The following is a 288358-nucleotide window of genomic DNA, read 5'->3' as shown; positions in this document are numbered from 1 at the left end:
CGAACCATCAGCAGAGTGAAAAGGGTGCTTGAGCTGCAGAAGTGGTTTTGTCTGAAGTTGGTAGCCGCAGTTTGGAATGACAGCCCGCCCAAAATCCACCTGATCCCTTTTAAGAGATTCAAAGGCTTACCTTTCCTGGGAGGAAGAAAATGAACACCTTTGCTAGGTATTCTGCAGCTACTGCAAGAAAATTGTTTTTAGAAAACAGCCAATACGAAGTCTTCATCTGCACAGACTGAAATTGTAGGCACCATGTTTCGTACCTCTTTGGACCTTCCCGCTTCTACTGTTGCCAGCTTTGTTTCTGCACATGCCTTTGTATTTCCTAGCTCAAATGTTGTCAGGTCTCAGGGCCAGAGGAGTGTAGTCAATAGCAGTCCGAGTTCAAAGCCGAGGTATCAAGACAGTCCAGGTACAAACAGCCAAAACGTAATCCAAGAGCAGGTTCTCAGTCCAGTCCAAGTTCATAGGTAAGCCAAGGGTCAGAAGCAGGTAAACAGAGTGCCCAAGAATAGTCAAAGTCCAGTCCAATGTCTAAGAGGGGTCCAAGCAGGTAACTCACAGGTAATACAGAGTGAAAACACACGTTCTTCTCACATCAGCCTGGCTGCTAAGGTTTGTTTAAATAGCCTAAGAGGACCCAGCTGTTGCTGATTCCTCTGACTCAGCAGTCCTGGCTGGAGGGAGCTAATCCTCCTCATCGCTGTCAGCTGGCATAGTTCTCAGTAGAGCTTGCAATCTTCCACTTCTCCTATGCTGGAGGAGGAGGGTTCTACCCCTTTGGCGTTGCTGCTGTAGCAGTAGTGGGGGACTGCTGCTGGGTCCAGGTGAGTCCTCTGCCCTGGGTAGTTGTAGGCATGGGTCACAGTCATCTGCCTGTGCCTTCTTTGCCTGCTGTGGTTCCTCCCTGTCACTGGCAGCAGTTTCCAGCTCTTCTACTCCTGAAGAAGCCTCACCAGACTGATTTCTGGCAGAAGCTTCAGCAGGCTGACCCATGACAAATGTCTTGACAGGAAAGCTGAATTTACAAGAGAGTGCTGGATTGTCCCTTTGCAAACTATATATAAACGCATGAAGCTCCTTATACTTCATTAAGCCGTTGGTCAATCAAGGGTCATTTATACATGAGGGTTTTCCCTGAGGTTCGTTGCTCACTGGACCCACACTGTCTGAACTAGCAGTCCCCAATCTCAAATCAAGTCCCCGCCTCTTTACAGGCTGCTTTGTAATTGGCTGTGAGTGAAACCAAGCTTGCATGTCCCACGCTTTGCCTTATGCATGGAGATTTCACCCGGGCTGAGCTCAGGGGAGAGGGAAGAATCAGGTTAACAGAGGAAGGGGAAGCCCCAGGATCTGTGAGGGCTGGCAGCGAGGTCATCTCTAATGGATGGAAAACTCATGCATAACTCCAAGGAACAACCAAGACAGACTGGGGGCAAAAGTGAGTGAAAGTACCCATGCATAAACGACCATGGTCTATATTGTTTACTCTTAACTGGCAGCAGCTCTCCAACAGAGGTCTTTCACTACCTGCTTCTTTTAGCTGGAGATGCCAGGAACTGAACCTGGGACATTCTGCATGCAATAGAGATGCTCCAGCGCTGAACCAAAATCAGCTAATATGCACTATTTCCTCTTATGTTTGCAATGTTGTGTTCCAAGTGTATTTACAAGGTTTAGTGGTTTGCGGTTCATCTGTCCACTATCTAGTGCGTTCTCTAAAGAACTGAATTTTTTTGTTTTATTTGCTCATGCCTATTTAATCTGTTTATATTATTTACTGTAACTATCTGCCTCTTTCAGATGGATTTCTATCCATGCCTTTTTCATATGTAGGAAGGAAGGAAGGTGTTGGTTTTTATATGCCAACTTTCTCTACCATTTAGGGAAGAATCAAACCGGCTTACAATCGCCTTCCTTTCTCCTCCCCACAACAGACACCCTGTGGGGTAGGTGGGGCTGAGAGAGCTCAAAGAGAGCTGTGACTAGCCCAAGGTCACCCAGCTGGCTTCATGTGGAGGAGTGGGGAAACCAACCCGGTTCACCAGATTAGCATCTGCTGCTCGTGTGGAGGAGTGGGGGATCAAACCCAGTTCTTCAGTTTGGAGTCCGCCCTACAAACCACTGCTCTTACCCACTACACCATGCTGGCTCTCTGTATTCCTGTATCATGCATTCTATTCATTTTGCAGTTTGTGATTTGCTTTTGTAGAGTATTGTGCAATAGTGCCTTTCAAGAAACAGTTTAATTCGTGTCGGCAACACTTTGGAGTCTGCATCTTCCTGCTGACAGTAGCATACCCACTGAGGCGAGAATCCATGAAAAAGAGAGGCCTCTTGCTTAAAGGGACTGAATTAACATTCATAAAATGCATTTATCGTAATGGTTTATTTAAACGCACAGAAGTGGAGGAGGGTGAAAAAATATGCCGGTCAGCATTGTTACTGTGCTAAATACAAATTAAATAAAATTGCAAATCTGTTGACACTTAACGGGGCAAGTTTTGATTTACAAGCCTCGAATGTGTCGCCACACTTACGTTCCAGTTGACAGTTATCTCGCTGATCCCTCTCATTTTAATTTGCTAATCACACCTAGTGTTAGACACCAATGAGCTGGGATAACTGCTGCCAGATTGTCACGAGATTCCTGCACCTCTCTGGTTTTTGATGTAGTCTTCAGATACAAAATGGGAATCAACTGAACAATGTTATCCAGAGAAGAAATTTACAGGTTATGGAACGATGGCTACTGATGAGCCTGGTTTCACAGATGTGGAACCAAATGCAAGAGTGCTCCCTGGAGAAATAATCTTGCTCCAGGAGCATTTCTAAATTAAGACAGAAGTTTCTTTGCTCTTTAAGATTTTTTAAAAAATTATCATATCTTGATAAGAGTTGGAGACTTCAGTGCATTTCTTTCTCTCTCTCTCTCTCTCTCTCTCTGTGTGTGAGAGAGAGAGGGGGAGGGGGAGGGGGGAGGCGGCCATTTTTGCATGGTCAGTTTTGATGCTAGCTCAAAGCCCTTTTCAAAAATGCGACTTTAAAAATGTATTTTCACGGTCCCCACGCAAAAGGAGAAGTTCCATTCCCCCCACTTGCCTGGTCCTTTGTTCCTGTTTGCATAGCCATTAGAATATGCATAGCTAACTCGCCTCTGTTGTTTTGCATTGTTCCTTGAGGGTGATTCTTCGTGGCAAACACCAAAAATTGGGTTAAATGGGCTCTTTGGTAATGCGAAGCAGGTAAGCACTGGCTTCGCAGTCACTTCTAGAATGATGGTTCAGCGTGCAAAATAAAAAAAAATGCGGGGCAATTCAGCCTGGAATGCGCTGCTAATTACCATGCAAAAATGGCCAGAGAGCTCTTACCTCTCCTCTCTTTTTTTTCAAATATTTGTGCCAATTGCCTTCCCTGGAGTTCCACCAAATGATGACAGCATAAGGATTTGAGAAATATCCGGGAAACTACTTTTGCTGTACAAAAGTACCGTATTTTTCGCTCCATAGGACGCACCTTTCCATAAGATGCACCTATTTTTTGGAGGAGGAAAACAAGAAAAAATCTTGTTTTCCTCCTCTAAAAACTTGTCCTATGGAGCGAAAGCTGGCTGGGCGGGTGCGCGTGGGGACGGCATGAGCCGGCGTTCCCCGCCCCGACGGCCATCTGGGAGGCGGGCGGGGCTGCACAGAGCGAGCTGGAGCACGTGCCCAGGGCTCCCCTGAAGGCACCAGGGGGCCCTTTAAATAGATCTGTGCCTCCCAGCCGGGAGGCGCAGATCTATTCCACCACCACCCCGTGCGCCTTCAGGGGGCTCCCCTGAAGTCACGCGGGGGGGCCCTTTAAACAGATGTGTGCCTCCCGGTCGGGAGGCACAAATCTATTCCACCACCACCCCGCGCTATTTAAAGGGCCCCCCGCCTGGCTTCAGGGAAGCCCTGTGAAGGCCCGCGTGTGGGGGGGGGGAATTTTCCCCCGAACTCCGGATCTCGCCTGAATTTCGGGGATCCGAAGCGGGGGAGTTCGGACTTCAGCACGGCCCAAATTTAAAAGGGCCGAATTTTGGCGAAGCCGAACTAAGCCGAATTTTTTTTCAACAGCCCTACTCAGGACACTGGAGCTAAAAAAGACCTCTCACCTGTCATGGTTCCTCTAGGCCTGGATGGGACCATCTCTACCAGTCTCACCTCTTGTAAGTGATGTGAAATAGGTAGGGTTGCCAGGTCCCTCTTCGCTACTGGTGGGAGGTTTTGGGGGCAGAGCCTGAGGAGGGTGGGGTTTGGGGAGGGAAGGGAAGGGGCTTCAATGCCATAGAGTCCAATTGCCAAAGCAGCCATTTTCTCCAGGTGAACTGATATCCATTGGCTGGAGATCAGTTGTAATAGCAGGAGATATCAGCCAGTACCTGGAAGTTGGCAACCCTAGAAATAGGGAAGAAGTTCCTGTGTCCTCCTGACAATTTCATGAATATTTTGATTTGGTTTTTCTAAAAAAATTAAAAAGGAGATTTTCAGATGTTCAGTGCAATCTTCTTAATTAGTCCAGTGGTAACTGATCAATTCTCAATCAAGGCTTGAGGTTCCACTCATCACTAGCTGGGGAGTATGAAGGAATATTCCAACTATATGGGTGAGGTTAACTTCATTGATCCTTTCCACCTGATCAACAGCTTGTGCAAGGGGCAGAGTTTCTGCAGTGGAGAAAAGCCCAGGGTGACTCATGAATGAGCCCCGACACATCACAGACCAAAGTGGAAATCCCATGGATATAGGAGCCATTCTGAGCCAGAAGAAAATGTCTCTATTGTTCAAAATAGTACAAACATTTAAATCCTAAATGTAAAGCAAAACTCCTCACTGAAACTTCACAAAGAAAGGTTTGAAATGCAACTAATGCAGGAAGTCCTTTCCTTTATCCCTTAGAAGCTCCTTGATCCATTGATCTTGAGCAGCATATATCTAATGTTTGAGGGATATAAGGATTGAAACAAATCTTGCCACTGACAATGTAGCCTTGGGATCCCTGTCACTTAGTAAAAAAGGCATTATGTCAGACAGAGGCATTAGATTTACATGTTAAAAGGGGAGAGATATAATGTGATCGAAGTTCCTCATAAAAGCGATATTCCAAGAGGGCATGAGCTAATTAATCGAAAGAGCCAGAAGAGCAAGGACAGGTCCTGTCTGGGTATGGTATGTTCAAAATTCTGCCCTGCATAACTATAGAGGGGTTAGCATTCAGTCTAGTGAATCAGAAGGCTCTAGAAAGACGAGGGGTTGTCAAATAATAAGTATAAGGAAGCAAACCACAAATTCAGGAAGTAAGCATTCTGCAAATTTCAGGGCAAAGACATTCAACATGTTCGCATTGGGATTTTGCAAAACTATGTATGTGTGAAAATACTGCTGATCCAAACAGACCAGGAACCCTTCAGGTTGCTAAGGACTACTCAGATGAACACAGAATGGTAGGATTTCTTTTTCTTTTTTTAATCAGCATTGCATTTTGACAGATTCATATGATCTGTGAGTAATTTAACTGTCTGTTTAAATCACTGCCTGCCAAGTGGAGTAGTGCTGAACCAGAATAGGGGGCTGAGGGGGAAAGAGGTAAAACTCACTGCAAGCTGATTGTGCTGCACCACACTCTTAGGAAGGAATACTTGAAGCAATGTTGCCAGCATGAGAGCCAGCATGGTATAGTGGTTAAGAGCCGTGGTTTGGAGTCTGATCTGGAGAACCGGGTTTGATTTCCTGCTCCTCCACATAAGCGGCTGAGGCCAATCTGGTGAACTAGATTTGTTTCCCCACTCCTACACACGAAGCCAGCTAGGTGACCTGGGGCTAGTCCCACTCTCTCAGCCCCACCCACCTCACAGGGTATCTGATGTGGGGAGGGGAAGGGAAGGTGATTGTAAGCCGGTTTGAGTCTCCCTTAAGTGGTAGAGAAAGTTGGCATATAAAAACCTACTCCTCTTCTTCTTCAAACAGCCACAGAAGGGTCAACAAATGGACAAGTAGCCAAGTGAAAAACTGATTCCCTGTTCGCAACTGGCGAACAGTACGTGAGCCAAATCAGTGGGTGTTTGAGCATCCATGGTGGGGAGGGGGTTATATATCCAGGTAGGAAATCATTATTTTAGTAATCCCTGCTTAGCACTGCTTTGTTTTGTTTTTTACCCCCTTTTTTTAGAAGCAGCAAGGTTACATTGGTGCCTATGGGTTTTTTTTTGTCCATTGGGAAAAGAAATGTCACTTCAGGTAGGCTTCCAACATTTCATGCATCGCAGAGCTAAAGAAAAAGACCGTCTGTGTCCTCAGGCAAAAACAACCATCATAGATGGCTCTTGGAAAAACTAAAGTGATTTATGAGAAGGTTTGAAGTAGACTGATGTAAAGTTTGGAGAAAACCCGTTGAGAAACAACAACAAAGGTGTCTTTAAATTAGGAGGGCAACTTCCAGATTTATAGAATAGCAGTTTTTATATCTGGTCAGGGCAACTGTGGTGCAGGGCCTATGTGCAGTTCCTGCAGCCTCCCTCCCTTATAAGAAACAGCTGTTTTTATGAGCTGGTAGATATTGAAAGCAAAACGGCAGTTTCTACTTAGCCTCACATTTCAAGGGCAGTGCCTGAGAAGTGGTCCTCGTTACGCTACTCACGTCCTTGTTACGCTACCTCACAGGACAATGGAACCAACATCTTTTGCCCCTCCTGACACTAATCCCATCATACCAGCTCTGTAGGTAGCATTCAGAACAAGATGGTGGACAACTTGATTATGATCAGGATGCTTGCAGGTCAGATATAGCCATTAATTAGTATAAACAGAGCCTTGTGGGATCCATTCAGGCTATACAACAGAGAAGAAGAAGAGTTTTTTTTTATATGCTGAATTCTCTACCACTTAAGGAAGAATCAAACTGGCTTACAATCTCCTTACCTTCCCCTCCCCACAACAGACACCCTGTGATAGGGTTGCCAACCTCCAGGTACTCAATAGAACTGGCAGCATGAAGGCTCTTAATCAAATCTACTGGCCTATAAACCTAGTTGAAAATAATTGCATAATATGAATAAGTCCCCCCAAAAATTATTTACTGCTATGAAATAAACTACCTGGATAGTCTCATGAGTAGCATTAACAGCATGCCAAATTACATATAAATCCCTCAGTTAATGTAACAAGCCTTGTAGGGCTCAAAACTAACAAATATAGTCCAAAGTACACTTACTCCAAAGTAAACTTACTCAATACTATAATATATGATAAGCCTTGCAGGGCTCAAGTTGTTTAACATAAAAATATACAACCAAATTGGTATGAATGTGAAAAAACAATTGGTGCAAGTCCTAGAAGGCAAGGTATCTACGAACATGCCCCAACCAAGTAGAAAGTCAAACTGCTGTAAAGGAGAGTGTCGTTCATGATGAGTAAGGCAAGAACGTGTGGTCGATCCTGAAGCATGTTTTGTCAAGTCCCTTCGTCAGCTTGCCATTAATACTATATACCCGATAGCGATGATTTGCAAACTGATAAGCATATATTCAGCATTTCGCCATGATCACCAAAACTGCAATAAGAAACTTCTGTGACTGACCTATGTGGGTAGCCTCCCCTCCATGGTAGTAGAACTGTGACTAGCCTGAGGTCACCCAGCTGGCTTCATGGGGAGGAGTGGGAAACCAACCTGGTTCACCAGATTAGCGTCCCCCGCATATGTAGAGGAGTGGGGAATCAAACCCAGTTCTCCAGATTAGAGTCCACCGCTCCAAACCACAGCTCTTAACCACTACACCATGCTGGCTCTCCACTGTACTATAAAAGGGATTCTGTTTCAAAGCTACTTGATAAATGCCTTTAGGAACACATCCTTGTCTCCTATGCACTCCTATAGGCCTCAGAAGTAATACCCCCCATGGGGAACAGTAACCTCCTGAAATTCACGCTGCCTGCTGAGGCCAGGAGAAATTTACACACCCTAAGACAAACAAACAAAAACAAATCAGTGGGTTATAGATCAAATCAAGCCTGAACTGACCCTAGAAGCTAAAATGACTAAACTGAGGCTATTGTATTTTGGTCACATTATGAGAAGGAAAGAGTAACTGGAAAAGACAGTCATGCTAGGAAAAGTTGAAGGCAGCAGGAAAAGAGGAAGACCCAACAAGAGATGGATTGACTCTATAAAGGAAGCCACAGTGCTCAATTTGCAAGACCTGAGCAAGGCTGTCAAAGATAGGACACTTTGGAGGATGTTGATTCATAGGGTCGCCATGAGTCGGAAGCGACTTGACAGCACTTAACACACACACACAAGGCAGCAACCAAAGAAGAAACTTCAACTGATTGTGCTGGAACCTGGGATCTGGAGACATGCCCACTGAGGCATGCTCTGTTTCACACACACCCCAATAGAGGAGTCCCCCCAGAAACACCACCAGGGCTCCAGGATATACTCTAGAATGCAGCAGGAGGGGGTGCAATTTCAGACCAGCCCTTGGGTAGCTATCTGCACTTTCCTTATGGAATACCTCTTTCTGACCAGCTCCTTACAGCCTATCTCAAGTTCTAGATACATGACTGGAGAGCTCATCTACTGTTTTCATCCTCCTCCTTTGGCATCAGCCTTGCTCGCCCCCCAGCTTTTTCCTAGCCTCAAATGGTTTGGTACATATGAGTTTCCCCAACAGGCCAAATAGCACATCCTGGGACCATTTCAGCCCTTTATTCAGGGGTATTTAGCTCACAATCCCTGCTGGGCTGCTTCGAGGCTTCCTTTGCATTATTCATGATTTTTCCAATCTTTAGAAGCTCCTACCTCAGCCTTCTAGGATGCTGTTTTATAACGAATTTAAATTCTGCTTCGAGGCAAGAGAGAGGCAAATCCCCACCATTTCCATGCATATTCCTAACTTTGGGGTTTCTCTCCCCATGCCCATTCTGGCTTCTCCCTCCCACATGTCTGTCCCTCCCATCCAACCTCTTTCCTCAAAGCAAAGCACAAAAGAGGAAGTGAAACCGTCATGAAATGTGCAAGAAGACACCAAACGGAGAGAGGCTGCAAAGGCTGGAAGGCAGCTCCTGGCAGGGAGCTGTTGAAGAAAGGAGGGGAGGAATACCCAGCTTTGCAAAAGCACATGCACAGACAGGGATTAGTCCCTTTAAGAACTGACCCGGCCCCTCCAAGTAAACGGCAACAAGGCTGCGTTTTCAGGGGGAGGGACACAGAAGCTCCGTGTTTCACTGGGGATGCATAATTAATCACAAGGTACTCCAGGAATTTCTTGGTGGGGGAGAAGCCCTTATGCATATGATGTTTGAGAATTCGGATCAGAAAACTGCAGCAAACCGAACACAAACTTCGCCTGCATAAATGAAGTTGGGGGAATGGGGTGTGTGGGGCAGGAGGGGGAACACCTTTTCCACATGCGCCACAGTCATGCTCTGAATTGGTAGTTCAATATAAAGGAACTGAGAACCTGCAACTCAAGTATGTTACACAGGACCTGTGGTTTGGACCTGGAACCCAACAGTTGACTCCATAATGTGTCAGTCAGTCTCTTTCCAGTATTGGCGGGAACAAGTCAGACAGTGTTATCCAGTTCTTACAAGAAAAATTCTGGTTTGTGATGATTCCATTCTCACAATCCAGAATCTTCCGGAGAGTAGAGGGTCGCTGATGTAAGCCCACTACCTCTGATGCATTCATCTCTCTTCTTTCCCCGCTCCATGCCAGCACACGCACAACAGGTTGAGAATTACTCATCTTGTCAGGTGCAATTGCCTAATTATACATCTTTATAATCCTCTGCTGAGGAAGGCTAAGACAGGAGAATTTTAAAAACAGTGGTTTGGCAGTGGGGGAAAAAACCTATTTGAATGTTTTCCCACATGCTGGAGTACAAATTGCTCTGGCTAGGACCTGATTTAGCATTAAGCATTAAAATGTGACAGGGTGTGCATTCAGCAGAATACCTTCTCACCTCTGTGAGACAACAGCACTGGAGAACAAAGGAAACTGAAACGAAGGCGGATGAAAGGTATTTGTGCCAGTGTGGGACCAGCAGCAGGAAAACACAGGCATGTTTAGACATACATACATATATATATACACACACACACACACATACATACATACATACACATATACCTCATCGTTATTGCAAATTTTGTTTTGCTTCAAATAGCAAAACAAATTCTAAATCCAATTTATCTAATGTTGTGTTGGTATTTTTATTTCACCTTCCCCTCTTTTCCTCGATATTTTATTATCAGCTTTTGCAACTCATTTATATGTGATTTATTTTCTGGGTCCCCCCCCCCACACACACACACATACACTTGCCTTGACTGCAAAGGTTCTGTGTAACAATGAAAAATGAAAGCCACTGACCAAAATTCTCGGATTCCCACAGAATAAGCCCTGCTGTGCTCAGTGAGGCACACTCTCTGGTAAGTGTACACAGGATTTCATCGTGAGGCACTTATTCTACATGGTCCTTTGGTTCTAGGTCTAGACACATCTGGGATCCAAAGAGTTATACTAGGAAACTTCATGCTTAGGGTTGCCAGGTCCCTCTTCGCCACAGGCGGGAGGTTTTGGGGGTGGAGTTGAGGCTCTGCCCTGTTTCTTCGGATGAAGACAGGAACTGGGACCCCCCTGCTTTGAACCTTGAATCTCCTTTGGATCTGTCAAAAAACAGGCGGGGTCTGCGGTGAGTGGAGCGATACCGCGGAACCTTGCAGCTATTCCTGCAAAACCCAAAGCTCCGGTGAAGGTGAGTGAGATCGAAGAGACTGTGTATGTGGACGTAGTATTACAGCACCATAAAGGGGGCCCCCAGTTACAAGTTAAAGCACTCATAGACTCCGGGTGTGCCAGCTCCCTGATCAATGAAACCACTTTCAAAGCACTCAAAGTCAAGTCAGACACCCTGCCAGCTCCCATCCAGTTTGCCCAAATGGATGACAGTGATTTCAAGGGTGGGCTAGGGGATCGTTGCACTCGCGGGGTGGTGATGGGCATTGGCCACCACTGGGAACAAATCGACTTCACCATAGCCCCTATCAGACACGAAGTGGTGTTGGGAATTAACTGGCTCAAGGGACACAGCCCTTGTATTGACTGGGGGGCTGGGACTATAAAGTTCTCTGATCCTAACTGCGACCAACACCATCTCGAGGTGGCTGTTGTACCTCCGTCAACCTCGGCTTTAGTCTCAGACACCCCCTCATCCTGTCCGCTACCTGTTGAATATCAAGACTTTGCGGACGTTTCTGATGTGCAGGAATGTGATGTACTGCCCCCCCCCCACCGTCAAACGGATTGTGCTATCAAAGTAGTGGGAAATGAAAAACTGCCTAAAAGTAAGATTTATCCCATGAGCGCTTCCGAACGCACCGTGCTACGTGAATTCTTGGACAAGAATTTGGCTCGAGGTTTCATCCAGCCGTCTACCGCCCCTTCTTTGGCCCCTGCTTTCTTTGTGCACAAAAAAACGGGTGACTTGCGCTTATGCATCGACTTTCGAAAACTCAATGCAGTCACCCAGTCAAATGCCTATCCCATTCCTTTGATCTCTGATCTCTTGGGACAATTAAAGGAGGGGCATATTTTTACAAAACTTGACTTGGTGGAAGCCTATTACAGAATCAGGATTCGGGAGAGTGATTGTCATGAGTCAGCCTGCAGAGATCTCCTCTGACGAAGAGGGACATCCTCAGGCAGAAGTCCCACAGGAACAACCACAGGGCCTACAGCCTGCCGGAGTGGAGGATCAGCCAAGGTCAGGAGATGACTCACCATGTCTGCAGCCAGCCAGCTCAAGGACTCCAGTTGGACCTGACACTTTGCAACATGCAGTGTCTCCAGAGGCCTCGCCAGGGCCACTGGAGCAGAGAAGAAAACAGGTCCGTCTGGCAATGCAGCAGAGACGGCAAAGTGCTAGGCTGAAGGCTTTACAGAGGAACCTCCCCAGTAGCAGTGATGAGGAAGAGCAGGGCTGAAGCACCACCTGTGAACTCAGCCTCATCAGCATCAGCTGGCTGCTACAGCAGCAGGGGAAGGGATTTAAGCCATCAGTTAGGCTTAGCTGTGGTGCAAGCAACTTGTCACCAACCTCCTTGAGTACCTGCCTTGTTTACCTGCCTTGTTTCCCTGCTATCCTTTGGATTCCTGGTATCCTGACTTCTTGGACTGGCTCTGACTAACGCTTTGGACTTCCCTTGCCTGTATTGATATCTCGGACTCTGCCTTCACTGTGAATGACCTTGGACTATTCCCCAGACTACGCTTACAGCCCTCGCTCCTTGCCTGTACCACGACAGTGATGTACCTCTAACAGCCTTTTCCAGTTGCTTTGGCATGCATGAATTCTTAGTGATGCCTTTCGGATTAAAAGGGGCCCCGGGGGTCTTCATGCAGTTCATTAATGAGATCTTACATGACTTGTTGTATAGGGGCGTGGTGGTTTATTTGGACAATATTCTTATTTACACTAAAACTATGGACGAACACGTTGCCCTGGTAAGAGAAGTATTGCAACGCCTCAGAGGCAACCAGCTCTATGCTAAGGTGTCCAAGTGTGATTTTCACCAAAAACAATTAACTTTCCTGGGCTATATAATTTCACACCACGGACTCACTATGGACCCTGACAAGGTGCAGTCAATAACCAGTTGGGAACCACCCTCCAACCGTAAGCAAGTCCAGCAATTTCTTGGGTTCGCTAACTTCTACAGGGGGTTCATCCCCAACTTTGCTCAAATCGCACTCCCCATCACGGATCTCCTTAAGACTAAGGGAAAAGGCAGCACCACCACGTTGCCCTCAGCTACAATCAATTGGAGCCCCCAGTGCCAAACCGCTTTTGATATTCTCAAGCGACTATTTACCTCTGAACCAGTGTTAAAGCACCCTGATCCTGATCAGATGTTTATAGTTCAGCTTGATGCCTCAGACATGGCAATGGGGGGTGCACTTCTACAGAAGGGGAGGGACGGTCTTCTACATCCATGCGCTTACTTCTCTAAGAAGTTTGCGCAATCTCAGCTCAACTGGCCAATCTGGGAAAAGGAAGCGGCTGCCGTCCACCATGCTCTTACTGTGTGGAGACAGTTTTTGGAGGGTTCTAAAGTCCCTTTTGAAGTATGGAGCGATCACAAGAACCTGGAGGCGCTCACGGGGCCCCGCAAACTGTCCGCGAAACAAGTTCGCTGGGCGGACTTCTTTGCTCAGTTCTGTTTTGTATTAAAACATGTACCGGGGAAACAAAATGTCCTGGCCGATGCTCTATCCAGACTTCCCCAATATCCAACCAAGGTTGAACGCCCCACGGAGTCCCTGTTCACTCCTGCTCAAAGGGGTTTGATGTCCACTCTAGCAGTCCAACCCCGATCGCAAGCCCGGCTCCCACCACAGCCTCCACTGGGGGGGCACTTCAAGCCCAACCACGCCGGTCAGCCCGACCGCGCCACCCCCTCGCCTCCTTCACCAGCTCCGCCGGCACATGGTCACTCTGACAATCCAGCCATTCAACCCTCCTCAGGGACATCCCCTCCTTCTAACACAGAGCCCACACCGCCAGATAGGTTGGAGCTTACAGACTCTCTTTTGGCCTCACTTCATTCCGCTTGCCAAGCCCAACTCTCTGCGCAAACCCTCTCCTCCGCTCTGACTGAACGTAATAGTTTTTGGTACAAAGACTCTAAGCTGTATGTGCCTAAAGAACTACGGAAGGAAGTCCTACAGCTAGTCCATGGAGACAAGACCGTGGGACACTTTGGGTTTCTAAAAACATTGCATTTGTTACGGAGGCAATTTTGGTGGGCGGGCATGCGAACTGACGTAGATTCGTTCATCCGCAGTTGCCCAATCTGCTTTACTATTAAAAGGGCCCAAGGGAAGCCTCCCGGGTTGTTGCAACAGTTAGAAACCCCCACTAGACCTTGGGAAGTTATTGGTATGGATTTTATGACTGACCTCCCCCTTAGCGAAGGAAAGACTGTACTTTGGGTAATCACGGACCTGTTCTCTAAACAGGTGCATCTCGTCCCTTGCGCAGGTATCCCGTCTGCCCCAAAACTGGCCCACCTCTTTGTGTCACATGTCTTCCGTCTACATTCCTTTCCGCACAAGGTGATAAGCGACTGCAGAAGTAACTACGTGGCTAAGTTTTGGAAAGCTTTCTTAAAATTAGTGGGGGTGGAACAAGGTCTCTCAAGTGCTTTCCAGCCCCAAACCAATGGCCAGATGGAACAGGTAAATGCTGTACTAGAATGCTATTTACGCTGTTATGTTAACTATCATCAGGATGACTGGGTTGAATTGTTACCCTTTGCTGAATATGCGTACAATAATGCCGTGCATCAGTCATGGGTCTCTCCACTACCTAGTCCATTGGAAACATTTTGGTTCCGCTCACAATGAGCGGGTACGCGCACGTGATGTGTCTGCATAGAAGGCTCCTCCGATCATCTTGTGCCCCCCTCCCTCCCTTGCCGCTTGCCATAGAAGGTCCAAAGCCCTGTCCCTCTTTCCCCCGCCCCTGCTGCCTTGGGGGTTGTCAAGCACTCCCTTGTAACGTGTCTGCTTTCTAGTTCTGCCCCTCTGGGCGATACCCCCTCTTTCCCTAGAAAACATAGAAAGTTTTCTCCAGAAACAGCCGACGTGCCATGAGATGGCAGTTTTTTTTGCAGAGAGGCGTTTAGAAAAAAAAAGATAAGGTATCTGGCAGTCAGGGCTGCCCCCTAAAACTCCGCTCCTTCCACACCATGTGCTTCAGACACCCCGTCTGTTAAAAGCTTAAAACTGATGTGTTGTGTTTCAAAAGATAAGGGGAAAGCTCCCTGCCCCCCTTCTCCCCCTCCATCTTCTCTTTCCGTGTCTCTGTGTAAAACCCTTTGGCTAAGTGTCATACTCCCCCCTCCCTTCTCCCTCTGGGGACTAGTCCTATTAAAGCCAGATCAGGTGGTAGGGAACGGAGGCTTTTCCAAATAACCAACTCCGCCTTTCTTTCTTTCGCTGGACGTCTCTGCAGGGGTAAGATCTGTTTGAAACATTAGCACAAATAAACTGGGGGTGGGGAGTCACAGCCCCCCCTTACAGGAACTATGAAAGCGTTGCTTCTCTTTCTCTCTCTCCCTCTGTGCAGCTGTCTCTTCCAGAACTTGTGGCTTTTAAAACAGGAAGCCTGGGCAGAGATAAACAGCTAGCGGGCTTTTTGGAGATGGAGAAGTTAGTTTGGGCAAAACTAAAAAAAATGAGCTGTCTTGGGTGTAAAGTGGAAAAAAATCCATCTGTCTGTCTGTCTCTCTCTCTGTTCAAACGAAGCTTTTTCTGCACTACCGGGGCTGGTGGGCTGTGTGAGCTGTCACCCCTGCAACCTGCCCTATTAGAAAGTCCCTGTGTGTGCCCCTTGTGATGATTTCAGCCTATCAGAACCTTCCCCCTCCCTACTCCCCCCTCCCTCTCTCTCTTCCTCCTGGCTCTTTCTAACGGCTGATGATCTTGTGCTGCAGATCTGGAAAAAAACGAGTCCGTTTGTATTTTTTAAAATCCCTCTCTCCCAGCTCTTTTTCCTGCAGGGGAAGTTTTGCATGCTTGAGAAAAAGGAGGGGGGGGGTGTTTCTCTGAAAACTTTCCCCTATCTGCCTGTTTTAGGAACGGGGATTCAGTGAGGTTGGGGGAAGGGTCTTTCTCTGGCTCTCTGTGCAAAACATGCCTAGAAAAGCTGCAAAAGTTTTAACTTCCCCTGTGTGCCCTGCAGCCGTTCTAAGGGGAAAATAGGCTCTCTCTCTGCCCTATGCTGCATGATTGTGGAAAAAAACTGAAGGGGCATGCTTTTAGAGGGGGAGAGAGGGTCTGAAGTTTATAAAAACATGCTTCAACAACCACAAACCTCTCCCTAGTCCAAAAAAACCACTTTTTTGGGAATCTCCTGGCTGGAGGTGGCATGGGTTAAAATAACCACTCAGAAGGGCTGTACAGGCCCACTGAATGGGGGGAACCTCCCAGCCCTCTTCCCCCTCCCTGTACACAGAGCTATGGCCACACACAGAAGTATGCCCTGTCTCAGGCAGTCTGTAAAAAAACCAGGCTCTGCAGAGCCGCTGATAAGGGGCATTAGCCGGCAGAGAAAGAGACATCTCCCCTGCACACCCATGTTTGGCCCACCCCCTCTGTCACACCACACACACAAACCTGTAATTTCTGACAGCCGGAAGTCCCGCCTCCCCTCTGAGTTTGATAGAAAATACCCTCTAATGCTACTACGATGAATCATATTTTTCACCAACAGCTAGGGGACTCTACATCTTTAAATTTCTCTTGCTGTAAATGTGCAATTTTTAATCATACATAAAGGTAAGCAGGATGTCTTACTATGCAAGGACACAATTTGCCCTGCATTGGATTTTATTCATTCTGAGGCCAATATTAATGCATATTAATACTGTAACACAATATTAACCATTTAGGGATAAGAAACAGTCTGAGTTTCAGATTTTTAGGCACCTGGGGAAAACTATTATATTCTTGATTTCTTATAAGTATCTTCTCACCTTTCTTTCTTGTATCGAGCAGCATGATACCATCCCACGTAGGGTAAGCTTAAATCAAGTTACAAAAAGATGTCAGCAAAGTACATCACATAATGCTGCATTGGTCCCGACTGGTCCCGACGCCTGGGGGATGGCCGCATAAGGTCACCCTGCACTGCCAAGGGGGAGAGAGAAGGAAGCTGGTAGGTGCCCCGGTAACAGCGAGAGGACCCGGGGAGCTCAACTTTCTCCCCCTCCCCTCCCCTCGTGTCTGCCAAAAGAAGGAGAGAGGCTGCCCAGTGCAAGAGCCGGGGCTGCTGGCAGGGGTCGCCACCATGAGGTGGCTTGGGGGATCCCTCCTGCTGCCTCTCCTGCTGCTGCTGCTGGGGCTGCTTTTCTGTGCTGGGGTGATGGTGTGCGTGCCCACAGAGAGGGCTCTGAGTGCCCCCTCTGGCACGTGTGCCATAGGTTTGCCACCACTGGATTAGAGGCCTCTCATCTACAGCCTCCAGAAGCTCCCTCATACCCACTGTAGGAGGCATGGACTCTGGGTTCCCAACCCGTTGTTCCTCTAACGCCTGAAGAGGGGGAGCCAGTGGAGCTTCCTCGGCCTCAGACCAGTCGGAGGGGGAGTCTGAGTCGACCTCTCCCTCCGACGAAGCCAGGATCTCACCGCTGCCAGACGCCAGCATGGAGCCTCCTGACCATCCTCCTCCTTAGCCTCGGCTCCAGTGCCTTATATATAGGCCTGGCCCTGCACGCCCCCTGCAGGCCCTGCCCTCCCCGAAGCCCTATTGGCTGACAGCTTCTCCCCGGAAGCTGTCCATCTCAGGCCGCCCTCCCGCCCTGGATACCTGCCACCCGCTTGCCAGCTGGGCGGCGGTAACACTGCCTCGCCCCCGCCCTGCCCACGCTCTTCCCCCTGCTATCGGAGCGGCTGGGGGGTGGTGCTGGGGCCTGGTTGGACCAGCGTGGCTGCTGGCCTCCCGGTTGTCTGGTTGTGCACCTGCCGCGGGCCTCCCGTGGCGTTCTCCCCACCAAGGATCGAGCGGGTCGTGAGAGGCGTCGCGGTCGGCTCCTTCCTCGTGGTGGCGGCCACCAATCAGGGCTCCTTCGCAGAGGACTGCGCCTGCGGGGGAAAGAAACTTGCCAGCTAAGGGGGCGGCTACCGACCTGCTCCCAGGTTTGTCTGGGGTTTCTTCCTCTGCCCGTGTTCTGCCGGGGTGGGGGTGGTCGACCAAGTCCTGACGGACCAGGGTCGGGTCCATCACAGGACACCCACAATGAAGAGAAATGGACTCAAATTTGCTGGACAATAACCCTCCTCACAATACAACCTATCCCGGTAATATCATCAAGCTGCTTCTCAGCCTTTGTCACACCAGCCTGAGCCAGTCCACCACCTGGTGAACTCAAATCACCCCACCTAAATTGTCCTGCTATACCCTTTTTTCTGATTTATCATGACCATATTTGGACTGCCATTTCCCCCATGTATCCTCCTGCATCTCATCCTCCCAAACCTTTAAAAGAGCATCTTAATCCTTCCCAATTTTATAGTCGGTTCGAAACCAACTTCCTCAACTTGGCAGCTGGCTTGCTGGATCACTGAATCCCCCGCCTTATGCTCCCAAACCTCTGACCCTCACTTGGATTCCCCATTTCACAGCTGGTTTCAGGTGTTGGTTTTTTCTTCCTCAGTCTTGGGTCAGATTTTCCTCCTTCTGCTCAGACCACAGCACACACCCCTGTTATCTTCAGGACAGGGAACATATAACATTTGTTTCATCTTTACCTTAGATTCCCTATTTCAAGGGTCCCCAACGTGGCACCACTTCCTGATTCTTAGTTGCAAATGTCCCACATTTCTACATTAGCATTATAAGACAAAGATAGGATTGGGACCCTGTACCTTGAGGATGCACAGCTAGGGCAGGTTTGGAAAATAACATCCCATCTCCCCTAGAAAGATCCCCTCACTCTTTCAGTTAGAGGGGGGGGCACACCACTAGCTACCAGCTGTTGCCTTTTTTCTTTGCCATTCCCACAGATAAATCTTTTGTAGTGGAGCCAAAGTAGAAATTTTCACAGGAGCAACTTCCCAACCAGAAGAAGAAAAGAGAAACCACTTATATGATTATACCTTTATATTTTATGAGGGAAAACAAACACAGCAATCATCTAATTGAGTGCCATTAGAAGAGTGTAAACATTGTTAATACTGTGTATTTTATCTCCAAAAATATCCCTAGAATTATTTTTAGTTAGATGTGGGGGGGGGGGAGTGCTTCCTTTCTTGGTCTTAATTACTATTGGCACATGTTAAGTATCTGAACAGTAAGAAGCACCCAAGTTAGATGAGCGGTAACATATTTTCCCTTACTAAAATGACATTGGAAATTACTAAACAATAGGAACTGCCAATCCCCTCTGTTTTGTAGTATCAAATGAGTGTTATTAGGAGACATGACATTGTACTGTGTAGCCTTTTGCAGTTCTACCATTAAGTAGTTATTTTAACAAACCCTGTTTTTCATAGTATTTCATAGTATTTTCTCCTGGTTTCTGTCTTCAGATTCAGTTACTGAATACTCTGATGTGGGGAACAGCTGGGAACTCTGTCATTGAGACTTGATCCAATTAACAAAAAACCACTGGTATTCCAGTTTGGATTTTAATTTTAAAAAACCTCCACGGTTGTTTAAATGTAGAAAGCATATGAGCTTAACAGTGCTACCCTAAGAAGAGTTACACCCTCCTGAGCCCATTGTCTTTGATGGATGTACAAGGGTGTAAGGATTGTGCTGTAGGAACTGGGTCATATCTTAGCTTGGGTGGCTTGCCTCACTCACAGGAATGTCATGTGAGCAACTCCAGGGATGATCCAAATTCCCCTGTTCAGTTCCTTTATTATTATAAGGTTTCACTCTGTGCTTCATCTCACATCATCTTAATTCTGGTTTAACAAGGAGAATTTATAACATTAATTCCAGAACTGGGTAATTCCCAGTTGGCGCTGCTCCCAGATCTTTCCTTTCCTTTGCATCCCCCCTCCCCCTTTAAGTTACAATGTGCACATGTGCACTGATAAACAAATGCAAAAAAGTGCACTACCTTTGATGTGTCAGCAAAAAAACAGAAAAAAGAACAGAAGGGGGGGGACTCAAATTCCAGCAACTAAATAAAACAAACAAAAAGGTATAGAGTCAAAAATATAACAACAGTGGTGCCAGATCTACACGTATGTTTCTATAAAAGATGTCCAAATATCTAAAAATAGGTCCATACGCAATTGTCATCTATATGCCATGTGTCAAATACCAACAGAGTTCCAAGGTCCTCAACCCAATTTACCAGAGGTGGGCATTTATCTCTCCAGTGTTGTAATACGAGTCTTTTAGCTGCAGTAAGGGCACAGTGGGTCCATTTTCATTGACCATTGGTTAGCCTACAAGAGATGGGCAGATAGTTTAAAAGTACATAAGCATCCTCAGAATCAATGAACATTCTAATGCAAACTTGATAAGAGTAATAACTTTACTCAGTACTTTGCTAAAGAGTCACTGTGGTGTTCAGTATATCCTAGATAGATAGATAGTTTATTTGCGGCCCTTGGCCAGATAAAACAAGATACATGGACTAAAATGGTCTTACTGACAAAGGTTTACATTCCGAGTCTTAAGTCACTTAAAACAATAAAAATAATAAAATAAATAACATCCAAGTTACATTTGCCATTTGGACTAAGAGACTACTCTGTGGCAACGAATTTTCATTGCAGCCGTACAAAATTTTGCTACCTGAGAGGTGATTGAGGGGTTATCTCCTTGTAGGAGCTTTTCTATCTTTTCTCTTTCCCTGTCGGGTCCCATTCTCAGTATGAGTGGCTCAATAAACTCAGAATGGGGTATAGTGTAAAAGTTACAGTTCAAGAGAACATGTTCAGTGGTTTCTAAATCCCCGGATTTGCAGAGGCATAGTCTCTCTGCCCCGGGTATCTTCTTGAATTTCCCCTCTAACATAGCAGAGGGTAAGGCTGCACACCTAGCCAAGGTAAAAGCCCTCCTCTATTTGTTTATTTCCAAGTAACAGAGATAGGCTGCCAGTGCAAAGATAAATTTGGAGTGTGGGGCGGGGGGAGCCATAAATAGAGGCACTCTTGCTAGAGCTACTTGTCGCTCGATATCTTTAACCCTTTAGTTTATAGTTGACTTAGCTTGATCCCACCCTAACTGAAGTAGTGCTGGGGGGGGGGTAAAACCCAGGTTATTTAGTTTGTCTTCAATGGCTATTATCCACTTTGACCTAAAGGTATCACAAAGAATCAGTGGAAGAAGACCCTTGGGATTGAAATTAATTTTCAGCCAGAGATAAAGCGAGGACAAGACAACCCTTGCCTCCACCTTCATCATGCTAGTTTCTAAACGGATCATACCATTTGATACACATCTTGGCAATTGCAGGGCAGCTCTAAGAAACTTGTATTGCACTCGTTCCATGGGAATAAGGCATGAGGGTGGAGAGTCAAGTTGTGTTCCATATAACATTTGTGCTAGAGTTTTCGCCTGCAAAAGTTTAAGGGAGGCTGGAATATAGTGTGCCCCTTTGGACCACAGTATATCCTAGACATAATTTGTTTGCTGAATTAAGTCACAAGATCCATAGAGAGAGCAAGTATAAACAGGGTAATCTAGCTCCTTATTCCATTCATTCCTGAGACTCTGTATATCATATTTATTAATCAACATCAATTATTTATAAACTAATATTGTAGGATTCTGCATTAATTCAATTAGAGTTTACAGGAGCAAAGGAGACTCTGAGACACTTACTGCTGCAGGGCCATATTTAGACACCAACAAATGCTACAACTGTAAATACTGCCATCCTACAGAAGGTGACAAGTCATATCTAGACCTCAGCTGAGAAAATGACAAAAACTCATCATCATAGTCTGCTAATTGGTCCAATGTAAAAAACCCCACTATCCATCCACACCTTCCATAAAAAATGATTTCTTCCCAATTTTTAGGTCTGGATTGGCCCATAATGTTCATTAAGCATGTGAAAAATGGAACAAACTGATATTGTTGTGACATTGTGCACCATTGTTTTCTAGCTGCAGAAATTACAGGAGGAATGGGATCCACTCTAGTATAAGTAGACCCTAATGCAGTGGTCGGCAAACCGCGGCTCGCGAGTCGCATGCGGCTCTCTGGCCCCTTGAGTGCGGCTCTGCCCGTCCGGGTGGCACTGCTTCGCTCCTCCCTGGCCTCCACCCCACAGCTGCTTATTATAGCCATCCGTCCTCATCCCACCCCCTTTCCCCTCCTAGGCTCCACCCCCCGAGCCCACATAAGGGCAAGAGAGACTTGCATCAGCCTCCTCCACCCTCCCAGCCCGGTTGCTCCAATCTCCCCAGCCGACCCCGGGCCCACCAGTGTCTCAGCTGGTTGTCGGGGCTTTGAAGAGGCCGCGGTAGAACGCCGCGCACCAGCTGGTTCTCTCCCGGCTCTCAGGTGGCTGCATGGTCACTGGCCAGGCTGTCTTCGGGGGTTCTGCTCTTCCCCCCACTGGAGATCCTGCTGGGAAAGGGTAGGTGGTAGGTGGTGGCCCCCTCCAGTCCCTGGCGGGGTTGTCCCACCCTTCCTGCCGCACCGGCTGCGGCGCAGAGTTTGGAGTGGACTCTCCCTCTCCCTGTCGTACCCCTCCTCCTCCTCCCCCTTTCCCTCCCCTCACAGTGTGGACGGGTTTTGAACACGGCGCTCGAGGGCCGGCAGCGCCAAGGGATTTTTTGTGCTGGTTTTGGCTGGCGGAGGAGGCGGAAGCGCTGAGGAGGGGCGAACGGGCGGACGGCAGGCCGGACGGGGAGGGAAGGAAGGAAGGAGCCCAGGCAGCAGCGAGGAGGAGGAGGAGGCCGAGAGGCAAGCGCAGGAGGCCGAGGCAGCTGGGATGCGCCAGGGCAGCCACCGAAAGGTCAGTGGGGGTCGGGGGAGGCCACAGGGCCCGGGGGTGGGGAAAGCCATGTTTGATTCATTCTCCGCCAGCTCCGGTGGGGAGGATGCTTTTATTTATTTAGTTAGTTTTAATCAGTGTACCTATAGTTTAATTAAGACTTAAAACTTTAATTAAAGTTTATTAAGTTAATAAACAGTGTACCTACCTATATAGTTTAAGTTTAAGAAATTCGGCTCTCAAAAGAAATCTCAATTGTTGATATTTGGCTCTGTTGACTAATGAGTTTGCCGATCACTGCCCTAATGCATCCCACTTAGAGAGGGGCACCAGACAAGAGGCCTTCAGAAGGACCCAAGATGGACTGTTGAACTGCAAGGAGCAATCCCAATAACTAGTACAAATGAATAAATATGCCTGATGATATAAACTCAGATCAGGGAAACCAAATCCTCCTTCACTGAATGCGAGTTGCATCTTCCTTAAAGAAATATGAGGAAATAAGAAACTGTGTATATGAATTTTGTAGGCTACATATAATTTTATATGTAGCCTACAATACAGGCACTGTCATTTTAACAATGTTATAGTGTACATCTTGTAATAAATATAATTATTTTGTTATAGTTTATAGCTCAACCTTTGAACCTCCCTCTAATCGGGTTGAGATTTCCTCCCTTTTTTGTTGTTCTCCAAAGTTTCAGACAACGATTTTAGGATATTGTCGAAGGCTTTCACGGTCAGAGTTCATTGGTTCTTGTGGGTTATCTGGGCTGTGTAACCGTGGTCTTGGTATTTTCTTTCCTGACGTTTCGCCAGCAGCTGTGGCAGGCATCTTCAGAGGAGTAACACTGAAGGACAGTGTCTCTCAGTGTCAAGTGTGTAGGAAGAAGACAAGAAAGCACATATATATTACTCTTCCTACACACTTGACACTGAGAGACACTGTCCTTCAGTGTTACTCCTCTGAAGATGCCTGCCACAGCTGCTGGCGAAACGTCAGGAAAGGAAATACTAAGACCATGCTTACACAGCCCGGATAACCCACAAGAGCCAACGATTTTAGGGTTGCCAACTCTGGCTTGGTAAAACCCATAGAGTCCAAATGCCAAAGTGGCCATTTTCTCTAGGTGAACTGATCTCTATCATCTGGAGATCAGTCGTAATAGCAGGATATCTCCAGCTACTAACAGGATATGCTAAGGGTTCCTATCTGCATCTTTCTGCTCATGAACCATGTGCCTTACCATTAAGTGAGGGCAGCTCCCCTAAAAACTGAAGGAACCAAGCAATTGTCATATTTTTTGGAGGGTATGCAGAGTATAATGAAGTCATTTCCCCCACCATGGCTAGTAGCAGCTTCAGGGGGCAATTTTAATGGGAGAGAGAGAGAGCTTAAGCAAAGGCTTAAACATCTTCCTCCTGTACTTCAGCTTTGAATTAGTTCTCTCCTTCCCTGAAGCTTCCTTGAAGCCTTGAAAAACAAGACAAAACAGAAAACTAAATTATGGATCTTGTAAGATAGTTTGGCCTGAAGAAGAACTATGCATAATAAATATGTAAATAAAGGAAGATGATCTTCATAATAAAGTGTTCTCCCTTTATAGTCAACATATTTATAAAAAGTAATTTCGTATCATTTAAAAGGTGGTTGGTATAGAGCATATTTGTGAACTTCTGGCAAGATGGCTGATCTGATCACAACTTCTTTCACGAGCGCTTGAGAGAACCTGGAGACGCTCTGAAAATGGGATACTTTTAGTGTCCCAACCACGTCTCTAAAAGGTGGAACGTGGAGCAGGAATTTCCTGCTGCCGAAGAGTGCGGTTTTGACTTCCAAACTTTCCCCTGGGAATAAAGGCCGGGGGAGGGGGTTTGGACGCTTGTCCCGCCCGGCTGAGGAAGAAACCACCGCCGTGAGCGCCTCTAATGGTTTTAGGATCAGATCTCCTCTACCAAACACCAGCTATTGAACCATTTTAACAACAGAAACCCCGACATCCGAGACCTGTAAGTGCCAAGAACTCCTTTTGATCGCTATTCAATTAAAAAAAGACTGAGGAGCTTTTTCAACTAGCAACAAACCCGAAACCCCCCCCCCAAGATCATGAGATAATTTGATACAAATAAGAAAAATCACCAACCAGACTGAGGAATTATCAGGTCTTCCAGCCAACCTAGGTCGTCTCAAAAAGTCACTCGCTCAGACAGGCATGTCAGAAGCAGGTAAAAATTTATTGAGAGCAACTAGTAAGCATGGATACACTGCAGCTTCAAAGCTGCCAATAACGAGCTGGACTACAAGGCATAACTTAAAGCATGGTTACATGATTACATCACAGGTGCAAGATCAAATGGCCTGGGAAACAACGAGATAGCGGAGCACAGGAGGGAGTAAGGAGCGAAACAGGAGTCTAAACACGGCTTGGCCATTAGCCAAGGTCGGGGCTCGGGAGGGGCGAGGAACAGGGCGTGGGAATCACAGAGCAACTGAACAACAAACGCAGGCCTAAAACATGTCAAGAGCCTGAACCAGGGCCTGACCGCTTGTACGGGTCAGACCTGACAACAGAAGTGAAAGAAACAAACCAGCAGACTTCCTCACCGGAATTATAAATCTTTTTCATGGGTAGACATAACAACAGACGATTTTAGTGACATTGTATGCAGCAACTGTAGATTTCGAATTGGAAGGGGGAGGGACGAAGTTCTATTTCCGATTTGAAACACTTTCGTTTTAGAGTCTTTCAGCCACGTTTTACTGTGAGAACGAGGAGACTTTGTGGGAAGAACCAGATGTCTTTAAAGGCCTAACTAGAGGACTCCTGAAACTTGATGGTTTGTGTTACACCAATACTGCCCGCCTATACAACCAGCTCCACAGGGAACCATGGATTACAAAAGACTGGAGGAAATGTTGATGCAGCACACTGAAACACTCAATAAACAAATTCAACAACAAACCAAATGACTCAACTAATTGACCAGAAACTTGACAACTTTTTGAATGAGATTAAGATAATTAAAGACCAAGTGAGGGTATTAAAAACAGACATGAAAAAGATGGAAATTACCATAACCAAAGTGGAGGAGGAACAAAAGGAAATTCGCATGGAAACTAAGGATAATGAGAAACAAACTGGAGAATTACAAACACAAGGAGAGATTCTGAAGGACCAGACTGCACTTTTGGATATGAAATCGAGAGAATCCAATCTACGAATACGCAATCTCGCGGAAAAATATGGAGATACTAGAGAGACTATGATAAAGTCACTTGCTGATATTTTCCATTTAAATGAACAAAAATTAAATTATGCAATAGACAAAATATACAGAGCTACCTTGTCACCAAAAATGCAGAAATCAACACCTAGAGAGATTGTGATTGCCTTTTATGATCTCATAATGAAGAATACAATCATGCAAATCCAATATGATAGTCCTCTTTTGGTAGATGGATTGTCATTAATACTGCTAAAAGATATACCTCGCCACTTGGTCGCAAAGAGAAATGCATATAAAGATTTCACAATGATATTGAGGAAAAATGGAATAAAATAAGCTTGGTTAACACCACTAGGACTTACTTTCATCTACAAACAGATCAGATGTGCGGTCAACTCATTAGCAGAGGCTGAAAGATTTTTATTAAGAAATAAAGAACTGACAGATCCTATCCAGAAAGAGACCAAGAAGAAACACAACGGGATGAAAACTCAACTAGGCAAGATGCAGTAACTGGTCACCATGGACTCCAAAAGACTACATTAAGAAAGCAAGAAAAAACCAATAGAAGCCCCCGACAGAAAAAGTTGTTCAAAAAGAAGGGATAGAAGGTTGGAGGGTATTGGTATGTTGGGAGTAAGGGGAGGTGCAGGGAAATAACAATGAGTTTTTTTAACTTACTTGATAATGTAAAGAATATATAGTTCTATCCTTGTTTTTGGAGTAATTATGTATCCTAATAGTGTCTTTAAATATCTTTAATGCTAACTGAATATATTAGAGATTGGGTTACTAAGTTATGGAGTATATGTGGACACTAGAAACAAATAGACAATTATAAATAAATATATACTAGTTCAGAAGGAATAGACAAATAGTAACATAAAGGAGTGCCTTGATTAAGAATAGGTTAGAGGAAGTTGGGGGGGAAGTTCAAATTATTATATGTATTTGACTATGAAGGTATGCATTAAGCTACGCATGATTATTCATAAATATATGGAAAGATAAGCTATATGGAATACCGAATAAGAAATGTATTATTTTTATGGAAAAAGCAATAAAAAGGTATAGCGCATATATGCTTGCGGAAACATAGTGATCAATTTAGCTTCTTATGTGCAATTGCCTGGAAAAGGCAGGGGACATTTTAGTGGAGTGCCTGGTATGTTTTAATTGGATGAGTCATTTCCATAAAATACAGCCTTTTTTTAACATAAACATATATACAGAAACATATGCATTTATTATATGCTTGGATCCTAAGTTGCTGCACTGCCAGCATAGTGGAATTTAAGCTGGCCAAACAACACTTCTGTTCGCAGTGGTGGGGACCAGCGATTTCCCCCCATTTCCTCCTCCCACTGAAAACCTCTCAGTGCTCCCATGCTTTCCCTAAGGGTTTGTTGACTTCCGAGGAAAAGAATTTTGGGTCTCTATGGGCTGCAGTAGAAGGAGGGTTGAAGGGAATCCCAGTCCATGGCCTTCACTCTGTCAGTAGAAAAGATCCAACTCTATATCTTTTGAAGCCTATTTATTAACATTTCCAAATCTGGAACTATATAAGGGGTAGACCAGGAGAATTAATACAGTCATCTACATTATCTGACTGTATTAATTCTCGCTTTTTACGTTGTTGTTTTTTGGTGGTAAATGACATCCTGTGAACAGTCCTTTATTATAGTCATCAAAAATCTGATTTCAAGAGATGGTCATGGTGCGGGGAAATGAAGCCACTATTTGGGGAGACCTTCCATTTGAGAGCAGGTTTTCATGGGTGTGTGTGTATGATATCGGAGCCAGCTGAAGTCATGATCAAGGCAGCTCTTGTGAAGAAGACTGCCCATCTGCGCGGGTGAGGTGTCTTCTTCAGAAGCCTGGTAAGCAGCTGTAGAAGCTAGCGTTTTTTAGTTGGAAGGTATATCCCTCTGGATGGAACTGAGTGAGCCCTGTCTTTTAAAATGACCCTTCCATACTAGTTTGGTCAGACCAAGTTGGCTCCGATTACACGACCCCTACCTCAAACTACGGGCCCCTAACAAAACCAGTCAAAGATACATATTCGGCTTTTTCAGGTTTCGGCTATTCGCCTTTTTCTATCTTTGACTCGCTTTTTACTTTTAATTGTTGCTTTTCTTTTTAGCTGATCTTTATTGGTTATTCTTTTGAACTGCTGCTATTATGATTTCAGCTTTTTACTGTTGTGATTATTTTTTGAGAATTACGGAAATTTGGTAATTAGGGTTTTTCTGATTAGATAGTGTTGTTTCAATTTTTGTGAACGACCTCAGGGATTTTGGTTATGCAGTAGTTCTTAATGTTCTTAATAAATCAAAGGGGTACTATCTCAGACTAGCCCAATCCTGTCAGATCTCAGAAGCTAAACTGGATTGGCCCTGCTTAGTATTTAGATGGGAGACCACCAAGAAAGTCCAAGGTCACTATGCAGAGCTAGGCAATGGCAAACCACCCACTGTTTGTCTCTTGTAACTCTTGAAAACCCTACAGGGTGGCCTAGGGCTGTCAACTTCCAGGTACTAACTGGAAATCTGCTATTACAACTAATCTCCAGCCGATACAGTTCCCCTGGAGAAAATGGCCCCTTTGGCAATTGGACTCTATGGCATTGAAGTCCCTCTCCTCCCCAAACCTCGCCTTCCTCAGGCTCCACCCCAAAAATCTCCAGGTATTTCCCAACCCAGAGCTGGCATCCTAGGGTTGCAGTAAGTCAGCTGCAACTTGACAGTACTTTCCACCACCAAACCAGAGGAAGGAGTGTGTTTGCTAATCCCCTTGAAGTTAGTGGCGGCGGAAAGTGGCGCGAGCCCGGCGGCGCGGCCTCCCTGCAGCCGCAGGGGGCCTCTGGAGGCTGCTCCCGGCTGGGGAAAGGGGGCGGGGCAGCTGAGCGGCCTCCCTGTGGCCGCAGGGGGCCTCTGGAGGCTGCTCCCGGCTGGGGAAAGGGGGCGGGGCAGCTGAGCGGCCTCCCTGTGGCCGCAGGGGGCCTCTGGAGGCCACTCCCGGCCGGGAGAAGGCAGCGGGGGTGGCTAAGTGGCCTCCCTGCGGCCGCAGGGGGCCGCTGGAGGCCACTCCCAGCCGGGGAAAGGTGGCGGGGGCGGCTGAGCGGCCTCCCTGTGGCTGCAGGGGGCCGCTGGAGGCCGCTCCCAGTCGGGGAAAGGTGGCGGGGGCAGCTGAGTGGCCTCCTTGCGGCTGCAGGGGGCCTCTGGAGGCTGCTCCCGGCCGGGAGAAGGCAGCAGGGGCCGCTGGAGGCCGCTCCCAGTCGGGGAAAGGTGGCGGGGGCGGCTGAGCGGCCACTCCCGGCCGAGGAAAGGTGGCGGGGGCGGCTGAGTGGCCTCCTTGCGGCTGCAGGGGGCCTCTGGAGGCTGCTCCCGGCCGGGGAAAGGTGGCGGGGGCGGCTGAGCGGCCTCCGTGCGGCCGCAGAGGGCCTCTGGAGGCCGCTCCTGGCCGGGAGAAGGCAGCAGGGGCTGCTGGAGGCCACTCCCAGCCGGGGAAAGGTGGCGGGGGCGGCTGAGCGGTCGCTCCCGGCTGGGGAAAGTTGGCGGGGGCAGCTGAGCGGCCTCCCTGCGGCCGCAGGGGGCCTCTGGAGGCCGCTCCCGGCCGGGAGAAGGCGGCGGGGGCGGCTGAGCGGCCTCTCTGTGGCCACAGGGGGCCTTTGGAGGCCGCTCCCGGCCGGGAAAAGGCGGCGGGGGCGGCTGAGCGGCCTCCCTGCGGCTGCAGGGGGCTGCTGGAGGCCGCTCCCGGCCGGGAGAAGGTGGCGGGGGCGGTTGAGCGGCCTCCCTGTGGCCGCAGGGGGCCTCTGGAGGCCACTCCCGGCCAGGAAAAGGCGCCAGAGGTAAGTTCCCTCCTCCCTCCTCCCTCCCCTCCCCTACTGTATTGACCCGCGTATAAGCCGAGTTCGGCTTTTTCAGCCCTTTTTTTGGGCTGAAAAACTCGGCTTATACACGGGTATATATGGTAGAATGGTTTGTGTTCTTGTTAAATGAATTGGGTGTGCAGGTATCTCTGCCAGTGAATGTGTTTTCTGACAATGAAGCAGCAAAAACTCTTGCCAACAAGTAATCTTTTAGAGGCAAGAGCAAACATGTTAAAATAAGGTACCAAAATGGGTCAGCTGCAGTAACAAATGGTCAGATAACTGTAATAAAGTGTGCAGGTGAAACTAATATAGCAGATCTGTTTACCAAGGTGGTGGATCATAATAAATTCTTGCAACTGTCCAAACTAATATGACATACTTGAGAAGGAGTGTTGGAATATGCAAGGCTGTCATATTAGCTGTGACAGGCAGACTTAGATGGAAGGGATCTAACTGTCAACCATAGGCTGATGCAATGGCCTGGAAAGCCCCTAGGAGGCCTGATTATACTGGCCTGATCCAGTTGAGGCCAGAGGCTGAGGTGTGGTGTTGCACCTGGAAAGTGACTAAGCATGTACTGCTAATTGATGCCTGGAGGTGGCATTGTATATAAGTGTAAGACTCTGTGAGTCTGTGTCGGGAGTTAAGGTGGAGAGAGTGTGTATATAGCACTGTAAATAAACAACTGCATTTCTACAAGCTCTAGTGGTTCTGGTGGTCATTCCTGGATGTTGGCACAATCCGCCAGCTCTTGTGTCAGTGCACACAGGCAGACCAATCCCATAACTCCATTATAGGAATGTCACAGCTCACTGAATGTCAATTCTGAAAAGCATTTGTGCGTCTGCCATGGCCACCTGCCTTTTTCATCTCTTCTCAGAAAGGGGATCTGTTGACCCAGTACTGAGCCCTGATTCTGGCCTTGGGTACTTGTAGTACCATAGCCTGCAAGCCTTTTGTGTTCTTTCCCTATTGACAAAGTGAACATTTGCCATCTTGCTCTCTCTTCCCTTCAAATCTGCCCTCATCCTTTGCGCATTTTATTTTCTCATGCTCATACGCAGGTGACTTTTCCTCCCAAGTGGGTATTTAAGCACCTGTTTTAACATGTCTTCTGGCAGCTGGTCTTTTCCATCTGACTGCCGTCCAGTATTTTACAGACACAAAGCTTTCGATCTTACTGCCATTCTATTCCCACCATTGATCAGACTCCATGAGACGCATTGCTCAGTCTGACTTCTAATGAGATGCCTGAGCCGTTGAATGATATTTGAAGGAAGGTTGTGTCATACATCCTACTGGAAAATGTAAAACCTGGCTTGTAACTGTGCACTGGACATGCTGTGGTGAGCTTGGCTCTCTCAAAGAAACATCAAACCATAAGGGGTCTTTCATGCAATCTGCCCCCACTGGATGATAGATACATATAGGCAGATAAGTATTTTCACTTTGCCTCATAATCAGGTTTGTCAGCTTAAGAAAAATTAATAGAGAGTATAAAAGAAGCAAAAACATACACATAAAAATAGAACAGTAGACTCAGGGTGAGAATGCGTGGTCGCTTTAGCCTCCTTTATTCCCCATTTCAGCCAGCATTCAGCCAGGATCAAATGCACGTTCGGCAAAATGCATGCGTTCGATCCTGGCTGAATCCTGGCTGAAACGGAATAAAGGAGGCTAAAGCGACCATGTGTTTTCGCCCACTAAGACCTCATTCTTCCCGAGATAGTAAACTTATGCTCCCCCACCCTTTCCTGGATTGCAGATAGGGACTCAAGTGACTGAATGTTCCTTCACACACCCAAAATTGCCATCACATATAAAAATAGGCATCAGGGAAAGGGATTTTAGAATGGCTTTCCCCGAACATCTACTTTTCTATGTACAGGGTTATGATTTTTGGTATGGAGGAGTGGTCAGTCAGCATCCTATTGAAGTAGGCTAAGACTGCACATTCTACCCATGGACACTATGACATCCACCAATGTGTTTCCTGATACTCGCTTCCTTCTTCCCCAAAGCAAAGGCCAATTCTGGCTTTCCTTTCCTTCTCTGGTGCAGCAAGTGCTTCAGTACAGCTCAAGAGGCATTGTGTTTGTCTCTGCAGGAAGCAGCCATTTAGAAACAGCTGCATCCGTCAAAGCTTGAAGCCTGAGTTGGAACTCCCAACATTATGCGACTGGCCCCAGGCACCATAGCAGCCATTTTGTTAGTTGCATTCCCAATGGCAGCCAGTTTGTGGTGGTACACCTACCTAGATTTTCCAGCACAGCACTGGCAACCAATGGGAGACTGGGGTGGACACCTGATGAAATGGTGTTGTGTGACACTGCAATATCATTTGATGCTCTATAACCAGAAGTGACGCAGCGGCGCCTCTTCCTAAGCCGTTTTGCCTATGCCATTGAAGGAAAAAAAGCAGTTTCACGTAGGGTTGCCGGGTCCCTCTTCACCACCGGCGGGAGATTTTTGGGACGGAGCCTGAAATGGGCGTGGTTTGTGGAGGGGAGGGACTTCAATGCCATAGAGTTCAATTGCCAAAGCGGCCATTTTTCTCCAGGTGATCTGATCTCTATCGGCTGGAGATCAGTTGAATTTGCAGATCTCCTGCTACTACCTAGCAGTTGGCAACCCTAGTTTCACGGCTTTTCCCCCTTCAAGTGATGCTTTTTGCCCCATAGGGAACAGCGCTGGCGTACCGGGTCGAAACGGGTTAGGGAGCTGCCTAGCCGGTGGCTCCTCCCCCTGTCCTGCCCCCGGAACGTCCCTCTGCGCCGGCATGGCCTCTCTACACCCTGGCTGGCACCATGGAGAGGCCGTGCTGGCGGAGGGGCGAGGCATGGCACAGCGGCGCTCATCCGCCGGCAGCCCTGGCTTCCCCGCCGGCGAGGTTACACCGCCTCCTGAGGGGATTCGCCCCCCCTCAGGAATGGGCTATTAGTCTCTAGAGTCCTGAGTAATCCCAGTCCAGTTTAGGTGTTAAACTGGTGAAGAGTGTCGTGTAGTTCCTTACTCAGAAGCTGAAACTGGAATGTGTTTTAAAGTCAACTCAAGTGAAATCTAAACAAGAAACTAACAAAAAACAAGCCTTTTGCCTTACCATCTAGAAGAACCAAACCTCTCTTGTGCAAATATATGCTATTGTGAAGTGCCTACTCTCCATTTGTTTTTGGAATATCCTAATACCTTTCTGAAATCCAAGTTTACATGCGTAAACCCTCATCCTGCCTTTCTGTTATAAATCCCTGTTGTTTTGAACTTTTATCGCAAGCCTCTGTGTGCCATCAAATTTATGACAGATTCAATTTCCCTGAAAAATCCAAGTCACACTTAACCAGGGTTGCCCATCTCTGGCTTGAGAAATTCCAGTACAAAATCAACTCTCCCAACCACCTTTTCACACATGAGGTATGTGTGATGGTAACAGAAGATAGGTGGGCTTCCATATCATGGGTGAAAAAGCAATTTGGGAGGGTGATTTTCAGCTTTACAGGTTACCACAGTGAAAAGAGATCAACAGCATCTATCTGCCCCTCCTCTCACACAGCTTGCTCAGGCTCACTTTTAAAAACTGTGAGGAAGGGGAAAAATGGAATTCCATGTATGTCATTTGAGCCTGAAATAGTGCTGTCCAGACCCAGGCTTATCACCAGAACCATACTTAAAATAGAAGCACTACAAAAAGAATATTTCAAGAAGGGTATCAGATGGACTTTGCCACATGCTGAGATTAGTGGCCTTCTTGGAAACGAGGCCTATATCTATTGGTACTGGCTAATCCATGGTTGTTTCACAGGCTGAGGACCTCATTTCCTTTTTGACTTTAATGTATTGCACTTTAGTTGACTGTGTGAAAGGGATGTAAACAGTCACGTGTGTGTATTCTGAAGGGGAAAGAAGGGCTAATCTTTTGCGCACCTGTGGACTCGCCTTGAGATGTCCATCTATCAATCCTTTCTCATCTTTTGTGTGGTATGGATACTTGTTTGTAGTCTAATTCATGGCTCACTGGGGTGAATAGAAAAGGGGGCCAGCTGTGAACAAAGCTAAAAAGGATTTCTATAGGCCAGCCTGATGTAGACTCAGTTTCTGCATCCTGTGATCAAACATGATATGAGATCAGGTTTGTAACACAACTGTGGGGGTCTTAGAGAGGTCTGTTGCCACTAATGATGATGTAGGGATTGGAATGATGTGGAATGTGCCACTGAAATAAATTAGGGTCCGTTAAAATTTCCCTCCCTTCTCTGTCACTTTAAAAGCATTCCCGAATGCTTAAAAATCCAATACTTTTGTAGGAACAAACCCTGAACAAACCTAGGAAATACCTCACTCTCCCAGTGGTTACCAGTGCTACCCATAGTGTTTAATCTAGCTACCAAGAAGGCAGTAAGATTGACGTGCTTGTCAACATACAGAAAGGAACTTCTCCTAAAACCAATCTCCAGAGATTGTTCTCACATTGGTGATGCTAGTGATGAGTTATGGGTAATGTGTCTTCAAGATTGAGGAAAGCAATAAAAGAGAGTGAAAAAGAATCGGCATCACTTAGCTTTGCTGGGCAAGTAACAGAAAGACAAGGGAATTCATGGCTGGTACAATCAACAAAATAATTGATATACGTACACTGAATATGTAGAGTTGCATTTAATTTGTTAACGTCCCCTTAAAGAGAGACTAGAAGTCAAGCACAACATACTAAGAGGGAAAATGCATATTCAGTCAATAAGTAACTAGTAGAAAGCAATAAACAACTAATATGAAATCAGTAGGTATGTGTCTGAAGTTTTATATTGGTTTCCTTTGATAATATTGACAAAATGTGCAAATATCAAATTTGTTGTAATCAAATTTGCTGTAATCAGATAATTAACTTTTATTTATTTCCTGAGACCCTCCTGAGAGAATATCAAGTCCTCGACTATGCTGTTATTTACTGAAATGTCAGGAGTAGGCCATGAAGATGGTATGCGGTAGTGTGATTGTGCTGCTTCCAGGTGCTGTTGTGCTATTCTGTCCAAGGCCAGTCTATGCCCCATGTTTAGTCTTCATAGATTCCCATACTGGGGGAATCTCCAAGTTCTCCTTCCTGCCTCTGGGAGGGGGGTTGCCTGGGTTACCAGTTATCTCCTTTTGCTCTTCCATATATGCTATGTACCTTGCCTTTGCCCCTTTCTAGTGTCCTTTTGAATATGGCTTCTGAAACCTGTCAATTCTAACCAATAAAACTGCTTTCGTGGACTTGCTGAAATCTGTTTATGGGTTTGCCGCAGGGCTAGAGCTTACATGAAAAAAAGAGAAAAATCATTGATAACTAATATTGATTAACAAATTAGAAAGGATTTTGCTGAGATCTTTTTACTCTAGATTATTACTGTGGAATAGGTTTCTTTGAATTCTGAAAATATTGTGTGTGTAAGGATTGAACAAAATGGGTTGGCTAACAGTGCATTCCTCAGGAGAGCTACTCCAGTCTAAGCCCATTCATTTCAAAGGGCTTAGACTGGAGTAACTCTCCTTAGGAATGCATTGTAAGGCAGTTTCATATATTTGTATGTTTTGTAAAGAAATAGTATCTAGTTAAGCACAGAAGTATTTAATTTTTGTTGTTCTCACAGCACACTAGCAAGCCACAATCAGTCTACCTAACCTGCTTCCCAGGTTGGCTGTGAAAATAAAATGGGATAATCGCACACACATCAGTGAGACATCATGAATAGTTGAACATGCCATAGACTGAAACACACCATTGGTCAGTACTGTCTACTCAGACTGGGAATGACTCTCCAGGGTCTCGGGCAGAGATCTTTCACTACCCGGTCCCTTTAACTGGAGATGCTGGTGAGTGAAGCTGGGACCTTCTACATACCAAGCAGATGCTCTACCATTGAGCCATAGCTCCTCCCTTGGCAGAAGGGCAGGGTATACCCAAAGGACTAGAAGCTGTTTCAAATAACTGTTTCAAATAACTTTAGAACTTTGAAAAATTATGCATTTGAGATGGCAACTTACTGTCAGATGCTCCCTTAAATAAGTATTTCTCAAACTTGAAGAAGTTGGTCCCTTCTTTCCTAGGTCTGCCAATTCTGGATTGGGAAATTCCTGGAGAGTTGGGGGTGGAGCCTAGGGGGCAGGGTTTGGGAGGGAGGGACCTCAGCAGCCTATAATGTCATTCAGCCCACCCTCAAAAGCTCCCATTTTCTCCAGGGGGACAGATCTCTTTTGCCTGGAGATCAGTTGTAATTCCAGGAAATGTCCAGGTCCCACCTGGAGGTTGGCAACCCTATTCCTTCCTGTAATCATGAGTTCTGGCAATGGCTCTGTTTTACCAGATACTTACATTGGTAGGGCTGGTGCCAGAAGTGGGTGCCTAGTTATTCACCAGGATTAGACTAACCCTTGCTCAGTTAGGGTTGCCAGGTCCCTCTTTGCCACTGATGGGAGGCTTTTGGGGTGGAGCTTGGAGGGGCTTGGAGAGGGGAGGGACTTCAATGCCATAGAGTCCAATTGCCAAAGCGGCCATTTTCTCCAGGTGAACTGATCTCTATTGACTGGAGACCAGTTGTAATAGCAGGAGATCTCCAGCTAGTTCTTCGAGGTTGGCATCCCTAGGCTCACTGTGGTCCAGCAAGGCTCACCCTACATTATTTCTGTCATGGAAAGATCTATCTCTTTTGCATATCTGTGGACATTTCTGTCATGACAGAAGCTGGAAGAAGATCTTTAGTAGGGTTGCCAACTATGGCTTGGGAAGTTCTTGGAGAGTTGGGGGCAGGGCCTGTATCCCCCTGGAAGCCCTACAATTTAAGCATAAGTCACGGGGCTGCAATTTATTTGCTTACTTTACTTACTTCATCTATAGTCTGCCTTTCTTACTGAGACTCAAGGAAATCTCATGGCTAATATGGACCGGATGGTGCAGCTGACGTGGATTTCCAGCCCTTGCAAATATTAAGAGCTACAATCTACTGCTCTAGCTTACATCACGAAGCTTTGAAGAAAGTCTGGTTTGATGTGCTTGTGTATTAAAAATAATGATGTACATTTTTTCTAGAATGTATTCTTGCATCATAACTTGCAACACATATATCATAAAAGCCTCTGCTAAGAATTTATCCTCTTTATTTAAAATACCTTTATGGTACTTTAAAAAAACCCATTAAGACACAAATTCATACACAGCATTGCAAGAAAATACAGTGTTGGGTTCCTTGTGGAATAAGGTTAATTCCATACTAGAACAAAACTATAAAGAATCCATAAAACAGTTGTGAAACTTTTGGCTGCACATCTAGATCAGAGAGCTGGTCAGTAATACATCCATATCTATATAATAATATGATAACAATTGTATATTCATTTGTGAGGCCTTACTTCAAAGAATTACTTCCAGCCAAAGTAAAGGTTCTGAAAGCTATTCCTGTGTTGAACATAGGATAAATTTATATTTACCAATGGGAAAGAAACCAGGCTCCTTAGGAAACAGAGTCCAGTGTATCTGGAGGCTCTCCCCCTCCCCATTCTGCATATTTACCAATGAGGAACATGTCTGTCATATTTTTTATTTGCCTTTCCAGCTTTTGAGGAGGATTTTTCTCCTTTAAAAATATTCTTCCTGTTCAAAGTTCTTCTGGGGCTGCCTGGCCTACTTTAGGCTAAAAATAGCTCTTGCTGCTGCAGTTTCTTTATGCGAGTGACACAAGACCACCCACGCTCAGAAATGAGTCTGTTCCCTCGAAATGGCAACCGAGCAAACAGGCTTCAAGACCACTGGGACTGCCACATGAAATCCTAGTAGCTTCTCCTTGCCTTTCACGTCAGCTGTGTAAATCCACTCTTTCTTTATAACATCACTGGAAGGGAATTGAAGGCAGGTGGTTGACAGCATGGTATAGTGGTTAAGAGCAGTGGTTTGGAGTGGTGGACTCTGATCTGGAGAACCCAGTTTGATTCCCCACTCCTCCACATGAGCAGCAGATGTTAATCTGGTGAACTGGATTTGTTTCCCCACTCCTACACATGAAGCCAGCTGGGTGACCCTGAGCTAGTCACACTCTCTCAGCCCCACCTACCTCACAGGGGTCTCTTGTGGGGAGGGGAAGGTGATTGTAAGCCAGTTTGATTCTTCCTTAAGTGGTAGCGAAAGTCAGCATATAAAAACCAACTCTTCTTTTTCATCATCTAGAGGAGAGAGATGTAAGGAACAAATAAACAATGGCCAGGTAAGGCAGGAGACATATTGGTAAGCTATGGTTGTCAACTTTTGATTAAAAAAAAAAAGTACTGGTCTCTTGGTTGGGGCAGTAAGGCACAGAGAGACAGGTAGAGTCAGGGCAAAAACTGTCAGGTCAGCAGTAGAATTCGGCATGTCAAGAATATCACCTGGTGAGCTGAGGTAAAGCCTGACAATCTTGATATGAATATTGGTTATATGGTCAAAACAGGCAATCTAGATGTGAATATTGTTGTTTTTTAAATCGCATTAGTTGACAAGACTGGAGGAAGTACAGTAGACAGTTAGGGACAGTTTCCTTCAGGGATATTCCATTATCCATTCCTGAATAGATGTGTTGTAAACATGTGGGAACAATGGGGATAGGAGTCAACTTGAGGATGCATAAGAACATAAGACCAGTAGTTCATCTCGTCCATATCCTGTCTCAGCACTGGGCAACCAGTTCCCCCAGAGATCCATCAACAGGCATAGAGGCCGAGGCCTTCTCCTGATGTTGCCTCCAGGCACTGGTATTCAGAGGTTGAATGCCTCTAAATGTGGAGGTTCCTTTTATTCACCATGGCTAGTAGCCACTGATAGACCTCTCCTCCATGAATTTGTCTAATCCCCCTTTAAAGCCTGTGGCTATCACCACATCCTCTGGCAAATTGCACATTTTAATCAATTGCTATATTAATAAGTATTTCCTACTGTATGTCTTAAATCTACTGCCCATCAGCTTCACTGCATGCCCTCAAGTTCTAGTATTTTGGGAGAGGGAGAAAAATGTCAACTCTCTCAAACCAACACAGAATTTTATAAACCTTTATCATGTCCATCCTTAGTCATCTCTTTTCCAAATGGAAAAGTCCCAGACTCTTCAGCCTTTCCTCATAGGGAAGGTGCTCCAACCCCATAATCATCTTGGTTGCCCTCTTCTGTTTTTTCCAGCTCCGTGATGTCTTTTTTGAGATACGGTGACTAGAACTGTAGTCTTCAAAATGAGGCTCACCATTGATCTATACAGGGGCATTACAAGATCAGCCATTTTTATTTTCAATCCCTTTCCTAATAATCCCTAACATAGAGTTTGCCTTTTTCGCTGCTGCAGCACACTGGGTTGACACACATTCATTGAGCTATCTACTACGACTCCAAGATCTTTTTCACTTTCAGTCTCAGAAAGTTCAGACCCCATTAGCTGGTACCTGAAGTTGGGATTTTTGTCCCATTGTGCATCACCTTATACTTACCAACACCGAACTTCATTTGCCATATTGTTACCCACTCACCCAATTTGTGGAGATCCTCCTGGATCTCTTCACAGTCATCCTTGGTTTTTACCATCCTGAAAATATTATTCTTTCATATAACCATGTGTCTTTCAGATATTCCACACGGGTTCTACAAAATCATTCAGTGATTGATTATGATGACACAGGGGTATCTTGAAGCAATTGATTATTTGCCACATAATAGCAAGATTGTACATATGATGGAGCCTGATTTGAGTCCACCATGAAGACAATGTAGAAGAGGTAATTACTTCCCATATGCTCCAGGCCTGTAAATTATTTGTGAGAGAAATGCCAAATGTAAAGCCCTTATTGACCAGTACAAATTTCTTCATCATTAACAAAAGCTAAATAAGGAAAAAAATATGCAGGACTGGGGGAGAGGGCTTGAATGAACGAAGACCTTACCCATTTTGAAATGTTCAGACAGATATAATACCAAAACTGTAGCAATCAAATTGCATGAGGAAATGGAAGGAAATCACAACGACAATGATAAATACAGCATGTCTGAAGTGATCAAAGTGTTTCACACAACTTATGCCAGACGATGCTGCATACAGCCTATGCATGCCAGACCCCCGGGGATTTGATAAATCTGTTTTTATTGCCAGCACTGGCAAGGGTTTGAATGCCTTATATCTGGCAGGGCACGGAGTTCAGCTGACACCCTCTGTACACGTCACCTGCTTAATCTTCATATTGAAAGGACTCCTACAGTACCTGTGAACGGGCAAGAGATGTGTTTCAGAGTGTAGCCGTGTCGGCCTGCAGGAGAACAGCTGGATTCGAGTCCGGTAGCACCTTAGAGACTAACAAGATTCTTGGAGTATAAGCTTTCAAGAGTCAGTGCTCTGTTCATGAAATAAGATATGTACACCCAATGGTCAAGCTTGCTATCGAGCTATTTTTAAGGCAGCTTGGCCAGGCCTCTTTTTTGTGCCTAATTTTTCTTTTAGAACATCAATGGGCAAATCAAAGTGTCTCTATGTTATCTTATTGAAATGTATACTAATTAGCAACTGCCATTTTTTCCCATTGATAATTAGCCATCTGACCCACATCAAGTGAGACCGCAAATTTACTATCCCTCCAGAACTGAGGTCGATAAGTACTGCCTCTATGAGAGATTCATATTTGACTGGGGAGAGTCCACATATTTAACTGATACATTTCTAATCTGAAAACACAAATGTCACAAAACACAACCCGAGTTGCTTCTACATGCCTACAATTCTCCATTATATATCCATTGCTGTTACATTTGCAGAGACATCCGTACTGGCAACGGAACATCCTCATTGGACTTCCACACTTTCCTCAACCTTTAAAAATCAGTAGCTGCTCTAGTGCCATAGCAACTCCCCTTGTAAAAAAAAATGGAAAAAAATGCACCCCCTTGGTTGGTGCAGGGAGGCAGAGAAATGGTGGCTGTGAAGAGATGATCACTGTAAATGGCACCAGGGTGGGCAGGAAGTTCAAAAGTCCACACCTTCTCATTCCTGTCCAGTTGAAGTACAAATTTTGACTTTGGGCTTTGATCGTAACCTGATGGGTGCAGTTCTTAAACCAATGAGAGATGCTTGACCATTTTGTGATGGCCGGAGTCTGGCTGATCCCAGTGTATCTCTAAATTGAGCAGCCACTATACCAGCATGGCTCTGGCAATCCTATGCACTTTCAACAGCAAGCTCAAAAGTTCAACTATAACCCTAGCCTAGCAGTAGCCAGTCTGCTCTGCCACATTTATCATAACATCCCTCTCATATCTCTTTCACATGATCTATGCACAGAAGATCCATGCACAAAAGAGACCATGGTTACACAATGTAGGAGCGCACAGTACAATCTACACCCTATGGAGAAGCACCCTTCCAGGAACAGCCCACAGCACCCTTGCTCACCAGAGCCATCGGAGCATTCTGCCACTGCAAATTTGCTCTGACACCATCCCTCCAACCACACAAATGTATTCCTGCTACTATGGCATAAGCCTTTTGAAGCGAGTCAGTGCCTTTCGAATGACTATGCTCTTAGAAATGACCCCTTCCTGAGAAGTGGTATGTTATCTTATTCAGATAGTCACCTACTAAGCACGACTCAACTATTTTACTCACTTTAAAAAAGCAAGTCTTTTTATTGATATACTTCAATGTAATTGTGTATATGCAAGTATTACAAAGTCTTAATATTCAGTATCAATGTATAGTAGCAATGTATACAGTAAAGCAAGTTTTACATACTATTCAGTTTTAAAATCCAACACTTAAAATATAACAGTCAAATAAGTCTGATTTAGTTCAAAGTATCTAATTCACATTCTTGAATAATATATTTGTAAAGCCATACATACCAACAGCCTCTTCTTGAGACCCTCTGAGAGAGGTCTGAAGTACTAGCCTTTCTGTACCTGTATTTATACTGTTTCAGTCACCTTATGGATGTGAAACCAATTCTCAATATATGTGAAACTGATTCTCAATCAAGAAACAGTTTTACTGCACATGCTCAGTAGCCTCCCATTCCATTCACTTATTTGGACTTCCTCTTCCAGGAGGCTATTTTGCTAAACTATAAAAAATCAGTTTTGAGCTTTGTGATTACTCTATATATTCAATTTTAGTATCATTCTCATCTACAGAAAAATACATTTCGTTTGAACCCATTCATTAAGTTCTAGCATTTAGCATTCATGTTTAAATCATAAAATACAATTATTGCTAACATTACAACATTACAGCATCACATGGGTAGGTGGAGAGCATATCTGCATATGAAGTCATTGGAATCTGACATTCGGTTTCTGCTTTTCAATAGTTATATAAGAAGTAGGAAACCGTTTCTCATTCCAATAGTTATATAAGAAATAGGAAACCGTTTCTCATCTGGGAAAGGTCTTTGGTAAAAGTAGAATAGAATGTGTTGCTGGAAAATTACTGAAGCCTCTGACAAAGTAACAGAAGCAGAAGCCTCTAGCCTAGAATATTCTTCTTCCTTTTAAAAGGAAATTAAACCTCTTTATATGTGTAGCTAGATTTTACATTGAATATTTTCTGCATATGTACAACATTAATTCCATGTTTATGTGCTCTAATATGTCAAAGCCTGTAACACTTTTGTTCTGCTTATATGGGGGGATTTAATTGCCACCCAGGGTTAGTGTCGTGCTGTGAGTTTCATTTTCAATCAAATCTGACAAATCACACCACTGGGCGACTGACACGCAGATGATCTAAAGGAAATAGAATAGGTGGTAATTCAGTCATCCAGAAATGGGAGGTGGCATTTATGGAAATAATAATATGGCCAAATGTCAGTGTCAAATTAAAGGTTTTCAGTTTTCAAGGCAGAATTGTGAATTGACTATAGATATAGTCAATAGATATAAATAGATATAGATATATAGTTGCATTTATTCCCCCCCCCCAAAAAAAGTATGACCTGCTATTCAAGGTCAACCATGGTAAGACTACAAAGAAGAAAGTGACTGCAGAATGTAATGGGATGAAAGGGGGTGTTTGGAGCTGGGGCTATACTCCAGAGTTTGAGTGGGAAGCCTGGGTTACTGGGCCAACTCCTTCTCTGTGTTATACTGCAGCTGGGGGGGGGGGGGGCTGCAGGGAATTACAAGGAAGCCGCAATTTAGAAATCTCAAAATGTCCCCCTATAGGACTCTCTAAACTCTTAGAGGCTTGAGCAGGGTGATTTACCCTCACCAGCTGCTCTCAACATTCTGCTTTTCTTGGAGCATTTTCAGTCCTCTAAAGAATTAACCCTTTCTGTTTAATGTACAAAATTCCAATTCCTATGAACACCTGAGGAGTCCCCTGGGTATGTTGTCTGACGGCAGGCTGGTTTTCTGGCTTTGGTAGTCATAGAGAGGCTTGCCGAACTTACAGTTATCTATTGCGACGAAATGGGAGCCAGTGAAGAACGATGGGAGGGGACCAATTTGAAATCCTGTTACTCACAAATTTCCACTCCAGTATTCAATTATCTCTCAGGGTCTTCAGCAGGCTCATCCCCTTCCATAAATCAAGAGTCCATGATCCCAGAGCATACTCACTTTCCTCTTAGGCATTTTGGGTATCTTTCTCCCTTTTTCTTTTGGACAATTTGATAGTGGAAGCGCAGTCAAGTCACAGCCGATTTATGGCAACCCTGAAGAGTTTTCAAGGCAAGAGACATACAGAGGTGGTTTGCCATTGCCTGCCTCTGTCCAGCAATCCTAGACTTCCTTGGCAGTCTCTATCCAAATACTGACCAGGGCCAAACCTGCTTAGCTCCCAAGATCTGATGAGATCAGACTAGTCTGGACAATTTACAAAGTCGTATTTCCCCACGAACTTTCCAAGTCAGTAGATTCCCCCTACCTTGTCTGCGGGTGATCTAGTCTTTTGTGATCCATACCTTGTATGTTTACTTGGAGAGGGGTACATTTTGCTAGTAGATACAGTGACAACAAAAGCCTACAATATAGGCCAGCCACAATCCAATCTGGTGTTTTGGCATAGTGCAGATTAGCCAGCAAACAAGGGCCTCCCTGAAGCTCCAGATGCAACCCCCCTCCCAGTTCCCCCATGGAGAACTGACCCAGATTACTTTTTCAAACCATAGCAAGATCATTGGGCTACTGTAGGGGGCACGACTCGCTGTCCTAACCCTAGGATGATTCAGGCCATTTATGCATGGGAGGTTTTGCCTTAGATTTGCCACTCTCTAGACACACATTTTCCCCATCTGAATTCTCAAAACTCTGCATGGGGGCTCATTGTTGAGTTTTGAGAATTTGGATGGGAAAAATGTGCATCTAAAGAGTGGAAAATCCAAGGCAAACCTCCCATGCATAAATGGCTTCAGAATCCCTTGGAAGCAATCATCCAGCTCTACCCTTTTCTCCTAGCTAAGTTTTCCCAGTGTTTGGTACTCCCCCACCCTCCCTCAGATATCCTTATTATAGCCAAGCAAGAGTTCAGTGGGACCTTAAACAGGAACATAGTTGATCAGCTCAAATGAGCTCTGTTGGCCAAAAATTCATGATGGAATCAATTATGTTGCAGCGCAATCTTAAACAAAGTTTCCCTTTTTCAAGGCCTTTGACTCCATTGGATCTAGAAAGGTGTAACTCTGTTTAGGATGGCAGTGCCTTTAAGGTAGACTCTGATCTGAGAGCTAGCGTGGTGCAGTGGTTCAGAGCGGTGGTTTGGAGAGGTGGACTCTGATCTGGAGAACAGGGTTCGATTCCCACTCCTCCACAGCAGCAGCAGACTCTAATCTGGTGGATGAGCTTTTCCCCCCCACTCAGACACATGAAGGCAGCTGGGTAACCTTGGGCTAGTCACAGCTCTGTTAGAGCTCTCTCAGCCCCACCCGCCTCACAGGGTGTCTGTTGTGGGGAAGGGAAGGTGTTTGTAAGCCGGTTTGAGTCTCCCTTAAGTGGTAGAGAAAGTCGGCATATAAAAACCAAGTCCTCTTCTTCTTCGTTATTGTTTTTGCTGCAACGGACAAACAAGGGCCGCCCGCTGCGAAATGGATCTCTAGCCGGAATCAGGCGGCGGGAGCCGTCGCAGAGATGGGCCATTTATGCAGGGGAGGTTTCGCCTTGGATTTGCCACTCTTTATCACTGGTTCCCAACCAGGGGTCCATGGACCCCCAGGGGTCCCCGGGAACTAAATTAAGGTCCGCGAAACAAAGTTATAAACCCATAATAAATTAATATTTCCAATTAAAAAGTTCTCTATTATAAAACTATATATTCAAATATTATTCTAAGTTTAATGTTTAACTAACAGTTATGGTTAAAGTTTATTTTCAAATTCTCGGAATTTTTATTTTGAATCTTGGGGTCCTGGCACCGAACAAAAAAGTCCCAGTGGTCCCTGGTCAAAAAAAGTTTGGGAACCACTGCTTTAGATGCCCATTTTTTCCTTCCTCCAAATTCTCAGGACTCAACAATCAGCCCCCCGTGCGGAGCTCTGAGAATTCGGATGGGGGAAAACGCGCAGCAAGAGAGCGGCAAATCCAAGGCGAAACCTCCCGTGCATCAATGGCCATGGCCGGGCCCCAAAGATCAGGACCCTACCAACCGTAAGGAACCCGAGGGGGACGCGAGGTTTCCGTTCGACGCGGGCCCCAAGCGGAGCGGACACGCGTTTTGAGGCAGCGTGTGCACGTGGACTGCGCGCGAGAGGGGGGGGTGAGGGGTGAGACCTCGAGGCAGGTGCGCCGGAACAGGGCCGGACCAAGGGGGCGTCCGGGGTCGCCGCAGCGAAGCAGGACGCCGGAGGGCCCGATCCAAAGGGGCACCTTGCGAGAGAGAAAACGCGTCGCTCGGCTGGGCACGACGGAGGCCGCCCAGCGAGACCCAAAGCGAGCCTGGACTGAGGAGAGAGAGAGAGAGATGGCTGCGCAAAGCCCCCCGCCCACCCCCTCCCTCCCGCCTGGGCGTGCCACGCCCCCTCCCCCTACAGGGCTCCCAGGCCGGGAGGCGCGAGGCAGCCGGCGCTGAGCGTCCCCCCGCCCTGCGCCTGCGCGAGACCCCCTCCCCTTTCCCCACCTCGCATCAGCGGCGGCAGCCCCCTTCCCCTCTCTCCCTGCCGGGAAACAAACAGGCGAGCCGAGACCTTGCGGGCGAGGGAAGAGGTCGAGGATCGGAGGAGGAGGAGGAGGAGGAGGAGGAAGAGGAGGAGGAGGAGGTGGAGGTGGTCTCGCCTGCCCGAGCCCCCCTCCCCGCTCGACGGAGCGCATCATGCACTGGATGGAGACGGCGGCTCCCGGCGGCAGCCTGAGTGGATACTGCGACTCCTAGCTTGGAGAAAGGAGGAGGAAGCCCGGAGGGGGTGAGGCGATGGACATTTTTCGGGGGGGGGGGGCGCGGACGCCTTTGAGAAGAACTGGGGACGTAATCGGGAGGTGGGAGGTTGGCTGGCTTTGAAATGCAAGGAGGTGGTTTATGGAGGCAGATGACTGGCGGGGGTGGGGTGGGGGTGTTGAACGGCGCGGCTGGTTTGCAAAGCAGGTTCTGGATCTGCTGTCTCGGGGGGGTTTTCTGTAGTCCCAGGGAACTTTGCAACCCCCCCCTTCCGTAGCTATGCAGGAATCAAGGCGGGGGGGGGAGAGACCCCCGACAGCGCATGTTGGGGGTCTGCAGCCGCATTCCTGCAGACGCTGGCGAGGGACAGCGTGGGATCGTGTGGGGTGTGTGTGTGTGCCTTCTCCAGCGCGCAGGGCGCATGGACGTGTTTGCCACGCGCTGCATGTGGTGGGGAGGTCTCTTTCGAAGGTAGGGGTGCATTTCATTAAGGGCACCTGCATTTGTTCGCATGTGAGGTCCACATCGTGCGGCGTTGGCTACTTTCCGTCTGCCTAGGTGGGTGGAAGTGAGAGTGTCTTCAGGAGCCATTGGGGGTTTGCTTATGATTTCTTTGTGTGCACGGCTGGATCCCCTGAAATATCTGCATCTTTCCGGGCAGACCATGTTCATCTGCCACACAAAGGCTGAAAAGAGAAGGAAGCTTAGAGGTAATGGGGGGAAGCGCATCTGTAAGGAGAGGTCCAGAGAAATAAAGTTTGGCTGCGTATGTATTTCTGGAGTATCTGTGGTCGGGCGCTGCTAAGCGCATTTGAGCATCCGTGTCCTTGTGAGTGGGTGTGTTGCTCTCTCTGGTTTTCTGTTGGGTGGCTGGCATACAGCTGCAAGGAGAAATTCAAGTTGCCGTGGAGCCGCTGTCGTCTCCACCCTGTGCCATCAGCAGATTAAAAGTGACCCTCTGAGGTATGGCGTATGAGAACGGCATAGGAGAAACCGAGATTTGTCCTTGCCCTTTCGGAGGGGGTTCACTAGGCAGGTGCTGCCGGCAGACAAGGTGAAGTTCGGAGCGTGGATGACCATTGAAAAGGAGTCTTTGTGATTGGGGATGGAGATCTGTCAATAAATGTAAAAGAGAGCTTAGGTGGACGGTACTCAGTGTGCAGCCGCTATTTCCTAAGATCCCCCCTTCTATTGTATATCGGGAGAATACTGTGCTGTACTGATTGATCCTGCTAATGTTTCCATGGAAAAGAGCTAGGAAAGCAGCCAGCGTTTGTTCAAGCACCCAAGTGTCATTTCTATAATGAGAGGTGTCACAGTTCAAGGCAGAATGGAAGTTACAACCTCTGACCTGCAAACCCTTTCTCTTAATTCATACCAGTGAGAACTGATTACGATCCCCAGTGGTGAGAGAAAGGCCCTCTCTAATTTCTTCCTTATCATGGGGGCCAGATTTGGAAGCTAAACCTTGGCTCGTGGCAAGCTGTGACAAAAATTTGTATTATTAGGTTACAAGAAACATTTGAATCACATTGCTATCAGTAATAATAATTATTTCTTGTATGTTGTTCTCAGATCTCAGAGTGATAAAAATAGCTGGATAAAAATTAGATAATCCTTGTGTCTATCTCTGGAAGTCCCTGTCTGGTTTTCATTATTTCGGTGCTACTGAAACCAGGGCCTTTTCATACATTACACAACAGCAAACCTGGGTTTGCCACTGGAAGCAGGCTTAATAGACAGGCAGCCATGACTTCCTTCATGTGTATTGATGTATGATTCAAACACTTGCAAATGCAAAAATTATCCTCCCGATGTTGTTCACACTTTTATTTTTGTGTATACACTTAGAACATTTCAGGCTTAACGAGTAAAAAATACAGTGTGTGAAACAGCCTTTTAGATTTAGTAACCATAGCAAGATTCAAACAATAGTGGAAAATGGTGTTCATGTGTGGACAGTTCCCAAATGTGGAATGAATTACTTCTGAGTTTTCAGGCAGAAATATTGACTTAGGGGAGTGTGTTCCGTACACCTGTTTTCAAAGGAGTGTGGCATTTTTGGAATGGATATTTTATCTAACATGAGGGAGGACAAATTAGGGTGAAACATTGTGGACGTTATAGAAGTAAAATATTAAACACTGAAATTCCCTGGAAGAAGAGGGGAATTAGGAGCTCTGGCTTGTAGTAGGATATATTATTCCATCTGTGTTAGGGGTGGGGAACCTTTTTTGCGCCAAGGGCTATTTGGATATTTATAACATCATTTGCGGGCCATACAAAATTATCAACTTAAAAATTAGCCGACCAAGTCCCAAGCAGGCAGCTGCCCCAGATGACCCCCCCCCTCACACGGGCAAGCAGGCAGGCATCCAACTAGTGGCGCACTCGCCCACCTGGTGGCCCAGGATGGTCTGTTGCACCAGCCAGGTGTAGCCGTCCAGCCACACGCCAGAGTTGCTCCTGCCAGAGTTGCTCCTGCACCGCATGGTGGGGGGGGGCTCCTGCTACCTCCGCCTGCAGGGATGGAATGAGGACACACTGGCTAAGAACTCCCCCGCCCCCCGCACATTCTGGCCCTGCCCCCTTTAACACCTCCATTGTCGCCACTGATTCAGATTTTGACTATGGTGCAGGTAGAGAAGGGACTTCAGCTTTCTTCCTCACTGTTTTCCTGACCCGAAACAGGGCTCTGGTGCCTGTAAAAGTTCCCTCGCAACTGACGTGTCACCCGGACACCATGTGTTACAAATCGTAATGTGTAGTTTGTCCCTAAGGCTAGGGTTAGAGCTTATCAGGGATGCATGGCTGCATCCTCTCCAGGATCAGAGGAGCATGCCTATTATATTAGGTGCATTGGAACACAGGCAGGATGGTGCTGCTGCAGTTGTCTTGTTTGTGGGCTTCCTAGAAGCACCTGGTTGGCCGTTGTGTGAACAGACTGCTGGACTTGATGGGCCTTGGTCAGATCCAGCAGGGCTTTTCTTATGTTCTTATCCTTCATGTCCCCCAGAAAGAGACTACCTCACTTTTGGTAGATGCAACCATGGGGCAATCCCCTTTGACCTCTGAACTCTGGCAAGGAAGACATTATGATAATCCTTCCAATTACAAGGGGGTTGGGTTTTGCATTGGGATCAAAACAAAATTGAAGGGAAAGTGGTTTGGAGTGGTTCTAGATAATTTGGCTGTTGCCAGTTTTCTTGTTTTCTTTTTCATGTTTCCATGTACCCTTTGGCTCGCCGGGTAGGCTATTTTCCACTAATAGGAAATATACTTTCCAGAGTCTTTCCAGCTTTTCCTTGAATTAAAGAACATCACACATAGATGTACAAAGAGACAGGCTCCTTCAAATAAGTTGGGGTTAAGATTGAAGGTATATTCGCCTGGAGCTTTTAAAGAGGTTGACGTTGTCTCACGGAACTGAACATTTTACATATATATTTGATGCCCAAGTGATAAATGTAAATGATTTGCACCCACAACAGAGACTCTGTGCAGTAGATAAGATGGTGAAACACTATCCTCTGTTGTGCTCAGTGCTCTTTTGAAGCAAAGGAGTTGGTCAGCAGAATGAATTGCCCATCCCTAACAAGCTGCTGTGATTCATACATGATGTGTGGCCTGCCTAAAAAGATATGACAGCACTGGAGATCCAGAACCAGGTCATAGCCTGAAATTCAGGTAGTCCAAAACGGAATCTAGAGATAGAAGACCCAGTCTCACTTTCACATCCTTCACAACTAGATTTTCCTGGGAGGACACAACAATCCAGAGGGTGAATGATAGTTAACAGTGCCACAATAGCACAATATCTGGTGATATGTTGATGCTGTCTTAGAAAAATTCTGTCCCTGTTTTCAAAATGGTCACCAAGTGAAAACTTGGTGTAGAATCCGAACCTTGGAACATTTATCTGCATTTTATCCTGAACTGAAGTCCTGATTTGGTCAGCTTTTTAAGGCAGGTTCAAATGCTACCGTATTTACCCCAAAAGAAGATGACCCTGAATGTAAGATGTCCCCTCTAAAAATGGTTGTACTAAAAAGTTTTTTAAATTACTTTATATAACTCTAGCTTGCATGTGAATTTAAGATGACGCCCTCTTTTTCTTGATAGTATGTGTGTGTGTGTGTGTGGGGAATCCAGTCTTCCTTTCTGGTAAATTACCAAGGAGAGAGGTTCCTCTCTGTTTCTGGTAGATTCAGAATAATACATCATCATTTCACAAAAAAGAACTTCTTAATTGTGTGCCTGTCAGTATTATTTGTGGTGTTCTTTCCCATTCTAGTCCACTAGTGGCTTGCAATTTACATGGCAGTCCTTTTGTTGTCACTGCTGTATGTGAATCATAGGGACAGATACAACTCTGAGGTAGAGGTGCCAGCTTCCACAAATTAGCTTTATCTGTTCTGTTTTAGCAGCTGGGTCCTGGCTAAGGTCTTCTCCAGAATTGGAGGTTGGCAATCCACATAGGGTTGCCAACCTCCAAGTTCTGGAATTACAACTGATCTCCAGCCTACCCAGATCAATTCCCTTGGAGGAAATGGCAGCTACAGAGGGTGGACTTTATGGAATTGCATCCCTGCTTAAATCCTTCCCCTTCCCAAACTCTGCCTTCCCCAGATATCACCCCCAAATCTGCAATAATCTGCCTGGATATATAACCCCCTCCCCCCATGGATGCTCAAACACCCACTGATTTGGCTCACATACTGTTCGCCAGTTGCAAACAGGGAATCAGTTTTTCACTTGGCTATTTGTCCATTTGTTGACCCTTCTGTGGCGGTTTGAAGAAGAGTTGGTTTTTATATGCTGACTTTCTCTACCACTAAAGGGAGACTAAAACTGACTTAAAATCACCTTCCCTTCCCCTCCCCACATCAGACACCCTGTGAGGTGGATGAGGCTGAGAGTGACTTGCCCAAGGTCACCCTGCTGGCTTCATGTGTAGGAGTGGGGAAACAAATCCAGTTAACCAGATTAGCCACTGCCGCTCATGTGGAAGAGTGGGGAATCAAACCCGGTTCTCCAGATCAGACTCCGCCGCTCCAAACCACCACTCTTAACCACTACACCACACTGGCTCTGGTTGAATTAGTAAGGTCCTCTCACCCTGGAACTGAAATACCCTGAAACACAGACAAGTGACACCTGCTGCTGTTCTTCAGCCAGCTAGGGCTTGATTGAGACCCTATCCTATAAGAATTTACATCAGCAGATTGGGCTCAGGCCACAAGCCTGGTACTTCTTTGCTATTGTCCTGCCTCTTCATGAGGCTGCTGTCTTTGCTGCTGCCGCCTGCTGAGGGAATAAAATGGAGGGCCAGTGGTCTGGAGTCTAGCCCTACAGGGAACAGGGCTGGTTGCCTTGGGGTCTGGTGAAATGGCAGCTTCCACTTGAGCTGAGGCTTCAGAAGCATCCCAAGGCCTCAGAGTCCAGAGGGTCTGGGCCCAGTATGGTGATGCTGGGGATCACCTGAGCCCTTATTCTTCCTCCAGGAGGGTCCCTAGCTCTTCTTTTGAGGAAGAGCCTGTTCCTGAGTCTGCTTTTGGTCCAGGAGGGGTCACAACATTGTCCAGCTGCACATCAGGAAGGCCCTTCATACTTTTGAGGGGTTCATGTGTGGGCCACTTGGAGCATGATCTAGGCCCAAGACATTTGCCAAGAGGAAAAGTATGAGGGCTCCATCACACAAATAAAATGCTGCTAGGAACAGGACGTGTTTTAAGAACTTCATTTCCAGCTCTCTGAAGTGGCAGTTACCATTCACTTTTTGACAAGAGAAAGCGAGTAGAATTTTAGTGGGTTTTTTTTCTTCCAATGGGGCTTACTTGATCCAGCAGTTGCAAATTATCCTTGCATTTCTGTTTGGAAAAATGTCATCATTATTGCATTTTCTTCTCATAATAAAGGGGGCTTCCCTAAGTATGATCATGAAAGAAGCAAACTAGCAGAGCCATCCTAAGTAGAGTTACACCCTTCTAAGCCTACTGTCCAGTTGGCTTAGAAGGGTGTTACTCTGCTTAGGATTGTGCTGTAGGCTGCCCACAAGATAGGGGTTTCTGTATATTTGGGAGACTTCCCTGGTATGAAAGAAAAACAAGACTTTGTAAATTAGCCCCAAAGAAAACCAAAAAGCTCTGATGATAACTGAATATGCTGCAGGAGGCAAAGTGGTGAGAGCACTTGGGGGTCCGTTGAAGGAAAGGGGAAGGAAAATTAAGCAAAGACAGGAGATATTGGAGATATTTCCCCCCTCCCACAATTCCTTGTGGGCTCCCAGCTTGTACTCACTGTCAGCATCCTTGTGCTCCCTAACTTGTCATAAACATCTTGATTATCTGTTCTTCTTTTCAAGGGCTGCATTCAAACATCATGTTTAACCATAGTTAATATGCACATACCAGTTTTGTTGCAGGGCTCACATGTGCACCTCATTCCTCCCCTAGCTCTACACACACCAAAAATTGTAGAACCTAACTTACAGCGCATTCCTGACCGGAATGCCTGCGCCGGGCTTAGAAGGTAACGCAGCGGCGCTGCCTCCTAAGGAGGTTTCTGTCTGCACGGGAGATACGCCACCTTTTTGGCCAAAATAAATGTATCCCAGATCACCACCGCGGCCTTTGCTGGGGCCACAAACACCAGCCTGCGCCTCCCGGACCCCGGCACTGTGGGCCCTTGCGCCGGCGTGGGACGTCACCCGCCTCCAAAGGTTTTTGGGCGCAGCCACCAGTGCAAGTCAGGAATGTGCTGTTAGTTTGCCTATGATGTAGGAATGCAGGCACATGGGTTAACAGGAGTTAGTTCTCTCTGTGATAACCTGGACTCTTTAAGCCTGGCTTAAACGCTGGTTTAGGGTCATGGTTAGTGAGAGGAAACAAATGCACAAACCAGTTTTCAGTGCATGAAAAAAGATGGACTAACACTGCATTCCTAGGGAGAGTTACTCCTTGAAATGAATGGGCTTAGACTTGAATAACTCTGCTTGGGAATGCACTGTAAGAAGGCAGGAATAAGGCTCTTATGAGAGCCTGGCAGCAAGCAGTGTTTTTGTACAGTTTTCTTTAACTGTGTTTAAATGTGACGTCTGCATGCAGCCTAAATGTTATCTAATTATCTGGAGTTTCCTGGTGCGAAACTGCGTCTACTCTGCTCCCTTCACTGATTTTCATAAAAATTTAATTTCCTGCAACTCAGAAGATGGTGGTTGTTGTGGTAAGAATGGGATCTGGCTATGAGTCAGGCTGGAATGAAAGGTGCAGTTATATTTATACTCTGGTCATTGTGCAGAGTAGGTGAACCTCTATATAGTGGAAGCTATAAAGGTAAAAAAAGGTAAAGGTCCCCTGTGCAAGCACTGGGACATCACATCTCGACGTTTACTAGGCAGACTTTGTTTATGGGGTGGTTTGCCAGCGCCTTCCCCAGTCATCTTCCCTTTATCCCCAGCAAGCTGGGTACTCATTTTACCGACCTCGGAAGGATGGAAGGCTGAGTCAACCTTGAGCCGGCTACCTGAAACCAACTTCCGTCGGGATCGAACTCAGGTCGTGAGCAGAGCTTGGACTGCAGTACTGCAGCTTACCACTCTGTGCCATGGGGCTCTGTAAAAAAAGCTATAAAGACCCTATGGAAATTGATACCCATTTCAACGTTCCTGACAATCTCCTGTTTCATTTTTTTGAAAAGCAAGTTTCTAGCCCTTATCAATGCAAGTTTCTAGCCAAGAATGCATATTTGATTTACATAATGTATTCAGACCTCAGAGTTTTGTGTCACAGAATTTTCAGCCTAGAGTATACACAGCTCTGAATTTCGGTGTAGGGTGTGATTGACAATGGTTGCAGCAGACAGTAGGGGTTCCCTCGAAAAATGGATCCCTTGAGCCTGTGGATCCCTTGATGTATTCCCATCATTCCATGTGGCTGTTGCCAGAGAGAAAATGTGGATTGCAGGTCTAAGTTAGGCATGTTTGCTATGGGCTCAGGAACCACCACCTCCTTTATAACAGTAGGATGGGGCAGGATTCATCCCAGCATCTAAACAAGTACAGAATCACAGTCTTACATCCTGTGGGAGCACATGAAGCTTCCTTATACTGAGTCAGATCATTGCTCCATCTAGCTTGGTATCCTCTACTATGAATGGCTGCAGCTCTCCATGGTTTCCCTCAGAGGTCTTTCACTTCAGCCAGTGTGGGGTAGTGGTTAGGAGCAGCGGACTCTAATCCGGAGAACTGGGTTTGATTCCCTACTCCTCCATATAAGAGGCAGACTCTAATCTGGTGAACCGGGTTGGTTTCCCCACTCCTCCACATATAGCCAGCTGGGTAACTTGGGCTAGTCACAGTTTTCTGAACTCTTTCAGACCCAACCCACCTCACAAAGTGTCTGTTGTGGGGAGAGGGAGAGAGGGAGACTGTAAGGCAGTTTGATTCTCCTTAAAAGGTAAAGTTGGCATATAAAAACCAACTCTTTTTCTTCTATTACCTAAGATCCTTTAACTGGGAATGGCAGGGATTGAACCTGAGACCTTCTGCATGCCAACCTTCTACTAAGCGAGTGCCCCTCCCCTATAAGTCTTCCTCTTCCTTGTCATTGTGAGCATTGGGGTTTCTACACTACCGTTTTTTTCCAGGTCATGCAGTGAATCTTGGACATACTGTCATGCAGCAGCTCTATACAACCAACCTTGACTCTGACGTTGATTCTGATGAACAAAACAATATTATTCCAACCTATTTCTCACTTGTGGGGGAGGAAGAGAAACCAGATTCAATGTGGGGAGCAGCCATGGCTCAGTGGTTGGCATGCAGTTCTTGACGTGCGTAAGGTCCTAGGATCAATCCCTGTCATCTCCATTTAAAAGCATCAGGTAACTGGTGATTTGAAAGACCTCTATCTATCAGAGACCCTGGAAAGCTGCTTCCCGTCTCAGTAGAAAACACTGACTTTAATGGACCAATGGACTGATTCAGTATAAGGCAGGTTCATGTGTCTTCATGTGAACATGATGCTGCTTTATACTGAGTCAGACCACTTGTCTACATGGTCAGTATTGCCTACTGGCCGTAACTCTCCAGGATGTCAGGTTGAGGTCTTTCACATTGTCTACAACCTGATCATTTTAACTGGGGATTGAACTTGGGACTTTCTGCATGCAAAGCAGGTGCTCTGCTATTAAGGTATGGCCTCTCCCTTGAAGTACAAAGAATTCGCACTGCTTATAATATTTCTGCATTGTCCCCAAAGAGAATAGTGTGATGATCAGAGAACATAACATGGGGGAAGTGGTTCTGAATATAGCCTGGATGAATGATTTCCTAGGAATTATAAGTATGCTGCTACGAGCTCTTTGAATACAGGAAAATAAATATAACAAATATTAATAACAAGAGATAATGGTGCAAGGTATCTTGTGTTATAATCTACCAATGTTATGTTTCCAGTACTTCGTAGGGACTATGAGCACAATCTGGTACCTTGAGAGCCAGCATGGCATAGTGGTTAAGAGTGGTGGTTTGGAGTGGTGGACTCTGATCTGGAGAACTGGGTTTGATTCCCCACTCCTCCACATGAGCGGCGGAGGCTAATCCGGTGAACTGGATTTATTTCACCAGTCTTACACATGAAGCCAGCTGAGTGACCTTGGGCTAGTCACACACTCTCAGCCCCACCTACCTCACAGGGGTGTCGGTTGTGGGGAGGGGAAGGGAAGGTGATTGTAAGCCGGTTTGATTCTTTCTTAAGTGGTAGAGAAAGTCAGCATATAAAAACCAACTCTTCTTCTTCTTGAATGAATAGAATGGTGCCCAGTGTAGAGAAACCTCTTAGTTTTCTTTAAAGGTTTCAACTGTTCTTTAATTAGGACAAAAGGGACCTGCTGTCTTAGAAGTTCAGGTTCCTACTCCCAGCTGCCTTGCCCTAGCTGACTGGAGAATCATAGGAGACTTCCCAACAGAATTTGATAAAGCCGGCGAAGGATCCTTGGGGCTGGACTTGGTCTTTTAAAAAATTGAACAGGTTCCTTAGTGTTTCCCCTGAGCCTGTGAGATTGATAGCCTGCCTTTTCCCCTTTAAAGTAAAATTCGGTTTGTTTTATAATGTATTAAGTAAGACTCCTGGATGGACAAGAGCATTTTCCTCCTACCTCTTTCCCTGCTTAGAGAAGCAGTGGGCTGGGAGAGTAGAGACCAGATGGTAAAAAATTGCTGGCAATCTGCGTATATCACAGAGACATAGGGGAAGGGAAATGCAATAGACTGGAGCTGATCCTGTACATGTAAAATCATTTTTCAATCAACTATATCTCACTCATTGCATTAAAACAGGGAGCAGGTTTGGCCCAGTTGTTAGGGGAACATCTTGAAGCGAAACACATCAGGTTGTTTTTTTTACTTTTATATATTGAAGTAACTGAGGGCAGTATCTAGTTATTTCTGTGCCTGGGGCAAGGTCAGGATTCTGCCCCTCCTGAAACCGGCTCCAGACTGAGTTAAGAATGATCTGGGGAAATTAAGAGGCCCAGTGGTTGAATAATCTTATGGGTGTGTGTCCCGGGACGGGGGTCCCATCCCGCGCCCCGGGGCTTACTTACCAGCCAACTCCCTGCGCTGGCTCCAAAGTGTGCATCTTCCCTTGCAGGAGCCCACAGGACCGAGGGATGATGGAGGAGCGGAGTCGGCGAGGCAGACACTAAGGCGCCGCAGCCCAGCGCTGCCGCCGTGAACACGTTGCCGAAGGAAGTCCACCCCGCCCAACTGCTGATAGGCGGGCCTGGGCCGGGAACCGCCAAGTCGCCTGCCTAGCAATCACGTGGCAGGAGGGGAGAGGAGGATTTCTCCTCCCAGCCATTGAGGGCTCACGGGGCAGGGGGAAGGTCTAGGGGCGGAGCCAGGGGGTGGATCTCTCTGGCCGAGAGAATAAAGGCCAGAGAAACCTGACCGCCGGGGAGGATGGACGCCTGAGGCTGCTTGTGCGGGGAACGCGGAGGCACCCTAGCGACGTCGGAGGAAGAGACGAGCTCAGACTCCCCCTCTGACTGGTCTGAGGTGGAAGAGGTTGTCTCGGCCATCCCGTCCTCTCGGGCAGAGACCTCCCAAGAGGCTAGGGTTACTCCCCCGCCTGACAGTGTACTTAGTGGTTGAATAATCTTATGGGTGTACCCATTCTGTCCATTACAAGTTTTGTTCCTATGTCTTCATGACACGTTGCACATCAGTCACAGGACAAAGGGAGACAATCTTTGTCCGCTTTGTCCCTTCATGTTGAAAAAGCCTTTGACCACGCTTGGCTGCACTAGTGGTTGATCTAAAAAAACAACAACCCATTTACCAATGATATGAAAGCACATATTTCAAACCTATCTCAGTTCTGCTGGAGATAATTACTTCACTCAAAAGTAATAGGGAGGTATCATGGTTCAGTGAAAGAGCATCTGCTTGTAACTTGAGAAGGTTCCAGGTTCTATCCCTGACATCTCTAGTTGAAAAGATCAGATAGTAGTTGATATGAAGGACCTCAGTCTAAGACCCTGGACAGCTGCTGTCATTATGAATAGATAATACTGACCTCCACAGTCCAAAAAATCAGGTGTTGTAGTTATACTCCATATAAGGCAGCTTGTTTGTGTGTCTATTCAAAAACTCTGGCAGAACCTCAGGCTATGTGTTTAACTAAATCTGAACACATAAATATGTATCTGTCTCCTGAAACCCTATTTGACCTCCATATGACTGGCCTATCAAGCCATGGATTAAGTAAACAATCTTTGTTGCCTCCTAATTTAATTATGTGTATAGATTCTACATTTAATCTATTGTGCTTCCTAGAACTAGTTATCTGGTAATGTTAATTGCTTGCTTGGGTATCTCTGGGGAGTGTACGAAAATTTGCCTAGCGTTGTTTTCCTTTTTCCATCAAGAAAAGTTATGCATTTCCAAATGGCAGAAGTTACTTTATCTGGTTTGCACGTAAACAAGGGTTGTCACCATGGCTTAAGCGCATGTATACACCATGCAGGTCTGTTGCCCAAATCTAGATTTTTTGTTATGTGGCTTGCTTGGTTCTGGTGCCTCAGTGGATGTCAGCATCCCTCCTCAGAACACCAGCTGTAACAACATGCCACTAAACATTAGTGGTGGAAAGTCCCTTCAAGTCTCAGCCAACTTACAGCAACCTCGTAGGGCTTTCAAAGCAAGAGATGAAGGGAGGTGGCTTGCCATTGCCTGCCTCTGCATAGCACCCTTGGACTTCCATGGTGGTCTCCCATCCAGGTACTAACCAGGGCTGACCCTGCTTATCATCCGAGAACTGACCAGATTGGGTTAGCCTGGGCCATCCAGGTCATGGCAAACATTATCTAGTAGCTGTCTATTCTGGAAGGCCTAGACATGTGACTGAACACCCTACTCTCCTGAGACCTCTGGAAAGAGAAGCTTGCTCCTGGTCTCTCTCCATTAATGCCAATTACATACCTTCTAGAATGTGCTGTGAAGAATAATCCCTAAATAATTCCTTTCGTAGAGCGCAGCAGACATGTACCCCTCGACAGATGTGGTAGCCAATTTAAATCTCTCCTGGTGTATGAAGACCAGGACGAACCCCATAGTCAACAGGACCCTTTCTTCTTTATAGATGTATCTAAATGCCGTTACTCCCATCTTTTAAAGACCCCATCTCGACTGTATCCACTTCTCATATTTCTGTTTTTGAAGGAGAAATCCCCCAAACCTAAAGCATCGAAGTCGGATTTGGGAGCAACCATAGATGAACCTGGCAGGCTGTCTGGACCTTATTTACTACCTTAGCTATCAAAACAATCATAAAAGAAGCACAAGTCCTTCAGTTAATTCCCCCAGAAAACGTAGCTTATTTCATCTGAAGTCTAGTCAGCTCTGCTGGAAGGGTTTGTGGACATTTTGAATACATTTTCCCCATCTCTGTTGGGAATGGCCAACTGTCAGCAGTTTGGTGGGTTGGCTGCTGCTGATATTGCCAAGAACACATCCATTCTTGATTTTATGCCCAACCCAAAGCCCTTTACAGTTTTGAACAAGATGTCCCTGGTTTTCTTCACAAACAGCTATGGTAAGAATTTAGCTGCCAAGCTTTGAATAGCCAGGAGCTGGAAGAGTTCATAATTGGCCTACAAACTGATTGGGGCCACAATAATCATGCACAAACTTGAGCCGGGTATTCAAAATCTGCACTACGGTTGCCTGGTTTCCTATATCACATCTATTGAATCATCGCCAACCGAGGTCTGCCTTTCGGCCAGAGTATATTTAATCGTCGTCATTTACCAATCCCCTCATCTTGCCTTTTCTGGCCTCCTTTCTTTACCCATTCTACACATAGTAGTACAGTTTTATTGCATATAGCCAAAGGCTGTTACAATCAAGTAGACACAAATCAGATTCAACAAGAAAACAGTTAAAATCAAGTAAAAAAATAAATTTAAATCAAATACAAATGTTGTCCGGTTTAACTGCAATGCTGGCTCGAATTTTCCTGGCTGCTAGGGCAAAAAGAGACATATTGTAAGTGACAGCAGAGTCAGTATCGGACAGGAGAAAAGAGAGCTTCTCCTGATCATTCTACACATGGTAAAACTTTTTTGAGTGAGTCAGAGGGAGTGGTTAATGACTGTCTTCAGTCATTATGCCAACAGTAATTTCCCCTCCCACCTTTAAAATGGTCCCCTGTGCAAGCACCAGGTCATTCCTGACCCATGGGGTGACGTCACATCCCGACGTTTCCTTGGCAGACTTTGTTTACAGGGTGGTTTGCCAGTGCCTTCCCCAGTCATCTTCCCTTTACCCCCAGCAAGCTGGGTACTCATTTGACCGACCTCAGAAGGATGGAAGGCTTAGCCAACCTTGAGCCGGCTAGCTGAAACCAACTTCTGTTGGGATCAAACTCATGTTGTGAGCAGAGCTTGGACTGCAGTACTGCAGCTTACCACTCTGCGCCATGGGGCTCTACTCTCACCTTCAGGCAGTTTTTAAAATCCTTGCCATCATTTACATTTGTTTCTGTCCCTTCAAGTGTGATGTAGCGTTTGGAGTGCGTGACTAGGATCTGGGAGAGCCATTTTTGAATCCCCAGTCTGCCATGGAAGCTTGTGAGGTGCCCTTGAGCCTGTCATACAATCTCCGCCTAACTTCCCTCACAGGGATGTTGTTAGGCCAAAACAAAATGCAGGAAAGAACAATGTAATCTGCTTAGGGTCCTCATTGTACACAAATGAAGCTAATAAATTGATTAATCAATTAAACAAATAGTTTTACTGAGGATATTTTTAACATACCTATTTATAAAAATATAATTTTATCATATTTTTGAACCTCCAGAATGCTTAGAGCAGCACACATCTTTCTCATCTACTCCACTTTCTCCTCACAACAACCCTGTGAGGTAGTTTAGGCTGAGAGAGACTGATCAGTTGGACAGACTGAATAAATCAAGAACTATATTGGAATCAGCTATGGATAATGATGGCTTGGAGGACAACCTTAGAGGAGCATTTCTAGCTTTATCAGATCAGGAACAGCAATGGATCACGGATAGGCTGGACCTTCTGAGGAACAGCCTAATAATGAGTACGTCCACTGTAACAGCCAGAACTAGGCTACTAATTCATTTGTCTGGCATTGGATTAAGTATGGATTATAATACAACCAACAACACACCCTGTGATAAAAGCCCATTGATGGAAATAAAAAATGAGTTATGTCCCCAGCCAATTCCACTATCAGGAGGAACGACTACACCAGTAAGCGGAAACAACGAACTGACTGGAGAACTATCCCATAATAAAGGAAAAGAACCATCTTCTGAGCTTGACTGTGGGTGTAGGAGGAATGGTAGTGTCTTCTACGACATAAACAATTCCCTTGAACAGTTAATAGAGGTTGATTGACGCTTACAGAGTTCAACCCATCCAGCCATTAAGATACTGTCTTGGAACGATGCAGGTTGGAAGAAGAAGGTTAATGATCCTGAATTTAACTGTTACATTAGAGATTTTTTAGAGTGAGGGGGGTGGCTGGCTCACAGGCCAGATAAGAGCTCTCAAGGGGCCAGATCCGGCCCACGGGCCTTATGTTTGACACCCTTGGTTTAGAGCAGGGGTTCTCAACAAGGGGAGAATTCTCCCCCGGGGGGGGGGATTTTAAGGTTCCAGGGTGGGAATTTGGACCACTATTCAGCAAAGTGTGATGTCCTCTAGATTATGTGCAATCTGTAAAATTTTAGTTTGTTTTTTTGAGTTAGACTATTTTGGGAAGGGGAGAATTATATTCTGAACAATGGTGAAAGGGGGGAATGGAGCAAAAAAGGTTGAGAAACACTGGTTTAGAGTGCTGGATAGGATATGGTTTGAATCCCTGTCTGCAGTGGAAGCTTGCTGAGTAACCTGGGGCAGGTCACATACTTCACAGGGTTGTTGCTGTGAGGATAAAATGGAGGAAGGGAGAAAGATGCGATAAGCCGCTTGGTGTCCCCATTGGGGGAAAGGCAGGGTAAGGTCTTGACAAAGTACAACAGGCAAGGGAATTTCTTCTTTGTTAGCAGAAAATGGAGTGCTCATGTACCAAATCAGCGTATGCAATGGCATTTTGCCTTTCTCTGCATGATAAACTGCCGCTATCATTTTATTGCTTGATTGTGTCAAATTGTTATCATGGTGGAATCTGCTATCATAGATCATTCTTCTTTTTCTGTCTTATTTTTATTGTGCTGGCTTGCTAGCAAATAAAAGGTGGCAGGCAGGAATGTGATAAGGAAGAACAATCCATGATAATGCGTCTGGGATAGTAGCCTTACAAAATGAAGCAGCCAGTTGATAGTTGCTGTTTGCCCGTGTAACAAAACAGAGGCCCTCTAAAAATGATTATGTGAGTTGGCTCTGAATAAATAAACACAGAATATTGTGAATAATGAAAATACGTTTTTTCCCACAGTGACCACAAGATTTCCTTGCTAGCTTAAGATTTGTCTTGGTAGCTTTTCTAATACAGCTGCAGATTAGTTAGCACCAGATACGGGTTTGTGTTAGGTGCTGAAAACGCAGTTCTTTTTTTTCTCTTCATAATTGGCATATAGCCTAAGTGGGAGATGATATAGAGTAGGGTCGCCAACTCTGGCTTGGGAAATTCCTGGAGAATTGAGCATGGATCCTGATGAGGGTGGAATTAGAGTAGGGGAGGGAGTTCTGTGTGGATGTGATTCCACCATCCAAAGCAGGAATTTTCTCCAGGGGAACTGATCTCTGTCGTCGTCTGGAAATCAGTTGCAATCCTGGGAGAACTGTACCCCCCACCTGGAGGTCGGCAACCCTAATAGAGACTTTCTATACAGTTTCAATACAAGTTTATGTAGATTACCTATACATTTGTTAAACTGCAACAGGGCCAAGATAGCCTTAAAGGGCAGGTGCAAGGAACATGCTGTGTTGTAGGCTGTTGGATTCAGTGCTTGCATTTTGTATTTAGGGTTGTAGAACCAACCAGAAATCTAAAAACAGAACTGAAGCAAAGCGTACTGGATGGGGGATACACTTCTAGAAGTGTATCCCATCTAGTATGCTTTGTTTCAGTTCTGTTTTTAGATTTCTGATTGGTTCTACAACCCTAATCTAATCCTATTGTATTGTTTACTGAATGTTTTATCCTGCTGATTATTTTGAGTCACTCTGTAATCCGTCTTGAGTCCAAGTGAGAAAGGCAGACTCTAAATAACATAAATTTAAAAAAAATTGGGTTAGCTGTCATTGATTGGTAAGCTTGGACCTCAGAGGACACAATGGCACACCTTCCTTTTGATCAGACTTAGTCTTTGCATTTGAAAGCACTGCTAGAGTTCTAACTGTAATTATTTCTTTAATTTAAATTTTATTAACATTGCAGACTGTATCAATTTCTAACAATCCAGGAACATTTTAAAAAAACATAATAAAAGTCATGCATTTTTAAAAGGGAGACATCACAAGGTGGAGCCACATAAGTCCAATTTGTCTCCTACTACTGAGCTAGGCATTCACATTGCTATAAAATCACAGGGGGACAAAACCCCATCTAATCCAGCACCTTGGCACAAGGCAACATGAGTTGTCCCAAGGATTCAGCCACCACTGCAACAAGCTGTCACCTACATAGACAAATGGGACAGGAACTTTACACAAAAGTAAAGCCTATGATTTGTTTATAGCTTTAAATGTCAAGTTCTCTTCCTGTCAGTGGTGGTGGTTCTTGGCTGCATAGATTATTAGTCTCAAACAAATGGCCATTATTGCAAATATTGTGCTAGTAAACCATTTATAATAACGTATGTATTTATACATGCATAAATACATATTTATGCCCAGTCTTTCTCAAAAATTCATGGCTGTTGACAAATGTCATGTGTGGTAATATATACAATAAAATCACCAGAAACATACATCGATGTCAAGTAAATACCACCAACCAATAATAAATTAATTTCAGTTGAATCTCCAGGCTGCCCTCAGCCAAATGCCAAAGCCGCCTCATCACAGAGCTCTCTAAGAGAGCATGGCCTGGTGCACTTTCCTAAATATGTCTATTGAAAAGTGACTTCTAAACCTCCTCTGGAAGGCCATTCATAAGAAGAGGGGTCATAATTCTAACAGTAATTATTGTTGGCCTTTTGTTTTCTCAAGATGATAAACTTAGCAAACAGAGAAAAAATGATTTGTTGCCAAGGGAACCCAACCAACAATATATTGAATATCTGCTGGGGGGCGGGGAAAGATTGAAAGAAATGTAGCCCATATTTGTCCATCTACTCTATAGAAGGTGTGAATTTTTTAAAAAATTTAATGTGACTTACTCTCTTCTTCATATCAAGTTAGTTTTTGCCAAGAACATCACTTCCAAATTTTTATTCTTTTGCGAGGAGAGGGGACAGGATTTGTCTTCTGACAACCCAGGAGTTAGACTTGATCTTAGGAACTCAGTGTAAAGAATTTTATGCACATACACAGAGGTAAACCTATGGAAGGCAAAGAACCACAAGCACAGTACAAACTGTTCCTGTAGCCACAGAGAAACAAAGCAATGAATGGCATTGACCAGTTGATACACTCTGGATTTGGTAGCTTCTAACGTTTTTGTCAACCCAGGGAACACCCCTTTTTGTGTTTATAAAAAAGAGCATTTAATCAAAAAAATGAATTTAAATAATTAGAAATATTTCTTTGAAAATATTTTTTTGGGTGAAAGCGCTTTCATAACCAAAATGGTTAACTTACAAAGCATTCCAAAGTAGAGTTATGCCCTTGTAAATCCCCTGAAGTCAATTTGTTTATTTATCCCCATCTTTCTCTCCGATAGGGAACTAAAATGGCTTACATTGTTCTCCTCCCCTCCATTTTATCCTCACAACAACCCTGCGAGGGAAGTTAGGCTGAGAGTATATGGCTGGGTCAAGGCCACCCAGCAAGCTTTCAAGGCAGAGTGGGGATTTGAACCTGGGTCTCCCAGAGCCTAAGTCTGACATGCTAATCACAGTACCACGCCAGCTCAATGGGCTTAGAAAGGCATTTAACTCTGTTTAGGATTGCACTGCAAATCTGTCTTTTGAGGCAAATGCGGGACACTTCCACTGAACCATTTGATCACTTGCCCTGTCATGTGGTGAGGAGAAGGATGCCTGCTTTCTCCTCTTCCCCAGGTTTATGATTCTGAACAGGTATGCCAGGGCACTGATAAAATTCTCACGGCATGGCAGGATTTACTAATGCCCCATTTACAAAGCAGTAATATGCACACTGTCTAAGTGTGAATTCTGACACCCGTTACGAAGCGCTGACGTACTGCTATGTAAAGAGTTGCTAGTATTCACTGTTCATGTATCACAGTATACACACAGCTGCTGCCAAAAAAAGGCAAGAATGTATTTCGTTTCCCCCCTTCCGTCACTGTGATGTGAAGTTACACTTATTCATCGCCTGGCAACATGATGTTGTGTGTTTCCCTGCCTCCCACCACCAACAGCCACTGATGTGGCGTAGGGGTATAGGATCACATCACACCATGATGCCCGGAGACAACTGGGTTGCCAAATCTGGTTTGAAATTCCCAGAGATTTGGGGGTGGAGTGGGGTTGCCAACCTCCAGATACTAGCTGGAGATCTCCTGCTATTATAACTGATCTCCACCCAATAGAGATCAGTTCACCTGGAGAAAATAAGCCACTTTGCCAATTGGACTTTATGGCATTGAAGTCCCCAAACCCCACCCCCTCAGGCTCTCCAAAACCTCCCTAGGGCGGAGCCTGGGAGGAGTGGAGTTTGGGGAAGGGGAGGGAGCTCAGCAGGACTATGATGCCATACAGTCTACCCTCCTAAGCAGCCCTTTTCTGCAGGGGAACTAACCTATGTAGTCTGGAGAGTTGTGATTCCAGAACTCCAGGCCCCACCTGGAGGTTGGCAATCCTAGACACAAGTGTTTACTGAGCAGAAGGAATTAAACTGGTTGCTGTAGCTTTTGGTGGCAGTTATGTATTCATGATAATATCCGGGTTGGATGCATGCTGAACTTTCCGTTAGGGCATCAGAACTTTCCTGCCTCCCCTCTCCCACTACAGCTAGAGTTTCCAGGTCCCTCTTCACCACTGGCAGGAGATTTTTGGGGTGGAGCCTGAGGTAGGGTTGCCAACCTCCAGGTAGTAGCTGGAGATCTCCTGCTATTACAACTGACCTCCAGCCGATAGAGATCAGTTCACCTGGAGAAAATGGCTGCTTTGGCCATTGGACTCTATGGCATTGAAGTCCCTCTCCGCCCCAAACCCTGCCCTCCTCAGGCTCCACCCCAAAAACCTCCCTCTGATGGCAAAGAGGGACCTGGCAACCCTAGCCTGAGGAGGGCAGGGTTTGGGGAGGGAAGGGAAGGGACTTCAATCCCATAGAGCCCAATTGCCAAAGTGGCCATTTTCTCCAGGTAAACTGATTTCTATTGGCTTGAGATCAGTTGTAATAGCAGGAGATCTCCAGCTAGTACCTGGAGGTTAGCAACCCTATCTACAGCTCAATTGTCCAATTGCTAGTTCTGGTAATTTTTTTTTAAGACTTCACATTATCTCTGTGTGTGTGTGGGGGGGGGATTCTTACAAAATAATGGGCACGCTATGTAGCACAATGTAATTATTTTTTTCTGTTCAAGCATTGTTTTCTCTGTGTTTCTTCATTCCTTGTATATGTGCATGTATACATAAATTTGATTCTCACAGTATTGTCATAATGAGTGTGGGATTGACTGGTTTGCTCATGATGCTGCCTGTCAACATAACAATGAAACACACAGACGGGCTTCCTCTGGGGAAGAATGTGATTCAGGTTCATGTGATATCCTTAAATGTGGATATGACTTTTCACAAATGCATGCCATATATTTATTCTGTCTTCAAGGGGTCTCCCTGGGGAGAGAGTGTAATTTTCTTCATTCCAACGGTGCTTATAGCAAGGGGTGGTGGTGCATTTTTATTGAAATGTCTGCGATATATAAAGTAGCTTATTACTGGTTCTGATTTGGCCTGTGCAGCGGAGTTCTTGCATGTTACATTTAAAACAATATACAGTAAAAGGCTGAAGATATAATTACTTGGAAGGAGGGGGAGGATAAGCTGTCAAGAGTTCTGATCTGCTGTTTTATTCATTATTTTCATCATAAAACCAGTCCAGAAAGTTGCTCCTGGGCAGACCCAGATGCTCAAATGATGTAGTAATCAATCTGAAGAACCTTCCTTGGAGCGGGCTAGAAACAAAACAAAATGCAAACTCCTCCCTCCCACAATGGATTGTTCAGAAGTATGCTTGAAAGAGGAATGCTTTCTTCATTTAAAATCAAAAATAGAGGATTAACTAGTGTTTCTTTGGAATCAAAGACCTTCAGTTGGATTTTAAGGGAGGCCTATTTTTTCCTTATGAGAAAAATGTAGGTTACATGAAGATGTGTGTAATATTTATGCCAACAGATCTAAAAGTTGCATCAGGAGCAGTGATTAGGATTGGCGATGTGACAGAGGAAAAGGGGAAATGCTTCATCCATTCGTTGCCTGTCATTTCCCTGTTCCAAATCTCACCCCAGGCAATTTTTCCCCTTTGGAAAGATCCAGATGTCAAGTAGCACCAAATGCCTGTGTAGTACAGGGACTAGAACTGGAGAGACCTGGGTTCAAATCCCCACATTGATATGAAGCTCACTGGGTGACTTGTGGGTCGATTCTCTGAGCCTAAGATACCACACAGGGTAATTTTGAGGCTAAAATAGAAGGAAGGAAAACCAGGTATGCGACCCTGAGCTTAGAGAAAGAGTGGGATTAAAAATGTCATACGTAGATGTTGCTTGGAAGCCAGGGTAGCTGAAGAAGATCAGAGTTTTGAGGAATCAAACTGGCCTGATTCTTGTTACTCCTTTTTTAGAAGTGAGCCCCCCAAGGTTGGGTACAGACAATGGTTCTTCTGAGACTGAAAGGCAGTAGATTGGAACATTTTCGGGCCTTGATGATACACCTTCAGGTTTTTCTCCCTTTCACAGTGTGACTTCTGGTCAAAGAGGCTTTGCAGGTTTTTGATGCGTTGCAAATCCCTGTGAAACCTGATTGACAGGATGCATAGTAGTGTAGAAAAAGTGAACAGGTATGAACATGCAGGCAGTGATGGCTCATATAATAGAGCCACATATAATATAGCACCTTCACGAGTCTGAGTGACTATACATTATGTACAGCAGTTGCCTGAGCTCCTGACTGAGTGCTCTAACAGTGCAATCTTAAGTAGAGTTATACCCTTCTAAGCCCATGACTTCAATGAGTTTAGAATGGCATTGCTTTGCTTATTTATTTCAAAGATATTTATCCCGCTTTATACCCAAGAAGAGCCCCATGGCGCAGAGTTGTAAGCTACAGTACTGCAGTCCAAGCTCTGCTCACGACCTGAGTTCAATCCCAACAGAAGTTGGTTTCAGGTAGCCGGCTCAAGGTTGACTCAGCCTTCCATCCTTCCAAGGTTGGTAAAATGAGTACCCGGCTTGTTGGGGGTAAAGGGAAGATGGCTGGGGAAGGCAATGGCAAACCACCCCGTAAACAAAGTCTGCCTAGGAAATGTCGGGATGTCACCCCATGGGTCAGGAATGACCCGGTGCTTGCACAGGGGACCTTTACCTTTTATTCCGAAGGCATCATACAGCATTCTCCCCTTCTCCTTTTTATCCTCACAGCCACCACCCTGTGAGGTAAATTAGACTGGGAGTGAGTGATTACCCCAAGATCATCTGAGACTCTAACCACTACACCACTTTGGTGCAATGCCCAGGTGCAATGCCCAGGTGCTCTTGCAAGAGCTCTGGATTTTAAACTAGGAACCTCCTGGTCTGTGTTTGGGACCAGTCCTAATGAACTGCTGTGGGCTGCATACGCTCAGGCCTCAGTACCTCCTTCTGGTACAGCACAGGGGCATGCTCCTTGGGATTGTCATGCAAAACAAAATCTCGCTATTGGCCATTCCGGGTATTAGTTAACTCGCAGCCTGGCCTTTGGACCATGGCTGGTCAACAGAACAGAACAACACATTCTGCCTGCTGCAGTCCATGTTAGCCTTCTGAATTTGGGGGGGGGGGGTGAACTGGCAGATGCACCCTCCCAGGTCTGGATGTGGGGCAGCTGCCTCTGGCTACAGACTCACCTTGAGTCTATCAGTGCCGATAAGTAAAAACCGAGGCGAGTGGAAGATTGATGTGCCAGCGTGTTTGCAAAGCTGACATTACATTTAGATTCCATTGCATGTTCTGTCTCCCGCACTTGTACAATCCTCGCCGAAAAGGAGATGAATGACATTTTATTTCCGCATGTTTTGTAACATATAATTGATTTTCTTGCTTGCTTTAGTAAGGGCTTTTATGCATTGGGGGGAAGGAGTAAAAACACACTTGCCGAGATATTGTCCAATATCTTTCAGATGAGAGTTGGCGCTCTTATTTATCATTAAGCAAATGGAGTGTCTCGTTAGTTATTTGGTTAAGTCGGTGGCACGAGCAAGCTGCTTCCATGAGGTTCAGTGCCTGGCATTCCCTGTTAAAGAACTTGGAAACTTTAACACCAAAATGTACATTTCCTTCCAAGTGAAAAGCAGTCTTTAAAAAAAAACCCATTCATTCATTTCCATTGTGTTGTTGAATGCAGTTCCAAAACACTATAATTTTTTTGAATTGCAGAACTCAGGTTGTGCACGTAAAACTGGTTAAGTCAACTATCAAGGCAAAAAAAGCTGGTATTCTTACAGCCAAATAGGTATCATTTGAGAATATGTGGTACAGACTTGGTATTCACAAGCAACTGATCTAGGCTGTTAGGCAATTATATTTGTCGTTAACTAGTTGTATGGACTAAAGAGCTCCGTGGCGCAGAGTGGTAAGCTGCTGTACTGCAGTCCAAGCTCTGCCCAAGACCTGAGTTTGATCCTGACGGAAGTCAGTTTCAGGTAGCTGGCTCAAGGTTGACTCAGCCTTCCATCCTTCCGAGGTCGGTAAAATGAGTACCCAGCTTGCTGGGGGGTAAAGGGAAGATGACTGGGGAATGCACTGGCAAACCACCCCGTAAACAAAGTCTGCCTAGTAAATGTCGGGATGTGACGTCACCCCCATGGGTCAGGAATGACCCAGTGCTTGCACAGGGGACCTTTACCTTTTAGTTGCATGGAAGAGGACTTTTGGCAAAGGGTTTCTTTTATTGAGAATGTGTACAATCACTGACTATAATGAAAGAGAAAAGGGAGAAAAATCACCTGCAAGTTATGATCCAAGAATTAGTTACTAATGTTAGACAAGAGCCATTGTAGTGACATGGTTAGAATGTTGACCTGTGTAAATCTGATTTGAAAAGGTTCAGATCCTTTTAATGAAACTCACTGGATGATCATGGGCCAGCCAACCTCTTAGCCCCACAGGGTTGCTGTCCTGATAGGCTTGCCAACCTCCAGGTGGGGCCTGGAACTCTCCAGGAATTACAACTGATCTAAAAACTACAGCAATCAGGTCCCTTGGAGAAAATGGCAGCTTTGGAGGGCGGACTCTATTGTACACTGTAGATCAGGGGCCACTTTGGAGGGCAGACTCTATGGTATACTGTAGATCAAGCAATGCCCCAACCTTTTTGAGACTGCTGGCACATTTGGAATTCTGACCTGGCATGGTGGGCTCAGCAACAAAATGGCTGCCACTAAATGGCTGCCCCAGGAGGCGGAGCCAGCCACAAAATGATTGCCACAGCTTAACTTCAGTAATACAGTGCAGAGTCTTGTGTTGTGGTGGCAGCTGCTGCCAGAGCAACCTTCAAAAAATTGCACAGCCAATCGGAAGCCTTGCTGGGCAAAAACCCTGCCCACTTCCTAGAACCTCTTGGCAAGTGCCAGAAAAGATGTCAGTGAGCTCCATGTTGCCTACAGGCACCGCATTGGAGACCCATGCTGTAGATTCTATGTGAAATCTCTCCCCCAATCCCCCCCTCTCCTCAGTACCACTCCCAGATCTCTAGGACTTTCCCTGGCCAGAGTGGGCAACCCTATGCCCTGAACCTCTTGGAGTAAGGATGGGATAATAACATGATAGATGGGGCTTATCTACATATTAAAACGTCTTAGTGTTCATTGGGAAACACCATGAGGACTTTGCGTCAGACACGCAATGGGAGTTTTCTGCCCCATCTATTTTCACACTCTCTATTTTCTGCTTGCATGCAAACCAGTCAGGGAGAAAGCAGCTGTAGCCTCTCCCCCTGCTGTTTTTGCATTCGCAAAGCATCCACTGGCTGTTGGCTTCACTGTTAAAATCATGTTACTTATATGGCTCCACGCAAGTTTCATGACGGAGCCAATAGCAACTTCGGAGGATGGTTTGCAAATGCGAAAACAGCAGGAGAGGCTAAAGCTGCTTCTCCCTGCCTGCCTTGGTCACAAGCTTCGTCAGGGGATCTAATATAAAATACAGAACACAAACAGAAATGTTTAAAATTATAAAATTAATGCATTAGAAAATTTAAAAAAAACTTACTTTAAAATAACATGATGAACAATCTGAGCATATAATAAGGAAGCCTTACATAATTACTAGTGGCGTATCATAGTGTACAGCAAAAACAGTGTGAACGTGTAATAAGGCCATCCTTTCTTGTAGGTGTCTAAAAGCTGTTGGTGAGCTAGACTGGAAAGAGAGTGTCACTGTACATTCACATACATGTTAGAAGTATGTATAGCAGGGGAAAATGAGCATTTTATCCCTAACGTTTATCCCTAACTTTGTCAAAAGGAAGGGTCATCTTCCTTTTGAGTAAATACAGTACTAATGTGAGCTCCAGGTCTGAGAGTGCAGCTGGCCTCCAAGGTTGTGTAGCTCAGAAGGTTGTTACGTCTATTCGCTCTCTGTTTGCGTCAGGGGTGGGGAACCTTTTCCGTGCCAAGGGCCATTTCCATATTTATAACAACATTTGAGGGCCAAACCAGTCGTAGATATCCGGGGGGGGGGAGAGGCTAGGGTTGCCAGGTCTCCAGCCACCACCTGGAGAAACTATACAGAGAAGGAAGGGGAAGGAGGGGAAGGAAAGGAAGGAAGAAAAGAGAAGGAGAGAAAGAAAGAGAGAGAAAAAGGGAGGGGTTCCCAGCTTCCCCCCCCCTCACACACACGCAGGCATGACCCTGGCTGCGCAAGCGGCCGGGAGCCATCAGGGAGATGCCTTTGCGGCTTCTCCCACCTTTGTGTGCACGCACGCACACACACACACACCAGCCTGCCCCCAGCTGCGCGCGACTGAGGAGAAGCCTCCACGGCTTCCCCTGCCTTCGCACGCGCACAAGCCAGCTAGCCAGCCCCCAACCACGTGAGCGGCCGGGAGCAATCAGAGAGAAGCCTCCGCGGCTTCCCCCTGCTTCGTCACCAGCACACACACACACACACACACAAGCAAGCCAGCCAGCCCCCAGCAGTGCAAGCAGCCGGGAGCGAAGGGGGAGAAACCTCCACGGCTTCCCCCGCCTTTGCGCTCGCGCATGCACACAAGCCAGCCAGCCAGCCTCCAGCCGCATGAACAGCTGGGAGCAATCAGAGAGAAGCCTCCGCGGCTTCCCCCTGCTTCGCACACACACACACACAAGCAAGCCAGCCAGCCAGCCGCCAGCCGCACGGGTGGCCAGGAGTGATGGGGGAGAAACCTCCGCGGCTTCCCCTGCCTTTGCATGTGCACGCACACACACTTTACCTGTTGGCCTCGGGGGAGAGTGAGGGGAAGGCTGCATAGGAGCCCACCGAGCCAGCGGAGGGTGTAGCGTGGCCATCGGCAGGGCAATGAGAGGGGAAGAGCAGCAGGAGATTCAGGTGCCCACAACTTTAAAATGTGCCGCCGCCTATCAGAACCCAATATACTGGCTTTCAGAAAATGGGGCAAAACTTACCTTTTTAAAGGCTGGTTTAACACCCCATTCCTGAGGGGGAGGGCTCAGGCCGGGGAGAGAGGCATGAGCTTCGGGTGCCCCAACAACTTTAAAACGCGCCGCCGCCAGGGCTCAGGCTGGGGAGAGAGACAGGAGCTTCAGGTGCACCAACAACTTTCTCTCCAGGAACTGGAAGCAGGGAGACTTGGGGGAAATGCCCCCACAGTCGCCCAATCAGCTTTTAGTTTTGTTAGCATGCTCTCCTGCCTCCCTGCAAAGCCCGAAGTGCCGGGAGAAGGGCCTGGCTAGCAATAGCTAGTTCCGGTCTCGGCAGGTGGGCCATGGAGCTCCAGGCCTCTGCAGGGAGGCCGGGGGCTGGATAAAATGGTCTCGTGGGCCAGATGCGGCCCGCGGGCCGGAGGTTCCCCACCCCTGGTTTGCGTGATAACTGTAATCTACCATGATAACCAGGCTTGGCCTGGTATCCAACTGTGCCTTTGATTTTCTGTATATGTTCCAACCTGCTCTTCTCCCCACCCCCCATTAGAGTCCTCGTACCTTTCCCTGTAAGTTCCTGCTACTCACCTCCTGCTTCCTAAATAAACCAGCTTCTTAGAATACTTTGTCTGGACGTTTGGTGATTGGGAGTCAACAGGTGAACTCAGACCACTAACTTGTTTGTAGAGACAGCTCTCTCAAAAGATTACTTGTAGGGGTGTGCACCGATTTTATTATTTTTTTGTATTTTTGAGATTATAATAGACTTGATTTTTTTATATATATCTGAAAAAAGCCAACTCTCCTTACTGATATGGGTTTTTCATGGCTTTTTTAATATCTGAAATTTTTTGGTTTTATCATACTCTGGAATCTTTGCAAGGCCCTGGGGAGGGGCTGTTTTTTAAGGTTGAGGCACCAAATTTGCAGCAGATCAAATTTGGTGGCTCGACCTTGAAAAACTGCTTTCCCTTCCCAGAGTCCCACAAAGATTTCCCATAGACTGCAATGGACCTATGTCAGACCAGAGAATCTTGCAGCTCATGAGAAAGATTTCCCACCATAGCAGATATTGGGGAGGACTTGGGAAAAATTTTTGGCTGCATTATAGTCTATGGGAAATCTTTGTGGGGCTCTGGGGAGCAGTCTTTTAACAAAGGAGGATGGGTGGGGCACCTTCTTTGGGGACCCATCAAATTGGACCCCCAGACTCCATTTTTACCAAAATCAGTGGAGCCAGGGTGGTGTAGTGGTTAAGAGCGGTGGTTTGGAGCAGTGGAGTCTGATCTGGAGAACCGGGTTTGATTCCCCACTCCTCCACATGAGTGGTGGAGGCTAATCTGGTGAACTGGATTTGTTTCCCCACTCCTACACACGAAGCCAGCTGGGTGACCTTGGGCAAGTTACAGTTCTGTTAGAGCTCTCTCAGCTCCACCCACCTCACAGGGTGTCTGTTGTGGGGAGAGGAAGGGAAGGTGATTGTAAGCCTGTTTGAGTCTCCCTTAAGTGGTAGAGCAAGTCGGCATATAAAAACCAACTCTTCTTCTTTTAAGGAGAGTAACCAGCAGCTCCTCTGCAAAGTTGGTGCCTCTACCTTTAACCCCCTCCCCTAGAGCCCAACAAAGATTCGGTCTGAGTAGGCCTTCCACAGTGGTCATAAATACATAAAATTATAAGAAACACATTCGGAAATAAACATTATGAAATATTTTTATCTAATAATATTTTGTGTGGCTTGATGTAAATTCTTAACCCAAATTGTCGGTCTTGCTGCATGGACAGTTGCCCACACAATCTGATGCAAAATGAAAAGTGCTTCCTGATGTGTGTTCATCAACCTGTGATGAATCTGAATAAATGTCATTATTCAGTCAATCTCCAAATCTCCAGGAGTTTCCCAACCAGAATCTAGTAACCCTACCCCCCACCCCCTGCTGGTAGCCGGGGGGACCTGGCAACCCTAATAGTGGGTGAAAATGGGAGGCTTAGGCACTTTGTAAGACCATTTTCTGGAATTCAAACTTGTTTAGTCCTGCTTTGTAGCCATTTGTCTGTTTTGGGCTCTTATCATTGGCAAAGTTGCAGCAAAAATGGAGCGATTTCCCGTAGACATCAGATGATGCTTACCGCAGTCTTACATGTGTGCATCTGCCCTGTTAAATCAGGCTTATAACTAGCTACTCACCTCCTTACCTGTGTGTTGGCAGGCCATTTAGTAAAAATTCCTGCCATCAAGTGATCTTTGTGAACTTGTTTGCAAGGATATATATTATCTATGCCCTTTATGAAATTCTATGACAGTTTCAACATGGGAAAAAATCTGTATCTGATCAAGTAGCTTTTAGCTTCTAAAAGCTTCCACCACAATCATGTTGTTAGGCTTTAAGATGCCAGGAGACCATTTTTGAAACAAAAGACATTCATGCATTAGAATGCATTAGCCTGCAGTTTACAACGTGAATAGCACACACAAGTTTTCAGTCGGCTGTCAGTGAAGCTAATATGAAGTTTTGTGTACATCAATAAATAAATAAAACTGGTGCCAAGAAAGGCCAGATTATGAGGCCTGTATTAATTATGCAAATTGGGCCTGCATGCACATGTTTTATTTTTTGCAAAAAATCTATTCTGCAGTATAATTTTTGATGTTTTGCATAATTTGGCTGGGCTTTGAAGCTCCCTCCCCCTTCTGGGTTTCTGAGATTTCAGAAAGCATTGCTTGTGCAAAATTTATTCAGTGATTTAAAATATTTGCATCCTGCTGTCTCTCAACAGCAAAACAATGAAACCCTTCAATTCCAAGCAAGCAAAATGAAAGCAGCCGTCTAAAATTAATAAGCAGCTTTACAAATTAGTTTTTTAAAAAACCCTCAAACAAAGCAGCATAAAAATACATTAACCAACCCACACAATAAAAATCATAAGAGGAAACACAGTTGAGTAAGGCATAATGACCAAATCACAACCCTCTGTTGATAGGGCATTGGTGCTTCGGAGGATAAAAATGTTTTTGCCTAGTTCTCCTTTTGCCGCCTTGAGGACAAGAAACTTGATTTGCACTTTCAATGAATTGCAGCAAACACACCGTCCTGCCCTACCTCTTAGGTAAAAGTAGTCCCCTGTGCAAGGACCGGGTCATTACTGACCCATGGGGTGATACCACATCCCGACGTTTACTAGACAGACTATGTTTACGGGGTAGTTTGCCAGTGCCTTCCCCAGTCATCTACACTTTACCCCAGCAAGCCGGGTACACATTTCACTGACCTCGGAAGGATGGAAGGCTGAGTCAACCTTGAGCTGGCTACCTGAGACCGACTTCCGTCGGGATCGAACTCAGGTCGTGAGCAGAGCTTTTGACTGCAGTACTGCAACTTACCACTCTGTGCCACAGAGCTCTAGCCCCACCTCTTACTTAGCATTAAAATGGGAGGTGTGTGTGTGTGGCAGCTTTGGGTACACTGTCACAAGCGTCTCTTTTTAATTGCCACATGCCAAAAGCTGAACCTTGAGCATCACAACAACTGTGTATCATCAGCATGCTGCAAGCTAAGAGCACAAACAGGCAGGGCATCTAAGTGTGTTTCCTGTGGCCACTCAAGTGCCCCAACCATGTGAATCTGCTTCAGATCACTCACATCAAAACGTGAATTGTTTATTTATACTTGGTGTGCCACTTGGCTGCTTCAGGGGAAGATGTCAGGCATGCATTTACTCTAGAGAAATGCAGGCTTCCCATGGGGAAGGTCAAGGTACAAGCTGTTGAAATTTCACCAGGTTGCATCACACTGTGAAATGTAAATTCTACCATCTCAGGTGTGTGCACTTGATAGTATTTGTAGATACAGGATGATATGCATCCTTAGTGAGGTGTGATGTAATGTGAGGAATACACTGTGTTGTTCCTCTCTTCTGTAGAATGGTCTAGTTTGGCTCTCTCTATTTTCTTGAGCAGTTATACCATTGGGCTGTAACTGCTTTTGGGCACCGATGAGATTTCTGAGTCAATTTTGAATGCTGTTATCACAATTCAAACATCAGCTCCATAAAAATAGCCACCCTGGTTGTCTGTTGGTTTCTGAGTTATGCTGGTCATGACCTTTATGGCTTAGGATTCACATGGCTGAAGGACCGTCTCTCCTCATATGTCCCCATGCATCGGAGACAGTCCTCTGGCTGTCATCTTCTGGTTCCTCTCCTCCATCACCCGTGCTTAAGGTTGCCCTCTTGGCATCTACCAGAGCCCATTCCTTTTTAATAGTGGCATCCACCTTGTGGAACAAACTCCCTGAGGAGGTGAGGAGAGTGCCATCCTTAGAAGTTTTTAGGAGGCTATGTAAGGCTGGGGAGCCAGCATGGTGTAGTGGGTAAGAGCGGTGGACACTGATCTGGAGAACCGGGTTTGATTCCACATGAGTGGCGGAAGCTAATCTGGCGAACTGGATTTGTTTCTTACTCCTACACAGGAAGCCAGCTGGATGACCTTGGGCTAGTCACAGCTCCGCCTGCCTCACAGGGTGTCTGTTGTGGGGAGGGGAAAGGAAGGTGATTGTAAGCTGGTTTGATTCTTCCTTAAGTGGTAAAGAAAGTCGGCATATAAAAACCAACTCTTCTTTTTCTTTGCCAGGGCTTTGAATGGGGTTTGTGCTGCAGCCATTGGGGGGGGGGATTAGTGGGGTTTTATCATGTTGTGGATGGTTTTAATTTAATTTTTAGAATTGAGCTACCTTGAGCCACAATGGAATGGTGTGGAATGTTTTAGTAAAGCAAACAGAACAATAAAATACCACACTGGTTCATTTAACTGTTCATACCTTTCGAATCTGACACTGAGTTCAACACTCAGATCCCAGTTCACGATGACCAGGAGCATTGTGGGAGCTGCTGCTTCTTGGCCAATTCCCATGGTGCTCTGGTGAGCATAGGAATGGAAAAACCAAATGAGAGAGGATGAAACCATATTATCTTGCCATTCCCATGTGGTTCGTACGTTCCTAGAATGGAATAGGGGGAAAGGTAGGGAAGTTGGTGCTACATCACTATTGGTGAATACAAATGAAGCTATGTATGATAAACAACTAACTATATCAGTTCTGACTCAAAATGTGTTTCCTGTTCCCTGCTTGCTCCCTTGAGTGCCATTCTATACCTGTTATTCAACACTTTGTGATCGCCATTTAATGACCATCCCCTGTCCTTGGCCAGAAACAACCCCATACACTGTTAAAGAGACTAGTGTTCATTAGCATCTGCTGTGAGCTGAAGTGGATGGGTGTTTCTCCTTCCCATCTCTCAGTTGAGGGAAGGTTTTCACCACAGCCCACACCTCTTGGGAGAGACACATCTTAGGGGCTGTGGCTCAGTGGTAGAGCATCTGCTTTGCATGCAGAAGGTCCCAGGTTCAATTCCCGGCATCTCCAGTTAAAAGGACCAGGCAAGTAGGTGATGTGAAAGAGCTCTGCCTGAGACCCTGGAGAACCGCTGCCAGTCTGAGTAGACACTACTGACCTTGATGGACCAGAAGTCTGATTCAGTATAAGGCAACTTCATATGTTTTCATATGACATGTGGCAAAGTACTCACCTCAGCAGGACATTCAGTGTGGGTGGATGCCTGAGGGCATTTAAACACTCAGAGTGCGCCACACGTCTCATTTCTCGTGCGCGCCTGACAATCAGAGGACAGCTTGTCTTATCACCCTGAAGGAGTTGGCCTCTTCTGTTCTCCTGGAGTCTGTAATGTGCCAACAGTTTAATTAAGCTACGGTACTAAATTAAGCTATGGTAGTATATTTACTAAATATACAGCTGTGGCCTTGGAAAACCCAAGCCTGTGTGTTAGGTAGACCCTTTAGGGCCCAGGGGCAAATGAGAAGCAAGCCCGGCATTCCAGAAGAAGAGGAGAGCAACCTGGAAACCTGCTGCTTCCTCTTTATTATTACAGTCCATGACCAGTAGGTATATAAAGGAAACATTAATTACAGAAAAAATAAAATTTATATACAAATGATCTTGATGAACACAGGATAGTCTGAATAGATACCAGCTGAAACTACACATATCTGTCAGCAATTTAACACTTTGACATTCTCCTGGGTAAATACTAGAGATTAAGTCATTTCGGGACCTAAAATCTCTGCCACTCTTCAGGTTTTAAGGCCCTTCTCAATTTTTCTGTGATTACAGACCTGGGTGCAAAACTGGGCAACCAATCATGTCGTTTGGTGGTACTTATCTGACAGAAGATATTCAAGTCTAATTTTGTTAGATCTTCCTGAAAACCTGATGTTGTCTAGGCCAAAGCTTCTTAAACTGTGAGTTGCAACCCCATATGGGGTCACGTAACTGAATTTGGCAACAGTAAATGGTAAAATTATATGTATATCAAATAATTGTTTTAAAATAAATTTCTTTTATTACCAGTAAATGTGTGATTTGTATACCTATTTTATATACCTATATACCCGGGGTCACATAAAAGTTTTAGTAAAAGTTTCTCAGGCGAAAAGGGGTCGCAAGTGGAAAAACTTTGAGAAACCCTGGTCTAGGCCATAAACCCAGATCAGCCAGGAACAGTACAACCCACCAAATGTCAAGACAGGGTTGCCAATCTCCAGGTACTAGCTGAAGATCTACTATTACAACTGATCTCCAGTCGACAGGGATCAGTTCACCTGGAGAAAATGGCTGCTTTGGCAATTGGGCTTTATGGCATTGAAGTCCCTCTCCAAACCTCCCCTCCTTAGGCTCCTCCCCAAAAACCTCCCACCAGTGGCGAAGAGGGACCTGGCAACCCTATGTCAAGACCACAGTGAAGCCATAGTTATACTTATCTGGAGCCAGATCTGGAATAAGGTGTTTTGCTCAGGGATGCCTTTTGCTGTGCTGTCCCAAGGGGAAAGGAGTTTGTATCTACCCCTGTTGAGGTATTCAAAACTGCAGAATGTAGAATGCACATAGAGGGGAGGGAGATAGAGGGGTCTGACCCCATGCCCCGATGCCTATGTGTCATTGCAGCAAGCTGAATGTCTTTAAAACATTGCTGCTAATGCAGATGCCTCCATGCAGTTGAGTTTTTTTTTCTTTCATTTTGCAGCATTCATGATCATGTGGAGGCAACTGTGTCTGTAGTCATGTATGTCTGCAATTTTGAAGGCCTACACAAGGCTTTTTGCTAGGGAAACTTCCTGAGGGTCTAGTATTGGTGATAACTGTTCATTTATGCTCTATAGGGGGAATGGTTGACTGCAGGGCTTAGCAGCTACTACTCCCTAACTGAGTGCCATCTGTTGTTTTATTGGGGTTTATTTATGGTTGGTGTTTACTGGTTTTAATGTATATTTATTATGGTTTGTTGTAAAATGGTTTTAATGTTATTATCCACCCTGAACCCAGCTTTGGCTGGGGAGGGCAAGATAGAAATTTAATGTAATAAATAAATAAAACTGTGTTGATAACACGACTATAGTATATACATGTATTATATACACACATACACATCAAATATTAGAGTCCTGCGCAAGATTCGACAGGAGAGGGCCACGGTTCTTCTAGTGGCTCCCTTTTGGCCACGCAGACCCTGGTTCGCGGCTCTCCGAAGTCTCTCCATTCGCGAACCCTGGAGGATCCCAACCACCCCAACCATGCTTCAACAGGGCCCTCTGACGCATCCAAAGCCCCAGTGGTTTTGCTTGACTGCTTGGCTCTTGAGCGCTCAAGACTCCTAGCATGTGGATACTCACAAGAGGTGGTGGGCACCATCCTAGAAGCTCGCAAACCTTCGACGCGACGTATATACACTGCATCCTGGAAGGCCTTCGTCAGATGGGGACAGAGAAAGAAAATAAACCCCTTAAACCCAGGAGTTATCGGAATCTTGGAGTTTCTGCAGGAGGGCGTAAGACTGAAGTTATCAGCCTCAACTCTCAAGCGTCAGATCGCGGCCATCTCCACAGTCGTCCCTTCTGTTGAGGGCGTTCCTACCTCTCAGCACAGGGACATCTCTGCCTTCCTAAAAGGTGTCACCCACATATGTCCTCCGACAATCCACCGCTTCCCCACCTGGAAGCTGAACCTAGTATTAAAGGCCCTCACCTCAGCTCCATTCGAACCCTTGCGGCAGGTTCCCCTTCAGTTCCTTCGGATGAAGGTACTATTTTTGACGGCTATCACCTCGGCCCGCAGAGTTTCGGAGCTCAGAGCCCTTTCAATCCACAAGGGCTTATGTACATTCCATAAAGATAAGGTCGTCTTAAGGCTGGATCCAGCCTTCCTTCCAAAGGTAAACTCCTCCTTCCACAGAGCCCAAGACATTTCTCTGCCATCCTTTTGCCCAAAACCTTCTTGTCAGGCAGAAAGATCATGGCACACCCTGGATCTTCGCAGGGCTATCCGCATCTACATCGACAGGACAGAAGAATTCAGAAAGTCCGACTCGATGTTTATTAATATTTCCAATCCCAACAAGGGGTTAAGAATGTTGCCCGCCTCCATAAGCTACACTCTGCGTAGGTGCATTGTTGAAGCCTACAAAGCTGCCAAGGTCACTCCTCCAACAGGAATCACCGCTCATTCCCTTCGCAGTTCAGCAACCTCAGCGGCGTTCAGCCGACAGGCCTCGCTTGACGAAATTTGCCGTGTGGCCACCTGGTCCACCATTAACACATTCATCAAGCACTACAGGATTAACACCTGGTCATCTGCTCAGGCGGCCTTTGGACGTAGGGTCCTTCAACACGTACTGGAAGAAGTCTGACCCACCCTCTCTGGGAGCTCTAGAAGGTCCCAATCATAAGATGCCCTTGCCTCGGAGGAGAAGGATGCCTTGGTTCTTACCGTGAAGGCTCTTTCTCTTCCGAGGCGAAGGGCATCTGGCCCACCCAGATGGAATTCCTACACTTCTGAAGACCAGGTCGCTCCTTGCTCTATTAATCAATGAACCAGGAAAAGACACGAGGCTCACACGGCCGATTCCTGACTTCTTGGCACTCAACCAGTGCGAATGAACCAGTAGTCCTCAAGTTTTTGCCCGCCCGTTGGCGGCCCAGTTACCATGTAACCCTCCGGGGTCATTTAGGTTCACTGTTCAATGTTTTTAAAACACTCCTGTTTCCTTCCTTACCTGTGTACTCCTCTCACTGTTTGTTTAGCAATTCTCTAGAAGCTAGGCAAGCCAGTAACTGAGGATAGTGGGCAGTCTTCCCGCCAAGGAGACAGGAAGTTTCCTTTGGTCCTGCCTCCTGGAAGCAGCGGGAAAACACCCAATCATAAGATGCCCTTCGCCTCGGAAGAGAAAGAGCCTTCACGGTAAGAACCAAGGCATCCTTTTCGGTTATTGGTCTGCACCCAAGACTTCACCAAGAGACAGATCAAAGAGAATTCCCTCTAATTTCCCTGTACAGCGGCAGGTCTGAGGGCCAGAGGCGTGGTCAAGAGTGGATCAAGTGGAATGCCAGGTTGTCTCTAGGTGCAGGTTCCAAACAGCAGTACCAAAGTGTAATCCAGATGAGGGGTCAGGGCTCGGTCGAGGGTCAAAATCACAGTTTCAGAGGAAACCAGAGTGGTAGCAACACATTCTGCCCACAATGGATCAGCCACAGTGGCCTGCTTAAATAGCCCTGAAGTGGATCAGCTGCTGTGCTTTACCCTGACCCAGCATTCTCTGCCTGGTGAAGCCTATTAACCTCATTACAGTCATCTGGGAGTGTCCTTCATTGAATTTGTAGTCTGGCACTTCTTCCCCGATCATGTAGCTGTGCCCTGAGCCTCTGCTCCAGCAGCTCTGGAGGGCTTTCTGGCAGCACCGCCTGAGGCTGAGCTTCTGGCACAGGTAAGTCCCCTGAACTGGGCGACTGTGCCTGTGGTTGCTCAGCCTTCTGCAGCTGCTCTGTTCCACTGCCTTCCTCTGCTTCAAGGTCCTCTTCGTCCCAGGAAGCCTCAGCAGGCTGACTCATGACACTACTTAGGAGAAGTGGAGGGCACAAGCTGACAAGATGTATGTTTTTATTAGATAGTGTCCATGCTTGGCATTGGGATGGATCTTTCTCTTAACATCTCAGCCCGAATGTTAATACTCATACACTGCCACTCCATAGAGACAAATTTGTCAATTACCCAGCTTTTCACTGCTCTCTGATATCAGCGCTAAAAGTGAAAGAGCATATAGAACCTAATTCCTGGCTAAGCCCGCTAAAAACATTAGCCCTGTTCACAAGTTAAAGTGAACTGTAACAAGTCACAAGTTACAACCACAGCTGGGTTTTGTTTGGTTCAAGATGAAAATCCGCAGAACTGGATTTTCAAAATGGGCCCTGGATTGACTGTCCCCCCTCCCACATGGCTCTTAAAATGTTGACCTGCGCCTTTAACCTGACACACTGGTCTGTCTACCAGCACAGCTTTGCCTTCTCAGGGTGTTATGTTTAGAAAATATTTTAAGCCTGGATTGTGCCTGAGCTGTGAATATTTTAAAAATGAGACATGTGGAATGGCCTGACATTTCCAGATGACGAATGGTGATTTTTGTTGGCTGGCATCTTTTATGTATACAGCCCTTCCTTCCATGTTGAACACACATCTGCATGGTTTTCAATAACCTCGTCTCGGCTAATGGATGCCTTCATAATGTTTGCTTGCATTATTGATGTCCTCTGCTCCTCCATAGTGATGTTTCATTTGTCTTCATACTTCAGCCCTTCTACTTACCGTATTGTCGGGCGTATAAGACGACTGGGCGTATAAGACGACCCCCAACTTTTCCAGTTAAAATATAGAGTTTGGGATATACTCCTCCGCAGTCGAGGCCTGCCCCTCGCACGCTCCCCTGCCGCCCCCCTTTGCTTGCCTTTTGCACAAGGGCCGGGAGCCAAGCCAGGCTGGGGGGAGGCGGCGCCTGTTCCTGGAAGAGCCCCGCCTGGGGAGTTGGTCACATTCTTGGCCGTGTTGCAAGAGTGGAGCCAGACGCACCAACGCGCAGGCAGGGAGGGAGGCTGGGAGGGAGGGAGGCAGGGGGGCCGAGGAGGAGGAGGAGCGCTCAGCCCGCCCGCCCGCATTCGCTCAGTCCCGAACCACCCTCAGTCTGGGCTGGAGCGCGGCGCGGCTGCAGTCGCGACGCCGGAGCGGGTGGGCAGGAGCCAGGAGGTGGAGAAGGACGCGGGGAGAGCGGCCGCCCCAGCCAGCCGGCCAGCCAGCCGCCTGCCTGCCTTGCGCCGCTGCCGGAGCGCAGCCGAGCGCTTCCCTCCGTGCGCCCCAGCGCGCCTGGCTCCAACTCCCAGCCGGGCAGCGAGGGCCCTTGCCAGGCTCGCCTCCCCTCCCTCCTCCGGTGGACATGGACAGAACGGAGGCAGCTCCCCAGGCAGATTCTCCAGTCCGGCTCGGAAGTTTCAGCACCCGCCCTATAAGACGACACCCGGCGTATAAGACAACCCCCGACTTTTGAGAAGATTTTCCTGGGTTAAAAAGTCGTCTTATACGCCGGACAATATGGTACATATAATTGAGACTTCTGTCAAGTAGTTGCAGTCACTGAAGTCCTCAAAGACTTCTTCATCACGACCGCTGTCCCATCTGAAGTTTTGTTGATAGTGAGGCTGCATCTGCTAGCCACTCCCATGATGAAAATCTCAGTATATGAAGGATTACATTACATTAAATGGCATTATGTTACATTACATTTACCCGTGAAGCTGAATTCAGCCTGTTGGCTACATGGCATGGCAGGGCAGAGGCTTCACAAACATAAGTCTTTTCCTTTTATTGATAAGCTTGTTTGACCAAAGGTCTTGAGCATGAAACCAATTCAATAGGATAAAATAGAACCCATGGCAAGATAAAACATTACCATGCTCATAAGAACATAAGAAAAGCCATGCTGGATCAGACCAAGGCCCATCAAGTCCAGCAGGCTGTTCACACAGTGGCCAACCAGGTGCCTCTAGGATGCCCACAAACAAGACAACTGCAGCAGCACTGTCCTGCCTGTGTTCCAAAGCACCTAACATAATAGGCATGCTCCTCTGATCATGAATAGATATGCATCATGACTGGTTTCCATTTTGACTAGTAGCCATGAATACCCCTCTCCTCCATGAACATGTCCACTCCCCTCTTAAAGCCTTCCAAGTTGGCAGCCATCACCACATCCTGGGGCAGGGAGTTCTACAATTTAACTCAAACCCTTTAATATCTGAGATTTCATAGCATTTCTTGTATTTGCATGTACTACATGTTGCTGGAAAATATGCCTGGGATAGAACTCTTTGTTGTTTTATCTAGCTGTAGCTCTCCCAGATCCCAGTCCAACTAGATCTACTACACCAACCTGGCGATCTCCATTTAAAAAAGATCTTAGGCGGTGAAACTGGGAAATGCCTCTGCTATGAGAGCCACTAGTAGTCAGGGTAAATAGTGCTGGTCTGGACAGACCCCTGGTATCCTCCCTTAAACTCATATATCATCTGTTTATAAAAGCTTGCTACCTGGTCTCCATAGGCTACTGGATGAGTAGCTATCATGAAGTCTGCTGCTGGGAGAATAACTGTTTCCCTATGTAACTTTTTAAAAAACACAAACCAGTTTGCGGAGGACGATACTTGGATATTTGCAGGTTCAGGCTCACCTTGCTCTGTCATGTATGAAAACGCTCTCCAAACATCAGCTCAGCAGCATACTTTTGTGTGTGTGTGTGTGTGTGTGTGCCATCAAGTCACAAACCCTGTAGGGTTTTCAAGGAAAAAGGCATTTGGAGGTGGTTTGCCACTGCCTGCCTCTCTGTCACGACTCTGGTGTTCCTTGGAGGTTGCCCATCCAAGTACTAACCAGGGCCGACCCTGCTTAGCTTTTAAGATCTGATGAGATCAGGCTAGCCTGGGGCTATCCAGTTCAGAAGCCATGCATCTACCCATACATTAGCCCCATCCTCCCTCTCTGCCAATTTCTTTTGCTCCTAGCAAAGTCAGCAGCCAACACATTCAAACCATTATTATTATTATTGCCCTCAAGGCACATCTGACTTATGGTGACCCCTGGTGGGGTTTCCAAGGCAAGAGACATTCAGAGGTGGTTTTGCCATTGCCTGCCTCCATGTCACGACCCTGGTATTCCTTAAAAGTCTCCCATCCAAATAGTTGCCAGGGTTGACCCTGCTTAGCTTCTGAGATCTGATGAGATCAGGCTAGCCTGGGCCGTTCAGGTCAGGGCAAAATAAAACACACTCAAACCATATACAATCATGTAATTAAAAGACACTGAGGCATTAAGCAATAACTAAAACACACTGAAACAGCAATGTAAATGGCCTCTACAATTGGTTTTAACCGACAAAATTTGATAGAGATAGGACTAAAGAAAGCCAAGTCTGTGATCCATCAACGTCTCATTGACATTGAGTTACAAAACAACAAGGTGCTTCTCCTTAACTCTTTTAAAAACCTGAGGTCACAAACAGGCAGTTATCCAGCCACTTATTTAACCTCAATTACTTCTCCTTTATTGAGTCAATAAAAAAAGCCACAGCCCTCAATTTGCAAGATCTGAGCAAGGCTGTCAAAGACAGGACATTTTGGAGGACATTGATTCATAGGGTCGCCATGAGTCGGAAGCGACTTGACGGCACTTAACACACACACAAGATGGACCTTTTCTCGGGCCCGATTTGATGCCCTTCCATCAGCTGTACTTTTGGGAGGGTTTCTTAATTGCCCAAGAGAGGCACCAAATGTTCTTGTTCTATGGATGTGGTGGAGATGCTAGCACATATACTGTTCCACTGGGAACATTATGATGATGCCAGAAACCGTTTAATTACTCCCCTGCTATCTCGGTTTGTGGAGGAGCCCCGTGGCGCAGTGGTAAGCTGCATTACTGCAGTCCAAGCTCTGCTCCTGACCTGAGTTCGATCCCGACAGAAGTTGGTTTCAGGTAGCCGGCTCAAGGTTGACTCCATCCTTCCATCCTTCCAAGGTCAGTCAAATGAGTACCCAGCTTGCTGGGGGTAAAGGGAAGATGACTGGGGAAGGCATTGGCAAACCACCCCGTAAAACAAAGTCTGCCTAGAAAACGTAGGGATGTGACATCACCCCATGGGTCAGGAATGACCCGGTGCTTTCACAGGGGACCTTTACTTACTTATCTAGGTTTGTACACACTTACAACTCCGAGGCCTCTTTGGCAAAATATCTTCTGGGAGATAGGGTGACTTTTATCTCACACTCTGTAGCAAAATTCTGCTCTTACGTCTGTTGGAAACGGAAAGCACTAATGATGAACAAAGCTCGTACGGATAGATCTTCACACTAGTAAGCATGGATGAGATGATGTAAGTGGGAACTGTGTGGTTTTTACCAAAGGATATATATTTTATATTTTATGCTGGCCTTTGGCTGTAATAAAGATGATTGATTGGCCATCGCTTTAGAAACACCCTGTGCACATATTCCTTTTGGCCTACGCTCGAACAGCCCCAAATGGTGTGTAGAACAGTTCTATTTTAGAGCCTTGCTGGAAAGCCAGCAGGGTAGACCCCCACCAGCCTCGTCCTGGAGGATGTTACTCAGGCCCTGGCTGTTACAGAGTACAGACAATAGGAGGCATGGCCAGCAGGCCCTATGTAGGGTTGCCCACCTCCAGGTAGTGGCTGTTGATCTCCCGCTATTACAGCTGATCTCCATGCGATAGAGAACAGTTCCCCTGGAAAAAATGGCCACTTTGGTGATTGGACTCTATGGCACTGAAGTCCCTTCTCCAAAACCCATCCTTGTCAGGCTCCGCCCCCCAAATGTCCAGGTATTTCCCACCCTGGACCTAGAAACCTACCCCTATGGGAAGAGCCTTTATATACTACTTTTGATTGTTCACACTTCTTGTACATTATCTTATTTACCCATGTGAGAAGTCGGCAACCAAGGACAACATTACCGTCATGAGCCTGAGAAATAGAGGCTGGCCGAAGGCCACTGAATGGATTCGTAGCTGATACAGAATTTGAAGCAGAGGTTTCCTAACTTGCTTGCTTAGCTGCTACCCTATACCACCTCTCAAGGAGACCCCAAAGATCTGGATAGAGCTGGAAATAACTTTTAATGATCGCATGCCTCTGCTTAGGAACCTCACAAACTTGTTGCTTGCTCATAAGAATTTGTTTCCAGTCCTATTCTCGGTATTCTGTTCATGAACTACAAGTCCAGCAATGATTTATTGGGGTTAGAGTGTTGGATTAGAACCTGGGATACCTGGGTTCAAATCCCCATTCTGTCATGAAGTTCTCTTGGTGAGCTTGGGCCAGTGTCTGTCTCTCTGTCTCTCTGAGCGTAATCTACCTCACAGGGTTGTTGTGAGGACCAAATGGAAGGGGGAGGGCCATGTATGCTTTTCTGAGGTCCTTGGACGAACTTGATAGACAGCAGTGATGATGATTTAACTTCACTGGACACAGAAATGACCACGTTTGTGCACAATATAATTCCAAACGTCTAAAGCGGGGGTGTCAAACATAAGGCCCATGGGCCGGATATGGCCCCTTGAGAACTCTTATCTGGCCCACAAGCCAGCCGAGGCAGCCACCCACTCCACTCTCGATCTGGGCTGGCGAGGCATGGTTGGCCCCCACCAAGTGACATTTATGGCATATCTGGCCCTCGTAACAACTGAGTTCGACACCCCTGGTCTAAAGCAAGGCTGAACTTGATCTGTGTGTCAAAAAAGCACTTCAGGTTTTACTGGTTGAGTTTTGTTTTGCAGCTGTTAGGGGCCTGTGTTCTCCTGCTGCTTGGCATCTTTCTTCATCTCCTTCTTTGTCCTCACTGCCCTCAATTAAATTTACTATGATCGTCTGAAGAGACCCTCATGATTTTGCTGAGGGTATCATAATGCTGCTTCCAATGCAGTAACATTGTGGGTTACCGAGAAGCACAAGGGTGTGGGTCACTGCGGCCAACCAGATTGAAGGTCAGTGAGGACAAATGGCTTTGAGGCCAGTGACGGCAGGGAAGGAAAAAGCAAATTATGCAAAGAAGCAGCAGTTGCCAAGGAAATAAAGAAGGACCAGGAGTAACTAAACAGCATGGCTATTTGGTGAGTGAATGATCTTTTGCATATCATTTCAGCTGTGTCCAATATGTTGTTTTCAAAGTCAGTGTAAAAACTGGAGAACATTGCATTCAGCCATATTTTAATCTCTTCCGGTTACTCAGTCCAGTTAAAAGGCGGGTTCTGCTAAAGCACCTTTCCCCTTTCACTCAGTGGGGGAAGACATTTTGCTGAAAGGGGCTCTTGTCTTCACAGCAGTCTCAGAGATGAAAAAGAAGCCCAGAAAATAAATAATGCCGAAAATGAGGTGACCATGATGACGCATCCCTGGATTTCAAAGGGTACATTTTCCCCCTTTTGATGTCGTTCCTTTCATGCTATGAATGCAGTTGTCCCTTAAGATCTTTTTCTCCTGTCGTGTAGTAATGTCTGTTTTAGCACTGTAAGGTATTTGGAAATATAAGGACGCCTTGAAAGGAGTGATAAAAGTTTCATTGACTTTCACAAGGCGAAAATTTGACCCACAACTTTCCTTTGAGAAATCTTTATCAAAGACAAACACCCCCTCCCAATCATTGGATCTCATATACTTATTTATTTATTTTATTAGATAGTCATATCTTGCTTTTCTTTCACTGAGGACCCAACACTGCTTACAGCATCCTCTACTCAGTTTTATATTCACAAAAACAACCTTGTGAGGTAGCTTAGAGTGTAACTGGCCCAAGACCACCCAGCAAGCGCACGCGCTCTCTCTCTCCCTCCCCCCCTCTCTCCCCAAGTGAGTTAGATCAGTATAACTGGCAAAATTAGCCGACCAAGCCCCAAGCAGGCAGCTGCCCCAGATGACCCCCCCCCCACGAAGGAAAGGAGGCATCCAACCAGTGGCGCACTCGCCCACCTGGTGGCCCAGGAGGGTCTGTTGCATCAGCCAGGCGTAGCCATCTAGCCACACGCCAGAGTTGCTCCTGCTCCGCATGGCCGGGGCTGGATTTGACAGCCGGCTCCTGCTACCTCCGCCTGCAGGGATGGAATGAGGACACACTGGCTAAGAACTCCTCCCCCCGCACATTCTGGCCCTGCTCCCTTTAACCCCTACATTGTCGCCACTGATTCAGATTTTGACTATGGTGCAGGTAGAGAAGGGACTTCAGCTTTCTTCCTCACTGTTTTCCTGACCCAAAACAGGCCTCTGGTGCCTGTAAAAGTTCCCTCACAACTGACGTGTCACCCGGACACCACGTGTTACAAATCGTAATGTGGCCCTGCCTCCTTTAACCCCTCTATTGTCGCCACTTCTGCCCTCAGCCCTCTTGTAGTACAGAGGGAATACGTTTCTCCATGGCCCGAGTGGGAAAGGGTAAACACAGTTTCTTGGGCGGTCCTAGCAGCTCCATAGCTAATGACTCTTCTGCAAGGGGGGGAAATGTTCCTTTCCCCAGCAAAACAAACTCAAATCTGCCTTGAATAGAGGCTATTCCTGTCCGCGGGAGGGGGCGGATCACCAGTCTTAGATCCTTCTGAGCTAGAGATCTGCCAGGACCCACGAAGGGCCAGACCAAATGATTTTGCGGGCCTTCAACGGCCCCCGGGCCTGACGTTCCCCACCCCTGCTTTATAGAGTCAATCCATCTCTTGTTGGGTCTTCCTCTTTTCCTGCTGCCTTCCACTTTTCCTAGCGTGATCATCTTTTCCAGTGACTTGTGTCTTCTCATAATGTGACCAAAGTGCAATAGCTTCAGTTTAGTCATTTTAGCTTCTAGGATCAGTTCAGGCTTGATTTGATCTATAACCCACTGATTTGTTTTTTGTTTGTTTGTTTGTTTGTTTTTTGGCGATCCGGGGTATCAGTAACACTCTCCTCCAACAACACATTTCAAAGGAATTTACTTTCTTCCTATCAGCTTTCTTCATTGTCCAGCAGATTAAAGCAGATTAGCAAACAATTACTAATCAAAACAGATTAGCAAACAATTACTGAGCAATTGAAATGGAATTGTGTCTGGATCCAGCAAGGGAATGTGGTGATCAGGCCGCTGATAATATGCAGTGTTCTATTTTGCCCAACCTCTCTCCTGATCACCGCAAGGATCTGTGAAAACTATAGGAAGCTGCCACCACTTCCAGCGTCTCTGGTTCAATTCTCTTGTAAAAAAAAGCTCCAACATTAACAGGAAAACAAACTTGTAGTATGACCACCATGTGGTTAGGGTCATTTATGCATGGTTGCTGTAGCCTCCTTTATTCCCTGTTTCAGCCAGGATCAAAGTAACCCGGGATGGGGGAAACTCTTTGCATTGGCTGAAATGATCGGGGATGAAACTGTGTGCGAATGGAGGCATGAATACAGAAAAGCAGTCTCCCAAGTTCAAAGCAAGTCCCACCCCTTTAAATACTGCTCTGTAATTGGCTTACCTCACGAGAGAAGATCTCCTCCCCCCCAGACCCAACTGCCGCATAAAAAAGCCTTTTAAGAACAAAAAACAAAAAATGGAGCAATCTGAAAGAAGGGGGGGAGAAATCCAAACCTCATTTTTAAAAAGCCTTTTTTTTTGCTCAGAAAGAGCTCCAAGGAAGCAGGAAGCACTTGAATCCCTCTTTACACACTGCTTCGTGATTGGCTGTGAGAGAAGCCAATCTGTTTGGCTAGTTGCATGCTGCCTTGAAGAGGGGTTTGGAAAAGGGTGGGGCGAAGCTCAACCCGAGAAAAATGTACTCTCACTCTGTGATTCTGAAATGAGCCAGAATGAATGGTTTAATTCGGGCAAGAAGAGGAATGGGAAAAGCCAGGGTCATTTTGTGTTGAAACAGCATTGAGCCAACAAGGAATGAGATAGCGTGTGTTCAGAAAAATTTGATCCTTGCTGAAACAGGGAATAAAGGAGGCTACAGCGACCATGCGTAAATGACCAATGTTAATTAGCAGCCCTGAATTGTGGTATTCAATCTTGGCTTTTATGTTTTTAATGTATTTTATTTTACATGTTCCATCTATGCTGTAAGCCGCCTTTAGCTCTGTAAGGAACAAAGGCGGTTAATAAATGTTTTCAATAAATGTTATTCTGAAAAGCGAACTTTGGATTTATTATTAAAAAAAATAGAATTTTCACGATCTTGGAAAAGTTAAGCAAGTGTCAGCTCTGGATCACCAGCTAAATCCCACAAACGAACTCCTAGGCAGGTTTTCCATAGAAAGTTGTTTATTGAGAAATAGGCACAGTGGTAAGCAGAAAGTGACTTGGAAATAAGCAACGACACTAATGGGGAAAAGCTGAGGATGTAGGAAATATAAGGAAAAGCAAACTTTCAGAATGGCTCTGGGGGCGGAGACGTGGTGATGCGCAACCCACTCATCATAAGCAGGGCCAAAATGTTTCCAATGAACTAGGTACTGGAGTCCCCCCCCTGTGGATACAGGAGTCAAGGATTTTGGACACCTCAAAGTGTTCTTCCCCACCCACCACGCTAGGCACTTCTGGGGGTTTTTTGGGGTGCCACTCGGGGTGCTGTTCTCAGGGTCTTGTTCCCAGGGTAGAGCCAGCGTAAGACAAAACATCAGTACAGAGAATAACATCGCGACCTTGAGGCTAACCACCTGGCCAGCCACTGAACAACAGGCCGGTGCTTGACAGCAAGAAACTTTCATAAATGGCAGGAAATGGACCAAAAAAGAAAAATGCAAATATTCATCACCAGCATTGTTTAAGCATTGTTTGTAATTTACCATGTATTTTCTTCCAATACTGTTGCAACTTTGGACAGGTCAACTGTCCGAAGTTACAGTGCATTCCTGAAGGGGGGGGCAACCACGGTGGCCAGGACGGCACAGCTGAGAAGCCTTCTCAGAGGCTTCCTGGCCACCGTGGAGGGGAAAAAAGCCTATTTTACAAAATAAAAAGGAAAAAAGTTTTTTTTTCTCCATAGGGGAAAGCGGGCCTGCACCACCTCAAGAGGTCTGAAGGGTGAAAGGGGTTTGGAAGCTGCCTAATGGCAGCTTTGTCCCCCAGAATGCCCCGGGAACACCTCCCAGGATGCTGGTGCAGGGACTTGGGCCATGAGAACACTGGCAGGAGACCCCGCCGGCGCCTGACCCCCACACTGCTGCTGCGGTCCAGGGGGGGCCGTGCTGGCATCTGTGCCAGTTTGCACGGTGCAAGTGGCACGGACACCAGCGTAGGGGTCACGCTGGCTCCTGAAAGCATTTGGTCCCCCCTTCAGGAATGCACTGTTAGTGTCTCTGGCCTGGTGTAGACATGCGGTACCGTGAGGTGGCAAAGTGATGGGATGGGTCGCCTCAGCAACCCTCCCAGATGCTAGTCCAGCACTCTAACCACTGACACTCTATAGCCCTTAGATTGAACTGTGAGGGGCTTATTTAATTTTTCAAGCACACTCTGCCTTGCCCTTTCATCCTATATGTAGTCAAGTTTTATTTCGATACAACATCAGCTCTAGGTAAAAATCAAAGTTAGGTTAAAATAATAAAATAAAATAATAAAAGTTGATGATTCTGGAAGGATTTTGAAGAAGATTTGTACATACATCCTATATGTATAAATGCCCTATCTGTGAGGACCGTGTTCCAGTGCAGCCGTTCACATTCCTTTGTCGCTTTCATTAAACGCCTTCTTGCTCCTTCAAGGTCAGTTTCCCATCTTCTGGCCTTTTCCTTCTAATGCAGGCTGTCTCTTCATCTCATTTTCTGGCAGTTTATTCCGCAGCCTACCTGGTCTCTTCCCTGATCTGCAAAAGAGAAAAGAGAGACGGATGGAATCAAATGGGATTCCTTGCAACAAAAACAGCTTTGTAACTGCTTTTCCAGCTGTGCTGCCGTGCATTTATGGCACGCTGTGCTGCTGAGAGAGAGATGGTTCTTGAGAGTGTTTTTGTTTCATCAAAGATTGCACTTTTCTGTCTTTTTTTTGGGGGGGGGGGAACAACTAAAGGCCTTTAAAAGTATTCAACAAAATTGCCATCTTTATGGAATCTTTGAGGTGGGCAGGAAGGAGGTTTAAACCAGCCCTTTCCCAACGTTGATGGTGTTCAGAAATCCCCACTTATTACACAGACTGAGGTTTAAATTGGACCTAAAGGATATTTGAGTGGACTCTGGGCGGACCAAGATATAAGTACTTCATTCAACACATCATTAATTTGTGGGATTTGCTGCCACAAAATAAAGTGATAACCACTGGGGTGGAGTAGAATTCTGAGTTCACCCATTTAGTATTGCTCTCTCTCTGTCTCTCAGAGGAGGAGGAGTTGGAGTTGGTTTTTATATGCCAACTTTCTTTACCACTTAAGGAAGAATCAAACCGGCTTACAATCACCTTCTCTTCCCCACAACAGACACCCTGGGAGGTAGGTGGGACTGAGAGAGCTCTAAGAGAGCCGTGACTAGCCCAAAGTCACCCAGCTGTCTTCGTGTGGAGGAGTGGGAAAACAAATCCAGTTCACCAGATTAGCCTCTGCCGCTCACACAGAGGAGTGGGGAATCAAGCCCGGTTCTCCAGATCAGAGTCCACCACTCCAAACCACCGCTCTTAACCACCACACCACGCTGGCTTCGCCATGATGGCACCCTATTCACATGTGTTGTACACTGAATACCAGTTGCTGGAGGTGAGCTGGGGAGAGCTTTGGCCATTTCCTGGCTTCCCCGTGGTATCTGGATGAGGGAAACACCAAAACACTTCTGATGTTTGAGACTCTCCACAGTGTAGTCTAAAGTGATACCTATCCAGCGAAAGCTTGATTAAACTGGCTCTAAATCTCAGGGGAGGCTGCACATATCTTTCCCTTACAGAAAATGCCCACTCCATTTTGCACAATAGTCTGCTTTGGGGTAAAAGAGACAATTTCTTTGTTAGTGCTGAATATAGCTGTCCACAGTCAAGAGGTTCCTCGCCAGACAAATGCCAGAAGTGAACATATTAACTAGTGACGGTTAAATTGCTTCTTCCTTCTGAGGTCTATGTGCTTCAGATAAAGGTTTCTGAGGGATATCTCAGTCCCCCCCCCCCGCTTCATCTTGTCTCGTGTCATATTCCCCTTTATCTCTGAACGCTTGCTCTTTGACCTTTCTTCTCTAATGCCTCATGAGAGTTAGCCTTATGAATGTTATATTGTGCTGACAGCTAGGTTCAGCCTTCTCCGAGGGGAATTCTGTGTGGAGAAGGAGCAAGCTGAGCTTTTTCCTTCTCTGGCATCTGCATGCCACAAATATCACATAAGAAAACCAAATACATTTCGCTGCACTAATGGTGGCTTTTCAATATCAAAATTATGTTGCCTGTCTTGTCTATAGTGGCCTATGGGGAATGGTTTCAGCTTGTTGATCTGTTTTCAGCTTGGTATTCTTATTCTTCACTGTTTGGCCTGTTCTGCTTTCCAAACTCACAAATCTGTAAGAGGGGACAGATACCCCAGTCCAATAATGTTGCCTCCCCCTCACTGGGAATGCTCTCCAGCTTCACCCCATGGCCTCAGTTTGGCAGGGATGAGAAGGTCTATGTGGTCCCTCCCCCACAATAGAGACCCCTGAAAGATGACAAGCGGATGCTCTGTTCAAAACTGGATCACAGTAGCTTCATAGGAGAGCCAGTGTGGTATAGTGGTTAAGAGCGGTGGACTCTAACCTGGTGAACCAGGTTGGTGTCCCCACTCCTACACATGAAGCCAACTGGGTGACCTTGGGCTAGTCACAGTTCTCTTCAGAACTCTCACCCAACCTACCGCGCAAGGTGTCTGTTGTGGGGAGGAGAAGGGAAGGCATTTGTAAGCCAGTTTCAGACTTCTTAAAGGTAGAGAAAATTGGGGTATAAAAACCAACTCTCCTCCTCCTCCTCTTCCTCCTCCTTCTTCGACCCCACATACATATCTCAAAGTTTTGTTTTAAGTTTCGTTGATATGGCAACTGTGCCAGCATCTTTATCAGTTTTTGCAGCTGGATCTAACCCAGTATGTATGGTTTTATGCTTTCAGTTAAGGGGAAAAAAGCAAAGCTTTTGCAGGACTGATAAATCTAGGCCTACTCTCAGAAAATATGAGGTTGAGGATACCTGGAGATTTGTGGGGTGGGACCTGGGTGGGTGTGGTTTGGGGAGGGACCTCAGTGGGGTATAATGCCATAGAGCCCACCTTCCAAAGCAGCCATTTTCTTCAGGGGAACTTATCTCTGTAACCTGGATACTAGTTGTAATACTGGGAGATCTCCAGCTGCCCCCTGAAGACTGGCAACCCCAGTCATGACTCCTCAAACTCTTCCCTCCCCAGGCACTACCCTTCAAATCTGACAATTGCTGAGGCAGTTTTTGGAACCCTACTGTGCGTTCTTAAGCACTCTTCTAAGCCCCTTGACCTTAGAGGCCTTAGAAGAGAGTAACTCTGTTTAGGATTGCACTGTAAATCTGCAGGTTGCTGCAGTCATCTGATGGCACACATGAAGTGTTATTAGTTGTTAGTGTTTTAGTTTTCCCAAGAACGTGCTTGAAAATCAACCCTACTCTGCTTTCTCTCAGGATAAGTACTCCATACAGTTGCTTTGATGATTTGTTCATCATTGAAAACTAGCAGTATTTCAAGTGATTTTACAGTTGTGTGGCTGGCTGGGTAACTGCTTCAGGTGCATCCTTCCACTCTCCTTGTTTGCTTGGATTGCATTATACTCCAGGGGCCATCGAAATCAGGAGGAAGATAATTTTATTTTTGGATTTGCATGGACTGCTACCACCAACTTCCTTTCCTTTCTAAGGACTGAAAAGTATAAGAGCCTTTACATAATTCAAAATAAGCTACACATTTACAGTATGTGCTGCTTGGTCACTTGTAGTATCAATGCCATTTATTAGTTGACTGCATTTATCAAGCTGATGCATCTTCTGACTTTATTACATTGAACTACATTTTCCCGGTGGCAGTGCAAGCACTTGTGATTCACTTTAAAATACCCAGTTAACATGTTTGTTTTGGGAGTCAGGGAGACAAAAAGGGAGAGGCTGGAGTGCTAGAATGGCAAGCCAAACAGAGCTCCCACCCATATCAGACAACCTCGGAAAGCACTTCTTAATACTTTTCTGTGTAACAGGTTGAATAGATGGGGAAGGGGAATTGGGATAGCCAAGGGAAAGTCATGTAAGAATGCACTTGTGATGTTAATATAATGTCGAGCAGTTTTTGAGTGCTCGATAAGACAGTAAGCATTTCTTCCAAGTGTTTGAGTAGTGCTGCTCATAATTTGTGGTCAAATTCTGATTTGAGCGCAAGAGTGCTTGCATGTCACTGAATGTTGGGCACTCAGAAAATATTTTGAGATCTTTTGGTTAGTCCTAATAAAAGGTATACTACTGATTTTTTTTTTTAATTGCAGTGGGGGTCCCTTTGGTCTGCATCCCCTCTTGCAAACCTTTAAGTGGTATCTGGTCAGCCAAGTGCTGCTTATGTTCTTGTATATTTCTGTGCTCTCAAGCCATAAGTGATACAAGTTTTCAGTAGGCAAGCCAATAATTAAATAGAACCCAAAGTGTGCTGCACAAAAGTAAGAACGCAGCTGCTGCAAGACACACTATCAAATTTCAAGTAACACCTAGAACACATTATATTGCAGTATTTGGGTAGCTGTGTCTTTGACAAAGCATCGGTTGAGATTATTTGTTAATGGGAAGCTTCTCAATTAAAATATCTGACAATCTCCGGAAAGAATTTCATTTCTCTCCTTTTCTTTAAGCAAGAAACATAGTTAACATCTGAAGTATGAAATATCAGAATGAAACGGGGGCCTATTCCAATTGAAGTTCACATTTGTAATCTGCCATCAGTGACTTAATTGATTTAATCATACAGCTGGACTAATGGATTCCATTTTAGCCAGGCTAAGGCTACACTCTCCTGACTGAGTTGCTCCCTTAGACAGCAGGAAGCTTCCTACATCTCCCGGTGATCAGTCAGAAGCAACTGAAGTTGGCAAACTGGGTTGGAAATCTTGAGCCAGCAGGCAATGTAGTTTTGAGACGAGTCTCTGGGCTGCTTCTCCACACTGAATGGTCAGTCCCACAAATCCTTCAGCTTTGTACCATACAAAACCTCTTCTGCTGATTGTTAAGAGAGCGTTTTCAAACTAAATGTGGAAGAAGACCCCTTCCTTGAAAAGGGCTCACAAGAAGTATTGATCATAGGAGGATATTAACATGGGCAGTAACAATGAAATACATGAAGCTGCTTTATCCTGAATCAGACCACTCTAGTTTGGTGTTCCATACTGTGCTTGGAACAGGACTGCAGGCCTCCTGCTATGCAAATTTTTAAAAGGAAAGTCAGTGTCATGTGCGCTGTGACGTTACTTCTGGGTAAAACCATAGTTTCCGAGAGCTATCCTACATCACTTCTAGGTATCCCTTGGAAGTGATATAGAGGCCCATGCAATGCTGTGGCTCCCCATGTCCCTGCCCCAGAAGTTCTTGCTGGTTGCCTGGTACCATTGCTAGGCGTGGCCTGGCAGCCCTAGTCTGAAACAACTTTCCAAGGTTTTAGTTAGATATGGATCTTTCTTTTCTTTTCCCCCCAAGATATTTTATTAATTTTTTAACAAGAGAAAAAAAACACACATACATACATTTACAATCACACAGATTCTATTCCTTCGGGGAATAGATTTCTTCTTACATCTAATACCTCTTATAAGATTATTTCAGTGTTATACAATATACTTAATAAATCCTCTATCTATATAACCTAATCATTATATTATCGCTATTTATGAAATTTTAATCTATTCTTTCCATTTAACATGTTCAAAATAACATTGCCATTTTTTTGTGTTTCTTCCATCGGCTTTTCTTTCATCATGTTGGTTAATCTGGCCATCACCGCAAAGTCTTCCATTTTCTGTTGCCACTTTTCCAAATCAGGAATGTCCTCTTGTTTCCAAAGAGCTGCCAATACTAATCTGGCTTCCGTTGTCAAGTATCCAAATAGTTATTTATAGTTACTTTGCAGATTCTCTGGTTCCATCCCTAACAACATAGTTTCTGGACTCAAAGGAAATTTGATTTTGAGTATTTTCTGCATTTCTTGATGTATTTGTATCCAAAACATCTTGACCTTTTTGCATGAACACAACATATGAAAATAAGTTCCATCTTTATCTTTACATTTCCAGCAACGGCCATCATAAGATTCATCTATTTTTTTAATGTCCATTGGAGTAATATACTATCTAAAGAATTGCTTATACCAGTTCTCGCGTAGATTGTTGCTGGCTGTAAATTTAATTGACTTAGTCCACACTCTTTCCCATTGTTGCATAGTAATCTCCTTTTAAAAGTTTTCCATCCATTTTATCATGCATTACTTGACTTGCTCTTGCTCTGTTTCATATTTAAGTAGTAGTTTATATATCTTTCCCAAAATGTGGTCAGATTCTTTGCTAATTAAATTTTCAAACTCAGTATTCTTCTTTATAGTCTCCTGTTGGTAGCAGTCTTGTCGTATTTTCATAATCATCTGGTTATACATCAGCCATCCAATTTTCCTTGTCTTCTTTATCTCATTCCAAGATTTTATTTCTCCTTGATCATTCAGCATGTCTTGATATGTTATATAGTCTATGTCTTTTTTCTCTCCCTTGCTTAAATAAGTATCAGTTGGAGACATTATCCACGGAAGTGAGGGGCTCAATCTACTTTTATTTCTGACCCAAATCTTCATCAGTCCATCCTTAATAATATGTTTCTCTCGAAAGATCTCCGAATTCTTTGCCTTCCAGAGGTAATAATGAAATCCACTGTTCCACAGTCCTTTTTCGATCTTCAGGCTTTTTTGCTCGGGGTTCTTTATCCAGTCCGTTATCCATGATAGTCCTGCCACTTGATAATATAATTTGATGTTTGACAATGCTAATCCACCTCTCTTTCTTCTCATCTTGCATGATCTTGAAGTTACCATATTTTTCGCTCCATAACGCACTTTTTTCCTCCTGAAAAGTGAGGGGAAATGTCGATGCGTGTTATGGAGTGAATGTCCCTCCCAGCCGCCCAGCGCAGCGGCAGCAGGGCACGGAGCCGGGCCGCCCCGGGAGCTGGCTTTAAAGCCGCCAGCCAGCTGGGCTGCGGGAGGTCCCTCTTAACCGCCCCCCTGGGCAGGCAGCGCAGAGGAGTTTAAAGACCCACTGCCCCCCTTCCCTGGATTCCCATGAAGGGGGTGGTGGGTCTAGTTTAACCTCCCCCCCCCACTCTTCCCGGTCCCAGGAAGCGCGGGGGGGGGGGTATCTTTAAACTCCTCTGCACTGCCCGGGCAGGCAGCGCAGAGGAGTTTAACCTCTCCCTCCCCCGCGCTTCCCTTTCCCGGGAAGCCCGGGGGGTCTTTAAACTCCTCTGCGCTGCCTCCCCCCCCCCCCCCGCGGTCCCGGGAAGCGGCTGCCTCGCGCGCCCAGCCAGAAGGCCCCTTCCCTCCCTTCCCCTCCCTTCCTGGTGCACGGAGGCGGCTGCCGCCTCGCGCGCCCGGCCTGAAGGCCCCTTCCCTCCCTTCCCGGTGCAAAGGAGATTGTAAGCAAGTTTGATTCTCCTTAAAAATTTAGAGAAAGTCGACATATAACAGCCATCTTTCTTTCTTTCTTTCTTTCTTTCTTTCTTTCTTTCTTTCTTTCTTTCTTTCTTTCTTTCTTTCTTTCTTTCTTTCCCTCCCTCCCTCCCTCCCTCCCTCCCTCCCTCCCTCCCCTCTGTCCCCAGCCGAAGCTGGGCTCAGGGTGGCTAACAGTATCAAAACAACAGAACAGTATAATAACACTATAAAATACAATCAACCTTAAATTATAAAAACAGTTCCAATGGTTAATCAGTTAAATATTTAAACAAGAGGTGCTGGTCAGAGGAGCATAGATCCTGGTTGGCCTCGAAGAGCAGTCAAGGCTCCCCCAATTTAAGTTGGTACAACCGGGGGGGGGTAGGGAGGGCAGCTTTGATGATAAACGGTAGCTGCCCTCAGCTATAGGACTGGCGGAATATCTCCGTCCTACACCCTTATCCCACCCTTCCTCCAATAAATTCTAGGCAGTGAATATGGTCTTTTCCCTGTCCCCCATTTTTATTCTCTCATCCACTTTGCAATGTAGATTGGGTTGAGAGAGACTCTGGGCGAAAACGCATGGTCGTTTTAGCCTCCTTTATTCCCTGTTTCAGCCAGGATTCAGCCAGGATCGAACACATGCGTTTTGCCGAAGTGTGTTCGATCCTAGCTGAATCCTGGCTGAAACTGGGAATAAAGGAGGCTAAAAAGACCATGCATTTTCGGCCAGAGACTGACCCAGGGTCTCCCAGGGAGCTTCACACTGGAGTGGGCGTTTGAACCTAGTGGGTGTTCTCCCTCATCCTAGCCCAGTGCTGTAAGTACTAAACTGTCCTGGCTTTCATTTCTAGAAGAACAACTTTTCACACATGGGGCTGAAGATCACTTTTCCATACGACTACTTGAGGGGCGGGAATCCTCTCCTTTGCATTTGGTCACCATAGTGTTCCACAGGCTGAAAGTGTAATTTGCCACATTAGGAGGCACCTTTGTGGAGAGTTGCCAGGTTACAACCTGGAGATCTGTGTTGTTCCTTTAGATCCCCTGATACACCCAGAGTGAGGAGGCAGCTGTGGCTTCTCCCACCAGCTGTGGCTTCTCCCAGTTCGGTCAGCCACTCCTTGTTCTGCTTGAACAAGGAGCCAGCATGGTGTAGTGGTTAGGAGGGGTGGACTCTAATCTGGAGAACCGGGTTCATTTCCCAACTCCTCCATATGAAGCCTGCTGGGTGACCCTTGGGCTAGTCGCGGTTCGCTCAGAACTCTCTCAGCTCCACCTACCTCACAAAGGTGACTGTTGTGGGGAGAGGAAGGGAAGGAGATTGTAAACCAGTTTGAGACTCCTTAAAAGGTAGAAAAAACCGGCATATAAAAACTAACTTTTCTTCTTCATGCAACAAGCAGGGCTCAATTTTGTGCCTTACAGCTAGAGAGCTGCTCACTTTGTGGAACCTAGGTGTTTTATGAATGGTCACTTAACCCTCCTTTGTTTCCTGTTTCAGCCAGGATCAAATTTTTGGGAATGCACATTATCTCATTCCTTGGAAGCTCAGTGCTGCTTCAACGCAAAATGAACCTGGCTTTTCCCATTCCTCTTCTGGACCGAGTCAAACAGTTCTTCCTGGCTCATTCCAGAGCCACAGAGCGAGCGTATACCTTTCTCGGGTTGAGCTTCGCCCCACCCTTTTCCAAACCCTTCTTCAAGGCTGCCAAACTGGAAGCACAGAAGATTAGCTTCTCTCACAGCCAATCACGACGCAGTGTGTAAAGAGGCAGAGATTCAAGTGCTTCCTGCTCCCTTGGAGCTGTTTCTGAGCAAAAGAAAGGCTATTTTAAAACGAGGCTTGGATTTCTCCCCCCCCCCCTCTTTCAGATTGCTCCATTTTTTGTTTTTGTTCTTAAAATGCTTTTTTATGCAGCAGTTGGTTCTGGGGGGGGGGGAAAGGAAGTCTCTCAGGGTGAGTTGAAGGAGGTTAAAGCAACCATGCATAAATGACCCTAGTGTACTAAATTATCCCTTTCTTGTTCCCTGAGTACCGAGGGGAAAACGATTTCCCCCCACTTTCAGCAGTTGTCACATTAATGTAACCCGATAAATAGCTAATATATCTGTCTTCTCTGTGCTATTGTAAAGCTCTTAGAGGTGGCTTTCTCCCCATTTTATAGACAAGAAATTGAATTGCAGAGCCTTGATCCTGTGCAAGAGTGAGCATATTAGCCATGATTTTACAAAGCACTTAAAAACATTGTAGACTTAAATACTTTTGAGGGGATCCCTTTGTTATTGCTTTATTTAAATGCAATACCTGCTGAAACATGCTTTTCAGGAACAGAAAGAAGAAATCTTAGCTTTTGGAAGCTAGGAAAGTTTGCGTCTTGGAGACATTTGTTTTGGATGTCGAAAGACCCCCATAAGGTGTGTGGGGTTTTTTTTTTGCTGTGAAGTTAATTCCTCTTCTAAATGTGCCTCATGTGATGAGAATTTGCACTTCCCAAATTCTGTGGGCCTTCAGCTTTCATTGATGCTTGGCAGGCATGTAACCATTTCATGCATTTCAAACTGTGTTCAGGCTCATGAAAGCTTATGTCACAACAAATTTAAGGCAACACAAGATTCTCTATTGTTTTTGCTGCCACAGACTTATCTCCCTATTAGGTTTCATAGAGCCTGATATGGTCAATGCCAGATCTTCTCATATGGGCATGCGTTCACAAAGAAAAAGGGGTAATGTTGCAATGCGTGGTGTAGTGGTTAAGAGCGGTAGTTTGGAGCGGTGGACTCTGATCTGGAGAACCGGGTTTGATTTCCCACTCCTCCACATGAGCAGCGGAGGCTGATCTGGTGAACTGTGTTGGTTTCCCCACTCCTACACATGTAGCCAGCTGGGTGACTTTGGGCTAGTCACAGTTCTCTCCGAACTCTCTCAGTCCCATCTACCTCACAGGGTGTCTGCTGTGGGGAGGGGAAGGGAAGATGATTGTAAGCAGTTTGATTCTTCCTTAAGAGGTAGAGAAAGTCAGCATATAAAAACCAATTCTTGTTGTTGTTGTTAGAAATGAACATGAGAGCCCATCTAAAGTGGATGAGTTGGATGAAGCCCCACATTTGTTCTTCTAAACACGGGGCTGTTGAGACAGAAGAACCATTTTGATTTTTGCTACTTCTATGTTCTTCATTTTGTGTTCCTGGGAATCAGCATTTTGTATTTTTCCACACAGGCTTAGCTCATTTCATTCCCCTAACACCAGCTGTAGCTTGTACCATCAATTGGCCTGGCTATCAAGGTCACCAGCTCATACCAATCCGTGTGAAGATGGGAGGGGTGAGATATCTCTTCTCTGATAGCCTTATTCTGGTTTAGAATGGTTTACACCATCTAGAGCACTGGTTCCCAACCGGTGGTCCGTGGACCACCAGGGGTCCGTGAGAACTAAACCAGGGGTCCGCGAAACAAAGTTATAAAGTAAACCCATAATAAAATAATATTTACGCGGGTGCGCGCAGATTGCGTGGTCCTGCGCGCGGAGCGAGCATGTGAAGGAGGGAAGGAAGGGAGCAGAGGGGATCCGGGTGCTGCCGGTGCGCGTTGCGTGAGCGCCAAAACACAGTGGCGAAGTCCGACGCCCGGTTGGCGGGTCGGCGAGCAGCATGCGGGTGGCGGCGGAGCCCCGGGCGCACATGGTGAGTGGCTTCTGGGCGTCCGGGGGCTCTGGCGAGTGACCCGCCGCCTGTTGAGCGGGGCAGGGGGCGAAGGGGGAGGGCAGCCGCCCCATCAGAGCAAAAATGCACCCCCAGGTCCTACCCCAGCTCCCGGGCTCCTTTCGGTGAGAGGCACTGTGAGTGCGTCGGTCTCTCGGGGAAGGAGCACCGCCTCTCCCCTTCACCTCCTCCTGGGAGCCTTTCTCTGCTCCTCTGTTTCAAACTGTTGCATGGTAGGGCATGCATATCTCCCCCCCACCGTAGGGATTTGTACTTGGGAATCATGTTTATGGCAGACAATAAGACTATTTTTTTAAATCGAAGGGCAGCGTTGGTTGCAGCCGCTCATAAAACAAAACAAAAAAGTACATTAAAAGGTTGTGGAAACCCTTTTTTCCAGTTGTGAGGTAAAAGGTGTTAATGTTGTAAAAACCTGGTATGCGGTGAAGAGGATACAAACAAGAGGCATCAAGTGTCCAAAAAATCTTGCAGCTTAAAAAGAAGAAATACATTTCCATATTAATGAAAGTAGCCCGTGTAGCTCTGTACGTGTAGCTCTGAGCAACAGTATTAGCCCCAGAATTGCCCAGCTTGTAAAAAGGATACAAGCTCAAAAATCACATTGATTTTCAATTAAAAGTTCTTTATTATAACAAATATATTCAAATATTATTCTAAGTTTAATGTTTAACTAACAGTTATGATTAAAGTTTATTTTTCAAATTTTCTGAATTTTTATTTTGAACCTTGGGGTCCCTGCACCGAACAAAAAAGTCCTAGTGGTCCCTGGTCAAAAAAAGGTTGGGAACCACTGATCTAGAGACTGTCCATCCTGATTAGGAGTTTGAGTAACCGGTCCCAGGTTCACTTTCCCATACGTTTGACTATGCCTTGTAGCAGCTAGGCTTCCTTCTAACCTTGATTCCAGCATGTCATTCTGTTGCTTTGAAGAACATTTTTAGCTTTTAAGATCCTGCTTATAATGTAGTAACTTAGTAAGTATTATGTAGCCAGCTAGATTTATTATGTTACTATTGCCGTTGCCAATTGACTATGTAACTTGTATTTTTATCTTTTTTGTGAACTTTTCTATCAATAAAGCTTTTTAAGTTACATTGTTTGAGTTCACTGGCCTAACCCAGAGCTGTGCAGTCACTCTACCAGTACTGAGACAGGGTCTCTATCTTCATAGGGGTGATGATCTTCTTTGACCTCCTGCAGATAATATGGACCGCGGAATGGCAATGAGCAATTTCAGTGTGCGGTTGGGTGGCCTGGAGTTGCAGATGAGAGTAAGCATGCCACTTCTGAGAGGTGGTTTGCTGAGAAACAAGCAGTACTGCATTCATTCAAGCATCAAAGACATGTATCCTCTGAGCAGCTCTAAGATGCATTTCTGTGTGCCTTCAGTCATTGTTGAGTTGGCGGCAGGCAGGTCCGTTGACATTTTGTGTTGTACATGGTGTTTTATTTAGATATTTATACCCCAATTCTCTCCCCTACGAGGATCTAAGAGACTTAGTTCATTCTTGTGACCTCCATTTTGTCTTCACAACAACCTTGTGATGTAGGTTAGGCTAAGAGAAGCTGACTGGCCCAAGGTCACTTGGCAAGCTTCCATGGTAGAGTTGAGAGGCAGTCCCAGTTCTCCCAGATCCTAGTCCAATAATCCCCAAATGCTCTTAGGAGCATTTTTTTTAAAGAAACACAGTTCAGAATTTGTCTCTTTCATCTTATTCTTTGCCCCTTTATTATTGTTTGAAAAGATTAACATTGACTCAATAAAGGCAATTCATTTTTCCAGCTCCCAAGTTTTCAATTTAATTTTTAATTTCCCAAGATCCTCCATCTCCTAAGCTCTCCTGCAAAGATCAAGCTCTACAATCATCGCATGGGCTTTTTACTGAGATTGCTCGTTACTCACTTATCCATAAATAATCATATCACTTCTAGGTTAAGCCCATTGTAGATTCTTCCTCATTGTTGCTAGGTTATAAGGAGTGATCGGTATCTACAGTTGATGGTGTCAATTCAGCTCCCTTAGCATTTCCCAAGGGAAGCCAGTTTGCTGAGGAAGCAGTTTGGCTTCTCAGCAGGTATACAGATAGCATTGGTGTCTGGCTGTTGAATGTTTAATTTCTTTATTTTACCTCACTGATGACATCTTTCCATTCACACAAATACAGAGGCAGCACCTGGTTTCTCTTTAGGTTCAGAGCAGCCGAAAAGATTGAAACAGATGTCTTGGAAGATTGTGTGTGTAAAGTGCCGTCAAGTCGCAGCTGACTTATGGCAACCCCTTTTTGGGGTTTTCATGGCAAGAGACTAACAGAGGTGGTTTGCCAGTGCCTTCCTCTGCACAGCAACCCTTGTATTCCTTGGTGGTCTCTCATCCAAATACTAACCAGGGCTGACCTTGCTTAGCTTCTGAGATCTGATGAGATCAGGCTAGCCTGGGCCATCCAGGTCAGGGCCTTGGAAGATTGGTGATATGCAAGTTCATGGCTAACTATGACTACTTCAGGGAAAGAACTTGACCTCCCAATTGCCAACCCACAAATAAAAGAGGGGTGTGGAGAAAAGTGATAGCAGCAGCAGGACTTTCATTTGCATGAGTCCTGACTTATTCATCAGGGGAGTGATCCCCAACGTGGTGTACACATTCATTCAGTTCTGGGTGCCCACAGTCCTGGATTTCTTCACGTCATTGGAGCAGGAGGTGCTTTAAAAGAGCCCAGCAGGCATTTTTGGGTTTACAGGAAGCACCCATTTGGGACCACTTAACTTTTTGTTATTGCCCCCCACCCATCGCATCCATTTTGTGGCTGGTCCTACCATTTGCAGAGGAACCCCCTAACCTTTTCTCAGAATTCCATAACTGCTCATGTTGAGTTTGGGAACCCCAGTAATAGGGAGCTGAGAATAACCGCAACTGAATGGCATGCAGTGGTTTACTTCTGTGTAATCCATGAAATGCTAGGAGCCTGTGCCGGCGTAGGCCAAGGGCCGGGCAGTGCCGGCTTCTGAGGGTAGGCCATGTGGAAGGCACGGATTAACGCAGGGGCGTGAACCTGCTCAGCAGGTTCCCAGGAGCGGTCATCTGGTCTGTACCCCTTCCAATCTATGAGATACTGCAGACAACCTCGACGTCTCCGAGAATCAAGGATCTGAGCGACTTCATATTCTTCATGGTCATCGACTCAAACTGGAGGCGGGGTGTTGACGGTCGAGCGGAGTGGGTCTGGTGGAGGGGCCCGTGCAAGCAGGGAACGGTGGAACACTGGGATAACCACAGTCTTGTTCCGCAGGAGAATCTGGTGCTGGTTGGCAAAAGCCCGGTCCATATAGGAGCGTGAGGCCCGGAGTCCAACAAGGCATGAGTCAGGATCCAGAGACCCCCAGGGACCCCCCGAAGGACACAACCGCACAGGGACTAGGACGTGACGAGGTCCTCCCCAGAGTGGGCCATCTGTTTCTGTTGTCCGTCCCAGGTAGCTAGGCCCAGCGGCACCTGGGAGTTGGAGTTTCCCGGCCAGGGTTGCTTTGCAGGACAAGCACTGGCAAAGTGGCCTGGGCCCCCACAGTATAGTCAGAGATTGGCCTTGCGATGTCGCTCCTTCTCCACTGCAGTAAGCCGTGGGCGGGCGGCCCCTAGTTGCATAGGCTCCCCAGCATCTGTTGCTGGCCAGGGCGTTGGTCCAGTGGGTGGAAGGGACTGCAAAGGTAGCCGATTTGTCCCCTGGCCCCGGACGGCACTCCTGGTGAGTCTTCTATCTTCCAGGCGCCCATCAATCTGCAAGCACAGGGTCATCAGGGAGTCCAGGGTAGCTGGTCTCTCAACCCGGGAAACTTCATCCAGTACTTGGTCTGACAGGCCCTCCAAGTACTGATCACTTAAAGCCCCATCATTCCAGTCCAGGTCCTGTGCCAAAAGCCTGAACTCAGCGGTGTAGGCAGCCACAGACTGTTTTCCTTGCTGCAAACGATGGAGCTGTCGGTTGGCCCTTGCCAGCTTCTGTGGGTCGGAGTAGGCTGCCGTAAATTGTGCCAGGAAGGCAGCATAGTTACTCAAAACAGGAGAGTCTGCTACAAGCAGGGGCGTGGCCCATTTGGCTGCCTGGTCCTTTAACAGACTTAAAATGAAGGACACCTTGGTTTGCTCATCAGGGAAATCACACTGTCTCACCTTCATAAACAGCTTGCACTGAGCCAGAAACAAAGGAAAGTCTGCTGGTTTACCTCCAAATTTCTCTGGCAAGGCCACAGGGCATTTACTTGCAGGTAGGACTGGCACTGGAGCAACTGCCATAGCAGCCAACTGGTGCTGTACAGCTACAAGTGCCTGATTCATTTGTTGTAACTGACCTTGCAAAGCTCTGTTATCAGCAGTTACGGCTGCTACTTCTCAACGTTTGGTTTTCTGAAGAGAGTGTAGCTAAAGCAGCTGCAGTCTCATCCTCCATCATGGCTGGGATCCAGGCAGTTGCTTTTTGTGAGGCGGAAGCAAGCTGTGCCAGCGTAGGCCAAGGGCCGGGCGGTGCCCGCAGTCCTCAGACGTGCGGGAGGAATCTAGCCTTTTTCGGAGCAGGTGGTGAAGATTATGCTGTTTACCGAGGTCAGAAGTCGGAGGCGTTGTCAAAGCAGGCAGGAGTCAACGGCTAGAGAGATTAATCATGAGCGGTAGCGGGAACACAGAGAAACTGCACGGTTGCTTCCGCAAAGTGAAAGCACACCTGCACTGCCTTTATCAGTCAGTGCAATTCCAGGCTAGGCTTCATCCTGAAACGACTCAGCACCAGTTCTCTGTCTGCTTAGCCTCTCCAAGCGAGCACTTCTCCTTCTACCTTGCAGAACCACATGCTGCCGAGTCCTGATACGCCTATCAGGTTCAGGTGAGCTTGGAGGGCTGCCATTCTCAGCTTCCACTGCAGGGGATGGGGGAAGAGTAGCTTCTGTCTGCCCTTGTTCCATCTCTCTGCCTAGCTGTGGTTCCTGCTGAGTTGTTTCAGGCTCCTGTTCTACTGGCTGCAATGGAGTTACTGAGGGCCCAGAGGCAACCTGTTCCTCCATCTCAGCTTCAGAGTCCTCCGAGTCCTCAGCTCCCAAGGCAGAGCCCATGACAGAGCCCCGTGGCGCAGAGTGGTAAGCTGCAGTACTGCAGTCAAAAGCTCTGCTCACGACCTGAGTTCGATCCCTACTGAAGTCGGTTGCAGGTAGCCGACTCAAGGTTGACTCAGCCTCCCATCCTTCCCAGGTTGGTAAAATGAGTACCCAGCTTGCTGGGAGTAAGCTGTAGATGAGTGGGGAAGGCAATGGCAAACCACTCCATCAACAGAGTCTGCTTAGTAAATGTCAGGATTAGCAATCCTTAATGTGCATCTAGAGAGCGGCAAATCCAAGGCAAAACCTCCCGTTGTTTCTCGTTGGCTATAAAAGGCGGTGTTGTTTACAATTCGCTCCGCTTTACCTTGGGAGAAAAGCCCCACCGCGGCTCTTACTTCCAAGTAAGCAGGCCGGAGGATCAGGACTGCCCGCCCTTTCCTTTACATTTCACCTCCTCCTGTCACCGCTTCCTCAGCCCTGGGGGCACCCAAAACAATGAAGATGGGGCGGGGGTTGAGAGAGGAGACAACGTGGCTGAGCTGTCACTGTCAGGGGAAAGGAGAAATCTTGAGCAGGGACACCCGTGTGGGGCGGGGAGGGGGGAATAAGCAGGATGCTGCATTGTATGACACACGACACCACTGGCACATACACACATGCATGCCTGCTACACGCCATTCCCTCCCCCCATCACGCAAAAGAAGGCAAAAGTTCGGATTCTATGGACACGGCCCACAATCAACCCCCCCAAGCAGAACAGCCCCCCCCCCCCCCGCAACAAGAAGACACAAATTCCAAAGGAAGGAGAACGGGGCAGCCAGAGAGAGAGACTCATCAACCCACATGACCTCCAGACAAAGGTGGCAACCAGTGAAAACAGCCAAAAAAAACAAACCACTAGCACAGAGGCAATCAACCCCCCCGCAACAAGAAGATGCAAATTCCAAACGAAGGAGAACAACGGGGCAGCCAGAGAGAGAGACTCACCGACCCACCCTGACCTCCAGGTGAAGGTGGCAACCAGTGAAAACAGCAAAAAAAAAAAAAACACTAACACAGAGGCAATCAACCCCCCCCCAGCAGAACAGCCCCCCTTTGGCTTCCCCCTCACACACAGAATCTCCCCACCCCACATACACACACATGAAAAAAGTTATAGACAAAAGCCCCAAAATGGGTCAAACTGTGGATGTCTTCTCTTCCAGCAGAAGCAGGGGTCAGGCGGAGTAATCCAATCTGATTCCAGCAAGTAGCAGGTCAGCTCAGCTCAGGATCTCTCACGATCAGCACAGAAGCAGCAGCAATGGAAGGAATACAGACTTACACACACAGACTCTCTGGCCATTAATGCATGGGAGGTTTTGCCTTGGATTTGCTGCTCTCTAGATGCACATTTTCCTCGTCCAGATTCTCAAAACTCTGCATGGGAGCTTATTGTTGAGTTTTGAGAATTTGGATGGGGGAAAATGTGCATCTAGACAGCAGCAAATCCAAAGCAAAACCTCCCATGCATAAATGGCCTCTCCCCCCCTCCCCAGCTGCACAGCAACCCGGGACCACACACACACCCCCGCACGGGGATCTCTCTCTCCCACACACAGACACACTCTCCCCCCCGGGCTGCGCAGCAACCCGGGACCATGCACACGACCCCCACCACCACCACGGGGATCTCTCTCTCACACACACAGACACTTTCTCTTTCTCTCCCCAGGCCGCCTAGCGGCCCGGGCTCACACAGTAATCCACAACTGATTGGCCAGAAGAAGATCCAGCTTGGCCACCTATTGGCTGCAGGGGAATGCTGATTTGGGGTCGCCAAATTTGTACAAATTTATCCGGCGTCCGCCCGAACTCACCGAGTTCAGCTAGTCGTTTTCCCGCCTTTTTTGACTTTGGTTCTATCTGAACTAGAAACCACCGAATCGGGCTAAATTCGGCTGTTTTTCAGTTCGGATAAAACCGAATCGACAGCCCTAGTCGGGATGTGATGTCACCCCATAGGTCAGTAATGACCTGGTGCTTGCACAGGCGACTACCTTTAATGTATGAAATAGTGGTAAGATCAACATGGCCTCTGCAGTTCGGTGTTACACCAATGTCCCTTAGCTCTGTGTGGTTGTTGCCATTGAATGCAACTTTTATGATAACAATAGTGCCATGTGTTGCATTTAATTTATTGACGATACAACAGCAAAAAGAAGTCCCATTTCCAAGATTTTCTGTCGTTAATTTCATGTGATTTTCATCACAAAACTAGAAATTTCTTTGGATTCTCTTTGTTAAGTTCCAGTTTGAGTATTTAGACGGAGGTGTTTTGCAGTCCAACGCAGACGGAGAAGCACATTACCGTCTGGATTATTTTGGTGTCTTAGAGAAAAAGGTTTGTTAACGGATCATTTTTCTCATCCCCTAGAGAAATTCAATATGCTTGAAATATAAATTCTTCACTGTTCTCCAGAGGATGTACAGTAGATTACAGTTCAGGGCATATGGAGGAAGAGAAATGATCTTAAATAGAAGACATGCACTGCTTTGAAAAAAGGCTTCAGGGAGAAGGTGGAAGTTGCTGAAGAATTTGGTGCTAATTCTGGAGTAAAATATCATTTGGTGTGCCAGTTGATGGCTTCCTCCCAGCTGTATCTGATCAATTTCTCCCAGCTGTATCTGATCAATTTCTCCCAGCTGTATCTGATCAATTGGGTTAGAAGTTAGTTAGCTGGAGATGGTATCTAAGTAGATATTGTCATGTTAACTATGCCAAACCAGCAACCGTGGTGGGGGAGCACTCAAGCTTTTATCTCCACATTGTGTCCCTTTTTTCTTTCTCCCCTGATGAGATGGGGCTAGCCTGGAGCCAGCATGGTGTGGTGGTTTGGAGCAGTTGACTCTGATCTAGAGAACCGGGTTCAATTCCCCATTCCTCCATATGAGCGGCGGATGTTATTCTGTTGAATCAGTTTGGTTTCCCCACTCCTACACATGAAGCCAGCTGGGTTACCTTGGACTAGTCACAGCTTTCTTAGAGTTCTCTCAGGCCCACCTACCTCACAGGGTTTCTTCTTCTTCTCCGTCGCCGGTGGTAGAAAATGCCAAGAGATGAACAGAGGTGGTTTGCCATTGCATACCTCTGCATAGCAACCCTTGACTTCCTTCTTGGTCTCCCATCCAAGTACTAACTAGGGCCAACCCTGTTTAGCTTCCAAGATCTGATGAGATGGGCTAGCCTGGGCCATCCCGGTCAGGGACAGTGTCACTAGGTAGCCTTAAATCCTCACTTGGTCAACAACAGGCTCTGACTCTGGCCTTAGGGATGCAGTTCTGGCTTTGAGTATGGCCAACCGTAGACTTGGCTTGGCTCCGACTGTGACTCCTGTGAAGGGACTTCTGGCACAGCCCGGCCCAGAGCCATGCCAACTGAATGTGCCTTTCAGAAATCCGCAATGCGGCTCTGAGGAGGAGGAGGAGGCTTAATACATTCATTGCAAAAACTGAATTACTTAGTGACATTGCTAAGCATTACGGTGTATTTTAACAACATGGTTCCCTCTAGTGCTGACAGCTTTCTGATCAAAGAGCAGTTCACAATTTGGGTTTCTTTTGTCTCCAACTCCTACATTAATAGGCTGTAGGGTAAAGAAAGTCCTAGTTTATCCCAGAAAACATGTAATCTCTTTAGGAGCCACCTTGGGTTACAATAGAAATGAGTGAGTCACAGAGAGCAAGACTCTTTCCCCTGACAACACTGATGTAAATCCAGAGTAACTCTGCTTTCTCCAGGTACCTCATTTATATCGGCACAAGGGAGGAAAAAACCAGCAGCCATGAGTAGACAGCAGACATAAGAGCGCTTGAGAGGGAAGAATAATCAGTATTCTTATCTTCGAGTGAGCCGTACGTGATCCATGCGGAAGGACAAATGTAGTGGGAGCTTTGTGTTTCCTGAGGTTTTGAGAGCATCTGAAAACAGAACCACTCCGGGGACTTCTTACGGGATTAAGACAGCATTGATATGTACTGCTGGGATCTTGAGTGGAAGCTGCTTCCCAGTGAGGGGGCAGCTCAGAGCTGGGAGTCAAATCCCTAATTTCCCCCATCAGCAGGGCATGTGGATGAGCCGCCAGTGGTGACCATGGAAGGCAGTGAAGACTCGCGGGAAGTTAACTAGCAATTGTGTTTGGGTCAAGGATTGTGACTGATGGAAGGGCCGACTCTCTTTTTTATTGATCCTTGACTGGGAAGTACAAATATTCCCATAGCTGTTTGCACTTCGCACGCCAGCCAAAGGAGTGTTTTATAGGTCTGATTCATATAATGTCGGCTCTGTCTAGTAGCCCCTTACCACACCCTGAAAAGTCAGCAAACACCAGGATCTGTTTTATGACTATCCAGATTCTGAGCTAACTCTGCCCCTCGTTTCTCACAGCTGTCTGTTACTTTTATACCCCCTTTTCCCAATCCATATTGTTCGAGAAATGGTAAGAATCAAAGGCACTTTAGGAATGCTGATTGATGAAGTGGATCTATCCTAACTTACCTAAGGTAAAAGGTAATGGTAACGGTCCCCTGTGCAAGCACCGGGTCATTCCTGACCCATGGGGTGATGTCACATCCCAACGTTTCCTAGGCAGACTTTGTTTATGGGGTGGTTTGCCAGTGCCTTCCCCAGTCATCTTCCCTTTACCCCCAAGCAAGCTGAGTACTCATTTGACCGACCTCGGAAGGATGGAAGGCTGAGTCAACCTTGAGCCGGCTACCTGAAACCGACTTCCGTTGGGATCGAACTCAGATTGTGAGCAGAGCTTGGACTGCAGTACTGCAGCTTCCCACTCTGTGCCACGGAGGTCCTCTAATCTACCTGCTCTGGGTCAAATCCTGCATGCCATGAACCTGAAGACTACTTGAAAACTTGAGGATTTGCAGTGCTTCGCTTTCCCTAACACCATGCTTCTTTTCTTCACGGTAAAAGAGAAAATGTAGCATGCTAGGCACTTTTACTGAGCTTTTTGGCGACGTCTTGAGTTTTATCCTGATTTCCTCCAAGCAACTCAAAGTCACATAGTGGCTTTCCCTTCTCCAGTGTGGTGTAGTGGTTGGAATGTCTGATAAGGGTCTAAGAGAGGTTCAAGTCCCAACTCTGCCATCAAAGCTTGCTGGGTGACCTTGGGCCAGTCACACACCCTCAGCCTAACAGGCTTGTTGTGAGGATAAAATGGAACAGGGGAGAGTGACGTAAGCCACTTTTGGGAGAAAGGCGGAGTGTAAATGAAGCAAGCAAGCAAACAAAGAAATAAATTGTATCTTTACAATAGCCCTGTGAAGTACTGTATTTTTCCATCTATAACACGCCCCCATGTATAAGATGACCCCTATTTTTTTAACCTAAAATTAAGAAAAAATAGGGCTCGTCTTATACATGGGGGCGTCTTATAGGCTCGCTCTCTTTCCCTGCCCAACAGCTGACAGGTGGGGAAAGCGAGAGAGTGGAAGAGTCTTGTCCCCTGGCCAGCCAGCATCCGGCGGCCAGGGGACAAGACTCTTTGGCCGCTCACTCTCTTTCCCAGCCTAACAGCTGACAGGCGGGGAAAGAGAACGAGCAAGGAAAAAGGTAACAGCCACCTTCTGTGTATATGATGACCCCCCTAATTTTGGGGGCTAAATTTTTAAGAAACAAGGTTGTCTTATACATGGAAAAAAACGGTATGTTAGATTGGAAAAGAGCTACTGGCCCAATCTAGGGTTGCCAGGTCCCTCTTCACCACCGGCGGGAGGATTTTGGGGTGGAGCCTGAGGAGGGCAGGATTTGGGATGGGGAGGGACTTCGATGCCATAGAGTCCAATTGCCAAAGCAGCCATTTTCTCCAGGTGAACTGATCTCTATCGGCTGGAGATCAGTTGTAATAGCAGGAAATCACCAGCTAGTACCTGGAGGTTGGCAACCCTAGTCACATCTAGTGACTTTTCTGGCTTCAAATGTGGCTCTGACACATACATTCAATTGAAACACAGCATGTGTATTAGCATTTATGGATAGGCGTCCCCTGGCTATCCTTCTCCCTCCCTTTAGCAGATGCTAAGCTTCCAGTGGGACAGAGACCTGCCTTTTTCGCTTATGGTACTTTAGAAACAACCATGTGTATTGATTGTGTTGTGTACTGATTGTGTTATGTACTTTTCATTATTGTGGTCATTTGTAGACTCCCTAGCCCACATTATTTTATCATGTCCACAAAATAATGCTGCATGAAATAAATATATCACTCCCTGGATAAAACAGCTAAAGACACTTTCTGAAAAGCGGATATTGAGTTATCTGCTTTCAAGTAGAACAGTCTGTTGTGCGAGAGATGTGGCAGCTTTGCTCTTTATAGTGTCAAGGAAAAATTAAATTTCATTTCCCCTTTTTTAAAGTATGAAATGGTAGATGAATAACCAATGGCTGTTAAATCTAGGGAAAGGGATATTATGCTCAATATTTTTGTGCAGCTACCTGAAGACTGCAGTCTGTTTCCAATAAGTTGTATGTCAGGACAGAGATGTTGAAACCTACGTTGCCTACATCCAACTCTTTAACTTCTGGATCAGCAAGCTTCCAGCAAAACAAAAAGCGTCCCTTAACTTCACATGTAAACTGTTTTCATTTCAGTTGACTTCCTGCTTTTGTAAGTTCTTCTAGGGGCCTGTGTTTGCAACCTGCTTTGTTATAATATGGGCAATGTGGAATTTGAAAGATGGAGCACAGGGATGGGGGGAAAAGCTTCAAAGGCCAAGAGAGGGCTTGCGGTAACAAGAAAGTCAGATGACCGACACTGCACTGGAATCTCAAAAGGCTATTTATATTGCTATCTGTAGCCTAGCTGCCTAGAAAAATCTGCACTTGACTTTGTCATTCCCTTTTATGGTTATCATTAGCATGGGGTTATGTCTATGACATTTTCCATCCTGAAGGCAGTTGCTGGGGGAATCATAATGAATCTTAAAACTGTGAAGGTACTGACCCTTCTCTAACATGCTGTAATGTTTAGAGTGTCGGGCGAGGATCTGAGATACTCAGGTTCCAATCTCCAATCTGCTAAGAAACTCTGTAGGTGACATTGGGCTCATTATTCTTTCTCAGCCCAAACATAGAATCATAGAGTTGGAAGGGACCACCAGGGTCAACTGCACAATGCAGGAAATTCCTGCACAATGCAGGAAATTCACAACTACCTCATCCCCACACCCCCAGTGACCCCTACTCCATGCCCAGAAGATGGCCAAGATGCCCTTCCTCTCATGATCTGCCTAAGGTCATAGAATCAGCACTGCTGACAGATGGCCATCTAGCCTCTGCTTCAAAACCTCCAGGGAAGGAGAGCTTACTACCCCCCGAGGAAGCCTGTTCCACTGAGGAACTGCTGTAACTGCTAGAAAATTCTTCCTAATGTCTAGACGGAAACTCTTTTGGTTTAATTTTAACCCGTTGGCTCTGGTCCGACCTTCTGGGGCAACAGAAAACAACTTGGCACGATCCTCTATATAAAAGCCCTTCAAGTACTTGAAGATGGTTATCATATTACCTCTCAGGGCAACAAAGATGGTGAGGGGTCTGGAAACCTAGTCCTATGAGGATAGGTTGAAGGAGCTGGGTATGTTTAGCCTGAAGAGGAAAAGACTGAGAGGACGAAGAGGAGAAGACTGAGAGGAATAAGTATAACCAAAGTTATACTTAGAGCAATCCTAAGCAGATGTACTCAGTAGTAAGTGCCATTTTGTTCAATCAGGCTTACTCCCAGGAAACTGTTCTTAGGATGCAGACAATATGTGTTAATTCTCCAGGCTGTTCTCTTGAATCTTTCTCATTGGGTTTATACTTTTATTTGTATTCGTGTTACAAATGGGACACTGGTCCAGAACATCAGAGGTTATTTCTCTAGGTTTCTCTGACACTGAACTTCTGCATGTATCATTTGTATTTTGTGATGCTAAGATGAGCAGTGCCTGATGTGCAGAGTGGGGGATGAAATAGGTTAGTGAACATTTCTCTCCATAACTTCTTCTAGTCCTGCTTCATTCAGTACAGAACAGAGGAGACAACTGAGTCACAAGCAGATGACAAAACAGAGGAGCTTTGTCATTTAACCTGTATGTTGGAGTGGTACGCCCCAGACAAAAGTATAGCAGTTCAGTGATATCTAGGTGCAACATGGCAGGCAATTCCCAAGACGATGTACAAACAAGCATCTCCCCTCAGCTTGCAAAATTAGCAACCATTCATCTGCAGTAGCACCTGCTGTGTACAACCTTTATTCTAAGTTCTGAAATAATGGTTTGAAACAATGCCTACACAGCAGCAGGGCATCCAGATGATTGGTTCTGCTACAGGGGTTGACCAATCCACAGTGGGGTGGGGGAGGCAAGGCAAAGGCGTCTCACAAAGGCCTGCATTAGTTAGCCGGGGGTAGAGGTTAGACTAGGACTTGGGAACTGAGTTCAAATTCCTGCATGCCATGAAACGTACTTGGTGATGTTGAGCCCGTTAGTCTCTCTCAGGCTAAGCTGCAAGGTGGCGTTTGACAGATGTGAGGATACAATGGAGGAGGGGAAGGAAGTCGAGTATGCTGAACTGGGTTCTTTGGAAGAAGGGTGGGACCAAAATGCACCAAAATGCACAAAATTAAATGAATAAGGAAAGTCTGTCTTTCTAGTCAGTCCATTGGCTGATGGTCCTGACAAGAGTATTGTTTTGCACGGTATTATTAGTTGGGTAGCTGATTTAAAATCCTGGTTCAAACTTCCTGTCTGGATGGAAAACTGGAATACAAAATTGACAGCTAAATCAAAATACAGATCCATGCTTTAAAGTAAGAATGCAATAGCCCTCATCTAGTTTTCGTTGCATTCATCAAAGCAGTGAGTGGACAAGAATAAGAGGACACACATTTCCACCTGCATAAAAAGTTGAAGGCAGCAGGAAAAGAGGAAGACCCAACAAGAGATGGATTGAATCTATAAAGGAAGCCATGGCCCTCAATTTGCAAGATCTGAGCAAGGCTGTTAAGGATAGCAAGGCTGTTGGAGGACATTGATTCATAGGGTCGCCATGAGTCGGAAACGACTTGGCGGCACTTAACACACACAAAAATAGATGAACCCATCAAATTCAGCAGGGCTGAAAGAGCACAGCAAAGCAGACCAATAATCTCCAGGTACACATCTCATGCTGTATATTTTCACTCAGCAAACACCTACGCTCTAACATACATGCCTCAGCAACATCTCAGGGAACTGAAAACAGACACAGAAAAAAGCAAGAAATATCTTTATCCATGTGCTTGTTCAGATTGCCTTGGTAAACTGTCCAATGTTCTTGGAGTTTAAAATACTGCTTGCATTTAGAATGGGTTAAAATACGGTCTTAACTGAAAATGCATACCATGAGCACTGTGTGGTCTTTTGGGGACAGCCAAAGGAGGAAAGATGACCTGCCGCACATAAATATTGATTGTTATCTCAGCCAGCCTAAACAGACTTGATACCACAAATGGAACCGTGGCATCCCTCAGACCACCCATGAGAAAACAGTAATTTATAGCTGGCTTTCGAAAAACATTTGCTAATGCCTCCTTGTTTTATACTTGGAACAGTCCTCCCCTTTACAAGCCTAAAACTAAAGAGCTGTTGGTGCTGAAAAGGCTGCTATATGAGGTAAAGACCGATATTTTAATGTCAACTATCTCTCTTCTGATCTCACCCCACCAAATATTGATGATAAAAAGACTTTGCCCATGTTAATATGAATACATCACGAAAGTTTAGTGCTCCTTCTTCCCCAAATAGTGATAAGTCTAGGGGCAGCATGGCAGCATTTAGTTTCCTTAATATAGGAGAGAAAGTACTAGCAATTTACATTGTCTTTGCAATATTTAGGGTTGCCAACCTTCAGGTGGTAATAATAAATCTAAGTTAGCCTGCTGCGTAGTTAGTTAGCAATCACAAAAGACAGCAGTAATGAAAGAGAAAAACCATATGTTCATGCAAAATACATTTTTAGTGTGCTTTTAAAGTGGTAAATAAATCAGTAATGAGTGAATAAATTCTACAATAATATTGCAAAGGTATAAACCAAGTAAACAAAGGGTAGCTGACGGCAAAGTCCAAAACGTATAGTAATGCTCTTGTTACTTCACAGGCATGTGGACATGACAGATGAATAGTAAGGTTTTTCAAAAAGTCTCACTCAGTGCCGTCAGAGGAGCATAGCTGTCACCAAGCAACGAGAAATTGCAGTCAATTAGTGAAGAATCTTCTATCTGTGCTGTGTGAAGCCAAATAGCTCACCCTTCATACCAGTGGCATAGAAAAACACTTTACAGGGAGCCGGTTGTAGCCCTGTTTCGACCAGAAAGTCTTCCTCAGCAACCACTGTGATAAAATATTACAATATTATAAACATAGTGTGTACAATAACTCCTGGAGTGTAACTCCCAATTACACCCTCATTATAAAATTGTGATAAGCTCTCTCTTCACATATAAAATACAATGCAGGAGTCTATACATGCTAACACAATTATTAATGCAAAATTAACCAAATACAAGACTGCAAAAATATATAAATATGAAAGAATATAAATATTATAAAATTATTATATATTATATAATTTTTACTTACACTTAGGCTGTTATGTAACTATCTCTTGAGTTGGTTGGGAACCAGAGTTCTAACTATTGCCTGAGACATGGGCTTAAATTGACATCAGCTGTTTGATTGCAAGCATCTACGTTCAAGGTTTATTAAAGGTACAGTACATGTTTCTTACAAATAACTTTGTAGGTCTATGGTTGTATTAAGTCCATGAGGATGTAGAGTCCGAAAAAGATGTATATATTTTGTTTCTTGTTGTCTTAATAATGTATCTATATCAACTTTGTCATGATTATTTTTGATAAATCTCCAAATAATGAAAAAAGAAAAATCCATATCTGTGTGATTTTTTTCTAAGAAATGTGGGGTGAGGGGGGCTTCCATCACACGATTCCCAAACCTAGATAAATGTTCTCCTATCCTATACTGTCAAGATTACAAGTCTGTCAGATAGTTTGACAGGTGCAGGATAGATCAGTGAGATCTAAGGATGATGTAATCAGCCTGGAAAGTACCTGGGGAGCTAGAGAAAGCTGGCCTGATCCAGTTAGAGCCAGGTGGCTGATGCAATTCAGTAGCAATACCAGGATAATTGGATATCTACTGTGATTGGTGGCTGTGTCCACCAGGTGTATATAATGAAGTGAAACCGCAGTTCTATGCGGGATGTTATGAGCGGAGAGTGTGAAAGGAGTATCTGTATATATTTCTGCACTGTACAAATAAACTACACTTTTTCTATGTGGCCGTGGACTTTCTGATGGGTATCCTGGACAAGACTGCTAATCCGCTTGGCTTCCGCGTCAGGGTTATGGGCCCAGCTCCTCTACGTTACAGGAGTGTTTCTGCTACACTGCGCAGGTTTTATGTGTGGTGGTAGTTAAGCAGAGTCCAGGATTTTCAGAGGCTACTGGAGAAGTGACGGCTGTGTGTGAGTAATAATGGCACAACAATCTTTTATCCCAGTGGATAAACTCACCTCAGAGAATTACCACGTTTGGTCTGTGAGGTTGAAGCAGTATCTGAAAAGGGAGGATTTATGGGATGCTGTGGAAAGACTCCCTACTACAGCAGCCGAGATTGCCAAGGACATAAAAGCCCTTGCCAATATCACCTTGACGGTGGGAGATGACCAGCTTATTTATGTTGTTGGCAAAGAGCATGCAAAGTTGGCATGGGATAGTCTGCGAGCAGTGTATCTCCGGGACTCAGCTGGCACGCTGCTAGCACTAATGAGGCGTCTTTATAGATGCCATAAATCACTGCACACGCCGGCCGCAGCCCACTTGAAGACCCTAGCAGAGTTGTTTCGACAGCTGGAGTTGAGGGGGAAAATTATATCTGCGGAGGACCGGGTGTATTTGCTTTTGAGTTCTCTGGATGCGAGCTTTGATGTTTTAGTAACCTCGCTGGAGAGCCTGGCAGCAGGGCAATTAACCTATGAATACTTGACTGGACGAATTCTGGAAGAAGAGGAACGACGGGAGGAGGGACGTAAGCAGAAGACAGCAGCCCAGCTGAGATACACCCCCAAGGTTAAATCAACGAATCGCCCATCTGCCGAGACCTCAGCCCCCCAGCGCGTTTTTCATCCCAGGCAGAGAGACTGGATAGAGTCTACGCCGAGGACTGCAGCCGAGCTGTTTAGACAACCCCGAGACGGGCAAGAGGTCTACTCAGCGCAGAGCCAGTGGCAGCAGCAGAGGGGAGGCGACGGAAGGCAGAGTAGGAGCTACAAGCAAGATGAGGAATGTGTGATGTTTGTCAGAAAGTGTTTTCTTTGTGGGTCCTCACAACATTTGAAAAAAAATTGTCCCCAGTTGGCCAGGAAAAAGCAACCAAAGAGACAGTCAGTGAATGGAACTTACACTGCTGTTGTGCTGGCAGAGGCTGGAGACAATGAGAACATTTGGCTCTTGGACAGTGGGGCAAGTACATGTTTTGTTAACAAAGCTTCCATGTTGGTTAACCAAAAGCAGTCTGCTAAGTCTTATGCAAGTCAAGCAGATGGGAGACACTTAAAGGTACACTCTGAAGGGGAGGTGTTTTTCCTAGAGTTAAAGCATAAGTTTCAAAATGTACTTTGTGTGCCTGAGTTACAGCATAGTTTGCTAAGTGTTTCTGTGCTGGCTAAGACTGGTTTTAAGGTGCAGTTTGAAGGAAACACCTGCCAGATAAGCCAGGGGGAGGTTGTAATGTTAGAAGGGCACTTGCAAAAGGATGTCTATGTGGTGCATAGAAGGATAGGAGAAACTTCTATGGTAGTGGAGTCTGTAAATAAAAATCCACATGAGTGCATACACCTTCTACATAGGCGTTTTGGCCACGCCTCCTTTTCCATTCTAAAGAAGACCCTGAGTGTGTTAGGGAAGGATGACATTAAGTTGAATGGGTGTAATTCCTTCCTAGATTGCACTGTCTGCAAATCTGTTAAAAGCAGGCGTAGTCCAGTGGCTAAGGTAAGCCAAAGGGTGGCAAGCAGACCTCTGCAAATTGCTCATTTATATCTCTGTGGTCCATTTCCTGAGAGTGTGTCTAAGAACTGATACGCTTTATGCATTGTGGATGATTTTACTCGTTATGGCTGGGTGTATCTGCTGAAGCAGAAAAGTGAGGCATGTCAAACCATCAAGTATTGGATTAAAAGGGTGGAAAGGCAGCTAGACCTCAAGGTATCCAGTATACAATCTGACAGAGGTGGTGAATTTGTCTCTAGTGCATTTACCCAGTGGTTAGAAAGCAAGGGAATTGAGCACAGATTGGCTAATCCCTGTGTTCCTCAGGAGAACGGTGTGGCTGAGAGGAGGATTGGTTATCTAAAGTCAATGTTGCAAGCTTTGATAGAGGATGCTAATCTAATACCCACGTTCTGGGGGGAAGGCATCAAGGTGGCTTGTTATTTGATTAATAGACTTTGGACCTCCAGCATTAACAATATTCCCTACAAGGCATTGTACAATAGAAATCCCTCTTTAAAGCATTTAAGAGTGTTTGGTACTAAGGCTTGGGTGGATATACCTTTAAAGAACCGCAGAGCAGATGGCAAGAAATCCAAACCGCTGATTTTTTTGGGATATCAGAATGCAGCAAAATCTTATCGCTTTGCTAATGATCAGAACCAGGTGTCTTTTAGCAAATCTGCGAACTTCGGAGAATCTTTTAATTGGCCACGCTTACATGGTACTGAGAAGGTTTCTGAAGAAGTTTTATTGCCGGCCAATGGACAGCCAGAGACAGATGAAAGTGTTTTTCCTGAAGTTGTTGCAAGCAGAGAAACAGTAAAGGTTGAGACTCCAGAAGGAGGGGAGTCTAGTGGCACGGTGGTCAGACGGTCAGACAGAAGTAATAAAGGAGTACCTCCACAAAGATATGGCTTTGATGATTGTGATCATGTTTACAATATGGATGATGGTGAACCTGGCAGCTATGAAAGAATAGTAGCTGATAATGAAAGAGAAAAGCTATTGTGGTTCAGAGCAAGGAAGGCTGAACTGGAAGCAAGCCAATAGCTCAAGGTTTCTCACTCTAATCTAACAGGTGGCAGTTTGTAAATTGGCTGCACCTGGATGTGATTCCAGGGGTAAAAATAAACAGACAGTAAAGGTGTTTTTTACTTGTCTCAAACAGAAAAAATAAAACAGTTGCTGGAAAGGTTTAGCATGCTTGATGCTAATGCAGCTGAAACCCCAATGGTCACAGGTTATTTATGTGAAGAGTCTCAGGAACAAGAAGAGTGTGACAAATCTCTGTATCAGTCCCTGATAGGAAGTTTGTTATATCTTGCTTGTTGGACTCGCCCAGACATATATCAGACAGTACATTGCCTGAGCAGGAAAAATATGTCATCAAAGCAGAGTGACTGGAAAGCAGCTAAGCGTGTACTCAGATACCTGAAGGGATCTGTAAACAACCAGTTGTGCTTGAATGCATGTAATCGGGAACTGACTGCGTATGCATATGCATCATGGTCAGATCAGGGGAATGCGAAATCAACGACCGGGTATGTGTTGTATTTTGGTGAAGCACCCATACATTGGAAATCTGTAAAACAGTCATTTGTAGCCATGAGTTCATGTGAAGCAGAATATAGTGCTGTGAGTGAATGTATAAATCAGGTGGAATGGTTTGTCTATCTCATGAAGGAACTCAATGTGTCTGTACAATTACCAGTAAAGGTGTATACTGACAGTCAATCAGTGCTACAACTTGCGACTGAGCAAAACTTTAAAGGCAGAAGTAAGCATATAAGAATCAGATATGTCAATGTAATTGAATCTGTGAACAAAGGCTTGGTATGTATTGTAAAGTGTGCCAGTGCTGGTAATGTGGCAGATCTATTTACAAAAATTGTGGATTGCAATAGATTCATGAAACTAATCAAACTAATCTGAAATCCTTGAGAAGGAGTGTCAAGATTACAAGTCTGTCAGATAGTTTGACAGGTGCAGGATAGATCAGTGAGATCTAAGGATGATGTAATCAGCCTGGAAAGTACCTGGGGAGCTAGAGAAAGCTGGCCTGATCCAGTTAGAGCCAGGTGGCTGATGCAATGCAGTAGCAATACCAGGATAATTGGATATCTACTGTGATTGGTGGCTGTGTCCACCAGGTGTATATAATGAAGTGAAACCGCAGTTCTGTGCGGGATGTTATGAGCGGAGAGTGTGAAAGGAGTATCTGTATATATTTCTGCACTGTACAAATAAACTACACTTTTTCTATGTGGCCGTGGACTTTCTGATGGGTATCCTGGACAAGACTGCTAATCCGCTTGGCTTCCGCGTCATATACTTGATGGGTCTATGGGTTTTAACAATGTACCAAAGTTGGCACGAACATTTTATAACATAAATAAGATTTTTGGAATTGCAGTTGTTAAAGGAGGTGATTTTAAAGTTATACCCTGTTGATGGATTAGTGAATTCTCGGACAGGTAATAAAAATTTGCAATATGTGCACTGTCCACATTTATGATTTCCTGCTGGTAGCGAAGTGTCCCGAGTTGGCATTGTGCATTTTTTAACCAAGAAATCACGGATGGATCGTGTGCGTTTATAGGCAAATCTTGGTGGTAGATTGCAGCCAGGTAAGTGTTGCACAAGATGCCAGTGTCTAAGAATGATGCGTCTGATCATCGGAGTCACAGGTGTGTGTTCTAACACGCATGGTAGTCTGTATTCCTGTGGTTGCATTGTGTCTATTAATAATTCCTGACGGGGTTTTAAATATGCTCTAGATGCTGCTTGTTGTATTATCTTATGTGGATATTGTCTCACAGTAAGATCCTGTTGTAAACGTTGTGCTGCTTTGTTGTATTCTGTTGTGTCTGTGGAATTCCTTTTTAAACGTAAAAATTGACCATATGGGAGATTCCATTTTAAATGTGTTGGATGGAATGAATTGTAATGTAGAAATGCATTACGGTCTGTTAATTTTTTTATGTGGGCGTGTATTCAACGACCCATCAGAGCTCTTATATATGATGGTGTCTAAAAAAGGAATTTGTGATGTATGAGCATTTCCTGTGAGTCGGATGTTATTATCTTGGATATTAATCCAATTTTTGAAGGCTGAGAAGCTGTCCATATCTTTCATAGCCACTAGGATATCATCAATATATCTCATGTAAATCAATGTGTCGTGTCTAAAAGGCTTATTGTTTGAAATGATGAAATTATGTTCAAAATATATCATAAAAATATTGGCGATGGATGGTGCACATGCGCTTCCCATCTCAACTCCCTTAGTCTGAATGTAGAACTCCTCCTGAAACATAAAAAAATTGTGTTCAGTTACAATGTCCAATAGGGAAAGAAGAAACTGTGTGGAGGGTTGTAATTGAGAGCGGGACTCCAAAAGATCTTGAATGATAGTCCTTACTCGATCTGTGGGTACGTTGGTGTAGAGAGCCTTTACATCAAGAGTACCCAATACACATTTACTGGAGACTTTAACGTTCACCACTAGAGTGATTAAATGGCGTGTGCTTTAACATAAGATTCTGTTTGTGTAGTATATATATGTAAAAAAGATTCCAAATATTGGGCTGTTGGTTCTAGTAAAGAGTTAACCCCAGCTACAATTGGTCTTCCGGGCGGGGGAAATGTATCTTTATGGATCTTTGGAAGAATATAAAATGTGGATATAGTAGGGTATTTATTATATAGAAATTCAGCTGTTTGTAGTGTAATATAATCCAAAGAGACTGCTTCCTTAATTACTGTGCGGATGACTAATTGGACTCCTTCTCTAGGATCATGGGATAACTTGTAATAATGTTCATCATTTAGTTGTCTAAGTGCTTCATTTAAGTAATCCTTACTGAGAATTACGGTAGCGCCGCCTTTATCCACGGGTTTCACTACTATATCCTGATAGTTGGCAAGTGTATTTAAAGTGCCCTGGTCCTGCGAGGAGAAATTATGTTGTTTATATAGCTTACGTGGTTCCATGGTTTCAATGTCACGCATGACCACGTCATTAAAGGCTGCAATTCAATGGTTATTGGAAGCTGGAACATATTTAGATTTTGGTTTAAAGGTGTTAGGCTCTGATGTATAGTCCTTATCACCAAATTGTTCTTTTAATTTAAGGAGCCGTATTAATTTGAAAATATCTATTCTTGTTCCAGCTTCCAATGACCATTTAATTGCAGCCTTTAATGACGTGCAATTGGATCCTTGCAATTGGATTCTGTGGTATTGAAGTCCCTCCCCTCCCCAAACCCCGCCCTTCTCAGGCTCCACACCCAAAACCTCTCACCGGCGGCAAAGAGGGACCTGGCAACCCTAGCAATATTTGTTTCATTGTCATTATATCATCAGAGCACAAGGGAGAAAAATAGATTGCCTTGGCAGGATTGGCAGGAATTTAGTAGGTGAAGTTTTCCGTGGCATGGAGGGAAATAAAAATGACCATCTTTTTGTTATGGATGAAACGACCAGTCGTCTGAGCTGTCTTTCTACTCCTTGATGAATGGCTTATTCAAATAAAGAAGTAATAAAACTTCAGAGTGCAATACTGAAATGAGGCAGAACTAAGCCAGGGAGAAGCTGAAAGCTGTCTGGATAGAGATACGGAAGAGTCTGGCTGAAGGCAAATCAGCCAACATTTGAACTTTCCCATGTGGGAAAGTGACAGGCAAGAGAGAGGGTTAAGAGGAGTGGTGTCCATGAGAGAGGAATCTTTCAAATAATTATTATGAGAACAGAACTTCCACTTCCCAGACAGTGGAGCCTTTTGCAACACTTCCTTTGGGTTTTTAGATGTCTCTCCTACACAGAAGAAAAAGAAGAGTTGGTGTCAGGGCTTTGCTGGTTCAGGCCTGATCCCTTGACATGACTCTGTCAGACCATTGCTGGTTCAGGCCTGGCTCTAGCTCTGTGTCAAGTGACCTTGGTTCACATGCCTGTAACTACTATGTATACTTCCCTTCCTGCAGCTGCCTAGTTGTTTGGTCTATGCTTCATGAGAATTCTTATCTCGGGTTTATCTCATGGTGTTTTCCTCTAGTGGCTAAAGTGTTTTTAAGCTAGAGCTTTCCCTATTGTGGTTATTAGCAGCCTTCCTCTGTTTCTATACAGTCAGTTCTTATATTTACCTTTTTGCCCTAATAAAGTATACTGCTTCAGGAACACCTGCCTGAGTGGGTTTGCTTATGGGATGCTACAGGTTAAAGCCTGATTCTGACAGTTGGTTTTTATATGCCGACTTTCTCTACCACTTAAGGAAGAATCAAACCAGCTTACAATCACCTTCCCTTCCTCTCCCCACAACAGACACCCTATGAGGTAGATGGGGCTGTGTGAGCTCTAAGAGACCTGTGACTAGCCCAAGGTCACCCAGCTGGCTTCAAGTGTAGGAGTGGGGAAACCAACCCAGTTCACCAGATTAGTGTCCGCTGCTCATGTGGAGGAGTGGGGAATCAAACCCAGTTCACCAGATTAGAGTCCACCGCTCCACTGTACTGTGAGGTATAGAAACATCCACCCTCATGCAAAGATACATGGAGAAAAGAATGTGAGCAGCCAAGCTGGGCACTATACTTAACAGTACTATAAATGGGTAACTACATTAAATTTATAAAACACAATGGATTTGATGTATACTTCATGCAAAATAAAACTCATTCTGCATAGAACCAAATTGGGACCCTCCAAGCAACTTGGCTCTCAAAATAACTAGCATGCATCGAGGATCTACGTTTACCATCCATCTTTGGGTGCTGTAAAGGCCAAGTTTCCTTCCCATTGTCTATTTCCTCACAATTAGCAGAGTAATGAAACAGTTTTTAACTGGTGCTTAGTGCCGATGACCTGTTGGAAAGGAGCGGAGTCCAGGCCGCTGGGAGAGACACTTCTCCTTCCCGAAGGCAGCCCTTCTGTTCCGCTGAAAGCACGGCCAAATATTTGGTTTGGATAATGAACCTGCAGATGCCTCTTTGTGGCTGTGTTGTGGAGAGGAGGGGGAGGCTTGCGATGGTTGCATTGTGCCTCTTTGCCTCGAACACACTGCCGGGCTTATCAGTTTAGCTTTGAGCGGAGAGACCTGCCAGGTGCGGCTGAGAGAATCTTCCCCCGGGACTTAGCCTCAATGTGGCACTGTTTGGTAAGCACTGGAGGGAAATGAAGGCACATCTTTTTTGTGGGAATAAAGAAGGAGGCAGCTGGGTGAGAAGCAGCAACAGCTGGCTTCTCTTTTGCTCTGCTGTAGCTTGTTGTTTGAGGTATTGAATTGATAGAGCGCCGTCAGTGTAAACGGTTCTTTAAAGCGAAGAAAAGACAGATCTCTTCCCCAAGGAACATATGCTGAATCACAGAGAATAGAGTGGCAAGAGCAGCTACGGATGAATGAAGACGTATGCCTGCCCTCCACTGTAGAACAGTGATGGCTCATCTTGGAGTTAGGCTTGCAAAAAAAGAAGAAGAAAACAATGGGGAAAAATATATTTTGGCTTTTGCTGACGTCATTGAGAAGGTGATGGAGTCTAAAGCCACCCCCTTGCCCAACCCTACAAGGAATGAAGCTATGATAAGGTTGCCAAACTCCAGGGGGTTGGCTGGAGATGGGGTGGAATACAGGCAGGATGCTGCTGCTGCAGTTGTCTTGTTTGTGGGCTTCCTAGAGGCACCTGGTTGGCCACTGTGTGAACAGACTGCTGGACTTGATGGGCCATGGTCTGATCCTGCAAGGCCGTTCTTATGTTCTTATGAGATCTCCTGAAATTACAACTGGTCTCCAAATGATGGAGGTCAGTTCCCCTGGAGAAAATGGCTGCTTTGAAAGATGGACTGCATGGTATTATACCCTGCTTAGGTCCCTCCCCTCCCCGAACCACACCACCCCCAGGCTCCAACCCCAAAATCTCCACAAATTTCCCAGCCCAGAGCTGGCAACCCTAGGCTGTACCTCAGTGCTAGATCATTTGCTTTGCATGCAGAAGATACAATGTTCAATCCCCAGGCATCTGCAGTTAAAATAATCAGGCAACGAAGTACTCCCAATCAGAGTACACAACACTGACCCAATTATATGATTCAGTATAAGGCTACTTGTTTGATATGTCTTACATTTGTGGGCAATAGGTCCATCAGTGGCTACTAGCCATGATGACTAAAGGAAAACTTCCACATTCAGAGGCAGTGAACTTCTGAATATCAGTTCTAGCAGGCAACATCAGGGGAAGGCCTTGTCTGCCGTGCCCTGTTTGTTGGCCCTCCAGGACATCTTCTTGGACACTGACTGATATAGGTTGCTGAACTAGATGGACCACTGGTCTGATCCAGCAGGGCTCTTCTTATGTTTTTTTACAAGCTCCTGAATACATCCCCACTCTTCTTCCCACTGACTTGTCTGCTGTGATGGAGACAAGGAGGTCTTTTGAGAGACCTCTCTATGGAAGCTCCCTGCTTGCTGATTAGTTTCCAGGGTACTCAACATCCATACTAAGGACTTTTGTGCTCCTGAGAAAATGATGATAGCAATTCTAAGCAGGTCTGCTCAGAATCCTGCTCAGGTTCATTCTATAGGGTTTACTCCCAGGAAAGTATTCTTAGGCTTTTGCTGTACATTTCTCAGATTCCCTGGAATGCTGCTGCAGCGGTTTTCTCAAGAGAGGTCTTGTCTCCCTCCCTAGATCTGCCTTCATCACTGCCAGACAAGTAAACTGAGGAAATGGAAGGGAAGAATTTTTTTCTCCAGTTTGGATTACATTCTGAGCCGGCGATAAACTCTCAGTGATTTAATGCATGCTTTGAACCGAAGGCAAAGTTTGTGAACCAGATCAAGTCATTAAAAACTTTGGTGCTACCACCACAATAGAGTAGTAGGAAATTTGTTTCTATCTGTCATCTCCAGCATAGCATCCATGGATTCTGTGGGGCCTGTTGATGTGTTTCTTGGTGGCCATTTGTTCTCCCCCTTTTCCTCTTTCCCCCTGTGACAAGCCTTTTTCCCTCCTGAGGGGATGCACTTAGCCTCCTAAGATTTTGGGGGGATTATTGTTTTAGGGTTGTCATGGTTTTGCCGGAGTGACATCACACTGTCAACAACAGCCACCCCATGACCCTGCCTCCTTGATCTCCCACTGGTTGCCATGACAAGCCTGGCAACCCTACTGCGATCTTTCCCAAAACTTTGCTGCCAAGTAGTTTTGGGAAAGGTCTGAGAAACGTCAGGGAAACCCCAGGATGTTCACCAATTCTCCACGATGCTGTGAGGAACCCTGACCTCCCAACAGCATCGAACATCAGCAGTATTATATCAGACATTTATTGGCGAATATATTGGCTAATATACCGTATATACTCATGTATAAGCCGACCCGCGTATAAGCCGAGGTGCCTAATTTCCCCCCCAAAATGGGGAAAAATTAGGCACCCGCGTATAAGCCGAGGGTCGGCTTACACAATGCCCCTGCCCCAGGTCGCCCTCCCGCCCGGCCTCCCGGGCCCTCCAGACCCACCCCAACCCCAGCGCCACCCCCTCCCGGGCCCTCCACACCCACCCTGACCCCAGCGCCACCCTAGGGGGGAGGGAGAAGAGCCCCTGAACCCCTTACTCACCGGGAGGACGAGGCCTGCTGATCAGCTGGAGGCGGCAGCAGAAAAGGCACGCGGGCCGGCGGCGGCCGCGGGGCCCTGCCTGTGCGCAGGAAGGCCCCGCTGGCCACTCCCAGGCCGCAGAAAAGGCGCACGGGATGGTGGCGGAGGCGGCCGCGGGGCCTGCCTGCGTGCAGGAAGGCCCCTCTGGCCGCTCCCAGGCCGCAGAAAAGGCGCGCGGGGCGGCGGCGGGGGGGCGGCGGTAAGTTCCCCCTCTCTCCCCCTCCCCCCTCCCCTCCCCTACCGTATAAGCCGAGTTGGCTTTTTGGGGGGGCTGAAAAACTCGGCTTATACGCGAGTATATATGGTACTTTGTCACATGAACACATGAAACTGCCTTATACTGAATCAGACCCTTGGTCCATCAAAGTCAGTATTGTCTACTCAGACCAGCAGCGGCTCTCCAGGGTCTCGGGCAGGGGTCTTTCACATCACCTACCTGCCTAGTCCCTTTAACTGGAGATGCCGGGGATTGGACCTGGGGCCTTCTGCATTCCAAGTAGTTGCTCTACCACTGAGCCCTAGCCCCTACCTATAACTTGCCACTTGTCCTCTTGTCACTTGTTGATGTTACAACGCATCCGGAAACAAAATATTTTTTTCACCAGGTTTATACATTTCTGATATAATACCTTGTAAAGTGCATTTCTGGGTGTGTTTTTAATAATCATGTTTTGCATAATTTGACCTCTGAGGAAGGCCCAAGAGGCCAAATTGTGTATGGTCTAATGGTCATTTATATTTTGTATATCATCAATGGTGTTGATTCTTTTTGTAATAGTTTATACTGGTGGTTTTATATGTAGCCTGTATTCCAGACCCAGTGTTTTAATCCATTTTATTGTGCACACCTAATAAATACATTACTTTATAAGAATGTTTAGTTTCCTGCTCAACCCTTAGGTTTTCTGTTCTTTCTGGTTGAGTTCTTTCCCCCTTTTTTGGTTGTCCCAAGAGCCAGCATGGCGTATTTCTTAAGAGCGGTGGTTTAGAGTGGTGGACTCTAATCTGGAGAACCGGGTTTGATTCCCCACTCCTCCACATGAGCGGCAGATGCTAATCTGGTGAACTGGGTTGGTTTTGCCACTCCTACACATGAAGCCAGCTGGGTGACCTTTGACTAGTCACAGCTCTTAGAGCTCTCTCAGCCCCACCTACCTCACAGGGTGTCTGTTGTGGGGAGGGGAAAGGAAGGTGATTGTAAGCCGGTTTGATTCTTCCTTAAGTGGTAGAGAAAGTCGGCATATCAAAACCAACTCTTCTTCTTCTGCACCTGTATCTCTTTATGTCTTTGGGTTCTGTTCCTCTGCGAATTAGTCCTTTCTTGATAAAGGTGGCTGGCATTGTTAGTTGCTTCTGATGCAAATATCCCTTTGGCTAATTAGGAACAGAGAGCTTCCATTTACCTTTTGTTTCGAGGAAACCTGCGGGCATTGCTAATTGAAGGTGACATTTAGATTGTTGGATAGAAGCCAAGCGTAACCTCCTCCTCCTATGCACGAACATGTGCAAGTATTTCCATTCAATGAGAGCTCAGAAATGATGTGCTTCTGCTGGCTTTTCGGAAGTACAACCATCTTCCATTAGTGCATCTGACGTATTTTTGGAAAATATTTCCTTGACAGAGCTCAGCAAATTTGGCACTTGTCTGCAAAGCACTATTTATTCACCCTGCAATAGGCAGTTACAAGGCAATGACTGTACCCATGTAATTTTTATCACTACGAGACTTTTGAGGATTATCGTTTGAGTCAGTGCTGATATGCCAGACTTCCCTGCAGGCATTTAACTCCCTCCCAGAATAAATCTGCCCATCCACTAGGGCATTAAGAACTTGGATGCTGGCGTGCGCTTGGCATTCAGATATGGCTGACAACTTCTTTTTCTGTCAGCATTCCTGTGCTGTTGGAAACTTTCCTGCTGTGCAGAAATCTCGCAGGCCGATCTTTGCCCGCCGTGTTTGATCCCCATTCCCAGAAGAGTTTTACCTTCTAAAATTCTGTATGACAGGCTGTCATTACAGACACAGGAGCCCTGCCATGGGGAAAAAATGGCAACGTGAGAATGCTGGGCAACCATTGCTCAAGCAAGCCGCTGAGGTAAGGTTGCCAGGTCTCTCTTAGCTACCGGCGGGGGATGGGGGGGTAGGGTTGCCAGATCCAGGTTGGAAAACTCCTGGAGATTTGGGGATGGAGCCTAGGGAGGACAGGGACCACAGTGGGGTACAATGCCATAGAGTGTCAGCTCTGGGCTCACCAGATAAATCCCACAAAACGACTTCTAGGCAGACCTTCCATAGAAAGGTGGTTTCTTGGAAAATATACAGCGAGTTACAGAAACCGGTTTGGAAATTTGCAAGGATACTAATGGGGGCAATACTGAGGGTACAGGAGATATAAAGGTGAAAATGAACTTTCTGGACAACTACTGGTTGCTACGGCAACCCACAGATAGCCCTTGTTCCCAGGAAATAGCAAGACAAAACAAAACCAGAGTTGAACAACAGTTCGACCTTGGAACACCACCTGGCATCGCCGCCGGATACCAGGCCGATGCCTGACATAGAGTTCACCCTCCTAAGCATCTCCTTTTTTCCCAGGGTAACTGATCTCTGTAGTGTGGAGATGAGCTGTAATTCTGGGGGATCCCCGGGTCCCACCTGGAGGCTGGCATACCTAAACTGAGGGGAGAGAGTGCCCAAGTTAAGCCCCACTGTAGAGAATCCACTTAACCTCTGAACACAGTCTAAAAAGCAGCTCTTTTTGCAAAGGTTCTGTTTTCAGCAACAGCCGTGGCTCTCCCATAGGGTTGCCCACTCTGGCTTGGGAAATTACTGGAGATTTTGGGGTGGATCCTGGGGAGGCTGGGCTTTGGGGAGGGGAGGGTCCTCAGTGTGGTATAATGCCATAAGGTCCACTCTCCAAAGCAGCCATTTCCTCCAGGGGAACTGATGTCTGTTATCTGGAGATCACTTGTAATTCTGGGAGATCTCAAGGACCAAACGGGACGCTGGCAACCATACTCTCCCATAACACCTCATTCTAGTGAGACAGCAGGGGAAAGGTTGAGTCAGTATAAGACATCTCTGTGTGTAGAGACAGTAGGGGAGAAGTCATGGTAATTGATAAGAAGAACCGGGTGAAGCCTGTGCTCCTGACGCTGTGAAGCTACCAGATAAGCCGTACAGGCACCGAATGTTGACATGCCACATCTTAGCATGGAACTAGAATAAAAGTTGTTTCCCCAGTACAATCGGGGCTCAGTCTTTGTTCTTGTTAATGCGGGCTGAGCCGCAGCGGCAATAAAACTGTTTTCTCGAACTCCTCCACGAACCTCCGTTTTTCCGCAACTCTAGCCTCTCCTTGAGAAAGAGAGAAAGAAACTCTCCTACTGGACTGTAACCTTTTGTACATCTCAGCTTTATTAGAATTTCTTCCTCTCTGATCTTTGACTTTCCCCACCCCCTCCTTCTCACACAAGTCCCTAAGGAAATAAAAGCTTTCCAGGTTGGGACATTTGCCTGCCTGACTCTCCTTTCTTAACTGCCTTTGTAGTTAATTTTCAATTCACTTAATATAAATTCCACAGCTCGGTGTCTTTTCCCAGGAGATGGTAACCTCCACCTCCTACTCTGTGCTTCAAGGGCTTTCAGGAGGCGTACCGGGGTAAATTAGGCGAGATGGGAACTCGCTCAAGCTAATGAATTCGTATGCTCTTGCGTTATCATTCTGCATTCCCTTGTTTAAGAACACCAAGATCTCCTGATACTACTATTCTCTTTACCATAGGCCTGGATAGGCCCATCAGCATGGCAGCCCTCTTCTTCCAAGAAGAAACAAGCAAGTCAGCATGGTAGTTCTCCATTTTGATAATAAGGATGATGTTACAGTCAGTCTGCTAATACTACTACTGGTTTAGCCAGCATGGTGTAGTGGGTCAATTATTCACTCAAAAAATTGCTGCTCTCTTGAGGCGGAGCAAAAAAAAACCCCGAACTTAAAAGGTTATTCATGGAATCGAATCTAATTCATAAAGCCCGATGTAGCTTGGATTACTCATGAGAAAAAGGCCGCAGCATTTGACAGCGGTTGTGTCTGCCCCTGACCTTTCAGCCCTCCTCCTGCCGACAAGCTCACTGTTGAGGCCCGCCCCCACCTCCGTCACAACTCCGCCCATCGCAGCTCCGTAGAGGGGAGGCATTCGAAGGAGAGGGGGAAGGAGAAGTCCTATCGGGCTCCAAACCGCTTGACTCCACTTTCATGCAACCGAATGCATGGGAAGTTCTGCCTTGGACTTGCTGCTCTCTGGATGCACATTTTCCCCATCCGAATTCTCAAAACCCAACAATAAGCCCCCAATGCAGAGTTTTGAGAATTTGGATGGGGGAAAAGTGCATCTAGAGAGAGTGGCAAATCCAAGGCAAAACCTCCCCTGTGTAAACGGCCCTTGTCTCCCTTTCTGCTTTGACTCGGCAGGGTTCCCCCCCCCCTTCCCTTTCAGCTTGGGATTTGTTTTCCCATTGACTTCTGTTTTCTGCTTCTGTCTGCTTTCCTTGTTTCTCTTTTAGTCCCCCCCCCCCTTTTGATGGTGTGTCCTGACTTGTTGCTTCGTCCCCCTTTGGAATAGTTCTTTTCACTTCTCCCCTCATGATTTACGCTCGCGCACCTTTTTTTTCACCTCCACCTCTTTGTTTCCCCCTTATTTTTTCTTTCTTCATTAGTGCAGCAGCCAAAGCGCCCAGGGGCATTTATGCATGGGAGGCCACACATCTCTTGTAATCGTGCCGTAGAGATTTGGATTTGGTGCGGCATTCAAGCTCGGATCTAGTGGCCTCGCAAAGCGCACAAAAAGGGGCGGGCTTCTGGTCGGAACAAAAAAGAACCCTTGGCCAATAGCCGCCCCTGTGGGTGGGGGGACGTAGGAGAGGGAGGAGACATTTGCCAGGATGGGCGGGGAGAAGAAATCCAACTCCAGGAGTTTTTCATGGGACCCTCCGGCAGAAAGGGCGAGGCAAAGGGAAAAATCGTAGCAAAACAGGTTTGAGTTGCTGCTGGGATGCTGCGAGTTTTATGGGCTACCTCGCGGCAGCTGTGAAAAATCGAAAATAAGGTCCGGAGCATCAAAGCATCGAAACCGCAGCAAACAGCCATGAATAAATGACCGTGGTTAAGAGCGGTGGTTTGGAGTGGTGGAGTCTGATCTGGAGAACCGGGTTTGATTCCCCACTCCTCCACATGAGCTGAGGATGCTAATCTGGTGAACCGGGTTGGTTTCCCCACTCCTACACATGAAGCCAGCTGGGTGACCTTGGGCAAGTTACACTCTCTCAGCCCCACCCACCTCACAGGGTGTCTGTTGTGGGGAGAGAAAGGGAAGGTGATTGTAAGCCAGTTTGAGTCTCCCTTAAGTGGTAGAGAAAGTCGGCAGATAAAAACCAACTCTTCTTCTTCTTCTTCTTCTTCGAAAACACTGAGTCAAATAAATGTGACAAGACATGACATTCTAAGACTAAACTACAAATTTAAAATCAACACGTTACCAGGTCTGGATGACGTACACCCCCAAGAGTTCTTAAGGAACTCATAGATACAAAATTATGGAATTCTCTCCCCAGGGAGATTTCTCTGTCCCCCTCAATCATTGTCTTCCACCAACGGGTGAAGCCTTTTCTTTTTCATCTGGCATAGCCTTGCTGATGCTTCTTATTTATTTTTAATTGCCTTTTATTTATATGTACTGTTTTTTAAAGTTTATTTTTACTCTCTTTTGCTTGTTCACCACCTTGAGTGCTTAATTGGGCAGAAAGGCAGCATACAAATGTTTTATGAATATAAATAAATAAATAAATGTGACATCGTTGCTCTCCTAACAAAAATATGTGACTTGTCATTGCAATCTGCCTCCGTTCCAAAGGGCTGGAAAATAGTGAATGTATTGTCGGTTTTTAAACAGGGATCTAGAAATCCAGGAAATTACAGGCCAGTAACCCTATCTAATCCTGACAAGACAGAGGTTCTCTGGATTAGTAGAAAGACAGTCCAGGGACTTTAGGGGTACTTTCACACATCCTGCATAATGCACTTTCAATCCACTTTCAATGCACTTTTAATGAACATTTGCAAGTGGATTTGGCTGTATCGCACTTAGCAGCTGGATTTTACATTGTGAAACAATAAAATCCCCTTCTCAGACATGGAGCCTGTTGCTGGAACCAGCATGGCATCATTCTAATTGCTTAGCCAAGGATCTGGAGGTGAACAGGATATGGGGCCATGTCTATTCCGAGTGTATTGTTAACTGCCTGTCAGAGTGCCCTAGAATCAGTATGTAGAAGATTGATATAGTTCTGATTAATAGACATAGTGTCTATTTAGTAGACTATAGGATTGTAGCTCAGTAGTACAGCACATGATTTGTGCACAGAAGGCCCTCTGGTTCAATACCTGGCATGTCTGTTTAAAGGGATCACAGTTAACAGGACTGGAAACAGCCATGGAAATCTACTGCCAGCCAGAGCAACAAGAGCCAGCATGATGTGCTGGTTAGTGAGTCACACCAGGATCTGGGGGATCCAGGTTTGAATCCCCACTCTGTCATGGATACTCTCTGGGTGACTTTGGGCTAGTCCCCCCCTCAGCTTATCCTCCTTTATAAGGTAGTTGTTGTGAGAATAAAAAGGAGGAGAGGAGCAATGTTGCAAACTGCTTTGGGTCCTTGTTGAGGAGAAGAGTGATCTCAAAATGAATGAGCGCAGAGACTTTTGCCACTAGATTGACCAATGATCTGATTTCGTATAACGCAGCTTTCTGTGTTCATGACACATTCCTGAGACTCTGACCCAGCGTGGTGAAGTGGTTAAGAGCAGTGGTTTGGAGTGGTGGACTCTGATCTGGAGAACCGGGTTTGATTCCCCACTCCTCCACATGAGCGGCGGAGGCTAATCTGGTGACCTGGATCTGTTTCCCCACTCCTCCACATGAAGCCACCTGGGTGACCTTGGGCTAGTCACAGCTCTTAGAGCTCGTTCATCCCCACCTACCTCACAGGGTGTCTGTTGTGGGGAGGGGAAGGGAAAGTGATTGTAAGCCGGTTTGATTCTTCCTTAAGTGGTAGAGAAAGTTGGCATATAAAAATCTATTCTTCTTTGCATTTTTTTCAAGCCTAATGTGAGATCATCCTGTAATGTACAGATCAATCATCAGGCGACAATTAAAAGGCTGAGTTCCAACTTCTTATCACTGAAACATTCCTGTTTTTTTCTCTTTGTCAGCCTTGAACGACTTTGGAGACTCTTCCCCTCAAGAGGTGTGATGAGAAATGGCTTTGGGGAACAACACGCAGCGCAGTTACTCCATCATCCCATGCTTCATTTTTGTCGAGGTGAGTGCTAATTTTTGCCTTCTGCTTTGGAGAAGCAATATTAATGTCATGGACCCAGATTAGACCAAAAGAGAAAACAAGGTATAGAATTTAGCACTGCTTGGGCTGCAATCCTCAATGAGCTTACTTTAAAGTAAATCCCAGTGAAAGAGTCAGACTTCCTTCTACATGTACATTGATGGGTTCAGGCAGCAAATCTGTCCTGATCATGCTTGAGTAGCATTATCAAGCCATGGGCTGGGTCCTTCTGGAGCCCCAACTGCTGGTTATGAGCCCCTGTAGAGCTGCCAATACTTTTGCTGACTTTGGGAAGGACCTGCAGTTATTCTATATGGATATAAGCTGAAAGGAGCAGCATGGCAGCAGGATGAGTCCACACAGCCGTGGAGAACATTTCTCCGTGGCTCTGAATGTTTGGTTTCAGGGCTGGCATCAGCATACCTTGAGGTGAGACAGCTGTCAGGGCCCAAGGCTTCTGGAAGAGCCCATGGCCACAGACTCCCCCATCCACCCACATTCCGCCCTTGCCACCTGCGCATGCACCCTTTCCCCCTCCGCTTGTGAAAACTCGGCCAGTGCGGACTCTATGGCATTGAAGTCCCTCTCCTCCCCAAACCCCGACCTCAGGCTCCGCCCCAAAAACCTCCCACCAGTGGCGAAAAGGGACCTAGCAACCCTAATATCCGGCTCCCCACCCCCAATCTCAGAGCCACTTTTATTCTTCTTGGCGTGCGTGGCAAGTGGCTAGTAAATTATAAGTTGTAATTAGTGAAAATACGTTCAGTCCAACACCAACAGAGGCTACAGAATTTAAAGCTGTTACATGTGCTTTTAATACACTGAGAACTTTGGGTGCTGAGATAGTTTATACAAATGGTTAGGATTGCCAACCTCCAGGTGGTGGCTGGAGATCTCCCGCTATTACAACTGATCTCCAGGTGACAGAGATCAGTTCCTTTGGAGAAAGTAGCCGTTTTGGCAATTAGACTCTAAGGCATTGAAGTCCCTCCCCTTCCAAACCCTACCCTCCTCAGGCTCCACTCCCAAAAATCTCCTGGTATTTCCCAGCCCAGAGCTGGCAACCCTACAAATGGTAATGAGGGCTGCAATCCTAAAAACACTTTTTGGGGAATAAGCCCCTTTGAATAAAATTGGACTTAGAGTAACTAAGAGTAACCATCCTGTTCTAGTCTGCCCCACTACAGGTGGCTAGCAGGGAGGCTCAGGTGATTGAAATCTCCTCCATACAAGAAATTACATATCAGAGACAAGGGTTCTAGTATGACTTTCCCCCTGATATTCTAGGTTTCTGTGTGCAGGGATCAGCTTTTTATGTACAAGTGATTTTCCACCAGCAATCTGTTACAATTAAGAAGCATGTTTACCTCCTCAATCCACTATTTGTGTGAATTGGGCTTCAATCGTGTGGACAGTTTATCAATTAGTGTCACGCCGCTCCTGGGCTTCTGGGATCCCCGGGGTCTCTGCCTGGACAAAGGGTGGGGGCGGAGGAGCCTCCTCGGCCTCAGACCAGTCCGAGGGGGAGTCAGAGCTTTCTCCCCTCTCGGACGTTGCCAGGTTGTCGGCTCCCTCTCTCGCAGCCTCCTCACAACCTCCGTTTGGCTTCCTCCCTGGCCGCGGCTCCCCTCTCGCCTTATCACCTTTCCCAGCCAGAGAGGCCCCGCCCCTTCTCCCCACACCCCCGTCCCGCCCCCGTGCTCCCCCCCCAGCCGGGCGTTGCCGGCGTCTTGCGGCGATCGGCCTCAGCTGCGCCGGCCGCTCTCCCCCGCCCCAGCCGCGCCCGCCCGCTCAACAGCTGAGGGGGGCGGAGTCTGTGCGGCCGCGTCATTCTGGCCGCGCCGGGCCTCGGGATTAGCGGCGCCGCCGCTCCGCTCCTGGGTTGCCGGGCCCCATCTGCTCGGCTACCTGGGGGAGAGAGAAGGAGCAGCGTTGGCTTCCCCCGATTCTCTGTGGGGGGCTGGGCGACCGGCTGTACCCCCTCTGCTTCTCCAGCGGGTAAGCCTGGGCCCGGGGCTGTGGGTCCGGGAGAGATGTCGGCCCGGGAGCCGGCCAGCCGTCCCGTCCCGGGACAATTAGCAAACCTAGGGTACGGACAGAGGGAAAAATCAATCTATCATCTCTTCATCCAGTCAATATTCTTTATAAAGATAGACAGAAATACCAAACCTCAGAAGTAAGATGTTTTAATTCATAGCCATACACAACTATCTCTGAAGGTTTTTTTTTTTTTTTAAAGTACTCTAATGTGTGAATGATGAGTCTGTCTAGAAGGGCTGGGGAGAGAGAGTTATAAATTGGTCTTTCTGTAGGCAAGGCTGACATGAACATAAAAATAAATCTAGTGGCAGCCTGTTAGGGGAGGAGGGAGTGGTGAATGTTGCTCATTGTTCCAAACTTACTTCCTCAGCCTTCCACATTCAACCATGAATGCTAGCATTCAAGGTTGGGGTAGAAAGTGGAATGAGAACTGTTAGGGTTTTTTTAACCATTGATGATGACTAGTACACTTGTTTATACTGTTTTTCAAAACTTTTTTTTGCTAAACTTTATGACAGTTACATCCAATAACTAATACAATGTACACAATCACACTTCTCTCAGTATACCGGTGTTATGGCTTATTACAATATGCTGCAGTGCTTTCCATGAGGTCTTTGAACTCCCTTTCTCAGCGTGGTGTGGTGGTTGAGAGTGGTGGTTTGGAGTGGTGGAGTCTGATCTGGAGAACCGGGTTTGTTTCCCCACTCCTCTACATGAGTGGCAGAGGCTAATCTGGTGAACTGGATTTGTTTCCCCACTCCTACACACGAAGCCAGCTGGGTGACCTTGGGCAAGTTACAGTTCTCTTAGAGCTCTCTCAGCCCCACGTACATCACAGGGTGTCTGTTGGGGGGAGGGGAAGGTGATTGTAAGCTGGTTTGAGTCTCCCTTAAGTGGTAGAGAAAGTCGGCATATAAAAACCAACTCTTCTTCTTCTTCCTCCTCCCCCCTCCTAGGAGGTCTACTTAAGCTGGTGGTGTACCAGAAAGCCAAGGCACTTCTGCTGCCTTGGCTTGTACCAATGAGAGAAAGCTTAGGTGTATGTGACAGGGTATGGATGTAGAGTGTGGGAACCAGAATGGAGATAGGAACATTAAAGTAATACACCTCCTTTGGTTTCCAGCTTGAGTTAGGACACCCATACATTTTTGCTCGATCTGCCTGCTGGTCAGAGTGACCCTGCTGCCAGAATTTTGAAAAGGTGGCTCAGTATGATGGATGGAGCCAGACATGCTTGGGGGTAAATAGTGTAAATAGGGGTGCCATTTGCCTGCTTTTGTGGGCAAAAGCCCGCTGAAGCACCCCTTTCCAGGACGGTGCTGAAAAGAGCAGTGAGAGAAAATTGGGGAGGGGGGTATCATCAACGTGTTGACCAGAAGTGACATTTCCAACCCTGCAGGATTTTGCTGATCTCTCTGGTTTTTATTCTAGAGATTGGCAAAACTCTAGAGAGTCAATGACATCACTTCCAGGTTGCAGCTAGAAGTGGTGTTGGTGCGTCAGTTACATCCTTTTTCCCATGTCCCACCCCCAAAGTCTCCTAGGGCCGTGTTGGCGAACCCATGGCACGCGTAGCCCTCTCTGTGGGGATGTGCAGAGAGCCATCGCCTCTGCCTGGGGTTGTGCTGTGTTGCCACGGTGAGGGCATTGGGGGCGGTGCTCCTTCTCCCCATGCCCACGCTCCCCATGCCTGTGCTGGCACCTTCCCTTTCCTTGCACCCCCGGAGAGCCCCTTCCTCTCTCTCAGCTGAGCTGCGGCTGCAGCTCAGCTGTTTGTCGGCGCCGCTGGCCTCTCCGGCTCTTCCCCGCCCGCCCCCACTCTGCTGCTGCTCCCCACCGGCGCCTCTGGTGCCGGGCTGGGTGCGGGGCCTACACGCGGCCAGGCCCAGGGGTAGCTCGGGTTGTGCTCGGGCAGGGCCGCCAGCGGGGTCGTCTCCGTCGGGGCGGCGCTACCGTTGGGGGCCGCAGGGCTGGGGGGCGAGGGGCAGGCGGGGCAGTCCTCCGCTTGCGGCAGCCGGAGCCTTTCTGTGTGGCGGCCGCACTGCGCTCCCTTCGGAGGGGGTGCCCTCTCCGACGCCTCCCTCCGGAGGCTGGGCCGGGTGCGGTGGAGGCGCCGCCAGCGGGCCGAGGAGCGCGCCAGGCCCCAGGCCGCCGGCACGCCACCCCACTTGCCCTGCAGTGGCACGGGGAGGGGCGGGCCCGTCACCTGGGCTGGAGTGAGGGTAGGGGTGTTGCCCCGGGGGCCGCACCATCGGCCACTTGAATCGCCTGGCCCCCTGGCCCTTGCGATCGCCTCGCCCCCCGTCAGGGAGACGGTGCCTGCCCCGTGACTGGGACGGCGTGGTCTGCCTCCTCTCCCTGCCACCCCCCAGCTGGGTTGCGGTGGGGGCGGGGGGCGGGCCCCTGTGGCCCCATGCTTGCTCCCCCCGGGCTCCCCGATGCTTCTGCATCTCCCGGGGGCCTTGGAGCAGTTGAGGGTGGGGGCGGTCGGCCGCCAACCAGCTGGGCTACGGCGGGACAGGTTGGCAGGCAGCCGGCGGTTTCGTGCCCACCTCGCCCGGCTCCCCTGGACGCTGTCACGTCTCCCGGGGGCTCTGGGCGGGCCGGGGGTTGGGGCAGTGGTGGGTCTTCCTGCTCCCTGGCGGCGGACGGCCCTGCGGGCGGCCAGGTGGGTGCCGGGATGCAGGGGAGTCCTGGGTTGGGCTGGGTCTTGGCGGCCGGCCCGGGAAACACTTCTGGGGGGCAGTCATTCTCTGTCTGAGACCCTGGAGAGCTGCTGCCTGTCTGGGTGGATAGTACTGATGCACCAATGGGCTGGTTCAGGATAAGGCAGCCTCATGAGGAGGGGCTGTGGCTCAGGGGAAGAGCCTCTGCTTGGCATGCAGAGAATCCAGGATCAGTCCCCAGCCGCTGTAGTTAAAGGATCTCAGGTAGAAGGTGAGCCATGGCCTGACTCTCCAGGGTGTTGGGCGGAACGTCTGCTTGGCATGTGGAGGGCATGCCAAGCCTGGAGCTGGGCTGAAGCCTCAGTGTTCGGGTTGAATTGCCATGTTGGCACTTGGCGGTGGATGAGTGGGTTTTGGGTTGCAGTTTGGGCACTCGGTCTCTGGAAGGTTTGCCATCACTGTCCTAGGGGGTCCAGGCATGCACCTGGCAACCCTAACATGGGCATTTTTGTGACTGTCAAAGGGTAGGTATAACATATTTGATCTTTGTAAAAATCTGCAGGAAGAAGAGATTTTCATAGAGAAGATTTCAAGGGGGGGCAACCACCCACTTCTTTTAACAATAAAACTATTGTGTGCATTTTCTGACAAATTCTAAAAATGGCACTGGTAAATGGCAGAAAGCAAATGCATTCGCGATCTCTCTGTGATCAGAAAATTGGCACTGTTCAATCGTGGGGGAAATTTGGAGGCAGTTAAATTCAGAAGCCTCCCTACCAAATTAAAGCAACTCTTGTGAATTATTTAAAAAAATGAACCCAGAGGACTGTGATTGGAGCCCTTTTCATGGCTGACATCTAAACCGGGTCTTGCATTTCCTTTGTCTTTCAAACGAAACTGCTGCACTGACCTCCAGAGAACTCTCATCCACTTTCTGTATCTCAGTAACAGCACTGAAATAGCTCATGTCAGTCTGAAATGCATGCTAGCGTAACTTGTGAAAGCTCATAAAAGTCTGCTCTACCCTCTTTCTGATCTTGGCATTGTTACCTAGTTCCATCCTGCTTTCTGAGTGGTGTTAATTTAAGAGGCGGGTTAATGTAAGTGAGGTCTTTGCTGTGATGGAAAGGGGTTACAGACTGCATCTGGACTGATCAATTTTTACAGTAAATGTCCCTTTGCTGGTCACTGTCAGGATAACTGCTACATTAACTGGCAATTGCATTGCAGCTGCAAATTGAGTCACCGTTCGCCCTCTCTGTTCCGTGGAAATGTTCTTAATTTAAGAGGAGCTGTTAAAAGCAGCAGAGAAAGGCTATCGGGGGAAAAAATAGACATTGCTGGTGAATTGTCCACCACTCCCCATATTGTCACCCTTTCCTGGGAGATCAGAAGCAGCTAAAGTCTCCCTTCTCTTAGCAGACTCCTCTCAGGAGATAACCACTCAAATAGCCAAATTTTGCCTCCAGTCTAGTGGGATTCGTAAACGGCTAATTGAATACCTTTCCCCATAGAAGGTCTTTCCTCCTCTTCTTCAAATCATCCTTCCCAGAATCATCAACTTTCATTATTTTATTTTATTTTAACCTAACTTTGATTGTTACTCAGAGCTGACATTGTATCGAAATAAAACTTGATTGATTGAATTGTCCACCAAATGGCAGGAATGTAGGTAGAAATGTGGGCACAACAACGAGCCAAGCGTATGGGTCAGTAACAGGGCCACTTTTCCTTCCCTGTTCTCAGGTGATTTTGTCTGCCTTTGGCATCTGCTTATGGCCAGTTTGCCATTTAAAGGTTGGAAGTTGGAAACTTGCAAATGGGCCAGAGGACTAGATTGGCCTGTTAACTGTTATCATCATCATAACCTTTAACTCTGCATTGTAAAGGCCTTTTCATGACTGCTGTACTGAAAGAGAGGCAAGGCCACATAGTATGTAACTATCCCACACCCCAATATCCAGCTTTTGGCAGCATCTCCTGTCCATGTTAAATTGTGGAACTCATTGCCCCAGGATGTGGTGATGGCTGCCAACTTGGAAGGCTTTAAGAGGGGAGTGGACGTGTTCATGGAGGATAGGGCTATCCATGGCTACTAGTCAAAATGAATACTAGTCATGATGCATAACTATTTTCTGTAGTATTAGAGGAGAATGCCTATTATCTTAGGTGCTGTGGAACACAGGTAGGACAATGCTGCTGCAGTCGTCTTGTTTGTGGGCTTCCTAGAGGCACCTGGTTGGCCATTGTGTGGACTGCTGGACTTGATGAGCCTTGGTCTGATCCAGCATGGCTTTTCTGATGTTCTTATATTCTCATGGTAAAGTGATGGGGAGGGGGAGGTGGACATGTTAGACATCTGGAACATTATATTTATAAGATGAGGTCCCTTTTGAAAAGAAAGGTTGTCCTATTCAAAAAGATATGCAACTGTGCAAAGACCTTTCCAGATATTACAACCATGCATACTAGGAGCATACCAACCACACAAAATGTGAGCCTGCAGTCCTCCCAATAGGTGGCATTGCCCTGTTGTGTGAACAGGGGCAATGTGCATATTTAGCATGGGCGCTCAGCTTTGGTTCGTGTTAAGTGAACACTGGATTTTTCAGGGTTTGTGTCGATGTCTATAGAGCCTGTATATTCATGGCGAATATGCCCGGTGCCCCTGTTCACACCACATGGTTGACCATGCATATTGTAAAGAGCACAGGTAGTGTGTACATCTGCTACATGTGGTATGCATGAAGGTCATGTTTGAAAAGGGCTCTTCTCTGTTCCCTGATTAAAAAGAGAATTTAAAAAAAGGTCTATGACACAATTGTTTTTAAAAAATAAGAAAAATGTCATACAGTTTATGTTTGCACTACTCCACCAAAAATACAGTGCAATCTTATGCTGAGTTACTCTGGACTAAACCCATTACTTTCAGTGGGTTTAGATTGGATTAACTCTGCATAGGGTTCCACTGTCACTGTGCATGACCATTTGTATTTCAATTTTAGTTCCAGCTTACATATTAATAAAAATTGCAACCTGAAGATGAAATGTTAGCTGTAAAAACTTAATGTTGTACGATCAGCTTTAACAAATTCCTTTTTATATCCGGAGTTTGAACTTTTCAGTAATAGAGAGGTGGCATGAGACAGCTAATCTATAACAGCGTAAAGGTTAAACCAACATTTCAGTCCTTAATTGCAATAGCTGTTTCCTATTAAAACCGGACAAAGAGGCGAAGCAGGGGCTCATTAAATAATTCCCAGTCATTGATCACACGGGTATCTAAAGAGCTCAGAAAATAAAGCTGTTTGAGGAAAGTATCAAAGTATTTTTTTTATTCAACTAAAAACTGCATTATGACATCACAGCGCAGAGCTATCTAATGCGGCATTCTGATTCTGCCAGTGGCCGGCTGATACCTCTGGCAAGGTCCTATTCCAAAAGATATGCAACTGTGCAAAGACTTTTCCAGATGTTACAACCATGCATACTAAGGCATGATGGCGACAGCAGTTGCTGTTTTGCTCCCTGTAGCTGGCAGTCAGAAGTAGACTGCAGTTGAACATGGAAGGTTCTATTTCTAAACTATTGTGCCAGACTCCCTAGGTTAGTGGTCCCCAAAGTGGTGCCCATGGACCATCATGGTGCCTACTGATGGCTTTTCTGGTGCCTATTTGCTTCTTCTCTTCCCCAAAGCAAAGACCCAATCCTGGCTTTTTTCCCTCCTCATTGGAGCAGAAGATTCATGCTGTTCACCCTCTTTATACTATTATGAGTTTTAGAAACATCTGATAATGTTCTCCCTTGTTGCTTATGGATCCTTTTTTTGAATTTAGTGAGAGTAACCCCATATCGTTTTATCTACCCTTTTCTCTACTCCAACTCTACAATTTTCTGTTACGGTTTTCTAAATGTGCCTGCATCGTTGTAATTGTGAACACAAACTCAGGTGCTTTCCTATATGCTTAACGACACTGTCTATAATCTTGTTTTCTACTAATTTAGCCATATATTGTAAAAAGACTATAATATGTTATAATATGTTATACTACATTATAATTGAAATGGAATTAGAAATGGAAAACTGGAAAAGCACCAACAAGATCAGAATGAGATAATACGATTTGGAAAATGAATTTAATTATGAAATTAACATACTGTGTATGTGCTCAAAGAATGTCAGATTTTGGTCTGCCTTTTTATTTATCAGAAGTTACTACTGGAGCTTATTATTAGCACACACGCGAGAGAGAGATAGTAAAAAGGATAAAGTCATACAGCAACAGTCTCTTTTGGCTAGGGTTGCCACCAGCGGGAAGTTTTTTGGGTGGAGGCGGAGCCTGAAAAGGGCAGGGTTTGGGGAGGGGAAGGACTTCAATGCCATAGAGTCCAATTGCCAAAGTGGCTATTTTCTCCAGGTGAACAGGTCTCTTATCGGCTGGAGATCAGTTGTAATCGTAGGAAATCTCCAGCCAGTACCTGGAGGTTGGCAACTCTACTTTTGGCCCTTCCTGTCAAAAGTGAACAGGTCTTCCAATGCATTGTATATGTGTTCACAGAGATGTCAACAGTGTAATCCTGTGCAGAGTAACTCCAGTCTAAACCCTAAGAAATTCTACATCAGAAGCAGAGCAACACCCATAGAGAACCATGTAGCTTGCAGTTAACTATCAGATATACAGGTTGTCCATCGCTCGTTTTAGAAATGGGGTGTGAAGAAATACCTTGCGCTGTATCGTGTGCACGTGGAAACATAGTAGTGGAACAATGGCTTTCTCGCAGTGCACAGCAGAAAGCAAGGAATGTTCTCAGTGCTTTGGTTTGAACAAGAACTGTTACATACACAGAAATCTTCTGTGAGATACAACCCCTTGTCTTCCTTGTGGGTTCCAACCGCTGCTCTGAAGATGGACGCAAAAGATACGCGGAATGTTAACCATTTTCATATGAAGCCCTGTTTCTGGGCACCAGCTACAGACTTCTGGTTGCCCCCTTCTAATGTTCCCCCTGCTTACAGCTGCCTGCTTGGCACCTAGAACAGCTTGTTCCTTTTCTGTAGTGGTTCCCTCCTTGTGGAACCGGAGGGGAGGGGGCACAACAATAAAACAATAAAAGCAATTCAGCAGAAAACAAGCCCACAGACACATGCACTTGAACAAGGAGTCAGCGAGGGTCACTGAGAGAATGCCAAACAGAACAGAAAAGTCTTCACCCACTGGTGGAAGACAGACAGAGGGGGGCAGTATATGTGGAGGGGAGGGGCCGTGGCTCAGTGGTAGAGCATCTGCTTGGCATTCAGAAGGTCCCAGGTTCAATCCCCGGCATCTCCCTTTCAAGGGACTAGGCAAATAGGTAATGTGAAAGACCTCTGCCTGAGACCCTGGAGAGCCGCTGCCAGTCTGAGTAGACCATACGGAATTTGATGGACCAAGGGTCTGATTCAGTATAAGGCAGCTTCATGTGTGTTCATGTGTTCACAGCTGACTTATGGCAACCCTGTAGAGTTTTCAAGGCAGGAGACATTCAGACGTGGTTTGCCATTGCCTGCATGGGCTGAGGGTGAGCACTTGTCCCGTGGTAGTCCCACAAACAGCATCCAGAGACAAAGAGTCCAAAAGAGAGCTGATTTAATGGAAAACACACAGGTATTGCAGAGCTTACAGGTACATTGGCACGAATGGCAATTGGGAGCACGGGGTAGGCCTATAAGGGAAAGTATTAGTCACAACAGGTCAAGGCGGCCCCCCTTCCACTGAGGAGTCATTTCCACGGGAGATAGCACTGGAACAGGAATGCAGCAGCTAGCAGTTTGGCCTTGAGAGGCACCTGGTAGAATCGAAACTAAAACGGTCAGAGTCTGACAGGCTGCTTAGAGCTGTGGAAAGCAGGCCTGACACTGAGAGAGTTTTGAAGAACTGTAATTGGCCCAGGGTCACCCAGCAGGCTTCATGTGGAAGAGTGGAGAATCTAACCCGGTTCTCCACATTAGAGTCCGTCGCTCTTAATCACTATGCCACACAGTAGGTGATGTGAAAGCCCTCTACCTGAGACCTGGAAAGCCACTTCCAGTCTGAGTAGACAGTACTGACCTTGATGGAGCAATGGTCTGGTTCAGTATAAGGCAGCTACATGTGTGTTCCCATGTGGGAAAAAACCAAACCTTCCTTTCAGGTAAATAAGGTAAAGGTTCCAGTTACATATGCTGATCAGCACCAATGGGGCTGCATGTAAGCAGAAGAGCTGGCATGGTGTAGTGGTTAAGAGCAGTGGTTTGGAGCAGGGGACTCTGATCTGGAGAACTGAGTTCGATTCCCCACTCTTCCACATGAGCGACGGATTCTAATCTGGTGAACTGGGTTGATTTCCCCACTCCTACACATGAAGCCAGCTGGGTGACCTTGGGCTAGTCATGGTTCTATTAAAAGCTCTCTCAGCCCCACCTACCTCACAGGGTGTCTGTTGTGGGGAGAGGAAAGGAAGGTGAAATTGTAAGCTTGTTTGATTCTGCCTTAAGTGGTAGAGAAACTCGGCATATAAAAACCAATTCCTCCTACTACTACTCCTTCTTCTTCATAAGTGAAAGCAGATTGTTCCATTACTTCGTCCTTATCTCTCAGTAGCTCTGAATTTCTATATGACAAATGTTCAAGGGTAGGCATGCTACAAATGGGTCTGCACGGTCACAAAGATGCCAAGGCATGTGATTTGATCTGGTAATAGATGTATCTTGTCATTCTTTCCTTGGATCTATACAGTATCGCTGATGATGGAAGCACTGGATATGAAAAGTGTGGGGGAAAGATGGCCCTGGCTTAAAAGCTTAGCCATGTTGCAAGTGCGCAGTTCCAAATACCTTCCCTCATCATGCTGGCTGGATCTTTTTTTCTGCCTAAAGGACAGGTGTTGCAAATAGCAAGTAAATGCTTCTTGACAGCACAATTTGTAGCACACTCAAAGGAAATGAGGAGATTTGGAAGGATAATTACAGCTAGAGGGGCATCCCAGAAAATTGCATCAAAGTATTAGGGTTTTGTCAAGCAGGTGTCTGAAGCAAAGACTCACTCTGGATATGCTGCTTTAGGATAGGCCCTTCTGGGATAGTTTCCATGCTTTTCCATCATAAGGAACTCGTCTTGTTTAATGGCTTGGTTTTTTTTTCTTAAGGGCAGATTGAATGATGTCTTTCAAATATCTGCTCAGTCAACAGAGCCTCCCTTTGGGCTTCGTTGGTAACTAAAACCCAGTCAGCTCAAACTGCTTATTGTGTGGTAAAGCTGTTCCCTGGAGTGTACTACTTCAGGATGAAGGTGTGTGTATATATATATAAAAACCTTTTCTCAAAAAGCCCTTTTCTCATAAAAAAACAAAACAAAACAGATGTTGGAGAGAAGGGTTTGAGATTAACCATCGCCCTGTCATGGGATTTTCTTCCTCTTTTCAAATACATAACCCCTCGTTTGCAATTTAAAGAAGCAGAATCCAAGAACAGTTGTATTGCATGGTATAGATAAGATGTTACTCTAAAACTCAATACATGATTAAATTCCTCTGGCGGTAAAGAAATAGCAGCTTGGGCATTGTTGTGATGATAATATCACAGAGGGTTTTTTTTAGAATGTCTAAAATTCTTGAACATACATCCTCACAGTAACACAAGTGTAATTAGTATTTTTATTCCCATCTTGCGGATAGTAGACTGTAGCAGATACATAGTGCTTTCTCTAAGGGTGAAGCAAGATTTAAACCAGGGATTTCCTACCTCACATGCTTAACCACTAGAAGTACTCCATCTTTTTCTTTCCTCATGTACAACTATTGAGAACAGTGTGTAAAATGCTGGTGAGAGCCAGTATGCTGTAGGGTTAGAATGTCAGATGAGGATATGAGAAATGTAGGTTCAAACCTCCATTCAGCCATGAAGCTTAGTCGGGGACCCCTTGGGCCAGTCATTCAACTCAACCTACCCTTCAAGTTTGTTGCAAGGTTAAAATGAAGGTGGAAAGTACATATTTGCTGTCCTGTAACCCACAGAAGAAGGATTAAATAAAAATGTGATTAATAGACTCAAGGATTATCAAATGCAATCTTTTTAGAATCTGTATGGGTTAGGGTTGCCAGCCATCGGCAGTTGCGCCCTACTGCCCGGCTGAGTGGCATTGGGCAATGAAGACAGAGGCCAGGAAATCTCCAGCTGCAATGAGAGACCCGTTTCCTAAAGCATTGGTCAGTAGAGACTTTGGTAATATAGAGGGTGAGAATGGGGGTGGAAACATTTGCTCATTCAGAGTGAGGGCAGGAAGCAAGGTGTTCCCTGTGAAGTGGCTTGGTGATAGCATAGTCTGATTGGTTAGGAGTTGTCATGACATCGTCAGGTTCATTCTGAGTTCCTCTGTTGGCTCAAAAAAACATCCTGTGAAGAAGATGCTTTAAAACACACACACCCCTGTATTGGCATAACAGCATTATAGCATGCATTAGTACAAACACCATAAAGGAAATAATATTCTATCATAAGCTGTCCATCTGCTAAAATCAGTGCATAAATAAAATTGCTACATCTCTGCTTCTCATATAAAAAAACCCAGTGATAAAAGCCCCTGGCAATTGGGCAGAAATTGTCCTTGAACTGGAAAACAAGGGAAAGAGGGGAGAGGAGATTTGGGGAATACTCAGCTCTCCCAAAGCACTATTATTGATCCAAAATGGGATGCAGGCAAGCATTGCAGTGCAGGACTAATGATAACTACTGCTTGTAGCATAATGTCTCAGAGAAGAGTATGAAAGTGTGCAATGTGGTTCTGCTGATGCTAAGCAGGTTGGGCTGTAAACTGACTTGGGGCCATGTACAAGCTGTTCTGAGCTTTTGGGAGAAGAATGGTACAGAAACGTAATAAATAAAGTAAGAAACTAACTTACAGTGGCTTTGTGGCATGTGTGTAGCTCCTGTTGTAACTCAACAGCACCAGCAATATGCCAACACTGTTAATAAACAGACAGATCTGTCGGGCCTTCAGCTGCCTTGAGTCATTGACTTTGAGTCATTCTGTTCATTCTGAAAGCACTATCCTTGGCTGAAGACTAGAAATGAGATAGTGATGCTCGTGCACGACCTACTAGTTTTCTGGGCTTGAAGGAACTGGCTGCCTGAGAAGTAGATGGGCTGTACAGTTCAAATTAGTGAGGACAACATAGGAATTCAGACCCAATTCCCAAGCCAAATGGAAAGAACACTAAATCAAAACGGGAAGGCAGGTGAGGCTGGGATAGCTCAAAGGAGGTGACTACCGGCCCTCCTTGTGAAAATCAATCTTGGAAATTCTTCCCATCCTTCCATTCTACCTTGTGCTCGGATTCCATTCCAGTTCATGTCCAGCCTTTTGAAGTGGATGATGCCAGTGAGAGATGAATGCATTCTCTGATGTCTTCTGTTGAGTCACGACGGACGCAATGGGATTTCACAGGAGGAGAGGAGAATTTTTGAAAAGGTCAGCAACAAAGTATTGCAGTGCTCGTCTCTCTTCCCCCTCCCGCAGACAAGTGAGCCAGAACAGTGAGGAAATAACTTGTCAAAAATATGTATTTTCTGTGGCTTTTCACTCAGTGTTGCCTTCAGACCATTATGAAGGACCAAAAGAGGTTAGTGAAAGAGCTTCCACATTAGAAGAAGAAGAGTTGGTTTTGATATGCTGACTTTCTCTACCACTTAAGGAAGAATCACACTGGCTTACAATCACCTTCCCTTCACCTCCCCACTTCAGACACCCTTTGAGGTAGGTAAGGCTGAAAGAGAATGACTTGCCCAAGGTCACCCAGTCAGTTTCATGTGTAAGAGTGGAGAAACAAATCCAGTTCACCAGATTAGCTTCCGCCGCTCATGTGGAGGAGTGGAGAGTCAAACCCAGTTCTCCAGATCAGACTCCACCGCTCCAAACCACTGCTGTTAACCACTACACCATGCTGGCTCTAACTTTGTCAACATATTTCATGTTCTGAGGTGATTGTGACTTGATACAAAAACAGCAAGATGCAGTTTAAAAGATTAGTAAGCAGCCCTCTTTCCAGACTCTGTTACATGCCACAACCATTTTCTTCTATATGAATCTGCACATCAGTTTCAGTCTTTGATGGAAGCCCCATTCCGGGGGTTGAAATGGGTGGTGAGTAAGGATAGAGCCTTCTGCGTGGTGGCATCATGGCTATGGAATTCCCTCCCTATGTCTGTCAACCTGGCATCTACATCTATTGACGTTTAGGTGATCGGTTAAGTCCTAGCTGTTTGCTCCATTTTGTAAAGCAATTTTTGTTAACTTTGTTAGCTCTTAGAATCATAGAGTTAGAAGGGACCACCAGGGTCATTTAGTCCAACCCCCTGCACAATGCAGGAAATTCATAACAACCTCCTCCCCCCACACCCCCAGTGACCCCTACTCCATGCCCAGAAGATGGCCAAGATGCCCTCTCATGAACTGCCTAAGGTCATAGAATCTGCATTGCTGACAGATTGCCATCTAGCCTTTGCTTTAAAACCTCCAGGGAAGGAGAGCTCACCACCTCCCGAGGAAGCCTGTTCCACTGAGGAACCGCTCTAACTGTAAGAAAGTTCTTCCTAATGTTTAGATGTAAACTCTTTTGATTTAATTTCAACCCATAGGTTCTGGTCCGACCTTCTGGGGCAACAGAAAACAACTCGGCACCATCCTCTATACAACAGCCCTTCAAGCATTTAAAGATGGTTATATCACCTCTCAGTCTTCTCCTCTCCAGGCTAAACATACCCAGCTCCTTCAGCCTCTTCTCTGTGGCCCTGCTGCCCTGTCCTGGCAATTTGTTTATCAATGCTTCTTGGTTTTGATATTTAAATTATCCTTTTAAATCCGACAGTATCCAATCAGATTCCTCCAAGAAGCTCACAAGCAAGGCATGAGATCAAGAGCTCTCCCCTCAATGTTTGTCCTCCAGGCCATTGTATTGACTTGGAGGTTCCGCTTGGCTGTCATGGTCAATAATAAGTGACATCACTCTTCTGAAAGTATTTGCCTCATCTCTTTTTTTGCCTAATCTCTTTCCAAGCTCTCTGTGACCCCAGCTTCTAGTATTATGTGCGACAAAGAAAGAGCTTTCTCTCTCTCTCTTGGCTTTGTATGCGCCATTCATGGTATTATAAGTCTCCATCATATCTCCCCTTAATTATATCTTAGCTAAAAGGCCCTAAATGTTCTAGCCTTTCCCCACAGGGAAGTGTTCTAGCCCACTATCATTTTGGTTACCCCTTTCTGCACTTTTCCATGCTCCATGTCACCCATTCTGTTCTAGTATGACCAGAACTCTACACAGTCTTACAAACACCCTTATTCCTTTAAAGGTCATTCTTTCAGAGTAGAATTTCCCTGCCCTGCTCTGTTGTTGACGGAAATGGATAATGGTTTTTGTTGTTGTTGTTGACCAAGGGACTCTGATAAGTGCTCTTTTAGAATTATTTTATTTCTGTGTTTTTAATAGAAGCATCTTGTAGGAGAAAGCATGCAACCCTCCCTGCAAACTGCAAGTAAAAATATATAGCTTTAATTTTGGGAAGCTGGGGAGAGAAATTTCTCTCTTTCTGTGAATGTTCTGTGAAAGTGGAGAGACCCAGGTTCAAGTCCTTACTCAAATGACAGAAAGGACAACCAGAAGAATATCAGCTCGTTTACAGAGAATGACTCCAGTGTGGCTATAGATGGAACAGAACGATAAATGTTTTCTTGGCAGTCTTCCTCTCTGTGCCTAGCAATAAGGGTATTTTGGCATTGCAGCTGCATTTCAGATTTGGCAGGTACCAGTGGGACTATTGGGTTTGATTGAAGGCTTCCCAAACCAGGATGCATTCAGTCACACTCTGCACACAAGGGAAGAAGCATGCAATGAGGGGTGTGTGTGAGCAAGGGAAAATGAGCAGCATTCATGCCCATCACAAACAAATGAAATTTGTCATTCAGTCTGAATGGAGCTCAGCAACCTCCCATTTTCATGCTTCCTGTGCAATACGTACAGCAGGGCCCAAAGTCAGTCATGCTTCCTGGTTTTGTAATAGTTTCCCTCTTTGTCCTTAACCTTTTAAATTGCTCTCCTCCTCAGTGTTTCAGTTGACCAGAGAAAGTCCAAGTTATCAAACTGGATTATACAATGCTTGGCAAACAATCATCTAATTGTACCTGGGATCCTTTTTATTGCGCTATTGGGTAATTTTAATGTCACCACACAATGGAAAAAAACACCTTCCATTATTTGCTAGATAATAATTCAAGGAGCCATTTGTTGCATAAGATCCCAAAGAACCTTGCCTTAGAAATAATAAGCTTTAAAGCAACAACAATGACAACAACAACACAACCATAGGGTCTGCAAGATGGTATTCCTACATTGATTTAATGCTGTGTAGCAACATGCCCTGACCTGGATAGCCTAGGCTAGCTTGATCTCATCAGATCTCAGAAGCTAAGCGGGCTCTACCCTGGCAAGAATTTGGATGGGAGTCCTCCAAGGAATACCAGGATTGTGATGCAGAGGCAGGCAATAGCAAACCACCTTTGAACATCTCTTGCCCTGAAAAACCCACCAAGGGTTGCCATAAGTCAGATGTGACTTGACGGCAAAAAAAATAAAGGCAACATGCCTAGGTATGACTGGCCAACCACTATTTCCCCCAAAGGATTCTTTTGAGAAGTAAGCAAGGGAAGATGGCCTCAATGCACAGCCCCTTAAGTGACCTTCTAGCAAGTTCTGTAAGGCACTCCTCGGGGTGTTGTGTGAGTGTGGCCCAAGGGCCAGGTTGGTGAGCTCTATTCTATATAGAATCAGTAGGGTAAACACATGAACATATCTTGTACTGAGTCAAACCATTGGTCTATCAAGGTCAGTCTTCCTCACTGGAAGTGCCTCTCCAAGGTCTTGGGCAGAGGTCTTTCACTTCAACTCCAATCTGATCCCTTTTTAACAGGAGGTGCTAGGGATTGAACCGAGGACCTTCTGCATGTCAAGGAGTTCCAGCCCTCAGTGCCTAGCTCCGAGGAGTGGGAGGCTCCTATCTGGGTCAGAATGTAGACAACCTTGCCACTTGCAGGGCACCTTGCCAGCCTCCGCCAGGCAAAGGGGCCCAAATAGGCAAATAAACAAAAGTTGCTGCTCACACAAGACACTACACTCAGAGAGCTTCCCCTCTGAGTTTAGCGGGTAGATCTGCCACCAGCCCTTCAAAAGGATTACACTTAGCAGAGCCTAAGGGCAAAGCTTCTGCCAGCTATTTAGCACCACAATAGCAAACTCGCCCTGCAAGGTAGAGACCCAGCAGGGAGGGTGTTACTTCCAAAAGAGATTACAAAATACAGTAGCAAGCCAAAGGTTTCAGGCACATAGATTTAGCTTGGAACCACCAAAAAGCAAGGAGTCACAAACTCCAATTTAAAGGCTAACAGGTTTATTAAGAAGAGTGCAGTTTTACAGCAAAGATTCAGTGAGGCAAGCAAGCAAAAATAACAAAACGTATTCTAACTACACATTCAGCTTAGGCAAGTTTGGTAAAGCATTCAAAAGCATACAATACCAGTTCCACAAGAGGTTTCAAGTCAGCATAGGTTGGTTGTTTTGAGTTTTCAAATCATTCCATCACAGGTTCCCCCTAAGAGGACAAGAAAAGCCAAGTGATGGTGAGCTCAGGGAATGGACCAGCCATATCCCAAAAGACACACATTCTACAAGGCACCATGGTCTGCTTTTATGCTAGAACTTCAAAGGCCTGGCCACAACCAATTGAAGATCAAACCATAATCATAAACCATTGGTTGATTGGATTGCAAATCACGTTCAGCTGGCCATGTCAAGAGTGCAGTTTGACTGTGCAGTATCAAAGGCACCTGTGACATGTCAGCCGAGATAAGAGTGATTTGTTGCTAGGGAGACAAATGTCCTTCAGATGTCTCCAGGATGAGGCAGGAAGGGAGTTGGTGATGCCTGCCACAGTTGCTGGCGAAACGTCAGGAAAGAAAATTCCAAGACCACTGTTACACAGCCCGGATAACCTACAAGAACTAATGAAATCTGACCGTGAAAGCCTTCGACAATATTTTGGAGTTGGTGATCTTTCACAGCTGGGTGTAATCTTCACTCTCTAAATACCTCTTTCAAAAGTGAAACCTTTCTCACGGTTGTAAAAAGCTGTAAATTGCAAATTCGATGAGGCCTGGTTTCCTGGCCTCCCAACATTTTATATCGACTCATAGCAGGCCTCAAGCCTGAACCAATGTTTTCAGGACACAAAGGAATCATGGGAGTCATGTTCCTTTACACTGCATACCAAGCAGATGATGTACCACTGAGCCAAGGTGTAGGGGCTATAATGCTGGATTAGGACTAGGGAGAACCAGTTTCAAATCGCCACACTATCATGAAACTCAGTGAGTCATTTTGGGCTAGTCATTCTCTCTCAGCCCAACCAGGGTTCATCTGAGGGCCAAGGGGTAGGGAATTATGTCCACTGGCCTGAGCTCCTTGGAGGAAGGGTAGGTTAAAAATGTGATAGAAAGAGACAGAGACAGGCAGGCAGGCAGAACAGCCCATGTAGTGAACAGACCATTCCTTGCATCTCATCTTGCTGCATGCACACTCAACAGAAAGCCACATCTGTGACTTCATATTGAGGATCTGTTGATAAAGAGGCATGGCAGAGAAAAGGGAATGACTTTGTTTTTTTATAAAAATCCTGTCAGGTCTGAGGAGGAACTGTGGGGAACCACACCCCAAGCATAAGGGCCAAGGACCTGGTCCAAGGCTGCCTGGGACATGGCAATGTATAAGCTGCTTTAAGCGAGTCTCTGGAGAGGAAGTGTATAAATTCCCTGAACAGATACTAAAAAAATGCATCCATCACAAAATCTCTTTTATACCCATGGAGAAGCATTCTCGCCTATATTGGCAAGCTTGCGGTTCAGCTTGCTTGATTGTTTAAATACGATCATGTTGTACATACTGTCTTATGGTACAAAGGGAAGTATCCCCAGCTCCCAATGCTTTAGATGTTGGAAAGTGCCATCAAGTTGCAGCCGACTTATGGAGACCTTGTAGGGTTTTCAAGGCAAGAGACATTCAGAGGTGGTTTGCATTGTCTGCCTCTGCCTAGCAACCCTGGACTTCCTTGATGGTCTCCCATCCAAGTATGGACTAAAGTTTCCTTTCATTTTAAGACTTGAAAAAAAATGAACAAAAGAATGGCAGCCTTTTTGCCTGGAGAGTCAGTGTGGTGTAGTGGTTAAGAGCAGTGGTTTGGGATGGGGGACTCTGATCTGGAGAACTGGGTTTGAGTCCCCGCTCCTTCACGTGAGCAGCGGAGGCTAATCTGGTGAACTGGATTTGTTTCCCCACTCCTACACTCGAAACCAGCTGGGTGACCTTGGGCTAGTCACACACTCTCAGCCCCACGTACCTCACAGGGTGTCTGTTGTGGGGAGGGGAAGGGAAGGTGATTGTAAACTGGTATGATTCTCCCTTAAGTGGTAGAGAAAGTTGGCATATAAAAACCAACTCTTCTATGATTCATTGACTGCAGATGAAGTCACTGGTTTTCTTTTTATTTGTTTTTGATTTACTTCAGTGTTGGCCATCCCTACATTTTTAATGGAACCATATTAAAGACAGATGTAATTGCATCCTGAAAATAGAATGTAGTTTTTGCTAGTCCCTAGCTAATTTATTAATTCAATTACAATGGAGTGGAATAATCTGCCCAATAGATTAAATAAAGTATTATGCTTTTATTACCTTGGTGATATGACTCATTTTTGATAGCGCATCAGTTAATGATCGACATGCAGGAAGGTTGTCCTTTTTGGTTTATACATAGCTATAAATAATAATCTGTAGGAAAATCCAGTTAAATGTGCAACACTTCATGACAAGTATATACCTAATGCTACCCTTGGCCAAATTCTTGGATAAAGTCTATTAACAACTTTTCCATATAATCATTACATTTCAAAGTAAAGTTGTAACTCAATCTAAGCAGTTGTAAGAGATCAATGCATCTTTCCTAGTCTTTCAAATTCATGGAAATTACATCATCCCAGTGTACAAATGCCATAATTTACACTAACAGAAAGGAGATGATTTTTGTCCTCCGGCTGCAGACCTCTTCCTCCCCCTTTTATTTCCTTTTTGGAAAAGCCATGCTGGCCAACCCTCTCCTTCTATTGATCAACCTCTCCTTCCCCCACCCCCCTCTGACTCCCCACCACCACTATGTTGCTGGGCTAGATAGGCCCTTGGTGTGATCTAGCAAGAAAAGTATGTTCTTGTATTCTGTTGTAGACGCTTGCTGCTGATGTAGAAGCAGATGGGAAACTGGTAAGTGAAGGGTGATGAGATCGTACAAAAGGAAGAGAGCAGGGATGTCAATAGAGTCATTGATGATGTCACTCATGGTAAAATAGAAAAAAGAGGGCTACAATAGTGTGCATTAGTCAAGATGGTAGTAGATGATCAGAGTGGACTGAAGGAGGGGAGGAAATTTTGCTTGTAACATTGAATCAGGAGAGGAGACAGGAAGTGAAAATATTTCACACTCTAAGCCGGCCACCAGATGTGCAAAGTATTCTTACGCTAAGCATTTGCACATCATTCACAGTGCTGTGAAGACAAAATGTAGGAGAGAATGAGAGCCAATGTCATGTAGTGGTTAGAGTGTTAGACTAGGATCTGGGAGACCCAGTTTCAAAAGAATCCCCACCTTACCATGGAGTCTTGATAGGTGACCTTGGGCTAGTCACACACTTTCAGCCTAACCGACTGTTAGGCTGAAAGTCCCTGATCCCTGATCCAGCCCTTTCACTTTTCTGTATTATTCTTTATTTTTACCATAGAACAGGTCCCTCAGGCTGGAGAACTGTAAACTGAAACCCTCACCTATATGAGTATGAGGAAAAGTGGATTTTTCCTCCCTTAGCCCACATAGGATCCCTTAATCCTTAACCAGAGAACACAGCAGGTACCAATCAGGACCTCTTTCCCTTGGATCCTAGCCTAGAGTTTTCTGTGGCTAACATGGTGTTGATGAGAACATAGGAGTCAAAGGTAACAAACACTCTTAATGTGCTAACCATTGTCCTGTAAGTAAAGAAAATACCAAGACCACGGTTACACAGCCTGGATAACCTACGAGAACCAATGAACTCTGACCGTGAAAGCCTTCGACAATATTTTAAACTCCGAAAGGTCTATTCGTTCCAATGGGCTGATCATGGGGGAGACCCCTTCCGGGCCCCATACCTTGGGACCCCCTGCCCCAATCGTAACCAAACTTGGGGTTCTTGCAAGAAGGGACCCCTCAAGCTATGCTGAAAGTTTGGGGCCTCTACCTTCAAAGATGACCCCCCGAGCCGTGAAAAGCCGCGAATGTGTTTGTGACGGCTTTATTGCGATGGGCAAATGGGGGAAGCCTTCTGGGCCCCATACCTTGGGGGGCCCTGCCCTAATCTTCACCAAACTTGGGGGTTCTTGCAAGAAGGGTCCCCTCAAGCTACGCTGAAAGTTTGGGGCTTCTACTTCCAAAAATGCCCCACCCGGAGCTGCGGAAAGGCGTGAATGTGTTTTAATGGCTTTAAACGGTCGAATTTATTCGCGAACCCTGACCTTGGTGCTGAATTGCACAAATCCAAATTGGGGGAGTTCGGACTTTGGCATTTCCCGAATAAAAACGGGCTGAATTTTGCCGAATCTGAATTTTACTGAATTTTTTTTCAACAGCCCTAATATAGATACAGATATAGATACAGATGGAACCCCCATCTGTATCTATATCTATGAGCCCCGTGGCGCAGAGTGGTAAGCTGCAGTACTGCAGTCTAAGCTCTGCTCACGAGCTGAGTTCAATCCCAACGGTTTCAGGTAGCCGGCTCAAGGTTGACTCAGCCTTCCATCCTTCTGAGGTCAGTCAAATGAGTACCCAGCTTGCTGGGGGTAAAGGGAAGACGACTGGGGAAGGCACTGGCAAACCACCCCGTAAACAAAAGTCTGCCTAGGAAACGTCGGGATGTGACGTCACCCATGGGTCAGGAATGACCCAGTGCTTGCACAGGGGACCTTTACCTTTTACCTTTACAGATGGAACTCAGCAGTGAAGGGGAAAAAATATAAAATTTCGTTTTGTGGTAGCTGATGATATCATTAAAGGGTTTTTATGAGAGGAAGAGAAACGAAGCAAGTACAATAACTTATGTTGTCTCTGAACTTCAGAGGCAATGGTGGCGAGGACTCAGCCAGCAGGCAAATAAGGAGGGAGGGGGAGGGGAAAATGGTGATGGGGCCAAAGCAGACCTGAGTAATGCCAAAAAATTGGCATTATTCGGAACCTACTTTTTCAGCTCCCTTTAATTGCCACCATTTTTTACCAGTAAAATAAAACCCGAAAAATTCCAAAAAGGTTTTTTAGGGTTTTTCAGGGTTTTTTAGTTTGGCTTTAGCCAAATGCACCCCCCCCTAGTGTCAACATCAGAGCAGGCATCATTGAGTAGCTGCCAAGGTCCAGGAACTGGATTTCCTGGCCCCCATTTGCATCTTCCACAAAGCAAAGCACCAATCCTGGCTTTCCTACACCTTATTGGATCTCTAGGGTTGCTAACTCAGGTTTGGGAAATTCCTGGAAATTTGGGAAGTGATTTCAACAGCTTCCTTGCATGGGCAAATGAGGATATTTGCTTGTTTGACCTCTATGTCTGCATCATGACCATGTCTGGGAATGAGGCAAGCTGAACAGTTGCAGAAACCAAGAATCAGCCCTACCCTACTATGCACATGGGACAGCCTGAACCAGTATTGAGACCTTCTGTGAATGGGTTTGAGAAAAAAGTTCCTTAAGGGGTAAAAGAGACTTGCAAGATCTGTCCACTACTCTCAGTTCAACCCTCTTGAACTGCTACCAGGAAATCTTGGGAAGATATGTGACTTTACTAAACCAGATGCTTATGATGGTCAGGATCGTGTGAAAAATGGATTTTCTCAACAGTTCCAAGAAAAGTGAAAATGGTCATTAAGTTAAGATGCCTTTAGAGCTCCAGACAGATTTAATAGTTTTTATGGGCCATTTGTACAGTGAAATGTCATCAGTCAGCATTTCATGGCTCTCAGGGAAATAAAAAAAATGTTTGGGAAAAGGGCATTTCTTTCACTTTTATGCTGTGGTGTCCAGCCTCCTTCTGGTGATTTTGCTCTGCAAAAGAAAAAGTAGAGGCTTATAATATGGAAAACTCATCAAGGTTTGCTGGTGACAGAACGAAATTATTACATAGCTGAACTACTCAACTATGAAGCACACAGTTAAATTAAGAAATTGCCAATGGTTACTAAAATATTCTGGTCATCAGTATGTGTCCTCCCCAGATCCAGTCAGTCCTAATATAGGTAGAGTACCCCCTCATTCTTGGTCTCACTCCAAGAAACCAACTGAGTGCTGAGCTATGTAAACTGAGCAGGCCGGATGCTGCAGCTAGGAGCAGGCTCATTGCAGAAAGGCTTCTGTTAGTTTCTGTGGGTCACACTTATTGCATGCAATCATTCAGACTTTTGTTGAGAGAGAAAAACCTTCCTCTGCCACCTAGGGTTGCCAGGTCGTCGCCAGCAATCCCTGGGAGGAAGTGAGAGGGACTGGTTTGCCAGCATTGTGCTGGTGCACTTATGTCACTTCCGGTAAAAAAACACAGAAGTGACATGGTGGGCACTCTAGCACTTTTCCAAAAAAAAAATATCTATGGACCAACAGTCAAAAACACATCTTCATATGATATTATGGTTCTCTGTTAGTGGAGTCTTGGTACAGAACCGGGGGGGGGGGAACATTCTTTGGGAAATAATGAATATCGCATATTCTGCCTCACTGCGGATGTCTTGCAGGACTGCATGGCCTGTCAGGCTCTCTCCATGAAACAGCAAACCTCACAAGATCAGATACCATGTTGAAGAGTGGAATATCCAAAGCAAAGAAGTATTAGAAGAGGAAGAATGTTGCTTGTGTACTGGGGGATTTATTGAAGTGATGGGTGCCACTCTCAAAATTTGGATGGGCAGCCCTTTCCTGACGGGGGGTATTTCAGTGGCAGCTGGGAGTGATGCACCCACACCACGCCACCCCTCACAGGCTTCCCAGCAGCCATGGATGTAAAAAAGGAATGTAAAAAAAACAAAACAAAAAATAGAAAAAAGGAAAAGACGCCCCACTGAGAATAGCGAGGCTATGGCACCAAAAGAGGTGTCGTAGCAACACCACTGTGCAAGGGGACGTTCCCAGGGCGAGAGAGGTTAGCAGGCTGACTAGAGTCAGCCACTTCATACAGTGAATTTGATGCTTAACTTAATTTGGTGTATAACTCTGGTTAGGGTGGCATTGTATGAAAGTTAAACTGGGCATATTTGCTTGGTAGGAAATCACTGCCAGTATAGTTTTAACTTGTAGCAATTGAAATCTGATTTTCATTTTAAGGCAGTGACACTGAAAAAGAGGGGCATATTGATACAGATTTTAGAACAGCAAGGATAGCTTCTAACTCCTACTGATGTTGTTCTTTGCACATTATTTCCATGCCAGTGTTGGATTTAGATTGGATGGAACTTGAATGCCCCCTGCTGACAAGCTTCCCACAGTTTGCTTTACAGAAGGTGGATCATAAATAACATTCACAGGACTCAATTATTTTAAGAATTTGTTGCTCCAGAAAAAACATTTAACTAGTTGCTGACCAGAGCCGTAGCATCAAAAAGCATTCACCATCACAGTATTTTCACCCAATCCATTTTCTACAGGAAGTATTCGCTTAATTTCCTGCCTTAAGAGGGTTGCCAGGAGACAACCCAGAGCTTTTATCTTTCACTGAATATATATACAGATTGGGTTGATGTGCACTGGATTGTGTGAGCACGCATTACATTCAAATGTCACTCCCATGCTTGAATGGCCGGAAGAGTCAAAGGTGGGATAATGCGCAATGTAAAAAGATGTAACCTTGCTCCTCCACTTGTGTATAGGATAGGGTTGCCATTGTGCAGGTGGGGTGTAGAGTCTTCCCCGAATTTCAGTTTATCTCCAGATTTCAGAACTCAGTTCCCCTGGAGGAAATGGCAGTTTTGGAAGTTAGCTTTATGGCATCAAATCCCCTCTGAGCTCTCACCCCTCTCCAAACTCTAAACTCCCCAGGTTTCACCCACAGATCTCCAGGAATTTCCCAAGCTAGAATTGGCAAGCCTAATGTAGGGAAAAAGCAGAAGAAAGTGTTATCTGAACCAGGCCAATAATTCTTAACAATATATAAGATGTATGAGCAAGCAATATGGACAAAAGCAAGTATTTCCATGGCACCCCCCTTCTCTGGACTCTGATCTGAGACAAATCCTCGCCTCCTGCCTTAGCCAGACTCCAGAGAAGGGGAGCAGTGCAGATCTAAGACGCATCCATGCGGCCCGCCTTCTCCAAACTCCAGAGGATGGGGGTGTGTGGATATGACACAAAGCAGTATGGATAGGGAGGTGGGGCGTACTGATCCCTGCTTCCTGTGGGCTCCATGGAGATGGAGTGGCTCAGTAGCATAATCACTTAAGTTGGAGGAAGGCTTGAATTCTTGGAGGAAGTTGGAGGAAGGCTTGAATTCTTCCACATTCAAGCTTTCCTCTAACTTAAGTGATCAAGCGACTGAAGTTGGAAGAAGGTTCTTTTAGGCTGGAGGGAAGCTTCAAACCTTGCTGAGCAGGGTGGGTTGTGAGAGCCAGCATGGTGTAGTGGTTAAGAGCAGTGGACTCTAATCTGGTGAACCGGGCTTGATTCCCCACTCCTCCACATGAACAGTGGACTCTAATCTGGTGAACCAGGTTGGTTTCTTCACTCCTGCATATGAAGCCAGCTGGGTGACCTTGGGTGATTCACTGTTTTCTCCAAACTCAGCTCCACCTTCCTCACAAGGTGTCTGTTGTGGGGAGAGGAAGGGAAGGCAATTGTAAGCTGGTTTGAGTCTCCTTAAAAGGTAGAGAAAATCAGGGTATAAAAACCAATTCTTCTTCTTCTTCTGAAGTGTTTCTTTCCTTTTAGTCAGAAAGCCCCCCTGTTAACTTGCATTTCTGTGCTTTCTATCCGTGAGCTGTGGCCTCTGGTTTCAAATGTCACGTTTAACCTTCCTTTTTCTAAACGACGAGAAGGCATTATCCGAAGAATGTGGGGTCGCTATGCCGAACAATAAATCTAGCCACCGCGAGAGGATTAAATGGCATTCCAGCCCTTGTTTGGGAAATTAAATAATCTTGAGAGAGAAGGAAAATGCATGCAGCAAATATAATAACATTCTTCTAACGGCATTGTTTGTCCATGGAAAATCTGACAAAGCCTTTGTGCCCCCTGCTGCTTAAGCTTTGGTAGATCTTCTTGGGGTTTAAGTAGAAACATGGATATATGGAGCTCAAGGTCAGGCTAATGCTCTGCACTTGTTTTCAGATGAAAGGGGGGGAGAAGTCTGTAATGTGACCTGAGCACCATGGTTATAAGGAAACAACATAGTGAATTTAGTGAAAATTCTTTAGACATTTTGGAGCTACAGGCCTTGAGTCTACGAAAACCCTAAAATTATTGTACCCAGGCAAGACTGTAATCCTTTACTGGTTAAAAAAAAGTTTGCAGCACTTTGATGGATTTGTGTGACATGGTGGTGGAATGTGACATCAAGTCGAGCTTTCATATGGCAACCCCTGTAGGGTTTTCAAGGCAAGAGACATTCAGACGTGGTTTCCGATCCTTTGCCTGGCTCTGTGTAGCAACCCTGGGCTTCCTTGGTGGTCTCCCTTCCAAGTATTAACTGGGGCTGATCCTGATCAGTTTTTGATATCTGATAAAATTGGGCTAGCCTGGGGTATCTAGGTCAGGATGCTGTGACATGACCTGGTAGGTATTTTTCTGGATAATGTAAATAGCTGATATCTAAGGTAAACCTAGGCATGCAGAAAAACATTAGTTTGTAAATGACCCCCAAAGGGGGGGAAAACATCACAATACCCTGATAAGAACTGAGCACGCTACAGAAAACACAGAATATAGAGAGCAGATCAGAGTAATACTTCGTTTGAACAATACATTGACCACATTTCTGATTGTTGAAGTGATGTCAGGCACAACTACGTGGCACAGGTATTGATTATCGCAAACCACCGTGATTACCAATCTTGAGGTGAGGTCTGGAGTTTTTGAAGAAGAAGAAGGAGGAGGAGGAGGAGGAGGAGTTGGTTTTTACATGCCGACTTTCTCTGCCACTTAAGGAAGAATCAAACTGGCTTACAATCACCTTCCCTTCCCCTCCCCACACCAGACACCCTGTGAGGTAGGTGAGGCTAAGAGAGTGGGACTAGCCTAAGGTCATCCAGCTGGCTTCATGTGGAGGAGTGGGGAAACAAATCCAGTTCACCAGATGAGCTTCCGCTGCTCACGTGGATGAGTGGGGACTCAAACCCGGTTCTCCAGATCAGAGTCCACCGCTCTTAACCACTGCACCACGCTGGCTCTTTTACAGTTACAACTGATCCCCAGACTGCAGAGATCAGTTACCCTGGCAGTTTCAGAGGGTGGACTTGATAGCATTACATCCCTGTTGAGCTCCCTCCTCTCCCCTAACTCCGCCCTCACCAGGCTCTACCTCCATATCTCCAGGAATTTCCCAAAATGAAGTTTGCAACACTACAAATAATGTATGCATTCTGTGGTTATTTCTCCCCTCCTCACTCTTGGACTTCTGGGGGATTCCTACCCCATGAATTGTTGCTAGGTTTTGAAAAGAACCTGTAGAACTGGGGTTCCCAATCTGGTGCCCGTGGGTGCCATGGTGCCTGCCAACACCTTTTCTGAGGCCCGCCAAGTGTTTTTAGGAAGTGGGTGGGCCCACCATGCCATGTCAGAATTCCAATTGTGTCCACAGTCTCAAAAAGGTTGGGGACCCCTGCTGTAGAAGCTGTAGAACCTGTAATCAATGCCTTTGAAGGAGAACCATAGACTTACAGATGGCTAGATAGTCTTCAGACAGTTTGGAATCTGAACTCAGTGACTGTCAGACACCGAATACCTCATCCCTCATGAACATCATGCAAATGTTCAAAACACCGTGGAGAAAAAAAGATGGTGTCATATCATCAAAGGATTCTTGAGGTGGATTCCTAAGGTAGCAAGTTACTCAGGATCCAATTGCATGTTGGTAGTATTGTATCAACTGGCAACCTCTTGCCCAGGTTTGAAATGCTGACAATAGCCCTTTCAGACTCCCAATTGGAAAGGTGTGGTTTGTTTAATAATAAGATTGAGAGCTTTTCTTTGTCGAAGCCTTATCTCTCTGGCCTTCGGTTCTTCCCTGAGAAAGTTGCACTCCCAGCTCCTCTCATTAGTTTTGTAAAACGAAGGTTATTTTTAAGAAGATAAAGAAAACACTCTCAATTCATAACAAGCAAATAAAACCATCCTACTCCCTAGGAAAGGCCATCAGAAGAGAAAAGGAACCACCGCCAGAACGAGGCTAATGCCTTAAAGAAAACCTCCCCCACCAATCGAAGTCGCACACTTAATCTTTTTTTAAAAAATCATTAGAAACATTTAATCTTACAATAAAAGAAAAAGGGAAAAAACGAGATATAACATTTTTTAAAAAAAAATCCAATACTGGTGATACAAATTAACTAAAATACCCATAGCACTTAATCAAATAATACTCTATTTAACTAATAATTGTCTATTTAACTAAAATCCGCATTATTATTACATCACTCCCACTCTACAATTTACGCATTATAATGCTTTCTCCATCCTTAAAATGGTTGAATTCCAGCGAGCATCAAGTTCTTCGGTATTTTTATCGTTATTATAGTACATCAGCTTAATTAAAGCATAGGTTTCTTTAACCTTGTTGAACCAGTTATTTAAATGAGGGAATTTATTGCTTTTCCAGTTTCTTGCAAAATTTGTTCTAGCAACTGTTAACATATGGGGAAACATAACTTGAATATCCTTTGAAACCTTCTATTTCCAATATTTTGGGGTTCTCTAACAAAATCCAGGTCTTTAACCAAACAAAAAAAGATGCCTCATAGTACATTCTCAAATCTGGTAACCCCAAACCTCCTGTTTCTTTTAATTCAATTAAATTATTATATGCTATTCTGTGTCTTTCTTTGCCCCATAAAAAATTTAAAATATCTTTTTTTCCAAATTTTAAATATTTGGGCCCCTTTTATAATTGGTAAATTTTGAAACAAAAATAGCATTTTAGGTAATACCATCATTTTAATTACTGAAATTCTACCCCATAATGATAGGGGTATTTTTTGCCAATTTTTTAAATCGATAACAATTTGTTGTCATAATTTAATATAGTTATTTTTGAATAGATTAAGGTTGTTTGAGGTTAACCAAATACCCAAATATTTTATTTTATGTTCAATAGAGAAGCCTGTCCTTTTTGATAATTTGAGTTTTGAGAATCTGGCTGGGGGAAATGTGCATCTGGAGGGTGGCAAATCCAAGGCAAAACCTCCCATGCAGAAATAGGAAAGGAGAAACAATGGGAGGTTTTGCTTTTTATTTGCCACCCTCCAGATGCACATTTCCCCCAGCCAAATTCTCAAAACTCAACAATAAGCCCCCATGCAGAGTTTTGAGAATCTGGCTGGGGGAAATGTGCATCTGGAGGGCGGCAAATCCAAGGCAAAACCTCCCCTGCTTAAATGACCAAGAGGTTCACCCGGCCGTCTCCCTGGGTCTCCCGGGGAGTCGGCTGGATGGTTCTTTAAAAAGATCCCCGCACCCAAGCCTGGGAGCATGGATCTTTTTGAAGAGCCGCCCGCCCAAGGTCCCTGGGTCTCCCGGGGAGTCAGCTGGGTGCGTGGATCTTTTTGAAGAGCCGCCCACCCAAGGTCCCTGGGTCTCCCGGGGAGTCGACTGGGTGGCTCTTTAAAAAGATCCCCGCACCCAAGCCTGGGAGCGGGGATCTTTCAAAAAGATCCAGGATTGCCCGGGAGATTGGGGGGGAGAGAATTGGGGGGGAAGGGAAATCTATCCTGTCCCCCGCCAGGGGAGATCACCCGGGAGAGGAGGGGAAAATTGGGGGGAAGGGAAGGCTATCCTGTCCCCCACCAAGGGAGATCGCCTGGGAGAGGGGGGAGAATTGGGGGGAGAAGGGAAGGTGATCCTGTCCCCGCCGGGAGACAAAGGGGGAGATCGCCCGGGAGATGGATGGGAGAATTGGGGGGGAAGGGAAAGTGATCCTGGCCCCCGTCTGGACCAGGATTGCCCGGGAGAGTGGGTTGGTGGAGGGGGAGGAGGGAGGCAGCTGGATCTTTTTAAAGGTCCGCCCGGCCTCCTCACAGGACTTCCTGTGGAGGCGGAGCTCTTTTTTTTTGACCCCCCCAAAAAATCCGCAGGAAGTCCCGCGAGGCGACCAGGCAGACCTTTAAAAAGGCAGGAAAATGCTGATTTGGGGAACGCCCAAATAAATTTGCCGTTCCCTCGAACTCACCAAGTTCGGTTTGTCGTTCTCCCGCCTTTTTTTGAATTCGGTTCTAACCGAACTGAAAAACGCCGAATCGGGGGAAAATCGGCTGTTTTTCAGTTCGCGACAAACCGAATCGACAGCCCTAGTCAAGTCCCTGAAAGTTTATGGTATCCTGGAAAGAGAGATTTGGGTCAAGAGAGGGGAATTCCCTAATATCTTATTCACTGTTCCCTCTACGCCAGGGATGTCGAACTCATTTGTTATGAGGGCTGGATATGACATAAATATCACTTGGTCGGGCCAGGCCACGCCTTGCCAGCCCAGATCGGGACTAGGAGGATGGCTGCCTCGGCTGGCTCACGGCTGGATAAGAGTGTTCAAGGGGCTGAATCCGGCCCCCGGGCCTTATGTTTGACACCCCTGCTCTACACAGTTTCTCACAAGCCCCAACTTCTGTAGTATCTACTTCCGGTCTCTTTGCCAGCTGAGATTCCCACTGGAAGCCATTTCTCCATTTCAGTTTTCCATATTGATTATTCACATATTGCCAGTAGGGTAAAGAATCGAAGTTGGGTAACTATTGTGCTTAATGAAAGGATGGGTGGATGTTGTTTTTGCTGGAAACATGCGAGTGTATTAATCTTGCATTACAGTGGGAGTGATCAGGGCTTTAGTTTGTGTGTGTTCTCATTTTCTTCCACTTGAGGGCAGTGGGATCCTTTCCACTTCTAATTTAGTATTATACCGTTTCTTACACTATTTCTAAGGACACATTGTTGCTTTACTTTTAATATGACACTGTCCTTGGGGGGGAGTGCCCTCTTTATTTAACACAGGGAACTGTTTTGTGCAGATCGGTTTCAGGTTCCAGAAATGTATTCTGGGGTTCAGGTAAACTGGCAGAAAGCCACTTCGGTATAGTGATTGAGGTATCAGCAAGACCTGAGATCAGATCCCGAGTCAGCCATGAAATTCACTGGGTAACCTTTGGCCAGTCCCTGTCTCCTTGCCTAACCTGCCACACGTGCTTAAGGGAGGGGGTTGTCCCCTATGTTCCTTGGGGAAGAGTGGGGCAAAAATTCAGAATTAAAAAATCAGCATTATTGTAATATATCAGTAAACAAATAGATTAATTCCAGGCTCCACCAAAATGTATATGAGAAAATCAAAGAGGTTATTCTGGATCACCCAGGAGGGAGAGATACCTGATGTTATTACTTACAATGCAGTTCCAAACACAGTTACATGCTTCTAAAGTCATTGAAGTCAATGTGCTTAGAAGGGTGTAAGTCTGTTTGGGATTGCACTGGTAAGCATCCTTGCCAAAGAGCTGTATCTCCCAACAGCATCATTGGATAGATGTTGCTGCCTTTCCAATACAAAGACACCTTGCTCCTGTGCACAAAAGAAAAATCATATAAGGATTCTCAGGTTGCTGCTGAAAGAACAACCACAGAGTGTTCTTCAGATGCAACTGAATGTAAATGTCCGTGTAATGGGGATGGGAGAGAACCTGCTGCAGATAGATCTGCCCCTGCTGGTCATAAGAACATCAGAAAAGCCATGCTGGATCAGACCAAGGCCCATCAAGTCCAGCAGTCTGTTCACACAGTTGCCAACCAGGTGCCTCTAGGAAGCCCACAAACAAGACCACTGCAGCAGCATTATCCTCCCTGTGTTCCAAAGCACCTAATATGATAGGCCTGCTCCTCTGATCCTGGAGAGAATAGGTATGCATCATGACTAGTATCCATTTTTACTAGTAGCCATGAATAGCCCTCTCCTCCATGAACATGTCCACTCCCCTTTTAAAGCCTTCCAAATTGGCAGCCATCACCACATCCTGGGGCAGGGAGTTCCACAATTTGTGGAAGAAGAAATACTTGCTTTTATCTGTTTCGAATCTCTCACCCTGCAGGTTCAGCACATGACCCCGCATTCTGGTATTTAGAGAAAGGGCGAAAAGCTTCACCCTGTCCACTCTCTCCATACCATGCATAATTTTATAGACCTCTATCATGTCTCCCCTCAGCCGCCTTCTTTCCAAGCTAAACAGCCCTAAGCGTTTTAACCGCTCCTCATAGGGCAGTTGCTCTAGTCCCCTAATCATTTTGGTCACTTTTTTGCCCCTTCTCAAGCTCTGCAATATCCTTTTTTAGGTGTGGTGACCTTCTCCTCAGCCTTTCCATGAGTGTTTGCACAAGGACATGACATGAAAACAAGGCATTTCACATATTGCCATTAGAAAAACACAAGTACAGAAAGATAGTGAGATGGGATGGAAGTGAGAGAGAGAGAGCGGTGATACATGTGTTGTGTCACAGGGAGAATTCCAGCTTCCACCACTGAGGACATTTGAAGGTAGGCAGGGGTGTGGTGCCCTCACAGGAGGTGGAAATGCTGTGGCCAGGGCTGTGGCATCATGAAGACATACAGCTACTGAATGGATAGCGTAACCTGATTCAGAGGCGCACGTTTTGGAGCCAAATTTTGCTATCCGTTCTAGCTGCAGACCTGCATGGTGCTCCGGCCCCAGGCCTGATGTCTCAGTCACCACCACAGGTGGTCTCCTGTGAGGGCACCACATCCCCTACACCTTACAATGGTGCTCCAAAGTGAGAGGTGGAATCCTTGATGGGACACAGTGCCTGAGTGGCTACCGGTGGGCAGGAAGACAATAGTGGAGGATGCTTTAGGGTCACAGTCTGCCTACCCTCTCTAAGAAATTCCCATTTTGACTATGTGTGCATCGCTGAGTCAGTCTTGCCCGGATTTGGCGCACTCTGTTTGCCTTTCTCTTCCATACACTGCTCTTTCTTGGGGAAATAAAAACTCCAGTCTGGTTCTTCTTGTTGTTGTATAAAAAACTGATGAAGCCCCCTCCTCGGATGCCCCATTCCATCTGCATCGATCCACGCTGCCAGTGACTACCGCATGCCTTTGACAAAGTGCAGACTGAAGCTCCCATCCCTTTTGCAAGGAATGCCACGGACCCAATTTGATCAAAGACTTTCACGGGGGAGGGGGGGTGCCCAAAAGCTTTATGTAACAGATGTTAACCGAGCAGAGACATTCTAAGCACTGGCTAACATCGGGATCGCTGTCAGGGTGGTGGCGATAATGGAAGGGGGGCTGTCGCAGAGCGGCTGGCAGGCAGAACTGCTGAATGGCTGCTAACGTTTCTGTGTGATCATGCTGTATTTTCAGCTCGTCATTATGGCTGGGACCATCCTGCTCGCCTACTACTTCGAGTGCACGGACACGTTCCAGGTGCACATCCAGGGCTTCTTTTGCCAGGACGGAGATCTGATGAAACCTTACCCAGGAACAGAGGATGAAAGCGTCATTTCCCCGCTGGTCCTCTACTGTGTGCTGGCTGCCACACCGACAGCAATTGTAAGTAGACCGAAGCGTGCACCTCGACTCAGAGTTTGGATCTGCGGGCAGGGAGAGATGGGATCTCATTTTCCCCCTATTCCTTCTTTTCTAATTTAGTTGGTTCGAGTCTGAAGCTGGCAAATTGAGAAAGGCCACACTAGTCATGAATTGGCTCATGAATTACCTGCACAATAAGACAAAGCATGGTGTTTCTTATTGTCCTAACAAGACACATCGTAGCAACATACATCTCCTTGTGGCAGACGGTTGCAGATTGATGCACAATGCCTGAGTATCAGTTATTGACACTGTATTGGTCACATAACTTCAGATTCCTATCTGGTTTAATAGCGACTCTGCCGGAGATTCTGTAACAAACTGACATAGAGTGGGCTGCATCAATAAGTGTTTCTCATGCCTGATCTGTGTTTAAGAGCGTACAAGTTGAGTGTATGAGTGGTTTTTTTGTTTTTTTCACACAACAGATTTCAGCTTTCCTCATGGTACAATTCACAGAAAACACTGAAAACCTCCCCCGGCTTCTGAAAAGCTATTCTCGTGGAGCTAAAGTGCTCTTACCACACGGTCACTGTGAACAGTGGCTCCTTTGTGCTCCAAAACATACAGGATCAGCCCGTAGCTTAATTAAAAATCTGCTTAAAATGAGTTACTGCCGGCAGATTTGTCTAGTTTTTTGTTTTTCGAGGCTGACTTTTTTTTTTAGTTCTTTTCATCAGGGCATTCTTTATTTTTTAATGTTTGGTCTTGTTCTGCATTTAATACCCTTGTGCACAGTTCAATCACTAGTGCTTTATTTCGTAAAGTTAATCATTTTTCCCCCCTCTGGTAGTAGAGATGGTTTGATTACACCAGCGCCTTTCAAACCGATCTTGCCTTTACTTTTCGTTCTTTTCAAAAATGGTACTGTCAAAGAGTCGAGGGAGGAAACAAGGGATGATGTTTACAAAAAACACCCAGATAATCAGCTGTAAACCAGCGAACACTTGTACAATTTATGGAGCAGACAGATGATGTTCCATCGGAGCACATTTAGCGCATTGTGTACCAATGTACAATTCCCTGTCCAGGGCTGATCTCAGGGGAAACTAGTCTTTCCAGTTTGCAACAGAAGGCTGCTATGAACGGCTCCAATTGGCTAGCACTGGGGCTGTCGCAAACCCAGCTCTCCCCATCCCAAAATAATTTTTAGGATGGATTTTCCTTCTTTAAAAACGTATAGTAAAAGAGTGTATGAAAGTTTAATGGGATATGTATTCATTCTATGGGGATTACCGCCCTTTGTATTCCCAGCGATGTATTACGAGTTTGAAAATGTTATTAAAAACATCGCTTTAAAAGGGTTTTTGGATACCACGGCTAATAAATGGTTGGAAGACAGGGGCCAAACAAAGTGCAAACAGTATTTTTATAACGTTTTCAAACTCTTAATACATCACTGGGAATACAAAGTACGGTAACCCCCTATGTTTAAAAAGAAATAAATAAAAGCCCACATGAAGATGGGGGAAGTGAAGTATAGGACAGCATTTAAAACACTGATAGTAAAAATTCTGACAGCTGAGGGAAGCTAAGGGGGGTTGGGGACTGACAGGGAATCCCATTTAAGAGAATTCTGTACACTTCAACACACATACAATTTTGGAAATCCCTCCCCAGGGAAGTTTGTCTGCCTCAATCGGTGTCTTCCACCAGTGGATAAAGACTTTTTTGTTTCATTTGGCATACAATAATGGTTATTTGCCTCCTGCCTGGTCCTGGTGTTGCTCGTTTATCTGTTTTTATTGAATTATTTTATAATTATAACAGTTTTTAATTGTTCAAATGTTTTCACGTTCTCTGCCTTGATCGAGTGGAAAGGCAGCATAAAAATGTTTTAAATAAATAAATAAAATCTCAATGGAAAGAGAGGCTCTACAGAAGAGGAAACCCTTAGCAGGACTTCTGGGTCCTCTTCATACTGTAGTTTTTTGTTTGTTTTTTTAAGTTCAATTGTTTTATTTGCATGAATAAACAGAAGAGTTTAAGCACCACATGTGACCCTTCTCATGCATCCTCTCCAGCAGCTGGTGCATCACCTCCCATGGTGTTGTGGGTATAGATCACCTGGGCTCTGTGCTTGGACACGAGCTTGATTAGACCTTTACTGAGCAGCTCCAGGAGCGCAGCTCTGGCCAGCAAGTAGGGTTGCCAAGTCCCTCTTCACCAGCGGCAGGAGATTTTTGGGGTGGAGCCTGAGGAGGGCATTTGAGGAGGGGAGGGACTTTAATGCCATAGAGTCCAATTGCCAAAGCGGCCATTTTCTCCAGGGGAACTGATCTCTATCAGCTGGACGTCAGTTGTAATAGAGGGAGATCTCCAGCTAGTACCTGGAGGTTGGCAACCCTACCAGTGACCCTCGGATCTTCAGCCTCTTGGAGACCACAGCCGTTGTGATGAGCTTGTAAGCTGCACAAGCTGCACTTCCTTGCAGGGTTTGTCATACATGTCTTTGTCGAAGAGGACAAGATTGTTGAGCTTGTCTCTCACTTTCCCCTTCGGCTTCTTCTTCTTGGCTTTGCCACTGACTGGACTTGTTGACAGGATCCTGTCGCTATGTCTGCTTTGCCTGGTGGCTTCTGGCTGACTTCATACTACAGGCTTTGAGGACTGCTGAGGCATGTCTCTTCAGGCAGTGTGGTGTAGTAGTTAGGAGCAGTTATAAATTGGTCTTTCTGTAGGCAAGGCTGACATGAACATAAAAATAAATCTAGTGGCAGCCTGTTAGGGGAGGAGGGAGTGGTGAATGTTGCTCATTGTTCCAACTTACTTCCTCAGCCTTCCACATTCAACCATGAATGCTAGCATTCAAGGTTGGGGTAGAAAGTGGAATGAGAACTGTTAGGGGTTTTTTAACCATTGATGATGACTAGTACACTTGTTTATACTGTTTTTCAAAACTTTTTTTTTTGCTAAACTTTATGACAGTTACATCCAATAACTAATACAGTGTACACAATCAGACTTCTCTCAGTATACTGATGTTATGGCTTATTACAATATGCTGCAGTGCTTTCCATGAGGCCTTTGAACTCCCTTTCTCAGCGGTGGTTAAGAGTGGTGGTTTGGAGCGGTGGAGTCTGATCTGGAGAACCAGGTTTGATTCCCCACTCCTCCACATGAGTGGCAGAGGCTAATTGGTGAACTGGATTTGTTTCCCCACTCCTACACACGATGCCAGCTGGGTGACCTTGGGCTAGTCACAGCTCTATTAGAGCTCTCTCAGCCCCACCTACCTCACAGGATGTCTGTTGTGGGGAAAGGAAGGGAAGGTGATTGTAAGCCAGTTTTGATTCTTACTTAAGTGGTAGAGAAAGTCGGCATATAAAAACAAACTCTTCTTCTTCTGCTTCTTGGCCCAGTTTACATGGCCCAGTTCTTCAAGGTGTCACTTTTCAAAGCTTTGCCAATGTTTCCCTGACGGTGCCTCCACACTTTTTATCATATCTTCCATATCTGGTCCCAGCATGAATCTGCTCAACACTGTGAACATTTTGCAACGGTGAAGGATTCTTTTCAGTATTGAGCTGCAGATGGGATTGAAACTCCCAAACTTGCACACTTGTTTTGTGATATTTAGATTGGTCCTTATTCACAACTTTAGTTTGGGCGTTTTTCTGTGGACCAACGCAGCTACCGACAACGTTCTCACTCGTGTCAGCTGGTCAAACTGGCTTTCTCCTCTTTCCCTCCCCCATAATTCTGAGGCAGACTGCTTATGCTTAGGTGGAATGGGGTCAGCAGACATTATCTCCCATCCGATTAACCTATAAACCCCATAAGCATGGTTTTGTAGGCTTTTTCCGAGCACGCTGCTTGTGGCTGTGTATCCAAATCAAAGACTAATGGTTTGCCTAAGAGGATTGATTACTGTGCATTCAGTGTGCCCTTATTCTATCACGGTAGTGACGCCACAGGAGGGATTCCCGCCCTTCCTGTTGAGTGGCCAAGGCAGGATACATTAGGATTTCCTAGATAAATCTCACAACAAACCTGAAAGGGAGTGACCAACTCAAGGGTCTGCAGCCTAGGACTCTAGAGCCAAATGTGGCTCAGCATGGAACCAAACACAGCTCTTTAAAAATAAAAAATGAAACGTTTAAGCGAAAGTATGTTGGAGGAGGGTGTGTGTGTTTGTCAAAAGTAGCCAATATGTGAAGGGAATGGCAAAGACTTTTATGAAGGGCTTCTTAGAGATGCCTTATAACAGGGGTGTCAAACATACAGCCCAGGGGCCGGATCTGGCCCCTTGAGAACTCTTATCTAGCCCATGAGCCAGCCAAGGCAGCCACCCCACCACCATCCCGGTCCCGATCTTGGCTGGTCCCCGCCCGACCAAGCTACATTTATGACATATCCGGCCCTCGTAACAAGTGAGTTCCACAACCCTGCTTTACAAAAAGGGAAATGATAGAGGTGAGCAGTTGTCGGTAATCTTAGTGCAAACCATGCTCAGATTTATGCGAGTGCCCTAAAAGAAACTGTATAGTTTTTTTCCTGTGTATGTTTACTACTTATTATGAGACCTTGTATGTGCTGTTTCCAAATAATGGACTCAACAACCAGCATTTGGGCTGCAGATACTTTGTGGATTTTTAATCAATATGTCAATGAACAGTAATATCGCATTGCAGTTTCAGCTGTACAAATGAGGTTTCTAATACTGGCTCTTTGGTGATCTCTTGCTCTGAATTTTGACATCATCTATCTCTTTGATTGCAAGTCTTTGTAGGCCCTGAGACTAACTGTTCAGTTAGAGAGTGTTACAGGTTGCTTTCACACAGGCTAAATAACGCACATTCAATCTACTTTGCAGTTGGATTTTACTGTGTGAAATGGGAAAATCCACTTGCATTGAAAGTGGATTTGAAAGTGCATTATTCGTCCTGTGTGAAAGGGCCCATAGAACTGAACCTCAATCTCTGCTGATTGAATCCACCATGTGGCGCATGGCATCACGCTGCTGCACTCCTGAAGAATTTGGACTCCAGGAGATGCCCTGTCCAGAGGTAGCACGTTTGAAAAGTGCATCAGACTCCAGTTATGGGGAAACAGCCACTAAGATGGGCTTTTGCCTGGGCTTGGAGTACAGGGATGTGATCGGGGCTCTGTGTACTCCATGTGTCAGTCAAAATTCAGTGTCCACAAATAATGTGCGTTGAATATGTTTGCATGCATTATGCAAAAGGAATACACGGCAAGATTTCACTGGCTTTGCATAATCCTGCGCTCTTCTGCTTGCATAGTTTATTCTCATGCTGCCAGCCATAGCAAAAAGCTATGCAGCTCATGCCATCCCCAAATTCTGGAAAGCTATTGCGAGTGCCTCCTGCTTCTGAGATTTCAGCAGGGTCTGGGCACATACCTTTAAGTGTATTTTTGCAGTCATCATTATTAAGTGCTGCCAAGTTGCAACTGACTTATGGCAACCCCTTATGGAGTTTTCAAGAGACATTCAGAGGTGGGTTGCCATTGTCTTCCTCTGCATAGCAATCCTGGACTTCCTTGGTGGTCTCCCATCCAAGTAGTAACCAGGGCCAGCCCTGCTTAACTTCTGAGCTTGGGCTAGTCTGGACTATTCAGGCTGCTTCAGGGCTAGAAATTTGGGTCTTTAAAAAAGAAAGGTGGAGGGAGATAAGACTCTCAGGAATAGGGTTGCCACCTCCAGGTTGGAAAATACTTGAAGATTTTGGGGATGGAGCCTGAGAAGGGTGGGATTTGAGGAGGGGAGGGACTTCAGTGGGGTCTAATGCCATAGGGTCCACCTTCCAAAGTGCCCATTTTCTCTGTCGCCTGGAGCTGATTTGCAATAGCTGGAGATCTCCAGGCAATACCTGGAGGCTGGCAACCCTACTCCAGAAGCTCGACTTTGTGCCAGATCCCACACGTTGTGGCTTTTCTTCTGTGCTGCCACAAAAATGCAGTGTACAGGCTGTATCTCTTGCATTCTTTTCCATTTGGTTTTTAACCCTTTCCTATCTTTCCCTTTGTTGACTTCCCCACTGTCAAAATACAATTTGTCACTTCCGGGTCGGACTACCCCACCGCTAGCAGCGCGGGGATCGCACTCCGGAGCGAAGCTGCCCGGGGCATAAAATCAGCCCCCAAGTCCAGCGGCAAGCGGCACCCCTCGGAGGAAGAGGGGATGCTGGAACGGGAGCCGGCGGGCGGCCCGTCATCCGAGCGATAGCCACCACAAAAACGGCAGTGGTCGCTCTGACGGGTGCTACCGAGTCGCTGGCGCCATCTTCAAGCAGTAGCCGGGGAGTTGCGGTGGAGGAACCCGATCATAAAAGCAAGTTACTTTCACTTTAAAAAAAAATTTTTTTTTAAACTGGGGGAAGACAAACTTGGAGCTAATTACAACTTCGTTAAGAGCTCTTTATTGACTTCTGGCTTTTTGCCAGTGCAGTGACGCAGTTTAAAAAAGTTAATTTCAGTGTTGGAAGACTTTTTTTAAAAAAACAGTATGAAAACAGCTATACGGATATGAACTACATCTACTGATATGTCAAAGTGATTGTTATTCCCTCCAAACTGAATTTGATTATCTGATTTAAATATCTTCAAGCTGATGATTTAAAAGTGAAAGCCTGCCCCCCCCTCCTTCTTTTTTGGATTACAAACTGGAACCTGCTCAGCCTCTATTTTCAATGGGAGAAAAGAAAGAGAAGCACGCCAGAGAATTCCTCAAAGAAACAAAGCTACAAGTACAGCTTCCCCCATGCAGACCTTCTGTATCTTTCACAACGCCAGCACTGCAGACTTCACCCTCCACAGCAACCTCAGTAGCTGTAAAGATGACACCTAAGGCGAGACCAGAAGTGACACTTAATTCTGTGTTTGAACTGCTAACTAAAACACACCAGGATGTCACAGAGATGAAGCAAGAACTGAGTCAAAACACTGCTACCACCTCTCAGAATTCGGTTGCAATTGCAGCTCTACAAGATACAATCACATCTCTGATGGTCAGACAAGAGAAAGTGGAAGCTAAAATGGCAAAGACAACACAGGAGACTAAAGAGATTAAAAAGAGGGTGGACATGTTGGAAATGTCACTGGAAGCTTCTCAACAGAGAGATGAAAAATCTGAAGATCAAATGGCAATGATGGAATTTAAGATTAAAGAGACCTCCCTTCGCATTCGTGGTTTGAAAGAAAAGATTGAGGGAAGAGATTTGAGGGGATATATGAAAGGACTCTTGATGGAGTTTTTACAGGAAGAGGAGGAAATTGTCGAAGGGATGATTGTGACGGCCTACAGAATCAATTCTGCTTATGCAACCAGAAATAAAGTGCCAAGGGACTGTTTACTTCAACTTTTTTCAAAGAGTCATCATGATCTTATTCTTAACAATCATTACAAGTCACCTCTTAAAGCTGACAGCGAATCTTTGAGATTATTGAAAGAAATTCCTGGGCGACTGCTTAGAAAAAGAAAGGATTTCATGGAAATTGTGGAAAGACTGAGAGTAAGTGGTATCCAGTTTAGATGGGAATTTCCACAAGGTATTTCATTCACCTTTAAGGCTAAAAGGTTCAAGATCACAGATACTAGCAAGGCGGAACAATTTTTGAGAAGGTACGATACAGAACTCCTCAAACCAGACAAAATGACCAAACATCCATCTGTCAAAGACACAACAGAAGAAGAAAAGGCGTCTGAAGCAAGTGGAGGAGGCCTGCCAATAGACTCAACAGAGGAATCCCTGTCTGATGAGAAAGAAGGCTGAACAGAAACAAAAATAATGGGGGAGGGTGGGGGGTGGGATATTTGATATGGATGATACTTATATTTTCATAAAGTGAAAATTGATCTAACTGAATTTTAATATGTTACAGGTACTATCTTGGAATAACCCAATAGAAGCTTTTATGAAGAGAGGTGTGCATCTAAATTTGGATTGCAACATATATAGAGAAATTATAGAATGTAAAGACGGGATTTGGACATTGAAAAGTAGAGAAGAACTTGGAATTAAAGATTGGTTTATGGAATATAAATTGAGGGATATATTTAATAAGTATAAAATGTTGGGGTTTAATCTAAATTTGAACTTATATTAAATAAGGGGAATAAAGGGATGATAGGAAGGGTTTATAAAGTATTGATAGAAATGAATTTAGAACAAGAAAGGATTAAACCAGTGATGGTGAAATGGATGAGAGAGTTAGGGTATAATATAGATTTGGAAGTATGGGAACATTTATGGAAGAAGGAATATAAATTTACCATCACTAATGAAATAAGAGAAAATCAATATAAAATGTTCTATAGATGGTATATAACCCCAGTATTGTTAAGTAAAATGAAAAAAGATGGTAAAGATATATGTTGGAAGTGCGGAATTGAAAAAGGTACATTTATGCATGCTTGGTGGTTTTGTAAGAAAATTAAGAGATTTTGGAGATTAATTTTGAAGGAAACTAATCAGTTGATTAATACAAAAATTTAAAAAGATCCTGCTTTTTGTTTATTGGGTATTCCAAACATGAAGTTAGATAAAGGTGATAGAGTCATATGCCAGTACAGTTTTGCGGCAGCAAGAATTATAATTGCTAAAAACTGGAAGCAATAAAATAAACCTTCAATCAAAGAATGGAGAGAAAAACTATGGATTTATATGCGAATGGCCAAACTTACTGATTCTTTACATGGTAAAGATATGAATGAGTTTAAAAAAACATGGTCAAAGGCCGCCGCATATTGGGACAAATTTGTGAAAATGAATTTCACAGGTATTGTTAATGAATTGTAAACTAATGTTTTGTTTTTAATAGTAGAAGACATTAATAGATTTTGAAATACTGTCAAAACACCTCTCTGGAAGTCTAAGGGTGATGGGGGCACAGTTAAGGTGGGTGGTGGTTATCGGGGCACTATATATTTTATAAATTTTACTGTATAACCGTAATGTTATTGGATGTAGAAGTGCTCCTTTTGAGATTGTGTATTTTAATGTTGTTTTTGTATTATGATTTTAGTTTTTATAATTTTTTATTTTTATATTGTTAACATTGTTTTTTGTTGTTTAGTTTATTTTTTGCCATGTTTAATTATATAAAAATCAATAAAAAAATTAAAATATAGTTTGTAAATCAGAGGGTTGGTTTTATTTGATCAACTGCTTGATGGTATGCCAATAAAGGTATTGGAATTTGAAATTTGTAAATTCCTTGGAGCATGGACTAGTCTGTCTGTCTCTCTCGCTTTTATAAATTTTTATTAATTTTTATAACACAAAACAAAACAAACAAATACAATAAAATTAATATAAAAATACAAAAAGAAAATCAAAAGAGTATCTTTATATACTAATTATTACATTCATGATTACTAAATTATAAAATCCAAAAAGATACCCCTTCACCCTCCACCCACCTTAAAAAAGTGACCCTTCACCCGACTTCCGAAGAAGTGTCTAAACAGTTTTTATAATGAAATACTTTTTAACAGTATAATATAAAAATATTAAAACTAGTTTCTATAACTCACTAAGTAACATAGTAAAATCCATTTTTGCCAGTTTATCCCAATATGAGGCAGCCTTTAGCCATGTTTTTTTTTAATTCTTCCATGTCCTTTCCATGTAGGAATTCCGTTTGGCCATCCTCATATACGTTCATAATTTCTCTCTCTAGTCAGCGATTGAAGGTTTATTCACTTGCTTCCAAACTTTAGCTATCACAATTCTTGCAGCAGCAAAACTATATTGGCAAATAACCCTGTCATTATTACTCATATTTATTTTGTGGAATTCCCAATAAACAAAATACCAGCTTCCTTTTTACTCTACCATTAATCAAATTATTAGTTTCAATAAGTACTTTTTTCAAAAAACTTTTAATGTTTTTACATAACCACCATACATGCATATATGTACCTCTTTCCTTTCCACATTTCCAACATAATTCCGTATCTCCTCTATTCATTTTAGATATCATCACAGGGGTTATATGCCATCTATAAAACATTTTATATAGGTTTTCTCTGATTTCATTGGTTATTGTAAATTTAAATTCTCTCTTCCATAAATTTTCCCATATTTCCAATTCAATATTAAATCCTAACTCCTTCATCCATTTTATCATAACTGGTTTAATTCTTTCTTGTTCTAAGTTAGTTTCAATTAATAATTTATACATTCTTCCTATCAGTCCTTTATTTCCTTTTATTAATATTTTTCCAATTCAGATTTATTTTTATTAAATCTAAGCTGATTATCTTTATTAAATATATCTTTTAATCTGTAATACAAAAACCAATCCTTTATATCAAGTTCTTCTCTACTTCTTAAAACCCATTTTCCCTCTTTCCATTCAATAATTTTTCTATACATATCCATTTCTAAATTTAAATGTATCCCACTTCTCATATAGCTTCTACTGGATTAACCCATCCCGGGGTCTTATTTTCCAAAACCCTTCTATATTTTTTCCAAATTTGAAATAATCCAGCTCTAACAATATGAATATTAAACACTTTATTTACCCTTTCCTTATCATACCATAAGTATACATGCCAACCAAAATGTAAATTATAGCCCTCTAATTCTAATATTTTAGTATTCTCTAACATAATCCAAGTCTTTAACCAAGCAAAACAGGATGCCTCATAATACATTTTTAAATCTGATAACCCTAAACCTCCTGTTTCCCTTAATTGAATCAAATTATTATATGCTATTCTATGTTTTTCTTTACCCCATAAAAAGTTTAGAATATCTTTGTTCCAAATTTTAAATATTTTAGTTCCTTTTTTAATTGGTAAATTTTGAAATAGAAAAAGCATCTTGGGTAAAACCATCATTTTAATTACCGAAATTCTACCCCATAATGATAAAGGTATTTTTCCCAATTCTTTAAGTCTACGGTAATTTGCTGCCATATCTTAATATAATTGTTTTTAAACAAATTAGAAATATTTTAGGTTAACCAGATACCCAGGTATTTTATTTTGTGTTCAATAGAAAAACCTGTACATTTTGATAGCTCTTGCTGCTGCAAAAGTGTCATATTCTTAACCAATATTTTCGTTTTATTTTTGTTTATTTTAAAACCTGCAAGCTTTCCATAAACCTCAACCATTTTGTTCCATTCTACAATTTGACTAATAGGGTTAGTTAAAAAACAAACTAAATCGTCCGCATAAGCTTTAACCTTAAAATGATTAATCCCAATTTTACAACCTATGATATCTATATTATTTCTAATCTTTCTCAATAAAACTTCTAACGTTATAATGAACAATAAAGGTGTAAGAGGACAGCCTTGTCTAGTACCCTTTTGAATTTCAAATTGTGATGTTAAATTCCCATTGATCAACAACCTAGCTGTTTGATAAGTATAAATATTTCCAATAGCTAATTGAATTTTTTTCCAAAATCCATATATTCTAATACTTTTTTTCATAAATTTCCAATTTACATTATCAGACGCTTTTTCTGCATCCAAAAATATCATTGCAAAAGGTGTAGTACTGAATTCTGCATATTCTATAAGATCTAATACTACTCTAACATTTTGACTTATCAATCTTCCTGGAAGAAAACCTGCCTGATCTTCATGTATAACCTGATTCAATACAACTTTCAATCTATTTGCTAAAATAGCTACAAAAGTTTATAACCATTATTCAGTAATGAAATTGGTCTAATTTTTAACATCCATTAAATCTGAATTTGGTTTAGGAATTAATACTATGTTTGCTTGTTTCCAGGTATTTGGGATGGATCCAGTCTGCAAACAACGGTTCATTACTTTTAATAAATATGGAGATAATTGTTTTATAAAAAGTTCGTAATAAAATGCTGTAAATCCATCTTCGCCTGGTGATTTATTTAATTTACTTTTACCTATAACTGCTTTTAATTCCTCCATAGTTATATCAGAATCTAATAAATCTTTATGTTCCTGTGAAATTCCTTCCCACTCAAATTGATTTAAATATACCTCTATTTCCTTCTCAAAAACAACTCTTTATCTGAAAAGATTTGAAGAATAATCTATAAAAGTTTCCATAATTTTTTGCTTATCTGTTGTAACTTTACCATCCCTCTTTATTTTTAATATAGGTAGTTTCTTCTCTTTATATTTAAGTTGCCAAGCTAGTAATTTACCCAGTTTATTTGCATGTTGAATTTTTTTTTTTTGCCTATTAAACTTTTTTTCCCTCTAATTCTAAAGTTATTAAAAATTCATATTGGTATTGTAATTTTTTTATCCTATCCATCTGTTTTTGTTTAAGTAATTTACCTTGTAATTTTCTTCTGTCTCTCTCCCTGTTTAATTTTCTCTAAAATCTTCTTTTTCCACTCCCTCTCTCTAAACCATCTCGAATTTTGTTGTATTAATAAACCTCTTATTACTGCTTTACCTGCATCCCATACAATCTCATCCAAGATCTCCTTATCAACATTGTCCGAAAAGTAATTCTGTATATCTATTTTTAACTTATCTACTATCTTCTTATTTTTCAATAGATATTCATTTATAAACCAAGGTTTATTTCTCTTATTCCCCATATTAATCTTGATCAAAATCGCATTATGATCGGATAACACTTTAGGTAAAATTTCAAGACTATCCAATAACCCTGTAATATCTTTGGACAACCAAAACATGAATGAGAACAATGTCTCGGTGAATAAAAGGTAGTCTCCATATATCAAACATTTCCCACTGTTCTGTAATATGATTAAAAATACCTGGTAATTTACCCTCACATTTACCCTTTTTTTTCTTTGCTGATCTATCCAACCTTGGATCCATTACACCATTAAAATCTCCCATCCAAATCATTTTTTCTTTAGCATATTCAGCTAATATTGATGCTAAATTAGTATAAAACAATTTCTGATTAGTATTGGGTGCATAGATACCAACTAAAATTATTTTTTGGAAACCACTTAAAATTTCTACCATCAGGATCCTCCCATCTTTATCTTTGTACAAAATCTTGGGTTCTAATGTTGCAGGGATATACATAGCTATTCCATTAGTTTTTTTTTCTTTTCGTTACATGATGTAAATAATTTACCCAATTTTGTTTGCTCCAACCTTATAACATCCTTTGTTAACATATGCGTCTCCTGTAAACAAAAAATGTTAGCTTTAGATTTTTGTAAGTGATAAAATATTTTCTTCCTCTTATTAGGAAAATTCAAGCCATTAACATTCCATGACAATATCTGTAGCATTTTAATGTTCAACAAAAACCCATGTTTAGTTAGTTTTTCCCCAAATCTAATCTAATCTCACCCCTCACCCCTTATCCCTTTTCATTTCCCTTACATATAGTTCAGCCATCTTCTTCCTCTTCTGACGATGATGGTTTTGCCCCCCCCTTGCTTCTGCTGCCTTTTCTTCTTCAGTGAGATCCTTTCCAGCTAGGTCTTTAGATGGTTGATGTGGTGGTTTACGTAGATCTCCTTCATATCTTCTTAGGAATTGTTCAGCTTTGACAGTGTCTGTAATCTTAAACCTTTTTGCTTTGAAGAGAAAAGAAATTCCTTGAGGATATTCCCATCTATGTCGTATTCCATTGTATCTCAGCCTTTCCACAATCTCTGCAAAATCTTTTCTTTTCCTCAGTAATCTTCCTGGGATCTCCTTCATTAATCTCACCAGAGTGCCTTCTGTTGTGAGTGGGTTGGTGAAATGCTTGTTCAGAAAAGAGTTGAACCAGTCAATCCCTTGGAACTTTATTTTTTGTTGCGTAAGCAGAGTTGACTCTATAAGTTGTTACAATCATACCTTCCACAATCATTTCCTCTTCCTGGAGAAACTCAGCCAACAGCATTTTCAGATAATTTTTTAAATCTCTTCCCTCAAGTTTTTCTTTGAGACCACGTATACGAATCCAACTCTCCTTTATTTTTAGCTCCAACATTGCTGTATGGTCATCACGTCTTTCTTCTCTCTCTTGACTTGCCTCCATTGACAGTTCTAAGACATCAACTCGTTTTCTGGTTTCTTTGTTGTCCTTTGAATGTTTCTGAAGTTTTGCCTCTAACTTGTCCTGTCTTACTGTCAAAGATGAGTCTTGTAGTGCAGAAATGGCAGCTGTATTTTGACCTACAACCGCTGTGTTTTGATTCAAACCTTGTTTGACAGATTCCATCTCTTGCTTCACCAATTCCATCTCTTGCTTAACTGATGCCACCTCTTGTTTAACTGATGTCACCTCCTGAAATGTTTTGGTCAAGAGTTCCTGTAAAGAGTTCAGGGTAGCATCAGGTTTTTTAGCCATAGGTGGCTGGTGAGACAGCTGGGCTAGTAACAGAAGTTCTTCTGCGGGGCTGTAAAGGTTGCTGGATCTGAAGATATTTGGGATCCTTAATAAGTGTTTTGGGATGCTTTTCTGTATCTTTCTTGTCTTTGTCTTCTTTGTCTCCCATCAAAAAGCTTGAAGTGGCTGCTCTTTATAGTCCAGTAAAAAGAAAAGGAGGGAGGTGAAACTTATTGTTTAAACATCAGTTCAAAAGTCATTTGCCACTGGAACTTTAAACTGCTTCAAAAGTCAGTCCTGGAGAAATACATTAGCACATCTGTATCTTCATTCAGTTTTCCTTTGCCAGCTTTTTAAACACCTTCAAATGTCTGCTTAGATTTATTTCACAGTTAGCTTAGCTTAGCTGTCAAATTGAATTCCAAGTGCGCAACAGCTGGCAAAAAGCCAAGTTTCGCTTTGATATTGTTAGCGGGTGTAAGAGAAATTCCAAGCTGCTTATCACTATTTCAATCACTGTCAGACACCTCCGTGAATTAGATTTTCATAGCCATAAAAACGTAGAAAGAAAAAAACCTTATTTTGCTGATCCGAGTCTCTGAACCGCCTTCCCGGGCTCCTGCGATTTTAATGGCGCCGGCTCCTCCACTCTCCCATCCAGGCTCTCGCCACCACTTTTGAGGCAGCGAGCGCGCCTAGGACGGGAAACGCGCCGGCACCCCGATCAGCATCCCCTCTTCTCCAAGGGGTGCCGCGTTTTAGATGTTGGGGGACAGATTCCTTACCCCCCAGCCGCTTTAAGCCCAGAGCGCGGTAGTCGCGCTGCCGCGGCATTCGCCCCCAGATCCGGAAGGTCTCTCTCTCTCTGGGTGTGTGTGTGTGTGTGTGTGTGTGAGAGAGAGAGAGAGAGAGAGAGAGAGAGAGATTTTAATGGAAAAAGAGAGAGAGATTTTTTTTAATGGAAAAAGGGGTTCCTTGAAAAGACAGCCTGTGGAGCAGTGAGAAGGGCAGTAGGCAAGAGTGGCCATCTGGTAGCATGGGGGTTTTTGTTTATGGGACTTCTCTTGCTGCTGTGGGGAAAAGTGGCTTCTGAGAACAAAAAAAAAGATCTTACCAAACATCCAGACGTTCCTGCAGTTGGTGAGTGGGAGCCTATAGACAAAAGAAGATTACTTCTTCCTTCACCCTGACTTTGAGGCTGCTTAACCTATTCTATTAATAACACTGGTTTGGTCAAATGTCTCAGTTTTATACCCCCTTTCCTCTCCTCCTCTTTCAATAAAGAGGTGTTTGTTTAAGGCACATTTCAAGTTTTCAATGGGACATCCACAATGCTGTAGTGTGACCACTATTCTGACTCTTTTAAAGTATGAAAGGTCATGATGGGTAACTGTGTTAGTCTATCTGTAGCAGTAGAAAAGTGTAAGAGTAGCACCTTAAAGACTAGCAAAATTTCTGGCAGGGTATGAGCTTTCGTGAGTCACAGCTCATTTCTTCAGATACAGCTGGAATGCAAGTCCATCTATCCTTAAGTAGAGAAGAGTGAATTCTCACACCCAATCGCAATAGCATGTAAATGTCAATACCAGGTAAATGACATTTGCAGATGTGATTGGATCCAGTGTGATATGCAGAGGGGTAGTAGGCGTGGAGAAGTCAGCATTGGTAATGAGACAGGAATCCCAGGTCCCTACTCAATCCCGGAGAATGCATTGTCTTGAACTTCATTATTAGTTGTAATTCAGCTGTCTCTGAATTACAGGAAAGTCGTCAGGAAAGAAAATACCAAGACCACGGTCACACAGCCTGGATAACCTACAAGAACCAATCAGCAGTCTCTCTTTCTAATCTCTCTTTGAAATCCCTTAGTAAGGGAACTGCTAGTCTCAAGTCAGCAACTAAATGTCCTGGAAGGTTAAAACGTCCCTCCGCTGGTTTCCGATTGTTATGGTTTCTGATGTCAGACTTATGTCCATTTAATCTTTGTCGCAGGGACTGACCTATTTGTCCAATGTAGAGGGTGGAAGGGCATTGCTGGCATGTGGTGGCATAAATCACAGTAGAAGATGAGCAGGAGTATGAACCTGAGACGGTATGGCTTACATTGCCGGGTCCAGTGATGGTGTTGCTAGGATCTATATGAGAGCAGAGTTGGCACCTTGGGTTGTTGCAGGCCTTGGTACCAGAGTTCATGCTACTGTGAAGTAGTTTACTGTTGTGGGTGAGAAGTTGTTTCAGGTTAGCAGGCTGCCTGTAAGCAAGAAACAGTCGCGCCCCCCCCCCCAGTACCTTAGCGAGGGAAGTACGAAAGGGTTAGACATATTACAAATGGCAACCTGAGGCTGAATGACTTTGGTCATCTGGCACCACCTGTGAGTAATGGCTGTGGTAGCTACGAACCAGAAACTCTGTGACTCACATCTCATGCTTTTTGCCATATCTCTATGGTCTTTCAATTTTTCTAGCATATGAAGAATTATTGTCAAATCGGCACTTCAGCACTGCAAGATCATCCACTAACACCCTCCCTCACACACATGCAGACAAAGTATTAAATCCTTTCGTAAAACCATCAATACAATGGCATACAGTTAATCCATAAAATAACATGGCCAGGTCTTCTGATCCCCTTCTGTTGCTGTAAGGTTATCCTTTCAACAAAGCACAGGGTTCACCTTTAAACCAATAAACTCAGAAATGCATCAGCTCTTTAGATCACAGATAGATGATTAACAGGGGTCAAATAGATTCTTTTATCAAAGGCTAATGTTTAATTTTTGCATGATGCCATCCAGTCTTGTCAAATCATGAAGCATGCCATAGAGGAAAATCTTGCTTCAAGCAGTGTCTTTATCAATCTCCCCTCCAATTTGAAACTGAATGCCCTTCTTATTTTGACTTTGCACTGTAAGTCTCTAAATGATACTTTCTCAGACACAAGTCTTGTTTTTCCCCAAAGCAAAGAAATTTGGGGAGGGAATTTGGAAGCAAGAATTATTGGCTTCCTCTTTGAATGTTTTGACCCATATGGATTGTGTCAATTCTTTGACTATACCAGTTCAACTTTGCATCATTTTGAACTGATTGGTTTTGCTCTAATAGGCCATCTATATTTTCCTAATACTTCTGTTTGCAAACAACGGTTCCCTGTTCGAGCCCTTCCTTTAGTTATACTCTCATTTTTCTCAAAAAAAAAAAAAATCAGATGTGCAGGGGTGTGAGAAGAGTTACAGCCTAAGCCTTCTTCCCCATACCATTTTCTGACTTGAAAGGGCCCTGGGCACCCATTTTTTGCACCAATGGAAAATGTTCAGGTACTCTGGTGAACATTTCCATTTATTGTTATGGCCATTGGCCAGCATAACTGGTGGACAATCTTCATTTAAAGTTGGAGAAGGGACAAGCTTCACTGATGATACTGTTGGACCTCTCAGCAGCCTTTGATACAGTTGACCACTCCATTCTTATCCATCTGCTTGAATATGGAGCTGGTATTCATCGCGTAGCCCTTCGGTGGTTTCAGTCTTTTTTGCCTGATTAAACAGAAAGAATCTCCAATGATGGTGCAGAACAACTCGGTGGAATTAATTTTGTGGGTTGCCACAGGGTTGTATTCTCTCACCCATGCTCTTTAATATATATACATGGCCGCTGAATGAGATTGTCCCAGAGCTTTGGGGTTGGGTGTCATCCATATGCAGATGACACCCAGCTCTATATTTAATTATCCAAGCCTCCAGATGCATCCGTCTTCATTCTGAACTGGTGCTTTAAGGCCAGTCTGGCTAAACTTTAAGGTCAAGTGGCTAAACTGAAGCTGAAGCCATATGAGACAGAGGTAATGCTGGTTGGGAAGGCTGATATTCTAGAGGGACTGAAGCAAGTCAAGGAGTTTGTTTATCTTGGCATTCTTTTTTCCCATAACTTAAATTGGAATGTCCATCAAAAAGCAGTGTCCAACAAAATTAAACCTGGGGTTGGTGCTATTGTCAACTTTTTCCACACCAAAGGTGGCAAATATATTCCAGGGGCTATTCAGGTTTTTAATCTAAAAATTATCCCAATTATTCTTTTTGGTGTTGCCATCTGGATAACAGTGTCAATGAATCTATAGATCGTCCATTGCTTCAGTTCTTATGAAAACTCCTAAACGCCTCTCGATGTGTTGCTGGCGTTACTCTTCGTTCCGAGTTTGGCCAAATGTCACTCGAAGCTAGGGCATGATTGGCCGCCTTTAAACTACACCTTAAACTGTGCTTTAGCACTGAGGGGTTCCTAGCTTCTCTGAAGCACGACCTTTTTAAATCCTCACGGCAAAAAATCTTAGATGAGAAACTGTCATTGTTGGGTTTCTCGCAGGATATGTTATTAGATCTTGGGAAAACTGAAGCTTTCACCAAAATTAAAAAGTGCATTAAAGAGCTTGATTATAACAGCACTACTTTTCGTGCTCACTGTGTTTGTTCATCCCAGTTCTTCGGAATACCACCACCACGTGGTTTGTCAGCTTATACATCTTATTTGACAACTCCTCATCTTTCTAGAGCCTTCTGTTTAGCTAGATTGAATGCTAACCCCTCTATGGTTATGCAGGGCAGAATTTTGAATATACCATATCCAGACAGGACCTGTCCTTGCTCTTCTGGCTCTATCGATTCACTAGCTCATGCCCTTTTGGAATGCCGCTTTTATGAGGAACTTCGATCACATTATATCTCCCCCCTTTTAACATACAAATCTAATGCCTCTGTGTCTGACATAATACCTTTACATTGTCAGTGGCAAGATTATTTTCAGTCCTTATATCCCTCAAACACTAGATATATGCTGCTCAAGATCAATGGATCAAGGAGCTTCTAAGGGATAAAAGGAAAGAGGGACTGAAGCCACTTGTCCTAGATGGAGTGACATTGGCTTTTTCAGAGCAAATTTAAGAGCTTGGGTGTGCTCATGGACCCCGCCTTGCTGTTTGAAATGCAGATGGGCATGGTGGCCAGGGGCATCTTCTATCAGCTGCATTTGATTCGACAACTTTCTCATTACTAGACTCGCCCGATTGGGCCATGCTGATCCATGCATCTGTAACCTCATGGATGGATTACTGTAAAGTGCTGTATGTGGGGCTGCCCTTGAAGACAACCCAGAAACTTCAACTGGTCTAGAATGCAGCAGCCGAATGGCTGTCAGGGGCTAGCTGCAGGGAACATATGTTGCCCATTTTGAAACAGCTTCATTGGTTGCCAGTCTGTTTCTGAGTTCAATTCAAATAGCTGGTTATGACTAAAGCCCTGGGACCCACATATTTGAAGGACTGACTCCTTCCATATATCCCTGTGTGCAAACTATGGTCATCAGGCAGCCATCTGTTGGCTATCTCACAACTTAGGGTAGCCTGTCTGGCATCAACCAGAGCCCAGGCCTTTTCCATCATGGCTCTGGCTCTGCAGAATGGGCTCCATGAAGAGGTGAAGGGGGGCCCCTCCTTGGAGATCTTCAGGAGGCTCTGCAAGGCCTCTCTGTATGCCAGGGCTTTTAAGAGGGTTTAAATGACAGGGATCTTTAAAGGGAGAGAGGGATTTGGGACTTGCTATTTTATCTTTGGTTTTAGCTGGGGATGTTTTAACTATTATTTGAAGCCTCTTTGAACCAGGAGGAAAGGTGGGATACAGGCGTTTAAATAAATAATTAATAAACCTACAAAATATATAAAAACAGGCAGACCTATAATCAGTAGGATTACTTCAAGCTCCTTTTCTTTTCTTTTCTTTTTCTTTCGGTCCACCAGGCTCGAGGAGAAGTGAATATTGATCAAACTCTTCTCAGCGTTTTTAATCATCCTTCCCCCAGCCCTCCCTAGCTGGTCTTTGAGAAGATACTGTGGAGTCTGCTTCTAATTTTGTAGTCCTACTCAGCGGGAGAGACTTCATTACAGCGAGAGAGAAAAATCCCCCTTAGTCTTTAGGGTTGTGGTGTTGAGCCTTGAAAATGGGAGGTGGAAATGCCTGAGGAGGAGAATGCCTGTAATTTGCAGCTTGTCCTCAACCTTCCTTTCAGATTTTCCTAGCTGATGGTTTCACAGGGTGCCTCATACTCTTCTTTCACATGCTTGCTCTCTTCAGCTGCCAACACATCCTCCTCCTGATTAATTTAGTTCATTCTGCTCATGTCCTCTGACATTAAATATGTAGCTCCACAAATTCTCAGTTATGCCGAATCCAGGTTTGGCATCCCATAGCACTCAAGCCTATGCAGCAAGCCACCGTAAGGGTATCAAAGTGAAAGGAGCTTGCCAGGAGGAGATTTCAGCAAGGAGACCCAGGAAAATTAGGAAGCTGTCTTGTGCTGAACCAGGTCATTGGTCCATCTATCTCATTATTGTCTGCTGTCATTAGCAGCAGCTCACCAGGGTCTCAAGCCCATCATGTGTGTTCTTATGGGATGCTCAAGTTGGATTTGGGAGGGAAGGCGGCATGGTGTAGCCCGATCTCGTCAGATCTTGGAAGCTAAGCTGGGTCAGTACTTGGAAGGGAGATTTCCTAGGAAGACTCTGCAGAGGAAGGCGATGGCAAACCACCTCTGCTTCTCACTTGCCTGGAAAGCCCCTTGCTGGGATCGCCATGGGTCTACTGCGACTCGGCAGTGCTTTACACATTCACCAAATTGGATTTGAGTAGTGGGGAGGGGGAGTCTATGCATAGTGGTCATTCGTTTGGATACGTTCAGGGCTGCTAAAAGGGGAGTACTTGGAGGGGATTATTTGGGGGGGCCTGGTTACCCCAAAGGCCAGTGGAGCTGGTCAAGTCAGGTAATATGTTTTGATATGATGAATGGGTTGGATCTGGTAGTGGTATGGGGGGATACAGAGGGAATCTTTGTCTAAGGGCCCATTCTGGCTCTTGGATGGGGTTGTCAGCTCTGGGGTGGGACATTCCTGGAAATTTGAGGGTGGAGCCTGGGGAGGGAGGAGTTTGGAAAAGGGCCTCAGTAGAGTATAATTCCATAGAGTCCAAAGCAGCCATTTTCTCCAGGGGAATTGTTTAGTATGGAGATCAGTTGTAACTTGGGGAGCTCTCCAGGCCCCACCTGGAGGTTGGCAACCCTACACTCAGCAGCTTTGGTTACTTTGACAAATACATGTGTGGGAATTCTCATTTGCTAAGTGACTTTTCTTAGCTGCAGACAGTGGATTCCAGTGGCAAAAACAAATTTTGGCTATTAAGCTTTCAACAACTATAAGATTGTCCTTTGTGACTCTAGTTTTTTCCACCTGCTCCCTTCTGCAGATTTTTATTGGAGAGATATCCATGTATTTCATCAAGTCTACCAGAGAAAGCCTGATTGTCCAGGAGAAAACAATTTTGACAGGAGAATGCTGTTACCTGAACCCATTACTTCGGAGAATCATTCGATTTATAGGTAAGCCATGAGAAATGCAGCGCACTTACAAAAACTAAAAGAGCCAACCCTTGCAGCAGTAGCCAGGTTTAGCTGAGCAGAATTTGCACAGCTCTCTCTCTCTCTGAAGGGAATATGTACAGGGAAAGCCAAGGGTTTTTTAAAGGCAGTGGCTAAACACATACCAAAACCCATTGTATAAAGTTGGTTTATATCTAGGATCTTTGTAATAGTAATCATAATTTGTATAGCACCATCATTGTGCTGGACAGAGCACAAGAACACAGATCCCTGCCCCTAAAACTGTACAGTCTAAAATTTGACTCCATGGACAAATAAATGGAAGCTACTGAGGTGGAGGCAGGGAATACAGGATATAAATACAGTGAATGAATGACTTAGTGAATAACACGCACTAAGGAGCAAACTAGCCAAGAAGCTTGGAGATCCATGAATAGGTCTTCCAAGTGGAGATCTGAGCTAGGGTTGCCAGATACCATTGGTGCGACAGTGTTGTGTCTCTGGAAGTGATATCAAGCTGCTGTAAAAGCTTCTGACCATTCCTAGGGTGGCATGACATCACTTCCGGGTTTCCCCAGAAACACCACCATACTGATGGTGCCCCTACCATGTCCCCCCCACAGCTCCTGCCAGTTGCCAGCTGCTCGCTGGCAACCCCAACCAGAACTGCTGTTTGCCCTGCAAAGGAAAATATGTATGTACATTTGTATAGTTCCCCTGTAGAGGAAAACATACACGATCATCTGTATGGCTCCCCCCCCACCGCAAACAGCAGCTCAGGGGGGATCAAGATCAGGAAAAAAATAAGAATTGACCCTTTCCTCCTGCCGTGGTACCCATTTAGATCCTACACCACCACATGGCTGGTTTTAATGTGTGTGTTTTAAGAATCATAGGTCTGATCAAAACAACTTTCACAGACATGTTTCATTTGCCTCTTTCCATTCCCCAGAGACTTTATAAAGTTAATTGCTAAGAAACTAGCATTTGAAATATTGTGTATTTGGATTTCCAAAAAGCTTTTGACAAAGTCCCCTACCAAAGACTGCTAAGCAAACTTCATAGTCATTGGATAAGAGGACAAGTCCTCTTATGGATTGAGAGTTGGCTGAAAAATAGGAAGCAGAGAGTAGGAATCAATGGTCAGTTCTCCCAATGGCGGGATGTGAGCAGTGGGGTGCCTCAGGGATCTGTGTTGGGACCGGTGCTTTTCAACCTGTTCATCAATGACCTGGAGTTGGGGTTAAACAGTGAAGTAGCCAAGTTTGCAGATGACACCAAATTATTTAGGGTGGTTAAAACAAAATCGGACTGTGAAGAGCTCCAGAAGGATCTCTGCATACTGGAAGAATGGGCATTAAAATGGCAAATGAGATTCAATGTAAGTGTAAAGTGATGCATATTGGGGCAAAAAATCCAGACTTCATATATACACTGATGGGATCTGTGCTGGCAGCGACAGACCAAGAAAGGGATCTTGGGGTGGTAGTGGATAGCTCGATGAAGAAGTCAACCCAGTGTGCAGCTGCTGTAAAAAAGGCAATTTCCATGCTGGCCATAATTAGACGAGGAATAGAGAATAAAACTGCTGATATCATACTGCCCTTGTACAAATCTATGGTGAGACCACACTTGGAATACTGTGTACAGTTCTGGCCGCCACACCTAAAAAAGGATATTACAGAGCTCGAGAAGGTGCAGAAAAGAGCAACCAAAATGATTAGGGGACTAGAGCAACTTTCCTATGGGGAGCGGTTAAGACGCTTAGGGCTGTTTAGCTTGGAAAGAAGGCGGCTGAGGGGAGACATGATAGAGGTCTATAAAATTATGCATGGTTTGGAGAGAGTGGACAGGGAGAAGTTTTTCTCCCTCTCCCATAATACTAGAACATGGGGTCATCTGCTGGCCCAAGATAACCCAGTGAATTTCACGGAAGAGTGGAGATTCAAAACAGATCAAAGAAAGTATTTCTTCACACAACGCATAGTTAAATTGTGGAACTCCCTGCCCCAGAATGTGGTGGTGGCTGCCAACTTGGAAGGCTTTAAGAGGGGAGTGGGCATGTTCATGGAGGAGAGGGCAATCCATGACTACTAGTCAAAATGAATACCAGTCATGATGGCATAACTGTTCTCTCCAGTATCAGAGGAGCAGGCCTATCATATTAGGTGCTGTAGAACACAAGCAGGATAATGCTGCCTGCAGTTGTCTTGTTTGTGGGCTTCCTAGAGGCACCTGGTTGGCCACTGTGTGAACAGACTGCTGGACTTGTTGGGCCTTGGTCAGATCCAGCAGGGCTTTCCTTATGTTCTTAATCTACATCTCCCAAACCTGATCTAACCACTATACATCACTGGCTCTTTTGATGGTCTTAAATGGGCTTTATATGCTTCCACAAAGATTGAGGAAATATCTGTAAACCAAGGGCATTTGGAACTCCCCTGAGGGTCACAAATAGATACAGAGATAAGGTCTACAGGCCTTATGTTGTGCTGGCCAGCTTCAGAGCAGTGGATTTGTAATCCGGTTCTGATATGTAAGTGAAGAGGATAGTGGGACACTCGGCTACAATGAATGGTCAGAAGGTCTTCTGAGAGCAGTTTTTGATTTGCTGTGTTCTTATTGCATTAATTAAATGTGTAATTTAGAAGATTTCCATCCAGTCGTTCTGCAGTATAACAGTGAAGAATATGCCCTTGCTCAACTGCTCAACTTGAGTTACCAACCAAGGAACTATGTAATAGGGGGAAAGGACATAAGTTTTCCTTTGTGTGGTTGAATGACTGAAAGGAATTTTGAGTTGTATAAATGCAGACCTTTTGATTACTGTGGTCTGGGGCAAAGAATGGTAAGGGTACCACTTCTGCATTGCTTTCTTTTACCATGAAATAAGCTACCCAGCACAATACAGTAAAAGTAAAGTTCCTCTCTGCAAGCACCGGGTCGTTCTGTGCAAGCACCAGGTCATTCTGGGCCCTGGGTGTATGTGTGTGGGAGGTAGTTGTGAGTTTCCTGCATTGTGCAGGGGGTTGGACTAGATGACCCTGGTGGTCCCTTCCAACTCTATGATTCTATGATTCCTGACCCATGGGGTGACGTCACATCCCGACGTTTACTAGGCAGACTTTGTTTATGGGGTGGTTTGCCAGTGCCTTCCCCAGTCATCTTCCCTTTACCCCCAGCAAGCTGGGTACTCATTTGACCGACCTCGGAAGGATGGAAGGCTGAGTCAACCTTGAGCCAGCTACCCAAAACCGACTTCTGTCGGGATCAAACTCAGTTCGTGAGCAGAGCTTGGGCTGCAGTACTACAGCTTACCACTCTGCGCCACGGGGCTCCAGCACAATAACAATAGTATTAATAACATATTCCAAGAGCTTTGCACACATTAGGACAATAATCCTTACCAAAGGCCTATACAGTAGCCCTGATTGTCAGGGGCACTGAAGGATCTGAGGGATTCTGTCCATTCTCTTCTAGCAGCCTGCATTGAATGGCTGTTGGAGGCAATTGGTAGGATCATGCTCCAGTGACCGGTCCCTCCATCACAGAGGGTGCCAACTTTCTAGTATACTAGGACCCGTACGGCTCATTTCCAAGCATATGAGGTCACGATTAATTATATGTTTATTTAAATATTTACATTCCACCTTTCCCTTGTGGTTTAAGGCAGTTTAAAATGCCAAGATTAAAAACACATAAAATACAATATGATGTGATTAACCAACACTCCCCAAGAATATACCTTTACAAATAAAACTGACTTTCAGAGCCTTCTGAAACCTTTTAAACATGGTGGGCCCCTCACTTAATTAAGAAACTTGTTCCATGGGGTGGGAAGGAACGGGCTCCAGCAGATGCCAGTGTGGTGTAGTGGTTAAGACGGTGGATTCCCTGCTCCTCCACATGAGCGGCGGACTCTAATCTGGTGAACCGGATTGGTTTCCCCACTCCTATACATGAAGCCTGCTGGGTGACCTTGAGTGAGTCACAGTTCTCTCTGAACTCTCTCGGCCGCACCTACCTCACAAGATGTCTGTTGTAGGGAGAGGAAGGGAAGGCGATTGTAAGCCGGTTTGATTCTTCTTTTAAAAAGGTAGAGAAAGTAGGCATATAAAAACCAACTCTTCTTCTTCCTCTACCTCTTCCTCCTCCTCTTCTTCTCTTCTTCTTCTTCTCCTTCTTCGAAGAAACAAGTCAAAGGTGGCTTCCAGAAGAGTGCCACACAGGGACATATGAGGAAAGGTGGTCCTGCTGAGTCACGATTGCATCAGCAGAACCTTATTTGACAGAGCTTTTACAGTTCTATTAGATCCCAGATCCAACCCCCTGGAAGAAGCATCTAGAGTGTCAGGAGCAAGTCCTGGGAATGGTATGCTGTGGTTGGGAGCAGCTGCTGTTGTTTGGTTCTTGTAGGTTATCCGGGCTGTGTAACCGTGGTCTTGGTATTTTCTTTCCTGATGTTTCGCCAGCAGCTGTGGCAGGCATCTTCAGAGGAGTAACACTGAAGGACAGTGTCTCTCAGTGTCAAGTGTGTAGGAAGAGTAATATATAGTCAGAAAGGGGTTGGGTTTGAGCTGAATCATTGTCCTGCAAAAAGTATCAAAGGTAATGTGCTAATCATTGTCCTGTAAGTATCAAGATAATGTGCTAATGAGGCAATGATTAGCACATTACCTTTGATACTTTTTGCAGGACAATGATTCAGCTCAAACCCAACCCCTTTCTGACTATATATTACTCTTCCTACATACTTGACACTGAGAGACACTGTTCTTCAGTGTTACTCCTCTGAAGATGCCTGCCACAGCTGCTGGTGAAACGTCAGGAAAGAAAATACCAAGACCACGGTTACACAGCCCGGATAACCGACAAGAACCAATGAACTCTGACCATGAAAGCCTTCGACAGCTGCTGTTGTGTTCCTCGTTCAAGGTCTCCCCTTGTTCTCTGTTTAGACTTCGCGCCGTGCGAAGCGCCGAGTGCCCCATGGGTCTCCTCTGGTCTCCGGGGGGGGGGGCGGTTACCACGGTGCCCTGTTATCTGTCTTCGTTTTGCTACTTATGTTCTGTAACCGCCTATCGCCTGCATTAGAGTCCATTTGACTTTTAGGCTTCTGAAACCTGTTGACTTTTCTGAATAAACCTGATTTTCTGGACTAAGCATCTCATGGAATTTATTCATGAAATTATCACGAGGCTAGAGCTGACATTGAGCACATTGTGACATTTTTTCTAGTGTCTTTGCCAACAGAGGTCAGTTTAGATACAGGGCACTAGCAACACTAGCAGCAGACATCTGGTGCAGTGGCTTGGATCATTTTGGTTTGCTCACCGTGACTGATGCTGGCAGATTGCTTGGAGCTGTGTAAGCCGCCACCTGCAAACTGGAGGGTTGCCCATCATGGTTGATTAAGTCCTGCCAGGAGGAATTGAGAGAGCGGGATAAATAACACCTCCTTGCTGGAACCTAATTTCCCTCAGGAGCTTAAAATAGTTCTGTCACTTCTGCAGAAAAGATCCTGCTCGTCTGTGGAAGGCCTGGCCAATATTTGATTGGTTTCCAATTTCCCATATTTGGACTGGTGGCAAAGCAATGTGAGGAAGTTCTGAATGAGGCCTCTTTCCCTGACCCATTCCAATCTGGCTTCACACCAGTTTTAAATGGGTGGCTGATCTGCAGCAACAGTCCCTTCCTGCTAATTTGTTAGACTTTCATTGGCCTTTGATATGATCAGTCATGGCATCTTATTGTAGCCTGTATTGTAGCAAGTCTCTCAAGGGCAACTCTTTGATAGTTTCAGTCTTTGTTGTCCGACAGCTCCAGCAGAGTTTCCACCAGCAATGCCAACTCAGAGTAGTGTAGTGGTTAAGAGCCAGAGTGGTGTAGTGGTTAAGACCAGTGGTTTGGAGCGGTGGACTCAGATCTGGAGAACCAGGTTTGATTCCCTACTCCTCCACATGAGCGGCGGAGGCTAATCTGGTGAACTGGGTTTATTTCCCCACTCCTACACACGAAGCCAGCTGGGTGACCTTGGGCTAGTCACCGTTCTGATAGAGCTCTCTCAGCCTCACCTACCTCATGAAGGAAATGGAGTTTTTCTTAAGAATGATCCTGAGTCTGATTAAGGACTAAACAAAGTGAGTTTATTCAAAAATCACAAACTTGGTAAACGACTGAGAGACAGGCTTATTTCTAACTAGGCTCCGTAACTAACAGGGCAACATGCGGCCTGTTGCTCCTCTCTTTCACTGTAACTAGAAGGAAGAGTAGGGGTGCATTATGAGAACAAACAAGAACATGGGAAGAGAAGGGAGAAGGATCACAACCTTTCTATCTATCTAACTCTCATACTTGCTGCCCCCTGCTGATCTTCCTTTCTTTAATCAATCTTCGTGCACTAGACCAGAGCTTCTCAAACTGTGGGTCGCGACCCTTCCGAGGGCAGCAGCAGGGAGCCTGCCCCAAGCGAGGAGCAAGAATGGGTGCTGCCCTTCTGCAGGCCCCCACCTGCTGTGGGTGGCCCCCGCACTCCCCCCCCCACAGTTCTGGGAAGGACAGAAGGGGCGGACAGAGCAGCTGTCTGCGGGGCGGGGGGACTTGATGCTGGACTTGATGGGCCTTGGTCTGATCCATGAATTGTGAATTTTTACATTGTGTCTTGTCCTCTTGTAATCATTTAACTTTGGGACATTTAAGAATAGAAGAAGAGCCATGCTGGGCCAGACCTAGGGTTGCCAGCTCCCTCTTCACTATGGGTGGGAGGTTTTGGGGGCGGAGCTTGAGGAGGGCAGGGTTTGGGGAGGGGAGGGACTTCAATGCCATGGAGTCCAATTGCCAAAGCAGCCATTTTCTCCAGGTGAACTGATCTCTATCAGCTGGAGATCAGTTGTAATAGCAGGTGATCTCCAGCTACTACCTGGTGGTTGGCAACCCTAGCCTGACAGCAAGCCCACCAAGTCGAGCATTCTGTTCACTTAGCCACCTCTAGGAAGCCCACAAGCAGGATGACTGTGATGGCATCCTTCCGTCCATGTATGTTTGTATAGTGCTGTTTTGAATTGTAAGGCACCTTGAACTATGGAAAGGCAAGAGGGCACTTAGATAAATTCATACTTTGCAAATGGGAGCTGAAGGCTGGCAGAAGAATGGCTTTGGTAGGGTCACCGACTGAGTTCCTGGTAAGCTTTTCTACCGGTTTGCAGCTCACAATGAGATAATTCACTCCACTGCACCACGCCGCTACTTGTCAGTCCTCTCATTGGCCATTGAGGGATAACCTGTGAGCCTGCCTGGGCAAAAAATAAAAGCTCAGGGACCTTTCATGGCATGTGAAACGCCCTTGAAGGTTCGATGGCCTCCAGGTTGTATCGATGGGGAAAGAAGTGCCACTAATGAAGGAGTCCTGTCTGCGTCGAGGCACTCAACGCCATTGTGCTGCTCCAGCGCATTCCGGCAGATACAATAAATGAATCAGATAAACTTGCCTGCAGGAATAGTGTTAAAAGCCCTTACGCCTATGTGGCTAAACACTTATCCTTGACAGTCATCATGAGATCTTCCATGGCGGCCTTTGTTTTGATCCTAAGCATGCTCTCTCTCTCTCTCTCTCTCTCTCTCTCTCTCTCTCTCTCTCTCTCTCTCTCTCTCTTATTTCTTTGCTGGGAAATTGAATTGGTCATGGTATCACACTGTAGAGGAGATTTGGATATAACTTTTTGCGTGCTTGAGCTGCCTTCTGAAATGATTCCATAGGTGCAGATATGAATAAACAAAGGAGGGGGGAAAGGAGGAAGAAAAGGAGGGTAGGTAATAAAAATTACTCAAGATTTAGAGCTAGCTCACTGAGGAGAGTTCACAGGGAGTTTGCTTGCTCTCCCGAACTTCTTAAAAGCTGAGCATAAATTGCTAATCAACTCAGCTGGACCCCCTCCTTGCCTTCCACTGCAGAGTCTTCCTTGGAGTTCTCCTATCCAAGTACCAACCCTGCTTAGCTTTCTAAGATCTGACATGCCATGCCACCTTCCCTCCCTCCCATCCCTGTAGCAAGTTTTTATTTCTTTATTTTCTAAGAGGAGCCATTTTAGTTACTATCATTCTCCCATTCCCATGACACTCCAGGAAGTATAATCCCACTGGTGTTTTACTTTACTTTTTAACTTTCCACAGGAGTGTTCGCATTTGGCCTTTTCGCCACTGACATATTTGTAAATGCTGGCCAGGTTGTGACGGGCAACTTGGCACCCTATTTCTTGACTGTGTGTAAACCCAACTACACTGGGAGCGACTGCCGGGCTCATCACCAGTTTGTAAACAATGGGAATATCTGCACCGGAGACCAGGATGTGATTGAGAAGGCGAGGAGATCCTTTCCATCCAAACATGCTGCTTTAAGCATTTATTCAGCCTTATATGCTACTGTAAGTACATAAAGGAATGTCTGCCGTTATTGATCTTGTTTTAATTTTTGTTGCATCGCTTGGGAATCCACTCCTCTTAGGATTGAGCTCCACAACTGTAGATTCATGTGGTATAGCTCTTGTGATACTGTACCATTACAAAGATCATGACATGGTAGTTTTCTACGTGCAAGTAGTTTTTCCTGTGGAGCATTCAAATATATGCTCCCACATCTGTATGAAGTTGAATAGTCAACTTGTATACGGTTTGCAGCTTCTGAGATTGGCTTCAGAGTTTGGTGAAAACTCGTGTTCCATCAGGGTAGCAAAGTAAGAGGTGCAGGAGGCAGTTATTTTTGTCTCTCCATTGAGTTCAGTGAGCATAGATTAATTTGTACCTCCTCTTTTGTAGAAGTAATGTTACATCATTATTGGGTTCAAGAGATACCAATGTCGGTGCCATTTCTTCCCACCTTGGTTCCAGCGCAGCCCAATCCTGGCCCTGATGTCAGTGGAGTTATGCCAATTCCCGTGTACCAATATGTCGATTATGTGTGTGTGTGTCTTAAGTGCCGTCAAGCTGCGTCCTACTCATGGCGACCCTATAAATCAATGTCCTCCACAACGTCCTGTCTTTAACAGCCTTGCTCAGGTCTTGCACATTGAGGGCCGTGGCAGAAGAAGAAGAGGAGGAGGAGGAGTTGGTTTTTATATGCTGACTTTCTCTACCACTTAAGGGAGACTCAAACCGGCTTACAATCCCTTTCCCTCCCCACAACAGACATCCAGTGAGGTAGGTGAGGCTGAGAGAGCTGTGGCTAGCCCAAGGTCACCCAGCTGGCTTGGTGTGTAGGAGTGGAGAAACAAATCCAGTTCACAGGATTAGCCTCCGCCGATCATTTGGAAGAGTGGGGAATCAAACCCGGTTCTCCAAATCAACCTCCACCGCTCCAAACCACCGCTCTTAACCACTACACCACGCTGGCTCTCAGAGTCAATCCATCTCTTGTTGGGTCTTCCTCTTTTTCTGCTGCCTTCAACTTTTCATGTCGATTATTTGGTTATATAATACCAGCATAGAGCCACCACCTCCAGCTCAGAGAGCCTAGTTCTTGTCAGTCTTTATATCCATACATACCAAGAGCCTGCTAACCAAATGCTGATCCTCCCAGATCACCATATTGTCTGACAAGAGCCATGCCCTTTGGTACACTGGATTTTTCAGAGATCTGGTTCACACATTAAAAGTGTATGCATGTGAAAAACATGTGTGTTCCTCTGTTCAGATGGCATGGTTGCCGTATATACTGAGAGCATAATGGGTGGTATGCGTGGCTGTTATGCATGATTGCAAGGATATGTCTGGATATAATGTCTGATAAGTATTCCGGCACCAGCTTATGTTAAAGCTACACTAATGTAGGGGAAAAAAGGTCAAAGAAGTCAAGATGGAGATCAGGGGTCTCTGTTAGCCTTTCAAAGGTGTATTACATGCACAGCCGTGATTCAGATTGAGGCCGCATAGGAGAAGGATGTCCATCCCAACATGATTTCACTAATCAAAACACACACACCCCACACACACTGTTTTTAGCCCTTTAAAGGAAAGGAGACAAGTGTCCATCTATTTTTCCTTATAGGGGTATCACATTGCAGGGATTGGAGAGCCAGCATGGTGTAGTGGTTAAGAGCGGTGGCTTGGAGTGGTGGAGTCTGATCTGGAGAACCGGGTTTGATTCCCCACTCCTCCACATGAGTGGCGGAGGCTAATCTGGTGAACTGGATTTGTTTCCCCACTCCTCCACATGAAGCCAGCTGGGTGACCTTGGGCTAGTCACACGCTCTCTGCCCCACCTACCTCACAGGGTGTCTGTTGTGGGGAGGGGAAGGGAAGGTGATTGTAAGCCAGTTTTATTCTCCCTTAAGTGGTAGAGAAAGTCAGCATATAAAAACCAACTCTTGTTCTTCAGGGATCCCAGTTTTGATTTGCAAAACAATGCCAAAATGAGAACGAAAACCCGCTCCCCTTTCCGTACAGCCTTGATCCAAATTGAAACAGCATGCTGCTATAATTTGAGACTGCAAGTTCCTTTTTTTAAAACAAAAACAAAAAAACACTGGAAATAGGAAATCATGGATCTCCCTGTGTCTCGTCTGTTTTGACCCTTAAGTTGGAATCCTTTGACTTTCCAGCTACCATTCAGAGGCCATGGGCTTGCACTGTGTGGTGTCGAAGCATGTCTGCTTCTTTCTCGTCAGTTGAGAGGAGAGAGTGGGAGGTATAGAAATAAAATCTGAAAATAAAAACCATCCATATTGTAGTAAGCCAAAGTAAGTTTTCAGTAGCTGGCCTCAGATGCAGCTAAGCATACCCCAGCATTATCATGCAGAGGCTCATTGTTTTTAGAGAGAAACCTTTGAAGATAAACATCCTTATAATGCAACCTTTGAAGATAAACATCCTTATAACGCAATTGCAAAGTAGCTTTAAATCTGGATATTAAATCTTATAATCATGTTGAGCACAGTATACCATAATAGGCATCATGGAAATCGTAGACAAAATTAGCTGTTCTGAAAGTATATTTATTTTATGTATATACTTCCGCATCCTGGTAAATAATGCATCCTTGAAAATGCTAGCATAAGTAAAATTTATTTCTTTAATTAAAATCCGTGTCTGAGGGAGTCATTGCTTCCGCTGATGAACTTTCCCTTGGAGCATCATGGACTTCAGAGCCCGAATTGAAGCACGCTTTTCATCACCTTGATTGTGTTTGCGCATTTTCAAACATTATTAGGTTTGTTTTAAGCGGGAGACAGCAGAATCTGATGCCAACGAGAAGCCAGAGTCTGCTTGCACAAACCACTGTTGCAGGGACTTGTCCTAAAATTAGACTTGGATTCAGTATTTCGCAACATTTGAAAATACGACATCTGGTCCTAAGAGAATGATAAATAAGGAAAGTTTGGGCTATCCCCCTCCCCATTTTGTCCAGATTTATTTCTCCCCATACCTATACATTTTTCTTTCTGGGGGAGTGATCAGGATTTAGTCTTGGGCCTTCCTCTAATCCTGCAGCATTTCCCTCCCTTAGAATAGAAGGGAGATAAGTGAAGAGGAAAGCATCATGCTTACTGAAATTTTTCACTTTAGACCGCCCCACCTGTTCTGTCTCCAAAGAGGGTGTGGCTGGGGTTGTCAACATCCCGGTACTAAGAAGAACCAGTACTAAGCCAATATATACTCAATAGAATTCAGTGAGCAACAATTTATAAGCAAAGACCACACAAAACAACAACAGCAGTCCACAAGGGAGGACGGAGAAGTCCACTAGCAAGGGGCTTGTGGGCCTCAACCAATGAACAGTCTCAATTGGACTACAAATTGCAAATCCACATATCAAACGTTTGAAACATGCAAGAACGTGGCACAAAGTGCCCAGCGAAGCTCAGAGCGGAGCCCGGGAACGCCTTCCGGATGTATAGCGTTTTCACCAATATACATTGGCTTCTTCAGCCAGCATTAAATCTCTTTGGCAGTCACAGTGGAACCTGCAAAATTCATGTAGCTAAAAATAGCTCAGTCTTTAACGTTTGCCACGGTCTCCAGATAAGGGCAAGTTTGATACGTGGATTTTCAATTTGTGGTCCAATTGAGACTGTTCATTGTTTGAGGCTCACAAGCCCCTTGCTAGTGGACTTTTCTGTTCTCCCTTGTGGACTGCTGTTGTTTAGTGTTGTTGTTTTGTGTGGTCTTTGCTTATGTTGTTGAAAAACATTTGTTTGCATATTCACATTACTGTTACAATGTTTCTGTTGTCATATAATTGTTGAAATACACAAATTGTTGTTCATTGAATTCTATTGAGTATATATTGGCTTAGTACTGGTTCTTAGCAACTAAATTAGCAGTACTGGTGATATTTCATAACCAACCTCCAGGTACTAGCTGGAGATCTCCAGCTGATAGAGATCAGCTCACCTGGAGAAAATGGCCGCTTTGGCAATGGGGCTCCATGGCATTGAAGTCCCTTCCCAAACCCCACCCTCCTCAGGCTCCACCCCAAAAACCTCATGCCGGTTGCGAAGAGGAACCTGGCAACCCTAGGTGTGCTGGAAAAGATTAGAAGGGTTGAGGGAAGGAGCGTAGCAGTCTAATGTCCAGTCTTGATCTCCTGCTGGATAGACTTTCAGAGGGGAAATAACGTTCCCAACTGTATTCTGTCCCCTTGATAGAATCTCAGTGCAATCCTAAGCAAAGTTCTAGGCACTTATATATACTAAGAGATGGCATCCCTTCCCTCTTTCCTCCCTCCTTCCCTAATTCTTTTTTACTTATTATTTCTCTGAATGCATCGAGATTAGCATAGTTTTATTATGTATATTTTAGCATAGTTTTATTATATTTGTTATCAATCCAGAATTTTATTAACCGTATATTTCCTTTAATATGTATCTGTGGTATCCTTGACATGTTTGTAATGGCCTATGGCTAAATGCAAATAAAACCATTCATTCATTCAGTGCATTTGGTCAATATCTGGATTCGCTAGCCACCCTGAGCCCAATTTTGCTGGGGGAAGGCAAGGTACAAATAAAATGCATTTTTATTTTTAATAGTAGTGGTTCAGAGCGGTGGACTCTAATCTGGAGAACCAGATTTGATTCCCCACTCCTGCACATGAGCAGTGGACTCTAATCTGGAGAACCGGGTTGGTTTCCCCACTCCTACACATGAAGCCAGCTGGGTGACCTTGGGCTAGTCACAGTTCATCGGCGTGGCTTCTGTGCAGTCCCACATGGGTACTGCGCACGCGCAGGCCAGCCACGGAGAATTTACGCTGGAAAGCTCTAGAATATTCAGGCCGCTCGTGCCCCTCCCTCATCCGAGGCTCTTCCTGCCGAAGCGGTCATGTGACGGGGAGGGGCGAGTGGCCATCCCTCCAGTTCTTTCTTCGCCGCCGCGTGGGTAATAACGTTTTTTGGGTGAGCTCTGGATTTTCTTGCGTCGTCATTCTTAGAGATGATGGCCATCTTCAAAAAGTGTGCTGCTTGTGGATACAAGATGTCGCAGTTGGATGAACACGATAATTGTCTTTATTGTTTAGAAGAGACTCATGACCCGGCGTCCTGCAAACATTGCAAGGCACTCACCCATCGTTCCCGCCACGATAGGGAATTGAAACTTAAGGCACACTTATATGAGCAATCCCTGTTTCCAGTTTTGGGGACCTCTTCTAAAGCTTCTTCATCATCATCCTCTAAAAAGAAGAAGCATTCTGACTCCCCCCCACCCCCCGGCTCTAAAAGGTTTAGTGAGCCGGTGGTGGCCACCTCGGGTTCTGCTAAGGGGTCTGATAAATCTCCCCATTGTGAGACTGAGCCGACGTCCCAATCCCCGTCGGCGCCTAAGAAACATTCCATGTCCAAGGGAAAGTCGAAGTCAAAGGAAAAGTCAGACTCGACCTCGACTCACTCTCCCCTTCAGCAACCAGAGTCGGCACCGAGGAGTGCTTTGACTCCAAGAGCAGGGTCAGCACCGAAGAATGGATCGACGGCGCAAGGGGTAGCTCGTTCCTCCCCAGCTTCTCTTAAGAGCGCGCTGCTGTTAGCCGCTCTGACTCAGGATCAGAGGTCCACCGACCACCATCCATCCCCGGGATCTGGCGGGACTCGCCTCTCGGCAACATCTTCACGGGGACGCCGCAGCCGCGCCCCCTCCAGAGGGAGAGATTCATTGGACCGAGGGTGCTCCACCTCCCCTGCGAGGAAAGGTTCACCTTGCGAGGACTGCATTTATTTCTCCCCTGATGATGTCGTGGGCGATCCTTTCCCAGTCTCCCCTTCCGAAGATGTTAGGGGATATAATGACCAATTAGCCCATACGGCGAAGGCCCTGGGTCTTAAGGTTAACCCTTCTCAATCTAGGGAAGAGGATCCTATCATGGATGTCCTCTATTCCCCTGACGCCAAACCGGTTACTGTCCCAATGGTCAAAGGCATAAGGGGGGTTGCCCTTACTAACTGGGCGAAACCAGCTACATACCCCTTGATCTCTAGGAAGGTGGACAACCTATACAGGGTACAAGAAGGGGAATTCCCATGTTTATATCAGCATCCCCAAAGCAGCTCCCTTGTAGCTGATACCCTTCCAGCCAGGAGGAAAGCTGGATCCCATTCTTCCCCGTCAGATAAGGAGGGAAGAAAATTAGACCTGCTGGGGCGCAGACTGTACTCAGCAGGCCCTTTGGGTTTGAGAGTGGCCAGTCATAGCGCCCTGATGGGATGCTATCAGATGTTGCTATGGGAACACGTCACCGACTTGTTCCCCGAGGTGAGCGAGGAAAGGATTAAGGTCGCCAAGGCCATGCAATCTGAAGTCTACAGGTTAGGATGTCACCAGCTTTATGCAGCTCGGCATGCCGCCGATGCTGCTAGCAAGACCCTGGCATCTAGCGTAGCACTACGACGCTTCTCCTGGCTTCGATCTTCCAACTTGCCTCAGGAAGCCAAGAATAGACTTGAGGACATGTCGTTTGATGAACGTGCACTCTTTAATCAGGCATCAGACGAGTATTTACGTAAATATAAGAAGGACTGGGCTGTTGCTAAATCTTTGGGCATTACAGCTCCTGCGTCGTCTGCTTCCTCGTTCCGACCCAGGTATAAGCCCAGACAGAACCAGTCCTTTTACAATAGGGGATACAGGTTTACCCCGTATCAATACTCGACCCAAAATCGGCAGACTTTTCCCTCGACTGAGCAGAGGAGGTTTCCCCCCAAGGTTCGGGGAAAAAGGGGTGATAGGTCCCCTCAGAATAGGCCCAACTTCGGCAAGTTTGGCCGACATCTGCAGGGCTGCGACGTGGTCCAGTCCGGCCACCTTTGTTCGCCATTATTCTATGGACGTTGGTACCCGCTGTGATTCCGCAGTGGGGGTGGCAGAGTTGAATACGGTTCTGTAGGGAGTTATTAAACAATTTGTTAGTTGCAACCTTACTCCTGCCTCCTGTGTTTATTAGCGTGCTATTCTCCCATGTGGGACTGCACAGAAGCCACGCCGATGAAAAACAGTGTTGCTTACCTGTAACTGTTGTTCATCTAGTGGTCTTCTGTGCAGGCACACATCCCTCCCTCCATCCCCGCTGTGGGTTGCTCTTTTCTTACAGGGCATTTCCGCGGCGGCGAAGTGGAGAACTGGAGGGACGGCCGCTTGCCCCTCCCCTTCACATGACCGCTTGGGTGGGAAGAGCCTCAGGTGAGGGAGGGGCGCGAGCGGCCCGAATATTCTAGAGCTTTCCAGTGTAAATTCTCCGCGGCTGGCCTGCACGTGCGCAGTACCCATGTGTGCCTGCACAGAAGACCACTAGATGAACAACAGTTACAGGTAAGCAACACTGTTTTTCTCTCATAACTTTGCCAGCCTCACCTACCTCACTAGGTGTCTGTTGTGGGGAGAGGAAGGGAAGGAGATTGTAAGCCGGTTTGTTTCTCCCTAAAAAAAGGTAGAGAAAGTTAGCATATAAAAACCAACTCCTCCTCCTCCTCCTCATTCTTCTTCTTCTTCTCCTCGTCCTCCTCCTCGTCCTCTGTTTAGGGTTGCCAGAATATCAATGCCTCTGAGTTCTGCCTAAACATTTTTTAAGCTTTCATCTTTTTTTATTATATTCATTTATATTTATCAGATTTGTATTCATGCCTTCCCGGAGACTGGTGGGATTTTTCCCATTTTTATCCTTACAATAGCATAGAAATTTGAACATGACTCTGCCCAGCTGAATGCCGCATCCACTTTACCCCTTTATTTATTACTTATTTCTTTAAGATATTTCTGTGCTGCCTCATTAGAGTCCTGCTGGGAGGCAGCTTACAATTAAAACAATAAATTATCAATATAAAAACAAGTGAGCCATTAAAACGGGCTCCTGGCTTTTGCAGTTCTTTCCAGTTCTTCAGTTTGACCCTGGCTTACTCTCTGTTCCTGGCCTCATTACGCCTAGCATATGTCTGCTGCAAATGCCCTGGTGCGGTTTTGGGAAGGGGCGCCTTTTAGAAAGCATAAATCACTAGGGAGGTTTTCATTGTGTTGGCTGATGTATTATTAGCCCCTTGCTTTTCTTTGAATGCTGCTGTGTCTTCATACTCACAGAAGCCTTGTAATTACAGGCTCGTAAATTAGTGTGTGTCTGTTAATTGTTTTTGTCCCCCTTTATTTATTTTCTTTGTCCTTGATGCAGTTAAAAAATGATCTATCAAGGCTTTATGGGTTTTAGCGTAGCCGTGTTTCAGATCACAAAGCCATCTCTCACTCTGTAATTACATTTCCGTTCTCTCTTTTTTTTAATAACTCCTGCATGAGCTCTTATTTTTTGTCATATATTATATTACATTGAAAATTAAAGTGGTGCTTGTAAAATGGTGGGGGTTTAGGATGGACTGGGAGAATCTACGCAGTGGATGGGAAGGTTGATGCCCGGTTAACGGTCTATTTTTTTAAACTAGAGGCAGTCCTACAAATACCTTTTATCTAGTATAGGGACTAGATACAAACATGTGTTTGAGTTCTGCCCAGATACAGCCACGACAACCTGGAACCAGTTGAGAGCCAGCATGGTGTAGTGGTTAAGAGCTGTGGTTTGGAGCGGTGGAATTTAATCTGGAGAACTAGGTTTGATTCCCCAATCCTCCATATGAGCAGTAGATGATAATCTGGTGAGCCAGGTTGGTTTCCCCACTCCTACACATGAAGCCAGCTGGGTGACCTTAGGCTAGCCACAGCTCTCAGCCCCACCTACCTCACAGGGTGTCTATTGTGGGGAGGGGAGGGGAAGGTGATTGTAAGCCGGTTTGATTCTCCGTTAATTGGTAGAGGAAGTCGGCATATAAAACCCAACTCCAACTCCTCCTCCTCCTCCAACTATTCCTCCTCCTCCTCCTCTTCTTCTTCCTCCTCCTCCTCTTCCTCTTCTTCTTCCTCTTCCTCCTCCCATCGCGACAATGCTTTTTCTGAGCAGTTAAATCACTTGTTGGTTGCTGTGCCTGCATCTTTGAAAGATCCAATTTATATGTAATATTCCTAATACAAATGATGACCTGGGGAATGCCTGGGATGCTTTGTGCAGAATGGATTCTCGTCATGTCAACTGACCTATAAGAAGTGCATATTCAGCAGCAGCAGTCGGTTTCTGAGAAACATGGTCTGGTTTCAAGATTATATAGCAAGAAAGAACTAAAAAGCTCTCTAGCTCAATCACATTTTTATTGACTTACTTCATTTGTACCCCACCTTCTCCCCAGCAGGGACCAAAATCGGCTTACATTGTTCTCTTCCATTTTAGCCTCACAGCAACCCTGTGAGGTAGTTTAGGCCGAGAGAGCATATGAGAGAGTGTGACTGGCCCAAGGTGACCCAACAAGTTTCCATAACAAAGTGGGGATGGGAACCAAGATTTCCCAGCTCCTAGTCTAATACTCTCAAGTGCTATACCAGATGCTTTTTTTATGAAGCTTGCTTGTGTGCTTATTTATGTTTATACCCCATATTTCTCTTTTGTGGGGACCCAAACTGGTGTAAGGATGTGTCACTGGCAAGCAAGATCAAGTTAATTCCTGCTATTGTATTCCCTATTACTATGTATGGTTGTGAAAGCTGGACAATGAAGAAAGCTGATAGGAAGAAAGTAGATTCCTTTGAAATGTGGTGTTGGAGGAAAGTGTTACAGATACCGTGGACTGCCAAAAAAAAAACAAATCAGTGGGTTGTAGATCAAATCAAGCCTGAACTGACCCTAAAAGCAAAAATGACTCAACTGAGGCTGTCATATTTTGGTCATATTATGAGAAGACAAGAGTCACTGGAAAAGACAGTCATGCCAGGAAAAGTTGAAGGCAGCAGGAAAAGAGTAAGACCCAACAAGAGATGGATTGACTCAACAAAGGAAGCCACAGCCCTCAGTTTGCAAGATCTGAGCAAGGCTGTTAAAGATAGGACATTTTGGAGGACATTGATTCATAGGGTCACTGAGAGTTGGAAGCGACTTGGTGGCACGTAACACACACACAAATTGGTTTACATAATTCTCCCCTCCTCCATTTTATCATCACAACAACAACCCTGTGAAGTAGGTTAAACTGTGTGATTGGCCCAAGGTCACCCAGTAAGATTCTTTGGCAGAGTAAGGATTTAAACTTGGGTCTCCCAGGCCCTAGCCTGACACTACTCACAAGTCAGATCACTGGTCCATCTTGACCAGTCTTGTCGCTCTTTGGCAGTCACTCTCTGACCAGCAGTTGCTCTCTGGGGCTTCAAGGCAGAGAGACACCCTTTAACTGGAGATGCCAGGGATTGAACCTTGGACCTTCTGCATGCAAAGCAGTGGCTCTACTCTATTGACTCACAACACTTCTGTCCCCCAAACTCACCCCAAGTAGGCAATAAGACCACATCTAGTAGCTGCTTCCCTTGGCTGGAGGACAGCTCTAGGTGCTCAGACTTTGTGTGCTGAAGTAATAAACAGGAGGATCATCTAAACTAGCGTGAGTTACTTTGGTAGGGAGGAAGTGGTCTCTTGGGTCTCTAAAGCCACTTTGTTCTGGCTGCGTTTCAGATGTACATCACTAGCACAATCAAGACGAAGAGCAGTCGACTAGCCAAGCCAGTGTTGTGCCTGGGGACTCTTTGTGCCGCATTCCTCACCGGGCTCAACCGAGTTTCCGAGTATCGAAACCATTGCTCAGATGTCATTGCAGGCTTCATCTTGGGAAGTGCAGTAGCTCTCTTTCTGGTAAGTGAATGGTTTTTGCTATTCCTTCTACATTGACACATCACTTCTCATAGTACCTGCCAGCTGGTTTGCTAAAACTGATCCATAAATACTGCCTCTAAGAGCTCGTAGGCAGTACATATGAACACATGAAGCTGCCTTATACTGAATGGAGAGATGTTGAATTTCTTGCCTAATATGGTGCACTGATCAAGGTATCCCAGTCATCAAGATGTAATCAGGTCTGAATAAGTGAAGCAGTATATCCTTCCACGTACATCATGTATGTCAGTATTGGAAGGACTCGTGACTACTGCTTACAAGAATGAATGGGAGATTGACAAGATTAGTAATATCTTCATAGAATTATTTTTTTTAATTGTAGAAGCCAATTTATTTCCCACCCAATGCTTTGCAAAGTCCCCTCTGTAACTGCTGGAAAGAGGTGTTGGTTCAAGGGAATCACCAATAGCTCCAGTGATTTCTCTTCTTCTTCTTCCCTATCCTGCAGGGAACGTGTGTGGTCCATAACTTCAAAGGAACACATGGAGCTCCTTCTAAATCAAAGCCAGATGAACAGCGAGGGATGCCCCTGATGGCATTTCCAAGAGTGGAAAGTCCTTTGGAGACATTGAGCGCGCAGGTGCCTTCCATCCATCACATTTAAATTTTCATTCATTGATTCATTTGTTCGTTGGTGTGAGCTCTAGTCCCGTGATAATCCCATAAACAGACTCAGCAGGCAGGGAGTCCTACGAAAGCTGATTTATTAGGAAAGTTCAACAGGTAACAGAAGCCAGGAAACAAGAGGATACTAGTGAGGTTCAATTGTACGTTGGATGGCATACCGTATATACCCATGTATAAGCTGACCCGCGTATAAGCCGAGGTGCCTAATTTCTCCCCCAAAATGGGGGAAAATTAGGCACCCGCGTATAAGCCAAGGGTCGGCTTATATCCCCTCCCCCCGCAGGTTTACCTTACAGGGCTCTCCAGCGGCGAGGGTCCGGCGGCGGCGGCGGCGCAGCCCGGGGGGGGGGCCGGGGCAGCCTTCCTGCTATTGCAGGAGGCTGCCCAAGGCCGCTCCCGGCGGGGAGAAGCAGCGCCGTCGCCCGGGGGGGGGGCTGGGCAACCTTCCTGCAAGTGCAGGAGGCTGCCCAAAGCCGCTCCCGGCGGGGAGAAGCGGCGGCACGGGGGGGGGGCAGGGCAGCCTTCCTGCAGCAGCAGGAGGCTGCCCCAGGCCACACCCGACGGGGAGGAGCGGCGGCGCTGCCCGGGGGGGGGGGCCTGGGCAGCCTTCCTGCAATTGCAGGAGGCTGCCCAAGGCCGCTCCCGGCGGCAGGAAGCGGCACGGCGGCGGCGGTAAGTTTCCCCCCTTCCTCCCTCCTCTTTCCTCCCTCCTCTTTCCTCCCTCCCCCCGTATTGACCCGCGTATAAGCCGAGGCCGGCTTTTTCAGCCCATTTTTTGGGCTGAAAAACTCGGCTTATACGCAAGTATATACGGTATATAGATAATCAAAAGACAGATAACTCAGGGCACCATGGCAACCCCCCTCCCTGGAGCTGTCTGGAGGTTCCCACAGAAGTAAGTCAAAACACCTAGGAAGAGGAATAATACGTTGGCTTGGCTGGCATCTGGCTCAACCACAGCATACCATTCTCAGGCTAGTGCCTGACAGTTGGTTCGTTCAGGAGAGTCTTGTTCCCTGGTCCTGCCATTACCCCCATTGTTGTCAGAAAAAGCATTAAGAAAAGCCAGTTCCTCTTTTGACTTCCCCCTTTCCAATAAGGTTGCAACATGTAATAGATCAGTTGGTTAGACTGATGATTAGATTTTGTGTGTTTTTTTAAAAGATCAACCACCACCCCAAATTAAACCGGGCATCATATTTTTTAAAGTATGATTTTTAATACTAGCGCTTGTAAAAATGGCAGGGCCAGTCAGAGGGGGAACAGATAGTCCCTTTGACCTGGGACTCAAGCTGAAAAGGGTTCTCAAATTTACACTTGTTAAGTAAATGTTCAAATTAATTCTCTCTCTTTTTTTGGGGGGGTGCCTTTTGTTTTCATGTGTCGTTATTATTAAAATTGTTTGTTACGGCCCTGCCCAATGGTTCGGCCCATTAAAAATATCAAGAACTTTTAGTTTATGTATAGTTTAGATAGGAGACCACTGGTCTATCAGTGGTTAGTACTGTCTGCTCTGGCTGGCTGCAGCTCTCCTAGGTCTCGGGCATAAGTCGTTCCCATCACCTATGACCAGATCCTTTTAATAGGAGATTGAACTTGGGGCTTTCTGCATGCAAGCAGTGGGACCTCTCCTGTGTCTTGTTGGATCGTCTCGTGTCATACTAAACAGTACTCTGTGTTTTCTGTCCTCTCTGTCTCCCTGTAGAATCATTCTGCCTCTATGACTGAAGTCACCTGATCGGCAAGACTGCAAGAGAAGCTATTTTTTAATTGCCCTCCAGTACAATACTCCCAAGACATCACACAGTTAAACTCAGTGTCAGACTGCGATGACCAGTATTATGTTATGTCTAGTTAGAAGCTAATGTTTTGTACATTTTTGTATGAGGAAGTGATGTAGCTTGCCCTGGAATTTCCCCCTCCTCCCTTTTGGTCAGCTTTAATATATTTATGCCAGAATTTAAGAAAAAAGGGGGGGAAAGATTTTTTTCTTGTTAATAATGTGTTCTGAGGCGCTACATCTTTGGGAAATGTTGATGTTTTGTGATATTTGTACACAGGCCTTTTTTTGGTTTTGTTTTATATACACAATAAATTAAATGATAATTATAATACTAAAACCCTTTAACCCTTTTGTTACCAGGGGAAAAAAATGCTTCCACTAACTGACAGGGCCAGATTCTGTGATGCTGCTGTAATTCTGCAGTTTAATTCCCTTTGACCTTTAGGGGAGTTACTTTAGGGTTGCCACCACATGTCTGGGTCTAAACATTGAGGTTGCTCATAATAAGAATATATCTTTGGGTCCTAATTCAGCATGGCAAGAACATGACTGAGGACGTAACGTTTGTCGTGTATTTCCCCTCTTCCTCTCCAAGCCCCATGGAAGTGAGCGGGAGCTGGGTAGGCCATTCCGGATCCTGCCTTGTGAGAAACTCCCATGCATTTCTGTGGTGCTGCTTTGAAAATCGTCTCAGTGGATTGCTCACAAGCTGGGCGGTCTCCAGTTTCCTTACTGCTGACCAGTTTTCAGCTTGTGTGTCTGGAGGATCCACGTGGCTTTGTGGCTTTCTCTGTAGCCTCCTTGGTCGCCAGTCCCAGAAAGTCTTATTCGTGTGAGCCACAAACAGACCCTTTCTTAGTATAGATATAATGCAATTGAATATTCATCCTGGGAGCTTTTAACAGAGGAAACTGTGGAGAAAGCCTGGGTGCCTGTGTGCGTATCTTGCACATAACCATGTTTTCTTTACGAACACTGCCACTGACTGTTCGAACAAGTGGTTTGAGGACTGCAGTTTATGGGCCAGGGTTAATGTTAGACTCCTGCTAAACAAGGACATTGCAAAATTAAGAGCCGAGTGAATTGGTTTAGGACTATTGTGCTATTTATACTCATAAATAGCGCAGTATGATTAGCATTTTTATATAGACTTTTTTTTTATAGTACTACAAGTTGGGATCTCTGAAAAATGTTGAATTGCAGCTGCACTGATGGCCCAAACAACTATGGTCTGAAATGAGCCGAATTCCGTCCTAGAGTGTACTTTTAAAGAAAGACACGTTTCTTAAGACTTGTCTCCTATAGATGCATTTAAAAACTTCATGTAGGAAACTTCACATACTTGTTCACCCAGCCACTTACCAGAGTTCTAGCAAATGTGCATTTTCGCTGTGAAATATACATGTTTGTAATCCTTCTTTTGTCGCATATGCATGCATTTTAAAAACATGGGTAACTTTGGAAGTGGCACTTACCCTTGGACCAAATATACGTGACCCTTAGGTAACACGTGCAATTCTCGTCACCTACAAGGTGCGTCATGAAGGGCCACAATTGGTCTTGAAGGTTTAACGCCATCACTGTGGTTCCACCTAGCGTTTTGTAATAGGAGGAGTGTAAATGTTTCATCACTGCATTATAGCATCATATAGCCACCTAGAAAGGAGCCCTTAGGCTAACAAGTTTGTGACTCAGTTCCACTGGTGCTAATAGAAAATGAGACTATTCACATCAGCATGAGAGGGAAATTAGATCTGAGCTTCATGTGCACCTTAACCACACAATAAGCAGGCTGTCCCTCCTTCAGAATTCTGAAAGCTCCCTTAGAACAAAGAACAGAGGCTTAAAACTGAATGTAGTGGGGACTGCTTAAGTTGGTGGTATACCAGGCAATTTTCTACAGTATTGTGGCTCTCCAAAAAATGGGGTGTCTAATTCTTTGGGGGAGTGGCTGTCCACACCTACTGACTTGACTACCACCCATGTGAGATGACTTTGAAGTTTGGGGCAGGGTTTAGATGCAGCATAGCTAAAAACACTAGAGAAACCTGTGCCACTTCAGTTCGATGTCTTCAGTTTGAGCTCTGCCAGATCTATTTGCAGGAGGGGAGTCCTAGTAGTCAAAATCAGTGGCATGATACGGTAGGTGGAGCCAGCCATGTTTGGTAGTGCAAGCTACTTCTATGTGTTATTGATGCTGCATTTAAGGGCCTGAAGTCACACCCACAAGGAAAAAAACCTTGCCAGTCATGGTTTGCCCTGTTGCTCTGCTTCGTTATCTCTTGCAACTAATCTGTCCTGTGACCTCTCATTCCAACTGCTAAGGAAGATTAGCTGCCAGAGAAAACAGCCAAGGAAAAGCCCAGTCAATTCCTCCTCCTTCCCCTGTATGAATTCAAGCCCTGTAGCATGTAAGGAGCTTTCAGTAAACAGGCAAAGTTGGGGGGCTTTTTGTGTGGTGAGTGTAATATGTAGCTCAGTTCTTAAAACCTAATTAGATTTGGGCATGTTTTCCCCCATAAAAGTGCCTGACTTTGTCAAGAACAGGCCATGTCTACCTTTTGTGAGTCATACCGTAATGCATTTGTATCCAAACCTGGTTTTCCACTTTGCACAGTATTATTGTGAACCAGCTGAAAGAAATCAAGAGACCTGTTTGGTGGTCAGTTTTTTTGTCCTAGGGTTTTCTTGCGGCATCTCATTTTTCTAGCATGGTAATAACCAATAGCGTGTTTCCTTTGAGGAATGGAGCCTCTCTTTGTACTTTTGCTGGATGTCTACCATGTTGGGTTTTTGTATACTTTTTTCCCCAAGAGATGAAAGAAAAAAAACTTATCACAAAAATCTTTGCACCAGGGCTTTGTCGTTTGTTCTTGGAAAGGGTTTGGTGGGAAATATCCGGTAGATGCTTTGTCTCACAACTACATCACTTAGCTCAGAAGTCAAGGCCTATGGGTGCCTTGGTGTCCACTTCCTTCTTTCCAAAGCATCTCTTCCCCAAAGCAAAAAAACAATTCTGACTTTCCTGTACCTCATCAGAGCAGGAGGTCCTTCAGAATGGCCTAGGAACCATCTACAGGGAACACCCAATTGGAAACAGTTGTATCTGTCATAGGAGGATGCTTTGCCTGGAACTTCCAAGCATTTTATGATTGGCATCAGCCTCCATAGCAGCCATTTTGTGGTTAGCTATGCCCCCCTCCATGTTGGTACCCACTGTTTGTTCTCAAAAATAGTTCTCAAAAAAAGTGCTCACAAGCTCAACGAGGTCAGGAACCCCTGCCTTAGCTTGTCCAGGCACAAATAACAGCAAATATCTAGTCCTGGTTGGCCCTAGGCTTTGGACCCCATCTCAGTCCCTTTTGTGCGAAACGGAAGCCCAGCACTTCCCTGCAGAGTTCCTACATTGAGGTCAATAGGTCTACACACCATTGTAAGAGTGCATTGACATATTCCTATGAAGAAATGGAACAGCTTCATACATACACAACTCCCTGGTTAAAGAAAAACTTGGAATGCCAATAGGATATATTTTTCAGGCTCATTGGTTCTGCTCAGAAATATGAAGCTGAGTCAGACCATTGCTCCACCTTGTCCAGTATGGTCAATCCTTAGTAGCAGCTTCTTACAGCAATCCCTGCAATGAGGTTACAAGCAGGGTTGTATTAGGTGTGCAGAACCACTTCAGCTTTTACAGTAAAGCAACTTCAGCTTGAAATGCACAATAGAAGCCAGAGAGCTGTGTGAGGTTTTCTCCAACTTGGCATTTTAACAGGTCTTCTGAACACTGTCTGGTTCTGCGCTGTTTTCATTCTCTCTTATTGCAATGAGCTGCTAACGTACCATAGCATTTATTTGAATACATGCAGCTTGTTTTTTTTTAATGAGATAACCAGAATAATAGAAAATCAGAAATATTGTATTTATCATTTTTATTCTACCCTTCCTCAAAGAGCTTAGCATAAGCAAAGCACATATGTGAAGCCATTCCCTTTTTCTGTTGACAATCCCAGTAATATTTCTGTGTGAATGTTCACTGTCTCCCCTAAATGTTACTATCATTGCTCATTGGTGTATGTCCTACAGCTGGGGAAATATGTATCTATCTTTGGACATTCACATTCACCTGTGGGACTCACAGCATTCGTTCTGTGGCTTCGCTTGTTCCCAGAACCCTTGCCTGTATTAGTCATTTTTCTGTTCTGCATCTGGTACTTTTTAGCCCCAAGAACGGTGGGAACAAGTGTTTTATTTATTTATTGGAATGAGATTGGAGTGATATGGTCCCTATGACTCCCTGCTGTATTCTGTATTATTGATCTTGTACTCTTTTTGAAAAAATACTTCAAGACTAGCAAATTCCCCTGAAGAAGTTTGTTGGCAAAACACATGGAGAATTTTGGGAATTTTAACTGAGTAATATATTTAAGCCTTAGCCTTATTTTTTATCTCTTAGTGACTGGTGCCGTTCCCCACCCCCCCACCCCCGGCTTTTATTTTCTCGCTGTATTCTCTACCAACTGTAGGTTCCAGACTGCCTTCAAGCTCAGCCACATATAGAGCACACTGCAGTAATTTAATCTAGTTGTTACCAGGGCATGCACCACGGTGGAAAGATCCTTTCTGTCCAGGAATGGCTACAGCTGGCTCATCCGCCAAAGCTGCTGAAAGGCACCCCTTATCCAACAGGAGGCCTGGGTCCAGGAGCACGCCTAAATTATGAACCTTCTCCTTTAAGGGGAGTGCAACCCCATCTACGACGAGATAACCTGTTTCCTAAGCCAGACCTTCCCCCCACCGATAGCACCTCCATTTTGTCAGGTTTATTTATTTATTACATTTCTACCCCGCTCTCCCCAACTCTCCTTGTTAAGCTCTCCTCCTCTCCAAAACTGCCCCCAGGCACCTGTTCACGGTTTCCACAGTCTCCCTGGGATCTGCTGGTAGCATGAGATAAGAGTTGAGTGCCTATATCTTTCTTCAACAAAGCATCTCTTCCCCAAAACAAAGAGCCACTCCTGGCTTCCCTCCACCCCCTGGTGCTTCAAAAGAACCCAGGAGGTGTCACTTCTGTGCCTGCAAAGAAACACCCATTCAGAAGCAGCTGCCTCCGTGGTAGGAGAATGCTTGGTTTGCAGCCCCCCAACATTTTGTGACCAAGTCCCAGCTTCCAGTGACAACTATTCTGTGAATGCCCCAATGGTAGTGATTTGGTGGCGGCATCCACTGTGCCTCCTTAAAAAATAAGTGCTTACAGTCTCACCAAGATGGGGGTGTTTGTGTGTAAAGTGCCATCAAGTTGCCACCAACTTATGGCAACCCTGTAGGGTTTTCAAGGCAAGGGACTAACAGAGGTGGTTTGCCATTGCCTGCCTCTGCAAAACCACCCTCACATTCTTTCCACTGCTTTATTCTTTCCCAACTTCCTGATTTTCCACTGTGCATCCCCCTACCCAAAGCTGGTTTCAAATTTATTAAAACGTTTACTGTGGTTGTGCTACATACATCTGCTTGCAGTGTTGAGTTTGGCCCCCACAAGCAGGGCCTGCAGACGACCAGCATCTGTTCCTTAGCCCCCTCCCTCACACCTGATATTTAGATGTACTCATGGTAATTCGCCTGGATGGCCCAGGCTAACCTGATCTCGTGAGATCTCAGACGTTAAGCAGGGTCAGTCCTGGCTAGTACTTGGATGGGAGACCATCAAGGAATACCAGGGTCGCTATGCAGAGGAAGGGTATGACAAATCACCTCTGTTCGTCTCTTGCCTTGGAAACCCTACCACGTTGCCATAAGTCGGCTACGACTTGACGGCACTTTACACACACACGGTAATGCCACTGACTGCTAACGTTCTATTCCTTTGTGATGATCAACCATCTGCACGTCAGATGTTCGCTCTTGACATATATATTTCTAAAGTACTGATTTAGTATCGCATGGATGAAAGGTCTGCTCAGGTCACGAGGCGAAGGTTTCAAAGGCTACTGGACTGGATCGGACCAAGGTGAAGGCGGAGAAATTTTTGGATCTCTTCCCAAGAATGGACTTCTGCTGCGACGTGGGCTTGGGCCTCCCCTCCCCACAAAACAGGACGGGAGACAAAAGGTAACCAGGACTGGTAACAGAATGGTGAGCCCGGAGGTTCTATCAGGTGCCCAGCTTTCGGGTAGGAGAGAAGGGTGCAGTGGGTTTTCCCCAGCTTCTTCATCCTCTCCATGATTTCTGTGGCATAAGCCTTGCTGTTGTAGTTCCCGTCACTTTCTCCTACAACAAAGAGGATCTTTCCTTGGGCTCTTTCCACAGGGTAGACACTATCCCAAGAGAGCTTTGCTCGCGGGTCCCCAAGCATGTTAGAGATATCAGCAGCACCCTGCCCAGTTATTAGCATACATTCACTTTTGTACAGGATTGGTGGGATGCAGAGGTCTCGGTAATACAGTGGATATCCATAGACGGCATTGGTTCCATTGATGCAAACTGTGGCTCCAATTTGTGGCAAGTAAGTCGCCATGGCCAATGCAATCTCTGCCCCTTTGCAGATCGCCAGTATGCCAAGTCTTGGCCCACGAACCTAAAAATACATCACAATCATTAGACAGAACCAAGATGCATCCCCCTTAGGATGGTCAGTGGAATGAGGAGAGATGAATCTCAGCAATTAGGCTCTAATGACAGCCTAGACAAGTTGATCATAGCTATCTCAGTTATGCATAAATCTGCAAGCAGGAGCCTGGCTACTGTTCTGCAGTTTAAATAGGGTGTAGACCAGTGGTTCTCAGCCTTTCGTATTTTAAGTCCACCAATCGCTCTGTCGAAGAACCTGGGTCCTGCCTTGACAGAATCAAAAAGCTCTTTTTCCAAGGACATTCATGTTTTTACATGCTTCCGTTACTACTACTAGCATGCCAAAAATGTCACAGATGGATAATCCATGGCACGTAGCGTCAGCAGGAGCATGGCACATCATGCAGAGGAAAGCGAAGAGGGGCCTGGAGACCAAGCCTTATGAAGAAAGGTTGACAGAGTTGGAAAAGTTTAGACACCTAGAAGAGGAGGTTGAGGAGGGACATGATTGCTCTCTTTAAGTATTTGAAGGGCTGTCACTTAGAGGAGGGTAGGGAGCTGTTCCTGTTGGCAGCAGAGGATAGGACTCTCAATAATGGGTTTAAATTGCAGGCAGAGAGGTACAGGCTGGATATTAAAAAAAAGTTTTTTGCAGTAAGAGTTGTTTGACAGTGGAATCAGCTACCTGGGGGGGGTGAGCTCCCCCTCACTGCCAATCTTTAAGCAGAGGCTGGACAACCACTTGTCAGGGATGCTCTAGGCTGATCCTGCATTGAGTAGGGGGTTGGACTAGATGGCCTGTCTGGCCCCTTCCAACTGAAATGGCTGAGGGAGAATATCTGGTTCATTGGGCAGTTGTTTCAGGTTGTGAAAAAAGCATAGGGGAGGGGCCTTGGCTCAGTGGTAGAGCATCTGCTTGGCATGCAGAAGGTCCTCAGGTTCAATCCCCAGCATCTCCAGTTAAAGGGACTAGGCAAGTAGGTGATGTGAAAGACCCCTGCCTGAGACCCTGGAGAGCCGCTGCTGGTCTGAGTAGATGATACTGACCTTGATGGACCAAGGGTATGATTTGGTAGAAGGCAGATTCATGTGTTCATGGAGCCCTTTCTCCATGCACAACACGGCCCCAATCTGAGATGGGCACCATATGCATGGGAATTAAGGGGAACCTGAAATTTGCAACTGACTGTTACGCAAGGCAGGGAATTCAAGACCCAACCTGTTTACACTGTAATGTGTGTAATGGAAAGTGTGAACAGCCAAGACATGGTCATGTGGAAATCCCTTCTCCTTGACCTCTGAGCTACATTATGCACAGTATCCCCCAAACGTCACTGCTGAGATGCAAGAAGGAGATGTAACTTGGTGACACTTAGGAAGCATTTTATTCACTTGTCAGGGGCAGGGAATTCCCTCCTGCCTGCACTCTGAAATGGAGGAGCTCAGGATGGCCTGCACCACCAGCTCTTCCTACTTGGTTGAATCAGACTAGACCAGGGGTCGGCAAACTCATTAGTCAAAAGAGCCAAATATCAACAGTACAACAATTGAGATTTCTTTTGAGAGCCAAATTTCTTAAACTTAAACTATATAGGTAGGTACACTGTTTATTAACTTAATAAACTTTAATTAAAGTTTTAAGTCTTAATTAAACTATAGGTACACTGAATAAAACTTGATATCATACTTAATAGTGATCTTATTTAATGATAAAAATTAAATTGTAAGTCCCTGCCATTTCCCCCTTCCCAGTCCGGAGTCCTCGTCTGGAGGCCTGGTCTACTGCCATAAAAGCCTATTGGTAGACCTGGCCTCTGGCTGAGTCCCATTGGGAGGCCAGGTCTACCCATTGGCTTTCTTGGCAGTAGACCTGGCCTCAGGAGGCCCTTAGAAGCCAATTGGTAGACCTGACCTCTGAAGGGGGACTTTTTCCCCTCCTCGGAGTCCGGGTCTACCGCCAAGAAAGCCAGTGGGTAGACATGGCCTCCCAATGGGACTCAGCCGGAGGCCAGGTCTACCAAAGGAAGCCCGCCCCACCCAACAGCTGATAGGTGGGGGGGCCAGGAACCGCCAAGCCGCCCGCCCAGCAATCGCGCGGCTAGAGGGGAGGGGAGGCTTTAGCCTCCCAACCATTGAGGGCAAGGGAAAGGGGGATCCGGTCATTCTCCATGGTGGGGGTGGGGGGAGACAGAACGCCCGCTCGCCTGCTCTCTCTCTCTCTCAGGCGTGCCGGCTCCGCAGCCCGGCTGCCGGCGCGAGCGGGCGCAAGAGCAGGGGCTCCGAACCAAGTTCAGAGAGCCGCACTCAACGGGCCAAAGAGCCGCATGCAGCTCAGCAGCCGCAGTTTGCAGACCCCTGGACTAGACTACCGATGATTCGAGGCAAATGGGTGTGTGTAAACACTCCAGTATTTTTGTGTGTGTGTAAATGCCCCAGTAAGCAGGTACAGAAGTGCCAGTATCGGACAGCTGATTCTTAGTCCACAAACTCAAGCAGGGAACAAACAGCTGTAGAAGGCCCACCTTGTCACAGACAGAGAATTTAATGCAGTAATAACATTGCCTTACAGAATCGCTTGATGTCGTGATTTGTAAGCGAAAGATACCTTGGGATGCTTCAGGAGAAACTCCGCAGCTTCCTCAAAATATTCCAAATCTATAGGGCCCAGAGCACTGGGCAGATCTTCATAAGCAAAATACGCTAGGGCCAAAGTTGCAAAACCGTGGCTGGCGAGAAGACTAGCCCGAAATTCAACTAGCCCACCGATTCCACCAAAAATGTCAATTACGCCTGGAAAAGGACCGTTTCCTGTGAATGCAATAAGGACGAGAAGAGAATGGAATAAGGGAGAGAAGGAGAAAGAGATTTTTTTAAAAATCAGGAGCGAAGATTGACTCAGTGATTCCTAGAGACATGTGTAGGATTAGAATTCTCACAGGACAGGTGGCAGAATGAGGTAGAATTTAAATGGGCTGGACCACTTTAGAACGCAGGTGGGAGGGTCACACCATTAATGTTCTTCTGTGGACAACCTCCCTGCAAATAAAATATATGTATATAAGCACATCGGAGGGAAGGCAGCATGGTACAGCCTGATCTCGTCAGATCTCGGAAGCTAAGCAGGGTCAGCCCTGGTTAGTATTTGGATGGGAGACCACCAAGGAATACCAGGGTTGCTATAAAGAGGAAGGCACTGGCAAACCACCTGTTAGTCTCTTGCCATGAAAATCCCATAAGGGGTCACCATAAGTCGGCTGCGACTTGACGGCACTTTACACACACACACGCACAAGCACATGAGAGGGAAACATTATATCCAAGCCCTTACAAATCCAGTAATGGGTTCTGGTTTATGAGAAATTATTCATGCAGGGAGATTGCAAAATACATAATCCCTGGTCTGAAGTGCTACAATCCATAGGGTTGCCAACCTCCAGGGAGTAGCTGGAGATCTCCTGCTATTACAACTGATCTCCAGCTGACAGAGATCAGTTCCCCTGGAGAAAATGGCAGCTTTGGCAATTGGACTCTATGGCATTGATGTCCCTCCCCTTCCCAAACCCCACCCTCTGCCCCAAAAACCTCCCGCCAGTTGAGAAGAGGCACCTGGTAACCCTAACAATCCATATTACCACCGCAGCACTCTCCCATCACTTTTATTGTTTCACAAAATGTGCAAAACAGAATTATTCAGCAGGGCATTCTTCTAGGAGCAAAGCTGCATTGTAACAGTTCAGCTCGGGAAGTTACTTTTACTAAGGATAAAGTCTATCCTACACCAATTGTCCCGTTGCCTTCAACAGAGAGGTTTGCTCGCATTCTGCTTTCCCCACTACCACCCCCTTCTTTCCCCTGTTCTACTATTCTCAGCCCAATTGCATGTCTTTGTCTTACTGGGAATCTTTGCTGTTAGATTGAAAGGCTGTCCGATCTTGCAATCCAAAGGCCCGTTATGGTGGCAGCAGGTGGCCTTTGCATTCCTTTACTACTACTGCACAAGGTAAAAGTTGTAAATCTGGCTAATCCTAGCTCAAGAAAGAACTCCCTTGCTTGACCAGCTGGAGGGGGCACAAGATTCTGTAAAAAGTCAGCCTGTACAGAAGTTGCATAGAAATAAAGAGGTGAAAATAAAGGAGCTATCGTACTGCCTTTGTACAAATCTATGGTGAGACCACACTTAGAATATGTGTACAGTTCTGGTCACCACACCTAAAAAAGGATATTGCAGAGCTTGAGAAGGTGCAGAAAAGGGCAACTGCCCTGTGAGGAATGGTTAAAACGCTCTGGGTAGATTAGCTTGGAAAGAAGGTGGTTAAGAGGAGACGTGATAGAGGTATATAAAATTATGTATAATATGGAGAGAGTGGACAGGGAGAAGTTTTTCTCCCTCTCTCAGAATACTAGAACGTTGGATCATCTGCTGGAGGGTGAGAGATTCAAAACAGATAAAAGGAAGTATTTCTTCACACAACACATAGTGAAATTGTCTACCTCTCTGCCCCAGGATGTGGTGATGGCTGCCAACTTGGAAGGTTTTAAGAGGGGAATGGACATATTCATGGGGGAGAGGGCTATCCATGGCTACTAGTCAAAATGAGCACTAGTCATGATTCATACCTATTCTCTCCAAGATCAGATGAGCATGCCTATTATATTAGGTGCTGTGGAACACAGGCAGGATAATGCCACTGCAGTTGTCTTGTTTGGGGGTTTCCTAGAGGCACCTGGTTGGCCACTGTGTAAACAGACTGCTGGACTTGATGGACCTTAGTCTGATCCAGCATGACTTTTCTTATGTTCTTACGAGCACAGGATTACAGAATTTGAGGTAGGGTTTGTGCCACTTGCTCACTTGGTGCATTCCCAAATTGTCACAGCCTCTTTGGTTGGGGAGGAGAGAGAATATCATGTCTGGTTATTTGCTCTGATTATGCTACCCGCCTGAACATTGGTTCTTCCCAGATGCTACTACAAGAAAATATTGTGGCAGAATAAATCACACTGGAAAGATTTGTGAACGGGCTGTCCACAAAGTAGATAAATAAATTACAGTGACTCTGAACATATCAGAAGTCCAGCTAGGTCTGCTTTAATAGCATATGAGACTGCCTGTTCCAACCAAGTCATCAGTTCCCAAGTGGGCAATGCTAGCATCTCAGCACCCAGAGCATGGATTCCTGGAACATTAATGCTACACTTAAAGCTTACAAACAGAGCACAAAAGTAGCAGTCCTCCCGTTTACTTATCATATCATATTCTGGTAGAATGCCACTGGACTCGAGGTTCTATTAAGTTATTACGGCCAAGAATCCTAGCCTTAACAAATTTCCCTTTTTTCTAAAGTCATATATGCTTATGGCCATCACAAGAGTATAGGGCGGTAAATTTCATAAGTTAATTATGCATTGGATAAAGAAGTTCCGGCGGTTGCTGTGACCTCCCCCCTCATGTCTATAATTATTGAGAAAATGACTTGCTATTCACTCGTGTTTGTGTGTGTGTAAAGTGCCATCAAGTTGCAGTCGACTTACGGCAACCCTGTGAGGTTTTCAAGGCAAGAGATGAACAGAGGTGGTTTTCCATTACCTGCCTCTGTGCAGCGACTCTTGGACTTCCTTGGTGGTTTCTCATCTAAGTACTAAGGAGGGCCACAATGGCTAAGGAGGGGAGGGGCTGAGCTCAGATTGTAGAGCATCTGCTTGGCATGCAGAAGTTCCCAGGTTCAATCCCCAGCATCTCCAGTTAAAGAGACCAGGCATGTAAGTGATGTGAAAGACCTCTACCCGAGACCCTGGAGAGCCACTGCTAGTCTGAGTAGACAATACTGACTTTGATGGACCAAGGGTCTGGTTCAGTATAAGGCAACTTCATGAGTTCATGTGTTCAACCCTCCTTAGCTTCCAAGATCTGATGAGATTGGGCTAGTCTGAGCCATTCCAAGCCAGGGATTTATTCCCTTTTTAAAAAGGTAAAGGTCCCCAGTGCAAGCACCGGGTCATTCCTGACCCATGGAGTGATGTCACATCCCGACGTTTACTAGGCAGACTTTGTTTACGGGGTGGTTTGCCAGCGCCTTCCCCAGTCGTCTTCCCTTTATCCCCAGCAAGCTGGGGACTCATTTGACAGACCTTGGAAGGATGGAAGGCTGAGTCAACCTTGAGCCGGCTACTTGAAACCGACTTCCGTTCGGATCGAACTCAGTACTGCAGTTACCACTCTGCGCCACAGGGCTCCTTTATTCCCTTTTGCCACCTTATTAATAACTACTGAATGTGGGTCACCTGCGGGAAGAAAGAGAGCCCCGCGGACTCTGCCGTGCCTGACCGGGATCCTTTGCACGCCGGGAGCTGCGTACCACCTCTCCACGGTTTGGCTGGCCAGGGCCTGGTTCTGAGGCGGGGAAGACAGTTGAAATGAATCGAACACATCCAGGCGGACCTTGTAGGGGGTGTTCATCACATCTTGTTTAATCAGCCTAGAAAAGGGCTTCTCAGGCTTCAGGAAACAGAAGAGCCCCATCGGCTGCACGCCAGAATAATCCCCGCCAGTGGCAGCATCCCGCTCCAGATCCACTTGGCCATTCTTATCCGTCCAGTAAAAAGCTCTGGCTTGGAAGAGCACCCCCCTTTCATCAGTCAGAGAGGCCTGGAGGGTCACCAGCTGGGTGGGCTCCAAGCCAGTGACATGGATTTTCAGTGGCTCATCCGCAAGGGAAGACTTGGGAGTAGCAGTGATCTTCGTCATCCCTGAACCAGAAAAGCTTCCTTAAGAGGTTGGACACATCCAGGAAACAAGGAGAAAGAGGAAAAAAAGAAAGAAAATTACTACTGAATGCTCCCAAATACACAGAAAATTAACTTAGATGAGGAGCTGTGCTGGGGGTCAGGGGTAAAGCCTCATGGCCATTCCATTCTTTCAGCTCCATGATTACATATAGATCAAACAAGAGGGATTCAAAGACTAATGCAGTGAAGCCACCACTGGGCAAAAATGGCAAAGGTTTATAGGAGGGCACCCATGCATTCAGAGACGATGACAAAGAAGAAGGAGGAGGAGGGGGAGGAGGAAGGGGGGAGGAGGAGGAGTTGGTTTTTAAATGCCAACTTTCCCTACCTTTTAAGGAGAATCAAACCGGCTTACAATCTCCTCCCCTCCCTCTCCCCACAACAGACACCTTAGAGGTAGGTGAGGCTGAGAGAGTTCTGAGAAAACTGTGACTAGCCCAAGGTCACCCAGCTGGCTTCATGTGCAGGAATGGAGAATCAAACCCAGTTCACCAGATCAGAGTCCACTGCTCATGTGGACAAGTGGGGAATCAAACCCAGTTCTCCAGATTAGAGTCCACCGCTCTTAACTACTACACCACGCTGGATCTCTTAGGCTGCAGCTTACCAATTGGTAACTTCCCATATAGTCCTGGCACGTAGTTATTTCAAAAGGGACGGCCAGCCTGTCCAGTTACTATCATCTTAGGGGCCACTGAAACTTTTTTGTGAGTGTCTTATTACACAGTATTTAACCTTTTACTTAGGTTTGATTAACAGAAAACAATAAAATTCAAAAAAATAAAAAGTCTGGTTTTATTTATTTGTATATCCTGCCCTTTCCTGACTAAATCAGGCTCATAACAAGGATGAGCAATCAATTGAAAAATGCATGCTACATAATTTTAAAGACCTTCTTCATTTTAAAATACCAGTTGGCATCCTAATAGTAAATACAATGATGGGCACAGCCAATCGGGGGGAGGGGGAAGAGAAAGGAAAGGGGAAACAGCCATGAAAACCAAAAAACTGAGAAATGGGAGGAAAGTAAAAGGAAGGGGTAGGGAGGCCAGCTGCGATGTAACCGTCGCAGCCTCAACCACAGGCCTGGCGGAACATCTCAGTCTTGCGATCTCTGCGGAATTGAGCCAGGTCACGCAAGGACCGGGTCTCACTTGAGAGAGAGTTCCACACATTTTTGGTTTGTGCTTCACCGACCATTTGATCAACCCCAAGGATGCAGTTTCGTACCTGATAGCCACACCTGTTAAAGCCAACAAAATATCCTGCACAAGACGCAGGCAAAAGAGACCTCAAAAAACTTTTTTAGTAGGGTTGCCACCTCCAGGTTGGGAAATTCCTAGAGATTTGGGGGTGGATCCTGAGGAGGGATCTCGGCAGAGTATAATGATTTCCAGTCTCTCCCCTCCCCTTTTTTGTTAACCTCCAGCCTGATGAAGCTTGCATACCATTGTTGTGATAGAACTTACAATTTCAAGGTATTCACTTATATTAGTCGAGGGTGCTAATTTGAAGACCTTCCCTAAGGTCACGTGTTCAAGCAGGCAGCTCAGCTAGCTGAGAATGCTTGCATAAACCTGTTGGAGTCACTCCTCCTATTAAAACTGTTTGATCTCCTCCTCCTCCTTCTGGTCTTTGTTTTGGAACCCAGAAATGTTACAACTGCATTGTGCTATTTTGGATGGTCTTAATAAAATTACAGGGCTTTTGTGCTTGGGGCACATGTTATTCGCTGGTGTTGGGATACATTGATAGCAGTGGCCTTAAATCGTCTGCAAAGGTTGTCCTTTTTCAGTTACAGTTCCACCCTACACACACCCACACACATACACACACCATAATTCCTGAGCTTTCATAATAATGATGCCTTATTAAACACTATTCTGCTGATTGAGCTCCCAATTCCCCATTCCTGTGAGCAACCCTGAATTCTCACATGCTTGTTTCCAAGAGCTATGGTTTTCAAACCTCTTGTGATGACCCTTGGTTTTTTTTTTTGAGTCAGCAAGTTCCCAAGTCCTGCTAACACAAACTGTTTCAGCAGGGTTGCCACCTCCAGGTTGGGAAATTCCTGGAGATTTGGGGGTGGATCCTGAGGAGGGATCTCAGCAGAGTATGATGTCATACAGTCCATCCTCCAAAACAACCATTTTTTTTCCAGGGGGATTAATCTCTGTGGGAGATCAGTTGTAGCATTGGGAGATCTACAACCCCACCCAGAGGTTGGCAATCCTATGAGAATTCTCATTTGTGTATTAGAGTGAGAATTCTCATACATGTGGCAACAGTTTGTGATAACAGTTTTAAGCAACTTGCAGATGCAACAGAAATTGATCCAGAGATAACCGTGTGCAGGGAGGAATCTGTTTCACAAAGCTCCTTCTTCCTGTGCACAAAAGCTCTGACCTCAGCTCAACCGGGACCCAGCATGTCAGATATGAGCTGGCACAGATCCCTGGGAAGAGCCCAAGATCTCCCAAGGTCTTATCCGTTTAAACCCATGGCTTAACAGCCAACTACACTAAAACTAGCAGCCTCGATAGCTCCAATTAGCGGGAGCTCATCAGAGCTTTGGAAACTAAGCCGGTTTGGCCATGGTTAGTCTTTGGATGAGAGACCACCAAGGAAGTCCATGGTCGCCACGCAGAGGCAAGCAACGGCAAACCACCTCTGCTCATCTCTTGCCTTGAAAAGCCCATGCGGACTTGCCATAAGTTGGTTGCGACTTGACCGCACATTGTGATTACGCTTGAACTAGCTGGAGATTTCAGAGAGCTGAGAATATGGACATCTATGCCTCAAAGGGTGGCTTGTGGCCTCTCTGGCCCAGAGTGACATCGGTGGGTGTGAGAGAAGGAGCGCTGTTCAACCAATCCAGCATCAGGGTGGACCTTTTTGCTGAACTTTTTCCTCCTTCCACCCCCCTCTTTAACTAAAGTTTAATGCTGCCATGTGAGGGCAGGTTGGCTGGCTTCATTAGGCAGCCGAACCTGAGATCGGATTCATCAAGTCATACCACCGGTTTGCCACGCATATCAGTTCAAAGGAAGCTCTAAGTTTCCCCACAAACGTGGGAACAAGGGAGTGGTACATAAAGGGGCAGAGAGTTTTCTGTACGAATACAAATTTAGGCGACAGCCCTTAAGGGACTTGTTTGAAGCCAGGCAAGAGGAGTCCAGATGAAATCACAGCCACCTCCACCTCCCTTTGGATTTTTTCCTTACAAAAACGGGACCGATCTATCAGACCAAGGAGCATGTGCCAAAACAGACACCACCCTCCATCTTCTCTTCTCCCTGAGCTGGCAACGGCCACTTATGCATGAGCGGTTTTGCCTTGGCTTTGCCGCTCTCTAGGTGCACATTTTCCCCATTCAGATTCTCAAAACTCAACAATAAGCCCCCATAAGCAGAGTTCCGAGAATTCAGATGGGGAAAATGTGCACCTAGAGTAGGGTTGCCAGCTCTGGGTCCGGAATTACCTGGAGATTTTCGGGGTGGAGCCTCAGGAGGGCAAGGTTTGGAGAGGGGAGGGACTTCAATGGCAATGGCCAGTGACCATTTTCTCCAGGGGAACTGATCTCTATCGCCTGGAGATCAGTTCTAACAGCGGGAGATCTCCAGCCACCACCTGGAGGTTGGAGAAAAATAGGCACTTGGTACTATAAGGAAGTGGAGAGAAAATAAGTACCAAACAATCACGTAGAATGCAAACACGAATTTAGTGCAAGTGCTAGAAAAATGTGAAAAATGAAATGAAATGGCAAGCAACTGACACCAACAAACGATACAAATTGATTAATACATAGCTCCCAAGGAGTCTTCAGCAACGCCTTCTTAGGTATGATTTAACAAGTCCCAAAGACTCCATGCGTAGTAAAATCAGCGAGGAAGACGGTGAGAATGATTTGTATCGTTTGTTGGTGTCAGTTGCTTGTCATTTCATTTCATTTTTCACATCTTTCTAGCACTTGCGCTAAATCCGTGTTTGCATTCTACGTGATTGTTTGGCACTTATTTTCTCTCCACCACCTGGAGGTCGGCAACCCCAATCTAGAGAGCAGCAAAACCGCCCATGCATAAGTGGCCTTAAATCGACTTACAGACCACTGTCAAAACCCAGCAGCCCACATTCACACGGAGGGGGATCCTCCGGGCTCCTCGGCCCCTCGCCCGCAACCCCGCACGTGAGAATACGGCACAAAGGAGCACTTGGGGGGACCCGACTTGCCTCGGCAGATCCCGGTTGCCGTCCGACGCTCCGGGCTGGAAGGTCGCACCTCCACCCTCGCCGCTCGCGCGAAAGACTTTGGCCCCGCCAGTCCCGTGCCAAAGTCGCGGCGAGGGGCGGAGAGTTCCGCGGGCGAGTGCAGACGACGCGGCAGTTTCGGGGGGAGGGGGCTGGCCGTCTGCAGAGGAGAGGCGGCCCCCCCCCCGGCCCTGGCAGCCGGCCGATCGCGCTCCCCACGCCTCCCGAGAGGGGGGGGAGATCAGACCCAGACTGGCGGCCGCGCCTAGGAGCGGGCGTGCCCAGCTGCTCCTCCTCCGAGGTAGCGGATGACTGCCCGGCCTAATGGTTACAGGCTCCCCCCTTCCTTGGTCCCTTTTGCTGGGCTTGCGGCAGAGGCTCAAAGTCCATTGCTGTCGCGCCAACACGAGCCCCGCGGTTAATGCCGTGCTTCTAAAACACTTGGGCCGTTGATGCCTGGGAGGTTTGGCCTTGGATTTGCCTCTCTTTCGATGCACATTTTCCCCGTCCACAGTCTCAAAACCCAACAATGAGCCCCCATGCAGAGTTTTGAGAATTCAGATGGGGGAAATGTGCATCTACAGAGCGGCCATTTATTCAATGCACGGGAGGTTTCGCCTTGGATCGGCCGCTCTGTAGATGCACGTTTCCCCCATCTGAATTCTCAAAACTCTGCACGGGGGCTCATTGTTGAGTTTTGAGACTGGCTATTTATTCATGGAAGGTTTTGTCTGGAGTTGCCACTCTTTAGATGCACTTTCCCCCCATTCATATTCTCAAAACTCAACAATAAGCCCCCATGCAGAGTTTTGAGAATTCAGATGGGGGAAATGTGCCTCTATAGAGTGGCAAATCCAAGGCAAATCCTTCCATGAATAAAGGCCCACTGTGGATGGGCAAAATGTGCATCTAAAGAGAGGCAAATTGTGTCTAGATCACGAAAAGCCAAGGGTCTGCACACTGGAGACCGTGTGTCTGATGGCACTGCAGATCGTGCACGTGTGTATTCTCTAAGCGTGCACACCAGGGACTCCCCGTGGCTGCCCACTACTGAGTGCCAGCAAGCATTTAGCTTCTTGCTTTTGCAGTCGGTGAAGTAGCCCCCTTCCCCTCCAAGAATCCAACACCTGTTGTAATCTGTAAATTACAGATCAGAAACGTTGGCTGTGAATTTGTAACACGATGGAATGGAAAATTCTAGCCAGCGTCTAGTACTTGAATGCATCTATTTTCAGAAATCCAGAGACTCCAGTTCCATTTTGATTCATGTTCCTTCTCCGCTTGAAAAAGCTGATTTTAAAACAACAAACAAATTCAATGGAAAACAGAATGCAGATCCAGAATTATGTTATGTGATTGAATCCGTCCTGTCTTTAGCAGATAAGTATATCCAATTCCTCCCATGAGAGACAAGGAATTGTCTTAGTTGTGCACCCTGTAGCCATGGGGACCAGCACATGCACTGCTCAGTCTTAAACCCCAGATCCTAGCACATCATCAGAGTGCCACTGCAGGGCCAGAATGACTAGCTGGTGTCCTGTGCTCTCAGTAGAGAAAAGAAATGCCAGAAAACTCCAAGGAGCTGTGAGCACAGCAAATGCACTGGAGTCCGTAACACCACTGGCCACATCTGCAATTGGCCATATAGGGAAGCAGCCAACCCAGGCACGTGGAAAACGGCAGTCCTCTCTGATGTCAGCCTGCCCCCATTCACCCACAGAGCAGATAGGGACAAAGGCAACCCAGCATCCTCTGCTATAGGGAGAGGCATGGCAGGCCCAGTAGAACTCCTTTTCTGCATTGTGCCTACTTACCTGTGCGGGAGACACAGTTAGCCGTTGTTGAGGAAGGAAGGGTCGCAGAGCCAACAACAGTCGGAACATGTTGCAGGCAAAGGAGGACTTTGGTATCAGTTCATGTATGAAGCAGGGAATCCTTACACTTGCTTAAGGGATGGAACACATTGTTCTTGCATTCCTGGTGGGAGGGGTGGAGGATCCAGGTTGAAGTTTGTATCTTCAAAAAGAATATATATATATATATATATATATATATTACTATATGTTCTTGTAATAGAAGATTATCATTATCATTCAATCTCCATCTTCCCCTTCTGCCTCTGTTTTGTTGCCAAGTTACTGTTAACCAATTGTGATCTACAAAGGTCTTTGGAAGTGTCTTGGCAATCTCTAGATTAATGACTAAGGTTTTTGATATCCAACACATATAAATCCTTGAATATGTTTGATGTCTGTAAGAAAAGTAGTATAGTGTCTCATATTTGGACTTCCAATTGTAACATTTCCATGTAATTAAACAACATTTTTGGGAAGCTTGCCTCCTTTGGGTTTTTTTAACCTGTCTTTCTTTTTGGATCCATTACTCCATTCATGTCCTCGAAGATCATTATCTCTCCTTCTTGAAAAACTAATATGGATTGTGGTGGGGGGGAATTCATAAAAAAAAATTCTCTTGCATTGTTTGGTGCATATAATTTGCTAGTGTAGCCACCTGACAGCTATGTTGATTCTGTGAGCAGGATTCTCATGTGCAGGAGACATTAGTCAGTGCATGGCTCTCGTGGCCCTTTCTGACATGCCCAGAGAAACGGTGTTCATCATTTTAGGGGTCAGAAAGCAATTTTCCTCCTGGCCAGATTGGCTGGAGATCCTGAAGGTTTTTTTTATTATTTTTTTTGCCATCTTAGGGGCATAGAGTAGGAATGTGGGGCAGTACCAGAAATGTGGGGCAGTACCAGGAATGTGGGGTAGTAGTTGTGAATTTCCTGCATTGTGAAGGGGGGCTGGACTAGATACACCCCGAGGTTCCCTCCAGCTCTATGTTTCTATGATTCTGAGTATGGAGTGCATATCATTAGTCCATTTCTGAACACTTGTTTGACCTCCATTCAGCTTAGACTGATCAATGTTAAAATTCTTTTCCTCTTTCCCCTGTGTTTCAGCTATTGATTAAACATGTCTTTTTAAAAAATTGTCTGAACTTCAAAAGTGTGGCTCAATTAGGGTTGCCAACCTTCAGGTACTAGCTGGAGTACCCCGCCCTCCTCAGGCTCCTCCCCAAAAATCTCCAGGTATTTCCCAACACAACAGAACAATATTGGAAAGAAATACATGCTGAAATCCAGAAATTTCTAAAAATTAAATTTACTATGGAAGCTATCAGCCCAATCCTGAAGGGGGAGGGTGAATTGGCTGAGGAGTCTTGCATGACCCCTGTGCCAGCGTATATGCCACTAACACCATTTAAAGTGGCACCTACACTGGCACAGGGCAAGTTACGACTGCACCTCACTTGGGTGCCACTACAGCCACTGCAGAAGCACAGCTCTGGTACAGGGGCTCACACCAACACCAAAGGGATTGTTCTCTAAGCCCATTCACCCCAAGAATGCCCCTTTTTGCAGGTACCAACTTGTGACTGCAAAAATGATGGCACAGCCCCATGAAACCCTATGGAGCAGTTTCACAGAGTTTTTTTTTTTTTTAATAGCATTCATCAGCTTGCTGCACCTGGCAGCAAGCCGCTCAGGAGGCGGCACAGCGGTGCCATTCCTGAGTCTGCCCCAACTACCCTCTCCACTCAGGAGAGCACTGAAAGAGCATGTTATTAGGCGTTTTGCCAAAAAGAAATTCCAAAATATGATAACAGCGGCCAGAGTTCCATTTGCAGCAAAATGGAAAACAGAAGAATGTCCATGCCGAGAGGCCTGGGAAAATAAACTAGCTGAATATGATGTAATGGCAAAACTAACGAACTATCTGAATAAAAGACCAATTAAAGAAATTCAAGATAAATGGAATATAGACTACTTCAATCAATCAATCAATCAATCAATCAATTGACCTTTATTGGCATATTCTCAGAAATATAGCATAGCCATAGACACAAGAATCCTCAATCCATACATTTCCCATATAAATATAATTTAAACTTTGGTCCTAGTCTTGACTATATTACTCTTAAAAATGAGAGCAGAGAATGAGGTTGTTGAAATGATATTTATATGAATTATTAATATTTTTTGATACACTGTAATAAAAATATGCCAAGGGGGGACATTTACAGCTCATTCCTGAGCTCCAAGGGGGAAAGTCCACAGGAGGCACCCAAGGGCCTGCATGCGCGTCTGGGCTGCTTGCACTGCCAAGAGTGGCACAGACACCAGCATTGTGGCGCTCACACCAGCCTTCCTGCACTGCCGTAGCCTTCCAGGCTGGGAACGCCCCAGTCTGCCTCAGTGGTGCTGCACCAGGTTTTTGCTGGTGCAGCATCGCTTTAGTCTATGGGGCTTTCCTCGCCCCCCCCCCAATTTTTATTTTTGTGGGTAAAAGGGCCCTTTTCCCAGCTCGTGGCAGCCTCCAAACCTCTTTGGAGGTGCTGCGGCAGTGCCCCAGCCACGCCGTCCCTGGGCACTGCTGGGCTCAGAAATTGGCTGTTAAATATGTCAGGGACATGGCAATAATAGGTGAACTTAATTTTTAATATCTGGGAAGTTGTCAGGCCTCGGCCCCGGCGGCGGTGCCAGGTGGTGCTTCAAGGTCGAACTGTTGTTCAGCTCTGGTTTTATTTTGTCTTGCTTTTCCCTAGTACTGGTGGGTTGCCGTAGCAACCAGTAGTCGTCCAGAAAGTTCACTTTCACCTTTATATCTTCTGTACCCTTAATCTTTCCCCCATTAGTATCCTTGCCAATTTCCAAGTCGGTTTCTGTAACTCACTGGATATTTTCCAATAAATCACCTTTCTATGGAAGGCCTGCCTAGAAGTCGGTTTGTGGGATTTATCTGGTGAGCCCAGAGCTGACATTAGGATACTAATCCTTTCACCTATCTTTACACCGTTCCTCCGTGGTCACTGCGAACGCCCGTGTCCTGGCGGGGGGCATGGAAGAGGACCTTCGGCGATCGCTCCTGGAGGAAGCGCGCCACGCTCATCAGGAGTCCCATTGGCTGGCGGGGTTGGTTGCCTCGCAGTGGGTCCGCCTTGAGAGAGCAGCGCCCGTGGAGTCACGGGAGGACACGCACCGGGCCCGGGAGGAAACCAGTTGGCTTGCCGGTCTACTCGAGGAAGCACGCCTATCCCAGCAGGACTCTACTCTGCTTACCCGACTGGTTGCCAGACACTGCGTGTTGGGCGGGAGCGAGAACCTACTGAAGGGGACTGTTCTGCTTGTTCAGGATCCCATACCTCTCACTCCCATGGTGGAGACATTGGAGGAGCCATCTCCTGATCGACCCCGTTTTCACCGAGAGGCAGAGAATGCCGCCGCCAAAGCGGTTTTGTAGCTGCTCAACATACCGGTGGATTCGGCCACCGAAGACATGGTTCTGCAAGTTCTGGAGCCCTGTTTTGGTTGCCCTGTACCTGCGGAGCTCGCACAACAGGTGTTGCCTTTGCTCACTAACCACAGGGAACTGTTGCTCTTGCTACAATTGGAGGCTGAAAAACTTTTGGCTGCAGTGGCCGATGCTCGGGCTGCCGAGTTGGCAGCGGCGGAGGCGCTTGTGGCCGCGTGGACGGCAGCCCCCTCTGGAGCACGACCCAAAGGTCCTATAATTCCAGACATGGGGGGAGAAGACTGGACATTACCCTCATTCTCCCCCGACCCCCTGTTGTACTAACTCCCGAGGAGAGCCACAGCTCGCCTACAGAGACTGGCTGGAGTCAACCGCCACAGCAGTTTTTCAGAAGACGTTGGGAGGGAGTTTCCAGATGAAGACAGCTACAATCAGGTGCTCAGGTACTTCTTTTCTACATATATCGAGGGTGCAGCAGGTAGAGATCCTCAGTTTCCTATAAGAATATGGAATCATCATGATGCAGCCCTTGAACGGTCACCAAAAACGGTCACAATGCTCTTAATTCCCTGTTCCACTGCAGTCATCCCAGCGTGTGGTTTCTGTTTGATGGACTGCAGAGGGACCTGGCTTGCCACAAATTAACATTGGCTAATGCACAAGCAGGTCGCCCAGAGATGAAAAAGAGAAGATACGAGGCACTATATGACATGGTTGCCACTTCTGTGCAGGAGTATGAACAGGTGGAAGATAAACTTACTCACTTAAGGAGATTGGCTAATTTGCAGTAAAGATTTATATCTGAATTATTATTTACTCGATTTATTATTGAATGTTGGTCCCTCATTTAATCCAGGGGGTCCCCATTCATTCCGGGTTTGTTTTCAACAGCTGGCAGAGATATAAAAACAGTGAAATAGCTTCATTTTCATGTCAAATGAAAGAACTGGCAGGGGTATTAAAACAGTGAAATGGCTTTAATTTCATGTCAAATAATCACTGTAAAGGAATAAAGTATATAGTTAAACAACAAATAAGAGACTTTTACAGAAGTGTGAATAAAATTAATGTGAAATGTAAGAATAAAAAATGAATAATTATCAGGTATTATCATACCAGTACAAATAGTGGTTTTCATGATTTGGAAATAATAAAATACAGTTCTTTCTGATCTAGTTATTTTTTATTAAGTAATTGTTAATGTTAATAGTTGTGAAATTTATGTTATAGGTTGTAAAAATTATGTTATGGCTGTAATTTTTAAAAAACAAAACAAATAAATAATATTAAGTATTCAAACGTGAGCATTTTTCTGTGTGGGCTTTTCCCCATGTGGGCTTTTCCCCATGTGGGCTTTTTTCTTGTGTGCATTTATGACCGTGGGGTTTTTTCTGTGGGCAATTTTCTTGTGGGCTTTTTTCATAGAACCCTTTTTGAGCACCCACAAAGGGTGATAAAATGGTATGCGTGCAGGCCAGTCGTGCCAATGTTAGATTCCCAACATGCACAATGTTATTAAAATATTTTATAAAATTGCCTTCAGGGTATGTGGATAAGGTATACATAAAATATAAATGAATTTCGTGTTTAGACTTGGGTCCCATCCCTGAAATTCCCTGAAATATCTCTTTATACACACACACACACACACACACACACACACACACAAATATTCCAAAATCTGAAAAAATTTAAACCACTTTAGGGACTTCAATGCCACAGAGTCCAATTGCCAAAGCAGCCATTTTCTCCAGGTGAACTGATCTCTATCGGCTGGAGATTAGTTGTAATACCAGGAATCTCCAGCTAGTACCTGGAGGTTGGCAACCTTATGAATAAATAAAATTTATGAAAATTGGCCACTATTATCCTACCTACTTAGAATTCTAATATGTACCAGAGGACAAATACTTCCTACCTCCCCTGATTATTTAACAAATTGTATTCACATTGAGTTGGGTCCTTCCACCTAAGTGAAGAGCCTTGTGCAGCTAGAGGAAGGAACTTTGCTCAGGAAAAAAAAAGGGGGGGGGGCAGCGATACATTCCAAAACACCAAGTGACACCAAATGTTGACAAAAGGACTTTCACCCCAAACTGCTTGATACGGAGAGGTTGAAACAATCATGCATGCTTCCCGCCTCTCCCTTTCAAATCTGAAAAGGATTCAACTTGTGAGAAAGAGCAGGATTCAGCACTTGGCAGATTTAACACACATCATAGGGTTTTGAGCAAAGTAAGTGTCACCGTGACCCTGCTTTCTCTCAAATGACTGGATTTTACAAGTGCAAGAGTCCTCTTTAGATAGTTCAGGCGCAACACAACGGGATAAAGGCAGAAAACAAACAAGCCCAAAGGTCACTCATTGGCTTGCATTTCATTTCAATGGGCACCATTTCCCTTCAACAGTGACCGCTCAGAAACTACCATCACAGGCCACACAGTGTCACTGTAGAACATTTTTTGTGTGATATCTGGGTTGTTCCTAATAATGTGGCCTTTGTTTGTGGGGTCTTTTATGTTTAGCTGTTTCCCTCGTGGTCACCCCTCTGATGACTTCGGGTCTTTGTTTTGATTATGTGGGCCGTTTCTGTCAGAGTTTGCCTTGCTCTCCCCGTGTTTCCCTGTGTTTTGCCCTCGTTTTCATATTCAAAATAAAACAGGTCTCTGAAAACATTGGCGAAAGACAGGGAAATGCAGGGGGAGAGGGAGGCGACCTCTGATGGTTGGAAACGGCATGCATAATCAAAACAAAGGCCCAAAGTCGTCGGACGGGTGACAGCGAAGGAAAAAGCCAAGAATAAAAGGTCTGGATCTTTCCTTGGATCACTGTAGCTATCTGCAGCCTCTGTCTAGTTAAAAGTAGCATTAAACAGTGCTCTAGAAAGCTGGAAAATATAATCCCAGACTGCCCATGCTGAAGGTAAGACTCCACAGTGATGTTTTCCCAGAAGGCATTCCTGTAAACTACTGGTTTAGCATTGCCAATAGATGATGCTCCCAGTTCAGGCTTTTCCTAGTTAGCAACTGGTTCTATCTGCTTTCAGACTAGATGGAACTTTAGTCTGCTTTGATAGACAGAATCTGGAACTTTGGTCTGTCTCAATAGATCCGTTCTCAGATGGTTTTGGCTCTTTGTTGACAGGGCACAGCTGTAGAGCAGTACTTGGAATATCATACTAAGATCTAAGAGTTTCAGGCAAAACACATGCAAATCTATCTGTTTAAAGCAACAAGATAATCATCTTTATGTCATGTCCATAGGGTGTGAAGGTGCCAGTCCCCACCTACAGGTAGGCCGTCACCCCTTCTAGGGAAATGAATTCCTGTCATCCACTTACTGATGATGGTTGACAGTTTCCTCCTCACTGGGACATTCAGTGTAACATATATATTGGTAATACCTTGATTCATTTCGTCAGAACAGACAGAAGTTCATTCAGTTTACTGGGTTGCGCTTTACTGTGGAGAAATTTTTGCATCTCTCTCCAAGAATGGGCCTGCTCTGCAACATGGTCTTGGGCCTCCCCTCCCAAAAAGAGAAGCCAGGAGGAAATGGGTGACCAGGACTGGCGACAGAACGGTGAGCCTGGAGGTTCTATCAGGTGCCCAGCACCTGGATAGCAGAGAAGGGTACAGTGGTTCTTCTCCCCATGCTTCCTCATCCTCTCCATAGCTTCCAAGGCATAAGCCTTGCTGTTGTAGTTCGTCGTTTTCTCCTACAAGAGGATCTTTCCTCGGGCCATTCCACAAGCAAAATGCTCCCCTGATGGTTCTAGGCTTGAGTGTCCCCCAAGATGATGTAGATGTCAAGCAGACCTTCATCTGTAAGCCGTGGTGTAGAATTACCTAGTTTGGGGGATACTTAGTGATAGTCAGCAATACAGTAGTATAAGCCACAGTGCCTATCCCTTTACCAATTTCTGACCATTTCAATACAATACAGTTCTAGTTAACCTGGGCAAAAAGCCCTCTTATGCATAGTTTGCAGATAGCCAGGAAAGTGGACATCTTCCTAACCTCGCCAGGGAGGCCATTCCATAAGGTTGGGGCCACAATGGAGAATGAACAAGTACAGGTAGTTATCGATTTTGCCCATTTGCACGATAATACCTGCTTTGCCGGGATAAGCGAAGCTGTTGTGGCAGAGTATTAGGGAAAGAGGCTGCCCTGAAGTATGAGGGACCAAGGCCATGAAGGGCTTTCTGTGTAATAGTCAATACCTTGAATCGAGCCTGGTAATTGATGGGCAACCAATGGAGTGACTGCAGAATGGGAGTGATATGCAACTACTGACCTTCATCCAGAGAAGCATCAAAGAAAGCCCAAGGTTCCAATGAAGATACAGTCTTCAACGGTCAATACAAATAAAACTGTAGAATGACTTTTACAATCATGCAGATTTCCCATAAGAAATGGAAACAAACCAGGACTGGGCTGTATGACCTCGAGAAAATTAACTCCTGAACACACAAACAGTTACAGATGGTCTCCCAAAGCCATATAGAAACAATTTATGTTGAACAGTATCTTTTTCTGGCCCCCAATAACTATACTTACACAACACGATTGCTACGATTTTGCTGTATATTATTTTAATGTATATTATTAACAAGCACCAGAAAAGTACTTCTTGTCTCGTCTGATTAAATATCAAACAACTTATAGTGAAGATACAGCAAAATGTAAGCAGTAGGCCTTTGCACAGATAATTGCTTGAAACTGAGGTGCTGGAAAAATAATGTACACTTTTCCCCTCCCCCTTTCTGAACTACAGAGTTTGCTGCATTCAGCATATTTAATGTGCACTATGTGATTTTGACTGTTACCATAAACATTTTTTGGTATGGTTCTTGCAATTGTATACTAGACTCCTTCAGATATACAAGCATATCAGTGAACAAAAAAAGGAAAACAAACAAACAAAAACAAACTCAAGGCTCATTTATTGCCCAGCTTTTCATTTCAGTCGTCACCATTTCCATTCAACAATGACCAGCCTGTAAGCAGAAATGTACTCAAAATTATTCCTCTCACCAACCACAATGTATTTCTGCTGCAGAACAAAGCCCACTGCCAGTAGCAGTGCTCCTGCAATATCATCAACACAAGGAGTTTTTACAAAGATTAGAGTTCTCAATGGAACTTTCAGGGGTTCCCCTAGAAGGCACCCTCCTTTCCCTCCAAAACGGCTCACTATTGCCAGTGGATTCTCAGGTTTGGGGGAAGCTCCTGCGTGCTCAGTTCATCAAACTTTGAGATGTCTTTCATAGGCGTGCTGTAAAAAGCCAGAACATCGCTAGCGCTCTTCATCTGATGGAGATGGGAATTTGGGACAATGTGGCCCAGATCCTCAGCCAACTGCGCCAACAAATGATACTTTAGCCTGCTCTCTTCCAGTGACACCTGTTGCCAGTCCTTGCAAATGGAGGATCCAAATATTTCTCTGACACGAGCCTCCAAGCGACTCTGGAGATCCTCAGGGGGAAGATATTTTCTGCTTCGGGGTGGTGGGCAAACTAGAACTGGTTGCTTTTCCACTGAAGCAGCTGGTTCTACAGCCTCCAGCTCTTCCTGCTTCTTCCTGTTAAAGATCAATCAAATAAATCTGTGTAAATTGTCTTTATATCCTGCCCTGTATCAACAAGAGACTTACAATGAAATCCTTATCTCTATTTGATCCTCACATCAGCCATGACATGGATTTTGAGCAAGTTTATTTTCTCAGCCAGTATATCAGTTGGCAGGGCAGAAATCTGAACCATTCTCCCACATCTAAGTACACTATTTGAGGTCACTACATTACACTAATGAATACCACCATTTAAGCAATACTTACTGTGGGAATGGCATGTTCCCACTGTCAAAACTCCAAACTATATGATCACAAACCAAACTGTACCCTACTTTAGTGCTCTTTTTGAGACAGTCCCAATATTTTAGTATGTATGCACATCAGTGATCACATTTTACCCCTTCCCCCATGATTCATTAGGTCTAGGACAATAGGCCTCACTACATGTTTCATGGGGAATATGTGTTTCATATGTGATTGTATGTAACAACTTTTTTTGTTTTGTTTCTCCAGTGGCAAAGGAAATTGCCCATGAACAGAGCAATAGTGCTGGGGAGGGAGGTGTTAGGGAACTGATGTAGGGAAAAAGAACTATCATCCCCACCAAAGAGGCTGCTGGCTTGCAGGGAGGAAGGAGATGCCGTATCTCAATCTCCTGGGCTTCTAGCAGCAATTGTATGTGTGCATGTGTACGTTTTTACATACGCCTGAGGTTGATTATGGAAATGGCATGGGAAAAAGATAAAACACCTACCCAGCACCAAGACTCTAAACCATTTTGGACCCCCCCCCACAGCTGTATACGACAAAACGACCAGGTGATCTAACAAAAAACCATGTAGTGACCCTACGAACATAACTACTTCCATCTGGAAGTGTTTCACCTAGGGATAAAGAAGTTTCCTTGCTTTGTGCTTGCCATACTGAGGGTCTCACAATTTGTGAGGGACTCCTAGACAATTAAAAGCAGTATTTGACAGCCCCATTAGCCCACTATTAGAGAAGAAGTGTCCTGATTTCATAAGCAGTTGCCAGCGTAACAGTGGCTGTGTCACAGACCGACGCTTCAAAAAACACAATAAAAAGAAACAGACTAACCACTCCGTTCCTAACTATTACAAAGATAATACCAAAATTAACCCTTCCCTGAAAATGGAAAAGCAGCCCTGGAGACTCAAGTTAAAATCCCCAAGAGCCATAAAACTTTATGGGTGACCTTGGACCAATAATTATTTTCCCCTTAGCCTAACCTCTCCTTCAGTGGTGCTGCCAGGATAAAATAGAGGAGGGGAGATGTACCAACGCTGCCCCAGGCCCCTTCAAGGATGTGGGTGTGTGAAGTGCCGTCAAGTCGCAGCCAACTTATGGCGACCCCTTTTGGGGGTTTTCATGGCAAGAGACTAACAGAGGTGGTTTGCCAGGGCCTTCCTCTGCACAGCAACCCTGGACTTCCTTGGTGGTCTCCCATCCAAATACTAACCAGGGCCGACCCTGCTTAGCTTCTGAGATCTGACGAGATCAGGCTAGCCTGGGCCATCAAGGATGGGTGGGATAAAAATGCACTAGAACAAATAAATAATGGTGCAATGGTTAGAACCCTTTACTCAAAACAGGGAAACCGAAGCTTACAGAAGGGCCTTGGACTACCCACTAACCGTCAGCCTAACTTACTCTACAAGGCTCTTGTAATATATCTTGCATGTAAGGTTGCCAACCTCCAGGTACTAGCTGGACATCTGCTGTTACAACGGATCTCCAGCCGATAAAGATCAGTTCCCCTGGAGAAAATGGCCGCTTTGGCCATTGGACTCTATGGCATTGAAGTCCCCTCCCCCAAACCCCTCCCTCCTTAGGGTCCGCCCCCCAAATCTCCCGCCAGTGGCGAAGAGGGGCCTGGCAACCCTACTTGCATGGAAGAACAGAACAACTGATATAACAGACGCGCAACTGAGAGGAAAAAAGAAACGCAGCCTGCACTTCCCCAGGGAGTTTCTCTTCCCCACACCTCATTGCGTCTCCCTCCGTTAAAATTAATATATATATATATATATATATATATATATATATATATATATATATATATATATATATATATATATATATATTTCTTTTAGTGCGAATATTACCTCTGGCTGCCCCACAAGGCCCTGCGCGCAGGAACCCCCAAATTCATCCTCTGCCTCCAGACCCTGAGCAAGCCCGTCGCAGCCGCCATCTTGGAAGACGCTCCGCCCCTCCCTACGCTATGAGACCACGCCCACAGGGAAGCGACGACCCAACCGTTTTCTAGGGCTTCCGTATCATGGCGGAGGCGGAGGCCACGGACTGCCAAAACCGCTGAGGCTTGTGGGAATTGTAGTTTCCGGGGGAAAGGCGGCATGAGAAGCTCGGGGCGAGGCAGGATTGCTCGGCTGTCTTTCGTCGCCTTGACAACGGCCTCGCAGTCGTCGTGTTGGTCTGCAGTAGAACAGGTAGAGTTGAGCCCAGTAGCACCTTAGAGACCCTGAAACTCTTGTTGAACGCATAGTCAGACCCTTGGTCCATCAATAGGGTTGCCAACGACCAGGTACTAGCTGGAGATCTGCTTTTACAACTGATCTCCAGCTGATAGAGATCGGTTCCCCTGGAGAAAATGGTTGCTTTGGCCGTTGGACTCCATGGCATTAAGAACATAAGAAAGGCCGTGCTGGATCAGGCCATTGTCTGACCATTGTCCTGCCTGTGTTCCACAGCACCTAATATAATTATATATAATTATGATAAGAACATAAGAAAGGCCCTGCTGGATCAGGCCATTGTCTGACCATTGTCCTACAGCACCTAATATAATTATATATAATTATGATAAGAACATAAGAAAGACCATGCTGGATCAGACCAAGGCCCATCAAGTCCAGCAGTCTGTTTACCCAGTGGCCAACCAGGGGCCTCTAGGAAGCCCACGAACAAGACAACTGCAGCAGCACCATCCTGCCTGTATTCCACCGCACCCAAAATAATAGGCATGCTCCTCTGATACTAGAGAGAATAGGTATGCAGCATGACTAGAATCCATTCTAACTAATAGCCACGAATACCCCTCTCCTCCATGAATATGTCCACTCCCCTCTTAAAGCCCTCCAAGCTGGCAGCCATCACCACATCCTGGGGCAGGGAGTTCCACAATTTAACTATGCGTTGTGTGAAAAAATACTTCCTTTTATCTGTTTTGAATCTCTCACCCTCCAGCTTTAGCAGATGACCCCGTGTTCTAGTATTATGGGAGAGGGAGAAAAACTTCTGCCTGTCCACTGTCTCCAAACCATGCATAATTTTATAGACCTCTATCATATCTCCCCTTAGCCGCCTTCTTTCCAAGCGAAACAGCCCTGAGCGTCCTAACCGCTCCCCATAGGACAGTTGCTCTAGTCCCCTAATCATCTTGGTTGCTCTTTTCTGCACCTTCTCAAGCTCTGCAATATCCTTTTTTAGGTGTGGTGACCAGAACTGTACACAGTATTCCAAGTGTGGTCTCACCATAGATTTGTACAGGGGCAGTATGATATCAGCAGTTTTATTCTCTATTCCTCGTCTAATTATGGTCAGCATGGAATTTGCCTTTTTTACAGCAGCCGCACACTGGGTTGACATCATTGAGCTATCCCCTACCACTCCAAGATCCCTTTCTTGGTCTGTCGCTGCCAGCACAGATCCCATCAGTGTATATGTGAAGTTGGGATCAGTGTATATGTGAAGTTGGGATCACTTTACACTTGCTCACATTGAATCTCATTTGCCATTTTAATGCCCATTCTTCCAGTACGCAGAGATCCTTCTGGAGCTCTTCACAGTCCGATTTTGTTTTAACCACCCTAAATAATTTGGTGTCATCTGCCAGCTTGGCTACTTCACTGTTTAACCCCAACTCCAGGTCATTGATGTACAGGTTGAAAAGCACTGGTCCCAACACAGATCCCTGAGGCCCCCACTGCTCACATCCCACCACTGGGAGAACTGACCATTGATTCCTACTCTCTGCTTCCTATTTTTCAGCCAGCTCTCAATCCATAAGAGGACTTGTCCTCTTATCCCATGATTATGAAGTTTGCTTTGCAGTCTTTGGTGGGGGACTTTGTCAAAAGCTTTTTGGAAATCCAAATACACAATATCCACAGGCTCATTCCTGTCCACATGCTTATTGACGCTATCAAAAAACTCTAATAGGTTAGTGAGACAGGACCTACACTTACAGAAGCCATGTTGGGTTTTGCCCAGTAGACCTTGCCCTTCTATATGCTTGACAATTCTATCTTTAATAATGCTTTCCACTAATTTTCCCGGAACAGACGTTAAGCTAAATAGCCTGTAATTTCCTGGGTCCCCCTTTTTTTATAAATGGGTGCTACATTGGCCATTCTCCAGTCCTCTGGTACAGAGACTGATCGAAGGGACATATTACATATATTTGTTAGAAGTTCAGCAATTTCCCATCTGAGTTCTTGAACTCTAGGATGAATACCCTGGTCCCTGTGACTTGTTAGTTTGCAGTTTGTCTAGATGTTCTAGGACTTCCTGCCTTGTTACCATTACTTGCCTCAGTAATCTCTGTTCAGGAGAAGGAATCTGCCCTGTATCTTCAACAGTGAAGACAGATGAGAAGAATTCATTTAGTTTTTCAGCAATCGCTTTATCCTCCCTTAGAGTTCCTTTACTCCCATTGTCATCCAGTGGTCCAACCGCTTCCCTAGCTGGTTTCCTACTCCTAATATACTTAAAGAATTTCTTATTGTTTGTTTTGATGTGTTTAGCAATAAGCCCCTCAAAATCTTTTTTTTGCATCTCTAATTATCTGATTGCATTTCCTTTGTGCAAGTTTGTGTTTGCTTCTGTTCGCCTCGTTTGGGCAAACCTTCCAGTCTCTGGAGGAAGACTTTTTTCCTCTAATTGCTTCCTTCACCCTACCCGTTAGCCATGGTGGTGACCTCTTGGACTTATTACTACCTTTCCTGACCTGCGGTATACAAGCTAGCTGAGCCTCTAGTAATGTGGACTTGAGTAACCCCCAAGCCTTTTCAAGAGATTTAACCCTCTTAACTGTTCCTTTCAACTTCCTCTTTACCAGTTTTCTCATTTTAGAGAAGTTCCTTCTTTTAAAGTCAAAGGTAATTGTATGAGATTTCCCAGTCACTTTCCCACTTACATCTAAATTAAATTTGATGCCATTGTGATCACTATTGCCAACTGGCTCAACTACGTCCACATCCCGCACTAAGTGGATTAGACATCCCAGCACCACAGAGTATTAAATCCAGGATTGCTTCCCCTCTGGTTGGGTCTATGACCAACTGTTCAAGGGCACAGTCATTTAGGATGTCTAAAAAATTTATCTCTTTGGCTTGTCTGGAGCATACCTTTATCCAATCAATATGAGGGAAGTTGAAGTTTCCCATTATTACTACTTCATTACCTTTACATGCTTCCCTAATTTCATTCTCCATCTCAAGATCACCCTGAGCCATTTGGTCAGGGGGCCGGTAGAATGTCCCCAGTACTAAATCTCCTTTGGGGCCTGGAATCATCACCCATAAGGATTCTGTGGACGAGTCTGCCCTTTTTATGGTCTCTAGCTTATTAGACACTATGCCTTCCTTGATATACATAGCAACACCCCCTCCAATACGCCCTTCCCTGTCATTTCTATACAGTTTGTAACCAGGGATGACTGTATCCCACTGGTTCTCTCCCCTCCACCAGGTTTCTGTAATGCTCACTATATCTATGTTTTCTCTTAAAACCATGCACTCTAATTCTCCCATTTTTGCTTGGAGGCTTCTGGCATTAGCACAGAAACACCTCCACACTGTTTCTCTCTTTCGACTTGCCTGGCATGTGCCTTTGGGCATCTTTAAGTGGCTATCCATCATTTTCCCCCCATTCCCTTTCATGTCTAAGTAATTCCTATGTGGGCAATCTGAAGCAATTTTCCCTTTGTCCGTATGCACTGAGTTTGCCCAAACCGGATGCTTCTCAGCTCCTGTCGGCTTTCCCCCCAGGTTCAGTTTAAAAGCTGCTCTGCCACCTTTTTTATATTACCTAGTTTAAAAGCTACTTACCTAGTCCCTTTAACGGAAGATGCGGGGGGCTCGTTGGGACCTTCTGCATGCCAAGCAGATGCTCTATCACTGAGCCACAGCCCCTTGTTGGCCTCTAAGGTGCTACTGGATTCAAATCTTTGTAGAGCGTCCCCTAAGGGCATGGTGGCTACAGAATTCCTTTTGTTCCAGGATGCCCCCAGTCAGATGTTGACTCTATTTATTTTTATTAAATTTATATTCCGCCCTACATGCTTACATACTCTGAGCCTTGCACAAACACCCCAAGGCAAGATGGAACTAATACTACTTGCCGTCCCATAGAGGATGATTGTAAGGATTACAGGATAATGCATTACACGTTTTCATTTATTTCTTTCGTTTATTCCTTAGCTTTCTCCCCCTTCCAGTGGATACCCGAAGTGGCTTATATCATTCCCCTCCATTTTTCTCACAGCATCCCTGTGAGGTAGGTTAGGGTGAGACTGTGACTGGTCCAAGGTCACCCAGCAGTCTTTCACAGCGGAGTGGGGGGTTTGAACTATCCTAGTCCGAAACTCGGAACTGCTACACCACATTGAAAGTGATATGAACGTTATGTAGAAGCATACTTTCCCTAGGGTTGCCAGCTCTGGCTTGGCAAATACCTAGAGATTTTTGGGGTGGAGTCTGAGGAGGGTGGGGTTTGGAAAGGGGAGGGACTTCAATGCCATAGAGTCCAGCTGCCAAAGCAACCATTTTGTCCAGGTGAACTGATTTCTATCAGCTGGAGATCAGTTGTAATACCAGGAGATCTCCAGCTACCACCTGGAGGTTGGCAACTGTAACTTTCCCCCTGTATTTACATGTGGCCAAGATGAAATTCTCATGGCTGGGGGGTGGGGGAGAGACAAATACTATTTATTTCAAACTAGCCTAGCAAAGCTGAGATGGGAAGCAACTTGGGAATCCTATGTATGACACCCTGAGTTCCATGGTAAAAGAAAGTATGATATAAATGTTATAAATGAGCCCATGTGGTGTATTGAAATGAAGTGCTAGAGAAAACTGGGTTCAAATCCCCATGCAGTCATGAAGCTCATGAGGTGGCCCACCATGTCTGATTATAACAGGATTTTGGTTTTCATGAGGATAAAATGGTAGGGAATCTGTGTAAAGTACCCCAAGTACATTCGAAGAAGGGATACAAAATGAATGCTTCATGTTTTAACTGCTGCAGTACTTGGCCCAAGTCCCTTGTTGGCAGGATTTTATTATATGCTGCATTTCTATGCCACCTTTCTGTCAAGATATCCAAGTTAGTTTTCAACTGAAAACTTGAAGTGACAGAACACTGGAAACTATCAGGCCATTCCTGGGAGTTGGTGGTATAAGCTCCCTGGCATGGGCATCTCTTACCTTTTTCTCAGGGAAGGTGGGGGAGAGGTGGTCTCAGCTGGTTTCTCTCAGGCCTGTACTGGTACTATGTGTATATGTATACACACATGAAATTCTCCAGTTGTTCCTAGTCTAACCCCCAATATTGCTTTAATCTCCAATAGTGTCAGGATCCTACTGTTTGCAAATGTAGGGCACTATAAAAGTGAATCTTTCATACATTCCCCTTCCTCCAGCAGTCTCCTCTGATTCCCGAAAAGCCAAAACTGAGGCTCATGGGACATTTGTGAACAAATTACAAGTTATGTGAGGATACAGGAAGGAAGAGGAAACTGAGCAAAATTGCCCCCTCCAGTTTGTATTGCTTCACCACACTTCCTCTGCTAGCACAAGAAGGAAGGGGGTGGCTTCACCCAGTTCCTGCCTGAGAGTCTCCATACCTTCATCAAATGACTTCTTGTGTATCACAGAGGTCCACCTTGGTGAACTTCTTATGGTTGCACATAACAGGATCCAACACATGTAAGGGGAAAGAAAGGATGAGAGAGAACCCACAAACCAGTCTTGTGTATGGGCCAAGTGTAAGAAGAATCACATTGCCCCACCTTTCCTCTGCATTTGGATTAGGGACCAGCCCTGCCGCCTAGCTCAGATTTCTGAAATAATGTACCCCTGTACTTATCTCCAAGCAGTAACCAAGTATCAAAATCATGGTACTGTTGAGACAATAAATAAAATGGTACCCACTGTTGAATTTTTACAGGCATTTATTATTTTTGCTGCAGCAGGAATATAATTCACAGTTTATGGACTGGGAACATTGTACAATAAAGGTTCCAACTTTTTCTCCAGGTTTCAAATTCTCAAGGCTGGACATGTTATTCATTTCTAGTGACAATAATTTGGGGTCTGATATTGCCCGGCTCTCCAGTTAGCTATGGACGCATCTCAAACCCAGACATCTTGAGAGAGAATTAAAGCCAGTGAAAGATGGACCCATAAAACCCGTCCAATTCTTTGTGGTGTGAAGATGTGGTGAGGCTGCGTTAGCCTTGTGTTGAAGAATAGATCGATGCGAGGGTGCTTATTATTCCAGCCCAGCTTCCCACCAGACTGAGTTATGAGAACTTTTCCTTTTGGGTCTCCTCCTGTCAGCTGCACAGAAGAACGAGCTGGTTGCCAGCGTGATCTAGTATGTGTAACTTGCAGTGAAGAGTGATTGACTGGCTGCGGTACTGCTCTTTCCAGAGGTGACATATTGACCTCTGCAGGCTAAACTGTTAATCTGGCGAGGAAGAGAGAGAGAGTCCATTGTAGAGAGGAAAGATTCAAGCAAACGGCAAACATGCATCCATGACTTAAGGCAAATAAAATTGAAGAGGCCAAGGCTTCCACATTTTATCCTTTTAGTATAGGGGTTCTGTGTTAAGTCCCAAGTTCTCAGAAACCAGGAGAGTGAAGAACTGCCCTGACCTGGATGGCCCAGGCTAGCCCGATCTTGTCAGATCTTGTAAGCTAAGCAGGGTAGGCCCTGGGTTAGTACTTGGACGGGAGACCACCAAGGAAGTAAAAGGGTTGCTACACAGAGGCAGGCGATGGCGAAACATCCTCTGTTAGTCTCTTGCCTTGAAAACCCTACTGGGTCACCCTAAGTCGGCTGTGACTTGACAACACTTTCCACCACCAAGAACTAAATGCATGGAAGGAGCAAAAAAAACAACACACAATAAGAGGATTAAAGGGGAGGGGCCACGGCTCAGTGCCGGAGCAGTTTGCATGTAGGAGGTCCTAGGCTCTGTCCTTGGTGTCTCCAGTTAAAGGCATCTGATGAGGTGATGTGAAAGGGACCCTGGAAAGCTGCTGCAACTTAGTGGAGACAATACTGGTCTTGATGGATCAATGGGGCTGACTCAGTTTGACAAGAGACGAACCTTCTCTTCTTTAAAAGCACATGAAGTTGCTTAATTTTCTGTGTTATACCTCATTCCCCATGGTCATTTTAAGACTCTGTCCCAAACACAGCCATTGGAGCTGCTTTTTCCAAGGGGGAGAATGAAATGAGAGAGATTAAAAGTTTTCTCCCATGACATCTTCCTGTTGAAAAAAATCCACCCTGAGTTGTATTTTCTCCTCCCTCTTAAAGAAACTTATTGATGTGTGTATTTCCCCCCTCATTGGGAATACAAACAGCTCATGGAGCGTTTCTTTTCTGGCAGGAGAAGAGTCCAACCGGGCAATCGTCCTCCTTGAAAAGAAGTCCCTGGCACTGCATTTGGAAAATAATCATTGACAATGAACAGAGATACCAGGATGGGGGTGGGGAGAGAATTGTACAGGTAGATCGCATTAAATGGGGGCACTGCAGACTCTGATCAGTGTACTGGTATGACACACATTTGCAAACACCGTTTTTCGCATTCCCATTTTAGCTGTACACTGAAGCATGCACCTTGTATGTGAGGCGGTCCTAAAGACCAGAGGAAAATGGCTTACATCAATGTAGTTATGTACTGATCGTGCCTTCTGGGGATACTCCCTGTGCCTGATGGCATCTCTCGGCTTTAGGGTTTCGGTACTTGCAAAGATGACTTACTTTGGCCCGCTTGCAGAAGGCCTCTTGCGCAGCCTTCTTGTTCTCGGCTTTGCCAACCCATGCTGCTAGAGCTGATGCCTGCAGGGCCCGTCCGTAGGAGAAAGTCAGCTTCCAAGGTTTCGGCAGGGGGCACAGATTGATGGCGTTGAGGTTGACAGAAGCCTCCTCTTCACTTTGGCCTCCCGAAAGGAAGCAGATCCCTGCAGGAAGCAGCATAAGATAAAGGTGTCACAGTGGGGAGTGGTTGGAGATTAATTAACCATTATGCCATGAATACTATAGTGTATGGCCCAGTCAAACTAGAGTATTTGCAAGAGGTTGACTCTTACTGCTACTGTTACACACTTAATTTACCTTCTGTGTATGAGCTTAGGGTCACTGGGAGATTTACATGGACAGAAGGGATTTCTCCTCAGCAGAGCATGACTTCCTTGCCTCCCCCCTCACACAGCAGCCCAGATGCCTCCCAAAATTTTGTTCTTGGGGAAGAGGAGATCTCCAGGAACAGCATCAGGTGGGAGTCATCCCTCCCTTCTGTCCACATAAATCTTACAGTGAATCCAAGTTTTAGACTGCAGCATAGAGGTAAATTCACAGTACCTGAGATCTCTGGTATGAACAAGCAAAGGAAGGAACTGGCTATCTACAGTATAAATGTGTTTGCTTGCCTCAGGGAACCCGGGAGACTCAGAGTTAGAAACCATGAGATCTGAGCACTATCAAACCCCAGTTCACAGGAGTCTAGTGTCATCTTGAAGCAGCATTTCTCAACCTTTTTACCCTTGCAGAGCCCTTGAAATAATATTAGTATCTCAGAGAACCCCTACATATGATTTACATATGATTAGCCTATTCATCACTATTTCTCATGGAACCCCTAGTGATTTCTCAGGGAACCCTGGATGAGAAATGCTGCCTTAAATGACTAAAAATTTATTCCAGCATAAACTATCAAGGATAAGGCCTGTAGTTCAGGCATGTTTGTGGTGGAATAGAATTGTATTATTTTTTAAGACGCCCTACATTTCTGGCTTTGTTTATACTGAATTACAGTTCCTGTAATTCTTTGAGGGAAGCCATGACAATTAAACTGGAGTATAGCCAATATGCATTTGTAGCGTAAATCAGCTGTGTATAGGGTTGCCAACCTCCAGGTACTGGATTCAAAAAATACCTCGTGCTTAAAACCAAAATGAAATGAATTTGCAAGCCGATTCTTGGCTGTAAATAAATATTTGTATGAAGGATCTTCTACATACGTTTTACAGCCAAGAATCGGCTTGCAAATTCATTTCATTTTGGCTTTAAATGGCTTGCAACGTATCTTGCCTTACTGAAGCAGAATAGCCTCAATCGACTTGTAACTAATTTACCTTACTGAAGTGGAATCTGCACATGGCTATTCTAGCCTGAATGACGCGACATTTCTAGTCGGCATCTTGTTATACGGGACTTATTATTTGTTTCTATATGATTGAAAACTCAGTGTATTCAACTGGAATGATTTAGTATTCACATAAAGTGTAAGTTGATATTATATAGCCATCAGTGCTTGTGTATATTTTTTTAACCTCCAGGTACTAGCTGGAGATCTCCAGCTATTACAACTGATCTCCAGCCAATAGAGATCAGTTCCCCTGATGAAAATGGCCACTTTGGCGATTGGAAGTCCCTCCCCAAACCCTGCCCTCCTCAGGCTCCACCCACAAAATCTCCCACCGGTGGGGAAGAGGGACCTGGCAACCCTAGCTGTGTGTAGTTCCATATGATTTCCCCAGGATGCATATGTACTGAATAGAGAATTTAGTCAAAGAAGTTGTCTCTTGCATCCATTTTCAAGCATTTGGTAAAGAGCATATAGCCAAGCATCAGAGGTTAACATCTGCTTTCTTTGGGTAAAAGAAAGAAAAATGTCAAATGTAGCTGTAGGCCTGTTAACAGGGCTTTTAAGTTTTAGAATGGGCAGTCATGAAGGTGCCCATGCAAATTCTCTGTAACTGCCTGTCAGATAGGCTCTCTGTCGGCCCCGGATATGAAACAAGATAATTCCCCCCACGGACAAAATGGAGTTTTTTGTGCACTCCGTTCCTCCCCGTTTGCACCCGGTCTCCTGCCCTAGATCTGCACCTCAATGGAGACCCGCTCGAGTAATCGCTGATCTGATACCGGGTCCCGCAAAACAATGCCGAAAGCCCGGGAAGATCAGCCAGTTAATGTACGCGTTTATTTCCTATATGCGTTGTCTTAAGTCTTTACCAGTATTTTACTTCTGTATTGTTTCTTTGTCTTCGAAACCTAATCAACCCCATTGTATTTACCCTATAGATGTACCGATGCTTCCCCATGCCTGTATTCTAGCCTTAAGTTTCTATGATCTGCTGAACTTGCTGACTTTCTGAAATAAAACTTTTAACTCGCTACACCGTCTGGAGAGAAGTCTTTATTACCAGGAACGCAACGTGTTGCTGAGACCTGACACTGCCTCTCGAGTCCTTCCATGTCAAATTATCTTAAAAAGCACATCTTCAATGCAGAAGATTCATTAGCCAATATTTCAGAGAACAGAACAAGGAACGAAAGGTGCATTATGTTTTCCCCAGGTCATGCAATCAGACATACACCTGGAAGAAGCCAATTCCTAGGGTTGAGGGGCCCATTTCAGACTAGGACTATGGTGTGTGAGAAGAAAGGGCTTCAACCATCCCCGTGCCATTTCCCCATTGATAGTTATTTGCCCCACTGAGGAAACCTTTGTGCGCTCTGTCAGGACACGTGGAGCTCCCAGCTGACCAAATAGCACCCTATGGGGCTGTAGCTCCTTCTTACACAAAAAGAAGTCCCAATATTAATTTGGTCCTACAAACCGGGGAATTGAGTTTCCCCAGCATGGAACTTGCAATTGCACATGGACTGCATGGACCAAGGGAGCACACTGGGTGGGGGTGGGAGGGAACATAACTTAGTCTGGCCCATTCAGTAACAAAATTAAAAAGCACTGAGAAAGAACTATTAAAACCAAATAGCCAGCCAAACTCTCTTAGTATGAGACACACGAGATTGGCTTTCCTGGGAATACAGTGAAAAAGTAAAACATATCTCAACAGAAGATGACAAATGTAGGGAAGTCCAAGACTGTGGAGAGCAAGCATCAGAGAATTACCAGGAACAGCAGCAGGGACAGTGCGAGAGAGGGCTGTGACAGTCGCCATGGCCACCTCTTCAGGGGTATACTTCCTGGGACAAGCCTGCCCTGCAGTCACCATGTTGGGTTTCAGCAGAGTTCCCTCCAGGTAGACGTGGTGGTCATTCAAAGCCTTGTAAACCGCAGCCAACACCTGGGAAGCCATAAGAGGTTGGGGTGAAGGACGGTGATAGTACTACTTGGTTTTGTGTGTGGGCTTTACTACTCTTACAGTGCAATCCTGTGCAGAGTTACTCTCATCTAAGCCCATTCATTTCAGTAGGTTTAGACTGGAGTAACTCTCCTTAGCATTGCACTGTTAGTGTACTTAGGGCTATCCTGATATAACTTAGGCCTTAATTGTAGAGAGAAACATGCTGGGAGAAAAGAAAATTCACATTTATGGACTAATTTGACTACATTGATTTCTGAAAGCATACTGTAATTTCCCATAAGGAAACGACTTCCATATTCAAGGTGCACACAACACATGTAAAATATGCTGTGTAGTGAACACTCCTTTTACATTATAAAAAAAACCAGTTGAAAGCTGTCTTAAGCCACAGGCAGGGATTAAAAAATGTTTAATGCGAGTCTTGGCTCAGTTCCGCAGGGCATGTATGACGGAGATGTTCCACCAGGCATATGATTGAGGACAGTGACTGTTAAGTGGATTAGCTGGCCTCCCATCCCCCACCCTTCCCGTCCCTCCCGCTTTTCCTTCCTTGCCCTTCCTTTTTCCTTCCCTTTCCTTTGTCCTCTCCATCTCCTATTGCCCTTTTGAGAGCCAGTGTGGTGTAGTGGTTAAGAGCAGAGGTTTGGAGCAGTAGACTCTGATCTGGAGAACTGGGTTTGATTTCCCACTCCTACACAGGAAGCCAGCTGGGTGACCTTGGGCTAGTCACACTCTCTCAGCCCCACCTACCTCACAGGGTGTCTGTTGTGGGGAGGGGAAGGGAAGGTGATTGTAAGCCAGTTTGATTCTTCCTTAAGTGGTAGAGAAAGTTGGCTTATAAAAACCAACTCTTCTTCTTTTGTTGTTGGACTTGTAGTCCTTTGGGTGGCTATTGACTTTTCTGAGGGCCATCCTTAGGCCAACCACCTTGTTGAGGACAACTAGTTGAGGACAACTAGTTATAGGAGCTAGTTTGGAATGGAGGCGCCATCTGTATTTTAGAATAGGTGCATAGTTTTTGAAGTTCTTATCTATATGTATTAATGTTCATTCACGCTGTATGTGTCATTTATTGTGTTGGAAGCCACCCTGAGTCCAGCTGTGCCGGGGAGAGTGGGGTATCAATAATTAAACAACAACATTTAGTATTTTGGGGGTATGTGTGTATATATGAAATAAAACATTTAGTATTTCTGTCCCTCATTGTAGACTATTTGGGAATGAGCCTTGAAGCTCTGAAACATAATTTAGTTATGTACATATTTTAGACATGTGTAAAGTCCCGTCAAGTTGCAGCTAACTAATGGCAACCTATTAGGGTTTTCAAGGCAAGAGACTAACAGAGGTGGTTTGCCATTACCTTCCTCTGCACAACAACTCTTGGTCTTCCTTGGTGGTCTTCCATCTGAGTACTAGCCAGGAATGACCCTGCTTAGCTTCTGAGATCTGACAAATTAGGCTAGCCTGGGCCATCCAGGTCAGGGCATATGTAACTAAATTAAATATGGAAGTAGTTAATTGGTGGTTTGTGTTTTTCATTTCAAAGAATTAAAAATTTGCTTATAATTTAGTTCAAAAGCTTATCAGTCTGGTTGAGAAAAGATGTGCCAACTTACTTTTTCTGTCACATACTGGCAGCGCTGGAGGTCGTGGTCTCCATCAGGTAGGATCTCAGGTTCCACGATGGGGACTAGACCATGCTGAAGATGGAAAAGACACAGCAATGAATGGAACTGTGGCTTATCAGCTCACAAGCAGTTGTGAAAGAAGAAGTGAATGGGCCTTAAACCACCACCAGCCTCTCCAGTCAAGCTGACAGATACACATGGAAATGTGGAGACCTCATACCTGTTGGCAGATACTGGCATAACGTGCCAATGTGTTGGCATTTTCCTGGATGGCAAGAGGAGACGGAGTTGTATCGGTGATTTTCAGCACAGCGCGCCACTTGCCAAAATCAGCTCCATCTTTCTTATACTGAGCACAACGTTCAGCTAGGCCATCCAGACCTGCAGGGATGAAGGGGATGCATCTTCGTATTTTATAGAAGCTTTGCAATGTTAGGCACAGGGGAATAGATTGGGAAGTGGCCCAGCAGAAGCTTTCGACATTACGCCGCTTGACAAGGCACCAGCTGGTACTGCTGCAAGCTCTGAATCCCTGATGGCGTCCTCCCTTCGTAGTTGTGCTTTGGCCCTGGCTGTTGTGAAAAACTTTCACCTCACCCAGGTCCTTGTGCTTTCTGGATGAAAACGACTCCTCTCTCAAGACCCAGTTTCCCCAGGACAAAGGGCTCCTTTTTCCAAATCCCTGTGAAAAAGTCTCCCCTCACTTTAAGAATCTTCTGAATCCTCACGCAGCCGCAATGCTGTTCGTCACCATTCCATGACTGATCCTTTCCTTTTGATCACTAGAATGCTTTGTGGCCCTTATGACACAGCATTATTGTGACACAGGTATTTGTTAAAAAAAAGGCTCACAAGAAAGTTGCAGACTTTTAAGCTACCATACGGTACTGGCATACATTAGATTGTGACAGAATTTGGAAATGTTTGTCTGATAGTCAAGAGGCTGGCCCCATGTCAATCATGAAAGTGGCAAAACAGGCCACCCATCCTCATGGGATTCCCTGTGTATGCAGGAAAACAAACAGAAAGGAAAAGAACACCCTCCCCCAGCCTAACAAGCATGGAAAATGCTGCAGGAGGCATTGAATGTTCACGGCAATTGAAAGCTGGCTAAAGAGAGAAAAGGACAGGAAGGGAAAAAAATCAGCAATTGAGATCCTGAGAGCTTATAGAATCCTGGAGAGGGAGAGTTCCAAATTGCTACCTCCCCTGCGCGCGCACACAATTTTTCATAAACATTTGTATAAATGTGCTACTTTCTTGTACTCCCTCAAAAGAAGATACTAGAGAATTACCATCTGAACTATTGTATTACTTTTTATATCAGTGGTGTCAAGCATAAGGCCCGCAGATTAGATTCGGCCCCGTGAGAGCTCTTACCTGGCCAGCAAGCCACCCCCTCCCCAATTTGGGCTGGCGAGGCATGGCCCAGCCCGACCAAGTGACATTGATGTCATATCCGGCCCTCATAACCACTGAGTTCCACACCCATTTCAGATTCACAAAATGCCATCTTCAAGGTGCAGCAGAAACATCTCACCTTGAATGGTGGTTTCTCCATTAGTTCCTGCCAGTGAGGCTGTGCCTTTGTCCAGCTGTGGAAATTCATGAAAAACAACTAGTGTTAGCAAAGCACTCAGAAAGACTAGAGGAGATGTTAGAGGATCTGGGCATACAAGCTAGGGAGCAGAGGAACATAGGAAGCATTAATGCATTCTTGACATTTGTGAACGGCATCACTCTGCTGATAGCTGTGCATTAAAAATAGCCAGCCAGCTAACTCGACCAACAGTACCAAGTAATGCAGCTCAAGACCCCAAGTACCCCTAGGCACCACCATCTCTGCTCTCAAAGGTATGCATCTGCAAGCCAACCTCTTGTAATGGGATATACGAAGATTGGTTGGGAAATTCCATTTTTTATGTCACAACGAGGTTTGATAAAGATTCTAGACCATCACGTCTTCAGGGACCCTGAAGATATTTACCTTGATTCCAACCACTATGCCCTTATCCTTGATGACGGCTGGGAAGGGCTTTCCAGCATTGCCTTTCTGATAGAGGGTCTCATGGAAGAAAATAACTCCCCCAATTTGCTGGCTGATGGAGGCGTCTGCAGAGAAGAGGATGTCTCGGAAGGCACGGCGATTCTCTTCAGTGTTTTCCACGCTGATCCTCTGCAGCCTGCTACCCATAGTACCTGTGAAGAGCAGTGGAAGGGCACTGACAGCTCCTCAATTTGCCTCCAGCTTCACTACTACTAACTACTACTAACTCCACTTAAGCTTTTTACAACTGAACTCAGCAGAAGAAGAGCACGGGCATGCATATACCCACGGCTAAAAGATTGCAGTGGACCGATTTGTTGGGTGCAGGTGATAATTCTCATTGACGTTGGAAAGGAATATAAGCCGTATTTAGGATTGCCTCCACAAACCTGGAGCTACACCTGTAGTGACAGAAAAGGAGTTAGAAAAGGTGTTCATGCAACACAATATGTATTGCGGACCTTTTGTCCCTGATCTACAAAGGACTGTGTGAAGCCAACCGAGTCATTGGAAGAACCCTGAAATGTTCTTCCTGGTGTCAGATCCTATTTTCACAGAGATCTCCAAGTCACTGCAGCATGTGTCAATTTACAGCCACAGTTATAAAGGTAAAGGTCCCCTGTGCAAGCACCGGGTCATTCCTGACCCATTGTGAGCTCTAGTCCCGTGATAATCCTATCAACAGACTTCAGCAGACAGGCAGTTCCCAGCATTTAATTTTTTTTAATGTAATGCATTTATACTAGCAAAAGGAACGTTGGAGCATTTGAATAACTGTCTCCATTGTTGCATTTGAAATTGAGTTATTTGCACACGGTTCAGATTATTTCCATTTCCTATATGTGCATATTGTTCTTCATTGCAGTTTGCAAGAGACATAACCACTGGAAGGTTTTAATCTTTCTATCAGACTGTGAAGGGGGTGGGGGAGTTTGGCACACCATCTATCTGCAATGTTTGCAATGGCTGTTGCATGGTGGATCACAGTTCATGTCGGGGCATCCATTTTGAGTACCAATTCAAAAAAGGAACTCCGAGAGATGGCAACCAATCACAGCACACCATGGCTAGAGCACTTGTGCAAAAACAAAAAGGGGGGCAGAGGAGGGAGCGTCCTGCACATCCGCCACATCACAAATGACTCCACGCTCCCTGGGACAGGGTAAAATGTTCTTGGGAAAACAGAATAGAACGGCAAAAAAGGCAACATGTGAACAAAAAATTTGAACGCTCTCCCACACCTCACAGATCGACCACGAGGATAATCTGTTGTAAATGATTTGTGCAGAAACAGCCTTTATTTAGTTTCCTTGCTGAGATAAAGTAAACTTGAAAGTGGATAGTGGATATTGATAGTGATAGAGTGACACTCACCCACAGATTCATCTGCAGCTAGGATTCCTTTGCCTGTGGCCACTATCCTCTGCGCTATGTCAGAGAGGGCCTTCTTCTGCTCTGGAGAGAAGGCTGGAAACTGGTGGGTCATGATGGCTGAAGACAAATAAAAACAATCTAACCTTTAATGAATTCAATCCAGTTCTTAGCTATATGACAATCATTGTTCCAATATTAAATCCATAGACGATGACAATAATATATTCCAATTTGTGCTCCAAAGGCTGGCTTCCCTAGTTACCTATGAACAGGTTTTTTTAAGCAGCAATTTTTATTTTAGGAAGCTGTTTGTGCCTGCAAACATTTTAAGCTATGAGGCTGAGGAAAATATTTCGCTATCATGAGTTGCTCCTATGATCATCAACCAACCTGCTATGCCTTCATTTCTCTCTCCCCCCACCATCTAATTCTTCTGTGTTTGTCCCCCCACTCCACCTCTTTCCAGACTCATTTCTCATTAGGGTTGCCCGGTCCCTCTTCGCTACCAGTGGGAGGTTTTTGGGGCGGAGCCTGAGGAGGGCAGGGTTTGGGGAGGGACTTCAATGCCATGGAGTCCAATTGCCAAAGTGGCCATTTTTTCCAGGTGAACCGATTTCTATCAGCTGGAGATCAGTTGTAATCGCAGGAGATCTCCAGCTAGTACCTGGAGGTTGGCAACCCTAATTCTCATCACAACCCTGGCTGCGGAGTTAAAACATACTTAGTTGTAGAACAGAAAACCTCTGTGTCAAGTTAATGTTTTCCAAGAATCTATCAAAATAGCAAAAAGGTGACCTCCCCACACAGACTTTTACATGCATTGCGATCTGTATTAATCTTAGGGTTGCCAGCTCCGGGTTGGGGTATACCAGGAGATTTTGGGGGTGGAGCTTGAGGAAGGCAGGGTTTGGAGAAGGGAAGAACTTCAACTGGGTATAATGTGATAAAGCCCACCTTCCAAAGTAGCCATTTTCTAAAGGTGAATTTATCTCTGTTGCCTGGAGATCAATTGTAATAGCGAGAGATCTCCAGCCATCACCTGGAGGTTGGCAACCCTAATTAATCTGTACTGGGTTATAAATGGGGAATACTGGATGCCTTAGTTGAATGCCTTAATTTCAGTTTATACCATATGCTGCATAATCAGTTCAGTGAATAAACTACTATGGGGTGACATCCACTGATTTAGAAGACTTTAACAGGGCATTCGACAGAACCATGGAGGTGGAAAAAGGACCATGAGTAGTCATTTAGCGATGATGACCAGTATGCTCTTTAATATTAGTTAGGGGGCAACTGTGTGGGGTGGCTATTGCCTTTATTCCTTGTTGGTAGGATTCCCAGAAGCATCTGGTTGGCTAGCTAGTGTGAGAAAATAGGACACTGGACAAGAGAAACCTCTAGTGTGATCAAACAAGCCTCATTTTATTCTTAAGGAAGGTACTTCCTTTTAAAAAGGTAAAGGTCCCCTGTGCAAGTACCGGGTCATTCCTGACCCATGGGTGACATCACATACTGACGTTTCCTAGGCAGACTTTGTTTACGGGGTGGTTTGTCAGCGCCTTCCCCAGTCATCTTCCCTTTACCCCCAGCAAGCTGGTACTCATTTTAACGACCTCGGAAGGATGGAAGGCTGAGTCAACCTTGAGCGGGCTACCTGCAACCAACTTCCATTGGGATCGAACTCAGGTCGTGAGCAGTTCGGACTGCAGCTTACCATTCTGCGCCATGGGGCTCTTACTTCATTTTACAGAGGGTTTAAAAATATTAATGAACAAGCAGGTTGTCCATTAAAAACTGGGTCAAAGTAACAAGCAGGGCACCCTTAACTGCAGACTCAGCAAAGTTCTCTGCAACCACAGATCAGAGTGTTCATTCCTATCAGATTTTTCCTCCTAAGCTAACAAACCCCCTTGTTCACCTGGCCAGCTTTCTCAATGTTTGCTAACATGCTTTCCCTTTTGCCTTTTAACTAATTCCTGGGCCTTTGCATGTTGGCAACCCTAGGTTCTTGTAAGGGGGGAAACATTAAAAATAACGTTGCATGAGCACAGTATTGAATTGTTCATACGTGAATGACTTTCAGGGACACAACAATAGTTGCAGGATTCACTAGCTGTGAACCCCTGCAGATGGTGGCCGAGCATGGTGATGCTACAGCAGCACGCTAGAGGAATGGTGGCAGAGGTAGGTGGGCTGCTGATAGGGCAGTTTCCATTTAAAGGCCAGTCTCCATTTAAAAAACATTTCAGTATCTTTGCAGTCTTGCCTCTCTTGAGAAGGGAAACTGGATAGAACTGGGCTACGTAAAGACTGAAGGCAGGGTGACAGAGCTGGCCTGGTGAGGGAAAATGGAGATTCTTTTTAGTAGGGACCCAGGGAAGCAGAAAAGATAATTAATTGGGACAAAGTCCAGTTTTTTGAAGGAGGTGGGGGGAAATCTGTTAAGAAATCAATGCGCTGGGAGTGGCTTAGTAGGTAGGTGTGGCTTGTAGTATCTCTTATTTTTGAAGAGGCCAGATAAGTTGGTGTCCGAGAAGTCTGACACATTCACATGAGATATGCTTTTGGCTTGCGCTGCCACACTTTATTATCCAAAAAGGAAATTTGCATATTTCTTGAGACTTTAAGTACTGCTTGAGCACCACGTCTTAATGGGATGGGGCCATGGCTCAGAGATACAATTCCTGCTTGGCATACAAAAGATCTCAGCTTCAGTTCCCTAAAAGTTGTATGAAAGACCTCCTGAGACTCAGGAGAACTTCTGCCAAACAGTGTAAAGCAGTGCTGACCTTGATAGACCATAATGGCCTGACTGAGTATAAGCCAGTTTAAGGACATAAGAAAAGCCATGCTAGATCAGAACAAGGCCCATCAAGTCCAGCAGTGTGCACATAGTGGCCAAACAGGTACCTCTAGGAAGCCCACAAACAAGACCACTGCAGCAGCATTACCCTGCCTGTGTTCCACAGCACCTAATATAATAGGCATGCTCCTCTGATCCTGGAGAGAATAGGTATGCATCACTAGTATTCATTTTGACTAGTAACCATGGATACCCCTCTCCTCCATGAACATGTCCGCTCCCCTCTTAAAGCCTTCCAAGTTGGCAGCCATCACCACATCCCGGGGCAGGGATTTCCACAATTTTAACTATGCATTATGTGAAGAAATACTTCATTTGTGTAGCTCCTCAAGGACTACATAGGGTTGACAACCGGGCAGAGGAAAAAGTGTCTGGCCCCTTTAATTAACGTTTTAATTAGTGGAAATGGACAGTTGAAGCTTTTTGTTGCATGAAGTTATAACAACATCACATGATAATGGCTTGCAGCTTAAAATATTAAAGGGTCCAGTTTAAAGTTGACAACCACTCAGTACATGGAATCTGGTAAGTAACAGACCAAACTGGGATGGACAGTGCAAGGATGCGCAGTTTGGATACAAGATGAAACCACAGACCAAATCAGTACATCCAAAAAACAACAGAACTCCATCCAGGATGTCAAAGTATTAACAGCTAATTACTGAGGATACAGTATGATTTGTACTCAAATGGTGCCTTTGTCCTGCACTGTGGCCCATCTATGTTACCTTCTGCTTATTGGTAAAAGGGCCGGACACAACACCAGAACAGTCTTCTGTACCAGTGAAAAATGGTACATCCCACAACTGCTATTTTTCTTTAAAGAAAAAACTCAAGTAGCTGCTGAATGTTTCTTTCTTTATTTTAAAACAATCCCCTTACATAGTTCTCAGAAAACAAATTTTTTAAATCTAGAAAAGAAGCACTACCATTCTGCAGAAACTTTTGTGCCGTTGCTCCAAGAGACGTCAGTGGCATCTTAATCAAATAAAACTATTTGCCTTGTGCAGTCTCTGGCAGGGACCCAACAGGACACAGGGGTGCTGTGTCAAGAGTGCTAGCGTTTAACCTTCTCTCTTTGCTGGGCGCAGTGGAGCAAAGAAAAAGGAGAAAAATCTCCACTGACATCAGCACAAAGGTTGCCTTCTGTTAATATTCCAACCTGGTCAAAGGGCAGGAGGATGGGGGAAAGAGGGGGGAAACTGGGAAGATTTCAACACTGTTGGTACATTGCTCATTATCAGGTCACTTCTCAAGCATAGTTTGGGTGGAGAATGCAGCAGGCATGGGCGTTCTGCAACCTTTATCTGGAATTTTCCGGACACTACAACTTGTAGAACTACCTTCTTTCCTGCATGGATTTTGGATTATATTGTTGGTGTTTGATACAATGATAATGCTGTAATTTTATTTTTTCTTGTGTATTTCGTTCTGTGTTTTATATGACTTTGTTTTTATGTAGTTCAATATGATGTCCTGTAAACTCCCTTTGGGGACCAAAGAGCTCAACAGGTAGTATAGAAGCACAGCAAATAAATTCCTAATAATGGACCATCAGTATGTAGATTTGCCAGATATTGATTTCAAAACCTCAGCTGCACACTGCCATAAATTGGGTGTATGCACATTTCCCCCCATTTTTGGTTCATTCATTTAAGATGAGTCTTTATCCATTTTTCTTTAATCCCCTTTCCTCTTTGTTCCTTCAGTTACTGGGCAGGCACAATGGGGCAATAATGGGTGTGGTAGGTTGGTAATCTTTCTTCCTGACCCATCCAAAATGTTGGTCTTTGCTGTGGCATCTAGACCGAGAGTGTCATAGGCTGTCCAGGACTAGCACCAAAATATGTGGGGGTGAAGAAAGCCTCCATGTCAGTGACATTATCTCCTATCCCCCTCCAGGATCTCTACACAAGTCAGCAACACACCCATATAAGGAAGACATAGAGGTGTCAAGTAATGCCAATTAATGTCATTATTTTTAAAAAAACCACTTTGATTGGTTATAATGGATCTGTTTCAATGAACCATGAATGCAATGGATCTCTCCCCGCCTCCCTTCCTTGTGGCTAGAGTTCCCAACTTCCTAGTGATGGTGGGCAATTGCCAATTCACCAGGCTGCCTGCCAACCCTCAACTGGTCAGTTGGCATAAGCAGGCCCAGCGGATTGGGGGGGGGGTGCGACGATGAGCGTCCCCAGCACAATTACATCACTTCCGCATCAATGCAGAAGCTCTAGATCAGTCCAGGGACGTTCTAGCATTCCCCCCCAAAACTCTATGGAAATCATAGAGTGTGGGGGGGGGAGTGCTAGAGCATCCCTAGTTTGATCAGGTGCTTCCGTGTCAACACAGAAGTGGTGTTATTGGGCCAGGGACACTCATTGTCATCCCCAAGCTCCACCCCCACAGAGCTCCTGCCAGTTGCCAGGACAGACCTGGCAACCCTACTTGCAGCCTATTACATCCCAGACATTTTGTGATCAAAGCTGCATTACGAGTTCTGTGCTGGGAAGTTAATCCCAGGCACTCAGCAGTCCCATTGGTATCAGAACCATGAGGAAAATGGACCAAACCTGGAAGTGATGTCATGCCACTCTAGGATTTAGTGGGAACTCTAAAAAATAATACAAACACACAGCTTCCTGGCAAATATACATGCCAGATCAGTTCAAGAGAAATTATTTTTTAGACTGAATCAAACCAGACTCTTTGTACCATCTCTTCCTGCCCCCATCAGCTTTCTGCTGTGAATATAAGTGCATCAGTCTTATGGTATAAGATGCCACCAGACTCCTACTTTATTTTACACAACTGGAATGATCATCCATAGAATGTGTGTGCTTGTTGGGATCTAGTTAGCTTAAAACATCAAAGGTGAGGGTTTGGGGTTTTTTTTGCCGCCAACCCACCGCTGACCTTTGGCAACTCCTGATGTGGTTTTCAAGGCAAGAGTCATTTGGAGATGGTTTGCCATTACCTGCCTCCACATCATGACCCTGGTATTCCTTGGAGGGCTCCCATCCAAATACTAGCCAGGGTCAGGGCTCAGAGTGTGTGACTGGCCCAAGGTCATCCAGCAAGCTTCCACTGCATGAGAAGGGATTTGAACCTGGGTATTAACAAGGAAGAGGCAGAAAGCTGAGAGGCAGAGGCTGCTTTGAGAGAAGAGGAGCAGGGTATGTGTGGTGTGTCTACTCAGTCAGGAATTGTTTCACCTCCAAGAAATGTGCTGCTTATGGCAACAAAGGGGCCCCTTCCATCTGCCACAGGGTAATCTCAGTTTCTCTCCGGTTTCTTCTCCAGGACTGCAGAAATGGAAAGGCAGAGCTATAAGAAAGCTACCTGGCTTTGAAATGGGGGGAGGAAACGCCACAGAAATATATAAAGGACTCTGTTTGGCCAACCCTTTCAGGGAGGTCCCAAGATCCATAATGCAGCAATAAAAAATGATGAAGGAAAAATAAAAATAAGGATACAAATGCATCTGTAAATATGCCTTCCCATTTCTGCAGCCTTGGTCCAAGCTTCCCTGCCCCACCCATGGAGCTGAAACTGTTACCATATTCCCCCTTACTCTGGTGAAGCAAAGTGGCAGTGGCGTTTGTCCTGGGGCAACAGTATTGAGGAAGACTGCCCCTGCCCAGTAAAAAAATATCATGCCAAGTGCTGGGCAGGACAGAGAGAAACTAGGCTGCTATGGTGAAGAAGCCATCAGCTGTTATTTATTGACTTGTGGGTTGTTGCAACTTCTCCATCTTTCCACTAGAGCCATTTTGCATTGAAGAAAACCTAAGCGACCCCAGTTCGAATCCCCAGGCAGCCTAAGCTACCTGAGAGCAAGATGGGGGATGGGAGAACCACAGATGTTGCCCTGAGGAAAAACGGGATACAAATTTTGAGCAACAGAGTATCTGTCTTGTGATAAGGCTCAGGCTGCCAACTCCAGCTTGGCAAATTCCTGGAAATCTTGGGAGGGAACTTGGTAGGGATGTAATTCCACATAGTCCACCCTCCAAAGCTGCCATTTTCTCCAGGGGAACTAATCTCTGTAGTCTGGAAATCAGTTGTAATTCCAGGAGATCTCCAGCCCCCACCTAGAGGTTGGCTACTTTGGGGCTCAGGTCTCAACAACAAAAAACTATAGGATTTATGGGCAAGGAAACACAAAGGCAAAAATGACTCAAGACTGGCCTGTATCCAGCCATCCACACACTTTTCAGAGCAGGACATTCCCACGTCTCCCTTTGGCTACATCTCACTGATGCCCCTGAATTCTTGTTCCTGGGAGTGAGCAGACTCTTATGGATAGCATGGGCAAACTGGGGATCTTTAGTAGGAATCGCCAGGAGTCACTGCTCCCCATTTCACAAGTGGAAATGCGGTTCTGTTGGTAGGACAGCAGTATGGTCGGATACAGGGCATTGGTTTCATCCATTGTATGGATTAGTCCCGTAGTAGACAAACCACAGTGTCCATGCCTGATCTTTTCACATTTAAAACCAACACCCAAGGTGAGAAAGGATAATTTGTTCCCAAGCAAGTGTCTACAATCTCTCTTGATGTTTCTGGAGCACATGTAACCACATGACCACTGGCCAACTCTGCTGTTGTCCCACATTTCACATTATGTAGCTACAACCCTGGGTTCTTCTCCAATTTGTTACATTCAAGGCCTTTGCAATGAAAAGCCATGAAATGAACACACCAGAACCTTCTGCTCCTTTTTCTGCATATGACATTATCTGCTTTTCCAGCACAGTCATTTAGGCTCAGTTGATACAACCAGCAGAGTCAAGTGATGCTCTTTTTACATCATTCAAAGTTTTGTGCACATGCCTTCAGACCTAGAAGTGTACACAGACACAAATTGTGGGACCATCATGGGGTGGGAAGCACAGATTCTCAGCACAGTTTTCAGGCATACTGCTGCAGAGGTTCAAGAGTCAATTTCTCCAGCCTTTCACAGAAAAATCTAGGGACAGACCCATTGCTTTCACAAGAAGGATCATTGCTCAGACCCAGCCTCACCTGTACATCATTACTGCACATTGCTGAAGGTTCTATTTAAGAGGCATAACCCTGAAGGTTTTATTTGTTTCTTCCTTGACCCCCTGGCCTTCCTGATAGGGACCCTTAGTGACTTCATCTGTTTCCCCCCCTTCATTTTGTCCTCCTAACAACTACCCTCTGAGGTAGGACATGCGGAGAGAAAGTGTCTGGCCCAAGTCACCTAGTTGGCTGAGTAAAGATTCAAATTCAGATGCCACAGATCCTAGTCTGACACTTTAACCATTATACCACCCAGCCTCTTTACTGCTTCTGTTCGTTTCACAAGGAGAACCAGCAAAGTTCTGGGCTCCTGTGGTGCCTCCATGTGACCACCTCTTTGTAGGTCCTCAAAGTATGCTATAGAACATTTGGCAGTGATGTTTGGGGTGTCTGCCTGTAGCAGCAAAAACAATCTTTGGGCTAGTTTTGGTGACAATGATAGTTGGTTTGGGAGGGGGCTGATAGGGTTGCCAGGCCCCCTGCCCACCAGCAGGGGATGGAGGAGTAGGGCTGCCAAGTTGGGAAACGTCTGGAGATTTGGGGATGAAGCCTGAGAAGGACAGGGACCTCAGTGGGTACAATACTGCCAAGTCCACCTCCCAAAGCTTCCATTTTCTCCAGCAGAACTGATCTTCGTAGTCTGAAGATGAGCTGTAATTCCAGGGGCTCCCCAGGTCCCACCTGGAGGCTGGCATCCCTAGGGGTTGAAGATTGTGTATTTGAATCATTTGACTTCATCAACAATGTAAGTCAGTGGAGAGGTGGGTGTGTCCAGGGAGTGTGGGGTGCCTACAGCATGCAGTCAACTGATTGCTCAAGGCAGCAGGGTTTGCAAAACTCTTGGATGTATGCAACGGGCAATAACAGCTTGCAATCACTTGAGAAACTGGTTCCCTCATCTCGCACAGTTGAAGAGAAAATGCTGGGACGCAGGAAGATTGCACAGATTAACTAGGAGGAGGTAGGGTTGGTCAGCCCCTTGCCATCCCTAAAGCTCTGAAAGGGCATTCCATCTCACCAGTTTAAAAAAAATCCATCGGAGAGGGGCTGGTTCAGAAGACATTGTCGCCTAGAGTTCCTTTAAGGGGCTTGTATCTCATCAGCTGATGGCCTAAGGGCAGAAATGTATTCCTTCTGTTGCCAACTGCCACCCCTCCTCCTTTAATAGAGTTGCCAACTACAGGGAGAAAAAAGTTGCCAACTACAGGGAGAAAAAAGTGTCCATGTCCCTTTTGTGAAGGCTAAATGGGTAGAAATGGGCAGCTAAAGCTTTTCACAGCAGGACAATAAATAGCATCCTGTTAAGTCTCCATTAAAGGGACAGGATTTTCCCCCTCAAGGTCCTTGGCAACCGTATCTTTTAAACTGTTATCCATATAATACTCCAATGTACAGATAGGAGGCGATGTCTCATGCATTACAAATGGTTAGTCGCTAAAATACCTGCAGTTAAACACTAGCATTAACCCCCTTTGCAACTTCCGGGAGCAATAGCTAATGGGGCTACACTTACTGAACTGGTTTTCTGAAGGGATAACCCCACCCCAATGCACAGAGTCGTTTCTGCAAGCTTAACATTCACTTGTTAATTTATAAATATGTATTGTAATACATACTCTTGGACTTTTTATTAGGGGACATGGAGGGCTACCCTCACAAGCCTCCCTGCCCTGTACCGAACCATCTGCTATTGGGGATGTTCCTTTGCATCACTGGGGTACAATACAGACTAAACTGTTGCCTCTACCTGTTTTGAGAGTGAAGGGACACCCCCCCCCCCATTTTGCAAGGCTACTACTGCACTATCCTGCCCATTTTTGAACAACAGACATGGATATGTAAAGACACAACTTTGCAACTACAGAGAATGACAGAACACTCTTAGACACACATATTTCATAAAAGCATTTCACTCCACACTAGGCACCATTTCTGCCAACAAAGCAAAACAACTTTATTCATCTCGTGCCCTGAGAACCAATTTTGAAAGATTCATGCATTTTTAAGAGTAGACATAGAAAGGCACTTTTGCAAAAATGTATTTAAAATCATGGCAGTGGCAACAAAAGCCACATACCTGCTTTATACCTTCTTACAGCAACAAATTATATTCTTAAAAGGTTTAGACTGAGACAGAGAGGAAACATACATAGTCAGCAGAAACCGACCAGCTTCTCACACATGCATGATTCATTCATACACACCCCTTCTTTCAAAAGTTTTCAGAATATAGACTGGCACATACCGCTTGGGGATTATCTGGGCCTGTTCCAGAAGTTCCTGTTGGTTAGGAAGCTGCAGCCAAACAGATCAAATACACCAACTCTGAAACACTTTATACTGATCCATGTAATGTTACTAATTAACTTCCCCCTGTTCAGTCCCTCCTCTTCTTCCAGCAGATTGGAGATAGGTAAATACTCAGCAGCTCTAACTGGATGCAGCTGAGTGATACTTTCAACCAATCACAGGTGCATCCATCTCTCTCTCTCTCTCAATCACTCACACATGCAGAAAATACCTCCTAGGAACAGATGAGGTGATCAATCCTCCTGCAACTTAAGTCTAAGTCTGCAGTGGTTATTTCTAAATCCTTATATAGATCTGCTTCAGATAGCACAAAAAGCTCTTCTGTTTATCTATCTAGGACTTCTTAATTCTGCTTTTCTTCAGGTTGGCCTTCCTTCCCCATTGTATCTTCACAACAGCCCCATGACAAAGTAGCTTCATGGCTGGATTGCGGTTTGAACCACCTAGGGTTGCCAACCTCCGGGTGGTGCCTGGAGATCTCCTGCTATTTCAACTGATCTCTTGGCGACAGAGATCAATTCTCCTGGAGAAAATGGCCGCTTTGGCCGTTGGACTCTATGGCAAGTCCCTCCCCTCTCCAAACCCCATCCTCCTCAAGTGTCAGGTTCTGACTAAAGTCACCTGAAGAGGGGCTCTTGGCAGGACCCAGGCCAGAGTCTGGCTTCAGGTCAAGTTCTGGTTCACATGCTACAAACTCTGTGTATAGTTTCTCATCCTGTTATTCACTCCACCTGCAATCCCCAGCTGTTGTGTTGTCTACCTTGCCCTGGGAATGTTATCTCGGAAATGTTTCACTTTGTTTTTCCTTTCTCTAGCTGAAATGCTTTTAACCGTGTATTCTACCCATGTCATGCCATTAGCAGCCTTCTTCGCTCTGTAGACAGTCAGCTCTTTTATTTACCTTAATGCTCCTAATAAAGTATTATTGCTTCAGAGCTACCTGCCTGGATGAATCTGCTTTTGAGGGATGCTAGAGGTAAACGCCTGATTCTGACATTAGGCTGCTAATCCCACTCTTCACTTTTTATTTTTATTTTATTTTATTTGTTTTAAATGGGCAAACTTTTGGACTGGGGGTCGGGTTCCCTTCCAACGCTATGGCAGGGGCACCAGAGGAGGACCTCCGACCGTTGCTTTTGCGGGAGGCACGGCTTGCCAACTGGAAGCCGAGCAGCTCACCGAGCTGGTAGCCGCACAACGTGTCCAGATGATGGATGCCCGAGTCACCCAGGGGATGGTAAGCTTCTCACCGGACCAGGGGCCGCGCATCGTGCCTGGGAGGAGGCCAAGTGGCGCGCCCTCCTCCTGAAGGAGGCACATCTCGCCCAGGAGGACGCGGAGTGGCTCGCCGGGATGGCAGCCGCGCAATGTGCGCACGAGGAGGCCAAGTGGACTGCCGCCAAGGAGCAGCTCGCCGTGCTGGAGGCAGAACGGCGCACCATGCTGGAGGCTGAGCACCGTGCCCAGGGGGACACCAGAGGGTCTGGCGGGGGGCTGAATGCCCCGCGAGAGACATCCATGCTGCCAGATGCGGGAGTACACAAACCCCTAGGTGCCTCAGGACTGGAGGACTTTTCTACACAGCCGGGGAAGAGTGTTCCTCAGATGGGACAACCTTCCTGGGGGTTACACAGCGGCAGACCGGCGTTGACAGCCGGGAGGATCCCTGGAGACCTACGTTCCAGGGGATGGACGGTAATGGGGAATGCCAGCGAATCCCATCCGAAGCAAGAGTTTGTGAGACAAGTAGTGGGCTTGCGGGGCTGGATAGACTTTTGCAGGAGGTGGCTGACCTCTGTCAGATGCAGTTGGCACCACCATGGCCCCAGCAACCTATGCCCACCGCTACCCCTGTGCCTGCCATGCCGCAGGGGCCCGGCGTTCCGCAGACCCCTGCCATGCCTGCCAGCCCGCCATGCCTGCCAGCCGTGCCGGGGCAACCCGCCGCACTGGGACAACTCATCCCCCAGCTCCACAGAGGGAGCTGCGAGTCTCGTTTGACGGTGCAGGGGAAAGGCTTTCCTACTTTCTACTACAAGTAGATGACTTCATGAGGGAGCAGGGGGCTACTTTTGTTTCAGAAGAGAGCCAGGTGCGGTATGTGGTGTCACTTCTGAAGGGAGAAGCGACGAGCTGGATAGTCCAGCAGTTCGACCTTCGTTCTCGCGCGCTGCGGTCCCTGGAGGACTTTATGGTGGCGCTTAGATGGCGCTTCGAGGACCCTTACCAGAGTGAAAGAGCCAAGACGGCTCTCCTTCAGCTTCGCCAGGGGACCAAGATGGTCATGCAGTATACGGGAGAATTTCAGTTGCTTGCCAGCAAGATTGTGGACTGGAGTGAAGCCACTCAAGTACAGTATTTCCGAGAAGGACTTAATCCAGAGATTTTCTATTGGGCTTTCATGCAAGGCAACCCTCCGGATTTGGAGGGATGGATTTTACTGGCGATGGAAGTGGAGAATTTCCGGCAGCTTTTGAACTTGTCAAAGAAGTGCAAAGCGCTAGATTCAGGGCCGCGACCAGAACAGGTAGCCCAGAGAGGGGCTCCCGATCACCATAGAAGGCAGTCGACTCGACAACGGAGAGAGCGAAACGTTCCTGGAGTGGAGCGTGTCTGGTGTGTGGTGGTATGGGGCACTTTTCTGTTGCTTGCCCTTCCTGCTCTGAGGGACCTCTGTACTCGCCCAAGGAGGAGGCGACTCAACCCGAAAGCAAAGAGCGCCGCAAGAGCTCCATGCCCGGAAGGCGAGGACCCTCAGCGCTCAACCTCATCCCGACCGACAGAGAGGACCAGGGCCCAACTCCACTCGATCCAACAGGATTGCGGATTACAAATTCAACTGTGCCGAGCTTGGACAGCTCGTCAACCTCAGAGGTGGACGGGACTTGGGGACCCTTGGCACTCAACCTTGTCCTGACCGGCCGGAACCCAGAATCACTCGATCCAACAGGATCGTGGATTACAAATGCAATTGGGCCGAGCTTAGACAGCTCGTCAAATAAACGGTCTGCTGTAACCGGGGTCCCACAGCCAACCCCTGCTGCCGGGAAGCGCAGACCTCCAGTGATGGTAAGCAAGATAGCAGAGACTGTTTCTGTGGACGTTATCCTGCAGAGTTACAGAGGGGGTCCTCAGCTTAGGGTAGATCCTGCAGAGTTACAGAGGGGGTCCTCAGCTTAGGGTAGAGACCATGGTGGACTCTGGTTGGCAAGCACTTTGATCAGTGAAGAGACTTTCAAGGCTTTAAAAGTGAGGGCAGTGTGCTTACCCCAGATCATCCAGTTTGCACAGATGGGTGGCAGTGACTTTAAAGGGGGCCCAGTGGATAGGCACATGCGCTGCATAGCAATGGGAGTTGGGACACACTGGGAACAGTTCCATTTCACCATTGTGCTGGGGATTCAGTACCCAGTGGTACTTAGTATAAATTGGCTGCAAGGGCATAGCCCCATCATCAATTGGGTGGCCAGGACTATTGCTTTTGCCCAACCACAATGTGAGTGTCACCGCAGAGAAGCGGGTCGTGCTGTTCAGATGACAGGCTCTTACAATGTATCACTTACTGAGAAGTGAAGTTATCTTATTCAGCCAGTCATCGAGTAAGCAGGACTCAACAACTTTACCTTCTTTTAAAAAGCAAGTCTTTTTATTGATATACTTCTAGTAAAATATGTGTAAATGCAGATTATCAAGTCTTTAACACTTCTATAAAAACTCTTGCTAAAGTACAATGTATGTATTTACAATGTATGAAGTAAAAGCAAGCAAGTCTTACATACTATTCAGTTTCAAAATCCTACTTCTAAAATATAACAGTCAAATTATTCTGATTCAGTTCAAAGTATCTAATTCATAAAGTCTAGAGTAATGTATTTAAGCCATACATACCAGTCAGCCTTTTCTTGAGAGCCTTTGGAAGGTTCTCCTTCTCTGGGCTTACTGTGGCTGTATTTATACTGTTTCAGACTCATTAAGAGTGTTGATTTTACCATCAGGAGGGATATCTTCCTCCCTACTTTCAGATAACATGAGCAGTGCAATAATGTACAGTTGCAGCTGTTCAGGTTATTAGCTTCTCCCCATGACCAAATATGGGCTTCCTTTCCTTTCAGTCTATTTTGCTTAAAGTATAAACAATCATTTCTGAGCTCCATGATCACTCCATATACTCAATTTTCATACCATTCTCATCTTCAGTACAATACGCATTAAATGAGACTATTTAGAAATCTACAATACAATATATAACTATATAAATCATAAAATACAATTATTGCTCACATTGTAACATGTAACCATCTGGTCAGTAGGAAACATAGCCTTCAGCAAGGTTATAGAAAGCAAGAAGCTTACTGCACTTATAGCCTTGAGGTCTTTGAGTAGACCTTCTCAAGGTTTGAGGATAGCAGGACTTTTCTGCTCTTGAGATATGAGCAGCTGACAGCTGGCAGCTGAATCAGGAAGGGTAATTTCAGATACACCTTTCTGGCAGATAGTGAAGAATGACTCTGTTCTTCTCCCTTCAAGGACAAGAGCAGGGTAAGTTAGTTAGCTCTTGAAAGAATTCAGACCTTGAAAGAATTCAGTCAGCCTGTTCTAAGGACATTTGCATTTTGCAAACTGTTGCCAGGCTTTTCATTACACAAACATCTGCAGTTTGTGGTTCAGTTTGTATGTTGTGTTCAAGCTCTACATGGAATTAATTCTGCACATGTACACAAAATACCATAATTATGTCAGAGACCGTGACACTTTCTGTAGACGTTATCCTGCAGAGTTACAGAGGGGGTCCTCAGCTTAGGGTAGAGATCCTGGTGGACTCTGGTTGCGCACACACTTTGATCAGTAAAGAGACTTTCAAGGCTTTAAAAGTGAGGGCAGTGTGCTTACCCCAGATCATCCAGTTTGCACAGATGGTGGCAGTGACTTTAAAGGGGGCCCAGTGGCTAGGCGCACGCGCTGCATAGCAATGGGAGTTGAGACACACTGGGAACAGATCCATTTCATCATTGTGCCAGGGATTCAGTACCCAGTGGTACTTGGTGTAAATTGGCTGCAAGGGCATAGCCCCATCATCGATTGGGTGGCCAGGACTATTGCTTTTGCCCAACTACAATGTGAGCGTCACCACAGAGAAGTGGTCATGCAGGAGTGTGCAGCCATGGTTGCGGCACCCCGAAAATCTGTTCCCCCGTACTGCCTGAGGAGCGCAGCGTTTGCAGATGTGTTCGATGAGAAGGAATGTGATGTTCTACCACCCCACCGCAAGATGAACTGTGCTATTGAACTGGTGGGGGAGGGCAAGTTGCCCAAGGGGAAAATTTACCCCATGAGTCCGAAAGAAAACACAGTGTTACAGGATTTTCTGGACAAGAATTTAACCCATGGTTTTATCCGCCCTTCGTCTGCTCCTTGCTCCGCTCCTTCGTTTTTTGTGCAGAAAAAGATGGGTGATCTACAGTTGTGTATTGACTTTCGTAGACTCAATGCAGTTACTCAGACAAACGCTTACCCCCTTCCGCTGATCCCCGACCTGCTGAGCCAATTGAAGAAGGGGCACATTTTCACCAAGTTGGACTTGGTTGAAGCTTATTATTGAGTCCGGATAAGGGAAGGGGACGAATGGAAAACAGCCTTCTCCAGCTGTTTTGGTATGTTCGAATACTTAGTGATGCCCTTCGGGTTAAGTGGGGCTCCCAGTGTCTTCATGCAAATGATTAACGAGGTACTACACGATTTATTGTTCAAAGGGGTGATTGTCTATCTAGATGATATTTTGATTTATTCAAAAACTTGAGAAGAGCATTTAAAATTGTTAAAGAAGTTTTGAGATGTCTCAGAGACAATAATTTGTTTGCCAAGCTGTCCAAGTGTGAGTTCCACCAAGATGAACTGACGTTCTTGGGGTATGTGGTCTCCCCCAAGGTTATGGCCATGGATCTGAAAAGGTGCGAGCTGTGTTGGAATGGGAACCCCCCACAACTCGCAAACAGCTCCAGCAGTTTCTCGGGTTTGCAAATTTCTACCGGGGTTTCCTCAACAATTTTGCACAAGTGGCGCTGCCCATTACGGACCTGTTAAAAACTAAAGGTAAGGGAAGTTCGGCACTTCTGCCCTCCTCCCGCCTGGCTTGGACATCAGACTGTCAGCATGAGTTTGATACTCTGAAAAAACTGTTCACCTCAGAGCCCATTCTTAAACACCCTGACTGTGAAAAACTGTTCGTTGTTCAAGTAGATGCCTCAGATGTGGCCATGGGAGGGGCACTGTTGCAAGAGGGGGAAACTGGACAGCTTCAGCCCTGTGCGTACTTTTCCAAAATGTTTTCGGCAGCTGAGTTGAACTGGCCCATTTGGGAGAAAGAGGGACCTGGCAACCCTAGGTGCTGAGGAGGGGGGTTGGTCACCACAGAGGCAGGAGGTAGGGTTGCCAGCTCCAGGTTGGGGAATACTTGGAGATTTTTGGGGTGGAGCCTGAGGAGGGTGGGGTTTGGGGAGGGACTTCAATGCCATAGAGTCCAATTGTCAAAGCAGCCATTTTCTCCAGGTGAACTGATCTCTATCGGCTGGAGATCACTTGTAATAGCAGGAGATCTCCAGCTAGTACCTGGAAGTTGGCAACCCTAGAGAGAGGTGATTGGTTGTGCCCATAGTCAGCATCCTAAACTGCACCAGCCCTTATGGGTGTGGCCATGGCAGTGGGGGGTACTTAATTTTTGAGTACAATTGGCACCTATGGGCTACACCATGCCTTTTGTTGGCATAACTTTAAGCCTCTGAGAGAGGACGTTCCCAGGCTGAAAGGAGACAACTAACTCCAGTCACCCCCCCAGAACTGCCCACAGCTGCTTTTTAAAGGCTGTGATATAACTTTAAAAATCAAATGTAACCACAGGAAATTAAAATACTTAGCTACTTTCAACACACAGCTGTTGCCCAAGAGTCATTAATGAACCCGGTAGGGTTAGCTAGGGACCTAGCCTTCCATCTAATGTTCAATTTAAGAAACATCTATCTAGACAGGGAGGAGGTTTTTACTAAAACATAATCCTGGCTCCTTCCACACACGTCTGTGGCAGCTAGCTGTTTGCCTGATAGCTAAAAGTTCAGCAATAGCTCTTCAATAGCGTAGGGAAAGAACGTCAGGGCTACAGTAAATATTGCATCTTAAAAGCAAGAGCTAATGTCCAAGGCTACGCAGTGTTTGTGTTACGCTTAACAAAATCCCTGAAATCCAACTCAGTTTCAAATAGGGTTGCCAGGTCCGTCTTCACAACCAACGGGAGATTTTTGGGGCGGAGCCGGAGGAGGGCAGGGTTTGGGGAGGAGAGGGACTTCAATGCTATAGAGTCCAATTGCCAAAGCTGCCATTTTCTCCAGGTGAACAGATCGCTGTCGACCGTAGATCAGTAGTAATGGCAGGAGAAGCTGATGGACTTTGCAATAGTTCTGCAAGAGGCAACAGGGAACACACAAAGTGATAGGAAAGAGCAAATGTATATAAAGAGAGAGGGAAAACAGAAGGGTTTGGATTAATAGTAAACTAGGTCAGGCTGTACTTTAACCCCAGCTGGCCAGGCACATGATTTCTGTACTCAGCAAACATTTTTTCATTTTCATGTACACAGACATGAAAAGGCACACAGAGGGTTGCCAACAACCTAAAGAACAAAAATGTCTTGCTCCTTTAACAGAAGCTCAATATGTGGAAATAGGAAGCTGAAGCTTATCATGGTGTGGAGGTAAATAACATCCCATTTAGACTTTGTTGAAGGGCAAGACGGTTTCCCCCCCCCTCCAGGTTGTTCGCAATCGCAACCATAAGCTCAGGGGGTAACGCTCACTCTTGCCCAATGAAAAGTCACATGTCTTTCTGGTAGAACCTCATATTCAACACATGCTTTATAGATGCCATTTCAGCCTAGCTTCCAGTCTGGCTTCCAAACAGAAGCGGCATCGGTTGCACTGGTGGACAGCCCGTGGCATGAGACAGACGAGGGAGCACTTCCCTGTCGTTACTCCTGGAGCTCTCAGAAGCTTTGTGATACCACTGTAAACAAAAACCAAGTGGCACCTTAAAGAGTAACCACATTTATTTCAATAAAGCTCATGTTGAAATAGATGGCGTTAGTCTTTAAGGTACCACTGGAAGAGTGTTTTATTTTTCTGTGACAAACATGGCTACCCCTTCGCCCTTTTGACACCATTGATCATGGTATTCTTCTGGACCACCTAGCATGGTTGGGAACTAAGGCACAATGTTTCTGTGGTTCTGCTCCAACTGGTGGGTTGATTTCAGAAGAGGGCAATGCAGGATCTTGGTATTGATGGTTTGGAGTGCCGAGGGGAGTCTATTTTGTTTCCCATGCTCTTTAATGTCTACAGTCATCTAGAGATTTGGACTGGTTTATATTGATGATGGTGTGTGTGTGTGTGTGTGTGTGTGTGTGTAAAATGCCATCAAGTCGCAGCTGATTTATAGCAACCTCTTTTTTTGGGGGGGGGGTTTCATGGCAAGAGACTAACAGAGGTGGTTTGCCAATGCCTTCCTCTGCAAAGCAACCCTGGTATTCCTTGGTGGTCTCCCATCCAAATACTAACCAGGGCTGACCCTGCTTAGCTTCTGAGATCTGACGAAATCAGGCTAGCCTGGGCCATCCAGGTCAGGGCAAATTGATGATACCCAATTTATAATTCTCCTCATGTTATCCAGGTGAACAATACATGTTCTAAGTAGGTGCCTTGTGTCAGTAACGAGACAGATTGTAACTCAAACATCAACAGCGAATCCATGTAAAATGGAGGTACTGTTGGTGGATAGTGTACTGTACCATGGAAGTGGTGGATGGGGTTGCAGTGTCCCTTAAAGAGAAAAGTTCTGTTTGGGATTGTGAGATTATGAACACACAGGTGTGATTTATAGGTCAGAGCGCCTTTTACCAGCATTTCAGAGGGTAGCCATGTGGGTTTGCAGTTGAACAGCTAGATTTAAGTCCAGTAGCTCCTTAGAGATCAACAAGATTTTCAGGGTATAAATTTTCAAGAGTTAAAGCTTCCTTCGTCAGATAACAAAGGGAGCTTTGACTCTCAAAATTTTGTTGGTCTCTAAGGTGCTACTGGACTCAAATTTAGCTGTTTTACCAGTTGGTACACCTCAAGAGCCCCTCCCAGCTGGGGACGAGCTTCTGCTGTGTGAAAGAAGAAGAGTTGGTTTTTATATGCCGACTTTCTGTACCTTTTAAAAGGAGAATCAAACTGGCTTACAATCATCTTCCTCTCCCCACAACAGACACCTTATGAGGTAGGTGGGGCTGAGAGAGCTCTAAAAGAACTGCGTCTAGCCCAAGGTCACCCAGCTGGCTTCCTAAGTAGGAACGGGGAAACCAACCTGGTTCACAAGGTTAGAGTCCGCAGCTCACGTGGAGTGAGGAATCAAATCTAGTTATCCAGATTAGAGTCCACCGCTCTTAACCACTACACCACACTGGTCCTCCAACCATGTCAACCTCAAACAGCTGTCCTGTGGCATCCATTGGCATGGGGTAGGGGTCACTAGGGGTGTGGGGGGGAGGTAGTTGTGAATTTCCTGCGTTGTGCAGGGGGTTGGACTAGATGACCCTGGGGTCCCTTCCAGCTCTATGATTCTATGATCTATTCTATTTTGGGCACAATTCAAAGTGATATTGACTTAAAGAACCCTAAACCACCAGGGATGAAGGTATCTACAGGATTATCTTCTCCCATGAGCTTGCATGTTAGGGCTCATCACTGAAGGCCTTTCACAGCTGAGCTAACGTCTGCTGCTCTTCTGAGGTTATAATCTGTTTATGCCAGTTCCCCTTGAGAGTTCACCTGGTACTAGCCTTTATATTTTTAGGCACCAAAGTTGTTCTGCTGGCTTATTTATTTTCAGTGTTTATACTCCATGTTAAAGTGGGGTGTTGAACCTGAGTTTCCCAGATCTAAACTGCTGACCATGCTGGCTCTAAATATAGGATATAACTGCTACAGGATTATGTAAGTGCAAACTGGAATACACAGCTGGCTGCAGGTGTCATCTGGCCACCCTGCATAGTTTTCAAGTGGTTGTGCATTCTGATGAATTATTACATGTGGCCGGAGCTAAACTGGAACATCTTTATATCAGGCAGTTCTGCATCTAAAGTCAAAATAGTGCCCATTAAGCCCAATAGCTGTCATGTGTGAAAGACTCATTTGGGACATTCTCCTAGCAGAATTTGGAACCTTCCCATCTAAAAAGTATGGGATACCTGGCAAGAACCTCCTTCCTGTAAATACTGCTTTGTTGGAATATTTATTTATGAGCACTGGCACAGATAGTTGCAATGAAGAAGCATTTTAGCGTAGTGGGTAGAATACTCTATGATAGGGTTGCCAGGGAGAGGGACTAACATTGGATTGTTAGAATGAAGCCATGATAGCTGAACATGTATTAAGAACCAGTAGACATACCCTCACTCTTTAGCTTTAAAAAATGTTGTGGTACCACTGATGCAACTCACCTTACACCAGGCCTGTTGAAGATCAATGTTCTAGGACACACTTTCCTATGCAAAGCAATTGGTTAAATTAGCATGGCTGGCACCTCACATGAAATAGGAGTGTGCCTTAGAACTAGCTTCAAAACCCACTGGGGTGGGGAGACCGGGGTTCAAAACTGTTCTCTGCATGACCTGCTTGTCCCTGTTCAATATCACTTTCCTTATGGAGTTGTTGTGAAGAGATGGGAGAAGGAACCACCAATATTGCTCTGAGCTGCTTTGGGGGAGAATTGTGATGCAACTGTGATAAAATCTCTTCATAGAGCAGTCACATTAAGTGCCAGCCCCATATTATTAAACACACCCCACTTCCACAGCATTTCTGTAACCAGGTACTTTGCAGGAAAAAAAAATAGAACCATTAATTAAAGCTCCCATGAGGAGAAATGTATGTGTTCAGTATCATGTCATCTTTATTTAGGTATTGAAGCTTTTGTTGGTTCTTGTAGGTTATCTGGGCTGTGTAACCGTGGTCTTGGAATTTTCTTTCCTGACGTTTCGCCAGCAACTGTGGCAGGCATCTTCAGAGTAGTAACACTGAAGGACAGTGTCTTTTCTGAGACACTGTCCTTCAGTGTTACTGTCCTTCAGTGTTACTACTCTGAAGATGCCTGCCACAGTTGCTGGCGAAACGTCAGGAAAGAAAATTCCAAGACCACGGTTACACAGCCCAGATAACCTACAAGAACCAATGAACTCTGACCGTGAAAGCCTTCGACAATATTTTGAAGCTTTTGTGTTTCGAATAACTCACCTACAGCTCTCATTGCGGTGGCCATCCCCAGTCGGACAAATATTTAATAGATCTTAGAAAGTCCGGGGGTGGGGAGGGTCTTGGAAGACCCTTGGGTATGGTCATCATAAGAGGCCTCCTGTTCTGTTCCAGAGTGATGGCATGCGGCTTTTCAAAACTCAGATCTTGCCTTTAAACATAACCAGAAGTTGCATATCATACACCTCAGCCTTCCTGTTTTCCTCTCTTCAGTGAGAACAAATAATAAAGAAAGCATTATTTCTGCCATGAGGCATCTGTTGACACCCTGTGAGGTAGGTGGGGCTGAGAGAGCTCTACAAGAGCTGTGACTACTAGCCCAAGGTCACCCAGCTGGCTTCGTGTGTAGGTGGGGAATCAAACCCGGTTCTCCAGATGAGAATCCACCGCCCCAAACCACTGCTCTTTACCACTACACCACGCTGTCTCACATAAGTGATAAAGTACATAGGGTTGCCAACTTCCAGGTGGAGCCTGGCGATCTCCCAGAATTCCAACTCATCTCCAGACAACAGAGATCAGTTGCCCTGGAGAAAATGGCTATTTTGGAGGGTATACTCTATGGCATTATATCTCACTAAGGTGCAGCCTTTCCCCAAAGCCCACCCTCTCGGGCTGTACTCCCAAATCTCCAGGAATTTCCCAACCTGACTCTGGCAACCTGCTGGAGCCTATCTTAGGGCAGGCTGCAACCCACTGATGCTTCCTGAGGCACCAGTTGAAGACTGACATTGCAGATAAGGGCACATTATTTCCGCCCTATAACACTACAGCAGGAAAAGCTGTACCTACCAAAATCCCTTCTACGCCATTCAAGAGAGAAGAGTCCTGCCTTCCAGTACATCAGGCCAGCCTAAGGCTAAAAAAAAAAAAGTGACTGTTTTAAAACAGAAAAGGAAAAAAGGCAGGGCTGCGAAGAGCTACTGAGGGTCCCCAAGGAATGATTCCCTTGTAACCACCATTGCACTTCCCAGACCTAACCCAAACATTATATGGTAACTGTGATTTGTCTGGCTCAGTTGGCCCTCTAGGCAACCAGAGACCTCAGACTTCCCCCCAGCAACCCCCTCTTAGCAGCCCTGGTAAAAGGGATGTCTCTTGTGGGGGCACAAAGTGCCATCAAGTTGCAGCCGACTTAAGGAGACCCCATATGGTTTTAAGGCAAGAGATGAACCGAGGTGGTTTGCCGTTGACTGCCATCCATGCAGGAACCTTGGACTTCCATGGTAATGGTCTCCCATCCAAGTACCAACTAGTCCCACTCTGTGTAGCTCCTGAGATCTGACGAGATTTGCAAACTTGGGCCGTCCAGGTCAGGGTATGTCTTTTGTACACAGGAGCAGCGGAGACATAAGGACATAAGGAGAGCCCTGCTGGATCAGACCAGTGGTCCATCTAGCCCAGCATCCTTTCTCACACACTGGCCAACCAGTTCCTCTGAAGGGCCAACAACAGGGCATAGAGGATGAGGCCTTCCCCTGATGTTGCCTCCTGGCACTGGAATTTAGAGGTTGATTGCCCCTGAATGTGGAAGTTCCCTTTCATCACCATGGCTAGGAGCCACTGATAGACCTATCCTCCATGAATCTATCTAATCCCCTTTGAAAGCTTGTGGCCATCACTATGCCCTCTGGCAGCAAATCCCACATTTTAATCACAGTAAAGAAGAGACTGTAACGTGACCTAATGGAAAGGGGACAGGACTCCTCTACCATCAACAGCTGCATGGGAGAGGGATTTCTGGCGAGCTCAGCTTGCCATGCCATGGTGAGAAAAATGGCAGCATCTGAAACTTCTTCTTTTGCCCAGCTGTGAATGGTACTTATGACATTTAGCTTTACAAACAAGTTCAGCAATGGGTGAGGGAGGCAGCCATAAAATTATGAATAAGAACACTGACATGGTTTAATAGCAAATCACTTTATTGTAAAAAATGTAAAACACTTAACCATTCAAACATTAAAAAATTTGCCCACTATTGCATCTGAGGCAGACCTATGACTCAGTGCTACAGCCCATCATTTACATGGAGAGGGTCCCAAGTTCAGTATGTAGTATCACCATCAAGGGTCTCAGATATTTAGTTCCCTTTCTGTGTGTGTGTGTGTGTGCCGTCAAGTCACAGCTGATTTATGGCTACATGGTAGGGTTTTCAAGGCAAGAGGTGTCTGGAGGTGGTTTGCTATTGCCTTTCTCTGTGTGGGCTGAGAGATTTCTGAGAGAATTGTGACTGGCCCAAGGTCACCCAGCAGGCCTCTTGTGGAGGAGTGGGGAATCGAACCCATTCTCCAAATTACAGTCCGCTGCTCTTTACTACAGCACGCTGGCTGTTCCCTTTCTACCCTGGCACTAATTTAGAGATCTTAGAGATTAGCCATCACATCTCCATTTGAAACCCTGTCTGGGGTGGGGATCACTCTATGGGGACAATTTACGTCAGGTAAATGGGACAAGGGGGCAGTGAACTCCTCTTGCTAAGCAGCGTGGTTCTGCTTGCAGTCAGCTCCTACCCATCCAGAGGATGCCATTTATAGAAGTTTAAAGAGATGTAGGTCCACCATCAGCTCTCCAACATCTCTGGTTGTATCCTTAGGTAGACTGAATCAGCAGGTTTCAATAATTACCAATGACAGATAACCAACACATGAAATATCCTTGCTTAATTTGAAGTTTAAGGTTAAGCAACTCCTGAGCCGACATTCTTTAGTAGACAGCAACCCCGTGTGGTTGCTAATGTATTTTCCAGGTGGGAATGGACAGATACTATGCCATAGATCGTGGAGGTTATTTAAAAAATACCTTTGGTTGTGTTCAACACAGCAGTCTGGTTTATTTCAGTTTGTAATCTGGATTCAGAAAGGCAAGTGAGAATGTTTCAAATAAAAAAATTCATCCGTGTACTTGGTTTAAAACCCTGACGGCACAGAAAGCAAGTGTAGCATGGAGGATAGTATCAGACTAGGACCGGGAATACCTGAGCTCTAGAGTCTCTGTTCTGCTATGCAGATTGTTGGGTGATCTTACACCAGCCACCCACTCTTTTTCAACCTAACCTACTTCACAGAAATGTTGCAAGAATAAAATTAAGCAGAGGAGAAAGCTTTGGAGGAAGAGTGGGATATAAATGTGACAGACAGAAACGCCCAATATTCTACACAATTTCTGTACAAAACCAGATTTCATCCCTTGTCTGTCACGAACAAACAAGCTTACAGGAAAATAAAATTGAGGGAATTAAAAAATTAATTAAAACTGACTTCATTTGTATGTATTAACTGACACAGGTTTCAGGAGTTACCTCCCTTTCCACTAGCACTAGGTACTTCAATCACAGGAGGAGGCCAATTTTTGTTAATTCTTCCCTCCCACTTATGACCCTTCAGTGTTCCTTGGGATTCACTGACATATTTGGAGAGTTACAGAAAAAATATGGCAGGAGAGGAAAGGGGCAAAAGTCACTGTTTATGCGCCTCCGTTCTACATACTGCATAGGAGTCAAGTGGCAATCTCTAGAGCAGGGGCGTCAAACATATGGCCCGCGGGCGGGATCTGGCCCCTTAAGAGCTTTTATCCGGCCCGCTAGCCACCTGAGGCAGCCCCCCCACACACACACTCTTGATCTAGGCTGGCGATGCATGGCCAGGCCCGACCAAGTGGCATTTATGTCATATCCGGCCCTCGTAACAATTGAGTTCGACACCCCTGCTTTAGAGCCACCTGAGCCAGCATGGTCAAGACGCAGCCCATAGAACAAACGGCAATGAGCCAAAATGCTTCCCCCCAACCATGTTTCCCTGACTGCAGGCTGCAAAGTTGAGAGCAGCTGCAAAGAGTGATAGGGAAATTGTTCGCCAAATCACCAACCACAGTGGTCATGCTCCCTTCTGCTGCGGTGTCACTAGAGTTTACTCCTAAGACAACATTCATGTCTGTTCTCCCTTTGCTGTGGCTTCCCGCTGATGTCATGTAAGCAGTGAGATCTGACTATATTATCGCATTTGAAACCCAGTTACAGTGAGGGAGTGTGGCAATGTTTCCTG

General features: G+C 45.5%; 4 protein-coding genes and 1 non-coding gene across 5 annotated transcripts; 2 read left to right on the top strand and 3 right to left on the bottom strand.

Moving 5' to 3' along the window:
* The first annotated feature begins 77713 nt into the window (after positions 1–77713).
* TRNAA-UGC (transfer RNA alanine (anticodon UGC)) lies at positions 77714–77785 on the top strand. The gene has a single exon. It is a non-coding gene; the product is annotated as a tRNA-Ala (tRNA).
* A 59957-nt stretch (positions 77786–137742) lies between these two features.
* Positions 137743–216009, top strand: PLPPR1 (phospholipid phosphatase related 1). The gene is made up of 7 exons (XM_056848001.1): positions 137743–137853; positions 172307–172495; positions 194051–194183; positions 202353–202603; positions 213193–213369; positions 213860–213991; positions 215744–216009. Exons 1-7 carry the CDS (start codon positions 137791–137793, stop codon positions 215774–215776), a joined length of 978 nt encoding a protein of 325 aa, XP_056703979.1. The 5' UTR covers positions 137743–137790; the 3' UTR covers positions 215777–216009.
* A 5789-nt stretch (positions 216010–221798) lies between these two features.
* Positions 221799–229133, bottom strand: BAAT (bile acid-CoA:amino acid N-acyltransferase). Its single transcript, XM_056848844.1, has 3 exons — positions 228671–229133; positions 224994–225196; positions 221799–222395 (listed from the first exon to the last, which is right to left on the bottom strand). Exons 1-3 carry the CDS (start codon positions 229131–229133, stop codon positions 221799–221801), a joined length of 1263 nt encoding a protein of 420 aa, XP_056704822.1.
* Positions 229134–243900: 14767 nt separating this feature from the next.
* MRPL50 (mitochondrial ribosomal protein L50) lies at positions 243901–246526 on the bottom strand. Its single transcript, XM_056848753.1, has 2 exons — positions 246438–246526; positions 243901–244320 (listed from the first exon to the last, which is right to left on the bottom strand). The coding sequence occupies exons 1-2, from the start codon at positions 246524–246526 to the stop codon at positions 243933–243935; spliced, it is 477 nt and encodes a 158-aa protein (XP_056704731.1). The 3' UTR covers positions 243901–243932.
* Positions 246527–252948: 6422 nt separating this feature from the next.
* ALDOB (aldolase, fructose-bisphosphate B) lies at positions 252949–272984 on the bottom strand. The gene is made up of 9 exons (XM_056848082.1): positions 272921–272984; positions 262758–262874; positions 261324–261535; positions 260877–260931; positions 259557–259717; positions 259325–259408; positions 257513–257687; positions 254353–254552; positions 252949–253044 (listed from the first exon to the last, which is right to left on the bottom strand). The coding sequence occupies exons 2-9, from the start codon at positions 262867–262869 to the stop codon at positions 252949–252951; spliced, it is 1095 nt and encodes a 364-aa protein (XP_056704060.1). The 5' UTR covers positions 262870–262874; positions 272921–272984.
* Positions 272985–288358: the final 15374 nt, after the last annotated feature.

Source organism: Euleptes europaea, chromosome 4 (genome assembly GCF_029931775.1).
Source record: "Euleptes europaea isolate rEulEur1 chromosome 4, rEulEur1.hap1, whole genome shotgun sequence".
Taxonomy (NCBI): domain Eukaryota; kingdom Metazoa; phylum Chordata; class Lepidosauria; order Squamata; family Sphaerodactylidae; genus Euleptes; species Euleptes europaea.
Note: the sequence above shows the minus strand (reverse complement) of the source record. Positions and strands in the feature narration are given on the sequence as shown.

What these genes read in the sequence shown, in the direction of transcription:
- PLPPR1 (XM_056848001.1), top strand. Translation starts at nt 137,791, where the DNA reads ATGGCTTTGGGGAACAACACGCAGCGCAGTTACTCCATCATCCCATGC. An exon ending in CATGCTTCATTTTTGTCGAG is followed by an intron (nt 137,854 to 172,306) that starts GTGAGTGCTAAT and finishes CTGTATTTTCAG; the next exon opens with CTCGTCATTATGGCTGGGAC. An exon ending in TGGAGACATTGAGCGCGCAG is followed by an intron (nt 213,992 to 215,743) that starts GTGCCTTCCATC and finishes GTCTCCCTGTAG; the next exon opens with AATCATTCTGCCTCTATGAC.
- BAAT (XM_056848844.1), bottom strand. Translation starts at nt 229,133, where the DNA reads ATGACGAAGATCACTGCTACTCCCAAGTCTTCCCTTGCGGATGAGCCA. An exon ending in GGCTCTCTTTCTTCCCGCAG is followed by an intron (nt 225,197 to 228,670) that starts GTGACCCACATT and finishes TTGCATTCACAG; the next exon opens with GAAACGGTCCTTTTCCAGGC. An exon ending in TTCTCCTGAAGCATCCCAAG is followed by an intron (nt 222,396 to 224,993) that starts GTATCTTTCGCT and finishes ATGTATTTTTAG; the next exon opens with GTTCGTGGGCCAAGACTTGG.
- MRPL50 (XM_056848753.1), bottom strand. Translation starts at nt 246,526, where the DNA reads ATGGCGGCTGCGACGGGCTTGCTCAGGGTCTGGAGGCAGAGGATGAAT. An exon ending in GCCTTGTGGGGCAGCCAGAG is followed by an intron (nt 244,321 to 246,437) that starts GTAATATTCGCA and finishes GATCTTTAACAG; the next exon opens with GAAGAAGCAGGAAGAGCTGG.
- ALDOB (XM_056848082.1), bottom strand. Translation starts at nt 262,869, where the DNA reads ATGACCCACCAGTTTCCAGCCTTCTCTCCAGAGCAGAAGAAGGCCCTC. An exon ending in ATGCCAGTATCTGCCAACAG is followed by an intron (nt 259,409 to 259,556) that starts GTATGAGGTCTC and finishes TTCCATCTTCAG; the next exon opens with CATGGTCTAGTCCCCATCGT. An exon ending in TGTCCCTGCTGCTGTTCCTG is followed by an intron (nt 254,553 to 257,512) that starts GTAATTCTCTGA and finishes TGCTTCCTGCAG; the next exon opens with GGATCTGCTTCCTTTCGGGA.